The sequence below is a fragment of the Calypte anna genome, chromosome 5A (genome assembly GCF_003957555.1).
Source record: "Calypte anna isolate BGI_N300 chromosome 5A, bCalAnn1_v1.p, whole genome shotgun sequence".
Lineage (NCBI taxonomy): Eukaryota > Metazoa > Chordata > Aves > Apodiformes > Trochilidae > Calypte > Calypte anna.
In genome coordinates, this window is record NC_044251.1 from 37563535 (window position 1) to 37851892 (window position 288358).

The 288358-nt window shown below is 43.3% G+C and overlaps 5 protein-coding genes and 1 long non-coding RNA gene across 8 annotated transcripts; 4 read left to right on the top strand and 2 right to left on the bottom strand.

Annotated features, from left to right (window-relative positions):
- Positions 1-41286: 41286 nt before the first annotated feature.
- On the bottom strand, positions 41287-83573 carry SLC38A6 (solute carrier family 38 member 6). Of its 3 annotated transcripts, none has more exons than XM_030452183.1 (16): positions 83476-83573; positions 82509-82630; positions 81689-81762; positions 77489-77541; positions 74637-74676; positions 63709-63787; positions 59004-59086; positions 58475-58533; positions 52462-52527; positions 52205-52258; positions 50573-50652; positions 49811-49911; positions 47242-47366; positions 46237-46381; positions 46025-46119; positions 41287-44790 (listed from the first exon to the last, which is right to left on the bottom strand). In XM_030452183.1, exons 2-16 carry the CDS (start codon positions 82580-82582, stop codon positions 44710-44712), a joined length of 1209 nt encoding a protein of 402 aa, XP_030308043.1. In that variant the 5' UTR covers positions 82583-82630; positions 83476-83573; the 3' UTR covers positions 41287-44709. The 3 variants fall into 3 exon arrangements, with proteins under 3 accessions (XP_030308043.1, XP_030308041.1, XP_030308042.1); XM_030452181.1 differs by having other exon boundaries at positions 83405-83573; XM_030452182.1 differs by lacking the exon at positions 83476-83573 and adding an exon at positions 83227-83236.
- Positions 63684-65920, top strand: LOC115598451. The gene is made up of 3 exons (XR_003987666.1): positions 63684-63773; positions 65275-65336; positions 65887-65920. It is a non-coding gene; the product is annotated as an uncharacterized LOC115598451 (long non-coding RNA).
- Positions 83574-83692: 119 nt separating the features above from the next.
- On the top strand, positions 83693-91621 carry TRMT5 (tRNA methyltransferase 5). Its single transcript, XM_030451565.1, has 5 exons — positions 83693-83729; positions 85801-86441; positions 86850-86974; positions 88495-89143; positions 90022-91621. Exons 1-5 carry the CDS (start codon positions 83725-83727, stop codon positions 90084-90086), a joined length of 1485 nt encoding a protein of 494 aa, XP_030307425.1. The 5' UTR covers positions 83693-83724; the 3' UTR covers positions 90087-91621.
- An 895-nt stretch (positions 91622-92516) lies between these two features.
- MNAT1 (MNAT1 component of CDK activating kinase) lies at positions 92517-214929 on the bottom strand. The gene is made up of 8 exons (XM_030451566.1): positions 214799-214929; positions 178901-179053; positions 177206-177279; positions 168584-168687; positions 164463-164603; positions 159223-159348; positions 130831-130952; positions 92517-93698 (listed from the first exon to the last, which is right to left on the bottom strand). The coding sequence occupies exons 1-8, from the start codon at positions 214885-214887 to the stop codon at positions 93575-93577; spliced, it is 933 nt and encodes a 310-aa protein (XP_030307426.1). The 5' UTR covers positions 214888-214929; the 3' UTR covers positions 92517-93574.
- A 706-nt stretch (positions 214930-215635) lies between these two features.
- SIX4 (SIX homeobox 4) lies at positions 215636-227482 on the top strand. Its single transcript, XM_008501099.2, has 3 exons — positions 215636-216769; positions 218422-219110; positions 221579-227482. Exons 1-3 carry the CDS (start codon positions 215904-215906, stop codon positions 222373-222375), a joined length of 2352 nt encoding a protein of 783 aa, XP_008499321.2. The 5' UTR covers positions 215636-215903; the 3' UTR covers positions 222376-227482.
- A 21490-nt stretch (positions 227483-248972) lies between these two features.
- SIX1 (SIX homeobox 1) lies at positions 248973-252164 on the top strand. The gene is made up of 2 exons (XM_008501039.2): positions 248973-249718; positions 250730-252164. The coding sequence occupies exons 1-2, from the start codon at positions 249159-249161 to the stop codon at positions 251016-251018; spliced, it is 849 nt and encodes a 282-aa protein (XP_008499261.1). The 5' UTR covers positions 248973-249158; the 3' UTR covers positions 251019-252164.
- Positions 252165-288358: the final 36194 nt, after the last annotated feature.

Genomic DNA, 288358 nt, shown 5'->3' on the forward strand with positions numbered 1-288358 from the left:
TAAAGAGCTCTGAGTGGGGCCCTGAGTGCCCACAGGAGAATCTGATCCTTCAGGGGATATAGAACTTACAAACAGAAAATGTAGTATTATAAGATTGTAAGCAAAACCAGGCAGAACACACAGGCCCAAATGCATCCTGACTGGAAAACCTGCTATTTGAGAAGGCTACAACACAGATGATTTTTACCCAATGTGCTTTGAATTTAGAACAGATGCCAAGTAGTAACCATTCCCATGTGACAAGAGCTAACCTATCTCTTGGAGACCAGCACATTCCAATGAAGTGCATGAATTTTCAGGAATTTTTCTTTCCAGGTGAGTAATGCAAGAATAAATGAAAAGGAAGAAATCCTGATAAGTGCTACAAGGATGCCCATGGTACAAAACCATCAATCCCTATCTTCTCTGGCTCCCTTTTTCCATACCTTCTTCCTCATTAATCTCTCTTTCTAAGTTCTGAAAAAAGTTGCTGCCAAGGCCAATATGAGGCCAGGTAAAAATTTTATACTATAGCCATTAGGAATATGTATTACAACTTTTTTTTATGATACAGGGAGACAAAAAAATCAATTACTACCCAGTTTACACAAGATGACAGTGGGCTTCAGGTTCTTTACCTTTGTTTCATCTGAAAAAAAACTCTAAAAAGATTGCTTACAAATTCCATGCTGTAATTTTCATCCAGCCAAATACAAACTGTGAAGTCTCCCAGCTGGCATATACTGAAATCTGGAGCCAGCTTTTCCAAAAGGCCTCCAGGAGCACATTAGAGTCCTTCTAACTTTAATAGGGCCTTTTTGGTTTAGCCTTTATGGACATCAGTATGGCCCTTGTAACTTGAGATCTCTTAACCATTTAAGCATTAAGGATCTCTTCAGCAATTTAAGTACTTGCAGTTCTCCAGATATCTCTTTTCCTAGGTAAAATATGAATATTTATCAAGTCTTTGGCAGGTGCATCTAAATCAAAACTTGAGATCTCCAAACTCCTGTTTTGGAGGAGTTCCTCTGCAGGATTCTTGGAGATATGGTTGATGCCTTAAGATTTTCATTGTTAAAGAGACATATGGAGTATGCCTTTAAGAACATACTTCAACTTTTGGTCAGCCCTGAATTGGTCAGGAAGTTGGACTGGGTGGTTGTTCTTGGTCCCTTCCAAATGAATGATTCTCTTCTCTTCTCTTCTCTTCTCTTCTCTTCTCTTCTCTTCTCTTCTCTTCTCTTCTCTTCTCTTCTCTTCTCTTCTCTCAATAATTAGTACCATATTGAAAAAGACCAAAGCCAATAATTCCTCTGTTAGATACCTTTGATAGAAATTATCCTACAGAGGGTACAGATCACAGTGAGTTAATACTATATATTCCCAAAAGCAAGGAAAACTAAAGATGGGTATAAGACAAATACTCTTCTTGATGCTACAGTGAAGCCTGCAAGTTGCAGTCAAATCTGCTCAGATGGAAGATTTCTCCATCAGAGATGAAAGATGATGTCTTGAGACAGCTTTCAGCCATGACATTAACTGCTCATAAGGGATAACTGGTATTTATCCTAATTTTCAGCTGCTCAAATGTCCACAGGAGGGCTGAAAACATCTGAACTGTTCATGTCTAAGCCAAAACTTGAAGATCAGATCACAACAGTGGAGCTGACCCTGGAGGTCTGAGATGATAATTTCAGTCAGCTACCTCTTTTTCCTTTCCTTATATACCTGTTACTCATCTCTAACATTGGTGAGGAACTGCTTGTCTAGAAATACCAGCATGAGCAGAACTTCACTTACAGTGAGATAAATCATTCAACTTATATAGTGAAACATTCTAAATAACCAGAAATGCTACCACCCTACAGATGTGTTTTCATCATTTTTTTTCCTCCCTCCATTTCTAAATACAGACATCAGTTTTCATAAAAACAGGAGACAAAATGTAAGACTGTATCCTTGGATGCATCTCTTTGGATCCTGGAGTCCAGCTACTGGTGCCAAATGGAGTCTGTGCACAGGACCCCATTCAGCTCTGCCAACACATTTCTTGCTCCCCACTAACTTATGATGTCAGTTGGAGCAAAACTCATCTCAATATCTTACTTTTATTACAGTAACTGTGTTGCAAAGCAGAACATAAAAGTAGCAGCACCCTGGCTTCTCAGCTGGTATAAAAAGAAGAGCTGCACCAGTTTATGCCAGCTGAGAACATGATTTGAGTTGTTTGGGAAGTTTGGGTTTTTTCCCCCCATAAGCTGTTTGCTGTAATCTCAAGGATATTAGAAAAAATGTTAACATCAGCCAGTTGGGGGCAGGAGTGAAAAAACCCTGAAAATTTAATATAGTTGCAGAGCACTTTTTGTTTTTTCCATTAGCTGATATTCTCAGGTTACCAGAAAGGAATTCATTGCACTTCTCTACATTCACTGCTAGTGAAACAAGAGATTGAAAGATTTTAGAATAAGTGGCCAGGCCGAACACCAGCAGTGCATGTGCTGGAGTTTGGGTTAGGGCCTTTTCAAACTGGAGGCTGATTAGGTACCTGCTTCCTGGGAAAGCAAGTCTGGGAAGTGCAGGATATTCGTTGTCTTCAGCTGACCACTGTAGGCTTGCTCCCACAGCTATACATCCATCACACAATGGACCAACAAGCCCAAAATGTCCATGTCAATCTGCAGCTGCCTTTAATCTAATCCAGATTTATGAGACACCCCCCGTGCCCCCTGTGGAGATCTAGAAACTGCACTTTGTTTTGATTTGACATACATTTTTCCATTTAAGATGAAGAAGTATGAGCCCTATTAGACTGCATTGTAGCTAGGAAGCAGGAGGGGTAAAGCTCTGTCTGAAATGAAGGAAATGATGATGTAATTTTGAACCGTTAAGGACTGAAGGGATTAAAAGATTTGGAGTAGGATTTGGAAAGTCTCTGGTGTTGCATACAGGAGGGCTATGTGGCCTGCCTCACCATCTGGACAGAGAAGGCCTTTCTCCTATTTACTGGTTTGGGGGTTGTTGTTATAGCTGTGCAGCTCACGAGCCCCACTGCATTTAATACTCCCATCATCATTTCCATCATAAACCCTTTTTTTCCCTTGAGGAACTACAACATCACAGTAAATATTTGCTGCAGGGTAAAGCTTGCCACTAAGATCTGGTCTCAGGCCTAAAAGCAGCAGGGGCATGAGGCAGGATCAGGCTTGGGAGGTTTTTTTACATTACCCTGACCTCATTTTATAAAATGAACATCTCCAGCCATTTTCAACAACCACGAACCAAAGGCTGATGCTACTTTTCCATGGGTTTGGACAGCTTGCTGTCCAGTCAGTACAAGGATTTATAACTTGACCAGTTTGGTGACAGGACACGTGCCCTGGGTGATCCTGGGCAGCCACATCTTGCAGTAGGGGTCAGGCAAGACCTGAGGAGGCTCAGCAGCACGCTGGCTCAGCTGCTCACTGCTGCTCACTCCATGCCTCTGGATTCAGTGTTGTGCTTTCTGATGCACCAAGCAGGAGCTGTATGAAGAGGGAGTGACTGGGTTTCCTCAGACTCTCCTCGGCCATTCTGCTTTTACAAAAGAGGTCCAGGAGAGCAGGGGTGAAGCCATCACATGCTATAGAAATTACACTCTTCCTCTGAGCTGCTCAAGTCCTATAGTTGGTCCTTGCAGTGTTATCTTCCAGCAGTTGGGTAGTATTTGGGATGTCACTAGTTGTTTCAGTTAAAAAAAGAAAGTAACTTTGGCTTTGTGGGTTTTTTTAAATCCAAATCTAAACCTCTTCATGAGCTCAAATCCTCTCGATTACCCAAATCTAGTTTCTCTGAACAGAGCAAGAGTCAAATAACATGTTGGATAACACCTGGTGCTACCACTAACAACTGCTCACCCATGTTATCTCCCCCCTTCTGCATTAGTTTCTCAAGGTCAGGCTCTAAGCACACCTATGGCTGCAGCTCAGGCCCCTTGCTACCTATTCTATTTGCTTCCTCTCCTACTCTGCTCCTCCTCTTATGTACAGACACATGATCACAATCAGAGCTATGCACTACCCTGCTTGTGTTTTCCAAATGGTTTGTGAATTTTTTCATGGAAATTTGAATTTTCCAGTTACAGGTGTGTCCATATCAAGTACACGACATGCATGGCAAGCTAAGAATAAGTTAACAAATGACAAGACAATAGATTATTCCTCAGACTCAAAGAGAAGTGATATTTTGATAGGTGTCCTTGCCAGGCTTTAAAGGCTGAACAAATCCCATTAATGCTCTAAACATATGGAAAATAAGTAGACATGCAAAAAAACTGGCAAACCCTCTCATAAAAATCTGATTGAGAAACTGCATTGCAAATATAATTTCAAAGCCTGTTCTGTAATTATTGGGCTGTATGGAAATGCAGCATGAATTTGTGGTCTGCTCCCATTAGTTGCAATCACAAAGGAAGCAAATGAAACCATCTCCTCAGACATGCTGAAATAACTTCAAGAGCCTGATAAATTTGCAAGAGCAATCACAGTTGCAAATCAGAAGTTATTAAAAAATCAAAGTGCATCTACTTCAAGAGGCTTCCAAAGATTTGCCTTCTCATCTTGTCTCCAAAGTCAGAAAAAATTGCATGTAATATGCTCTGACAACAACTTTCACAAGTTCCTTATCTGAACAGAAATAGCACAAGGACTGCCTCTCTGAGGTGACTGTAAATCAAAAGCGAAACAACAGCTCTAGTGGAACCTCTGGGATTTATATCAGCTGAAGACTGGGCCATACCATAGTAGCATACAAGCTGGCCATAAATACAGTGTTAAATGAAGCTTTAAAACTTCAGAAGAGATCAATTTTCCTTTCAGAAATGACCAGTGATTTACAGGATTCATATTCCTGTGTTATTTTTATTATTATTTTATTACATGGTTCATCCAGGGTCAGTTGAGATGTCAGAGCCCTCAGAAGCTGAGCTGTGTCTGTTGCAGTGGCTAATCTGAGACCCAGTACTGACAAAGGGAATAATTTCTACCCATCCCACACCGGGGTATACATTGATGCTGGGGAGTGAGGTCCCACTTTGTAAGGAAAAGCAGCACCCTGCTGCTGTCAGGCAGGCCTGAAGATAATTTCTCTAGAACATTGCATCCAGTTGGCAGCCAGTCACTAGTGGTGTCCCTCAGGGATCAGTGCTGGGCCTGGTTCTGTTCAATATCTTCATTGATGATCTAGATGAGGGGATTGAGTCCATCATCAGCAAATTTGCAGACGACACTAAGCTGGGGGGGAGTGTGGATCAGCTGGAAGGCAGGAGGGCTCTGCAGAGGGACCTGGACAGACTGGAGAGTTGGGCTGATTCCAATGGGATGAGGTTTAACACGGCCAAGTGCCGGGTCCTGCACTTTGGCCACAACAACCCCATGCAGCGCTACAGGCTGGGGACAGAATGGCTGGAGAGCAGCCAGGCAGAAAGGGACCTGGGAGTCTGGATTGACAGGAAGCTGAACATGAGCCAGCAGTGTGCCCAGGTGGCCAAGAAGGCCAATGGCATCCTGGCCTGTATCCGGAACAGCGTCGCCAGCAGGTCCAAGGAAGTGATTCTGCCCCTGTACTCAGCACTGGTGAGGCCACACCTCGAGTACTGTGTCCAGTTCTGGGCCCCCCAGTTCAGGAAGGATATCGAGGTCCTGGAGCAGGTGCAAAGGAGGGCAAGCAGGCTGGTGAAGGGACTCGAGCACAGACCCTATGAGGAGAGGCTGAGAGAGCTGGGGCTGTTCAGCCTGGAGAAGAGGAGGCTCAGGGGAGACCTCATCGCTGTCTACAACTACCTGAAAGGAGGCTGTAACCGAGTGGACGTTGGTCTCTTTTGCCAGACGACTTTCAACAAGACAAGAGGGCATGGTCTTAAGTTGTGCCAGGGGAAATTTAGGTTAGATATTAGAAAGAATTTCTTTACGGAGAGAGTGATCCGGCATTGGAATGGGCTGCCCAGGGAAGTAGTGGATTCTCCGTCCCTGGAGATATTTAAAAAGAGACTGCATGTGGCACTCAGTGCCATAGTCTAGCAACCGCAACGGTGGTAAAAGGGTTGGACTTGATGATCTCTGAGGTCCCTTCCAACCCAGCCAATTCTATGATTCTATGATTCTATGAACCTCAGTGGATGCCAACAGGAGCATTGTGAGGCTGCCCAAAAAGAACTGTCTTCAGCAGCATAAACCACTCAGCAGGTAGATCCGTCTTGGTTCCCAGGATGCTGCTCTGTGACAACAGAAAATAACCCTATTCAAGCCAGAGGATAGCCTGTGGACACTGTCCCACATTTCTGCTTAGATCCACATGAATCTGGTGATCAGCTTAATTAAAAGAAGATGGACTGGGTGACGCAAGTACACACATGGATATGGTATTCTAATTTGGAAAGGCCAGAAAACCATAATCCCCCAGAAGAAAAATACTGGGCCACATCCAAAAGTCCTCTTTGCTCAAAAGTATTCCACAAAGAGAGAGTCTATCGAGGGATCACAAGCAGTATCCCTTAGCAAAGCTGAAATAACATGGCAAAGTGGTTTTCTAGGCTTCCCCACGCCATGCAGTTAGGGAATAAATGTACACAACCAAACCAAATATTGGTTGCCAGTGTCTGATAGCCAGAGAAGATACAGTTTTAACTCATTTTTTCTCCTTTTCCCCTCTCTGTGCCATCTTCAGAGCCATTACAGAGAGCCATCCAACGGCCTGAGTTCTGCAGCCTTTTTGTGGATTTGCTGTGCTATTAGGGGTACCAGAAAGAATGGTGGGAATGTATCTCAAGATACTTTTACTATACCGTGTAGTAAATTAAGTTTTCATGGTTATAAGCAGAAAGTTGTCTCACAGGCTGAAAAAACCCAACCTAAATTATATTTTCAACCCACAATTGTCACCTGGATATGTATACTGTACCATCAGTTGGTTGTGTCTGGAAGGAGTTTTATCCCTGCTTCCTTGAGCCCTGATGGACTGGTGGACTTTTGCCATCAACCTGGAGGGAAGTTCCCCTTCAATTCCCAGATGCATGAAATTACATCTGTAAGTTCTGGTCAGTATTGCCATTGCTGGCATTGACAGGGTTGTTTAAAAGGGCTTCTTCTCATTGTTTTTCCAAGGACCTGCCCAAAAATGTTTCCATCCAAACCACCATCACGCAAGACTCCAGCAGAGGAGTGAAGAACAATAGCACATAAGGTTCCAAGTTCAATAGCAATTTCAAGGATTTCAGCTGTCACAGTTAATTAGTGGCAGTTTCTCTCAGGCCTCCTTTGCTTAACCCCTGAAGGACAAGGCTTGGAAAACTGCTTCTTAGAAGGGCAAGGAAAGTCAAAAGACCTGTCTTGTAGCAGCCAGGAATTATTAAGAAAGCAAAACTAAAAAATGGAATGTGTTGTGAAGTTAAAAATTCAGACAAAATATTTACAAAAATATACTATTTCCACTTTTGCAAAAGGAGGAGGCATGATCCTGGAGGGTGGGGTCCAGAGTCTGGATTTTGTGCAGGGTTATTTTAAAAAGCTGAACAAAGTCCAACTGTTTTTCTAGGATAAGTACTTCCCAACTTTAGCGTATTTAAAAAAAAAAAAAAAATCTGGATCATGATCTGAAATCTGTGGCTTGAGCTTGTTTCTAAACAGTTCTTTTTCTTGCAAAAAAAGAAAAAGCATCATATGGTAAGCCACTCCAGAAAAACACTGGAGCACTGCTTCCTGACAGGAAAGTACCTTGGCATGCCTCCCTTTCCAAAAGGTCTGGTGTGGTTGCTAGATACAAGACTGAAAGCCAGAAAAATTGATAGATTTTTTGTTCCCAAACACTGCTGCACCAAGCACTTCTAAATGATGCACCAGAACAATTCATGACTTGCTCAGGGGGAAGACCCCTGGCACCCTGAGCAAGCACCTCCACACAGACCATGTCAGAAGATGCTCTCTGGGTGCAGCCTCCTCCCTCCCAGCTCATGGAAGCTGTGCCAGGATGCAGCATAAGGACAGTGACCCTCTTGTGGTCACCACCTATGACTATTAAGTCCCAGGACACAACACCCATGTCCCAATCCATAGCAGGTCTCGTGATAAGGGACATCTCCATCATGTGAATAAATGCAGGGCAAGCATCACACCTGAGCCAGGTTAGGCTTCAAGAGAGGGCACTGTCCCCTTGGGTGGTCATGGAGATGCCCCTTTATTTGAGGTTTTATCATCAGGATTAAAACTCATCCCCTGACACAGCCAGAGGACCGTGAGAGCTCCCCAGGCCAGACTTGAGAGAGGGTCCAATGGAGGGAAATACAGCACAGGTCTGCAATGTGAGGAGACCCCATATTTCATGGGAAGTCAGCAGTCCTCACCACTGCTATGTGCAACCCTCTGAGACTGTCTGTCTTGTTACTCCTGTAGCAGAGAGGTGGATTAAACCTGTGGAAGGGAGGGAGCACCTGAGCAAGTGGGACACTGCAAGGCTAAGTGCTTTTAGCTCTCCCAAAACAGCTCATCCTCTTGTGTCGTGAAGTCTCCAGACAAACTGCTGCCCCTGCCCACGGGTTGTTGCAGCCTCTGCAGCTCCTGGCAGGACCTGTGTCCTGCAGGAGGCTCCTCCATGGCTGCCCCTTTTCCCCCATGCTCACACACAGAATTACAGAACTTTTTAGGTTGGAAGAGACCTCCAAGATCATCCAGTCCAACCTTTGACTAACACCATAAGCTAACTACTAAACCATGTCCCTAGGGACCAGGTCCAAACACCTTTTAAATACCTCCAGGGATGGTGACTCCACCAATGTCCTGGGCCATCCCAATGCCTGACAACCCTCTCAGTGTACAAAATGTTTCCTAACATCCAGCCTAAACCTTCTGAGCAGAAGCAGCAGGTCAGCTCTGCACAGCAGGTCAGCACAACCCTTTGGGCACAGCAAGATTGGAGGCCTGGGATCCCAATTTGTCACCAGTCCCTTACCTGAGTCCTTTTGCCTGACTGCTGAACCGAGGCACCCTGCTGCTCCCTGGTTCTGCTGCTTGTGGAGCACAGGGCAGCAGCCCTTCAGCCCGCAGGCAGCACTGCCCCTCCAAGAGGTATCCTCAGCTGGCTCTTAGCCCAGTTTGCTTTCACCCTGAGCACACAGGAGGGCAGGGACTCATAACATGTTCCTACCACATCTTCCAACACCTCATTGGGGTCTCAGGGCCAGCAGTACCCGGTCCTTGCTGACCCAATATAAACACAGGACTTTGCTCCCTCTGCCTCCATTTTCATGTTCTTGCATTCAGTGAGGGAAATGGTGTCACAGATGGGAACAGACCAAAATTAAAGGTTGTCCTGCAGTACACAGCCAAGGTAGATATTCAAAATAACTGTGCTTTGGTGTTACCTGAGACACATCGACTGTAGCTGCTAATGGTATTTCCAAGCCTTCTGTCCCATCTTGCAACCAGCAGCAGCTGAAGCAGGGGTAAATCTCCAGAGAAAACAAGAGGCCCTTACATTCAAGAAAAATGCTTATCACAGCCTCTCTGACAAAGCTCAGATTTGATGTGAATGAGGAGGGAAGCTGACAGCAGGTGGAGATCTTCAGGCTAATTACCTTGAATAATTTGCCTGCAGGTGCTGTGCAGGTGGTCTGAACCTTTAGGCACTGACCTAGGAAAAGCAATGGGAATCCTGCATGCACCACTTTTCCATCTGAGCTGCAGGCCTGGAATACTGGCTAAAAAAATAAAAAACAAAACGGATTCCATATTTAAATCCACAGTTAACAGTTTAGGGTTGTTCCCTTAAAAGTTTTGGAAAAGGAAAAAAAATTCGATCCCATGGTAAAGTTTCATTCTCTTCGCCCTAGGAGCTTGCTACATGTCAGCTTTAAAATAACCCCAGAGTGGAGAATTTGCTTGCAGATTAGAAGAGCATTCACCAGCTAAACCCAGTAGGCATTTAAAAAACAAACCAAAACACACATTCTTTCCTGAGGCTGGCAAGGCAGCTATTGGAGTCACACCCTCTTGAACAACTGCCCTCTGATGTTTTCAGATATTCTGAGGTTTTAGAGACAAACACTCCACTTCCTCCTGCAATGTGCTCAAATTCTTCTCCAGACAGCTGACTTGAGGGCTACCATGACTACATAAAGTTTTACAGCTATTTAACAGCTCTTCATTTTAAACCAGTTTCTCAGGACATCTGAATCTTGAGAATCACAGTGATTTCTAAGATGAAGTAGTAATTTATACTGGTGAGAGTTATGCTCTTGGATTACCAGAAAATCTCATTTCTGGGAACAAATTAAAAAAGCCACACAAGTATTCTGAGCTTTGACATGCAGGGATATGTTATGAAATGGCTACCAGTTTATACTACATGCTCTCCTGGTTTCTAAAATTAGATACAAATCTGTGATCATGTTAGACTTCTATCATGCATATTTTCATGTTGCATGTGTAATACTTGTGTTTTATCCCAAGAAGAAGTTACAAGCTTTTCCACATCCAGGTAACACATTGGTCAAGACTCCATATAGGATGATCTCAAATTTACCAAGACACCAAAGGCTTTGTTCACATTCTTAGGGCCAAACTTCTGCATAGGGGTAGGCAAAGACTTCCCGGGGAGTTCTCGTTCAGGTTGCAGAAGATTTCCTTAAACCCAGCATGGACTGTGGATGTGAATGTCCCTCCATGAATTGTAGGGTGAAGAAATGCAAAGTGTTCAGAGTCTACTTCAAAATTCACTTTTTTTCACAAAAGTTACCCTCTTACATCAAAAGCTGGAATGCAACAAGAAGGCACAAGAAAAGGATCAAGAAGAAAGACTCTTCCAAGAAGGAGAGAGCAGGAATATTGAAACCAAAGGAATTCCAGGCTGTCTGGAGTATCTGAAATTTGGGTTCCTTCTTTACAACTGGGAACTTGTCTTACCATCTGATAAACCATAATTTTAATACCCTTTTTGTGGGAGCACCCTGTGCACACAGCATGGGCTGGATCAGACTCAAAAGTTGATGGATTTATAAGTTATTTGGAGGGGACCCAAAGGCAAATGGGTTTTGCTTTTGGGGTAGTTCTGTAGCATAAACCTTTTAAATCATAAGTATGTGCAGACCTGTAACTGCTGGTGTACACACACGTGAGTGTCTTGTCTCTTCCCTTGACCCAGATAGTTTCAGAGTGTTTTCATGAGCAGAATACATTTGCTGAATTGTAGTCAGATGCCACTTCACTGCCGTTCTGTTTATTTTTAGGAAATGCAAACTGATCCCCATTTGCCAGGACACGGTGGGATCAAACAGCAGGAGGCTGTTTCTTTGCTCACCCTTTAGGCCTTGTGCTCACCACCACGCTGCCCTAAAGCTTTTGTTCTTTGTTCTTTTTCAGGATATGCCTCATGTTTGTTTTATCCCTTGCTGTTCTTGCCAACTCTGCTCTATCAAATAGCATCAGCCTCCTTATTATAGGAAATAGAAATGTCCTGGGAATGTCCTGATATCCTTGTAGCCTCACAACACAGTCTTTAACCATTCACTCCATATTCTTCTCTGCTTTCTTTCAGCTGCTACTAAGTAAATGAGCTGTTTTACAGGAGAAGGGAAGACAGCATTTATGCTACCACCACTAAAACTGAGACCAAACACTCTTTGGGAGCCTGTTTTCCATGGGAACAGCATGTTCTGCCTATCTTCTCCTGCCTCTTGCTGGGTCCACAGCAAGCAGAGAAAAGGACTGTGGATAGATTACAAATGGCACAAGCATAATCAGGCAGCCACTTTTTTGTCATGATGTTTTCATACCATGAGCCCAATCTGAGCTCTCTCCTATAGAAACCTCCTGGGGGATTTTTAATCTTCCTGCTTGTTTTTGTTCCATCTGTCTTTTCAGTGTCCCCAAAGAATATTTATTCTTTCTTTGGAATCTGCTGTCTCTTTCATAAACTGGCTCTCACTTCTCCTATAAAAACATGCCCAGGACAGAACTCCTTCCAGTTTCCAATTTAATTTTATTCCTGGGCAGTTATACCCGATTGTTCCCACGCTGTGGTTGTGCCTTAACTTAAGTAGCTCTTTTCCATCCCTGGTGTTCTCTCCCACCATGTGTGAAAAGTAAGTTATTTCTTTTCAGGGCACCTCACATTTCTCTTTGTTTCAAATGGGCTGCCTTGAGCTTATCACAGACCACTTATAAACAGTTTATGAGCTCCCCTACAAAGACTTCAGCATGCGTCAGGGTATCAGCTAGATAGAGCATAGGGGATAAAAGACATGTACCACACAGCAGCCTCTTTACTAGTGGATGGTGCATTTTGAGGCTGAAAGCCATCTCTTTAAATGAGTACAAGCCTTGTCCTGCACTAGAAACAGGGCTTTTCTTTTCCTGACTTTTGTATCCACCACTATTTTTCCAGATCTAATAAGGAAAGCCTGGCTGAATCCATTGCAACATTCAGAGCACCATCTCTTCATTCAAGCAATAGCTGTCCTTTAAAATTATTAAATTTATGGGATGTAACACTTCATTTGGTGAATTCTGAGTCACAGTTCCCATCTGCTCCTCCCTGCAGGAGGACTGCAGGTGTGATTCCTTTTCCTTGTTTTAGTTCACAGGGCATAAGAAGTTTAGCAGAACCAAGCAGTGACCTTGGTTCAGCATACCATTCTCCAGCAGTAACTATAAACATGGAGTACTGTAAGTCCTAGAAGAAGAGACTGACTGAAAAACATGCTGTCAATTTCAGCAAGTGCAGTTACTTAGGACATACTTCATGGAAAAATAAAACTACAAAAAACAAAACCAGCATTCACTTAGAATTGGTGCTGTCATCTTATTTCGTAGCAAGACGTGAATGAAGGTCAGGCCTTGACTGCAGGTTTAATTAAGTTTAGTTAATCCATTTTCTCAGTAGGGAATAAAGCCTCTTCTCCTTTTCTTACTAGTAAGTGGCAGAGTGATTGCTGAATGAGCCTGCTTCTGCCAGCACCTGGACCAATTTTAACACCTACACCACTATGAAACCTGGAAAACAGATCCTGATTCCTTTCAGATCTCAGCCATGCTGCACCTCTCTCCTGGAAACCTATCAGAGGAGGAAGTTGCTATGATTTTTTCTGTCCCTGGAGGTGAATGGAATCATGCACTGCAAATGAGATGTAGGTACCTGCCCTCCCACCCCTGAACCACATGTTAAAAAGGGAATTTCCATCAACTTGTTGTGAACACCTTTCCTCACCCTGGCCTAGTGAAACTGAGAGGGGTCAATAATTTTTTTGCTACCTTGGCCAGTCAGTCTTTGGGCTCAAACTCAAGAGGTTCAGGTTTTAATCCCTGCTTAAGCCCTTTTTGACAGATTTCCCCATCACTGAAACAAATTAAAGACTCAGTTTTGGATCTCTTGTTCTCTACCTGTTTTCACATGCCCATGTCCACTGCCTGTGTGTGCTCCCAGGGGGTAAGTTCAGCTGCCAATGTGCCTCCCCTCCTGCCATGACTTAAACCCCCATGAGCTCTGTAGCTTTGTGTCCCCTCCTTCTCCAGAGCATGTTGGGGGAGAAACTTGTACTGGGTGCTTCTGAAATTCCTTTCTTTAATAATTCATATGGTTAAAGGCTTTTTTCTGCACCCTGGATTTTGAGTGATGTTTTTTTTCTTTAATTGCAAAACAAATGACTGCAGCAGAATTATTTTTCCTCCTCTTCATGCAATTTTTCTTGCTTTACAAAGGTTGAACAACATTTCAAGTCATGAGCCATCAAGTACCCCCTCTCAGCAGCACTGCATTTAGCACCACCTACTTCCATATTCCTCTTTAAGTTAAAGCTGCTTCTAATGAATAGCTGCAAAGACCAAGTCTTGATCTGTAAACCATTTCCACAGCCTCTTGGAGTAGCTTTTTTTGATTTTTTTCACTTATACTGAATGTCAAAGTGCACCTTGAATTTATAAATAGACTCTTTGCCAGTTCATCCTGGGAGACCTCACTGTGCCAGGGACACACATTTCCTCTGCTTCTCTACCCTTTCAATTAGGGCATCTCCTTTCCCTTCACTTCAAGCTTTTGGCCAGCTTAGGTCAGTGGCTGGTGCCAAACCCTATACCAAGGACTTGTACAAATTCTAGATAATTCAGCTGGTTTATTTATTTATTCCCAATCTGGCAATAAATATTGCAGCAGCATCAAAGCTGGGCTTCTCAGGGTCTTGCTTACAAACCCACCTGTGTTCATCCTTCTCACTCAATCTCTTAGACCATAATGTTGTGCTAAGCTGAAAAACCTTTGAGGAGTCTTCTCCTCCCAGTGAAATTTTGCATTATTTGAGAAAGTAAAGCCTCTTTTATTCACTCTTCTTAGGATTATTGATAGGTACAGAAAAATGCTACAAATGTTTTGCTTTACCCAAATTCTCTAGTTGGACCAGCTCCCACATCAAGAAGGCTGACTTGTCCTCTCCAACTCTTCTGTCACTCAGTCAGGTGATTTTTTTTTTTCACCCCCTGAAAAGCAATTGCAGAATCAGGAAATAATGTGCTGCATCATCATCTTCTACATCATGAAGTGCTACACAGCTGGAGGAATGTAAGAAAATATACCAGGTTTTTTTAGACTACATTTTTTTTTAGCTTTTTCAGGTTATATCAATCTATTTGTTGACTGAAAAATCAGCCAAAGGTGACTTTACTCACCTTCTGCTGGTTTGTCCTGACAGCAGGAGGACTGTTGAAGATGTTGAGTGCTGTGGCAGCTCCAGCTGCCAGTATTCTTTGTGACAAAGTCGTGCATGGGGAAAGGGCATAATGGAAAAAGTGTTTCTGGGTGTAGCAAAGGGAGGAGTGGACCAGCAACCACCACATTTCCTTCCACATGGAGTAAAAACTGATGGATAGGAAAGTGCTGCCATTCACTGGTTGAGCAGGTCCCTCGTGCTTCATAAGAAATGGGACTTACTGTAATGCAGCATGATCTAAGACACAGTTTTAGTTCAAAGTTGGAGTTTGTTTCCTGGAAAGTAAAAAACCAAACCAAGCAACAAACAAAAAACCAGGAAACCACTCTAAATAAGTCAGTGATGCAGCTTTCTTATATGGTGTAAGTTGTCTGAGCAGATGAAGTGATGGCATTCGAAATGGTACTTTAACATAGAAAAATCCATCAGGAGAAGAAGGGAGTAGAGAGGAAAGCCCTGCAAAGCCACATGAGGAGCTCTGCACATACATTTAAGTGGTGGCCCTGGATCACTGGGACAATCCCCAGAGAGCAGAGGCTGAGGGCTTTGTATCTTGTCATCTCTCCAGAAGAAGGGATGGAGCTTGGGGTGGGTTTAGGGGACAGTTATTTGTTAGGCAAATACAACATAAGGTTTAGTCAAATTTAGGCTTTTTAACTCAGCAAGGAGGTAAAAGTGGATGAAATTTAATATCCAAGACATTAGAATAGATATTAAAGTCCTTTTGGGCTCCAGCCTCCCTGTTCTATATAGTCAAGGATTTCCTGGGTTAGAAACAGTTTTTCCAGTGGAGGAGCTTGCTTGAAAATATTTTTTGGTCTGTTACTCCTTTGGAGCACAGCCCAAACACTGCTTATCTGAACTTGTCCACTTTGCTCTTTTCATTTTGAGAACCTGGCAAGGTTCATACCCAGATCCATGACCCTGCAAAAGCATTTAGAGTGTTGGGGCTCTACCTGTTCCTGTCACTGATAGCCTATTGCATACCACCACCACAAAAAAAAACCCAAAACAAAAAAACCCACCAAAATCAGTGCAAATGGAGATGAATGTTTGATAACTAAGACCCTTTAAATAGCTTTCCTGGCTCTGTTTAAAAAATCTGAGTCACCCTGGCTCAAACTGGGAGGAATCAGTGTTCAAACCTGCAGAGATACTATCTGCCTTTGAAATGCTTGTGAAAACTCTCAGCCTTTTTTGGAAAAGTAAAATCTGCCCTGATAACATTGGTTCTCAGAGGACATGAGGGTCCTATACACCTTCACCCTCCAAATTAACTCCTGCTCTGTCTGTGTGGGACCACATGGGGATGCTGGCACCTTGGACATCTCATACTTATTTCCTGAACACCCCACAATGTCCCACAGACCTTCCCCAAGGGCTAAAGCCTCCCCGCTAACACAAAACTATAGAATCACAGAATGGTTTGGGTTGGAAGGGAATTGAAAGCTCATCCAGTTCCAACCCCCTGCATGGGCAGGGACACCTCCCACTAGCCCAGGTTGCTCCAAGACCCATCTAACCTGGGCTGAGACACTGCCAGGGATGGGGCAGCCACAGCTTCTCTGGCAACATGTTCTAATGCCTCACCACCCTTAAAGTGAATAATTTCTTCTAATATCCAATCTAAATCTCCCCTCTTTCAGTCTGAAACTGTCTCCCCTTATCCTGTCTCTTCATGCCCTTGTATAACGTCCCTCAAAAGCTTTCCTGTAGCCCCTTCTAATATTGGAAGGTGTTCTAAGGTCTCCCCAGGGACTTCTCTTCTCCAAGCTGAACAGCTCCAAGTCTCTGAGCCTATCTTCATAAGAGAGGTGCTCCAGCCCATGGTAGCACATGGTCCCACATCAGTGATGTGTGGATGGATGCACAACCTCCTCATGTGCCTCAGCCCTGGGACTTGGGCCACAGCACTGGGCTCAAGTGGTTGGAAAGAGAGAGAAAGCCCTGTGGGATCTCTTTGCTGGGGATCCTGAACAGCAGTGGTCACCCAGCAGCATGAGATTATGGGGCACAGATGAGGGGGCAGAAAGCAGGATGTGATGCTGGGCTGGGACAGCAGGAATGCCCCCCCTGGGCAGCTGTTAGCTGTGCTCACAAGAGCTGGTGGGGTGTGCACAATGGTTCTGCAGCCAGAAAACCAGCAATGTATCACTTGCATTTAGATAGTCACCAGAACACAAGACCTGGCAGCTTCTCAGAGATGAACAGAGGTTTGGAAATCAAAGATATTTTTCATTCCTGACCATTTCCATCATACCCACTCTGTGCCTTTGTATTCTGCAAGGAGAATAAGGCAATCAGAAGTGTATACAAATGGTGGGGATAATCACCCTCCTCAATTTGACACATTTTTTTTTACTATTTTGCAGAGGATGGCTACATCCCCCCTTAAAATGTGCATTTCCTTCATTATATAAATACTTTTTTCCCCCTTTAAAAGCCAGTGGAATGCAGACAATGAACAATTTCATTTCGAAGCCAACTTTTCATCAGAGTTTATCCTTTTGATTTGGAAACTGGCTCATTTAAGCTGGAAAATTCTGTGAAATGTTGCAATAAAAGAGGCTGTATTTTTACATTAGTTAAAATATGCACACACAGAAACCCAAGCACTACAAAAAGCAAGCAAAGTGCCCAGCCTGTAAGCTCCAAATTGCTGGAAATTTCTCATTTCAAGTACAAATTCCACCCAGATCCTTGCAATCTCTAGTAGTAATGCAAGCTGCCACCCATAACCAGCACAACATTTCCACTAGGCAGTGTATTTTTCCCTAACATAGTGAATGTGGCTTCAGCTGCCTAAATGTTATCTGGGTCTGTTGCAATCTGCTGTAAATTTTTAAGATACTGGTCATATGTCATACACTCACAACACTTTCTGGATTTGCTTTAGGACTAAAATGTTCCTGGGCAAAAACAATTCACAATTCAGGAAGAAATCCTATCCTCTGGGTTTTTTCCAGATTCCCTAGAAGTAGATTCTCACTTTTCTCCCCCACCCCCCTTTCTTGCCTACTTCTGTTCGTGCCATGTTACTTTATAAATCAGATCCATCCCAGCTCCAGTCATCAGAAATGGGAGTAGCTTGCTTTTTCTGTACCGAAAAGTGGAGCAGTAACTTCACACACTCTTAGAAGAAAAAGAAGGATCCAAAGCCAGGATAGGCTTCTGGCCAAAGCAGCTCAGATTTTCCACCTCATCTGCAACTGAGACATGAAAAGGACAGGTTAGGACTGGGCAGCAGAAGCCCTGTTTCTGGCAGTCTTTTGTCCCAAAGTTTGTGCGTGTGACTAAAGTTATGGCCTTCACACCAAACACAAAAAAAAAAGGTATGAGGATGCGTTTAGACCCAAAATTAAAGTCTGAGAGACGTGTGGGTTTTTTTAGACCCATATGAAGCCCAGAGTAGTTGCTGGCAGATATTTATAGAGCATGACTGTATGGACTGTGATCTACAGTCAAGAAGTGGGATAGGTTACATGAATTCAGTGCTGCCAGTTCAACATAATTTCCTTTCAACACCATGACCAAGTAGCCTTTGATTTTCACACCAGTAAAATGGGGCTAATACTTATTTCTTTTACATTATCTGAGGATAATGTTATAAACATCAGTTAAATTATTTGGAGAAGCACTGATTTTGTACTGTAAAATAACTTGGTCTGTACTGGCTGGTATTAAGCAGGAGATGAAATCTAAACCAGGAAAGTGCAGGAGAAAGGAAGCATAATTTCCTGTCTGTATGACATACTCTACAAGTGTGGCTAAGAATTTAAAAAAAAAAAAAAAACAACACAAAAAACAATGGCCATTACAAGAAAAGTTTTTTTCATCCTGCTTCCCCACTTTCACCAGGCTCTGCTCATGCAATGCCATGGTCCTCAGTAAAGAGGAAACTGTTCACTTGATTTCTCTTGGATTCCAGAGCAGCTATGGTGCTACATCCCAGTGACTCCTTCCTGTCCCCAAGCCTGTGCTGTGCACAGTTGTCCCCTCGGGTTGCAGAATAAATTAGAGCAGCCACCACAATACAGCTGAGAAAGCAATGGAAAATCCAGCCAGCCAGGAAGCTTTTTCTTCTTGATTTCTGTGAAGTTCTCCACATTTGGCAAGCTTTGTAAGCTCAGTAGTGGGAACTGAAAAGGAAAAACCATCACATACACAATTTTTCTGTGGCTTGCAGAAGTGAAATAAATCAAGAGATAAACCAGCAAAGCATCTGTGATAGAAGATTTGGTTTGTGAATGTTTAAAACATTTAGACATTGTCCCTCCAGCTTCCCGTGCTCTTGCTGGCACTTTATTATTTTACCTATTTAGAAAGGTACAATCACTAGCATCTCAAGGATTTTCTGGCTGGGTTCCATATTCCCCTTTCCCTGTTGGTGTTAGTGTATTTCTCCTCTGTGTGACTTGGATAAATCTCCATAATGCTGTCCATCTGACCCCCTTTTCTTCTTTATGATTTATCATTGGAAGACTGTCCAAACAACACCACTGTCATCCCTGTTGTCACCACTGTCACCAGCTGTTCTACCTCATCACCTCCACTCCTTTGCTGCCTAATCAGAGACAGGCCAGGTCCTTCTACCTGAGCCCACACTCTCTCTGCTCAGGCAGATGAGCACCCCCATATCCTCCCATCCAGGGAGCAGGCATGAGGTGAGCTTACCATTGCCACCCCAGCCCTCTCCATCCATCATCCACTGTGCCATGGTACACCCCCTTCTCCATCCCTTCACCTGAAGTGATGACAAATAACATGGGAGACCTGGGGAGCCACCACAACCCCAGCATGAAGCTGAGACTTCATCAACCACCCCCTGGCCCTGGCAGTCTGCACAGACAAGCTAAAGGGAAAGAGAGGTGGGCAAACAGCCCACTGTGTATTTGAAAATCGGTGGAAGACCTGAAAATAGCCCCTGCTGCCTTGTCTTATCCAGTCCTACAGGAACTCCTCCCTGACTCCAAATTCTAGTTATCCCAGAGGTCATGCAGGGACCCTGCCCCTGGTAGATCTCTGTCATGCCTTTCTTAGATCTTAGCTACAGCTGCTTCATTCTGATTAAACAGCCAAATTTCCTTTAATCTTCTTCCAAAAGAGGGAACTTAAGCCTTACAACAACATCTCCTAGGATCTTTCAGCTCTCCTTTGGAGAGATATTTCTTTCTATTGAAGGAAAAATTTCCTAATAACTCTCTTCTGCTGCCAGGCACTGAGCCCAGAGGCAGTGCCCTGTTCCTCATCATTTCCTAAGGGACTGGCACATCCCAGGCTGTACCCTCTACCTTTATTTTCCTGTTCTCATTCCAGCCTGTCTGCTTGAATTTATTCAAAGGTGTAAGAAAAAACCCCAACCTCTTGGGACAGCCTGTCCCACTCTGCACCCACTGCTGTAAAACCTCAGCTGCCATACTACTGGTTCTTATCAGCCATCACACCTTAAAGTACAGAAGGTGTGCCTAATATTAGCCAGAAAACGTCACGGTGAAGACCTGGACTTTTTCAGCTAATCAGTATTAATAACTTCCTATGTTTGAAGACAGCCCATAGGAAATGCAGCCTGACTCATCTACCCTGTAATTACACGAACTCCTAGAAAAAGTGCAGGTGGCTGCACCACAAAGACATATTAGCCAAGGTGCAGAACAAGCTTCTGACCAAAGGGCAGATAAGAACAGCAATAACTTCCTTCCAGTGATATAGTATAAAAAAGCAGGATTTCTGACAGATTTGGCATCTGGCTGAGACTGGAAACTCAAGAAGTAATTTTCTTTCTCTCTCTTATCTCACTCAAGGGACAGCTGTAATATGCACAAAGCCTTGATTTATTTTTTACACTCTCGCAAACTACTGGAAAATAATTATTCAGCAAACTTTCATTAAAACCAGAAGATTTTCAGGTCTATTTGCTATATAGGTTATACCTAGACTATGATTCTTACCAAAGATATTTGCTTCCTGTGTCCTTTTTTCCTGCCAAGTTCAGCCATATATCACTTTTATGTATCTGAAGGCCGCAGCGTGATGCAGTATGAAGCCACAAAGGGGATAATGTTACATATTCTCCATTGATTTTCCATTGTATCCATTATCTTTAAAGCTGGAATGCAGGTTAGTGCGAGGGCCGGAAGCCTCGGCACCTCCGTGCCGACTGCTGCCGTATGAAAACCATCCCCTGGGGGCAGATAAAATCATCTGCAAGTTGCAGAAAGGAGACAGGAGTTCCCCAAAGTGTCTGGCTTAATGGGGGAAGTGGGTGTCTGGCCAGTCTGTAGGAAAGAGAGAGGGAGAAGGTAGGCTGGAAGTGAAGGAGAAGGAGAAGAGAGAGGGAAAGGTGCATGGTGGAGCTGCCTCAAAGCTTCTTGGCAGTGCAGAAATGCTTTTTGTGTGGAGAGGGGGAAAAAAATGAGATTTGTGGTCCATGATGGTGCTGTGTTGCTGTTGTTCCCTCCTGGAAAGTCCTGGAGGCACCACTGGAGTGAGGCACTGCCCAGGAGAGCAGCCGAGCGGCTGCCAGATGGTCTAAGGTGCTCAAAAGCCACAGCCCTCCAGTCCTGGATCTTGTGGAGAGCAAGCTGAGTGCTCACAGCCATTGCTGCTCAAGCCCATGGGTCAGGATGCACAGGGAAGGTGTCTGCAAGCAGCACAGGAGCTTGGCACCATGGCAGCTCAAACCCAAGTCTGAGCATCACCACTCGGGAGTGAGGAGGATGGGTGGGATGGGAGGATGTATGGGGAAAGCAGGGGCTGGAGGGGATTGCTGCCCAGATGGGCCCAATTGCCCTGGGACTGGATGTTAACACTGGCTCTCTAACAAGCTTCTCAAATCGCATTTTTTAAGGCTGTGTGTTAACAGAAAACAACTGTTCAAATTTAGCAAGTCCCAGCACCACTTTCACCCTTGTTACGCCTGGAACGCCGCTGCCACTTCATTTTTCATTCCTCTCGCACAGGGTTGGAGTGGTTACTCATGCAAGTGGTTGCCTCAGATGATCCCACACAAGCAATCCCAGCAGGATTTCTCTGCCTGTGACTAACTGCTCCTCCTGGGAGGGGGGAGCTCCCCATTGGGAAGGCAAAGGACTCCCCATCTCAGCAGCAGAGCTGTCTGTAATATTAACTCTGCGGTCACTGCTGCTGCCCCTGTGATGTATTTTTAACATCAACATTCTTCTGTGGGACAAGTGACCTGTTCATCTTCACCTGACCTTTACTGCTCTGGATACTCTTGTTGACATCTGTGACTAATTTGTGATTTATGAAACTGAGCTGTGACCAATACAAAAAATCTTTATTAAAACCCTGCCAGGTTGGTAAGCAGGCGTTTCTTGGGAAAGCTGTTCCAGAAGAGCCAGCTCTGAGTAACTCCACGGGACAACACTTCTGGAATGGGTATCTCATCCCAGCTTTTTAAGGCACATCAGCTGCCTTTCTTCCCTGATAACCCCGGGGACTGAGCTTAGGGACCTTGGTGCAAATTTTCCTTCACTCACTGGGCCTGGTAGAGAAGAGGGTCAAGCCAACACAGAGCCAAACCTTTCCCTAGAAAGATCTGGTACCTTATTTCACTGGGGAAGAGCATCATCCAGGCTCCTTCCCAGCTGCCCCCCCTTGCTGTGTGTGTTCCTAGGTTCATGTGCTGCTCAGCAGGACTCCTTTTCTCATTTAAACAGCCAATTAAAGCCCACTTTGGCACTTAGCACATGACATCAACTTCCAGTACTTAAGCTGCCTAGCACAGTGTGAATTTAATTTGATAAAGGGGCAACTAATAAAGATCTTGGAAGGCTGGTTAAAGTTCATTAAGCCTTTCCTTTCAAAGCACACTTCCCTCCAGTTTAAAAGCTTGCTTCTATATTTTTAAAAAAATTTTTTTTTCTTTTTAAAGCTCTGTTATATCCTGCCACCAGAAAAAGGTGCCTGTGTCACACCCCAACAGGGTGTATTTAAAGTCTCACTGTCAAAGCCTTGGCGGGCCTTGATTCTTTGCCCAGAAATGTGCAGAAGGCAAAAAATAAAAGGCCCTTTTCCCTGAGTGTGGGGCGAGGAGTGCAATGTGGGTTGGTGCAAGAGGGTCCTGAGAGGGGAACTGGGCTTCTGTCACAGTGAGCTGCATTCATCCTCCTTCTCCTGAGCCATCCCTAACTCCAGATGGCTTTCATAAAGAGATGAGGAGGCTCCTCAGAGCTCACTGCTTTAATGAAGCCCGTATGGCTGACTCATGTAATAAGTATTTAATCATGCTGATGAAAATAATTTTTAAAACTTCCACCACACACAGTGCTGTGCCCTGCTCAGCTGTGGAGCTGATAACAACATCACAGCCAAGAAACCTCCCTTTTCCAGAGCAGCTCCAGGTGCCTACCTCGACTTCCATCAAAAAGCTCTAAACATGCACACCTTCTGGTGTATTGCCACCCTCTAACAAGGACCCGTTCATCTTTAAAAATAGTCATGGAATCACCTACAGAAGTCACACAAAAGGAATTTTTTTCTTTTTTAAGCTCTACATTCCCCATGCAGCTGTTTCCAAGGCCACTCAAGGGTTAACACTTCAGTATTTATATTCTTCTCATTAGTTTCTCTTTGTGCTCTCAAGTGCCCATGCTTAAAACTTTGCAGAGCTTCAGTGGTCTCCATCTGTAAACAGAGAAAAGCCACAATACCTTCCAAATTATGAGATATCTTCACAGGAAATCCTTCCTCTCATCAGCAGAAGTCATCCTCAATACCATGGGGGATGTGGGCCTTCATCATTTTCAGAGCATGGACCTGAATAAACACATGTAAATCCATACAACTAGGAGTCTACACAATTTCAGTACATTTTAAGCTAGCTCCAAAAAGTAAGTCCTCCTCCTCCATGGAAACCCCAGGGCTGATGGTCCCTTCAGAGCAGGCTGCATGCAGTGGGTGGAGGGCACTCTTCCCAAGGCAAGACTGGAGGACTGAAGCCTGTCCCTGTGAGCTGTTGTCACCCAAATAGTCCCCTGTGTGGGCTAGAAGAGTTAATGACAAGATTTTGAATTTATTCCTTGGGGAACAAGGTCCCTAAATCACTACCTTGGAGGGTCAGGAAGGGCTGGAAAAGTCAACAAGTTCTTTTTCTCTCCACCTTGCTTGGTCTGTAGCATGGTGGAAGTTCAAAGTGCTCTGCCCAGGTACTGAGTTTGTTTGTGTGAAAGGCTGACACAAGGAACATTACCTCTGGGGCTGGATTCAGGTTGTCATGTTTGTCCTTACCTTCACAACTGGCTCATCACCATGCAGCAGGTCCATTCACTCCTGAGAGCCCTAGAAAAAGATTAATCCTTGTACTGTTCTGCACAAATTCCTGGCCACAGAAGGAGGTACCCCAGGATGTGTCAACATGGAATTTTGTGGATCAGTCCAATTTTTGTCAGGCAGATACTTTTTATCATCAGTTGAATTAGATTTAATTTTAAGTACTGGGGACAAGGCCATTTGGACAGCTTTAGCTTTGATTGGTAAGATTCTGGTTTCCAGATTCTAAAAATGCTGAAATCTGAAAGTGTCTTTGCAGTTATTAGCTACAAGATTGCTTACCTCCTGCTGGGGAAAAGGCTTATTTTCTTATATAGGACCAAACCAAATCTCTACATTGTGTCATTAACAGCTGGTTTCTTTTGTAAGCAATTTATTATTCAAATCAGTGACATGCAGCACAGTGTTCACAGCTTTAGAAACTGGGTTTTTCATTTCTCTCACTTGGTTTTACAATAGACCTCTTTTTTTTTTTCAGCTTCAAACATGTACATATGTTGAAAAGATACCAGTGTAGGCCAAACAGAAAGATGACTGTGATCCTGCCTCATCCACTTAAAAATAATGTGCCCAGGAATTACCCCCTGCTTTCTGAGTGACTGAAATGTCCCCTCATGCATGGTAAGTGCTGCTTTAAATATTTGTTCCTTTGTGGTTAAGTGTTTAAGTCTTCAAGACTGGGAAGTCTTCTGGTTAATCTTGAGTCATCTTGCTGTAGCACCTAGACAGATGCAGCTCCAAATAACTGCAGCATTACGTTCTCTAGATGATGATGATGAAATCCAGAGTTCACTTTATACAAATGCTTTGTCATCCCATTCATGAGCTTATGAATTCTGGAGCTGCAGGATGAAACTGCAAGTGCAGGAATTCTGCACCCCTTCTTGTATCTCACTTCAGAGCACCTAATTAAGATGTTGCCATGACTTTCCAGAAGGAGCACCTTAAAGAGAAAAACATTGGAACAGTGGGGAGGCCTCAATTTCTTTCGTGATGACTTCAAACTCTAGAGCTAAAGGACACCAAGAAGAGACCTTGCTGCCTATAAATGTTGCAGCCTGAACTGATTCATGGCTCAAAGCGCTCCAGCCCTTAGGAGCCATGAGAACAACTCTTTAAATACAGTTTCCTACTATCACAGGAAACTGGAACCCACTGACTTCACACTCAGAAGGTTTAAGCTGGAAATGGCAGGGGACGATTTATCTGTTCCTCTGAGCAAAATATATCAGTGTAGGAAAACTTGACCCGAGGGTTTTGAGACACTCCTGCCATAAATAACCAATTGATTGGCTGGCTCACAATGCCATTAGCAGGCGTGAGGTGCCTGCTGAGACTCAGACACTGCATAAAATGGTGGAGGTGCCAGCAAAATGGACACAGCAGTTGGCTTTGGAGTCCTCTTCCAGCAGACTGCTCAGGAGGGCTTGTGAAAAAGGGAGAAGCTTTCATCTTGCTCAGTGGATGCTGGGAGGGGATTGTGTGGGGGCATCCAGTCTGTTGTGGGCAAAGGGGAAAGAAAAGAGAGATAAAATGACCACCTTGTGCTTGAGCAGTAAATCATCTGGAAGAATAGAAGTATTTCAAATTAAGCTGGAGATTGTGCTTTGACAGTTGCAGAGGCTGAGTCCTTTCTGCTGTAAATCACCCAGGCTGCCAAGTGGCACTGGTAGGTCTGAGCTAATGGAGCTTTCTACTGCCTGAAAAGAGGCAGCAGCAGTTGTAGGAGGGGATTTTACAGCTCAGATCACAGCCTCTCAGGTGAGAGGACCAGAGGTTATGTTTTGCTATCTGAGAATGGGTCATTTTTTTCCTTTTCCCTCCATCCCTTTTCCCTCCCAAAGAATGCACGTGATGATGTGCCTGTATTTGCTCGCACTGCTGCAGCCACACTTTCTGGACTTGGGTTGATCCTTTTCCACTGTCCCACACTGATGGCAAGGGAGAAGGTAAGAGCAGTGGAAGTCTCCTGGAGCTCTGCCTACCAAATGTTTCATTCTGGAGAAGCACAGGGAGCAGGAAGCAGGGCAGACATTATGATGCTCTACTCCTGACAGTCATTTATACCAATCTGAGACATATACACTGTGCAACTGAATAGGAAGCTGGTTGTAAAGGGGTACATAAACAGCACTGTAATGATGAACCAGAGCCAGCTCTCTCAGGGAGGCTGTGGCTTCAGGCATCACCCTTGAAAAAGCAAAGACAGAGCCTTGTTCCAGTGTCAAACATGGGGTGAGAAGTGATGGCTGGGAGATAAAAGGCAGGTAGGAAGACCATGGCTCTGTGAAATTACATTCAGTTTGATCCTGCTCAGAGTCTCAAGTTCTTTCCAAGCTCTTCCTGCTCTGGGAGGTAGTGGGGGAACTCACAAGGACAAGCTCTGCCTCACTGCCTCTTGTCCTGGCTTACAGAGGAGGAAGAAATTCAATCCTGGCACTCAGTCCACCACTCAGATGCCTTGGCTCTTTCAGAAACAAAGTTCACTATGTAGGACTTGATTCCTCCAGTTTTTATTTTTAAGGATGGGATTCAACAGCTTTTTTTCTTGCTTTCTCCAGGAAGCAAGGGCTTGCAAGGGAAGAACTGGTTCCAAATAATGGTATTTACACAGTATGCAAATATGCTCTGGCTGAGGATTGACATGCTGCTGCCCAGGTGGTTGCTTGGCAGTTCCTAAAACATCAGAAATGGGGAGCACCAGTGGAAGATTCATCTGCTTACAGGGATTTGCCCTTATTCTTATGAACTCCAGAACTGTACAAGATTGACTGGATCTAAAATTCCACTACCTAATCTCAGGTTTTATTACAGTACCCACCTATCCCAGCCACGCCTTCACACAGGCAAAAATATCTCTATCCCTCCACCCAGCTCTTGTCCCCCCAAATTAATGCCAAAAAAACCATACCTGCAATGCTGTCAGAAGAAGCATTTGCTTGAACAAACCTTCCAGCAGAGCAATCTGCAGGACCAGGAGGACCACTGGAGTGAAGACCTCTTCCATGCTCAAAGCACTGTCCCCAGAATTCATGGCATTGCTTTAGTCACACAAAACACTGAGGGGTGGCATTGCCAGAGGTTGGTATTCATGGCTCCTCTTCACACTGCTCTGGCCTGTGGTCTCTAAAATTGGAAGCTGCAGGCACAGGCAAGAAAGAAATCAGGTAAATATTTCCCACCTCTGGAATATGGAAAGATGGAGGGTCCCCAGCTGAGATGGGATGTCTCTGCTAAGGGAAGAGAAGGTCCAGGGAGAGAGACTCTGGGTTTGGAAAACAGAGTAAACTGCTGCCAAATACTTTATTTACAGAATCACAGAATGTTAGGGTTTAGATGGGACCTCAAAAGATCATCAAGTCCAACCCCCCTGCCGGAGCAGAATCACCTAGGGCAGGTTTTGGTTGTTGTTTTTAAACTGGAATCAGCCTTAGGCAAGAAATTGGAGGCAAGAAACTGTTGGGATCCTGTTTCTGTTTTGCAGGCAGTAGTTCCTTTGAGCTTTCATGTACAGTAGGGAAATAAGAATGATCATATTTAATAAAAACAGGTGCTCAGCATCTCATCTCTGACAGGATTCAGTAGTATGGACTTTGGAAACAAGCACCAGGAAGGGAGGAGCAGTTGTCCCACACCCAGCCATCTGCCAGCCAACAGTAGTTGAGCATCTTCTGAAGCCAGGTGGTGTATTCATACAGCTTCTGCAGAGAACAGGCACTGTTTGTGCTGTTTTCTGTGAGCTTGTTAAATCCCATCCTTTGAAAGCTTTAGCCACCTCAGCCCCACTAGTGAGGTGTTCTGCAGTGCTGTGAGGCCTGTTAGAAAAGCAGTTCCTTTTTCTTCCTTGCTGTTTGGCTATGTTTTTTTAGGCAGCAGCTAGTCCTGGTTTTATGGGATCAAGTGAACAACAGCTCCGTGTTCACATCCTCACCACCAAGGGCTTGATCCATGCCCCCTCCTCGCTACCTTCTTTCCAAGAAGAGTCTTATCCTCTTTGAAATGCCCATTTTTTGTTTTTTTTTTTTGAAACCCAGCACTACATCTTCTACAAATACTTTGCTGCAGGAGAGAAAGTACTTGATTTTGGAAGTGTCATTTTAGTACCCACAGTGCAAATGTTTATAAATACATACCTGCACACACAGTGCTTATCAAAACACATTCAAAGGATACCTAGGTTCTTTCGTGTATTACATACTCAGAGTGAAAATAACCAGCTATATTTAACTCAGATCCAAGCCCAGACTAAATTATTTTAAAAGTCAATTAAAGAACAGAAAATCTTAGTAGCTAAGAGATAAACAGCTCCCATTCATCTCCACTTCCAAGAGCTTTAACAGGACTGGAGTGCCGAATGAGAAATTGTGATTAAGTGCCATTTCACACTAAAATCGTTGACAACTCCAAGTTTCTATACCTGCCAAGACCTGAATTCAGATGACTGCATTTGGCCTACAGCAGTTGATGGAAACTCCATCACTCACCACACTGATGTAGTTGTTTGGAAACCAATGGCTCTTGGCAGAGAAAATACATTTCAGCTTCTGTTGAATGCAGATATGATGAACAGAAGATGAGACAGACCAATAGGCAGTGTTCAGATTTGAGTTATGGTTTGATTGGTGCTTAAAGTTCAGGTTTGAGGCCAAGTGAAGGCTTGAATTTAGCTTGCCATGTAATCCTGAAATCACATGGGCTCTTCTCCTCAGGTATTGGACTTGGTGGTGGAGACCTGGGGGTATTTTGTCTTGAGAGTGCAAGTCCATCAGTTTGGCAGCCGCCGTTGTGCTTGATGCATTCCTGTTCTTTGGCTCTGTGTGAGTCAGTTTCTGGAAAACTCTTATTTGACCACAACTGGAAAAGAAAGAGAGAAAAAAGTATCTGAGCCAAAACCCACAGATCAAATATGTAAGACAGGTTTGAACCACAAAGTCTAATTTTCTACCCTGAAAGCCTGCATGATCTCAGCTCAGAGATCCCGGGAGGTGCAGTCCCCACAAAAGCTACAAACAGCCAGAGGAAGCACTGAGAGCTGAGACCCCACTGCAGTCACCCACCCTGAGCCATAGCAGTCCAGCCAGGAAAGCATGGAACACAGAGAGCCAAATCCCAGGAGAAGCACTGGGATTTGTCCTCTCCGGCTGCTTGGAAAAGCTATTTCCACAACTTAACTCAACACCTTCCTTCATCCTCAGAACAACTCCTTGGGTAAATACAATCACCTTCTAAGTTTGGGCCTTACACAGAAAGAAATCAGTCAAAAAACAGGAATGTTATTTAGCATAGGTCACAGTTTAAAATTCCATCCAAAAAATCTGGCAGGGCATCCATGTTCCAGCTTTGCCATTAGCCCTAAGGTGAGGACACCTCCGTGCATCTGCTCAAGGTGTGGATTTGTGATGTGCACCAGAACATTTGTGAACTAAGCAGAAATGATGGTCTGGCTCCATTTCTTGTGTAGTCTGCAGTTTCTTAATGTGTCCGACACACTGGGAACCCATTTGAAAAGCGGTGATGGAAAACTTGGAAGGCAAATGAAAGCGAAGAAAAGCCCTTGGTGTTATTTTACAGTGTGTGAAAGACTTAAAGCAAGAAACACAACCAGATGCCACAAGGAAACTACCTTCAATTAGTTCTGCTTTGTTTTATACCTACTGATGAAGAATAAAACCAAATTCATTCTGTCAACAGCTCTATCTATAGCATAATCCTTAAATGAACTCATCCATCAAACTGACCTCCTCTGGCAAAACACATTACAATCCCTGTTTCTCAGCTGTGGGAATCAATCATGTTTCCCAAACCATCTTAGGAACCAAATATATTTTTATTGCACTGAACAAGCCACTTGCAGGGCACCAATTTCACCACACCACCTATGTACAAAGGGTTCATCTGTCAGCAAACTCTATGCTTTCAGTGCAGCTACTACCCCATCAAGGTGACATGGGAAATCTGCCTGACCTGGAGGAAAAGCAAACCTCAACCTTCTTGCCCCAGCAGTGCATGTGGGATGTGCTGTTGCTCAAGGCTGGACAAAGCAAGAGCACCAAAGAACAAACCAGATTTTTGATAGGTGGATAGTTTAGAAAGTGATGTTGAAAGGACAGACATTTTAAAAGATAAAGAAGTATCTACATGTGTTTTTAAGACAAAACTAATGGGTCACATTGAAGTTGCAGCTGCAGAACCCCACCAAGTTGTAGCTCAGACACCAGTGGCAGTATTCAGTCACACCAACATGTGTCTCCATGGTGTTTGTTCCCCATCCTCCATGCAGGAGGATCTTGAAGAGGAGGGTCCCTTCCCAGGGCTCTGAAGGCTGCTGCAGCCCGAGAGCACACCCTCCTTCTGGAAAAGGGATCCCATGAGGGGAAGACCTGTTCTCCTTCCCATATTATTGATGGGAATATGCAGGTACAGCCACTCTCCATCCTGTAAGCAAAGAGGGATGTTGGTGTGGGGGTTTCTGAGGGTTTTGGTGTCTGACCTTCCATGCCAGGCTGTGAGACAGAACTGGACAGGCTGAGATGATACCTGCTGTGCTCTGCCTGAGCTGGATCAGAATGGAGTGGTCAGAGGACAGCTTTAGTCATATTCACCAAAACCTGAAATGTGCCTTAAAGCCATCCTGGAAGCCCTGGTTCCCACCAAGACGTGTGCGTGCTGTGAGCAGAGACTTGCAGTTGGCTTCACCATATTGGTTGTTACAAAAATCTGCTCAAAGTGCAATATAGAATCACAGAATCATCCAGGTTGGAAAGAGCCTCTGAGATCACCAAGTCCAACCCTTGATCCACTACCACTGTGGTTCCCAGCCCATGGCACTGAGTGCCACATCCAGTCTCTTCTTAAAAACCTCCAGGGATGCAGAATCCACCCCCTCCCTGGGCAGCCCACTCCAATGTCTGATCACCCTCTCTGTAAAGAATTTCTTCCTAATCTCCAACCTAAACCTCCCCTGGCAGAATTTAAGTCCATGCCCTCTTGTCTTACTGAGAGCTGCCTGGGAAAAGAGACCAACACCCCCCTGGCTCCAACCTCCTTTCAGGGAGTTGTAGAGAGTGATGAGGTCTCCCCTGAGCCTCCTCTTCTCCAGCCTCAACACCCCCAGCTCCCTCAGCCTCTCCTCACAGGACTTGTGCTGGATCCCTTCACAGCCTCCTTGCTCTTCTCTGGACCTGCTCCAGCACCTCAATCTCCTTCCTGAGCTGAGGGGCCCAGAACTGGACACAGGACTCAAGCTGTGGCCTCACCAGGGCTGAGTACAGGGGCAGAATCCCTTCCCTGGACCTGCTGGCCACGCTGTTCCTGATCCAGGCCAGGATGCCATTGGCCTTCTTGGCTACCTGGGCACACTGCTGGCTCATGTTCAGCTTCCTGTCAATCCAAACCTGGGTGTTTCTTGCAGGTCTATTAGCTTAGCCAGGAGAACTACAGCTGTGTTAGTTGGGGATTTTTGGGGTTTTTTTAGCAGTTAAAATTACAACCTTTATGATTTTTACTGAGAATCCCTCAAAACAATTTGAAATGCAAATATCAGAGCAGACACCCAAGGGATTTTGAGCAAAGCAGACATAACAAGGAGCAGGCAGGTGCCTGGTCTGCATCCATGCATGGGGATGGACCAGGAATCTTGTCACTTAAATGTCTCCAGCACCAATACCCTGGGGAAGAATGAAATTTGCCCACGAGGCAACAAAGCAAAACAAGGCATGGATCACACAAGAGACAACTCTTGTGTGTCAAAGTCAAATCCAAGGATTGAAACCTCACTGTTTGCAGGCAGTGAGGACAAGTATGCTGTGGAACCAGGCTTTGGAAAGTTATCTGGTGTTCATCTCTAAACCCCAAAATAACCACCCCACATCCCCTGGCATCAGCCTCAGTATCTTTCCTCTGACAGAGGAGCCACACACACACGAGATGCAAGTAGCAGAAGGGATCTGTGACCAGGAGCTCACTCTGTGGTAATTCCCTGCTTTGCACCATGGGATGAAGCTATTTGCCTGTCCTACCCTCACTGGCTCAATATTCAAAAGCTTATCTGTAAACAAAGCTGAAAAACTGAGGGATCACCAAATCCAAGCATTCAAGCTCCTGCTCATGAACGGGCCTTGAACACCACGAGGGTTTTGTGCACACTGAGCACAACCCTTGCTGTGCTTTCTGTGTCCCAGACCTGCTGTAGAGTCACTAGAAGTGAAAGGATTTGTCTTCTCAAAGATGGATTTGTGGCTGCTGGCACAACCTCTGAGCCAAAGGCCTCTCTATGGGTATCAGGCATTGCTATTTCAGTCCAAAGTGGTGAAGATCAGCAGCATGGCACAGTTCTGCTGCACACCCTGGGTCTCCAGAGACACGTTTTGGTGCAGACGTGGGATCAGGTTGAAAAAAAAAAACCTCCATACCAGTGCCATTAATAGTCTATCAAGCAGATAGCTGAACTCTGATGGAGCAAAGCATAATCTGCTCAAAGAGATGGGGAAAATGCCCTTAAGCGTTCAAAGGGTTTTCAGAAAGGAAAAATGATTCTTTAAATGACATAGACACAAGACTTAACATTGAGTCCAGTCCCTGTTGGTCACTTCCCAAAAATCTCCAGGGGAAGACAGCAGATACCCAGGGGCAGATGTTGGCCTGGCTGTGAGGTTGCTTTTTTACCATAAGGATGCTGGGGGAAAGGGAAAGATTCTCCTCCCTCTGAACAACCTTTGGTTCACTGAGAATTTTTGGCATAACCAAAGGAGCAGGAGCCAAGGCAAACTGTTTTGAGGACTGCTCCTCAAAACCAGCTCAGATAAATGAGAGAGCAGCTGCTCACTGTGCTCCAGGCTGGCAGCAGAGCTCCACGGGTGCCCAGGGCACCAGTTCAAGACAAGAACTGGTTTTGGAGTGGGCTGGGGTCACCCTTCAGGGCATGGCTGGGCATGAGCTGTCCCCCCAGCCTGATCCCAAGCCTTTCCTCTTTCTCTGCTCAAGACACATCAATGGATGGGCTGGGGGCTCCCCCTGGCCAGGTGCAGGGGACCCCTTGTCCTTCCCATCAGGGAGTTTGTGCTCCTGAGGACTCCAGGGAGCTGCCCTGAACATTTGTGCCCTTCACATCCCCAGGATGGCAGTCGCCCCCCAGGCCTGGCTCTGGGACAAGCTATAAATATTCCTCCCACCCTTCCCTCATCACTCAAGCCCCTGGCAGCCCAGTGGTAGCCGCAGTGGCCCGTGGAGCAACCCACAGCCCCAGGGGCACCACCTGCTTCCCCCTCCCAGCGGGATGCCCACGGATGCTCAAAGCCCTGGGAGGGACAGGACATCCCAGCAGGCTCTCCCAGAGACACGGGCAGATTAGCAGCTCTATTTTTCAAGCTGATCCTCTCTCCTGACCCCACTCCCAACTTTCATTCAACTTAGAAGAATTTAAGACAACTTGGCAGGGCTGGCAGGGTCTATATATAAACCCAGTGGCCATTTCTCCAAACAAACCCTGATGTGCAAGTGGCCTCTGTAGGTTTATGCAAGTGACAGGTCAGCAAGGCAGCTGCCTTCTTTCCTCACAGCACAATGAGGATAGCAGAGATGCCATCAGCACTATTTTTTTTCCTACCCTGCTGTGCACTAAAAAAATTATTCTAGGAACATTATGGAGCAGGGTAGTAAAAATAGATCTGCAGGTTCAGCAAATGGCTCCTACCACTCCTTGTGTTTCAACCTTTTTTTTTTTTTTTTTTGAGAAGAGAAGAGAAGAGAAGGAGAAGGACTTGAGCTGCCCTATTAAACTCTTATGTGTTTGCTCAGCAGCTCCTGATAACAAAACTTGCAGCTTTCTGGGCTTATTTTAAAAATGCTTCCAGCAACCTGAGCATTTTTGTGCTTTGAATTAAACCAGAAAAGATGGGTCTTCCAAAAGATCAGCCTGGGTGGGAAGTGTCAAAATGTTTGTTGCAATGGCCCCAGTTGAAGCTAAATTTTGCTTATCATTACTGGTGGAGTTTTTTTGGTGAAGCAGCCTGGGAGGTGCCATACTGGCACTTCCTGACCCACCACCCCCTGAGGCTTGTTTAGACCCAGGGTCTCAGGTGACTGTTCATGGGCAGCTCAGAAGGGGCTGAGTGACACATTTTGACCTCAGGCTCTTCTCTGGTTTCCTTGAAGCTGGAGGATGAGGCTCCAGGATGGGTTCCCCACAATGGGGCTGTGGCAGGGGGTGAGGGCAGGCCAGGCAAGTAGGCAGATGGGACATGGAGGGTGATGAAGCAGCAGAGCTGATGTTCCCATTGCATCCCCACAGACCCCTGGCACAGTGGCTCCAGTCCCATGTGCTTTTTATCACACTCTGGGTTGGCAAAACACCACGGTTGCAAGAGGCAAATCTTTCCTACCTCCTTGCTCCTTCCTTCCCTTCCTTTCTCAGCCACCTTCCTCCTGCCCCAGGGATGGCAGGGATGTGAAATCCCTTTGCTTTGGTGGTCTCTGGTCTCTGGCTTTGACCTCTCTGCAGCTGCAGCAACCTCCAGCAGTCCTGGAGCTGCTCCAGGACCATCCTGGTGGTGCCAGAGCCCAACCTGGGCAAAGGGAGCCCCTCTCTAGGGGCTGGATCCTGAAGATTCCGATTACTGAAAGCCTCTGGCATTGAGGCTCCTTGACACTTCCCTGGCAACAGGGTGACAGCAGAAGAGGGGACTGACCCTCAGGTGCCCATGTCACCAATTTATGTCCTTTATCATCACTCAAAGCCCATAGGCTGGGACAGGACAACAGAGAACTTTTAAATTCACCAAATTACCAACAAAACCTCACCTGCTTTTACAGGTAGTTAATCAGACTCAGCTTCTTACATCTTCCCCATCAAGCACATTCCCTGTCCAACACAGAATCCCCAGCTTCCCAAGAGCTCATTTAACAGCAAGCTGGAGAGACAACATGGAATTTTAATAGAAGGCAAATTAAGCACTTTAGAAGTCACTTCCAAACTGATTTATATGGTCAAGGCTGCTTCACCACCCCTTCATGGTGGCAACATCCCTAAGGGATCCCTAAAGGAAGCACCTTCAAAAGACTAATCCAACTCTCCTTGAAGCCAGGAGAGGCAAACCATGCAAGTCAGAAATGTGCACAGAACATCCCTAAACCCCTCCAGATCTCCCTGTGATGCATCACCTGGATCCCTGAGGCTGGCAAAACATGGATGTATGTGGAGTTTCCTTATGCCTTGAGAGAGGCTGAGCTCAGCATTACATTTCTAAATGACTCAATTTCTCAGCATAAAGGTCCATTTCAAAGCAAGGAATTTCACTTGGTCTCTTCTGGGACCCTTAAAGCCCTGACATTTGTATTCCACACTGGCAGAGGGAGTAAGACATGGTTGGTAGGTGCTCAAGCCAAGTATTTCCTCTTCACAGTGGCTGGAAAATGCATGGTGACACCTCTGCTCCTAGGGAAAGGCTTTGTTTGGACAAGATGTGGCAAGCACAAGGCCCCTGCCCTGATGGAACAGCCTCAGTGGTTGGCAAGAGATCCAATACCAACTTTCAGAATTTGTGGGGGGAAAAACTCTGTCCATGGTTTCCATGTATCTCCAGCCTAAGGCTCTGCATCCCCTGGGGAAATGTCATTCCTTGGCTTCCAACCCAGCAAACTGAACTAACAGATCAGCGAATGACAAGACAGACGCCTTCAACTAACATCTTGCAGCCAAGCCAAGACAATGTCTCTCCACCAACATTCGAGTAATCTCCCCTTGGAAAAGGACCAGGCAAATGTTTCCATTGCTCGGATGGTTCCAGAAGAAATGACTTGTAAACAGCAGCAGAAACTGAGCCATCAAATACCAAAAGGAAAATCGTACCATTTCAACAACAATTTGGAGCTGGCTCCAGCAGAGATGCTCTGATGAACATTAAAAATTACCATATCCACACAGCTTCCTGCCCCACCACAGCTTCCAGGGAGCACCACAGGCCATGCAGTGTCATCCCCTGGGACACAGACCCATCTCCCAGATTCCAACTGGTGATCACCTGGTGCAAGAGGCCAGGTTGCCCTTAGTGGTATCACTGCTTGTGTAACAGATGAATCTGTTACTGCTTATGCCCACCTTGAGCCCTTTCTGCCCCTTGGGCAGGGCTGTGCTGCAGGAACAGCCTGCAACCCCAAAGTGCCTCAGCAACAACTCTGTTGGTCTCAGCACCCACCAAATCTGAAGCACCTCACTGTCCCATGGCAGAGTTCATGGGTAAAAAGCCATTGATACAATAAAAGGACTTTTTGGTCTTTCCTTGCTACTCATGTCCAGCAAGTTGCAGTCTGCAAGCAGGACCTTGCTGTGCTGCATTGCTCCTCAGAAGAGAACTGTCCAGGGAGGGGTGAAAGGACCAGAGTCCTGAGGATGCAGCAATGTTTGGGGCATAAATTCCATACATCTGCATTGACAGACGTGCACAGTGTCCCTGTACTTGAACATGCAGACATCAAAAAGGCAGAGAAGGTTCTAACCTCCTCCTGGAGCCTGAAGGAATGGACTGTAGAAATGGTGAGTCTCAGATGATTTCTAGCGACCTCAACTGTCCCCATTTGAGGAAAGTCACCTCCAAACAGACCTCCCATCTGCATCCCTTACCTCCCACATGTGATTTCACCTATAGTTCTTTGCAACGATGAACTCCAAGCCCTGAAAAACTCGGTCAGCCCCTGGTCAGTAAACAACAGTGAAAGTTTCCCTGCAACCTTACCCAAAGCCTGGCGGTAAGGGAGCCTCCAGACAGGCTCCTGTGAGCACACAGTGACTGGCAATTCAAAATACACCAAGAGGAGGAGGTTGGTGTTATTTCAGAAGCTTGCCCTAGTGCCACACAAGCACAGGTTAACAGTGACTCCCTCAGCACAGCTGCTGCCCAGCCTGTCTCCATATCCATGTTTGGTACCCACCAACATGAACCTGATTCTGTCTCACTGCCCAGGCTCTTCAGAGCTCAGGCCTAAAGGATCAAATATTAATTTATACACTTGGAGACAGAGAAGTTAATTACAGACAATAAAAAAACATTAATTCAGCCATTTCTCCCCTTAACGGGGATAGAAGTTGTTGCTTAAAATCCAGAAGCAAAAATCTAACCCCTCATCCCATGAGCTATCCCCAGTGCCAGACCTGCAAGAAGCTGTAAAACACACAGGTGACTTACAACCATTCTTCCAGGAGATTCACAGCCATGAGCTGCCCAAACCCTGCTGGGGAAACCCCCCCTGAGGCCCCGTGTCTGGACCGATGTGCAAGATTAAACAATAGAGCGTGACTGGAGGAGGCCTGGGATTTCCCTGGCCCACTCCAGCCCTATGGGTTCTGTGGCATCATAACCCTTTCCTGAATCTTTTCTCCATCCCTGTGTGTAAATCCCATTATAGAGCAGAGCTACCTGGGGGGGGTGGAGAATCCAGGCTCCTGGGAACACCATCCCACCTCCAGCTGATGGAGCAGAGGACCTGGCTCCTGAAAGCCTGCAACAACCACCCTGAGCTTCCAGGACTTGTTAAGTCTCCTCTGGACAGATCTGTGACTTGCTACATGATGCACAGAGCAGAAATTTCCACTCTTGGTCTCCAAGAAAGCAGTTCTGCAACCCTGGTTGATGAACCACACCAGCCTCCCCATCCATCCTGTACATCCAGTGCCTTCAACTACGTCACGCCAGAAAACTGAACCCTAAGTCAGATGGCAAAGGCATTAATGAGAGCAACATAAAGGCTCAAAAAACCTTCCCAAAATGAACTGTCTTGACCTTCACTGGGCTGACAATAAAAGTGGGACATCATGTGCAAACGAGCTTTAAATTTAAAGCAGGTGCAGAGAGCTGCCTGGCATCGCGTGGCTGCTGTGTGAACCACAAAGGTGCAAGCAGCAATGCTGGAGGCAGGAGAAATGCCAGGCAGGGACAGGACCCTCTCAGCAACAAAAACAGGTAGGAGCAGCTGGTGCAGTGCAAGACCAAAATCCTGCATCACACTGAGAAAGTCAAAGCTTGGGCTGTTTGGTACCAGTTCTAGTCGGGGCAAACATCGTTAAGTAAACACAAATTTTCTGATACTCATTTCCACGTGTGTGAGCACTCACACAACTCTCATCACTCCACACAAGTGGAATCAAGCCAGCAGCACAATAATAGGGGTTTTTATTCCCTTTTTTTGCTTCTATTCAGGACTCCCTTAGACCCTGCAAAGAGCTTGGAGCTGTGCTCATGGGTTCTCAGGCTGGACAGCTATTGGAGCCCAAAACATCCCTGCTCCAGAGCCCTTCCAGGGCAGGCCTCACAGAACCACAGAACTGTTTAGGTTGGAAGGGACCTTAAAAGATAATCTAGTTCCAACCCCACCAGACCAGGTTGCTCCAAGCCTCATCCAACCTGGCCTTGAACACTTCCAGTGACGGGGCAGCCACAGCTTCTCTGAGTAACAGGGGTCAGTATCCCACCACCCTCACAGGAAATAATTTCTCCCCAATATCCAATCTAAATCTTCCCTCTTCCAGTCTGAAACTGTTTCCCCTTCTCCCGTCACTCCATGGCCTTGTAAAAAGTCCCAGGAGGTCTCCCAGGAGCCTTTGTTTCTCCAGGAGGAACAACCCCAACTCTCTGTCTTCACAGCAGAGGTGCTCCAGCCCTTTGGGGTCATTTTCATGGCCCTTCTCTCTGGACTTGCTCCAACAGGTCCGTGTCCTTCCTGTGTTGTGTTCCCCAACACGGAACACAGTACTCCTGGATTGGACACAGCAAATCTCTTGCAACAGCCCAGTAATGAAAGGTTCTGCAAAGGGGCTTCCAGGAGCAGTTTCTCACCCTGCTTTGTACAGCCAGGCAGGGCACTCACAAACACCTCAAACTGGGGTGCTTCAAGCCATCCCCAGAACAAGAGTGGGGAGCACACCAAGACAGCTGAAGAACACATGCAAGTGTGTTCCAAACCACCACCAACCCAGGCATTATTTTTAAGGACTCCACCTTTCTCTGAGCAAGTGTAACCCTATTGCCTGAGCTGGGGCAGCAACCCCACTGCACTCCAGGAGATGATGCTTGGTTGTTTCTCTGAGCAGGCATCTCACAAAGATGACAATCCCATGAGTTAAGGCCAGGCCAGTATTGCTCTTTATTTTCTGCTGGGGTTTTTTTGGGAACATGCCCTGGCTGTTCTACAGGGAATCTGATGGGGGGAGAACTCTAGAGTGGGAAATCTACTGTACAACACAGAGGGGTGACATGAGCCAGGCAATTTTTACATGCAGGCTAATTTTTTTTTTTTTTTTTTTTAAATGCCAATTCCACATGAAAGATGGTTGAATGATCAAAACAGACAAATAAAAGAAACACCACCATGAATTGTAGAAATTAGGCAGTACCTTTGTAATACTGAAAGTTCTCTGCTGCTGGCAGTCATTAGGAAATAGCAGTAAACGTGTCCAAAGGTTTTTCAGGATGCAGAGTAACTACATCTAGTGCTCTCAACATGAAAATCAGCTGTAGAAGAATTTCAGGTGAAATGTTGAATTAAATCTAACTGGGAAATAAATTCTACAACAATCAATGTTACTTCAGCTTCTGGATAATTTCAGTCTTTAATTAGAGGACACATTAGGATGACATAATATCCATTTTCATCTCCTTAAGCAGGGATGTTTGGAAAAAACTTGACAGATTTTCAAGTGATGTATTGGTAAGTATGTCCATCTCTACTTTTTAACACAAATATCAGTGTAAGCCACGTGAAGACCTCAGGCTGCTGAACTAGCAGGATTACCCCGAATTTCATGAAATGAAAGTGTTTCAGGTTCTTCACAAATAAAAGCCTCAAAATCAATTTTATGGATTTATTTGAAATGAGACTGGTTACATTGGGTTGAGAAAAATACCCACACAGCTCTGGAACCCTGCTCTACTTCTGTCCAAAGGAAATGCTTTTGGAGCCTTAAAACAGGCAAGGGTGGACTGACAGCTCCCCTGCATCCTCACAGCCTTCAGGGACCACGGCTGCTGGAGCACTGACCTACAGGTCTGTACCAGAGGGGCACTGTGAGCAGCATGATAAATCCCATCATCAAGTACAGGCCATATTCTCTCTCACACAAACAATTCCCTTAGGAGCTGCCCAAGGATTTAATGTTTGCCCCAACTGCTGGATCAGATGGATCCCATTGCACCATCGAGTTTCCATCCTCATTAAGAGGACTGCAAAAAGAGCACCTTTAGTACAGTACATGGGACACATACATATGATTTAGGAAATCCAAATTAGCACAGTCTGCTCATGTTACAACCTTAAGATGTCTCCATGTGTCAAAAAGACAAATTCTTACTAGAACAGGCAAGATGGGCATACAAAAAAGGTCTGCCCATGACTAGCTCTGACCTTCAGTGATGAGCAGCAGGGGACAACACTACTGAAAACCAAGTCTGCAGGGCATGGATAAAGTGGGGCATTCCCTGATCCCACACCTTCTCACCCAGGCTGCACTCCCCCAGATAATTAGTTGGACTATTCAACTAATGGCATTTTCCTGCTCAGTGCCATGTAACTGATGGTGATGCAAAACTGAAGGGGAAAGTGAAAGGAGGGACATAAAGAGGCTTCAGCAGTTTCACAGTGTTTCAATTTTCACTTTTTCAGGGACACAGGAGAGAATCTGAAACAAACTTATTGCCATGAAAATCAATATATTAAGATACAAACTCTTCAGAATAAAAGACAAGAATTAGCCACAGATCAAAGGCAGATTCAGAGGGCTTTTGTTTTGCAGCACTCATTCCTGCAATGCTCTTTTACACCCTCTCCACACCCAGTTAACCACAGTCCATCTGAAATTTGAGCAGCCTTCAAACAGACAAGGAATGGAAATAGAAGAATAAGAGAAAACAGATCAAAGGCTACCAATTAATTTTCATCTTTTACATTGTTCTTCTTGTTAGGCTGGGAGGCAACTTTTCCAAATGAGTTCAGAAATGCTGCAGGCCTCTGTCTATTCCTGCCAGGTCTTCAGAAAAGGATGGAAAATGCTAACTACAGGTAATAAGCAGAATAATTGAAATTGATAAATCTGAGCATTCCTGAGAAAAATATTTGTACACAAGAATAAAGAAAAAGAAAACACTTAGCAACATGTGAATGAGCAGAGTTCCAGACTGGAGGCCTGAATTGCTAAAAAAAAAATCATGCTAATGCAGAATCAGAGAAACCTTTACATAGAAACAGTGCACAATGAACATAAGAGTCTGTGGGAGATGCAAAGGATAAAAATGGTAACCTCATTCAGTTTTTGGTTTGGTTTTGTTTGTTTGTTTGTGGGGTGTTTTTTTTTTTTTTTTTTTTTTGTGGAAAACACTCATACCTTTTTCTAGATGTGGAAACAGAAGCACTTTCTGCCCTGCACTGTCTCCAGATTTTAAGGTATGTGCCACAGAAAATTCAAAGCAGCAGCATTTCTAACTCTTTCAGATGAAAGGTAACACATTCTGCAGCCCACAGGCAATAACAGAGCTCCAGCAGAGGTGTGAATCACTTCCATTCATCCTCATTAACTTCACACAGGGGTGTTCATCACTGCAAACTTTTACTGAGGACAGGCAGCTATTCCCAGGATGGTGAGGATGATACTCAGGGATTAAAAAACAATAAAGTGTCAATTTCCACAGCATTACAGGGATCAGCTGGAAAATTAACACTGTATTCCAGGTATCTTCTCAGTCATGCTTTTTAAGATGATTCACACAAACCCAACTGCCTGTGCACAGAGCATTGCAGTGCAGGGCAAGAGGCAAGAAGAAGGAGCAAAAACTTGGCAAAGCTTTGCCAACCTCTACACCTTCACAGATAATATCAGTCTCCAGTGTTAAGACTTGCTGGTTACAGTTTAAAACAAAGTGACTGCAGTGATAATGAGTATTACTCATCAGCATGGTGCCAGAGCATGTGATAAAAAAGAAACAACTCCCATCAAATTTCTAATAAATATTCCTCCTAAATTCTAGTGTCAGAAGTTCAGATGTGAGGTCTCCTGTTTTTCCTAAGAAGTTTTGGTTGAGTCAGACAAAAAAAAATAATAAAAAATCACTTCCTGATGTACAGCTGTCATTGCTTTCTCAAGGTACACTTCTAAAAGGTAAATATTTGGTTTGTTACTCTACTGCCAGAGATACCCTGAGTATCTCAGAGATACCCTGAGTGGCTGAAGCCCTGTAGTAAAACAAAAGCAGCAAAACACAGCTATTAGAAGGTAGCCAGATGCAGGAAGGCAGCTATCAAGAGCTAAACTGGCTGGTAGAACTGCAACAACAAATGCAGCATGGGGAGCATCAACCATTAATACTCAGGCAATGCTGAGAAAGTCTGATAAACCCTTGACCAGAGGAGGTCAGGGACCCCTCAAAGTCAGAGGCATCGAGGTAAACTTGAACCTGCTGAACCAAAACTGCTGGGCAAAGTGAGATGTTTCATGAGAAAAATCTGCTCTCTAATGGCTGCTCAAAAAGGCAGTCCCACTCCTACCACCCTCCTCACTTTTCTTGTCCCCTAGGTGAGCTCACTCAGTTCACTCTTTTGGCAGACAACTTCTCACATCTCTTGGTCACGTTGGTTTTCTGCTGGTTCAACACTCTGACCAGAAGCCAGTGCCACAGAGCCAGCTGTGACCTTCTGGCCACGAGTGGACACGCTGTCTGTGGTTTTGACAATCAGATGGCTCACCTTGCCCAGTGAAACCTCTGCTAGAAACTTTGTCATAAGAACAGCTGTGGTCTTTGCCAGGGATCCTTTGGCATCCTACCAAACCCTGGAGTTAGTTCCTAGGCCTCACCACATGTGTCTCAGACTCACCTGTAGGAGAAGATTCCCCAGGTAAAAAAGATTCCTGAAGCAGAACCAAGCTGCACTACCTGGGTGCCTCCAGGCCAGCTGTCAAAAATTAAAATTATCTTATGGGTCCTGAGAGAGATGAGTGATTTGTTGGCATGAGAAATCCTACTTTGTCAGCTCAGGAACAGTGAAGGTGATTCCAACCCTGCTGTTCCTCCCTTTTGAGACAGGTGAGGATCAAGCATATTACAGGGCTATGTTAAAGCTGGCACATCAGTGTTTTCCAAATTCATAATTAAATGACATCATTAAAAAGGTTGATAACACAACTGCTAACAGTTAGTTAGAGATGCCAGGCTTTGGGGCATATTGCTCATCCCAACTGATAAAACAGAGTCAAAGTATTAACAGAACTCTGCAGAACTTTCTAGCAGACAACTCACTTGCTAATTGTGCACCTTATGGACAAAAAAAATATTTAAACGTTATTTACCAGCTGCTTTTCGTATTACATAAATCTGTAACTTCACTATGATTCACTTATGTCTTATTCCACTTCTCAGATGTACAAAAACAAAAAAAAAAAACCAAATTAAAAGAAAAATTGCAAATGGAAAAAATAACTTCCCCCTCCCTAAGAGTTGCCATTTGAAGCTGAGGTACAGCCTCCTCACTCTACACTAGCAGCTCTGTGGAATCTTAGTTTCCTTAGGGCATAAAGTCTCTGCAGAGATTAGGCTATATTACAGAAATCAGATCCTATCTGATAGAAACAAATTTTTAAAACCTCACCATGGTATCAGCTGCTGCTTTCCTGCTACTAACATAAGAAACTTTGTGGTCAGCACTTGATACCACGTTCAAAACAAAGCCCAGTTGGTGTGTAAAACAGCACTCACATTTCATTTAGTGGAAAAACTTCAAAAAAGAGAGGAATTTCAAAGGATTTTTTAAAATCTTAAGTTTTTTTTTAAATTTTAAGTGGAAATTGAGAGATCTAAGGAAAAATTAGGGTTCCATAAGTGTAAGATTTGTCTTCAACAGAGGCAGAATTTCACATAAAATTTACAAACACTGGTAAAAATGGGAGTAAGAGAGAAAAAGTAAAAAGCTTTTCACTGGGAGGAATACTGAGGTACACTGAATAATACTGAAAAGCAGATACTAATTGAAAAATGGCTATTAACTGCTAAGTGGAAATACTTCCTAATGCCACTAAAAGCTAGTACACTAGATGGGAAAAGCATTCCAATTAAAAGATGTACTTCATTATGATTCAAGTACACTGAGGTATAAAAACTGTATGAAACAAAGCAATTAACAAATACTGTCATGATGCACCCATTAAACTGGGCTAAGGCAGTTGTTTTCTGGATCTGAATAAGGATAAATCAGGATAAACATCTGAAATCAGCAAGTTCTTACTATACACTAGATGAAATTTGGGTAATTATTCAAGCAATTGAAGCCTCTCATGGTTTAGGATAATGTGTCCATTACCCTAAATGTACACATCATGATATATGCACATCATGGTTGATGAAATCAATCCATCTCATTGTCTTTAAAAGAGAAGTTATTTCAATGTTCTGCTTTTGTTCAGCACTAAACCATTTGTGCATGGCAGAAATTCTCCAGAGACCTTTTTACCTGTCATGGCTACACCATTAAAAAAGTTTTTTCAGACTGGCAAAGACTAATTGTCCAATAATTGAAGAGAATGACTCAAGGTTGAAGAAGAAATATCACAAACACAGTAAAAAGAGCATTAGTTCTTCCATGGGCAGTTTTGGTCAGTGTTTTCTTCAGGACATCCAGCATTCACTTCTGACAGGTCTCTGGTTCTTGCTGTCCTTCTGAAGCTCATTCCAGACAGCCACAAAAGGCTGTTACTGATCAATCCAACTGAAGATTATTAGAACTAAACTGAGAAGGCCAACACAAATGCCAAAGATAACCAATGCACAAGCCTGTGAAGAAAGAAAAGCAAAAATTAATGTTTTACTGAAGGAAGCATTTTACATCTCTAAGGCTTATGACTAACAATGAAAAAATTCTATGAAGTTTAAGTAGTATCTTTTAAAACAACCTTTAATGTTTCAAATTACTCAGTCTTCAAGAACTAGACACCTACTTAAGGGGGAAACTAAACTTAACTAAGCCTGCCCTGGGATAGTTTCATTGGAAATCCTCAGAGCAGTCTGGTTTGCTTGTTTATCCTGTCTCTCTCTGTCTCTCAAAAAAACCAACCAACCTAACAAACAAAGAAAAAACCCCAAACCAAACCAAAACCCCCCAAAAAAATCATCAAAGAAACCAATCAACACCCTGCAAAATTTTGCCTTTTCCAACTGTGAATGAATTAAGAACCTGAATTTGTATTTTTCTCAAAATATAATTAAAATTACAATGGGTTCTTTACATTTTGAATAGCCCTTAAATATAATAAAACTACAGTTCAGGAGACAGAAGCTTGCTGATTTAGAGCAAGGCCCCAGATCTGCTGGAACTGGTTAAGACTTTAAACTGTCAGAGAGCATCATTTGTAGATTTTCTATCAGATTTCATATTTTGCCAACACAAGAGAAGCCCTATGAATCCCAGGGATAGCAGAAGGACTATGTATGAACAGTTTGTCAGCATTTTAGCCACTGTTATGAAGCTGCTTTGCCAAGCAGTGGTTAAAATGAAGTTGCAGTGCAAAAAGCAAGGTACTGCACAAATTCCAAATAAAACTGAAGCTACTACACCAAAAGAGAAACCACAAAGAGGAGAGGAAAGAAAAAAAAAAAACAAAAAAACCCCTGAAGATGTTTTTGGGAAGGCTTACATAGAAAACAAGCATAAACAGTGTTTCACTTAAATGCATCTTGGCTTTGTCCCAGCTGCCCAGCTAACTACAGAGTAATGCATAAAAACTGAGGAGAAATTGGATTAAAAGTCAACATCTGAAAACTATAGGGGAAAGCAGATCACCAGTCTGGCACACAGACACACTGCTAGTCAAACATCTCTTGTGAAGAAGGAGTTTCAGATAGACAAGAGCTACCATGAAGGATAAAAGAAAATGCTCTCACATTTTGTGAGCTGCAATGGAAAAAAGAAGGTTACCCCTTGGATTCTGAGCTCTGCAGTATAGAAAGATGCATCTAGAATGAGGTTCTTTAAATATACTTAGCATGCATTAAAAAAACCAACACATACCCCAAGCTTCTGTGGTGATAAAAAGTCCTCTCTACAAAGTTTAAGATAAAATAGACCAGGATATATAAAAAGTAAACATGTTGATGTTGTTGAACCTTTGAAAAACAGAAAATAAGATATTAGTAAGAGCACAGTAGAGGTGCATTAGCTTATCAAAACACTTTTTTTTGAAGTCTAAAATAAGATCAAAAAACCCACCCACAACAACTTACCAACTACTCCAAAAACATTTTTAATGTCTGGCACGTACATTGCAAACAAAACAATAATTGTATTCAGTGTTAAAGTGACAAGGATATGGCAAATCCACGACACAGGAAGATGAGAGAAAAATACCATCAATACAGCTTTCCTTGCCTACATAATATGAAGAGAAACATTGCATGGGTAAATAAACACATATATTTTAATCTTAACTCAGTTTCACAAAATTAAGAATTGCATAATTCCAGATGTGAAAGAATATTTTGAATATCAAAACGCAAAACATTTAATAATTGTCACATGCTTTGTCTTTCTTTATAATATAGAGTACTTTAGTATTAAAGCAGTATTTATCACTTCAGTCTTAGAGCCCTTAGACTTAAGGAATTTCTCCTTTTTTGCAGGGACCAGAGGTTTGGGGAATCATGATCTAATACTCTGAACATGCTGGTAGCAAATGCCAGCATGCTGTCAACTGATACATAATCTACAAGCTACTTCTATTATACAGTAATTTTGCATGCACAATGTTTTTTGGTATGAACTGAATGTATTTTCAGATCTACCACGGTATTGATAAAGTAAAATAGGGGTTTTGTGTGTGAAATAGGCAATATGTGGTTTTAATTTACAATTAAATTCAGTGCTCAAGTGTAAGTGTGCTTGTGTGGGGGTGCGTGCATGGAGAAAGGAAAAATCAAGTCAGCAAAACTCAATTTAAGAGGGGGAAAAAAATCAAACTAAATAAACTTTAGAAGTTCTGAATTCCCTAAATTAAAAACAATGCTGTGGGCTAGTTCTCATCTGAAATCTGTCTCAAGAGCACAAATTAGCTTAATGGTTAGTTGTTATTTTGGAGCTCTCATGGAACACATGCAAATATGTGGTCTTTGATCAATCACTTGACAAGTGAATAAGATACACAAGACTGAATGTGACTCAGATATTGGAGTCTGCAAAGCATTAGTGCTACCACTGCTTATGCCAGCTTCAAAATGTTGAGCAGTACTCACTGGGAAATGGATCAGAGGCACTGTCAGAAGCACAGCTAACAGCACTGCCACTTTAACAGTCAGGATGACAGTATCATGTGGCAGGTACCTGCTGTAACCTTGCAGCAGTTCAGAGTCCACTTTGTCTGCAAGCAAGAAAAATTAACCACTTTGTTAATCATTTGAGAGCTAAAATAATTAGGAATGCACATTAAGCTTACATTCAAACTGATGAATTTGCTTGTGACTGATGTGGAGGGGAGGGGGTCTGCAGACATGCATGACTTTGCCATGACTGATGCACCAGGATACATAACCTCAAGAAAACAGAAAAAAACTTGAGGAGGAAAGTTTTCTCCTGAAGCCTCTACTCAAGCCAAAGGTACCAAAAGAGAGGATACAAATATGAGGAAAAAAGTATTAAAAAGCAAGATGATTTGAGATGAAGCCAAGCATACAGTGAAACTTGCTGTATATGTCTGAAACAGTCAACACTACCAGAATTCTTCTAGTTGAACTAGAAGCCAGAAATAAATCAATTTTGCTAAATTGGCAGAACTGCATTTCCTTTTTTTTTTTCTTCCTCAGAAACATTAAGTGGTATGCAAGCTAAAATTCCATTATTTAAAAGAAAGATGCAATTATAATTTAAAGGAAAAACTAAATGTTCAAAACTATGCAATTATAGCCTGTTATAGTCTGGCTGTGGTTAGCAATATATTGCTGGATGACATGGGGAAGGGTAACCAGCATCAGTTTACTTCTTAAAGGTATTTTTTTACTTAAAACAAAACAATTGACAATGGAGACTGATTTTTCTTTATGTTAGGAGGAGAAAAGTGGGACACAAGGACACCTGAAGGCTGTCAGTCTGGATTCTTAGAGCAGCCAGAGAATAAGAGAGGGTTGAGCTGGCAATGCTCCCCTGTGCTGACTCTGTTCTCTGTTTATCCTGTGTCCTACGCACCACAGACAGATTTAGCTTTGCAAATGACTCCACTGAGAATCACTGCAGGACCATATACTATGGATACACCACCACAGACATTAATTTTGTACTATTCAGTGCAGAAGCAGGGCAAAAAAAGTGGTGAATCCTTCACCTTTGGCCCTTTTAAGGTAAACATTTTCACAAAGTTAACAGCAGAAGTCAGAGCCCTGAAAGTGTTCTGCTACTCTGACTTTCATTTCTTCATCAATACCTTGACTCTATGCTGGTTTTGGACTTCATAATGGACTTCATAAAGTCCAGTTGCCATATGAAGTTTCAAATTCACAGAAAACAGACTAAACCATCTGAACCACAGAAAGCTGAAGCATGCCTCATTTCAAAGAGGAAACTCCTTTTTTTTGTATTCAATTTAAAGTGAAATGTTTTACATTTTCTCTGACTGGTGTTTTAGGAACAGGGAACAGATTCTCTCTTTTTAAAGAAATAACTTAATTAAACAAGACAAGGGGAAAAAAAAATTCTAAATGTCTTACAGACATCTGCTGTTGGTTCCAGTGTTTTAAGCTCTTGAGTCTAAGAGCTACACAAAAAAAAATCATGGTTGCAGAAACCCAGAAATGCTCCTGGTGACACAGAATAACACATTATGGTCAAGACAGGGTCTTGTCCCCAGGGTCTCTTGTCCCAGAGAAACCATGGCAGTGAAGCTAAGAGGAACTGGGATGGTTTCTAGCACTACTACCATTTTTCTTTTGACATCTCATGTGGAGACAGATAGTTATCCCACACTCCCTGCTGAATCTGCAAGACTCTGAAAGAGTAGCACTCAAAATCATATTTTCCTACAAACCACACAGAGACAGTCAGAAAACAGTAATAGTGGCCCACACATTATTAGAGATTTCAAGACTCCCCATATAATTTTTCAAAGGATTGTGAGCATCAAGGGACCATTTTCAGTCAGTTATGGTCAGACATACACTTGGGGGAAAAACGTGCAGAATACTCTAGAAATCTGGAATTATTAGCTGCCGGAGGCCAATATTCTTGGTGCTTTGTCAGACACTATGTCAACCCCACAATCAAGAAATATAAAACTCTGAGAGGAGAGGAAATCCCAATCAGAACACTGCTGCTTTCCTGCCTTTATTTTCCAAGAATCTTTATGCATTCCCATCAACAGAGGTTAGCATGTGATCACCTCATAAAAAGGGTGTGTTTTCAGAAGACAGCTGAAGAACCCTCACAGCTCTGATGCATTTTCAACTACTCCAGAGGACAGCTCACCAAGTAAAGGTGATTCCATCTGACACTGTGTGCTACGTGAGCAGAACACCCTCTGTTCCCATAGCATGAGAACATGACCAGACCATCAGCTGCAGCTCAGGGAGCAATATCCTGTCTGTATGGGATTGCAAGGAATAAAGTCTGGAAAATTTAACTGCATCACACATGGAGAAGTCAATGAGCCCACAACCACTTTGCAGTGTTAGGCGTGTTCTTAAGTCTTCACAGGAACAAGTTTTCTGAGGACTCAAGTCCACCAGTGCACAAACCAACCCAAAGTACTCCAGAAGAATGTATTTATCATTTTTTTCCCAGCCTTCATTCTAGAGAATATTCAAAGAATGCACTCACCATAAAATGTCAGGTACCCAAACAGAGCAGACATAAAGTAAACAAGGAAACTCAGACCAACTGCTGTGACAGTAACATTCTGCATTCTGCTTTTGGATGGACTAAAATAAAAAACAAACAACCAGGGAATTAGTGTTGCTTAATCTGTATTGTGGACTGTTAAATAAAATACAATATACTCAGCAGCTTACCTTTCATAGCAAAGCATCATCTTACCTTATGGCCACAGAGTATTTGCTGAGGTCTGTGCTGACAGTAATATTTAGAGACTTTAAAAGTAATTAAATGGCACTTTTCATGCAGACAAATACAACTGTCCCCATCTTGTAGGGAATTAGGACATACCAGGATATCTTTTAAATAAAAATTTTGATGCATACAAGATTATATGTTTTCAGAGTGAGGAACAAAATCTGGGTAAAAAACAGACCCCACTGAATCAGATGTGGCCAAATGCAGATTCAGTTACAGCAATAAAAATTAACTAGTCAGTACCTTAGCAAATGACCTTTTTTTCTCCAGATTGTCCAGGCCAGGACAATGTCCTGACATTGATGATGGAACCACATTTGCTACTTTTCTCTCCTGTAAGAGAGGAAAAGCCAGTGCAGACTAAAACTGTACAGTTCCCAAAACCACAAAAACTATTTGCACTGTTTGATGGCACTGACTTAAAACTAAAAAAAATATTCACTATTAATTTAGGGAAAGTATCACAGAAATCCCATCATACTTTAATATTGCACGTTTTTTCATAATTACCTTTGGAGCTCACTATAGATGGGCAAGACTGAGGTATGGCAGAGGAAAGAGAAGGCCATAGTTGGTACTGCATAAGCACTCTAAAATAGAAGAAGAAGATCTTGTAGATTGTTTGTCACTAAACATTAAAGATGGTTGGAAAAATATCTGAATGAATTCAGAGTTTAGTTCAAGACTTGGAAGTGAGCAGGAAATCTTTCCACACTAATGCTTTGAGATGGATCTCTCTAACACAGAATGGTGCCTCTGAATCATGCCACAAAAAAAATGGACCTTTTCAGCTAGTACCTCTTCAAGTGGTGCTCATTGCTCACTGTTTCATGATCAGGAGAGGTCATGCTGTTTATAAGCCCAAAACTGAGAGAGTCTTTTTTAACTGTATTGAGGTAAACTATGTAAAAAGAGTAGGATTTGCCCAGAGCCAGTGTATCATTTTCTATCTGTAGTAATTTAGTGCACCAATTTTCTAAAAAGCTTTCTAAATGGCAGTGTCCATAGCGACTTGTCAAGTTACTGATTTCTTCCCTCCTGACTTCACTATTTTCTTATTACTCCTTCACAAAAATTTGGATACAGCATCTAGAAAATATAACACGATGCTTTGGCATCCAAAGTTTTAAGATAATTATATAATTAAAGTTGCAACCACACAATTAGTGGTATATTATTCCAAACACTTGTAACAGAAGAGATGAATCATCTCGTGGAGCACAGTTCAGTTGCCAAGTGGAATAAGCTGAACTATAACAAACACTTCTGTGCCAACATAATCAGGCTCATACTGGTAAAAATTTGCCACTTTCTATTAAAAATTAAAAAATAAGTAGAGAGTCTTCTTCCCAAGAGTCTTCAAAGCACAAAAGGCAAGAAACACTCAGTAGATGTTTTTTGGTCAAAGCAAAATTTCTTCTTTGATCTAGAAATAACATTTGTCTTCTGTTTGCATTGCCTAAGAATCTTTTATTTTTCTTTTTTTTCTTGGGAAGATGGAGGTGGAATTTGCTTTTTCAGACAACTACCACCATGTGTCCTTCCTAAATTTCACTATCCCAGATTTATTCTTTCCTTTTACTCTTCCTCTTTACCCCACAGATGCTGGAGTTCTACATGATGCTTCCCTTCCTGTAAGCCTTGATGGGTGGTAACATTATTTAAATGCCACATTAATTAACAAATACCAGAGCTGGCATCCAATGAAATGCACAAGATTGCATTAGAACTGAAGAATTAGCTTCAGGTAAGAAAAAACAAAGGTTAGGTCCAGGCAGTTTCGGGAAACCTGTTCCATCTCACAAGAAGCTGGAAGTGTGAATACAGTCAGGTAGCACTGACTTCCACCTGAGAGCACAATAAGTTGGCTTGATCTGACTGCACCATGAGCCTGACCACTGCTGCATCTGCTATACTTTATGTTTTGGTCTTATTTGCAAAATGTTGTCATAAATGCTAACTTGGACAGCCAGTCTTTCATATAAAGAAGAAAGAGTGAGACTGGATAACACTTGGCAGCAGGTATAGGAAATATTTCAGCAGCCCATAACTGGTTTTACAGAAAAATAGCTTACCCTGGACAGAGTTTAAACCCCAATTCTTTAAAACCCACCACCCCCCCTTTCAGTTTGTAGAGATTACCTCTTTTGAAAGATGAAAGAGCTTTGCTTTACAATCCCCAGTAGAATTTGAAACCTGTAGGACATACATGCAAAAAAATGGCACAATGAAAGAAAAAGCCCAAGCCACCATAAAACCTTTTACAGTTTTTGTGATGATTAAGAAAAGAAGGAATTTAAATTACAAGTAATTCTGAACGCGTTAATCTAAAAAAGAAAAAAAAATGCATTGCAATTAGTAATATAATTAGAGGAACTTCAAACCTGCATCCACTTTACCTGTAAAATCTCTATGGCACTATTTAGAGGTAGAGGACAAGGGATCGACCATTTTTTTATCATAACCTGCAAAGACAGCATATTTAATGCATGAATGGTACCCTAAAAGTTTGGATATACATCAGACAAATGGCACAGAAAGCAGGGAGCTACACCCATAGGAAATTAACAGGGCTGGGTAATAGGCCACAAGAAGGAGACTGAAAAGCTTGTCAGTGCCATTCCTTACAGCTGCTCCCCATGCACAGCTGGCAGCCTTATGGTGTGCCTGTCTGGAGGTGGTACACTGAAATGAGCTCTGACATGACCTGAAATACAACCAGCACTCCACATTCACTCTCTCTCTCTGCTCCACACTAACAGCCTCCCATACAGAAGGGCTGCTGAGTATCCCAGGCTCTTTCCCTAAGTAGGCAAGCCCTTAGCAGAGATAGAGCAGAGCCTAGGGCTAATCATAAAAGGCAGAAACATATGGTTTGGACTAGAAAGCAAAGGAAAAACAATAAATGCAATTATTGTCCCAGAATGTCATTGGGGCTTTAGCTACACCCTGCTGGTTTAGGGACTGCCAAGTAACAGGGCTGAAAAATCAAAGGGAAATTAAAATAAAAAATGTTACCTCCTTTTACAGGAGCCTAGTTTAAAATGATAGTTGCATTGCTCTCCTCACTAATTAATTTCCTATTGTAGTTGATTGGCTTCAGAGGTTATAATTCTTTTGAAGTCTAGAGCAAATAATTAAAAACTTAATTAAGATTCAAAGATTCACGAAAAGAATAACATGGAAAAGAGTGCTTCTCCTGGCTCAGAGAGCTACTTTTCCCTTGCAGCCAAGTGGTGTTTCCCAAAGGATAAGGATTAGATGCTCCCTCTTGTCACCAGTGCCAGGAGAAGCAAACAAATGCCAGCTCCAGACAAAATGTGGGGAAAGGAAACTGCAGGTACCCAGCATGCTGAGCCCACTGGTGGCAACAGCACAGGACTTGAACTGCATGTGCAGCAACAACTCCCAAGAACTCAAAGCATGGAGCTGAGCAGCAGTTTGCTCAACAGCTGTCTGCAAACTTTTTGAAGAATGAATTATCCATGGAAACCATCCAGCTATCTTTCTGACCTTAAACTGGCAGTGCTTTATTCCAGGAGAGCTTCTCACTCCCTGGCTAAGCTGCCTCCCAGGGCCAAGGTGAGCTGCAGCCTCATCTGACAAAGAGTGTAAGAAGGGACAGGAACGTGCTGGTAGGACATCAAGAAGTTCAACCAAAGAACAAACAAGGGAGAAGGAGGAAAGAACCAAACACCACAAGGTCCCTTGAGTCTGCCTCATACCTATACACCAAGGGTCACCCCTGCTTCATTACTTTTTTTGCACACTAAGCAGCAGGAAGCTATGAGCTGAGACCCAGATGGAGAGCACTGCTGCTGGGGTACCTCTGCCATGGGTGGCTGGATGGCTGTGCTGCCCCCCAGGAAGCCCAAGCTGACACTGATGACACTGTGCAAGAAGGCAAATATTTTTTTCAAGGAGATTTCTGTGTTTTCAAAGGCACCCGGGTAAGGTAAATAAGAAGAGGTGTTGAAGGCTCTGAAGGAGGTGGCTTTGTGGGAGCTCTGGCTGTGGCTGGAAAAAGTTTCCTGAGCAATGGAGAGGGGCATGAAGCTGAAGGGCAAGGTTTAGGGAAGGTTAAGTGTTCCTAGCAGTGGTGGGGGCAAGGCTTCCTGCAAGCTAAAGAGCAAAGATCCATCTAAACATTGACAAGACAAAACCTAAAAAGCTAAAGAGCATTTTTCTAAAATTAAATTAATGCAGATTAAGAACAGATTGAAAAGGAAATGAAAGGAGGCAAAATAAAATGCACTAGGTGCACTTCAGATCATAGAATCATAGAATCCTTGGGGTTGGAAGGGACCTCGAAAGATCATCTAGTCCAACCCCCCCTGCCAGAGCAGGGCCACCTAGAGCACTTCGCATAGGAACGTGTCCAGGCGGGTTTTGAATGTCTCCAGTGAAGGAGACTCCACGACCCCCCTGGGCAGCCTGTTCCAGGGCTCTGTCACCCTTACAGGAAAAAATTTTTTCGAATATTCAACTTGAACCTCCTATGCTGCAATTTACACCCATTACCCCTTGTCCTATCACTGGTCACCACTGAGAAAAGCCTAACTCCATCTCCCTGACACTCACCTCTTACATATTTGAAAACATTGATGAGGTCACCCCTCAGTCTCCTTTTCTCCAAACTAAAGAGACCCAGCTCCCTCAGCCTTTCCTCATAAGGGAGATGTTCCACTCCCTTAATCATCTTAGTAGCTCTGCGCTGGACTCTTTCAAGCACTTCCCTGTCCTTCTTGAACTGAGGGGCCCAGAACTGGACACAATACTCCAGGTGCGGCCTCACCAATGCAGAATAGAGGGGGAGGAGAACCTCTCTTGACCTACTAACCACACCCTTTCTAATGCACCCCAGGATGCCATTGGCCTTCTTGGCCACAAGGGCACATTGCTGGCTCATGGTCATCTTCTTGTCTACCAGGACCCCCAGGTCTCTTTCACCTACACTGCTCTCCAGCAGGTCAGCCCCCAACCTATACTGGGACATTGTGTTGTTCTTCCCCAAATGCAAAACTCTACACTTCCCCTTGTTGAATTTCATCATGTTTCTCCCTGCCCAACTCTCCAGCCTGTCTAAGTCTCTCTGAATGGCAGCACGGCCTTCCGGTGTGTCAGCCACTCCTCCCAGCTTAGTGTCATCAGCAAACTTGCTGAGGGTACATTCTATACCCTCATCCAAGTCGTTGATGAAGATATTGAACAACACCGGTCCCAGTACCGACCCCTGAGGGACTCCACTAGTCACACACCTCCAACCAGATTCTGCCCCATTGACTACAACTCTCTGACTCCTTCCTTTCAACCAGTTCCTGATCCACCTCACTACCTGATCACCAAACCCATACTTGATCAACTTATCTACAAGGATGCTGTGAGAGACGGTGTCAAATGCTTTACTGAAATCAAGATAAACCACATCTACCGCTCTTCCATCATCTATCCACCTAGTAATTTCCTCATAGAAGGCTATGAGGTTATCTGTAATTATAGCTGCCCATCTGCCTAATTATTCAAATCTGCTTGGGTTTCCAGTTGTAGTCTATTCCATATTTCTAATGAGGTTCCCCCCAAAAGGAAAAGATTTTTAAGTTGGCAGCACGGCCCAGTTAGCTGGGCAGTCATGCAGACAGCACAACCTTCCTCTGGAACTTTAAGCCTATTTCATATAAATGTTGTATTTTGAGGATAACAAACCTTTGGTTTTAAGTGAAAAAACCCCAAAAAACTAAAAAGAGGTCCTAGTGGAAGTGGGCTATTTTAAACCCACACCAAAAACATTGCTAAAAATAAAGTTAGAGGCTCAAAATTTTCTGTTATTCTCAGTGGTGCTGCTTTTTCTTATGCTGTGGAGAGAAAAGAAGAACCCCTTTATTTCAGCAGTACTGACAGCACTCAGACAAGAGGGGCTCCCTGTGCATAACATGTTTCATTTTATATGGCAGGTTCCCGATCTGCCTCACATTTTGTTCTGGGAACAAGAGATTTAGAAAAATTCCATCAGGAACCATTAGCACCTTTATTGAACAAGCTACCAGAAGAGCTGTCTCCACAAAAAGAAAAAAAAAAATATCTGTCTTTACTCTTCACCAATATTCAACATAGCAAGAGGGGAGAAAATACATTTTAAAAAATGTTTAACAACTACATTTGGTTTCTTTTCACTTAGGATTCAAGTGAGGAAAGTATTTAACAATCAGAATCAAAAATGGTCATATCCTCACAGAATCTGACTTTGAATTAATAGTTACATAGATTTGCTCTTCTCCCAGCTCAGCTCAAGTGTTTCCACTTCTTTTGTTTCCAAGTGATGACTACAACCAGTACATTAACTTTAATGGAAAAGATAGTGAAGCACAGAGAGGAACTGTGTGACCTGCCAAAACCCCACAGGAGAGCACAGAGAACAAAGAATGGTCTCTAAATCTCTTGCTCAATGCACTCATTAGCCCATCATGACCAAGACACACATTATCTTTTGCACCTATCTTTCCTGCAGGCTGTGTGAAAGCAGTGGCTTGCTGGACAAAAGGTGAACAGATGGTATGCACTTGAGAACACACAGAATTATTGTATATGCAAAAAATAATTGTATTACTTCCATATGACTAACATAGTTTTCTTCTGGAACAAATTAAAACATATCTGCCATAGAGAAATTAACATTGTGCAAACTAAAGCACCATTTCAACACCACATATCACCCATTTCAAAGCAATTCGATAGGAAAACTAAACCACAGTTAATGCCTTTGGGCTTCAGTGCCTGAAGAAGTCAGAGAAAATATTCTGTGAAGAGTATTAGTTTTCCTTAAATATCCATAATGGGTTTTAAAAAAATTTTGACCACAATTAGATTAACTGTGGCCGTTTCTTTGTCACTTAACAACAAATGCATGCAGATTTAATCATTTCATTAAAAATCCAGTAGTCTGTGTACCTCTTCATTTGTACTTTCAACCTACTTTTTTGATAGGGAAACAAAACTAAACTCCAGCTTAAATCTTCCCAGCTTGACTTGTCTCCATTCCAGTCCTGCAAACACACTTGCCTTTTCAGAGCCCAAAATTGCTTTCAAAAGCATCCACCCATTACAGCAGCTTTCTTCAGACATGCATACACATTCCTACTGAAATCCAGGAGATGAAATTGCTTTAAAACTCTTGCAACTACCTCCAGCCAAAGGCCTATTTCAGCATTACAGTTAGTGTTGGTTGGTTGCTTTTTGGTTTGTTTTTTTTTTTTTCCCCTTCTTTTTTTTAAGATAAATTTTAGGAGAGAGGTCAAAAGTTAAGGTAATTTATAAATATTACAAATGAATCTCCATTAGCTCTGGAGAGGCTGTGGCTGCTCCTCAGTACTCAGCTTAGGAAGAATACTTCCCAAGGTCCTACAAACACTGCAATTCTCCAGGGGTACCCTAGGGAGATGTTTTGACAGCTTTGAAGTTTGGTTTTATCACATGGTTTAGCTCCTAATGGATTGCCTTGGTCTCCTGGCTGGCATGTTTGTTCAACTTGCCTTCAACTCTGTTTATCCTTTTGTAAAACAGGTATTAAATGCAAGTCAGTGCAAGCCAGAATGACAGGGGAGAGGGGGAACATTTTTCCAGGCTCCCAAGTTAGAGTCTTGTTTCTCTACCTAGATGACAGAGTGCAAGTTGCTTGGTTGTTCTGAACATTACACATGTGCATTAACACACATTTTCCCTGTAAAATGAAAAGAATGTGCAACTTAAAGGAACATTTTCCTTCTTAGATCTGCCCAGCAGGTCTCAGTTTGGGTATCTGGAAACATCTACCTCACGGGCGCTTAAAAAGGGTGAATATCAGGGTCAAAAAAAAACCCCTCATACAGCTCAGAGAAAGAACTCTTCCTTTCAGCAGGAAAGAAGAATAAGGTCATTGATGTATTAATGAATCTTGTAAACTGCCTTAATGAAGTTCTAGTTTTCTTTGCCTTTTTTTGAACTCTGTCACTCCATTATGCATATAAATTTAATTTATTTGGAGTATATTAAATTTTCTTCTGCACTAGCTGCAGTAAGTAATAGTTAGAAGCTAACAAAACAGAATTCCATTCTATTACCAGTAGGGAAACAAAAGTCTGTGTGCCAGTTCCCTTCACTGCACTGTCAGCAAAACAAAAATATTGTTACATTTACCAGTCCAAAATATAATTATTTTAAATCTTTTCACATGCTTGAAAGTTCATAAACATTTCCATGCCTCAGCAAAGCAAACATAATCTGTCCAAGCAAGCACTGACTGAACTTCAGGAAAACTCTAAATTTCACAGAAGTTAAGGGGGGAGGAGAAGACAATTAATTTCAAAACAAGCTTATGAAAACATTCAAAGAATAAGACAAAAAAAAAATAGATAAGCTGTGCACAGATTTTTAACTTACCACAACAGCAAAGTACACCATAAAGAAAAATGATAAACTACTTGTGTAGCCAAGAAAGCCTGTAAAATAACAGTAAAAATAAAAGAGAATTTATAAGGAAAGTGATCCTAATGTACAGCTAAACCTTTACATTTTAGGTATGTTTTCTATTACAGTGCTTGGTATCTGGGGCTTAGGACTCAGAATAACAACATTCCAACTGCCTGTCACAGATCATTTATGTAGTTTTGTAGGGCAGAATTAAAACTGGCTTACCACTAATGGCATGCTGTAAGTAAATGCAGCTCTTTAATGTTCTGCTGTAAAGATTTTATTTTAGTATTGCAGACAAAATACTACTGCAACCCAAGTAATAGGTTAACTAGGCAGGGCTGGAAGGCAGAACACACTGCAACAACTTAAGTAATCCCCACCATCACCAGTCCCCTGCCAGTTAAAATAAATAAATAAGCCATTAAGGTTTTAAAGTCTTCAATTGTAATTGCCACTAAAGTAGAATAATATTCGCTTCTCTCCTTTAATTACTCACCGATTTTAGGAAGAAGTGCAAGAGGAAAAACAATGCAGACTGAAGTAATCAGTAGCAGCAGTCTCCCATCAAGGTACCAAGACCTGTTGGAAAAGCTACTTATGACTAATACAAAAACCCAAGAGTCCTAAAATACATGTTCTACCTTAAAACCACAAAAAAAGACAAAATAACCACTAGGACAAGAGAAATAAATTCCCTGTCTCACATGCTATTTACAGGAATTTTGATTGTGATATAAAAGAGAGTTCCCAGATAATGAGGAAGCAGAGCACCATCCCTCAACAAAACAGCTTTGCAGGCAAAGTTCCAGAGGCATGATCAGGGGTCTGACATCTGCCAAGTTATTTCTCAGCAGCACAATGTTCCCAACAATATTCCCAAGCCTGCTTTTATTCCGATCAATGATCAGAGGGCAAGGAATTTCACACTCTAAAGATTTACTTGTATAGTACACTACATGTATCTTGAATTGGATTACACCAAGCTGTGTATTTACACAACTGGAAGAAACAGCAACATTAATTCCCACTTAGTGCTGAACTTCCTTTCCAGTTTATTACTCCTACATGACCTTAGTTCCCTGCCATTTCCAAGAGGTGTGAAATAGAAAGCTAAGCTACCCAACCCACTCGTTTGGGAACTCAGTTACATTTTCTAAACATATCAGCTCATTCTCTGCCCAGCCTTCCTTACACCTTTCATCATGGGGTCCAAATAATAGAAGAATCTATTTTCAGATAATTGACATTATGCTTGCTGTCCAGAGGTGATATAAGAAAGAACAGCAATGAAGTGGACTTTCTGATCCTTAACTTTGCACAAAGTGATTACTTGCTCTTTGTGTGCACCCACAAAAAAAAATTGAAGGACAGAGGGGATGAAAATTATGCTCATGAAATCAGCTGTATTGTTTACACATAGAACTGTACATGCAAAAAAGCAACATATCAAGTCTCAATTAATTTAAAATCAATTCAAAGTATCAAAATGTCATCTCCAAACTGACCAAAGTACAGATATACAAGTTGTTAAGAAACAGAAACATCCTGAGGGTGGCTCCCCCTAACTTGGTAATAACCATATCCTGTACTGATAAACATCTTGCACATCAGCCCCCGACTTTACTACCTATAAACACCTCGGCCTTTGACCTTCAAGTTTATTTAGTCCAGGATATGGTTAGCACCTAATAAACAGGCAGCACCTCAAGTTATCATAAGGAAAGTAGCATAACACCTGTGTTAAAGAAAAATTACCATGCACATATATTAGATACTGTGGACAACCACTTGTAATACTAGGTTGAAAAAATATGTAATAGAAACAAACATAGAAACATCAAGGCTGAGAGCATCTTCACCAGATCAAAAATAAAAGCAACCCTTAAGTGACACTGTCTGCATTAAAAATTACTCAGAATACATCACTCCTCAAAAAAGATGTGTTGCTTGACTAGGTCTGAAAATGCAACCTTGCCAAGCTCAGCTCTCAGCTGTAGTATTCTTCATGTTGTTAACATTCAGTGCTCACATTGTTTTAAACTTTTTCTTTCTCTCCAGTGTGATGGATGTTCATAGGAGGAGGAACAGTATAATAACTAAGCTGAAATATTATGACTGCTGCACTCTGATACATACATGTGGGACCTCTGGTTTAAGTCTCTAGTTCTAAGCATTGCAGCAAATCCACAGTTGCCATCACAGCTCACAAGCTCAGCAAGACCAAGAAAAAATAATTCTGGTTACTTGATGGAAAATGAAAAAAACATTTGTGGGGGAGGGGGAAAAAAAGAGAGAGGAAAATTGCAATGAGGTGATGGGCATGAGAAAAAAAATTGTGAACAGTTTAATTTTGGAGTACCCATTATTTTATTTTATAATACCTCAAAAAAAAAAAATGAACAGCAAATTACTGGTTATCTTAAAATGTGGATTTTCTTCAAAATATTGTTGTAGAAATGCACTTATTTTCCAAAGGCAGAATAAATATTTTGATATTGCCTTTAAAATCAGTTTGATCTGCAAATTCAATCCCATATAATAAAAGCGTTCCAAATGTGAAATATGGAATATAAATCCATGACTCTACTGCAAATGCTGTGGCACGCAGATGTTCCTCCTCCCTCCCCCCCTATTTTAACTAGAAGCAGACATTTATAAATCTCTGTAATTTCATTCCTGAATACAACAGGACAACAGATTCATATGTTCTAAATTAGGATCTTACTCTCAGTCCATATCAATTATATAACACACAAGCAAGACAACTTAATTGCATCAATCATATCCTCCTGACAGGGTCATTAAATGTTAACAGAGGGCTCACAAATTACAACTTTTTAAACACAATCCTCATTTAAAACTACGTTCATCTCATGAAAACTATGTGGAATTCTTGTTACACAGACAGACCGAAAAAACTCAGCTTGAAATTAACAAGTGTTCACATTGTATGTTTGTGTTTTTTAATAAAGACATGAAGCCTGGCTCTGAGCCTTCCAAACACAGGTACACCTGCTAACTTTTATCTGTAAAAATAATTCAAGGCATAAAACATTCTTTAAATGGCTTTCCCAAAAGTATGCTTTGGGTGGTATATGCATATAAAATATTTTTCACAGATAGTTTAACTGACACTTTTCATACATTGTACGTACAGTTAAAGATAAATTCTGCACCCAAATGGAAGTGGGTCAGGTGCTACAATGACATAAAAACAAAACAGTGGTGCAACCACATCTGGAAACCAGTGGTCTAGTTAAAATAACTGAACCAAACTATTCAATAATCATAAGCTTTGCATAAATAAGTTGCTACTTAGGCTTGGTACTTGATTAACTCATTCTGTTGAACAACTTCTCACAATTTAAAAACTATCAGTAAAAAAACCACTCTAAACATGTGCAATGAAGTATGTAGGAACAAACTATTACAATCTGCCATGGCAATTAATATTGCAAAATACATGTAATATAGATGTGGACATACAGAAAGTCAGCTGTCTGCATGCACCTGGAATGCTGCATGGCCACTGCATCTGAAACATTTGCTTGGGCAAAGAACAGAGGAGCCAAATAGTGCCAAATAAACCTTGATCAACAGCAGGACCCCAAATAACAGCAACAGAAACAGGATGAGTGCCGGACTGTGGTCAGTATTCCTGTGGACAACTTCAGCTCTTCCTAAATCCAAAATAGAACTTCTTACCCTCCTCAAAGTGTAATTTCAACTAAGGAAGAAGGATGGAGGGGTGGTGGCACTGAGAATTACTATGGCTCAGATAACAACCTGGCTGCGTGCTCGCATCCTGAAGATCTGCAGTAGGACTTTGATAAACAAGCTGGGGGGAGCATTATCAACTGGGCAGCTTAATAAAGTTGTTGTTTATACTGCCTTTTATTTTCAGACAGAAAAAGCCTTTGAGCAGTATGCAAGTATATGGGATCTCCACATTCAACCTACTATGAGTCTGAGTAGGCTGTCTTAAAAAAGTGTCTCTTGGTTGGGCAAAGTCACTTTGCATAAGCAGAGCTGACGTAAAATTAAAAAAAGCAGTGATGTTATATGCTAAATTTGGGGACAGACAAACTGGAACACACATGCAGCAGATACAGTGGCAGGCTCAACACCACTGTGTATGAAGAGCAAAGTTTAAAGTATCATCTCGAAGGAGACGTGACAGCACCCATATGAACAGCTAATGACCACCACAGCTGGAGGAGTTACATTAGCAGACTGAAAAATGACATAAAAGACAATAGTTTTAAAACAAAACACTTAAAAAAAGCCTCTTACTGAAAACATATTATTCCAAGGGCCAGGAGGACAGAAAGACAAAAAGCAGAATTACTGCCACACTTAATTTCTCAAAATGTTCAGTATAAAATGGGAGAGTTACGAATGAAGAAATATAAAACGAACTACAGTACCTCTTAAACAATTCACCCACAACATTCAGGACTAATACAAGCATCACAGAGACAACTTCACCACATTTAAACCTAGAGTAAACAGCCACAACACTCTAAGATACATGGTTATGAATGAAAGCAGCACTGGAACAACTAGAACAAGATACTACAGTGCTGAAGCTGCAATGTTTGACTTAGCACATGCACGGGTTTCTTGCAACAGTTCTAATAGAAATCTGAGGGGGACATGCCTGACATACAACTTTATAGCTCAATTGCAAATAACAGTTTCTTTACAGGGAGCCAAGTTAAGGAATTATAAGCCAAGAAGTCTGGAAACCTGGCATTCTTGCCAATACAAGTCCAATTACTGGAGCAAGACAACAAAATATTTAAATTTAAATGCCTGCCATTTTTTGTACTGTGGTTTTGAAATATGTAAAGTCATAACATGACAACAATTTAAATGTTTCTCCTTCTCTCCCTCCCATCCCCTCTTGCTTCCCCTGTTAAATTTTTACAGAAGGGAGATTTCTGTAGATGGAACTTTGCCACTGACTTTAAGGTCCTCTGATGGGAAATTGCTATAAGGAAAGAAAGAAACATGTTCTGTGTCTGCGCTGCAGAAGTCTTGCACATGCCAAATGTATTTCATATTCCAAGAACTCCTGAAAATAACTGATTTTTTTAGCATGTGAGATCAGAGAGGTGTCAGTACTCATCTCCTTCAACAGTCCTGAACCACTTTTTTCATCAAGACAATTACAGAATGTATGGAGCATTTTTCCTTACCCACTTTCATTTCCACTTAGGAACCCTGCAACAGCACCAGGAAGTTCAGACTTCACAATTAAAAGGTAGGATGACATAGCTGCAAACAGAAGCAGAACAGATTTAGTAGAGGAATACCAGTATCTCTGATTGTAACAATGAGCATGGCTTAACCAGAGTGGTTTTGAGATTGGAACACCTCAGCTATAGACGAGACACCACGGCACGAGAATCAGATTTTCTCATGTACTTCCTTTAAAAATAGCTGCAAATCCCTGAGTATTGTACTGATGTTAGCTAATGTCTCTGAAGAGACTGTTATAATGTGAGTCCTGAAACAAGGACAACACAATCCAGAGGACTAAAAGGCAAAACAATATAAAATATAAATCTAACCTTTTACCTGGGAATAGAGACCTACAGGCTAGAGACAGACTACAAGGCTGCAGCACTTCTTCCTCTTTGCAGGACATTGCTAATGGCAAGAGTAAATAATAAGATTTGTTTCTATTTAGAAAAAGGGGTTTTTTTAAAGACTCTGTTTTTATTGTTGTTCAGTTGCTCCTGTACTAAATTTTTGTATGACAAAAATTTAAAGATAAGAACAGAACCTGAAAGGTCCTTTATATACTGCATGGTTTGGTCCTCAGAGGTAAGAGGATCTCTGCTCTGAACCCCACCACCAGGAAAAGCCCAACAACAACAGAAAATGCAGAACTACACAGGAACTGTGACTCAGAAGAGAATCTGGTAGTTACACTTATAGGGGAGTCAACTTGAAATCAAGTTCAATAAATCAATAATTCTATTCAGAAAAAAAGCAATGATGCATGTGCATAAATCCAAAAGCCACTTCACTGTATCACTTTTCTCCTTTACTACATAAAATGATCAAAGGCATAAATAAGAGGGGTTTTTAAAATTACAACTTATACAAATCTTCAGATACTGCTCATGTCACTTTCTCTTTTACAGAAGCAGCAACTATTTATATGAATCAAAAACCAGCAGAAAACTTGAGCTTTACAGCTTCAACGAGTAACAAAACACACAACACTCCCTTCCATGCCTCAGCAGCAAGTAATTTTACTAACATGCTGACAAAAGCTTTGTTACATTTAAAACTTGACAAAAAATAAATTTGTTGCATTTAAATTTTACTGTTCTAGATTTATTCTTTAGAATTTTGGTGTGGTTTACTTATTGATACTCTGAAATTAAACCACGTTTTTTTACAGAGGTAAACCAGTAAGCCTCTGTAAGATGATTTTTTAATGTGTGTTATTTTTTTCAAAGCAATGTTTTGAACCTTAAAAAAACCTATGTGGACTCGCACAGTGTTGTGCTACAGCAGTTAATGCTAAGTTTTGAAGGCAGGGAACATGATCTCTATAAAGAAAGTGAATTCTATTAATACAAAGTGACATCTACCTACCGCAAGGTTAAATTAAAACCACTTGGTAGTTCACTAAATAAGGAACTATTCACTTGTTCATAATTAAAAGCTCTGGTTTTCCCAGTATTCAAGTGTGCATGTGTCTGATGAGGTATTTGCTGTCCTGATTTTGCTCTCCTATTTGCATACAGCAGAAGATAGACTCAACCACAAAGATCCTTACAGCATGCATGTTTCTACATCACCAGAATCTGTGAGTAAATGAACATAATTTCTTACACCAGGCTACAAGCAGATGCATCTTTCACCTTAAGCAAAGACAGATTTTTTTTAAAAATGACATGGGAAGTAGAGCAGGAAGGAAAACTGCTCAAATTATAATTCAACTTTATTTATCCGTAAACCTTCTTCCTCGTTTTACACAATACTTCGTACACAAGTAAGTCAGAATTTTCATGTATTTATGTCCTACAGAAAGATTTAAAAATTAGCTCTTTTGCAGCCTCAGCTGCAGAAAGCTTCAAATTAATTTCCAGATCAGATTTCCCCCTAATATGCAATCTGTCACTCTTCCCTTGCTTTTCTGTTAGCCTCTGGCTAATCATTTGATCACTTATCCTTTGTTGTGCACTTACTCTTTGTTTTTAAAAGAGGAGTCCTATTTCACTGAATTCCACTCCTAAGTAGAGAGCCAATCATGCACCAAGAAATGTGCACATGCTAAACATTTGTATGCATCTTTCTTCCTTTCTCTGGGCATATGGGAAACAATCTCACACAGTAGGATTTTTTTTTGTCCCCAGATTATATTCTCTGTTTGTACTAGAAGATGAAGAAAATAAAGAAGAAACGATTTTCTTAATAACCTTATGCTTAGGTTAGATGACAAATCTCATACATAAACCTGAGCAGGACAACCACGCTAAATACAGTTTAAAAAGGCAAACCCTGATTTTTCTTCTCCTACACAGTTGTAATTCTTCTGACAAACAACAGCTCCTTGCAGCTTTACTCAGCATGGAAGAGACACTAACCACTGTTAATGACATTAACTCTGAAATGTACTACAAAGGGAGGAAAGAACATTGTTTTTTAAAGCTGAAACCAGAACAGCAAAGCTTCTCCAAAAGGGACACAGCAAGATGAAAAAATGACCTCAAGTAGGAATAAAGTGCCTATGGCACACAGACAAGAAGTCACGCATCCTCTGCTCCAAAGAAGTACATTTTACTTAACTTCCCTGACACCCACCACAACAGAGGCCATGTCAAGTTTAATTGCAAAAATGAAACGTCAGCTTTCCTGGGCAGTCTAAATGTGTAGCGGAAGGAAGAGATTACACAGTCACAGGGCTAAACTGTGGCACAAGTGAACACAACAGAGAGAACACCTTGTGATTTATTTCACTCTGGCAGTATTAACTTGCTAAACTTAAGGCAGTTTTTACCACGTACAAAAATGACAATCAGCATACATTCAGCTGCAGAAGTGTTAAAAAAAAAAAAAAAAACAACCAAAAAAACCAGTGTCAGAAGCAACATTTCCTTCAGAGTCTACCCCCTCACACATGAGGCTTTTGCAATGTAATGTCACCCTCTAAATTAAAAAAGAATATTGTACTTTCTCCCTGCCACTTTTGCTTTGCAACATGGGATTATCTATCTTTGGTATCTATGAATGAGGCAGATTTCTTGCATAACCAAAACTGTACAATGGCATAAACTGAGGCTTTAGCAACATGCAGATTCAACAAGTGCTGAACTGCAACTACAGGAGCAACCTTCATACAGCTGCTTCCTAATTTTTAGGTCCTGAAGTTTCATAGATTGGTATTTTTAGTAATTTTTAGTGTACACCACCACGGGCTACTTGACTGAAAACTAAGCAGGTCTGAACTTATCAACAGACCTTGACACAGAAATGCCATAAACCACTATTCAGCTGAAATTAAAATTGTATTTTTTTTTTTTACTCAACAGGCTTACCACTGCCTTGAAAACAGCAAAAAATTATATATATATACATATATATATACACACACAATTTCCATGTTTTAAAACTTAGGTATTTGACTGAAGAAGAAACATATGTAAAACACAAAGCAGGGTGCTTGCTTTTTACTTTCATTATTATAACCTGTAGTGCCACCAAGACATAGAATACTCTTTACATTATTCAGAAAGTCCTTCTTGTGCCATAATGTTGTTTAGCACTCAGCATATGTGCCCCTACCTGATAAAATATTAGTAGCTAGAAGAGGGAAGCCAAGTTTATGTTTTTTAAAAGTCTTCAAAATACCTCTTCTGAGATAGCCCAATATTAAAATCAAATATGTGAGTAGCTTTTTGGTTATCAGAAAAAGAACTGCAACTTTTCCTGATTATGCTACCCAAAAAAGATCAACAGTTGAAGTCTACTACAGTGATGCAAGAGGATATGTACATTAAACCTATGTGTTAATAGGTAATTTATCCCTTCCTCAGAATATGGCTGGTGATAAATCCCTTCAAATCCTTTAAATGAAGAGACTGAATTTAACTCTTCTGGTTAGTTTTTTCCTAATCTACTACTGTAGCTGATCACATCAGAGAGCTATAAAGATGTCTTGCATTATTAAGCACTGTGGAAAAAAGGAACCAAGCTGCCCTCCAAACTTCATAGAGGAGGAAACAGGGGGCTGGGGAAAAATAAGCAGTATCAACATCAACACATCCACACTGGCTGTTCAGCTCTTGCTACAAAAAAGAAGGGTGCTGACCTGGGAGTCAGGGCAACAAGACACAGCAATCTTGACTCCCACCTATGGGAATACTGTATAAAACAGAGATTCCTCATGAATGCCTATAAATAATTAAATAAGTCAAAATACTTCTAGCTTCCCATTCTTTAAAGAGTTCAGTCAGCAAGATCTCTGTTTTCCCCACAATAATGAAAAAATTGGAGGCTTAAAGATAGAAGTAGCAGAAGAAACACTACTGGTCATGGCACACTCCAGCCCAAAGGAGCTGGATCTGTCACAGCAACTGCATGTGACAAACCCCTTTATGATTCTGTCTCCCTTTGCTGGTGTGGAGGTTGTTTAAAATTGAATCTGTCCTAATCCAAAAAATGTGGCAAAGTTGATGAATGAAAGCAGGGAAGGATTGCAAGAAAATTAAACAATAAGAGATTCTGGGCAAACTTGTATTTTTTCTCTCAAAGCATTAGACTGGAATAGCAAGATAGGAAGAGTTTCAGTATTGCACTGAGCTGCTCAGAAGCAATTTGAATTGGGGAAACATCAGGAATGATGCATGGATACCACTGAAAACCCATCAACTATTTCAGCTCTTGATCATAAGGACTGAAGAACATGCTCTCTTGTTTTCATTTTGCAATGACTCCCCACATATTCAACTTTAAGACATCTCCCAATTACTTCATGTATTGTTTTTAATATTTCCTCTTAGTGAAAGCTTAAAAACCAAAAGATTTGGTTGGGACCATTGGTTTGTTTTTAAATACAGATGTAGAATGGAGCATGTGAAAGGAGACAAAATATTTGTTCATATGGAGATGTTCTGAAAACTTTTTTGCAAGTCTTCACATTAGAGATACTCATCCTAATTAATTTCCAATTCCCTTCTTCCCTTTCCTTCTAACTTCAGCTGTTACCTGAGCTACTCTGGAACTTACCTATGGCAAGCCTTTAAAAAAAAAAAAAAAAAGTGTCCGTATTCCACAGGGAACATGTGGGCAGCAGATTTTTAGTTTGGTAAAACTTCATTAGTTTAATTGTATTTATACAGTTATGCTAATAACACTGAAATGTTTTCTACACAGCTCACCATATATTCCTTTCTGAAGCACAGCTGCAGGTTAGAATTTTTATTGGTGTTTATATTTAAAGCAGGCTAATTATTCTTTACAGTACCAAACCTTCCAATAACCATTTGATGCAATACAAAAACACAAGAGCATGGCTCATCCATTGTTAGATTAGTACAGGAGCTGACAAACCTGCCCTTAATTAAGAAAGCCCTGCTGGGGAAATCCTCACTTTGAATCGGTAAGGATAATTATTAGGCTTTCAGGTCGAAAAGCAAACGGCAGTGTGAAAACAAACATTCATGTTTGTTTGAAAACGGAGTTAAGATTTTCCAACCTTAAAGGAAGCTCAGTAATTTCTTAAGGTATTAGCAATGCAGCTCTTGGCACCCAACAAACTGTGTGACTTGAACCACTCATTTTCAAAGTTTGTAGAGCTCTGTGCTCTGATAACAAAGAGGGATATTCCCACCACCACCTTCAGACTCTCAAAATTCAAACTGGAGACAAATTTTGGAAATACTTTTTAAAACTAAATTTCAGAATGGAAAAATGCCGGGGGGGGGGGGGGGGAGGGGGAGAAGGGAATAACGTACAAGCCAAAAACGCTCAATTAATTCGATTAAACAAAGTGTTGTATTTTTAATCCATGCGCAGCATTTTTAAGTACAGAAAGCACACAGTGACCCCCTCCTCAGGCACACTCAGGAGTTAAACACCGCATCGTTCACTTCACACGCACGCAAAAGGCGGTGCGCGGAATGAAGCGTGTAGGACGGGGGAAGTGCTGAACAAAGCAGGGAAAAAAAGGGGTGTGCGGAATGAAGCAGCAAAGGGGGTGTCAGGAATGAAGCCGCAAAGGGGGTGTCGTGCGGAACGGAGCACACACGCAGGGGGTGTGAGGAAGGGAGCTGAGGGCGGGAGGTTGGGAGACGCGGGAAGCGGCCCTGGCGGCGATGCCAGAAGCGGGCGGCAGGGGGAGCGCGGGCCCCGCCATCCCGCACTCTGCCCGCGGAGCGGGGACTGCGCGCCGCGGAGCTTGAGAAATAGCAACTATCCCCGAGTAAATGCCCCACGTATTGCACTCAAAGCTGGGCTCCTGCGCGCTGTCCACCGCGCTGACTGTATTAGCAGGCCGTAAAATGGAGCTAAAGAACCGAATGCTAATCCTGAAAGTTCTCTCTACTGCCTGAGGCACTGAGGCGGACCTAAGGATAAAACAGCACTCCAGGGATACAGCAACAATGCCTTTTCTTCATGGCTTAATTTTACAAAGAAGAAAACCACGTACCTTTGAGGACATTGTAACTGCAGAATGTTGAAATGAAACCCACAAGCACCGGTTAAAAAAATTGCACTTAATTAAACTGTATTTACACTAGAAAACAAATAATTCTTTCTCAAATTAAGCTCTGGAAAGCTCGGTTCTGAAGAGTGATGGCAGTGATCCCTTGGGTACAAGCCAGGACAGGCTCCTCACTCGGATCCTCAGTACCAGAACTCCCATGAAAGCCTCAGCCCACTGTCAGACACCATCAAAAACCCGAAGTCTGCTGCACAGCCCCTCACTCAGTCCATCCGTGCTGCGGGGCTGCACTGCAGGTCCTACTGCTGCACTTAATCCCGCTGCTAATCATTTTTCAATAACCGAACTGACACACTCGGCAGGTTCTGTGTCACAGCCACCCGGCCCTGGGGCCCGGTCCCATTGCCCCCGGCAGTGACCTTCAGCTGGTACCAGCCCCTGGCCCGCAGGAGTTTGCTGTAAAACTCCCCGCATGCTTCCCGCCAGACCTCACTGCTGAAGATTTGTTGGTGTTGGCAACAGCCTCAGAGCTGCTCTTGTGCAATACCTCATTGTGCTTGTCTCCCTTTTTTCCACCAGCCTTGCTGAAATAATTCCCTCTCTAGCTTCATTACATACCCTTCCTGATTCCTGCCGGTTTTCTCTGGGACACAGGGCTGTGCAACTCTCCTCCTTTTCAGCCGCATCCGCAGAGAGGGGCAATTCCAGGAGGAGAAATTCCAGTCTTCCTCCCCCTCTTTGGGAGCAGAACTTCCCTGGCAGGAGAGGGGGGAAGGGATGCACACTGCCGAGCCATGGCCTTGGCCCACTGTGCCTCATCCATCACTTCCTAGAAGCACCAGGCTATTAAAACAATAGCAGGGACTCATTCCAATTCCTCTTGCTCCTGGGAAGGATTACATAAAGAGCCATGTAACCCAGCATTTTCCACGGCTCCTTCTGCACCTCCAGCCACACAACTTCCCTGAGGAGCCTTCCTAAGCTCGGAGGTGAGAAGGTCTGAGATCCTCCAAGATCTTCGTCTGCATAACAGGCACAAAATAGACATTTGGAAGATCACCCCGTTTAGAGATCTGGGGCAAAAGAAAAGGCTCAGGAGTGGATGAGCAAAGCCACAGCCTGGTAGCATGGAATTTGACTGCTGCTTTTCTAGTGTCCATTCTGCAGCCCCACAGACACACTAAGCAGCTCTTTGAAGAACAAGGCAGTTCCCATGTAACTAATCACTCCTTATTTAGATCAAAGAGCTCCTTGACTGGGCCAAAACACTGACAAATAGAAGAGTATAAAAAAAGGAGCTCTGGCCATCCCATTCAACCTCTTGGTTTCACTTTATTAACAAACACCTACACTGCAAGAACAAGTAGATACTGATGGAAGGAAAGCTAGGCAAACACTCTCAATTTTTAACTAGGATTCTGTATACATTCTATAAAGTCTGTAAGTCACAGTGTTTAAGACTGCCTTATTTGCATTTGGATATAGCAAAGTTAACGCATTATCCTGATGCATCCTTACTTAATCCTTTGTACTTAAATGGATTTTAGTGTATGATTTGTGTTACTTAGTGTGACACAAGTGTTGGAAGACAGTTAAAAATCCACAGGAAAGTTGTATACTCACATTAGACATAGATGTTAAAATTTCATGCAATGTATTTGAAATATTTTTTATAACCATTTGAATTCCAAATTTGATGAACCTGTGGTTGTACAAAAATGTTTTTCTCTTCTTTGGGTATCCTGCTAGTAGAAAAATAAACTCCCTTACCTACACAAATCTATAACTGTATACAATTAGGCTGCCAAATTCAAATTTGCACCCTAGGCTTTCTGTTTTAGGAAAGCAAAGATGAAAAATGAGAAAGCATAACTGTACTGAAATGACTACTACAAAGCTCTCTGCAACACAAATGAATGTAAATCACTTCCTCAGCTGAATTATTTTTAGAAGTGATCAGACCAAACTTTAAAAAAAGCCCAGAGTAGATGCTGAGAGTGACAATAACCCTAGTAAAGCTGCTTATTTTAATCACAAACCATCATTCATTATCTCATGCTCTCCAATCACTTCTGAAATAAGATACTGGATGATGCAATGTATGCAGGTCTGATGATGGAGGAGGTAACAGAAAACAATTTTATTTTTAGCTTTACTCTGAAATTAGAGATGTTGACAGAGTCTGGATGTCTGCCCAACAGTGCTGCTGGCTCCTTCAAATGGCCAGAAGAACAAAAAGAGGGGAACACCTACCAAAGGGCACCAAGGGGAAGGGGTAGTTTTACACTTAACTACTGCATGGCTCCCATTCAGGACAAACTATGCTCCAGTCTCATCACTCCCATTTAAAATCTGCAGATGGACCAGAAAGAAAATTTCTTTCTATGCATTTCTTCAAGTGTCAAGGCTTATGAGATGTGAAGAGAACTCTCCATCCCTCTTTGAGTTTTCTGTTTTGCTGGTTTTTTGGGGTTTTTTTCTTTTTTAAAGAGCCTGCTACCCCGCAGTATAGTTGACTTCAAAGATGATTCCTGACACTGTGCTGCTCTGCTGACTTGGACTGCAGCATCACAAGCTTCTGCCAAAGGCAGTTGTTGAGGGGAGAAATAACACAGCTGGGAGCTCTGTTCCCAAACAAAAATCTGAATACTAAACAGAAGCTGCAACAGCTCCTTGCAGTGACAGCACAATACATCTTCTGCATGAGAGAAGGTGCCAGGGAGGCCCAATTTATAACTCATGTTTCCACAGATCACCCTTCCTCACAGACTGGGGCATGTGTTGGTGCTACTAACACTGCCTCAGAGAAGGAAAATCAGCTTTCTCTTTGCAGTGCATTTGAAACTACATGATCTTTGCAAGAAAACATACCAGATGCATGAACTACTACTATTTGCTTACATGAAAGCTATAGCCCTTGGAAGCAGAAGAACCAAAACAGATTTTTGAAAGCTTCCATCAAAATGAGGTCAGTGAAAATATCTGAAAGAAGAGTTTCAACTTGCAAAAACCTACTTTTTAACTGGCTAGACAGAAAGCCAACGGCTGGCAAACAAGGCTCAACTTGTTGGCAAAGAAGTCCACTGCAGAAGACAAAATAAGTAGTTTGATAATATGCATGAGTTTGGGGCTCTAGAGTTACTGAGCTGAATTTTATTAAAAATTACACAGAGAAGGTTATGAACTGGTATGAGGAAGAAATGAGAGTCATATTTCCTTTGACCAGTCTTGTACATGATCCCAGAGTCTCCAGAACCTGTACTATGTATCCTTCCTTCTCTAGTACTGTTTATTTAGAGGTCCACTCGTATGGGAAAGGAAATTAAAAAAAAAAATGTTCATTGCTACAGAATATATTGTAAAATCTGTGTGAATAAATAATCCTTAATCTTGGAATTAATACATTCATTCCAGCCTGAAATTAATGCTTGGGTTTTTATAGCCTTTTAAATTGGGCAGGTTTTATTACTAGAGCTTTTAATTTAAGATTCCAATTTTATAATGAAAGCAATTACTTGGTCTAGTTCTAGGTCTCTACGTAATAACAAAACCCAGGAATCAAAGTGTTATCTGGGCTCTACAATATAACCCTAAAGGAAAGAACAGCAGCACTGGGATGCTGTTTCCTTCTGTCAGTGTATGTGAACATTTGTCTTCTTGGGAGTAAGGGACAGAGAGGAGGGAACTTTCATGTAATTCCCTCATCCCTCAAAGCAGCCAACCCAATTAAGGTAAAAAAAACCCAAAATTGTTGTTAGACACTGTCTAATTTCAGAAAATTCACTTTTACGGACACTAGTACTTCATAAGTTTCTAGTATGTGAAAAATACCTGAGTAAGATCTTAAGTGCTTAGATTATTATTTTAATAAAATAATAGTAGTGGTCTTTGTATTGTTTTATGCACCAAGGAAGTAAGAATAAGAGCCCAGCACATGACAACATCGATTACCAGCCCACAGTGAAAGTCAGCAAACTAAACAACCCTCCCAAAACACAAGGTATTGAACTAACAACAAAAAAGCTCCCATTAATAAAGACCATATGAAACTTCAGGGCTAAGTAAACATTCATCTGTTACACAAATCCCTAAAACGCACAAGCAAGTTCCAACAGCACAAACCCAAAACACATGATGTGATAAAATGTAGCTACCAGATGCAATTTATGGAACAGTGCAGAGATGATGATGCTTCCTCAGCCCCTTGCAATTACCAAGGTCAACTATAATGGATGTGCTCCATGTCCTGTCATGCAATACCAGGAAAACAATCCAACCCCCTCCCTCCCCCCCCGTGTCCCTCCATCTACCCTGCTTAACACGATGACATAAAGCTTTTCTTTAAGTTTTCTGTCATTTTAATTAGTCTCTTTAGAATACTCTCATTTAATTAATGTCTTTGGTGTCTGCGGTTAATATTGACCACATGAAGTTTCTTACCTCCAATATTCTGGATAATTATTGTAATTGCAACAAGGATCTGTAAAAAAAAAATATAAATTTCCGTAGAAAGGGTTAAGGATAAATGAAATCATATGTCTATAGCAGTCGTAAAACACATATGTATTATCTTAGACCAGATGTAGAAGTGATAACTAGTATGGAAAGGAAGGGCATTTTCTCTTTACTGAAGAGTTTAACACAAGGAAACCAATGCAATCTAAAAGGAATATAAAAGAAAAAAAATCTCCCTGACAATACTGCAGGGAGAAAGCAAGAGAAGTTACAGAGTGAAGCGTGTTCTCCAGAAGATGAGGTTTTAAATCACTGAAAACATGGAAGTGCATTCTGACATCAGGTAAGTACAAATGAAACTGATCATTCACCTCTGAAAATACAGACAGCAGAGATTTTTAAAAGCTACTTCCTCACTCAAAAAAATGGAGTATTTTTAACTGTCATGAACATCATTATTCCTTTAAACTTGTAAACAAGATAAAACTACATAGACTTCTTTGGCATTTGTCATTATTCATACTGGACTGATACAGACATAGAAATCACAGGCTCATAAAATATTTGTCTAAACGAGGAATTAACTTACAACTGAAAAAAAAAAGTGTCTAAAGTCTTCCCAGGGATTTCCTTTCAGTTCTGTTCTAACATACCATCTAATACAGCTTTTCTTTTAACCCACTGCTCTTCCTGATTTAACAGGATGGTCCTACATGAGTGCTACCGTTATGTCAACTTGAAATATAAATCAGTTACATGAAGAAAAGCTAATTAGTACTTTTGAGTAAAATCTGAAAGCAGAGTTGCCATTTTTCTAATTTCTCAGCTAGAGAATAAAATTCAAATAAAAAAAATTCAAAGTCAGTTTAAAAGTTGCAAGGGAAAGGAAAACAAGAAGAAAAAAATGGTATCTTGCAATTTGCCATAGGTGGAAAAAAGTACTTCACTCCTTTGGAAAGGGAGAATCAGCAATCTTCCAATAGCAGAAAATCTCCATTCTCACAAAAATCAAGAGAAATATTTTTGACAGGAAATCCCCATAATATTCTGGAAGTACTCTACTTCTTGAGCAGTTAACCAGGAGTTCCCTGTTAACCTAAGATACCAAATTCAAACAAGGTCCTACAGCAGTCAGTCTGTATCATCAGCAAATTACTCTAGGGAAGAAAGAGTAAGTACTATTTTAAAGAAAAAATAAAAGCAAAAACCAAAAAAACCCAACAAAGAAAGCACCATGATTTAGTTACTGACTAAGGTGAGGAGAGTTCTGGGACAGGACTAGATTCAGAATGCTTGTGCTAAACCAGGAAAATCCAAAAATCAACAAGATCAAATAAAAGCAATGCATTCAGGAAGCAGACCTCAAATATATGAGTTACAATTATTAGATTGCAAAGAGAGAAAATACTCAGGGATAACACAATCAGTAGCCTGATGCACCCACAGAAACAGCCAGTCTTGTTTTGGGACATATTACCAGCCAGACTCTATCTAACAGGGGACAGTTAATCTTCTTGTCACTGTGAGTTCCCAGCACAGCTTACTGTGCTCCATTTTGCAGGCAAGTTTTAAGAAAGGTGTCCAAATACCAAGAATACTTCAAGATGAAAGATGAGCTTTCCAAAAAATGTCAGATCATCAGGAAAGCTTTGGTTAATTATTTAATGGAAACAACAACTTCCCAGTCTAGAAATAACCCAGTGCTCTCCATGTACACTGAAAATAAAGGACCAGATAATTTTTAACACAAGTTATTTAAACTGAAAATTATGAAAATGTGCATTAGGAGGATATAAAAAAAATACTGATGGTGACTACGTAGTGATGCTGTGAAATCTCCTTCGTTTGAGCTTCTAAATAACAGATTAGACGAGTGTCTGCCAAGAGTGGTTTATGCATGTTCAGCTCAGGTTCAGAGCAAAAGCAGGCTAAGGCATATTTTAGGATCTCCTGAAGTTCTCCATTTCTAGAACTTGTGCATCTAATGGCTTGTGGTTAATGTGCAGAGAACAGCTTCTGTAAAAAAAATTATTTCTTTTCATACCTTGCTAATACCGAGTTTTATCATCTCGAGGTAGATCCCATCTTAACTTTGATCAATAAATATTGATCCTCACAGACTGCACTCCTATCTGCTTAGTAATGCTAATGGAAGTCTTACAAACACCTCATGGCTCAGATGCAATTCTCAGTGACACTTAAAACCTAAGTAATTAGACTCCACTCTGTTAAGCAGTCCTGATTTCTTAAAAAACTACATTGCTTCAGCAAACCATTAAAATCTCACTTCTGTGTGGTAAAATCTGCTTTTAGTGTTGTGTAACTGAAACACAGAGCATGGAAGTGCTTAATATTGTGCAAATGTGTGGTATTCACCAGCAGCATTTCCTGTGCACTCAGTGTTACTGGACAACACTGATTATCAGGAAAAAGATTCAGTACACACCACTGAAAGTCACATCTTACATGCTGATTACTCTTATGCCAAAAAAGGTTACTTTGCAGGTGGGCTTTTTTTGTTTTGGTTGGGTTTTTTGTTGTTTGTTTTTTAATCAAAAGTTCAAACAAGAAAAACACATTAATCTGGAAAGCTTATAAAACAAAATAAAATTAAAGAAAAAACGTGCATTACACATGCTCTTATTTATTCCTAATGTAGAAACTACATAAACAATTACCTTAGATCTCTATTTTATGCTAATGAATGTAATGAATTTTTCTGTAGACTAAGATGTAATTATATTACTTATTTTGTTTACAACTCTTTACTATGTAAAAAGCAGTTACATATCAGAAGCATCAAGAAGAAAAATACACAGATCAAAATAAATGCTCACCTTTCCAGCTGATCCAAATGCAAATAGCCCAAGGTCTTCATACGTAGTGACAGCTGTTAGTATGGGGGAATTAAGAAAAAAAAAAAAAAAAGCTAAAATATATTTAATATATTTAACTTCAAAATAATTTGAAAGCTCTAGCTTTGCCTCTTTTTCTCTTTGTAAATTAATGCAATTCAGGACAGAAGAAGACTATTTTATAGTATAAATATATATAGTATAAAAGAGCTTTTATTGACACCTGTACTCCTGCTACAAAATACAGCTATATGCTCAACCATTCAGACTCTCCAGAAACTCAGTTTAGTATTAGAAATACTAAAATACTAACTATACAACATTAATGGCAAACTGCCTTCTTCCAAAGATTTTTCCAAGTGAGGAATTCTGAAATTAGCTGCAGCAATTAGATACAAGATAGTCTCATATTTTATTTGTTCAAAGGCTGCACATCTTTTAACTATGACAACAACAGAGGCTTCGTTTTCATCTTTCTATGAATATAAACATCAGTCACCAGCTGGTCACCTTTTAAAAACTCAGCACTATTTATTTTCAAGCAAGCTGAAGGTAAACACCATCCCTTGTTGAAATCTACTAAAAACACACCAAAGCAAAAGCAAAACCAAAAGAAAATCCTGCCCTTACCTGCAGCTGACTGACATAATGACATTAAAATAGCCTGTGCTTTCCTGTGTGCTGTTGTTGAATTGTAGCTGAAGCTCACTTCTAATATTGGTGGTAACTCAAACCAATTCCTCCTCAGAGAGAAGGAAGTCATATTAAAGTCTTTCATTGTTGCTCTGTATTTTGTTAGTAGAAACGTGAGTGATACCAAAAAGATGAAAGTTTTCTGAGAAATACCACTCACTTTCTCAGTGTATAATAAAACAGCCCGCAGCTGTAAATACCTCAAAGGGTAAAATTAAACCCAAACCCACATAATTTTATTGTCCCAATGCCTGCTTTCTCTTCCTTGTCTCTGCTTGGTACTGCTTCTTCTCCTGTCACATCTTAATTTAGGGCCCAGCTCTGCAATTTGAGCTGCAGGGGCCAGACCTTCACACCTGAGTGAGGTCCCACTGAAATAAATGAAACAAGACCTGGGAGCCACAGGGATCAGATGACAGGACTGGAGCCCTCAGACTGCCAACTGCCCAAGCTGAGGTGGTTTTATTTCACCCAAGTTCTGCACACAGTCAGAAAAAGGCTCCAAAGGAGAAACAAAAAACCAAACCCCACCACACACACACAAAAAACTTCATTACTTTTCTCATATGACTTTCTCAAAGGCAGTATTTCCACTTCTGCTTTACACTGCTGACACCAATTTTGCTATGACAAAATAAAGGACAAAATCAACTGAGGGAGTCAACTCACAGCATAAACCTAAACTGATCTCTTACATCTGCTGTTACACTGATACAATTTACATATAGATATAATTAAATAAGATGTAAGCCATAATAGACATTACTGTCTATAATAGACATTATAATTCTTAAATTTGTATTTATAAAGTGGTTGATCACAATGAAAAAAAAATTTTTAGAAGGCCATCTCCAACAGCAATTAAAAAAAAAAGAGCAGCAAAATGCTAAATATATTTAGGGAAGAGCTTTTTTTATCATATGGGAACAAATATCTAAAGAGTTACCAACAAAGAGAACTACATTTCCCACACAATCCCAGAACAGCAATATGAGACCTTAGAATATTTCCTCTAGAAACTTTGTTTTTGTAATCAATTTAGTCCTGTGAACACTCATACTTAATCACATTACTCCTGCAATTTCAAAACTACATGGAATAAAATATTAAGCACAATTGGTATAAACAAGTTCTGCCTGATTGGCTGGATCTCTATTATGTTATTAAGACTAAATGGAAATTACCCACTTGTATGCAAAGTGAAATTGGCATATAGTACACATGACTAAATCAGAAAATGAAAAGAAAAATAAAAGCCATAAAACATGAAAGTACAACCCACTTAAAGCCCCAGTTCCTCTGCTGCACAGAGTAACCTTATCCTTTTTCAGCTGAAGTTGACATAGGTTCTACAGAATTAACACCAGGAGAAAAACTAATCCAAATCTAACATTTGACACCTGGGAGTACTGTTTTTGCCAAGCATTTTGGTCCACACAAAACAATCTGATTACATCAAAGTCCAGACCATAATAATTTAAAAATTAAGACACTTCTTAGCTTGTAAGCTACAACTAAAATACCTGTGCTTAACAAATCTTGGTTCTCTTTAAAATGGAATTAATATTAGAGCTTCCACTTCAGGAGGTATTTTGTAGGTCAGCTCTTTCTTAGAATTATTTTTATTTATTTGAATACCTGAATGAATATCTTACAAACACTTTCAAAGGTTTTTGTTCTTCACCCTTTAAATTATTTTAGCTCATTTTTAATATAAAACTTCTAAAATTTATTTTCAGTTCCTTGCCATGTATTAATTTTGCTGATGTAATGTTGTTCACAAATGCATGCAGGTTTCATAAAGGAAAATATTCAATTGTCTACTCTGGGAGCAAAGACATACACAGATTTTACTTTGTCAAGGTCCAGTAGTGCATACTTCTCACTTCTGAAAGACAACAGTCCAAATAAAAGTTGAAATGCTACCTACCATAAACCTTTTTTAACAGTTTACAGTAATTGTAGTAAAGATAATTTGAAGGGTAATCTTATTTTATTTTTTTTTTTTTTAATAGAAGATCCCAAATGCAGCTGTCTTATCTAGACATAATTCTGGTGCCAGCATTATCTGTCAAAATTAAGTCATAACTCATTATTAGCTTTAAAATGCTGGTTTCAGACAAAAGAAATACTTCATCCTGTCATCTCAGTGCTATTCCTTGCTTTCAGTTGTGTGTTTTAAAAGAATGTTGCCTTTGGACAGCTACTGAGGAGTTCAAACCATTTAAGTTTTTAAGTTTAAAACATCAAAACTTTATGTATTTCAAAAAGCTTAAATCCCTAGTTTTCCCTCCCCATCAGCAGTTCTTTTGGGGGAATCTCTTAAATTATTACTTTACCAGACAACAATATAATAACATTCAGTGCTCAGGCAACAGAGAAAATTCAGCTCAAATAAAGTAAATAAAGATCATAATACATTATTTCAAGCTTCCCTTTTTATGCTTGTGCATCTTACTAGCTACTTATTTCAGGTTTTGATTCCTTTCTTACAAGCAGAATTCCAAGAGGACAAAAAGAAATACCAAAGACTCAGCCCCAAATCATCAAGCAGCCAACAGTTATCAATCATTAAAGTAACCCTACCTCTGAAGAATATTTTTAAAGAATGAATGAAGATCACTCAACAGGTGAAGACAGGAGCAGCAGATCTAAGAAGACCCAGGAAGCAATCATCTGAGAGTCCAAAGCTAGCTACAGAAAACAAAGCCAACAGGGAAGGAAACGGAAGCTTTCTCCCAAAACCTCTGAAAAGAGAGGGAAACAGATGAGAGGGAAACAATAACCAGGTGGGTGAAAGAGATGGAGACTTCCTGCTCTGAGGTGATCTTTGTATATGAAAACTTAAGGAACCAGTCAGTTGTTTCAGGAGCATTCAAAAGAAGCAAGAATTAAAGCATCAGCAGATCAGATTGCAGATATTGGAATCTACTGCTTCAACATCCTCAGAGCACTGACATTTCTAAGGACTGCAAGATGACCTCTCATTCAGTATCAAAACCACTTTAAAATCCTGCCTCTATAAAGCACTGTCAGAATTACTATAACCCAGTATGATCACAAAACCTGAAAGGTATCCATTTCAAATAATAATTAATTACAAGCACAAGAATGCCAGTTTGCTATTTCAGATGCTCTTAAGCCTTCATCAAAAGCAACAGTTCACATTCAAGCAGCCTGGCCCAGCCAGCACCAAAACAATGTTGCTACAGAAATACAGGGTCTATCTTTTTGGAGATGCATTTTGAAAAAAAAAAAAATTAAAACTGAAGCCAGTCACTTTGGCACTGACTTCCACCAGAAGTTTCAAAATTGTATTTTGAAATGGCAAATAGCAATATTTACATAGTAAATGTTTCAGCATCACTGAATTGGATGAGGCTATGTGCCAGCATGCTGTTAATTATAACTATACTGGGTCTTATCTTTGTGATATAAGTGAGGAAGTATTTCAGAGATCACTGATATAGACAAATCCTTCTCACTTACCAGTCTGAGTGCACATACTCAGCAGAAGAAATACAGAATAAGAAGCAAGGCTGGCAACAATCAGCAGCAAGATACTGAAAAACCACAAAATATTCAATTTAATTAATAATTTAATTATTCTTTAATTAAACAGTTTTACAGTACTTTGCACTTTCTATCTTTAAGAATGCTACTTCTGCAAGAAGTAAGCTACAAGACAGGATTTCCTCATTTTATGGCTTCTGTCTGCTGACTATGGCTCATAAGTCTCTGGCCTTCCCATTACTTGTGAAGTTCCACTTCTTATTTGCAAGTTAAGTGTTAAGAGTATAACAAAGAGCACATAAACACAGGAGTTTGTGTGTTTACACACACAAACAAGTATGCATTTTCTAATTAAGTGAATCTAATGCTTGGAAAATTGTACAAAGTGACAATTCTGGTGACTTTGGCCCTATTATCCCTAGGTCAGCATGGACAGCAAGCAGAAGGGCAAAAAAAAAAAGCACAAGATTATTCAGTTTTCAGATACTTAGCCAGGCTACTTCAGAAAGGCCATTTCCTAAATTAAGGGAGAGAGCAGCTTTGACATGTATCGATCTATTAGGAATAATGGCCAAGAAATTGCCACCATGTGGCAATTTAATGCAATGTCTGGGCAGTGCTAATGTTAGGCCAGACCTGAATGACCGAACCAAAGGGGAAGATCACATTCAACAATGTCTAAAAGCACCAAGCTCTTTACTTCTTCCCCAGCCTTTGCACAGAAGTCTTAGTAATCTGTTCCATTTAAAACTACCAGCTGAGTTCAAAAATAAATGCACATAAAAACCAAACTTACCTAAACCCAATGATCCCTGTGTGGGCCATAGCATAGGACAAGCCAAGTATCCCAGCTCCCATGATTGCATTCATTAAATTAAACACTGAGAAGCCAAAGGAAGAGCCACGATTTGAAGGATTCTGTGAAAAGGGCAAAACAAAGTGCAGTTACTACAAGAGGTGCTTCAGCTTTTCAAGGGAGAAAACTTAAGGGAAGGTTAAAGAGTCAACTTTCCCTTCCCTCATCTAAATCAGAAAATCTCTTTTCTCATTGCCAAGACCAGGCAAACCCTCATGCCTATAGAACAACACGATGCTCTCCCCCACAGAGCTCTCACGAGGTCTCCAACCTTCGAGCAGGGCGACAGAAGAGCACAAAAAGAGCGCAGCCCAGGCTTATGTTTCACAGCAGCCTCAACCCCTGCGTGCTCCCTGCAGGGGCGAGGGGCAAAGTCTGCACTCCCGAGAGCTGTGAAACCCAAGCACCGAAACCATCAGAAGAAACACCAGGAACCGATGTCCAGCTCCAAGCCCCGGTGTTCCGCACCCCTGCCCGCTGCCATCCCCAGTAGCCGTCCCCCCCGGCCCCGCTCCTCCCCACTCGGCCAAGTTCCATCGAGCCAACCACCCTCTGAGACCGAGGTTCCCTCCTGATACCTCCCCGGGCCGGACCGGGCCACCCTCCCCGAACTTTCTCCTCAAAACCGAGCGCGCCCGGGGGCAGCTCCCGCACAAACCTCCCGGCCGGGGAGCGCCAAACCGCGGGGACGGGGACTGCCGTGACAGACACAGCCCCTGAGAAACCCAACCCGAACCAAACCGAGCCAAGCCACCCCCCTCCGCCGCCGGAGCGGGCCTGGGCAGCCCCGCGGTTCCCTCAGAGCCGCCCCTCCCCACTCGCTCCCTCACACGCACGCTGCCCGGCGGCGGCGGCAATAGCGGGACGGACTCCCCGTCCTCCTCCGCCTCCTCCTCTTGCTGCTCACGGGCGGACAGGTACCAGCCCGGTTCGACCCGGAGCCGCCCGGACCCCCGCGGTGCCGCCGCCATCTCCCCGCGCCCCAATGCTGAGGGGAGCGCAGGAGGGGGCGGGGCTACCGCTGGGGGGCGGAGCTTGCGTGGGAGTGGGCGTGGCCTGTGCTCTGAGCCCCGCCCACCCCTCTCCGCGCGGCGCCGCTGTGTGGCGTCACGAGGAGTGACGTAGGAGGGCGCCGGGGCGCGCGGCGGGGCTCGGCATGAGGTGAGGGCGGGGGCTCGGGGAGGGGGAGCGGTCGCCATGGCAACGGTGCGGCCCCGGCTGCGGCCTGAGGGATCGGGGGGGCCCCAACGCGGCCTTGGCCACCCCGGGTGGGCCTTGCACACACACACACGCCACAGACACACACAGACACACACCCCGGCACAGGCCGCTGTGGATCTGAGGTGGCGGCTGCCAGCCCGGCTCCTCTCAGGGCACCGGAGAGGCCCCCGCACTACGTCCCTCGCTCCATGCCTTCCGGGGGTGTCTTCCCCGGGAGAAGCCTGGCCGGCACCTCTGTGACACCTCCCCCACCCCTGTCGGGGATCTCCATGCGGGGTGCCCGGTGTTGCTGGTGGAGCTCCCCGCTCTCTCTCTGAGGGAAGGATGGGGGCAAGGGGGATCCTGGTGAGGAGGGAAAGGCAGAGCAAAAGGAAAATGTCCTCCAGCCAGACCCACCGTGGGGGCTTTTGGCGTCTGGCGGGCTCATCCATGCGAGCCAGGCCAGCAGCTTCCAGCTAGGGAGAAGGGGAACGCCTAAGAAAAGCACTGGGATGCTCTGGGTGAGTCTTTCTCCTCTGTAGCATCCAGTGAAGAATGTTATGTTTGGTTTTGAGGCAGCTGGGAGAGGAGGTGTGCTTTGCCAAAAACTTTTGGTGTAGGGTAATGAGCTGGGAGATGTAGGGAGTCCCAGTGAGGAGCTGGGATGGGTGGGGATGGGAGGACAGGAGCAGGGACAGCTTGGGTAGGGCTGGGGCACAGAGCATAGAATCACAGAATTGTCTGGGTTGGAAGGGACCTCAGAGATCATCAAGTCCAACCCTTGATCCACTCCCACTGCAGTTCCCAGCCCATGGCACTCAGTGCCACATCCAGGCTCTTTTGAAATATCTCCAGACACGGAGAATCCACTACTTCCCTGGGCAGCCCATTCCAATGCCTGATCACCCTCTCCAGAAAGAAATTCTTTCTCATCTCCAACCTAAACCTCCCCTGGCACAACTTGAGACCCTGCCCTCTTGTCTTGCTGAGAGTTGCCTGGGAAAAGAGCCCAACCCCCCCCTGGCTCCAACCTCCTTTCAGGGAGTTGCAGAGAGTGATGAGGTCTCCCCTGAGCCTCCTCTTCTCCAGGTTGAACACCCCCAGCTCCCTCAGCCTCTCCTCATAGGATCCTTTGGGAAGAAGAAACAGCGTGGCTTGGCACCCTGAAGGATGGCAGCAGCCCCATACCTCAGGATGCAGGGGTCTGAGGCAAGCAAATAAATTGGTTTCCTTTCAGAGATAGTTTGTATCTCTCCTGTCAAACCTCAGCACTGAAAAAAAAAACTTCCCAAGAAGACAGAAGTGTCAGCCTCACACACTACCGAAACCATCAATTCCTGCCCAGATCCAGGGTCAGAAAAGTTGGGCCTTTTTGGACTGTCTCTAGTGGAGGAAACCATTTAGAGAAGCCTAAAGCTACTTTTCAAGTCCTCATCCTATGAATGAGCTGTGGAGAGGGGTTCAGTTGCCTGGACAGACATTACTAATGCTTCTTTGTACCTTTAGGGGAATCCTGCATTTAATTCTTGGCCTTCTTGGCACGCAGCATGTGGAGCAAAGACATGGAGTGTGTAACCCCTTACCACTGGGGTACAGGAGGCAGAAATTGCTGAAGAGTGATTATGACCACTGTCTCTAATAACTGTTCCCTGGAAAGCACTGCTTGGTAATGACTTTTATTAGAGACAGAAGAGATCCAGCAGTAGGATCAGGACAGTAGAAGTTTTTCCATTTGGCTTACAGGGATTAGTATCACATTTATTAGAACAAAGGCAGGTCATTGTGTTTTTTGGCAAGGGGGGAATTATCTCTCTGCTGAAAGTTAGTTAATGTTTAAGGCTAAAAATAAATCTGCAAAAGGCCAGAAATTCATAGTGTGTAATTCATAACAAAGAGCTTTACTGACCTATTGTGAATTGTTTGGTACAGATGGAAATTCTGGTTCTAAGGGAATGGCAAATCCATGTGATTTGCAGCCTTTTTTAAGGGCATGATTACATAATGTCTATAAAATGAATAATTTCTCTTCTAGGAGTTTATGGAGATTTGGATACTCTGCCAGACTACTGAAAACTAATAATTTTAGGACAGCTGCATCAAATCCATCATTTCCAGCAGTTTGGATGCAATATTCTGGCAGAATACCTGGTCTCTTTATGGGAGTAAAAAAAACCAGTTTTTTTACCATGCCTGAAACCGTGGAGGATAAAACTCATCTAGAACTCTACTCACCACATCCCGAAGTGCGTGGGATGACACAGCTCAACAGAGAAGCTTTCAAGAGGACAGTTGTTGTTCCAGCCCTCAAAGTCAAGAAAGAACTTGTGAATACTTTGCTAAAGTCCCTAAAACACACAGTGCTGCAGCGTCCTGGCCTCAAGAGAGTGGTTGAGGATCCAGAGAATGAGGACAGTAGGTTTCTTCTTTTGGACCCTCATAAACTACCAGAATTCTCACTGGGAGAACCAGAGCAAGAGGTATTAAAACAGCTTGGGGTTTGCCCCCAGGTGTCCAAGTATAACCTCGAGCTGACTTATGAGAACTTCAAGTCGGAGGAGATCCTAGGAGCAGTCCTTCCTGAAGGTCAGGATGTCACCTCTGGATTCAGCCGTGTTGGTCACATAGCTCACTTGAATCTTAGAGATCATCAGCTGCCATACAGGCATTTGATTGGTAGGTGAAACAACCCTGCTCAAAAAAAAACCTGTTTTGTTTATTTCCTATATATTTCCATGTATTTTAGCAATTACTCCAATGATACCTTAGCACTTATACAAGGAAAAATTGTGGGTGCTTTTCATCCTTTTGTCTTTTGACTTCCAACAGCCTTGTGCTGATGTGCAGAAGGCAAGGTTCTCTCACTGTACCTGTGGCCTCACCTCACTGAGCTTTGGGTCAGGGAGAGGTGTGTGCCTCAGAAAGACCTCATCCCTGCAGCCCTGAATCATTTGAGGAAGGCTGTTTAATACGTGCCTAGTTCAGTAAACTTAACTGTTATCATCAGTGTCTGTATCTTTGTAGAACAGTCAGAGGTTGCTTGCTAGTCCTTCAACCAAAATAACTTTTGCCCTCTTTTTTCAGGCCAGGTTATAATTGACAAGAATCCAGGAGTCACCTGTGTAGTGAATAAAACCAACATCATTGACAGCACGTACAGAAACTTCCAAATGGAAGTGCTTGCTGGGGAGAGCAACCTGGTAACCAAGGTACAGCCTTTTTTACCCCTGATATTTTAAATTCAATATGCCAAAGCCCAAAGGCATTTCCTGGGAAGATGAGATGAAGAGATGCTATCAGGACCATTCCTTTGCACAGTGCCCTCCCCCTTTCAGACAGACTGTGGCTTGATGGTTACTTCTGCCTTCATTTGTCCTGGTCTGCCAAGAGCAACCTCACAACTGCAGGGATCATCAAAGGGAGTTTTCATTCTAATTCTAGACATGTAAAAGCAGCTGAAGGAAAGGTTTCTTACAGAAACACTAATTACAAACTTGTAGTGGGGGGTGTTTCTCACTCTAGAGCCAAAATATTTAGTAGATTAGCTATAAGAAACTGCTGTTTTTTGACTTCATGAAGCCTTGTGTGTAGCTGGTGCAGAACATAAGACTCTGTTTGTAAGGATTCTGGCTTTGCTACTAAGGCAGGATTTTGCCTTTGCCTTTTTCCTTTTGTCAGCAGCAAGGGAAACCTCATCTCTCCTCTGTCTTGACATTTTTCAGGTGTGAAGAGCACTGTGTAATGGCCACTTAGCATTCTTCATGTAGGGTTTCTTGTCTTTACCTGGAAGCTTGGCCACTGGTTTGACCAAAAAATATTTTTCCTAACTTATCAGTTTTACCCTTTTAGAAAATAAAGCATTAAATTACCAAATAAAAAGGTTTGAATAGGTTGGTAGAACACCTTGTACAGAGATGGTGTTTGAATCCTCAAGGAATAACAATCAAATGTTCCACAGAGGGTGTTGGCTCATTAAGCATTACATCCAGCACACCCAGGAGTGCAGCTACACCTCAGGGTGTTTCTTGCTGGCAAAGCAAATGATGCAGTGATTTGGACCCAAAGTTTCATTCCTTTGGAGTCACACAATTCAAGCATGATGGTGCAAAGTGAGTGTTACCTGGAATCCCACTATCATCTGAATAAATACTTTTAAACTTCTTAAGTCTGTTTTTGAGATAGTGGTCACCCTGAAGTTTGGGTTTGGATCAGCTTCCAGACTCTGTCACCTGAAGAGATAAAACACAGTATTTTTTCATGCTGCAGAACTGTCTCCCAGTGGCTTTGACCTTGGCTGGCTGCTGCCTTTCTTGTGCTCTTGTGTCATTTTCAGACACTTATTTACTCCATGGACTCTGCTAAAGGGCTTGAGGCATCTTCCCAAGGTCTGCTTTCAATAAAGGAGTTGTCAGCCAGCCACAAAGCTTTAGAAAAGCCTCAGATAGTTTTGTTTTCATGGTCATTTTAAGTTACTGCTTATTTCCACCTGGTGATTGAGACATTCATAAGCCATCCATCTGGATTGACAGCTGGAACATTCCTTGTGGTATTTCTGATGACTGGAGCTGTTCACACAGGATCCATATGTACTGCTAATGGGAGAAATGTCAATATACACATTACCTTTTGATAAAGCACCTTGGTTTCGAGCTGTTTTAATTACTGGTAACACTTAAAACATGTCTGGAATTTGAGCACAGAGGTTTAACCAAATGTTCTGAACTTTCAGGTCAAAGAAAATAATACTGTATATGAACTGGACTTCTCTAAAGTCTACTGGAACCCACGTCTTTCCACAGAACACAGCCGTATCGTTGAGCTTTTGAAGCCTGGTGATGTTCTTTTTGATGTCTTTGCTGGGATTGGGCCTTTTGCTATCCCAGCAGCAAAGAAGAAATGCCAAGTGTTTGCAAATGACCTCAATCCTGAGTCCTACAGCTGGCTCCTGCACAACTGCAAACTGAACAAAGTAGCCAACAAAATAAAAGCCTTCAATATGGATGGCAGGGACTTCCTCCTGGGGCCTGTAAGAGAAGAACTGAGTAAAGAGCTTTGGAAAGAAGAACAGAAAACCTCTTTTCACATAGTCATGAATTTGCCAGCTTTGGCTGTTGAATTTCTGGATGTTTTCAGGCATCTTTTAGTTGGGGAGCCCTGCAGCACTGCTGGCCTTCCCACGGTGCACTGCTATGGTTTCTCCAAACACAAGGACCCAGCCAAAGATATTCAGGAGCGAGCTGAGGCTTCTCTGGGAACCTCCTTGGATGGACACTGTTCCACCTACCTGGTCAGAAACGTTGCCCCAAACAAGGAGATGCTGTGCATCAGTTTCCAGATCCCAGCAGACGTGCTGTACAAGAGGCCCTGCCCTGATGAAGGTAAGGAAGAACCCTCCAAGGTGGCACTTGGATTCCAGGCTGTGCCTTTTTGTTTCTGAGGCTGGTCCCACCTTGTCATCCCTGTGGGCCACCTCAGCCATGTGACAGGGATTCTGTGCTGTGGGGAACAGGAGTCTGCTCCTCTGATCCCAGCATGAACCTTCACAGAGAAGATGGTGGACTGGGGAGGATGATCCCACAGGCCACAAAGCAGACCTTCAAGCCTTAGGTTGTGTGCCCAGGGAGGATGGGGTATTGAACATCAAGCAGACATTCTGTGAGGTAAATACTTGAGAACTGGAGCTTCATTTTCACCCAGGGTAGAACGGCAAGGGACTGGTCCTAGTTCTGACCTCCTTTTTCATGCTTGCACAGACTCTCTTAAGGTCTGGACTCGCACCACCAGCAGAATCTGGTTCTGTACAATGTAATTGAGATGTAGATATTCTAATGTTCAATTTCATCCTCTTTTTTTTTTCATAGCTGGTCATTTGAAGTATTTGTAGGTGCTAGCTGGTTTCAGTGATCTTAGGCTTTGTGCTACATGATGAGAGAAGAAGAGTGGAGGCTTTCAGTCTGCAGATAGATGAACTGGAGCAGAGGATGTTTTGATAAAGCTTTAATTACTTGAAACCTACTTTTTATGCTGCTGTTGGGTAGCACCAAGATGTAGGTTAAAAATGGTAGCCACATACAGGGTTTTTAAAAGTCCAAAGTAAAGACCCTCCCCTTGTTGCTGTAACAGTTTTAATTTCTCACTCTTAATCCTGATTTTAACTCCTTTCCTGTTAAATCCCATAAGCATTAACACAGCTTATGGTTTAGTTCCATCCGCTTACTTTACATTAAATAACTTACCTTTTCTAACCTTCTTCCAGCAAAACCAGCCTCTAAACGTCTGTGCACCAGCAAAGATTTTTCAGAAGAAAGGTTACCAAGGTGAAGACTGGAGTTACCTTATTAATTATAATCCATACCCAGGGACACCTCTGATTTACCCTTTGAATTATTTGAAGCACATACACACATGACCCTGCAGAGATGTGCAGTGCTCCTGTGCATCTTGCTTCCTGCCTTTACCTTTTCTTTTAATTGTGGCACCAATAAGCAGACTACAAAAAAAAAAAATTAACCAGTTTGGGTTTTTTTTAATCATAGTATTTTGGTATTTTTCTGCTCTCTGTTGCCCCATGGTAATCAGTGACACAGACTGTGTTAGTTTTATGCTGTGCTGTTTTGATAATGGGCGGTTTGTGGCTAAAGCTGATTGTTATGTTTTGTGGGGTCAGTCAAAACTTGTATAACCCTTGTGCTGGATTCACTCTGACAGATGGTTCCTGTGTTTAAGAATATTGGGTTACTCTTAGCAGATGCACAAAGCTCTTGTGTAGGCAAGATAACCTTTCAAAAATTTAATCCAAGGTACAGAAAGGTCCATGTAGCCATTTTGTATACTTCTTCCTGGGCTTTTGAGTAAAAAAGGGTTTTTTTTAACACTGAGGTTTCATTAAGGATTAGTCAACTCCTAACTTAGTGATTGCCCATTGATACAGCAGGGAAAACTCCAGTGCCATTTGCAAAGTTGCAGATGAAGGACACACTCCTGTTGAAGCACTGGGCTGAAACCCAGCACCTGACTGAAGAATCCTCTGACCTTAACCCCCCTCCTTCTGCAGTGATGCTGCCTCTGCCCTTGTCCAGCTCTCCCCCTGCCTCCTGGCTGCACCCCTGCTGCCAGCCCTGGGCCATCCCTCTGACTGGCTGCCTGTATTCTGCAGGGATTTGAGAAGCCTCTGCCTTTGATTTCCTTTTCTCACCCATCCAAACTATTGTTGGGCAACGTCGACCACAAATAGTTTATTTGGACAGAGAACTTGGATCACCCTCTCAGTTTCAGATATTTTCCCTCAGCCCAAGCTCACGCCCAGCAACTCGGTCACCAGATGTTGGTCACCCTTCCCTGGCTCTGCTGCTCTGGCTCTGTCACTGTATCCCCATGTCCTGGTTCTCCCCAAAACACCACCAGGGCTGTGAATTTGTTTTGCTTGTGGCTCCATGTCCCAGCCTTTCCTGTGGCTACAGCCTCCAGAGCTTCTGTGCTGCTTCACAGCTTGGTTACTGCTGGATTGCATTTATCAACCTGGGGGGGGGGGATATCATCATGTCTCACTCCTACTATCCTGAAAGCAGTGGTACAGATATTGCTCTCCCGGCCTGCTGCTCCAGCCCTCCTGTTCCTCCACTGGCACATCAAATGGTTTTGCAGCAGCTTTAACCTGTTTGTCCTCCTGTCAGTGACAGGCACAGCCCTGCTCGTCACTGCTCCTCTGAGAGCAAGGGCTGGGCTGCTGTCCCCACCTGTGATGCCATCACTGCTCCTGTCACATCCCCTGACACCAGTGTCCCTGGGCCTCCCATCAGCCTTGGAAAGCTGCCCTTGTTCTTCTGAACCCTCCATGCACTCTCCTGTGGCTGTAAGGCCCTTTAAGTAAGGCCCTGGGGCACTACTGCAGCAGGCGTTGGGACCTACACTGACTTTACAGCTGGAGACCAGAGGGCTCTTTGGCCATGAGTGTTGCCCCACAGGCTGAATTTAGGGCTTCTCAGCACCACTGCACTCACAGAAACCTGGCTTTGCTCACCATTTTTGTGTTCAGCAGGTCAGTGATGGAAACTCTTGATTTTCAGCACGTGACTGAAGTATCCCAGGGCAGGGGAGGATTTTTGTTCCTCAAAGTTCTGTTAGCACAAGGATTGAATGCCATGGTGACATCCACAGCACATCAGCTGCCAGTCAGGGGGCTCCATGGAGCTCTGCTCCTAACCAGGGTTGGATTTTTTTCATATTTCTGCACAGTTGCCACTTTGCATAGAACCCTTCCACATGAAATAACAAAGGGTAACTAACACAGTCTGGGCGTGCAGACAAGGTGCATGAGGGTATTTAAGTGATATATATTCATTAACAGACATGACCTGTGGCTTTACAGAGCTGGAATAAAGCAGCTCATGGGTCAGCAGTGACTTTACCAGTCTGGTGACCCCATGGCAGCACAGACTCCCCCTGGATGCTGCTATTCCCTCCCAGCATCCCCAGCTGAATCCCAGAAGGATCTCTGTTACCTTATAGCTGGAAGTAGGGGACAGGCTGCCAGGCAGCTGTGACACAGGGTCTCTCATGTGCCCTTGCATGACCCATCCACAGGCTCTCCCAGGACAGCCCCCCCTTTTCTACACTCCCCACCTCCTGTGTAAAGTTACAAGTCAGCAACTATTCCATATGGGCACAAACAACAGGGTTTCAGAGAAAAGGCAAGGGAAACTTTGGCACCTCTCTCAACTTTCCTTAATAAAAGAAGCACTGAGTCTGGGATAGAATTTATTCTTTTATTACAACATAGAAAAAATACATTCATTAAATACACCCTTTTCAGAGCCCTTTTCAACAACTATTAACGGATGATCCATAAAACATGGACCAGGCTTTAGAGGGTCTCCTTGTCCTGAGCAGTTTCCATTCTCCTGCAGTTTATACACTGGTGGCAAGAACCAACCCCGCCACAGAAAGCTCATCAGTCTGCAATTAGTCTGTGTTCCAGCAGATCCAATGGCAAGGGGCATCCCAAAAGCCAGGAAAGGGATGGTCCTTCCAAAGGAAGCTCTGGAACACAAGACAGAAAAGTTGCAAACAGAACTAAACAGGAAAAAAAAAACTCCACCACTTTTGACTAATGACCTCACCTTATATCAAGGCTTCTTAGATTGCTTCTGGAGGAACTCAGTTGTAAGATCTTCATCTAAAGATCTGTTTTCCAGACAAAGTTAAGGACTGTGACATCAGAAAGGATCCTGCATAAAAGTTCTGTCAGCAGAGTTCCAGAGTTTTTCATCTCATCCAGCTGGCAGGAGGAAAAACCCACTTGTCTGAACTGGGGAAACTAGTTTTATGGGAAGAAAATGTAGGCTTGAATATTGACACTAAATGTTATAATCAAAATGGCATTTAAATACTTGTGCAAATAAAACCCTGCAATAAGAGTAAAACCACAAACTTTAATAAAAGTCTGGCTTTATTTTAAAAAAATTTACAAGTGTATTTCTTTAAACCTCAAACGTACACAGCTGAGTTATTCACATCTTCCATTAGATGTGGCTTATTGCTTCAGCCTCCCTCAGCACAGTGCCACATGACTAACCAGCCTCCCCCTCCACAAAAATGTATCTACCATTTTACAAAGCTCTGGTGCAGACGGGGTTGGTTTGGGTTTGGTTTTTTTTTTTCCTTTTAACACTTAAATGCAGCTGGGTTTTACACAGGAAAGTGACTGCAGCTTGGCCATTGTGCAGATGGCAGCAATTTTACCCAACCTCTGCTGACTTGATTTGCTTCTCGCTTCATTTGGTGTCCCCTTGATGCTGATCCTCACTCACTCACTCACTGAGGTGCCAGAAAAGACCACTGAAAGCATCCTGTAAGGCTCGGTGACAGGCAAGAGAAGAACTGTAGCCCCCAGCCAGATCCTGGGGAGAGGCAGCTCGCACGTGGTTGAGATACCTAAAACAGAGAAAGATCATTTTAGAGCAGAAATAAACACATCAAACACCTGCAGAGTTCACCGTACGGTGAGGTCAAGGCTGCCTTTTGGGAGACAGCAAGGAGACGGAGCTGCCTCCTGCTGCTACCTGTGAACCTATCAGTATGAGAAACTTTTATTAGTTAAAATAATGACAACACTGATGCACCTTCAGACAAGGGCACAGTCTTAAGTTGTGCCAGGGGAGGTTTAGATTGGACATGAAAAAGAATTTCTTTCTGGAGAGGGTGATCAGGCATTGGAATGGGCTGCCCAGGGAAGTAGTGGATTCTCCGTGTCTGGAGATATTTCCAAAGAGCCTGGATGTGGCACTGAGTGCCATGGGCTGGGAACTGCAGTGGGAGTGGATCAAGGGTTGGACTTGATGATCTCTGAGGTCCCTTCCAACCCAGCTGATTCTATGATTCTATGATTCTAAGCTTTGTGCTGAGAGGAACTTGGCTCTTTGAACTTAATTGCAGCAGGCTGAGTACATTCACTGGTTGGTATTTTCTGTGCTCCCTCTGGGGGAAGGGCTGCACTTCTCCCCCTTGGTAGTTCCTTCTATGAGTTTCAGCTCTGTGCAGTTGATGCTGAGCACCCCTAGGAGCCAACTATGCCAGTTGCTCTAATGACAACAGGGCAGAACTTTCTGCTCTTGGGCCTCTCTGTATCTGGAGTAACTCCACGGACACCAGGGAATCAGATCTGCACGAGGCTCTCATCAACATTTTGGCTACACAAACCTCTCAACTTGAGCATTAGTTAAACCAGAAATCACCCATTTGCAGAGCCACCTGATTTTACACCAAACCAGCCAGATGATGAGTTGATGTTGCAACACACTGCCCGTGCTGGCACTGCTGCAAGCTCCTGCCTCCCCTTAGCTCCAAGGGCTCCAACCCAGCCAGGCACACTTAAGCTCCTATTCAAGGGGTCTGTCACAGGGAATAGTTGCTGTAACCCTACAGTTCTTTCACCCCAATATAGCACAGGGAGAAGATCAGATCCTCAGATAGTTTTGCACCAAAACGTCATAAAGTAGACACAGGCTGCAGCCCTGCATGATCAGCACAACTGCCTCAAATTCTGAACACCAGGTAAAACACCATAAACTGCCTCAAGTTCTGAACACCAGGTAAAACACCATACAGGAGAACTGCTTTTCATAGAGGCAGTGTAAGATGCTGAGCTTCAGCTCCCTGGTTTGATTCATCACTTGGTACATGTTGCTCCTGGGAAGGTTGAGTCATTCCACCTCTGGCTTGGTAATTCAAGCATAAACTTGCAAAATGCATACAGCCTTTTATAATGTTATCCCGAGAAACCTGAAACAGCTGCACTTTTGGCAGGGAAATACAGGACCACCAGTAAAATATCCAAAACAGTTGCATCTTTTAATTTACGACTGTACGCTGTATCCATAAAGAGTATATAAAACAGGTCAGATTTTATAGGTAAGACATAATAAACAGTCATACCCATTGATACCATAAATGCACAGAATAAGAGGTTACTTAGAAATGATTAATTACAGTTTTAAAACTGTATTTCTTGCACCTAATAACCGCAACGCACAGACATGAGCAACGTTCCAGACTGATTGTTGGTGAGATGCCGAAGCTGAGACGCTCAATTTGCCTCCTGTGGCTGAGCCCAAGTGAGCTCTGCCACTTTGTGCCAACTTCTGATGGAGTCTGATCCTCACTGCTGGGCATGAGCTCCCATCAGAATGGCACAGACCCTTCTAATGGTGTTGAGTCCAAAGGGAATCTACAATCAGCAGCAAAGCTGGTCCCATCTCTTATATCTGCTCAAGGGAAGATGCTCTGCAGAGAGCTCCTGTATTGTGGGAGAACGCCTTCAATAGATTTTTTAAAAATTAATTTTTTAGACATTCTTTTTATGTGTCAAGTAACTTGTTAGTATTTTATGAGGCCTCCTTCTCCCAGGCCTTTTACAACTGCTGTGGGAAACGGGAGGCCATTCCCCCAGCTAGGAATGATGCAGGGACACTGACAGTGACAAGTAATTTCCTTCAAACCACCACTGTGAAACTACCTTCACCCTCCAATCTATAGTGTTACAAAAATCAATTCCCATCTTAGATTTTACTTCTACCATGTTTGTCTCACTCTCTTCCACTCATTTGTGGAACAGTCCAGAGAGAACAGGGGATTGTTTTACATTTCTATATTGACAACTGCTGCTTGTCTGTTTCTCATTACTTTTCTTATCATTTATTAGTTTTGTTATATCACTACATGAGAGAGGCAGAGTCTATTATTTCCCCTTTTTTAGGTCATCTGAAATTGGGGCATGAGTTTCATAAGAGAGCCTCATTTTACAGCGTTTCTAGTTAATTAGTATCTGATCTCTGAAGCAATACCAAATCATTGCCAAAAAGGCTCAGATCAGCTTTTACTACGGCAACCAGTGTTAATTCTCCTTACTCCCGTGAAACAAGCACAACATGCTGCTGGCTGTCAACCGAGCTCTTTATTTTCTTGTTAAGTATCTAAACTTACTGCTCTTGACCTATTTAATTACTATGGTACACCAGGCAATTGCAAAGAATCTGCCACGCTGAAGCCACACAATGAGAAGCGAATGTTCTGACTTTTCCCCACAAATCCCCATCTGTGCTGCCCAAACCCGGCTGTGCCTTTCACAGGAGAATCTCTCTGAACTGGGTTCCTGGGGGTTTCTGGCAGGGGTCAGCACATCTTTTCATGTACACCTTTACACCAGCAGCAGGAAGAAGCTCTTGCCAAGTCTTTCTTCCAAAAAGTCAAGCTCCGTTCGGTCCTGGGATCTGGAGGTAATTGCTCTCACTAGTTAGTGAATTCCAGCCACACTAGGTCTGTTTTTCATAGGTTTATTTTAAGTACCTGTAAATCTTATAAGCAGAAACCAGGAAAAGAGAAGTTTGCTTTTTCTTGTGCAAAGTTTTTTAATGTAACTTGTTTCTACTGAGGGCAGACTAAACTCTGAAGTTAAAAAAACGCCTGCTTTATTACTTCTGAGCAGGGCTTAAAGGGCTGTGTGTTCTCTGCCCCACGGTTTCACACTTCCCATTCCCTGTGATGCCTTCATTCTGCTCCAGGCTCTGCTCAAACAAGCCCCCTTCCCTTCACTGCAGCCATTGGATGTTGATCTTCCCCATTAACCTTTCTCATCAGTTACAACACATCGTATTTTGTTCTTCACGAGCCTTCAGGGGGCTCATTCCTGACCTTTCGTTTCTCATCGCCATATGAAGCTAAAAGAAAAAAAAAAAAGCCTCCTGTTTTTGAGGAAAGAGGTGTAACTCACACTTGGGGCAGAGGCTCGGAATCAAGCTGGTCATTCCTAGGGGTGGGTTTCCTTCTGATTTCTCTTTTCTGAGAGGCCATGTCAACATCACTTCGTAAGGAATAGCTGGGACAACTGGAGAGCCACCCAGCAGCAGTGGGTGTGATCCCCCTGCACCTCTGCACCCACAGCCTTAACACCAGCTCCTCATGCAGTAACACCCACACTGCTGGAAAACATCCCCTTCACCACTCAACAGAGCAGTCTCACGTCAGAGAACTCCAAGAAAGACTTGAGAAACAATCAGAAACAAACAAGCAAACCCAACTATGAAAACAAACCACCAACCAAAATGCTGCCCCCCTCCCCCAAAGTCCTTCCCTCCACCCACCCAGCTGAACACATCAGCTCAGTATTCCCCTGCCTATCCAAGAGAAATGCAGTCCCACTGCTGTTTCTGCAGATGCATTATTGGAGGTACATGTGGACTCCTGAGTATTTGGCAGGCAGATTTAACTTTTTTTTTTTTTTTTTTTTTTTTTTTTTTTTTGATCTATTAGGTAGTTTATGGGGGTGAAGAAAAGAAAAATCACTCACAAGTTGTTTGACCAAAAAAAAAAAAGGAAAGAGAGAATGTAATTCTATTCCACAGAATAGATTTACTGCTCATCTGATTATCTTCAGTTTCCAAGACAGAATGTAACAGGGCAGACATTAGATCTGGGAAATTTTCCAGATTCATCATTTAAATAATAAATAGCAGTGGCATGAAGGCAAGCAAAATACTCTAGTCTGGAAAACTGGGTAAAGCATTAGTAAAGCAGTAGCATAAGCTGCATTCCTCAACCTTTCTGGAGACATTATTTTCACTAGACTTACCAAGTTTCAAAGATGAGCTATCAATGATTTATTAAGAGTATTCTTGCAGAGACCAGGTCTTATCAGATGACAGAGGAACATAAGAAAATGGATTTTCTCTGGCCTGTTTCTGGTTGAGGAACGTGTGGCCTGGGTTATTCTGAGCAGGTAAAAACTGAGCTCCTCCAAGCAACTCTGGTTTTCCTTGAACCAGTTCTACTACACAGGCAGTTCCTGCAGCCAAAGCAGAATTTGCTTATAAAATAAAGCAAGCTCATTGCTGTTCTTCATTAAATAGCCCTGAAAATTCATTTGGGAACAGGTATTTTATTCAAATATGCTGTGGCTCTCCCTGTCTTGGAGACTGTAAGGTAGGTCAAAAAAAAACCAAACCAAAATAAAGACAACACACAGAGAGCTGGAACTCAAAGTAGTGGTCCAAAAGAGCAATTCATCCCTTCACAGACTACCTACAAGCCTGATGCCAAGCCTTCGAAACCAAAAAGGGAGTCCTTCATCTGTTTTAACAGACACTCTTTGGGCACTACCATCATATTCAGCTCCTAGAAAAACAAACCAGCTTCTACTGGTAGCAGAAATTCCTGCAGAACACCAGCCAGCACAGCCTGTTCCAACATACCATGCAACTTTAACACAACCACAAACTCAGCTGAGGCTCCTCCCCAGCCCAACTCAATACCTCCTGCTGGCCTTGTACCATGCCCCAGGTCATGCTTCCAGCCTGATGGCCATGAGGCACCCACCATCAGCCACTCTTCTCCCCTCTGGGACAAAAAGGACTGAAGAGGAAAAATGTATTTCAAGGTTCAACTTGTTGAAGTGTTCCCTGGAACATGGCTGCCTCAAAGAACCAAGACATAATTTGGTTGGTAAATACAGCATAACCTGTTTAATTACTTAAATTTTCACGTGACCAGGAAGTCAAAAAGGACAACAAATATCACAGTGTGTGGTTTACTGCCAGCACCAGCAAATGGGCAGGCAACTACTCACTGCAGTAGCTGAGTGTTACTTGCTTTGGTTTTTTTTTTCCCCAAGGCCTCTGGATAGTATGTCTCTGTGTACCCAATTGCAGCAATCTGTGTGTGAATGTCAGGAAACTCTTAGGCATGATGATGTCCAAATATAAAAGATCCCAAGGCAGACAGAAAAAGAATTTATTTTCAACCAGGTTATGTCACCTGATAAATCTTGCAGCAGGGCAGGACCAATTACAGCCCAGAGAGCAGGGGTACAAGGAAAAGTCACTCCAAATACCACAACATGGTTTTGGCTGCTGAAAAATCCTGCCAAAGACAAGAAGACTACCCCCTAAATGCCATCCTTGAAGCTCCAGCAATCCCACTTGCAGACAGCAGAGCCACCAGTTTGGGTTCAGCTTAGTAAGCCACCCTTTTCTTTTATTATGAATAATACTGTTTAGCTATGCCAGTTTTCTGAGGGCTCAGTGAGCAAAAATTGCTCACCAAGGTGTCAGATGTGTGCCAGACCCAGCCTTTTCCATTCCACAAACCTGCTCAGCCCATGTCACATAAACCAATGCCCCAAGAGACTGCTGCAGGACTGTCACAAACTCATCACAATTTGCAGAGCTGTGCCTGGTGTCCCTGGTTCAAACCAGCAAGTGCTCAGGTGCAGAAGCTTACAGTGTCCTTGTGAAATCAACAACTGTGCCTCCAAAGCAGGGGACACGGTAGCAATTCTTTAACTCAGGGGATGAAGCTGCCAGAATTGACTGCTGAATTACCATGAGCAGATGCTTTGAGGTTCCAACTGATTCACCTTTGAGGATGCTTCCAGGGACTTGCTTGGAAATAAATCTATCTATACTTAGGTGATCAGAGGGCTGGAGCACCTCTCCTGTGAGGACAGACTGGGACAGCTGAAGTTGCTCAGTCTGAAGATCTTTGAGAAGCTTTCCAAAGGGGCTAACAGGAAAGCTGGGGAGGGACATCTCAGGCAGTGGTAGGACAAGGGGAGGGGCTTAAAGCTGAAAGAGGGGAGATTTATGTTAAACATTAGGAAGACATTCTTCACTATGAAGGTGGTGGGACACTGGCACAGGTTCACCAGGGAAGCTGTGGCTGCTCCATCCCTTGAAGTGTTCAAGGCCAGGTTGGATGGGGCTTGGAGCAACCTGGTCTGGTGGGAGGTGTCCCTGCCCATGCAGGGGGCTGGAACTAGATTATTCTTGAGGTCCCTTTCAACACAAACTATTTTATGATATTTGAGTATATTGCTTCCTTCCCTTTACTTCAGAGGGAAGCTTCAAACAATTCTCCAGTGAGGAAAATTTAAAGTTTTAGTCTTGCACTACATTCTTCAGATGCCTACTGACTCTAATGGGTCTCTATTACAATGAAGATTTAAGTAAAAAACTTATTAACTGAGAATTTGAAATAGTGACTTCTGTAACTTTAATTTCTCAGGTTTAGGTCTTCTAAGTGAAGACCTCTGTTCTACCAGAAATAACTTTTCTCAGTAGAAAAGCCAAGCAAACCCCAACCCACTGAATCAATAAAAGAAGTCCAGGACCTCTAGTGATTTTTTGCAGCCTCTTCCATCTGCTTTTTCTAAACAGCAGTTTGTTTCAAACACTGTCAGAGTGTCTCTGGGTATGTCTATATATCAAGTGTGTGTGGAGAAAGAAAGTTCTTTAAAACAAAACCAGGTCTGCCACAGAGCACCTCAGCTAAAATGGAAGAACAGAGAGGAGCAGCTTCTCTCCTTACCACGGAGTGGCCACTGCAGTGACCAATAAAAGAATTTCTGAATTGCTTTATGTAAAAACTAAGGCACTTTTACTGGATGTTTCATGTAAACTGTTTCCACTTTCAGTGGTGAAAGGCATATATAAAGTGTCAGGTATATCTAATTACCTGGAGATTTTATTACAATCTACCTATGACATAGGTGACCACAGCTGTAAACCCTGCAGCAGAAAAAACTTGAAATTCAAAACCACAAAGAAGCCATCCTTGGTGAGGAGAACAGAATCAAATTTTCCCATACTACTTTCCCCCAAAACTTCCTCTTTTTGTGATGAAATCCAGACTCCAGAGACCAAACATTTCCACTGAAAGGCTAAGACACTGGGAGATGGAATGGAGGGAAATTTTCTTGTGACAGCTCTCCCAAAATACATCTTCAGTGCTTCAAAGTGAATGCACGATTAAGAAACCCAACCCTTTGACTGGTAAACAGAATTTTAAACAAAGAAAAAGTTTTAGAGAGCACCTGGCTTTCCAGCATTTTCCTAGCACTGCAGTTCTACTGCTGCTCTGGTTTTTAAATAGACATGAGACCAGAATCAGGTACTCACATTTATTTAACACATAAACATTTGCCTTTGGAGTAACCTGAAGGTAAGATGAAAAAGCAGGGAGAAATGCAGATCAAAGATCAAAGTGAAATGCCTTCTGCCCCACAGAAACTGATATAATTTTAAAAGTGAATGTTTTAAAGCATAAAGACAGGAAACTAATGATGAAAAAGGTTTTATGGAATAAAGGAAGCTTTGTATTACTCTGACCTAATATGCATTTTCTACATTTTCTGTGCCCCAGGCTGAATGACAGCCCTGGGACACCACTTGCAGGCTGTGCATGCACACAGGTTTCTGCAGGTACTGTTGTAACAACAAGTTTTAGACAACTCCAAAGGAAAACTAAAGACAATTTCTTTTTGTTGATGTATTTTAACTCTAAAAAGGGGATGCAAGTTCACTGCTGATGTTTCTTCCAATTTTGGGGGGGCTTCCTCACACCCCACTTTCCTCCCAGTAATATATTTAGTCACCTAATGGCTCCACACATCAGCCCAGATCCATCCCTCACTGTACTGTGCAAACAATCTGTGTCTTCTTCTTGCCCCACCACACATCTCAGCACCCCCTGAGCGTCCCAGGCGCCGTCTCCAAAACCCCCACAACTGATTTGACGAATTAATTTTTTTTTTTTTTTTTTTTTTTTTGTAATTGGAACTGAAATCATTTCTGCTTAAAACCTTCCCCCAAACAGCTGCTTGAACTCATTACCCCCCTGTTACTTAGCTGGTAACAAAAGGTTAATGTTTATTTCTAGAACCCTTGCTCACAGGAAGCCTTCCTTCGGAGCAAGGCACTTCCGTAGCTCGCGCCTCTGCGAGCCGAGGGGTTGGGAGCACTCTTGGATGAGCAGGGGCACCTGGTCCCCCATTTGTCATCTTCCTGAGGTCACCCTCCAGCTGTCTGTCCTCTCAACACCCAGCCCCGCCACCGCGGCGAAGGCATTCTCCCTCGCTCAGGTTTCCAGGTCTGAACTTCCAGATACAGTAAATCAATCAGCCACCCAGCAGAAAGTGCTCAAACAACTGCAAGTAAGCATTTTAACACCCTTGGGCAGCCTCACCACGTAACAAGGACACTGCAGTCTGAGCTGGAATCCAGCAAAGGACTCGCTCTGCAGGACTAGTGGATAGATTACACTTCGGAGGACTGCAGAGCTGCAGCTACATTTAGGCTATGACTAAATCAGGCTCCACTTGTACTTGACCCTGAGAAGAATGACATTGATCAAAGGGACTTTTTCTTAGCTACACTGTCTTACTTCTTTTTTTTCATTAAGCCATCATTTCTGTAACCACAAAGCAGCTCTCTCTTTGACATGTTGTGGAAATTTTTTGGCATGGTTTGATCTTCAAATTCATCGTCTTTCTCTCTACCTTCCACCTCCACTCTTCCTCCCTAATGTTTAGGTCAAGGCCACCAGAGGAATATGGACATGTTTAAATAATTATTAGTACTCTGAGGAAGTTTACCATTGCTTTGTAACCTACTACCTGAGTCAGGTTGGTTTTCATAAGGTTTTTTTAAAGATAGGGCAAGTTCAGTCTGCAAGACATGACTGCGACCTGTGGGCAGCTATAGGAACATAGCCCTGGTTTTGAATCCAGGTATACAGCATCTCTTCTGCAGGCAAAAAGAGAGAACAGCTTTTATTCTGAAAGAAAGCTCTTTTGGACATACAAATTCTTCTTCTTTTAGGATAAGAATCCCCTACAGTTCCTGACTCTCTGCCTTTTTCTCCAACATCCGCACACCCCACTGCGTAGGTAAATCCCCCGGTGCATGGCAAGCGATTCATATGGATGAACTGGGGCTCTGGGAGAGCTACATGAAAGAGCTTCCTCCTGAACCAGCTTCCATGTAAATCATACAGCTGTGAAGAAAACAGAGCCCTTTCTGAACAGAGCATTCAGTCAGGAACACCTACAGAAAGGCGATGGAGATGCACAGAGATTTTGGTTTTCCCCCCCCTTTTCAGTACATCTTGTTTGATGCTCTCCTGTGGCAACAGATCACGAGGACATTCATGGCTGGAGCAAAAGTGCAGAGAACAGGATGGCCTGCCACAAACACAGAGGAATTATTTTTGCCCCAGAAGCTCTGGTGAGGATCTTGACTCTGGGCCTGAGGCTGGAATATGGACTGGCTGGCACACTTTTAAAGTTTTGTTCACATTGAAGGATTATGTTTTAGTCCCAGCAGAGGAGGACAGAGCCCCTGGGTAACTCCGGCATGGTCACAGCCAGGCTGCAGACTAAGAGGGGCCAACAATCTCCTTTGCCCCTATGTTCTCCCCCAGTTTGCTTTCTCCATCTACCTGCCTTGTTGCACAGCTCTGAAGTGCCACTGCAGGGCACTGCTCTCAGGAGGAACCAGGAGGCTGGGCCTAAGGGGAAAAAAAACATTTTCTCCCCCCAAGACAGGATCAAGTACTGAGAGAAAAGAAAGTAACACCAGAAACTCATTTACCACAGCCACAGGCTTTACCTACCCCCAGATCACTTCTTCTGGGGAAGACATCATCTGAACAACAAAAAAGCTGTATATAACATCAGTTTTGAAAATTATGTCTCCCCCCTTCATTAGCTGATCTGTTTTCACTGTGATGCAGCATCCTCCACTCTGACAGAGTAGAAATGAATTCATGTTGTATGGTAATTCCAGTATAGTGTGACTCAGAAACAAAACAGGACAAGATGCACAAGAATTTCTAGAGGGTTTTTAACCTCTGATACTGATCAGATAAGCAAGCTGCCAAACCTAATAATTATCTCAAATGAATAACTACGAGCAAGTTAAAAACTTGCTCTGTGCTTGTGGTTATTCATTTGAGATAATAAGAACCCCAAGTTATTTTCTTTAGGCAGTATTTGAAAAGCATAATTGTCGAAAGCAAAAAGATTACAGTTTGAATGATGCTATTTAAAGGAGACTGTTCAGGTCAAAACAAGGTGAAAAAAACAGCCTGCCTGCTATCACAGCTGACTAATGCTCTAATGCATTAGACCCACTGCTTCTTCATGTTCTGGTTGCTGCTGATCAAGTCAACATTTCAGTCTGATGTTGAGGATCAAGTTTACACCTCTCAGCCATGCTGGCATTTGCTCCTCAGGAAGGCCTGGAAGAGGTGGAAGGGAGAAAAGGGATGAGGGAAGGCACTGGGAATGAGGGCTGCTCCTCCAAACCACAACTGGGCTAAAAACTAGAAGCATCTACCCAAGTCATGTGGAGCCTTTTGCCTGAGCTCCCACAAAACAAGCTGCAAAGGAAGCATTTATCCCCACTCCACAGCACAGAGTGGCTCCCTTGAAAACACTTTTCTAGAGGAATCAAGAGGAAAAACCCCACTTCCTCAGTCCTAAGAAGTTTCCTCCTATTTGTCAACATATGGTAGGAGCTATTATTATTTGGCTTAAATATAAACTATCACTTTAAGGCTATTTTTCTGTTTAACAGTTTGACATTCCTGCTGTGAAATCTGGGTGTATTTCTTCACAATCTATTGTCCTTCTCTATTGTGCCCTAGTGGAATTTCTAGAGGGGAAAAAGCAGTGATGATGGGAGATTTTCATTTTGCTCTTCTAAAAAGACAATGAGTTAAGTGTCTAAGTGGAATCATTCTTTACATAATTTCTACTGAATTACTTTTAATTCCCTGCTAATTCCAGTGTAATACAACGTCCTGAGCCAGCAGGAACACAAATATCAAAGCAGAAGTGTGCTGAGTTAGACAGAATCCCTCAGTTTCACCTGGGGCAGAGAAGTGCTAAAGAGTTGTCACAGAGGAGCAACATTTACAATTACTGAAATTCTCCATGGATTATTTGTGTAACAGCTTCATCCACATTGCAAACTGCATCCTCAATAAATGTATTCCAAGAAATTCTGCCTGCTGATTGAATTGATTCTAAAAACCTCTGGTGCAACAACTGCGTATTTAAACGTTCACAGAGAGCACCTAGCAATGGGTGGGTGAGGGGGGGAAGAATGATCATTAATAAGTAATGATATTTAATAAATTATCTAGTGATACCCCACTGAGGATAGAACTCACATTAACACTAGGTGGCAGAAGGCTCTGTCACATTGAAGACACCTGCAAACAGATCCACTCATAGACCTGGACTTCAGCTTGACAGATGATTTTAGAAAAGCTAAGGGGAATACAGATGAAAGCAAAATAGATATAAAATACCATTTTCCATCTACTCTTCCAGTTCTAATTCTGTCTCTGACATCTTTAGTGCACATCATATCAGTGTTTAAAGGATCACTGCCTCTCCCTGCATCTAAATACACCCTTATGACCCCTTATTCAATTCAGGTGAGATTCTGTGTGTGACAGGTGATTCCATTTTACTTTTATTTAAGTTAAAGAGGAATTCACACTTTAAAGAAATAAATGGCCATTAGGGCAAGTACACAGTAAAAACATACACTACTACTTAGTTTAAAAGATACTTGAAACCAGGCTTGGAGTGCCACAGCAGGCATACTGCTGCAGCTGAAAGAAACACAACAATCTCCAAGAAAAAAACCCATTCAAAACTCCTCAAGGCTCACTGTGGAAGGGATCTCCTAAAAATGGTAGCTGCTCCTTCATGGAGATGGATTTTCAGGAGATATTTCTGTAACTACATATAAAATTCCATGGTGTCAACTCCTTTCTTTTTGTTTTACATACTTAATCCTTTAAAATGTTTATGCTTGTTTTTCTTCTAGTCTGGCTACCTCATTTTCAACCAACCTAAATTTCTGTCTCATCTAGTTTACATCACATTAAAACAAGGAAACAAACCTTTCTTTAACTGGAAGTGAATTGTTAAGTGATGAAATATCAGCAATCACAAAGAAATAAAAATAAGAATTTGCTGTGCAGGCTCTAACAACCCAGAGAGAAAAGAAGACAAATAGCCATGTCAGATGTAAGGAGGAAGCCATAAACACAGAGGAGGGAAGCAGAAGACAAGCACAGTCTAGATGTTGGAAAACCAAAGGGGGTTGGGGGAGAACAACATGCTATTTCCTTATTCAAATAAGTTAAGAGTTGACAGCAAAGTTTTCTTCCAGATCACTGTGGTTCAACTGCTTTGACACTTGCCAACCAGTAAAATGTCCCAGATCTGCAAGGCTTGAGAGTTGGGTTCTACAAGTGCAGCTGGTGCCAAAGAGGAGCTCAGGAGCATTGGTGGTGGGTTACTTTGCACCTCTAGACACGTAGGCTCCTTGGGTTTAAATATAGTATATTTTATCTTTTACAGCTGTCAGCAGTGGAAATTGTCATCTAAGCAGGAAAAGATGCTGTTCAAGAAACAAGCAGGGTTGGTTAGAAATTAGAAATTATTTTGGCCATGACAACTCATCTTCCTGCCTATTTTGAAGGTAAAGGATCAAGCTGCCCGTTGCAAATTGCTGCCTGGGAGTCAGGAAAATCAATAGTAGGTAGAAAAGCTATTTGCCAAGGCTACAGCCACTGCCAGCAGATTATTAATGCATCTGTCTGCATTCTTTAATGTTTCCTAAGAAGCAACTATGTTAACTGAAAAGGTGCGATGTGTCACCAGCCCTTCTCTTCTCTCCTCTTCATTTTCTCTCTATATTAAAATCTTGGCTACCAAAGAAAACAATCATGTTTCACCTCATCTTTTCCCAGCTTTTTTGAAGTTCAGTTCCTGCTTTATAGCAATATATACAGTCTAAGTACTATCCCTGACAAGCTGTTTGACAATCCTAAGTTGCACATCTATTTTATTCCCCGAGCTTTCGAGTTGGTAGGGCTTAGATGGGAAATGGAGGCCAATTAAAATAAACACAGACAATACCAATGAATTCTTCAGAAACACACAAGACAAGCAAAATGAAACACTACTGCCTTTTGCCCACAATTAGAATTCAGCCCATCTCACATGCTGAACACTCTGGCTGAGGTCCAGAAAGACACTTAAGCACATGTCTTATTTTAAGCATGTGAGTAGTCTCATTGATTTTTCACTCATGCCAGTAAGAATATTCGGTGTGCTTAAAGTTAAGCACATTGTTAAGTGCCTTCCTGGATCAAGGCCAGGCTATTTAGCCCTTGAAAGAATTAGTCTACAGAATATTTGCCATTATTTTAACTTCTCAAGACTTTCTTTGAGATAAAGTTTTACGGTGTATGGAAATATTTCATTCATCGAGTATTATATGAGCCATGACTGGTTTACAGCAACCTTCAGGGAAGGAGTATTCTTTCCCTTCCCACATCTTCTGAAGCAGTAACTGGAAGGATTATCAAGACATATAAGCAAATGCACCAATAAAGAAAATTAGTTTTGAAATGGAAGCCAGCAGTCTTACTAAGCTGAAAAGCCCCATAGTGAAAAGCTGACAGATATATTAATTTTCAGTGAAAACTAATAAAATCATTTGCCAATACCTCAATTCCAATACCAAGTCCTGTGCAGCAACATTGAAAAACAAGCTAATTCTTGAGTGAAACGAATTATCACAATAAGCACATGTTCAATTCCAATTTTCCATCTTCCTTCTACATCAAGTTAAATATAAAATTCAAGGGAAGACCTATTAGTGCTTCCTCAAGATGATCTCACCCCATCAGAGCACTTTACAGAGATCAAAGGCACAACAAAAACTAATTCTTTTTGCTAAAAAAATGAGCATTTTTCCCATTCACGTGGCTACAGAGAATTGGGCTGCTTATCTGGCTGGCATTATCCAAGTTCAGTACCACACCCTGAATAAGAACTAGAGAAAGGTGTTCTAACACCCTGAAGGCTGTATGGGTCTCAGCAGTGCTCCCTCCACCCCAGCTTTACCTCTCCAGGAGTACAGAAGGGCACACACACAGAACCCTGACCACTCCAGTGGGACCAGCAGGACACTGTGTCAGTTTGCACCTATTTTACGAGCAGATGTGGCTTTTTGTTTCAGGACTTGTTTCTTCTGGAAAGTTTAAGCTCAGTAGTGAAAAGTATATACTTGACAGGGCAATATATGAACAGAAAGGCAATTTAAAACTATGCCACTCTTTCAGCTTGACTCCTATCTGGGTAACTCACTGTGCCTTACATCTTACACTGTGCCTCAGACACATCAGCTCCACTGATTTCATGTTACCAAGTCCACGTGTGTTGGCAACTCAAGCCCCAGCATTCAACACACCACTACAGAAACCAATGGACTGCCCTCAGAGACAACCTCTGAGGCATCTGCAGAAAGTAACTAAGATGGTAAGAATGGCCTGCTGACAAAATGACACTTTCCAGTGGATTCTGGTTTACAAGTCGTCAATTTGAAAGAAACAGCCTCTCTTTTTTGCATATATAGTTATTTTATGTATCAACACAGAGATTGCTTGATGAAATTTTATCCTCATGCCCTGCAGAGTCAGAGCAGACAGACATTAAGGCTGTAAAGCAGAGAAGTGCTGAGGCTGGAAGTCACATCTGTGAACTATTTGGTCCAAGCCCTGTGCCCGATTCAGGGTTATCTGAAGCAAGTTGTTCAGGGCTGTGTCCAGTCCAGTTCTGAACATCTCCAAGGAGGATGGCCTCACAGACTCCCTTTCCAGTGTTTGATCTCTCTCCCAGTAAACATTTTCTGATAGGATTCCCTGTATTTTAACTCATCCCCACCAGCTCCTGTTCTCTCACTGGGCACCACTGAGAAGAGTCAGGCTCTGTCCTCTTTACCTCTTGCTCTCCACCAGCTTTATACACATATTGACAAGAGAGCCTCCTGACCTTCTCCTTCTCCATATTAAACAGTTCCAGCTCCCTCAATCTCCCCTCACACAAAAGACACCTCAGGTCTTTACTCACTCCAGTGTGCCCCCATCTCTGTTGCACTGGGGACCCAGCACTCCCAGATGTGTTTCTCACCAGGGCAGAGCAGAGGGGAGAAATCACCTTCCTCGACCTGCTGGCTTTATCTGCCTAACCTGGCACAGGAGATTGCTTCTTTCCCACAAGGACACATCACTGCCTGATGGTCAGCTTGCTGTGCTCCAAGGTCTTCTCTGCAAAGCTGCTTTCCAGCTGATCAGTCCCCAGCCTGCACTGGTGCACGGGGTGATTTCTCCCCAGGTGCAGAACTTTGTGTTTCTCTTTGAGTTTCAGGAGGTGGCAGTCAGATCATTTCTCCAGCCTCCAGAGGTCCCTTTGAAGGGCACCACAACCATCAGTGAGTGCCTGAGCTGCTCCTCTCCCACCTGCAAACTTGCTGAGGGTGCACTCTTACCCATCAGCCAGGCAGTAACGAAGAGGCTGAGCAGTACTGGGCCCAGTACTGACCTCTGGGATATATCACTGGTTTGCTTTGAAATCCACACAACACAACAGGTATGTTAATGTCACTAGGTTGTATTTCTTTAACTAGTTCCTATTTTTAAATTCATATGGTTAAATAGGAGCAATATTTTCAAAAAAATGCAAGAATCAAGTCTGTTTCTGAATCATACTGGCTGGCTTAATGCATGCTTAAAAAAGAATTTAGAGGGGAAAGATTTTTTCTTTTTGAACTGCTTTAGAATGTAACTAAACCAAATGGACTTCATTAAGAAATCATTTCTGTGGACAAAACTGCACCTTCATTTAACAGAACAAGAGCAACAAGTTGTATTCCAGAACTAGGATTACAGCCAGTTTATGATGGAAAAACATTGAATGGTTATAGCATAATTATAATGCCACAGCATTTGCTGCCAGAGTTACAAAAAATATTCTTAAAATTATGCCCTAAATAGAATGTTGTTTAGCTACCCTAAAAGCACATTCCAAGAAATGTGAAATAGCAAACTTAACATGACTCCAAATCCAAATTATGTATACTAAGGTCTTGTTTTAATAAAAGTACAGTTAGTGGCTGTTTCTCAAAAAAAATATTTTCAAGATAATGAATGCCTGATGCCCAGGAAAGTGTCACATGAAGCTTCATCACTGAGTCATGTAAACTAACCTCAAACTTAACCAAATGCAACTGTGATCAATATTGTGTCAATCTGAAAATATCTGAGTTTAAAGGCAACAAAACCAGATGCAAAGATGAGTAAAAAGTTGAAATCCACAAACTGAATGGAGTTATTTGCTACTGAAAGGTCTGGAACAGTCATACTGACAGGGAGAAGCCAAAAGAATGAAAAGTTTTGACAGTATTGCCACATTTAGCAAGAAGAAAGTCAAGTGCAGAAGATATAAAAGGGAGCCAATTTGTTACTGTTGTGTGTTATTTCATTGCTTTCTTTTAAAGACAGCAACCTCCACTTTCAGGCAGTCTGGGGCATGGACTGCACTTCCACTCACCTCTAAATCACTGTATGGTGTCTAGAATGATGGGCTTGCATTATATGTTCCTTGGCACTTTTGGAAAGCAAGCAACAGGAGTAAGTAACAAAAATACCAACCACACACAATATAAACACTGCCAGATCTACTAACATGCTCTTGAAAAAGCCCTAAGAGCAACTGACAGTAAGCCCCAAAAAGGCTGCTATATATAGCAGAGTTGTGCTACAAAAGAAAAGGACACTGGGAACAGATTTTACCTTCACTGTAGAAAAAAAAAATACAGTTGTGGTTTTTGTTACTTTCCCCCTCCCCCCAAAAAAGATGATCACCTCACATCTTTAATTAACAGGAACCATGCTCAGCCTTGATAACTTAAAGGGCTCATCCAATGATAAAGAAACCATCCAGTGGGCAGAAACCTAATATTTACCAGCCAGGCAGGTCCTCCTAGCCTGAAAAAAACAACTCCTGTAACAGTTTTGTATTTGTTCTGCTGCAACTACCATTTGTTGTACTTATCAGAGAGGGGGAATGCAGCCTGGTTATCCAGTCTCACTGCAGATGTCCTAGAGAGACACAGACTCTTTTACCCATAGTACAGATACCCTGCTGGAAAGATTGTATGAACATGTGCATAAACAAAGATGTATGTGCATGCTCTGCCCACCATCACTACTGTGCTCTGTTACGCATCCCCATCTCAAAAGCAGGTGATACAGAATAGAAAGTTGCCTAAAACAATCTCTTTTAATTGTTTTTATAACTTCTTGGCAATAATACTTATCATGAATTGCACTGGAAAAACTCACAATCCGAAAACAAAAATTGAGCTGAGGGAGGAAAAGGTGCAATAAAATGGAGTTTTATTTCTCAGAATCATAAGTCCTACCATGACAGCCTTGATGGCTCCTTCTCCATGGACAGGAAATTTCTGTAAGAGAATCGTGTGGTGCTGGAACACAAAACTGCAGAGCTTCATGAATGAGACAGGCTATAGTCCTGACACAGGATTAGGGAACAAAGTGAAAACTCAAGTCCTCTTCTCCTCTGCCTTCAAAATACCAAAAACCTAGAATGTGGCAGAAACCTTTTAACTTTGACAGGGTTAAAGTTATACCAATAGTAAGTCCAGTAATCAGAACAGCTAAAACTGGAATAAAACAAAAAAATCTGCGACTTCATTGCCTCACAGAGCCTCTTGCAAGATTCTGTCTTCACAAAAATAGGCAGAAAAAGGCTTGAGGACCATAGAAAGGTCTGAGAATCCCAAAATAAAGATGCAATTGAGCCAGGTGATTTTATTATTTTATCCCTCATATTAAAAAGTAAAAATAAAAACAAAGCACAGAAAGCACTTACTAGAAAAGAACTGTCAGTGTTGTTGTTCAGGCATGTTTCCCTCCCTGCCTCTGAAAAGTTGTCTGGCATTTTACATAATTGGGAGGAAGAATTTTCTCCCCTGGCAAAGTCAATTAACTTCACTGTATTTGTATCATCTGTCAGAGCTGAATCTGCTATCTTCTTCATGTCTGACACAAGCTTCTACACCTACTTGACAGATCAAATGGATTTTAAAGAAATTACTGTGCTTTAAAGGGAAGTTCTAGGGCTCCGTCAAGTCAAAAAGCTGCAAGACAAGAAGTGATTGATTATTATATTAGTACATGATATGCTGAAGTTTAACTTCTTTCATGCAATTTGCAGTTTCATTATAGAACTGCTTTAGTCTTCAATCATCATAAGCATCTGTAGAAAATTAAAAAGGGTAATTTTCCTGCTTTGTGCTCTTGAACTGCTTTACTTCTCATGCTATTAAGCTATAAAACCTCCTTGCTACAACAAGAAATTTAAGAAACAGTGTGAGCCTCTGTTTTAACATACAGCCACAGAAAGATGCATGCTTGTGCACCAACAGGCACTGAAAGTTATGTCCAAGCTTCTGTCTTATTTTATGACTACATAAACTATTACTGCTTTATGCATCACCATACATTCTGATGGCATTAGATTACATGTCATACCAGTCTTTAGTGACAGATCTCATCAGATTTTATGGTCACTATAACTCAAGTCCAAACTCATTTCCCATTAACCACAACTTAATGTTTGTGTTTGTTATACATCAGTGTATAAACCTCCTGATTAAAGGCAGCAGAGCAGAGAAAGATAATGCATATAATAGTTCTTAATGCAGTGCTTCAGTTAAAACATAAATGAATACATAGTAGCATGGTGGGTAATGCAGGTGTTGAAAAAACTTTGCTATTAAAATGCATTTCCTCATAATTGACCATTAAAAGCAACTGGACCAGTACTGCAGCTGTCCCAGACAGCAGCCAGGAACTGGGAGCACTCAGTGGATGCATAACTAGCAAACAACATCAGGGTCTCTGTGGACCTACACTCCTCTGGCTTTATGTCCCCAAGCAGCACAGAAGAGTATACCAAACAAAAATGTTATGTGGTGATGGACCTATTTTGAAGTAAAAAGCTACATTCTGCTCACCAGAGGCACTCTGACCTTCTGGTGAGAAAGAGGGTTTGATCAAATAAAACTTCTTTGCTCACCAGGTAATAATTTCTAGTGAGCTGGTGAAGCACAGTGCATCACATCTGACTGGTTGCTGATGTGATTTAAGAGAAGAGAGCAAAGGACTGTACTGATTCCTCTCATCAGCAGGACAAGCACTCTAAGCTGACTTTCAAGCAGCCAGACAGAAGTATTGCATTATCTGCCACACCAGTGCTAAGGAGGTTTTTTAAAGGCTTAAATAATTCTGTGGCACATAAATCTGCTATGGGTTAGGATGCCCTTCGTGACTGAGAACTTCTTGTACTACAAAGGCTCTATCAGATGGAGCCATGGAAGAGCAAATAGCACAGGAGAAGCAGAGCTGGCTCTTCCCAGCCCAACTCTGAGCTAATGCAGCTCACAGAAGCCCAAGATACCCTGGAAGGAGACTCAAATGTAGCCCTCACACACACTTTACCTCGAGTGTAGCTGTACACAATTCTCCCTATAACTCTTCACAGAGGTTAAACCTGCACCAGTGCAAATTCCTCCCTTTCTGTAGAAATTGTACATCCCATTTTTTCAATTAAAAAAAAAAAAAAAAAGATCTGGTAAGATTTCCACAGGATTGATGCGTGTCTTCCTCCTGAATTAGTTATCTTTTTGCATCAGTTATTATCTTTTAATCCACCTAGAGTACAAAAGCTCCCACTATATGCTCTATCCATTAATTCACTGCTGCTGAATATATTCCACACTGACCTATGGATTTGTTTAGCCAACACTGGTCTCAAATTTCTTCACCCCAAGAACTAACACATCCCTCAATGACTCACCTCAATGATAAAGAAAGATCAAGCTCCCCTTTAGGTTTATAACAAAAACAGGCAGCAATTTTTTTCTTGAAGTACCACATTCAAACTAGTTTCATATGAGCTAAACCAAAAATATTTAAGCACGATTTACACTGATGGATCTCAAGAAATAAGTGCAAATGGGGATTTATCATCCGATGAGGTATTTTGCCCACAGGGATCTCATTTTATCCCAGTGATACTCAGCAACTTTCATCTACAATTTGAAAGAAAATATAAAAGTCACCCCTTGTAAAATGCACAGCTGTCAAAAATCTGAGGGGGCTGGGAAAAGAGATAAATTATTCAGGCTAATCTGTAGCATTTACTCATACGGATTCCTTTAAACCAGAGGCAGCTTCATAGCAAAGGTCATGCAGCTAGGAGCCAAGAACACAGGTCACACAAGACTCAGCACTGCAGGAATGAATTAATACTGGTAACAGAGCTAATGGTGGCCAACTTACAAAGAGGAGCTCTGGTTACCTCTGTAGCTTAAGGAGGTGGATGCATATGCAAAATAATATCAAGCACGGGAATAGGGAGGGAAAAAGTCAGATTTACATATGGACTGAAGCCGAACTCCAAGGGTAATTGGGTCCTTAACCACCTCTGAGGATTTTGGTCTACCTGATTTAAGAAGGCTACAGAGCAATCAGCAATGGGATCAGAACTGATCCATCTCTCTGCATGGTCAGGCTCTTCCTCTGCAGCTCTGCAAGCACCTTTCCAAACAGCACTCACTGCCCCGTGTACCAATGCATCCCTTTACACTAATGCTGTGTTTCCAACACCTTTCCTTCTCTAGTCCCACTATCCTAAGCTTGTATGTGTTTTTAATCAATTCAGAGCCCAGGGTTCATTAAAAAGAGCAAGATAGACTCTTCATTCAATTAGTTGCTCTAGAAAATGTCACCTTTGTCTATTCAGCATTCAACCTCTTTTTTCTGGAGGGAGTTCTCCCAGTATTAGTTTCTCCCTTCTGGGGTAAAACACCTCTCATCTTCAGCTGTAGCTGCTAAAATAATCAATGCATTGACAAGCCTACAGAAACACCCAGTAATATGACAGCAATAACAAGGAGTTACTACACCATAAATGTAAAATTGTATATAATGATATATGCATATACACAGATGCACAGACACAAACATATATATCAAAAAAATAATACCAGAAATTACAGCTTTTCTGGGTGCACAGAGCATTCTCTCTAAGTAGTTATTCTTGATGCCCAAAGTCCTACACTCTTCCTGGAGAGACTGCTACCATTCTCTAATGCTATCACTGCAGTTTCTTCACCACTTGACAAAGAACTTTAAGAGGTTTTGGGAGCTCTCATTCCTCCCTCCCCTCATCATGTGGCAGCTTTTCTTCTGGGAGCCTCCAAGCCTTTTACCAGAGGAAAAGCAAAATTTCTGGAAACAGCTCATTAAGAGAAAATGTAATCAATGAGTTTATGTGTAGGTTGAAGAAAAGGAGGAGGAAAGAAGGTGAAGGGACTCAAGAAGCACACATGCTTATTTCAATGTGGTTTTCCTATAAATTTTGCTAAATTTAGCAAATCTAAATCTTTTCTGTTTAATGTTTTCTTGCTTTGGGGGGTGTTTTTGGTTGGGTTTTTGTTTGTCTGTTTTTTGTTTCTTTAACATCAGGAATATTTTAAAGCCTCCCCTTTATTTGTAGTTCTTGCTTTTCATATTGTTTTTGCTTTCTTAAGGAAACTGGCAGCTGAAATGCTGTTCTAAAAACAAGTCACAAACATTTAGCAGTGTTGCCATTTCAAACACCAGACTCAGCTAAAACCACCATGTGGCAAGACGTTGCTGTTTCAGCTGTTGGAACCCTCAGAAAGGGCAAAAATGCTGAATAAAACCAAACTATAAGTCATGAGTCAACAAAAACTCTCAGGTTGGTTACAAACAACAATCCTTCAAAGCAGCCCAAAACAGAGGATGCTTTGAAAACACCCCAATAGTCTGGTATTATCACTTCCACCCAGTCATGCAGCTTATGTGGTTCTCTCCAGTTAAGCAGCAAGTGCTTCCCAGTGCCTAACACTGGTATTTCAAAGCAGATAACCCCATTATGCAGATAATAAACCAAAGCACCAATGGGGAAATAATATTTTAATATATATATATATGTATGCATGTATATATAAAGAAGACACAAATGGAAGGATAGGTCCACAAGAAGCTTGGCTGTGTAACTACCATACATTTCAGTAATCTGACCCAGTCTCACCCAAAATAAGCAACATGGTGGGGAAAGCAGCTCCCTCTGTGGAGCTGCAGTCTGAGCCTGGCTGTGCTCCCCTGTCAGCCCTTTAGCAGAGCTGCTGGGCAGATGCTGACACACTGAGCTCCAGTACTCCCATGAAAGTAAGAGGTGAACATGTGTACGAGGAAGGCATGAAACAGAAACAGACCCATATACAAGTACTGAAATCTCATGTATTTGCTTTCCCCATTCACCAAGTATTTTTTAAGAGGATAAAAATAGCATCAAAAGATAAGACGTTGATTTTCTTTTCTGATCTCAGGTTCTCAGGGCAGACAGCCTGTAAAACCTGCTACCATAGAATGTATGGGCGGCTGGTCTTAGCAGATACAGCCAGATGGTTTTTCAACATTTCTGTTTCAAAACACAGGAAAGTCAGCTAGCAGCCAGTAAAGCCAAATACCTGCAAACTGAGCCAAGCTGTTACCCTGATGAGTAGCTGGCTGTCCAAGCACAGGATCTGTATCCTACAGGTAGCCACATTCCTCTGCTCCATTTGCAAACATCCCCAAGCCACGTCGAGCACATTCCTCAATGATGTGGAAGTGCCTGTGAGCACACACAGTTCATCCGCTGTGTTGCAAAAGAAAACAGTATCCACACATATTGCCCACAGGCAAGAACATTAAAAGCACTTCTGTAGGCCTAACTCTCTTCCCACGAAAGCCACTACAAATCCCTCTGCCAGGGCCAGGAGCAGCACTGGACCTATGTTGAGTTTTTATTTCTAAATGTGCCGCCTTCAGCACCAAGGAAGTTCAGCGGGAATTTTTCCAAACAATGTTTTGACCCTAGAGAAGCAAAAACAAGTCAGGGAACATGTGAACTTCCTACAGCTCTTGGGACAAGGCAGGGATGGAGTCAGGCAGCATTAGCTGCAAGCACTGGCTGTGAGACCTTGTGAGAATGGTAAGGAGGGGGAGCTGCACTGAATTCTCATCACTATCATCTCCAGGTCAGCACCAGCTGTTCCAACACTATCGATTGCTCAGGTGCTGTAGAATTGGACACCAGTTGTGTGTGTTCTGCTGGTCTATGCTTTGCCAAGCAGATTTAAGGGCTGGACAAACTGAAATAACTCAGCAGATCATAGAACTCTATTGATCACTTCTGGGTGAGCAAGAATGAGAGAAGGGTCTCACAGAGGTGATCATTTCATTGACTGCTCTTAGACAGAAGTCAAAAGATCAAGGAGGTCCTATGGCCCAGACTGCTTGAGGTACAATACCACTTGCTCACAGCAGACTCCTGAAAGCAAACTCTATTGTACTCACACCTTCCCAACAATACTTGCAGAATGCACCTACATCAGGGGCAAGTTTTTCTTTCCATAGTTTAGATGGTTTGCAGACTCTGTGGGACTTTTCATTCCAAAATTAACTGTGTGCTGAAGAGGACCTGGAACAGCAGAGCATTTATGCTTCCAAGTTTTGGGATGGCCTCCAAGTGCAGACCTCCTCTTCTCCTTTTCTCTCATTTCTGGAATACTTTTTGACAATTAACAGAAACAATGACCACAGAGAAAGAAGTCTGCTCAATCCATCAGGGCCTAAATGTGAAAAGAGGAGGAGGAGACAGGGAACCTTCTAACAACAGGAAGGGGAAAAGAGGTGTAGATTTTTTTTTGGCTTTATTCAAGAGCATTTCCTCATGAATTCTGGAAGAGAGTCAGGAAATAAAGATAGCAGCCAGAATTCACCTTCTGCATCTTTTTAAGGCAGAACTAGACAAATGCAGCTGTAGCAAATAAAAGAAACACACAAATAACCCTCTCTACACAGGGCAAAGTACACAGAGTTGGCATAAAACTGAAGTATTCAGGTTGTTTGGGAAATTCTCAATAAATATAAGAAAGACAAGTATGCTGATATCTATATTTTTTCCCAAAGTTGATGGAAAAACTAGAGCATGGGTTGATGCTCCTGGAAGCAAAGGAGTCAGTAAGAGTCCCAGGTATAGGAAAAATGACAGGGATGGAGAAATAACCTGGTATCTTGAATCTCTATTAATATCAACAGATTCCAGAGAAGAAAGGAGTACTTATTGGAGCCAGGACCACAGCACCTTTTCTATCCTCCCAGAAAGGCTCACCTGACTTTTTGTAATGCCAGAACAAAGATGTCTGCACACTTGCCTAGTGGACTAATGCCAGCAATAGCCAAGGTGTGGCACCTCTTCTTTCTATAGGGTTTGCCCTCTTGTCCCTTCTCCTCCTCATAGGCATATGCATTGCTAGTATCCAGCCTACAAGGACAGAGAAGAAGGAAAGAAAAGAGACAGGTGGGGTCACCATCCCTGGGGGGGGCCCAAAAAAAGTCATCTCCAACCACAACAATTCTATGATTCTCTTCTATTTTGTTTTGGATGGAATGCTGTCCTTGTACTCTGCATGTACACAGAGGAACAGCCAACAGCAAGTAAGCAACCAGCACCTGATACCAACAGGACATTTGGACCATAGTGTGTGTGCTCACCTTAAGCAGCATCTTAAAAGAAACACCACCTCTCCACCAGGACAGCAGTTGACTGGATCCCTGAGAAAAAAAACCCTATCCCTGCCACAAATCTAGATCGATGAGTCATATTTATATGTAAGTGTGAATCTTGAGGTGCCCTACACAGGGACAGGAGTTGGACTTGATGATCCTGATGAGTCCCTTCTAACTCAGCATTTTCTATGATTCTAATAAAAAAATTACTAGACTTTTTTTTTCAGTAGAAATACTTAAAACATAGAAAACACAACCACTTCCAGTACAAAAGTAACCAAGCATGTAGCAAGTGTATTATACATCAACTTAAATCATAAATCTAATCTGTTAATAATTTCAACACCATACTCTGTTCTTGCACATTTTTAATTTCTCTAATACTATTTTTAAACAAACCCTATCCTCTCACTGAAGAAAACACCAATACATCAGATGTTATTTTAAACTAATGAGTTTCCTCTTTTGCAAACAATTATTATAAGCACTGAAAATGTTTACATGACACCATCCAGTTCCAAATGACAAATATCAGCAATTGCTGGATTTAAAACAAACTGAAAATCCCAAGTCAGCAGTGCTTGACTCAGTGAAAAACATTAAGTACTTTCAAGCAGAAGAACTGAAAAACTTTCTTACTTAAAGAAAAAAGTATGTATGCACACCTGCTGTTCTATCAATCTAACCAGGAAACCATTTCACTGCTGCATCATAAGTAGAAAAAAAGTGCTTATTAAAACATTAATCACAGACCATTATTTTCTGACTCCATGCCAGAAGTTCCCATTACATCACTGAAAATATCTATTAACTAAAACCTGATTCTGACAAGTTACAGAAGTGTAGTGTTTAGGATTTAGTAATGTGAAAGTCAATTTTAGAAGAACAGTTATACAATTGATTTTGCAGTGGCAAGCAAGTATAATTAATTGTTTTTGTGACATTTATTACTGCAATGGGGTTGATTTAACTGGTGTTTCTACTGTAAAATTATTCAAAAATTATTTCAAACTTCATCTACTTTTATTAAACACATTTATTGTAAAGGTATTTAATACCCGGGGCTGGCTAAACAATTTTAAAATGTGCTGGATACACCAGTACATGTAAAACTGTGTTGTCTTGTGTAAATATGGGCCTTGTTTAGAACCAGGTCTCACAGGAAATTATACCAAATGAAAACCATCTCCCCTTCTCCTCTCACACTGAAAAGGATTTATGTCTTTACATTTAATACCAGTTAGGTAAAGAAACAAAAATATAGGGGCGTGACTTTCAAGACTGAGCAATAGCTCATCTGTGCAAACCCTTGTTTTATTATTAGAAATGTGACCTTGCCCAAATGCCCCAATTTAGAAGAGAAAGAAGTGAACAATACAATTCTTTCTGGAAGCCTGGCACCACACAGTTATTTACAGAGAATAATTTTCAACTATTAGAAAGGCTTTAAAACCAAAGCAACGAAAACCAGTTCCTAAACGTGTACATACAATCCCCAGACAACCAACTCCATTGCAGGTACTTCCCTCAAGCCCCTGTAAGCAGCCCCACTCAAGAAAAAAGAAATTAATGTGCAGAAGACCACAGTCAGTTCTGGAACCAGCCCTCCCTTCCTCAGCTCCACTGGGCACAGCCTCACACCGTGCACATGTACCTGGGCAGGTGTCCCAGCTCTACCCTGGGGTGCACTGGTTGGGCAAAGCACCACAGAGATGGCACCAGAAACCACCTTTGGTACTGCCAGTGACCTTATTGTGGTGTCAAGCAATTGGGCATCATCTCACTCAGTTGATACAGAGGCTGATATGAAATCAAAGTGTTAGATACGTACAAACAACGAGAATGTAGAGAACTTGTTGATTATACTACCCTTATCCTGGTACTGGTGTCCAGTTCTGGAGCCCCCAACAAAAGAAGGACATGGAGCTCTTGGAATGAGTCCAGAGGAGGGCCCTAAAGGTGATCAGAGGTCTGGAGGACAGACAGAAGTTGGGGTTGTTCAGCCTTAAGAAAGCTGTGGGGAGATTCTGTTGCAGTCTTTCAGTATATAAAAGGGGCTCATAAGAAAGATGGGGATCAATTTTAGTAGGGCCTCTAGCAATAGGACAAGGGATAATGGTCTTAAACTGAAAGAGGGCAAATTTAGACTAGATATAATTCTTTAGTATGAGGGTGGTAAGACACTGGTACAGACTGACCACAGAAGTTGTGGTTGGATGGGTTGAACACATCCCTGGATGTGTTGAAGGCCAGACTGGATGGGGCTTGGAGCAACCTGGTCTAGTGGGAGGTGGAACTATATGATCTTTATGGTCCCTTCAAACCAAAACCATTCTTTGATTCTATGATTTAACATACTGAACTAAAAGTCCATCATGTCCTTAGTCGTCATTATGTATAAAAGGTGTCCTGAATGCAGAAACTAATGAACAATTACAGTTCTTGAAGTTTTGTTTGTTTTTAAAAGGTTTAGGTTACTATTTTGCCCCCCTCCCCCTTAACCTAACATACACACTCTTTAACTACAGAATACACCTGAGCTAATGACCTTTTACCTGTCCGTGGACAGCTTCACATTTCCAACATCCAAGAGTTTCATTTTTCCTCTCCTTACTTTTTAAGTAGTGCCATAAGCACCAGAGCCATCATGCAGCCTGGCTTCCCATGGCTTGGTCTTGGGGGGGCTTACAAGCTCCAAGTGAAGCTTTTATCACACAGTTAGGAGATGCACAAAGTATCTCACTCCCACACAGCCTCTCAGGTGGTTAACAAGTTATAAGCTTACCAGGCAGCCTTTTTTTGTCACTCAAGGCACTTCCAGTATCCATATCCAGCCACTCTTCATCATGAAGCAGCTAGGATCTTAGCTACCCCTAAAATATCTGCCACTCCACAAAGTATGACTGCAGTCAGTGAACAGATGCACAAACTGCTGGAATGAAGGAGGTACAAATTCCAGTTCTTGTGGGTACGGAAGTTTGGATTATATTTTTAAAGGAAACTAGAAAAAAAAAAAAAAAGTGAATACATGTGCTCTAGGGAAAGTTTCCCTCTAGGGAAAGTTCTCCAATTCCATTTTTCAAAAAAGAACCTTCAGTGTAATATGATCTGGGGATATCAGGGTCATTATGAAAACAAGAAAGCAAAAAAAATACCAGCCCAACCCTTGAAAACATTGCCATCCATCAGATCAGGTGTGAGATCAGTTACATAGATAGGATCAAATTTATGAATGGAATTACTGACTTGAGCAAACAGCACGTTTCTCTGGGAAGAGATCCTGCACTCCTGCTACTTAGCACTCTCCAGAGAAGCTTTAAACACTGTTGAGTGCTGATCACCAAGAGAAGTATCATCAAGAATAAAGCTACAACAAAGCTATCTGAAGGGGGTTAAAAGAATAATGAATGAGTAAGAGCTTGAAAACCTGCATAAAGCTTCAAGCAAGACACCCCCATGCTTCCCTCTGCCATTTCAGGAAATGTGTAATACACCTTCTCAGACATTTGGTACCTCAACAGTTTTTATCTGGAAGGCTGCTTTACCTCTATGTTTATCAGTGTCAGAGACAAGAGGATGCAAAATTCCTGGCTTTCTTTTCCATTTTAGTGGTCTGTTTGACAGGCTATATGACTATTTTCACTATGCATAGCTCTCCCTTCTTGAAAAAATGGTGTTGAAGGGTCTAGGAAGCTTCTCTCTAGTTTTTTCAGACTTACTTCATGCATTTTTATTAAAATGGATTTTCACAAATGCCTTGGAGGGCAAATTCAAAACAGGATGCTCCTCACCCTTCTATTTCAGTTATGTCTGAGACTAAATAACTAATTTAAAATATTAGTCCATCCAAAGAGACCTTGCAGAAAACCATTACAGTGTTTGCCCAGACGGCTTCAAATGCAACTTCTTGTCATGACACCTCTCTGTCATTCCTTACAGCCAAGAAAAAAATCATAAGTGATGCCCAGATGCTGATCAAGAGGAGCAGCTCTTCATACCAGTAGGTCCTCAATGAGCTCTCATGTCTTCCATCTGACCATCACTGGTCAGACTTTGCTTATCACTGCTAAGGTATTCCTGTCTCTGTACTCTAACACTGAAATAAAAGAAAGCTTTTGGAGGCTTTGTCCTGGGAAGGACTACAAATCTGAGGAGACTGAGGCCCTTCTGTTGCTGAAGTGAGTGATAAGCAGGAAAGGTAGCTCCTGCATGTGCAAAATGGGCTATTTTTCTTGCTACAAATACATAATTCCCAATGCAAATACACATCTGGCTGAAGAGTCAGAGAATGACTCAAAAAGGGAAACACAATGGAGTGCAGGAGAAGCAAGGAAGAAAAAAATAAATACTGAGCACAAAAAATTACTGACCTCAAACTTACCACAGAATTTCAGAGGAACAACAGAAGGACTAAAACTTGACTTCTACATAAATATATTCTGCTAAGCTGATGGAAAAAACCTAAGAATTAAGGTCTGTGGCCACATAAAGTTACAGGAGACCCTTTCATCCACAGTGGCATCCATGCAAGAGATGAAGGTGAGGAGGAAGGCAATAACAGATATCAGATAACAGATCATCTGCCAATAACAGATCATCAGATAGTTTTAAGGGGCTGGTAGTAACAAACCTTTGCTAAGGTGAAACACAAAGGAGTTCAGAAAATCTGGCCAAAGAAATGCAGGATGCCTCCTGCTACATTATAATCCATCATCAGCTGCCCACTGAGCAGCACTGCCTCTACACCTGCAGACACATTTCAGGGTTTGCCTCCTACCAACTTTCAATACTCAAGTCAGTATTACCATCCTGATTTTTTTTAAGCCATTTTATATACGCACAGGCTAATCCAGTAGGAGATTCCACCAGACAATTCTCCATTCCTTGTGTGAAGACACTCTTCTTTCCTTCACATTATATGTATTTTAATAAATGCATGATTTAGTATTCTGCAAGCCCACGCTACAAAAAGACTATTCTGGAAGAAATGGTATAATTGCATTTCCTACAGCGACCTTGTAATCTCTTGAGTATTTATTCTAGACTAAACAGCCCTCCTCAGCTGCCCTGTGTCTGATTGTCGATGAAAGAAGCTTGTTTGACAACTGCTTCAAGCAGAAACATATTTTTTCCATGATTGCATGAAAAAGTAAAAAACATTACCAGACCAGTATTCTGAGTACAGAGACTCATGTTAGATCGATGAGTTAATTTTGAAGCCAAACGCCAACAAAAACAATTGCTATGGACATTCTGCTGTCATGGCCAGCTTTTGAGGTTAATTTAGTGGTACATATACAACTGCAGCCAACTTTACATATATGAGAAACTACATGGTGTGTGCAGGCTTCCTTCTTTGTTTCTTTATATATTTTCCATATTCTCTGCTTTTATAACCCTCCCGAGACCTTTTACAGTTACAGAACCCACACTATACCCACAGGTGGGCGGGCAGGAAGCAAAACTCCCCATTTCATAAGCAGTCCACTTTTAATATATTCAACTGCTAATGACCTTGACAGAAGAGCTCCATGCAAAACACCATATACTACAGGGTGTCGTTTGAAATGTTCATAGACAGTTTTGCCAGAAAGTTGATTTCTTAAACAGTAAGATTACTGACTCAAAGGCTGTGTTTCTTTCCTCCATTCCCATTCAGTTCACAAAACTGGTGCTAATCTACCTCCTCTATATTAAATTTGTATTCCTTCAAATTCCTACTATGAAACCTGCAGGATTTCTCTAGTACACAAGAGTAATACCAGGCAGTTTCTACATCAAACCTCATCAAGACAGGTTACACATGGTTCTATTTTCTTATCCCATCCTCTCTTGAAAAAGTCAGCACACCCTATTCACTATTCCAAAAAAAGCATACTCACATAGTACTTCTATTGTCACTCACAGGTTTTTATTCAACTATTCATGGTAAAATGAACAAAAATTACTTCACTTTAAAAAGGCTGTATGCAAATGGAGCTGTGTCTTTAAAGCAATAATCACTCCTTACCTGTTAATTCTCATTCATTAGGTGCCTGATTCAAAATGCATTGCAGCCAACTGAAATCTTTCTGCTGAGGATCAGACCCTGCAACAGGAGACACTGGGAAATTCAGACCATATGCCTTAGTAGCCAAGAAAATTCCTGCAAAAAGGAGCTCAGCCCTCTATGTGCCCTCCAAAGCAATACAAACTTTCCTTGCTCTTACTCAATCTTTTGACTGTGACTTCTAAGCTTATTGAGAAACTATATTCTATTCAAAGGAGCAGAATGAATTCAGTGTTCAAAATCAATGGGCCAAAGCAGATCAAACAAGCCCTTCATTTGTGGTTTTTCTCCTTTTCCACGATTCAAGAAATATCTGCATTACCTGATGACAAAGAGAGCAGATGTGAAAAATCACCTGCTCAAACTTTTAAAGCCCAGTGGTCCTGTCACCCATTCAAAATCAGCTCTCAGTTACTTCACTGGCTCAGACCCACTGCAAAAACTAATCTGGCCTAAGACCAGATCAACTATGGTTAATAAATTACTAAAATTTTTAAAAATCACTACAATTGACAAAGAAGCTACAGGAGTCATCTCCAGATAAGTGCCAGAACTCCACGTGTTTCAAATTACACGACACTGTACAACAAAGAAAGCAGACATTTTCCACTTGAAATGAAGGTTCAAAAATTAAACACTAATAAAGTTCTAGCAGATATGAAGTCCAACCTCCTAATCTTAATTCAGAATTTAAGATGACTGAGCTGTCCTACACTAGGAAAAAAAGGAATGAATCTCTCCAGTTCTTCATTACAGAAAGCACAGTGGGCTAAAATACATTTGTTCCATGTAGCACAGCACTGTGATTTTAGCTCAGTACTTTCCCTCCAGTCTTAACATGACATTTTGCTTAGATTTAACTTATAAATTACCAAAGTAAATTACCTATGCTTATTGGATAATGGTTCACCACTGAACTTTATTTTTTGCATCATATTTAAACAAAACACTAATAAACCCGAGTGCTGCTAACAATGTGGTTACACATGAAAACAAGTTGATAGATCAAAGGAAAGTCTCATTTTTCCCTAAAGAAAAGCAAAGATTTTTGAAGCAAACCCCCCCCCCCCCCTTTTTTTTTTTTTTTTTTAGTATATATGCACATGTATACATTCAGGATGTACCTCTCCAGACGAAGTTAAGTAGACAAACACAGTTTTATTTTAAGCAGCCCAGGACTGACCTGATTACAAGGATCTGCACAAAAGTTCTCTGTTAAGGCAGGGAATTTTTAAGTGGAGTGCAAACAGCAAGTTTTGACCTTGTAAATTATCTCTATTTCTTAAGAATGGCGAGAATAGGAGTGGTACTGTGTTCAGACTATGATCCACTTCAGAATACAAGAGAGTGTTTCTAAATTTTGAGACATGAAGTTCACACATCTTTACCCAAAATGTTAATTGCATCAACAGATTTTTCAATTTATAGTCAGTTTTTAAGTAGCTTGTGTATGGCTCTTCCACAGCTGTAAATACTTGGTGTGAGAACACTGTGTGGCCACTCCTGAACATACTCCTTGAATATACACTCACAATTAATGCCAAGAATGTCTACATTTTTCAGGACCTCAAACAAACATCTTTTTGATCACTGTTGGGTTTTTTTGTTGTTGTTTTTCTGAGTTTTGTTTTGTTTTTAATCAAAGCTACATTGAAAAAACATACATCTTTAAAACAACAAACTCATTCCCATCCCCATCCTGTTTTGGTCTTTCACTACTTGACATGTCAGGGTTTGTTTTATTTTTCGTTTCTTTTGTTTTGCAGTAAAAAAAGTCCAGACCTCCAACCACACAATTTCACTGTACTCAGCTAAAACATTAGAAGGGGAAAAAAAAATAAAAAAAGGAAAAAAGAAAACAAAAATTTTGTCCCTTCTAGGAAAAACCTCTAAGTAAAATTATGGCAATGAGTACCCAAGCATCCAGGTACTCATTTTCTTTTCCACCACAGACCTTGGCTCCCCAAAGGCCATGGTAGGTTATACAGCCTTGCAATGACTTTGGCAGATCAACAGATTTGGACTAAAAACTGATCTAAACATTGTCTAGATGACAATCCCTATTTCAGCCAAAGTACCCTAGGCTGTTTCTGGTGATGTCAGAAGTGCCTGTTTGGTAAGACAGGGCTTTCCAAACATCAGCAGGTTGCCTTCATCTCCACAAAGAAACCAATACTTTTTCAGTGAACACCTCAGGAGTGACCCAGTCACACAGACCCAAGGACAGAGGCACAAACCAGCCACAGAGCCTGCCTCCAGGACGTTACTATGATCCAGGAAACCACTTTTCTCCAAGAACAGCACCAGTCTCCAAAGACAGTCTCTCATACGTGACTTTATCCCTCCTTCCAAATTACATTTCATCCTCAACATGAGAAGGAACTTCTTGACTGTGAGGGTGACAGAGCCTTGGCACAGGCTGCCCAGAGAAGTTGTAGAGTCTCCCAAAGCCCACCTGGATGTGTTCCTGTGTGGTGATCCTGCTTTGGCAGAGGGGTTGGACTAGATGATCTCTAGAGGTACCTTCCAACCCCTAACATTCTGTGATTCTATGATTTCCAATTGACTGAGCTGAGACAGAACTGGCCCCAGAGGCCAAGCACCCAAAATGACCTTTGCCACCCATGTCAAACCATCACCAACCTGTCACGTGCAGTGCATAAATCCTGGGACCACCACCACCTGAGACTGTCTTGCAGGAACACCAGAGACATTTGGTCACAGGACCCTTTATCAGAGGCTGGCTCTAAGAAAGCTTCACTCCCCCTCCCAGAAGGTTAAATACTGCCTACAAGTTCATATAATACATATTGCTCCCAGAAAGCCACGTAATTGAGGATTATTGCCTATGTTTCATTACTTCTGAAAAACTGTACTCCACTAAAAATACCTGGGGTGCCCCTGATGGACAGAAACCCTACACATTGTATCAGTCATTTCTGTTGGAAAAAAAAAAATCTGTTTCTTTATTACTTTATTATTCTCAGACTTCTAACACAATAGCAAAAACTACACCATGTGGATGTTAATACTTTTCTGCAGTTCCCAGAAAAAAAAAGAAAATTTACGGCCCCAAGAGAAACTGAAATTAAATTTCCAAAACTAGTTTAACATAAATTTCTTTTTGCAAAAGATGCAAAACCCATACAGGAAAGCAGAAGGAGGATGCAGAAGTAAGTTTATTGGAATGCACACAAGTCATCTTAAGATCAATTTTTTAATTATAAAAGATCTCTAACAAATGATCCCTTAAGGATTCACCCTTTTTCTTGCCCTTTCTTGCCTTTGCTGGAAACCTTCTTCCCAGCTGTCTCCTTCACTGCAGCAGTTTACTCAGAAAGAAAAGCAACAATGATGTTGAAATCTGAAGCAAGTAAGTGAGTGTTGCAGAAGGTAAGTGGTTGAGATGGGAATATTCAAAATGCCCATTCCATGCAGTCTTTTGAAGACAATAAACCATATCTCAAAAAAAACCCAAACCAAAACAAAAAAAGGCAGTCAACAAATTACACTACCAGAATGAATTCAATGTCTCCAGATTGTCAGCATCTTTGCAATAATTCTGGCTCCAGAAACTCAGATAATAACAGCCTGCACATTTGAGGGAAGTACTTAACAGCAATAAATAGACTGCAAAATTATTAATGAGACCATGAGAAGATGGAGAAACAAAACAACAAATATTTAGATTTAACCTGCCCTTATTTGAGTCCAAATAAAGAGAAAACAAAATATCTTCATCAGGAACAGATAACATTGTGCCCAGCTCTTCTGCCTCACCCAGGCAGCTGTATGCAGCTGCCTGAAAAAACCCAAAGCAGGGACAGAGGCACATTCATCACCAACAGGAAATGCCCATGAGTTCATATAAACACAGAAACACAAATACATAAACGAACAGCCTTGCATGGTTTAAGGTATTTCAGACACTCCGTGGAATTAGGGTTAGAGCTGTACCAGCTGGGAACCCACAGCATGGATGTATTTGCTTTGGAATTGCAAAACAGCCTCCGGACTCAGAAGAACTCCTCTGGTGGGCACCACCACCCAGCCCTTGCTACCACAGCCACCCAGCACCCCTGCTGCTCTTAACTCTTTCATCACCTCCAGAACCAAGCTATAGAACACCTTGACTGTTCATGGCCAGAGGAATAAAATGACACGTGACAAAGTGTCTCCACAAAAAGGCTGTGAGCACTGCTTGCACATCCCAACACACCTGTGCACAGATGGTGCAACACAACTGCAAGATCCTATGAGGAGAGGCTGAGGGAGCTGGGGGTGTTCAACCTGGAGAAGAGGAGGATCAGAGGAGACCTCATCACTCTCTACAACTCCCTGAAAGGAGGTTGGGGCCAGGGGGGGTTGGTCTCTTTTCCCAGGCAACTCTCAGCAAGACAAGAGGGCAGGGTCTCAAGTTGTGCCAGGGGAGGTTTAGGTTGGAGATTAGAAAGAATTTCTTTCTGGAGAGGGTGATCAGGCATTGGAATGGGCTGCCCAGGGAAGTAGTGGATTCTCCGTGTCTGGAGATATTTCCAAAGAGCCTGGATGTGGCACTGAGTGCCATGGGCTGGGAACTGCAGTGGGAGTGGATCAAGGGTTGGACTTGATGATCTCTGAGGTCCCTTCCAACCCAGCCAATTCCATGATTCTAAGTATTTAAAGATTCTGGTTTGCAAGGTGTTGGGTTGCCTTCAGACTGGTACCCCAGGCAATTGGATGGGATGGGCACAGCACAGGGTTCCTGTTGGATCTTGACAGCATCGCTCACCTTAGGTGGGGCACAGGCAAAGGGACAGGGACTGGAGCCTTCCCTACACAAATCATTTTTCCCCCCACCAGAGCATTTTCATTTGTGATGAGGCTTAGGGCTGAGAGGGCTTCAAAGCTCCCCTTGCACAGGAGGTCCCTCACAGCTGTGCCTCATCCAAGCAGGTGGGGAAGGCTGAGCCTGCTTTGCCCAAGTTTAAACTGCTAATTAGTATTTGGCCTTGGAAGCTTGATATCAGATAATAAGTTACAGGCAACAGAAGGACACAGAAACAAGAAAAATGGAGATAATATTAATTCCAGACAGCCTTTTATTTTCTGAAGCACCATTAGTTTACTTATTTACTTGAAAAAGTCTATTTACCACTATTATTTTTTATCCACCACTACCACTCCTGTCCTAGTGAACCAGATGGGATTCTTGTTTGGATTTCAGTGGTCTCTGAAATTGCATACTAAAGTGTCTCGACTTTGTTCAGTACTTTGTGGCTTCAGTTTTCCCATAATTCATGGTCAAAGATAAACTGTTATTTTTGAAAACTCTTTCTTGTGTTGGCAGTCTGCACAGTTACTCTGCCACATGGTTTTCCAGGCATTCAGGTGCTGTTGACCTTGAAAGTTAGACCATGATGAGCTGGGTGACACTATCACAGCAGCTACACATCTTCAGGTGGGGTTTCAGCTATGAGTATGTCCTTAGAGAGCAGACAGGTCACTTTTGGGCTTCTCAACCTCCATTACCAAGGCACAGCAAGCTCCCAAACTCCCTTCCCAAACATGGCTGCACACCACAATGCTGCCAAGCTGCTGGACCAGCCCTGTATTATATTTTTTTGACAAAGTTAAGCTCTGTGCTTCATTTCTCACAAACGCAGTTTTGACTGTAGACAGCACTGGACAAGCAAATCTACCCTTTTCCATGGCAAACAGCCCAACTTTAATATTTTTACTGGCTTACAGCTGGGTAAATTAAGCCCCAGATTTTTATTTATTTATTTTTTAATACTGTGCAACAGAAAATGTACAGCTACTTCACTACAACTGCCAAGGACAACCTTAACAACACTAATGCAATCCAGTCCAGCTCTCAATAGATCTATAAAGGCTAGAGGACCAAAAATTTCAGCTTATCCACCCAAACAAAATGTTGGTTGGGCAGGAAGTCTAATATTTCATTAAGAACCTTTAAAAGAGAAAAAAAAAGAAAAAAAGAAAAGAAAAACGGAAAAAAAGAAAAAAAGAAAACAAAAGCACAAAAAAAAAAAAAACAGCAAAAAAAACCCCAAACCGGCATGCTGGAGATAGTAACAGTCCCAGCTGTAATGCCATGAAATAGCAATTAAAACTTGCTGTTTTAATTAGCTTTTTACTTACCCAAGCCTTCCCAGCATTTCAAGCTCTGGAACTTGTGGTCCATATGTCTCCACTTGCAGAGGTTGATACTCATACAAAGCTTCCTCTAGCTTTTGAATAGGAGCTAGTGAAATAGGCTGACCCTGTTAAAAAAAAGAAAAAAAAAGTAAAACATTTCTGTATACCAGGTCAAGGTTTTGCTTTATAAAAATGCAGCACACGAATGAGCTTATACCATTGACCTGGATCCAGGCATCCCATTAGGAATGGGATGTATTCTTCTGTATCACTCATTTCTTCATGATTTAAGTTTTTTACTGGGATCTACAGATTGGAAGTAATGTTTCATTAGCTTTAGCTGCTTGGACAAGGTAGGAAGGAAAGGAGAAAGTCTTACTGAAGGCAGGCTTACCACGAGAGAGTATGTCTGCTCAGTAATAAAATTATTATTAGGTAAAAATTTCATTTATCAGAAGTAATATCAAACAAATGTCAGTGAGCAACTGTATTTGATTCTGTAATCAATGATTTCCTGCAAGCCCTAATTAGGAAGGGAAGCTGCTTTCATTTCTCTCTGCAGGCTTTGTAAGCTCCCATACATAATGGCTCTCAGGATAGATCTTTACAGTGCAATACAATTAATTCATTCAGCAAATTCCCATTTGTTTCATAACTAAAAATATAGAAACACACAACCATAAAACTTTCATTCCAGATGTACTTTTGCAAGCCCTACAGCCCACTGAGAAACAGCTCGACTTCTCTCCCACCCCCAAGTCCCTATCACTCTGAGCTCTCACAAAACAGGAGACTTGTGGCTGGAAAGGAGGGGTCAGGAGGATATGAGATAGAGCCAAAGTTAACAGATGTTGCTGCGTGACATTCTACACTGATTTGTTGATCTTTCACACAGTTTCAATTTTCTACTGTATTCTATGGTGCTCACAAAAATTAGCAGCAGCAGCAAAAAGACAGAGAAACTGTGAGCCCCTCCAAAGCAGCCTGGCTTCCCCTGTAGAAACTGAGCTACACATCTGCAAAACGCAGGAATTTAGAAAAGTAGTAATATTGTTTTTGTAGACTTTTTGTCTGCAACAGGAGAGCGGAAGCTTTCCATGGTGTAATGCTGTGTATAACCCTGGCTCCCACTGCTGATCACATACTGAGCTCCATTTCCCTGGGGCAACTCGTGGAAGCATCTACTCCCTCAAACTAAAGGCTCCTAATGTGGGACACTGGGTTAAAATTAACTAAAGAGAGAATAAAAAGTCAGTAGAAGGGGAAAGCTGTTAATTAAATTTGTGGTTGAGGCCAGTGACCCTTCCGAATTTGGAGCATGGATATTTTTGTTTAGAGAGTTGCAGAACTGAAGATGTAAGTTCTTGAGAAGCACTACCATGGATCTAGGCTGATCTCCATGGACAGAGCAGCAGCTCAAGTTTTCCACTGAAACCCCTCTGTGTTTCTGGTGAGAACAGATCTGCCCCTTTTTCTGCACTGCTGGGGAGCCTGGTGGGGCTCCTGCCAACACTGCTACGGTGACAGTGTCCTGAAGGCAAAACGTGGTGAAGGAAGTTCTCAAGTTAGCTATGAGCCACTCCAACTTTCAGAGTTAGCATATGTATCACTGCTATTTCTGTGCCAAAAGCTGGCACTGCAATATTAAAAGCAGGCAACACACACAATCCAAAAAAAAAAAAAAAAAAAAAAAAAAAGGCAAGAAAGAAAGATTAAAAATTCACCTTTAATTTCCCTTCATGGGAAGCACAGGTTCTTTTTATATTGTTAGAAGTTGTCTATTTATACTGCCCAAGTTCAAGAAAATACTGCTCTTTGTAACCAGTTTCATGTGGGCATGTGACACTCTTTGTAAGAGATTAATGTTGACATAATACTTTTAGACCTATATTTTTAACAATATCATTACCTCTAACCAAACCAAAGAGAAAGACACATCAACATTTCCCATGCCTACACCCTCATGTGGTGAATGAAAAGTCTGAGTCTTCCCAAATACGGGGCAATTTTATTCCAGCCATAGAAAAGAAAAATCACTTTCCGGCAAAGAGCAAAAACCATGATAAATATTTTGGGAAATCACTTGTGTGTGGAAAAAAAAAAAAGAAGAGCAGCTCAGATTGCAGGAGCCATATCTCTGGAGGGCATCACCAGAACAGCTGCTCACTGTTAGTGGAGTTGCCACTGGTGCATTCCTGACACGTTTTTAACAAGAGTGACTTTTGCTGATGCTGGCCAAGAGACACAGGAAAGCTCACAACAAACGCACAAGGCTCACCACAAGCCTCCATCCCCACCACCATTTATGCTGCTAGAGATGTCCATCTCCATCTGGGAACTTCTGGGCAGAGAGGATGAAAGTGTTTCATTTTTCTTCCTCTCTCTGTGGGGTTTTCAAGGTGCCAAGGGAGAGGAGGGACCACCAACAAATGCATGGGAGCTGCCTGTGAATGATGGGGAGGGTGACTGCTCAGCACACCAGCAGTAAGGTGGCCAGTGTCTGTGCCATGGAGAAGCCACCAAGCCATATCAGGACCTTTCTGTGCAGTACTGCAAAAGCAATGCACTGTGGTGGCCCTGAGAGGAGAACATCAGCAGAGGAGCAGCATACAGAAACTGCCCATCCTTGACCTGGTCAGACCTCATGTCCATCACAGGCCAGGATATTTTGTGCTCCTGTAGGAAGCCCAGGGACTGCCAGTTCAGGCAAAGCACCTTCTTTTGAAAGGCATCCAAACTAGACTTGGAAGATTTTAGATCATTAAGGTCCAGGCACATCACCCCTAGATGAGTTGCTCCAGCAGTTAATTATCTTCACCATTTAATATTGGTAACTCATTTCTTGTTCATTAAGATCAGTTTCAAAGCACTGACTCCCTCCTGCATCATTCTCACCTATATCCTAGGCCAGTGTTAGGAACCAGGAGGTACTTTTGCACAGCAAAGCAACTGCATGAGTTTGCATTCAGCCAGGAGATCTGCACCTCAAGATTGTGAAGCTGTATGACACAGCTCATTTGTTTTCATTTCCCAAAATCACAACTTTAGCTGGTGGGCTTTGACAACATGGATTACATTTCACTTCTCAATGGGAAGGAAAAAGCAGGAGCAAAACAAAACAAAATAAAACCCACCACAGCCTTGTTCCTGCTCTATAGCTGTCTGGCCTAGCTAGCTTCAGGTAAAGGCATTTTTCTATCAACTGGATTTTATTCTGCCTTGATTAGGGAAAGGGTTAGAGAGAAGCATAAGAGTTAAAATATAAACTCCCACCTGAAAGGGGCTGATCCTGATCAAGCCCTGCAACTCCATCAACTCTGTAGACATTTTGGATGTGAACAAGCTGCATCTACACTGCCAACTTCTTGCAAGGCAAGCACAGCCATGCAAGCTCCTGAGCCCCCAGGCTTCCAATTTGTTTATCCCTGAGCAGATTAAAGCGTGGTCACAACAACACTGGGTATGGCACAGATCAGTGCAAAAGAGCTGAGATGGAAACCTATGAAAGCTTACCAGTGAAAAGTGTCACCTTTCCTGCTCACACTGATGTTGGGATAAAGTGCATTTACAAAAAACCAAACCAAAACAAAAACTTATTGAAGTTCAAAGGCTCAATTTGACTCATCTCAGCTAAAAGCTATTTGACCAGTAGCATTTTTGTTTTGTGTCTCTGTCCTGAGTGGTCCCTAGCCACTGGTATAAAGGGACTGGTATTAAAGTAAAAAAGACTGGTAACTTGTGTAACTTCAGACACATCACAAGAGACAATATCTTACTTAGGATTTACACAGCACTTTTAGCAGGGCAAAAACCATTTCATGTCTATGAGGTAAGATTTTTAAATTTCCTGTATTCCATCTAAATAGCCAGCCTTACCTCTTTCCAGCATTAGGAGGCATTTATCAGCAAGCTAAAACCAAAATGAAAGCAGCAGGTCCAGGATCCTGCTTTTGCATTGCTTTCTCCTGACAAACCAAAGATCTGACGTTGTGGTCATGAGTAAGTATTTCTAATTCCTCTTGGATGCTGTAATGTTTGTGCAAAAGAAGCTGACAATATCCAAATGGAGATGGAAAAGGCTTCCAAGAACACAGACAACAGATTTTTCCTGCCTCCTCTCCTTCCCACCCCTATCTTTGTGGCATATGAGTTTTTTCTCTGGGATTATTTTAGGCACCGTAGCTGTCTATTACATTTTGGAATGTATGTAACCACAAAACACACTGCTAATTAGTAGGAAGGCATTTGCTTATCCTTATGACTTTGTTTATGTAACAACTGCACAGCAGTGGATTTGTGAGCAACTGACTTTCCATTCATGTGCTGCGTGTTTTTAGATGAGAGAAACACAGAATTAAATTGGGATGGAGGTTAAGTAACATCTTTGCATCACAAATAAAACTGACTGCCAGACTTACTTTTCAGTATTCTAGATAAACTCTTTGAGACATCCCTCAGTTTAAAGAGTAAAAACAAAAGCAGTAGTCACTTTTTGTTTCAGACTGTGATACAAAATGGCATTAAGGAAAAAACCCATGTATTACATACAGAGAAGAGCTGCCCTTGCAGTGACATGGAGTTTATTAAAAAAAAAAAAAAAAAAAAAAAAGTCCTTTTAGGAAAAGTTGCAGCTATTAGAGCATCAAAATTATAGTGTAGCAGTGCACTTTTCACACAGGGGTTTGGGAAGGGACTCTTGGCAAAAGCCAGGTATATCAGTATTTGCCTGCTGGCAGAAAGAGGTTATTTTAGCATACAGATTCCAGAAATACCACCTCAAGGTGCAGTGTTCACACTTCTTCCCATCCTGCTGCCTCTCTCTTTCCCTGTCTCCAGAAGGGCATTGCCTTCCTTCACCTCCTTCCCTTGGCAGCAAAAAAAACAACTGACAGTCTTCTCAGAAATCTATCAAGTGCCAAGGAGGAGGAGAAAGGAGATTGACACCAAAAATGCACTAGTAGGGGAAAGAGGAGGAGCAGCTATGCCACAAAAACATCCCCAGGCAAGAGACAAAAACCAGAGATCGGGGTCAGTAAAACTTGCCCAGACAAAGCATGTTTCTGTACTGGAAGTGGCTGGACTGCATGTTGCAGCCAATCTTTCTGCTTTTTTTAATTTCTCCCTGCTTAGGAACTTACTCAGGTAAATCTGCCATCACTGTACCACCAGAACACAGCACACAGCTCAGATAGCAGGAAGAGGAATATTTCTGTGCTAAGTCTCATCAAGTCTGTTTGCAGCAATGTTAATTTTATTTAACTCTTTTCACCATCAGGCTGTCCTCCCCAGCCTGGCCTAAGGAACATGGGGCTAGATGAAAAGAAACTGAACACTGTAGCATGAGGTTGCTAAAAAACAACACTGAGCATCACTTCAACTGTATGCAGCGTGCCAGAAAGGTTAACAAAGACCCTTTTTGATACCCTGTCATTTGAGTGTGTAATTATCCAAATACTTTTGAGTGAATGTTAAAATAATTCTACAAATTCCTTGAATTTTCCAGTATAAGCAATCTTAGGAAACTATTGCATTACTAAGCTCCAGGTTTTGGAAAGATAGAGTTTGGGGGTTTTCTTTTCAGTTCCCACCCTCTCAGTTCACTATTGACAAATCCCTGTCAGCAATGCTGGTATGGCTCCTGATTCTGATTAACTATTTTCTTTGAGTACAGTAACACTCAGGAAAAGGAGAATGAAACTGATAGATTTGGAGGGCTCAGTTAATATTATTTTAACCTTTACCCTCCCAGTCTTCCACAGCTCTGTTAAATAAACACAAAGAAGTCAAAATAAAATGTATAATTCCATTCCTTAGCCTAAATTTCCTACCCTAGCCTTTTCCAAAGACTTGAATATCTGAAATTAACTACTCTCTTCTGCTTCTGAAAACCAACAACAAATCTAATTTCTTTACTCCATTGTGAAAAGTGCTATGGAGATACCCAGCAGCAAGACAGAAATAGTAGAAATGACAGTAGTAGAAGTGACACAGGAACCACCAAAATCAACTAAAGTTTTCCTGTTGCTCTCAAAACCAGATTCTGACCACATGTGGTCGGACAAGTGATGTAAGATTCACATATTCTGCTCCCTGAGGTAGATGATTTCAGATGCTTAGTAGCAATCTGACTAAATTTAAACTTCACCCCCCACACAGAGTAACATAATTTGATTTTTGAATGCCAGAATAGGTTTAAAAGATTTGCCTTCTTTAAGAATTGCAGAAATAGAGCAAGAGCTCCACAGCACAAAAGAAGCTATTAACAAAGACAGTCACATACAAGTGATTTGTTACATGAAAACAGGAATCTGCAAAATTAACCGTGGAGCAATACACCAGCAGTTCTACTCACCTCCAGATTTTTCTTTCACAACTTTCTGACACATGCAATTACCTGACCAGACTAATTTTTAAGCTCCTGACAAAACGCCCCATTTCTCTAATCTCTCAGAAGAAAGCCTGTGTCCATCTAACATGCCAAAATGCAGTTTTTCTGGGTCACAGCCAGTTCTAGGATTTAGTGATTACTCTCCTCACAGAAAAGCCGGGTGCCCTTTCTTCACACCAAAGGATTTTAGTGCCTCTTTGGCACTGCCCTCTCCAGAGCTGGCTGCTGGAGCCCAGTAAGGACTGAGAGGATAGTCTGGATGTTTGCTGCAAGGAATCACTTGCTCATTTTCAGCAGAGACTCCAGAGTTCTGGCAGGAACTCCCAAGCTTTCCTCAAAATCACGAGCACTGGTCAAAGAATTGCTCGGTACACAAGATACCAGCATTTTTGGTAACAAAGAATTAAAACACAGCAGCATTTTAATGGAACTAACAGGACTGCAGATCACCCTCCTGGTTTTCAGCACTCGTTTTGCAATCCTGCTCCCACCTCAGTCTCAGCTCCCAAGCACTTACTCGCTCTTGTGGGATCCACCCTGCTGTATGCACAAGTTCAGCTGCTTCTGCACTTCTTGCTCTGGTTCCCAGGAGCTCTACCCTGCATGCAATATTTATTTGCCTACTTTCAGGTAGATTGAAGAGCCATGCCATGAACTGGCTGCTGTTTGGTATTTGGACACCCTGGGAGGGCCAAATGTACTGGCAAACACCAACTCATGCATTCTTTTGCTCTTCAGAGGGTTTGACATGACCTCAGGGCACAAGCACGGGCTCTCCTCATTTTTTGGTTTCTCTATAGGTGACAAAGTTGATGTTCTGTTCACTTTGTTATGCCATTTCCCAGTGTGCTATGTTAGTCATACAGCATTAAACAGAATTAAGCAAACTTTTGTTGCATCTCTACCACCAGACTTCTGGAGCCTTGATCACTTTAACTTAGCTATCAATAAAGCACAAGCTCTGCAGCAGCCAGGCTAATTACAGGATTAAAGGCTTTAATATAATATTGGTTTAGATACCCACATTAAGAGCCCTAATTTTTCAAGAGATGTGAAATAGAAATCAATTTGACAAATGCCACTTTGTGTATTATGACCCATAACAGGAAGGGAGGGACAGATGCACCAGTGGAGGTCACAGCACAACAAGAGCTGCACACCTCTCACCAACCAGCAGCAACTGTTTGAGTCTTGGAACAGAAGAACCTACTGGTGTTCCTATCCTTATGCAAGAAAATTATTTAGGATTTATTAGAGAAAAGCAGAACCTGCAAAAATTAGCTGCTTTATTGGTAGGAGCAAAGCTCATAAAGAACCATACATCACTGCACTCCACTGTCTGCTCTTTCCTGGGATCCTTTAAAGCAGCTCCCCCCATTCAAACAGCCACAGCTATACAGTATCCTTCTTAAGGAATGCAGAGTCTGACAGATGATTTAAAAAGAAACATTGCTTAAAATAACAAAACTGAACAGAAAGCTGACCTCAGACTGTAGAAGATGAGAAACACCGTGTGTGTGTGTGAAAATAGGAGACATATTCCCTGCTTACTGAGTGTACAACTTAGAACCAGATAAAAGTTGATGGATGCAAAACACCACATTCAGCATGGCTTATGTCTGCCTGATGGAACAAAAAGTGGGATTCCTTGAATAGCTAGATTCTAAGGAGGGACTGCTAAAGGTTGATAACTGTCTGGCAGAAGGAAGCAGGGAAGTTTTTATGGCAATAGGGGCAAAAAAAATAAAAGGAATAAACTATGAAGAAAAGGACAATAAAGACAGATGAAAGGAAGAATATGAAGAATAGTAGGGAAAAAAACAGAGTGACTATTGGAAACAGGCAAAAAGATAAAAAAGAGTAATTTAGAAAAACTGAAGTTTAAAGCAGAAAAATGAAGAAAGCATCATCAGGCACCAGCAGCACATGAGATCTGCCACGGTGTTAGCAGATCACATTTACATTTGTAGACAAATTTTAAATGAAAACTGAAACCTGTTAGCTGTATATTTAGAAATTACAGCTTTTAACAAAGTGGTATATAGCTTAATTCTAGGCTTTTTTCCTCATTTGCATGCAGATCATGCAAGTAGACATTAGCTGATTATTCTGGGGACACGAAGAGATGCACTGCAAAAATAATACACAGCTCTGCTTTGAAAATACACATTAATTTTACTAAACTAAACAAAAGAACTCCCTGAAGGCAGAAGCAACTGTGTTTTTAATCTCTATAAAACATACCCTTTTGTCCTTCCAAAGGGGTTTTGTTTCTTTCTGTGCAATTTTTCATCTAGCTTTCCAATGGCTATCCCAAAATCATGCTTCAACCCACGGACACACGACAGCATCCAGAGTAGCACACAGTGGCATCTGAATTTTAGCAGTACTTTGGAAAGGATTCACAGAGCTCCACAAGATCAGAAAGTCTATTTGTAACCCTCACTGATCCCGAGAGCACTGCAGAGCTCTTTGTGTACCCAAGAACTACCATGGTCTATCACAACGCTCTCCTTTCGGTGGCTACAGCTTTGCAGCTCCCTGAAGCACAATAACCAGGAAAGTTTAAAGGACAAAGATAAAGGAATTATTCCTGCCACAAAAAAAAAAAAAAAAAAAATCCACAATCTCACTTAGAGAAAATAGAAGCTGGTAGCAAAACAGTGGTACAATCACACAGTAATTTCACTTAGTCCAAGAAAAATCTTATTTATCTGTTTATAAAATAAAGAGATACTTCATCTGTTTTTTCTCCTTCACTGGCTCCTTTGTGAACCCTATTGCTAAGACTTGTATTTAAACAAAAAAAAGCAAGTGTCACCACAGATTCCAAAAGAGGAGACTGATGTGGAAGCAACTGTAGCACAAACATCAGATTTTAAGCAAGTTAGAGAGGGTGCCTGAGTATGTCCTGCTACAGACTCGAAATGAGAGAGTTTTGCCTGAAAAACAACACTTCCATTGAAGAAAGGAGTTATACTGTATGTTCTGATATAAGTACTGGATGAACCCACATCAGCAGAACGTCTCAAAATTTAATAATAGACAACCCAGGGAAAAAAAAATAAATCACTTGAATGCAGTGTGCTGTAAAACCAGGGCTTGCACTGACATTGCATGCCACAGCTACTTACTCCTTCTTGGGAAACACCACAAACAAGCTGTAATCCAAGAAAAAGGAAGCCCCGGGAAGAAGTATTAATTACATTTGTTAATCAAAGGAATAAACATATAGGAAGGTTTTCATTTCTTTGACTTTCATAAATTATTTCCATACAGTAAAATATGTACTAACCTCTCCACAGATGATGCAAATGTCTTGCCCTGGCTCAGGGCAGCTGCTGCTCTGAGAAACAAACCAAAATGAGCTGATCATTTGTTTTCCCTAAAAACTCATAATATTGGACCAAATAAAGAAAAGTATGGCTTACTATACAGTTGACAAGGTATGCCTAACATCTTTGTGCACTTAAAAACTATAATTTAATTAACTTTACCTGTAAGCCTTGGGGGGGGGGGGTGAGAGAGAGGAAAAAAAAATACAAATTAATTTTTGTCTCTCCAAAAATAGTTCAGGGTCCAAATCCCTATACAAGAAGCAATAAAAATAGTTTGGTTTCTGGTAGCAATAACAAAAACGAGGGCAAGATTAATTCTTACACTTTTATAGCAAACAATCTAAAGCAGATGTTCGAGAATAAAAGCGAGATGTCAAAGTAGTTAATAAGTGCTTTTCAAAACCAAACACAAGACAACTTGCAGCTTTATGTGCTTCTATAAAACTCTAAATCACCTCAGTCAGCTTCCACCCTTAGCCCTTCTCTACTCTGTGAAGCTTCACAACTACCAAAATCTTATATTGAAGTCCAAACCACCAGAGTGGTGTCTCCTGAATGAAAGCACATGCAAGTGAGCTTTGCTTATCAGAAATCAGTTGCTCAACCAGGGCCCTTAGAACAGAAATATTTTCATGGTTTGAATATCCAGGATCCCTGGAATAAAGTCCCTACCTTTAAGAAACAGAGCATATTTTGAAGATATCTAAAAAAAGTTCAGCCTCTATTTACATTTCCGCTAGAATACTGTTTTGAGACAGAGATCAAACTTCACATTATAAGGTCAAAACCAACATAAGCATTCCTCAGAATCAGACTTCAAATGGGTATTTGAAGTTATCCACACTTTCTTGTTTGCGAGTTCAAAGAATTGCTGATCATAAAGCAAACTTAAAGATATTAAATCTTCTAAGGACAAATTTCACAAAAGACAATGTGTGCATGCAGGAGAATTGAGCCCTTCCACTTTCAATATGGTAAAAGTTTTTATAAGTTAACCATAAGCACACCCTTCCCAAATGAAAACAGCTTTTATTGTGAACACGAAAGACACTGTACTAACTTAAAACACCGTTCACTTAGATCTGCTTTCCAAAGGGCCTTAAGCAGGATTATATTGATTTAAATAAAGTAAATTAGGCAAGATTTGCACTCATGCTTCCCACACAAATAGGATTTGCCAAGCCTTTTGAGTCTAATCACTGGTACAATCACCCAGGTACACAAGAGACTGACTCAGAGCGTGCACACGCTGCTAGACTCACCAGCAAGGGCTGATTTTTGTCTGACCATGAGAAATTGCCTCCTGAGCTGGTCAGCCCAAGTCTCCATCTACCTGGAAGCCATCCATCCAGCAGCTCTGGGCTACTGTGCATCTGCATTGCAGTTCCACTTCATTACATGAAACTCAAACCCATCACTCCAGGCACCGGAGTAACTGATACCACAACGCTCAGCTCCATGGGAGCAAATCAGAAACTTTGGAGTACATATGAACAATAATAGGTTTTTGTGTTTCCTTTCCCAAGTGCTGACAGTTTAGAGGATATTTCCACCCCCATGCTGAACATGAATTTCGTTGTGCCAAGGCAAGCTGTTCAATCTTTCATGCAACGTTTGGTTTAATAATCCAAGGTGGGTTTTATGGGTTTGGTTTTGGATTGCTCAAGATTTTACAAGGAAAATCTAATGAAGGTAAGATATATAACTCTCAGGAAAAAATTATTTTCAGCAAAAGATGGCAAGGTCATGTTGTAAAGCTTTAACAAATAACCAAACACTTTAAATCACCAGCAGCCTAAATAACTTTGCCCCAGCTCTGAATGTAAATGTTTATCAACTGGTAATACAGTGAGAAAACCATGTTTTCCCTTTTGGTTTCACATTAATCTTGGGTCACAGCTAAAACATGACACTACACCAACTCTTTTCTCCTCCTTCTCCTTCTCAGCCATTCTGTTAGCCAAAATATTCACTGCTAGGTGTGAGCAACGATAAGAAGCCAGTGGGTCAGAGAGACCTACAAGCTAAAGAGCCTGCCAGAGCCTAAAAGCAGCTCACCTCCTGAAATCATCTAACCCCCAGCCATTGCCACCTGTAGGCCTGGGGGGATTGTGAGAGAGAGGGAAAAAAAATACAAATTCATGTTCGTCTCTCTGAAAAGAGTTCAGGGTCCAAATCCCTATACTGGTCACAGGCTTTAGCAAAAGTAGAGGCCTGCAGTGACTTTGCTGCTATCAAGTCAAGGAAATTCAGATTTCACTTAACCTTTTGTATCTTAGGTTTAGGCAATACTAAAAGGCAACCCACAAGTACTCTGTAATTCATACAAGTAGTTGAGTCACAGCAAAGGGGCAGCCCAGCCAGGATAATGCATTGCTGAATGTACCTACATTTGTTTCTGTAGAGGGCTCCAGTTTGCTCTTAATTATTCATAATGCTTTGTAATGCATTTGCATGCAGACTGCAGATTTAATTTTAAGAAAATAACCAAGTCTCAGTAATTAGAGCCAAATGCAGTCCTCAAATACTGTTTCTAAATGAGATGCTTTTTGTGTGCATGGGTGATACCTTCGTTTACACACAGATACACACAAATAAAAGGGTATGAGTTAAATACTTTTAAAAAACACTATCACTGAACATCTTGACAGACCTTGTAATGCCCCAGCCCTGTGCACATTTACACAGAGGATCCATTTAAAGGCTCATCAAGCTAACAAGTCTATTTGCTATAAGGAAATTCGATCAAAATTTTATCATAAACTTACCTGGGGCTTAGACCCTGATTTAGCAACACAGATTCAGGTTAGAAAACTACTTTAAGTGCAGCAAGAGCCTCGCACAGGCCAAGGAGCAGTCATGTGCAATTACTTTGTCTGGATTCTTCCCTACAAGTCCAGTCCAACAAAGCCAAGCAAGCCTAGACCTGACTGTGTAAACTGAGCCCATCCACTTTGCTGCAATAACCCGTGGCAATAAACACAACGGCCTAGGAAGCAGAGGCTTGCAGAAACAGGTCCCCAGAGAAACACCCAGCATCCTGGCAACCCCGCTCTCCGCTCCTCATCCTTCCTTCCGAAGATGATTCCAACAGCTCTGAAGTCATGCAGCTCACAACCACGTATCAGAAACCAAAGTGTGCTATTGCTTGGTCCACAGACCTGCCACAAGGCACCATATGGGCACCAGGGACTGAAATGCAACAAGGACAAAGGAGCAGAGCTGAGGGTCAAGCCAAGATTAATTTTAAAGCACAAAGAGGTTTTCTGGGTCAAAGCCAAGACGATCCATATCTTCTGAGATCAAGCATCTCCATCAGTTTTAGTTCAACATTTTTAATATGACTATTTCAGTGATACCATAACTAGTCCATGAAGACTAGCTTTTTTTTTTCCCCCTCAATCCCCAGGATACATAGAGTAAGATGAATTTTACCAAGCTAGCCAAATTGCATGGGTCCTTGCTGAAGCACCCACTGGTATTGGTGTGCTTTCTTCCTTGTTTAAGTAGATGCTTGGCCATGTCTTTCCAGCTGAAGGTGGTCATGAAGAGACTCATACAACAGTATTAAGAGAGATTTTACAAGTGTACATGATTTCCAAGTGCTCTCTCAAGAACAGTTATTTATTACATAAATCATCCTAATTTTATTATCTGGGCTGTCATTCCACGGCCTACACAAACTGAGAAAACATTCCCACTAATGACTACATGTAATGGGTCAATTACTCATACCAAACAGATCAAGCATCTTCAGAGAGCTAATTTGCAGATGAAGTTTCATATTTCTCTAATCATAGATTTAAAATCCTAAAAGACAGTAAGCAATTATAAATCATTAAAACTGACAATTTTTAAAAGCAGTCTAGAATTCTAAGAAAAGGTTTGCTGAGATAGCCATTTATTATATTTCCTTCAGTGCCTTTTTCAAATAAAAGAAGTTAAATTCAGCATTTGACAGTACACGACATATGTCTTACTACCAAAAAAAAAAAAAAAGTAATTGCAAAATGCAATGCAGACAAACCACAATCCTTTAAGCTGATGCTCAGGGGTGTCACCGAGTACTGATGGGATGCACCTAGTCACTTCAAAACACCAGAAGAAAACTTGCTTTCTTTCAAAATGCACGTCACATTTATTTAATGTACTCAATTGCATAAATAGAAAACTGGTGGTTTGATGCAATCAGCACAGTGCCATTTAAAGTCAAGCACATCACAGCACTCTTAAGTCTTTTTGGAAATACCTCTGCTGCTCAGCAGCACCAGCTTTCCACCAGTTGCTGCTCCACATGCTATTGCCAATCAGCTGCATTTGCTGTGGTGCATTCCAAAGTTTACTAATTAATCTCTGCACTAAGCCCCACTGATGGCCCCTTGCCATTTGAAATGATCATCATCTTTTATTTAAAGACATAGTGCTCCTACAGTCACACTCAGACCTTATTTGTAAGAAAAGAAAAGAAGAAAAAAAGGTGTGCCAAATTTCAGGTAATTAAACCCACTTCAGTATTAGTGAGGAGTGTTTTAAATTTGACAAAAGGCAATCGTTTATGGCTTGAGTGTTTACATTAGACATGCTACATTTTGATGTTAATTATCAGGAATCAAGTAAACTTGTATTTTGACCTAGGAGCTACATTCAGCAGAGTATGAGATGCACACTGCTGAAAAAGAGACCATTAATTTCTTGCAAAACAGCATACGTGCTTTTAAGTCATGTGTTTTAAGGATTCCAGCTTATTGCTACACTTCATATGAGGTTTTAAACATTAATTTCACCCAGTCCAACCTCTCGCACCATTGTTCCAGGCTGCTCTTATTCAGCAGTGCACACTGGCTTCGTGACCTTCACAATGACCTCTACAAAAGCAGTTGTGCATTTTACTGTGGTGTAAATCCTCACAGACAAGTCGAACCTGTTCTTTTTGGCATCCAGCCCTTCAGATGAATACTCTGTGGAGATTTATTATGAAAGGGGAATGAAGGGGCATTATTGCACAACATTCATCCCTCACATACAGCTAAGTTCCATCTTTTACAACTTCTGAAGGTTTTTTAAATAAACAGATCTTCTTAATTACACAAATTATTCTTGCTTCTCACCAATTTTCTGTAATTATAGCTCACTCTTGTTTATGAAAAGGCATTCCTTGAAAAAAAGCATGTGTGCTACAGTGTTTTATATTATCATTAATATGTAATATTCATACTTCCTGTTACCATACAGGAGGGATTAGTGTTTCCTAGCACACCATTCACTTACAACACTGAAGTATTATTCCACATTGTAGCAACACACTCTACCCTAAAAGGATCTATTAATTATTTTTGTAATACCATGAAGTTGCTGCAGGATATTAGGCTGTCTCCATAAGAAATACATTCCTAAGGTAAAATGATGAATGACAAAGTTTGCAGGCATTTAATTAGATTTCAGAACAGTAGGGAAGTATTTACAGAGTTATTTTCTGTGGCCTCATCCCGATACTTTGTGTACCGTTAGGCAAATAATTAAAAAAATATAAGAATAATTTAATTTTAAAATATAAGAGCATAAAAGAAATGTAAAAGGCAGATTTTATAAATTCAGTTAATCTGCCTGAGTGGTCAGAGTAGTAACCCTATCATTCACATTATCCACATTCCTTCATGTTTTCTAATTGATCCTTCAGCAAAATGGGCCCTCCTAGGGAAGGTGGGGAAACCAAAACAGAAACATCCAAGGCTGCACTGCTACTCCAGTCCAAAATTCATGTTCAAACTGGTTTTATCTGATAGTCACTTGGTGTTAGCCGGAAACAAAGCATTTTGATTGAAGTAAATATTCCCTGATCTAAATCTCTAAATTCCCCTAAAAAGCTCCCTCCCCCCAGCATCAGCTGTCACGGACAATTGACAATGCACACACACATACCTCTGACTGAAAAAAAAACCCAAAAAACTGCTGTGTGAGTCTCTCCCCATGTCACCCACATGGCAGGTATGGCTTCTCCCTCCCGTTCTTAAAAGCCTCAGCTTCCTCAAGCTTTCCTGCTCCTCTTTTTCTGCCAGCAAAAAAACCAAGACAACAGAATGCACACTAGCAAACATTTACTCCAACAAAACTGTAAGAAAATACACTTTCCAGACAGAGGTTCCTCCAAACAGAATACACAGCAGTGGTTTTCATGGTCTAAATTGACTTCCCACCTGTAGGTCCAACTCTCCTACCTGCAAGCACAGCCCACTCACTCGTTTCTAAGCCTGATGCTACTGGTGAGATGGAGCAGAGATGGGATGAAGGTAAAACCAGCATGGTCATGTAGTCCTGTATTTAACAACTAAGGTAAAGCATCCTGAGCTCTAAACAAGATTTCCTTTTTCAGAAGATATTTCACATTTTTAAAATGTGAAATTGCTGTGCCTTTTGTCTCTTCATGAATAAAGATTAAAGTGCTGCTACATTTATGCTTTGTTCTTCGTGACAAACAAAATAACCCAGATATCATCACTATTATATTCAGAGTCCTTAAAACCAAAAATGTCAGAGAAATAAACAGACTTAATGCATAAGTTATACCTGGCACATCAGCTACAGCTGAATTTAGTTACACAGAGTTTAAAAGCAGCCAGCAACATTCTTCAAGAATATTTCTGTTACTTTAGAAGTGACGTTTCTGTTTAATTTTGTATTTCTAATTGACTTAACTAACCAGACACAAAACAGAATAAAAATTAGCATGAAGCAGACACTATACACCAAGCTATGAGTTAAACTGACATATTAAGCTTTGGTATAGATTGCATCTTAAGAATCTGAGTTTTTTACCCCTTATTCTGAACAGATTCAGATTCCTAGGCTTCAGATATGTTAAAATGTGAATTCAAGCCGAAGGCGTCACCCCACAAGGGGCAGATGAAAGTGAGTACATGAAAACTGAATGGGTGAAGATGAAAGCAGCATGAAGCTCCCACTGCAATCCCCCATCAGCTCTCAAGCCAAGCCTCTTCCTCTTGATTCACAACAAAAGCAAACCCTCCTCATGTTTAATGGAACAACCACACAGGGGACTCCTTGGTATGAAGGTATGAGCAACGTGGTGCCAAAAGACTTTGAACACCAGGATCTAGATGATGAAGCTCTGTACCAAGATCTCCTCTGTCAAGCAGCCCACGCTGAAGCCCTACTACTCTACATCCATATTAGAGAGTTTGGGTATGGCTGGTGGAAAATGCAACAATAAAACTCCCCAGAGTATCCCTTTTCTGAACTTCTAGTCATGATCTGGCTCAAACCCCACTCCAAATGGCAGTAGGAAAAACTCCGCCACTCCCAGTGTCACTACCATCATGCTCTTATAGAAACTGCCATCTTTTTGGAAAAGCAGAAAAATTCTCCCAGTATTTACCAATCAATTATTCAAACATTGCTTGTCTGAATTCAAAGGGCCTAGTGTAGGGAAGCATTACAACTCAGACATCTTTAGATACACTCTTGGATGCACATGGCTTCTTTTTTTTTTTTTACTCCAGTCATGCATATATGCCCAGAGGTACCCAAACACAAGCAGCCAAGCCCCAGTGCCAAAGAGTGCCCAGCCATGGGGAGGATGAGATGCCTGCATCAAACCTGTTTAGATCTGTCAGCATGTCTACACAGCACAGACCAGCACCTCTTGTTTACTTGAGAGCTGCTTCTGACAGTCTTGCAGAGGATCACATTTCTGTGATTCTCTTTCAATGCCTTGGAGAAAAGAGAGCGATGCTCTATTTATTTATGCCTCTCTTTCAAGAGATGAAACAGGAGAAGGGACCTCAGACCTAAAAATATATATGATGCTTTCCTCGTGTGGACAGCCCTCAGTTTTAAACTGTTCCTCCCTCCAACCTACTTACCTTTCCACTGCCTCCCAATTCCACACACCCTCCCTTTAAACACATCATCTGTCTCCTGCAGGAACTGCCTCACCCTCCCAGAATAATACAGGAATCCTTTTTCTTAAACAAGCCCATCACTTCATTTTCTACTAATCACTGCAAATGTTGCAAGTTCCAGCTTCCTGGCCCCCACCCAGCTAATTTAGATAGATGGTTCCACATGTGCTCTCTGTCCCTCCATTTCCTGCCCATGCAGCTACACACATTTGTCTAAGTGAGTCAAAGCAGGTCTCTCTGTAGTCATAATATTCTTAAATATATATTTTTAAAGAGAGCCTGCATAAAATGCAGCATATTACCATGCTATGATCCACTTGGCAAAAAGCAGAGAGTTTTACTGCTCTGCCACACATTCTGCTGAACTGTAACATGCCACAAACTACAACTGAGACTCCTATTTCCCCAAAATGTTACCAATGCTACCAAAATGTAGCAACCAAGTTCAAGCAAAGCAGAAGAATAAATTAAAATAGTCAAATTCTCCACTTTGACACTGTTACCCAGTGTCTTCCTCTAAAAAAAATTAACTTTTTAAGCCAAATAAAGATAAACCAAACTCACCAACTTTCTTCATAGGGTAATTCCCCTTTCATTAGTAGCTGATGCCTTCAATGTCCTCCCAGCAACACTTTGACACACTGAGTCCAGACTACCTAGATACAGGGAAAATCACCTTTTGATGTCCAGTGTTGATTGCCTGAAACAATATTCCATTCTCCCATCCTCTGCACCTGAACAAACATCCTTCAGGAAAATTACCTCTAAAGTCTGCTTGGTACAAAACATTGTCTCTTTAATCCAAAATACAATCTGCTTTAAGTACCCTATCACAATCCAAGTGCATCTCAAATGAGTACTGACTTGAAAACTAAGGTCCGCAACAGCTCCTCTGAAATATATCTTTATTTTTAAATGCATTTTTAAATTACAAATTTAGGGGCTTTTTTAAGCTTTAAGGTTGAGTCCTCTGAGACCCTGTATCAAACATTCATTTATCTGCTGTGTTCACTTACACTTAAGTTAAGGTGCAGAAAGGTGGTACATGCACACACACAGCATGACCTCAGTCAACACACTGAAGATTTATTTCCTTGTAGGGAATGAAAACACCAGCGAGGCTGGTGGACCTTCTGAGATTAAAGCAAAACAGAGGATGCTGTGGGAAACTCAAGTCCTGCATGTACACCTCTGCCTGCAGCCAGACCCTTGTTAACAACTGTTTTGGGATCACATCTGAACCCACCAAAATGTGCACACACCATCCCCTCCTGCCCTTGGGGATCAGACTTTTAGCACAGGATCTCATCCAGACAGATGACTACCAGAACCCCCAGATGCCCTTTTTCTGTCCCAGAGCTCTTCAGTAATCCCCACTCAGGAGCCACTAAATCCTTCTTCCTTGGAACTCCCATCCCGCTCATTCCCACCATTCTGCAAGCCTTGCCCCAGATCTCCTCTCAAAAGTCTCTCAAAACCAGACAGACAGACACAACCAACTGACTGGGGACTCAGTCATCTGTGAAGCCATTAGCCCAGCTCTGCCATTCCAGGTCACCAGCCCTCCTCCAGGTAAACAAAAGAGAAGATCAAAGGATGACACAAAACTACTTTGATCAGCAGCAACAGAAGAAGGGATTTGAAGAAAACATGCCATGTTCTCACCAATGAAAAGGAATGCTAAGAAAGAGGGATCACGGTACTAAGAAGACACGTTCTTCTCTGCACATACACAAATTTACTACTTTATCTTGCCTAAATGGCATCAAATCCTTCATTGCTCTTACTACAATTCTTTAAATGATCTTCCTGCCCTCTTTAAGACAATTTTCCTCTTTAGAGTCCTTTACTCAGCTGATGAATGTAATTTCACATCTGGTCTGTAGAGCAGAGGCAGCCTATCAACCATTTCCAGAAGAAATAATTGCTTATATTGTTGAGTAACAATTAAGACATCTGATCTAAATTCTAAAATACTCAGTCCTGTGAAGTCCTCTTTACATAGTCATCTTTGAGTACATAGAAAGTTCCTAAAATGAGGCAGAGAACAACCTGCCTTTGGCATCTACTTAGGCAGCAAAGGAACTTGCATGGTGTCAGAGAAACACATTTACTATGTCTCCCCTAAAATGTAAAAGTAAGGGCAGTAAGTGCTACCAGAGGCTGCCCCAGGCAGAATACATCTCCAGAGGCCTTTAAGAAGAGGTTGGACTGGAACCAGTCATAAAGCATCCCCAGCTCTGCCTCACAGCAAAGGGAAGGCCATGGCCTCTCAAGACCCTTGCCCAGGACTGTGATTGTACAATTGCACAAATACCACAATGTTGGCACCAAAAGGTTCTCATTTTCATCATTTTTCTTCCCTGAGTTAAAATTCCACCCTCACAGACAAACTTTGTCCACTCATATAATCTCTATCAAAACATACTGAAACTGCTTATACTCGCAGCACACTTTCAGACAAGCTCTTTATTTCTGTTTCACATACTTTCTGGTATGTTTACTTTTAAACAGTGCATCAAGCAGCACTATTTAACAACTTTCTGCATTTAAAATGTGGTTCAATAACTTTGCACTGCTCATTTAGCACAAACTCTAACATTTAACATTTATGATGTTTGCAACTCTTGGCCCAAGCATAGCATCAAAAGAGCATAAACGGACTAAATTGTATCTTGTTAAAAAGAACAGCAGCACTGAAAAAAGTTATATTGGAACAATCTATAAATGTGTTTACATTATATGAATGATTTGCTGTTCCTTCACAAGGCATGTAGGAAGTCAGCACTTCTCAAATGTGTGAAGTATTTCCATGTGCTTCAAGCATGATCTTTCCAAAACAAACAATGATTGAGAAATTTTTATTATTCTTTATTTCCCTGCCAGCTGGTTTTTTGGACTCTCAGCCACCTTCTTTCTTTCAGTCAGATCTCTCCTTATTGCTCACAGTAACACCTACTCAAGCAAAAGCATATTCAGAGCTGTAAGACTCAGAAATAGGAAGATCTCCATCTGATTTACACAGCATTTTCCCCAGGTCACTTTTACAATGTGTCTTTGTGCTATCGTAGCCAGTGGCTGCTCCTGAGGATGGAATTTGGGCATCCTACATTAGGACCCAAAGCCCAGTTCCTGCTGCTGTGTCCCAGTGCCTGCTCCTTTACAGGCAGGGGAGCAAACAATAACCTGGCTGAACCCTTCCAGCAACTTTCCCTTGTCCTGTGCAGAATCTTTTTCTGGGACCAAACCAACACAGTGCAGGACACACAGATAAGCTTCTAAAACTTGAAAAGAATCAGGCAAGCAAGCTCTTGAGCAATTCAATATATGAAACAGAAAACTAAAAAGACCAAACAAACTAAACCCAAAACAAACGAACAAAAGTAAAAGAAAACACCAAAATGTTCCAAACCCTAAGAACAGTTCCATCCCAAAAAGTGACAGCTGAAGTGCAGATCTGCTCCACTGGTGCTACAGCCACTTTACTAACAAGTACATTTGTCTTGCTGTTCACTCCTGTATAATTAACAGTGTTGGCACTATTTCATTTACTAAATTCCAGTCATTACAGCTGTGCAAACTTATGAGCCTAATTTGTATTTATACTAATATGTGTGTATAAACATGTGTTGCCTTAGCCAGGGAAAGAAGCCTTAAAGCAAATGAACAAATATTTATTCTAACAGAACAGTATAAGAGAGCCCAACCATAAAACAGACTCGGGTCAAGCAGCTCTGGTTAAATTTGTCCACCCAACAGTTTCATTTCAATGATGGAATCTTTCTTAAGGCAATTCAAAGAGATCATGCAGAGATGCAGGGATAAACAGAACTGCATTTCCAAAATTCAGTCTCCTTTCCCAAGGCCAGTATCATATAAATGAGAAGAAGAGAAATGGCAAATACTGTAATTTTTTTTCCTACATTAGGAAAAAAATTCATTAAATCTACATAATGTGCTTAAAGTTTACACACTTTGATATAATAGTAATTAAATAGTAAGGCCAGAACCCAATTAAATGTGTTAAGACTTCAGTCTGTGGGTTGGAGAGTACAGGAAGCATTTTCATGATAGATCATTTAAATAAAAGTTTATCTGGCATACACTTCAAAACCAGAGTTCAAAAAATTTAAGCACAGTTCTGCATGTATGTGCTTGATGCTTAACAAAATGTCTTTATTTAAACAAAGGAATAGAGATCTAGTATGACAAATACATTCACTACTGCTAATCATTTTCCATCATGCTACTCAGAGTTGCAGGCACATTGTATATATAATCCTACAAGATTTAAGTGAGCAGCATGTGGATCACAGGACTCTGGGTCACTGTTAAAATCCAGCACATTAGCTGTAACCTGAACTCTATTATTCAGTATTTTTGATGTCTCTCAACTCCTATATTTGAATTCTGTATTCATGTATTGCCAGAAGTGGTGGAGAACAAGCAGTCACAAGTGAATTTCCCTTTTTGCTCTTCAGAAACATGTACCCTTCTCAGCAGATCAACACCATAATAGAAAATTAGCATTAAAGGAAAATGCAATGCATATTCTTACTAGGTATCATGAGAGGGTGCTTAGCAACTGCAGAATCCCATTAGCAGAGTTGGTGTTACAGGGCTACAAGCACCTGCTCTCCAAAAAGATCAACCTGCATCCTCTGTGTAATCTCCACTCCAGGGAAGCTACTGGACCATCAGTGCTGTTGCCCTGTGCATCTTCATGCTGAGACCTGCTGGAAAGCACTGCAACCCCTCTCTCACCAGCACCTTTGGGCTTCCTCTGCAATGGAACTGAAGCCACCATGCACACAGGCACCAAGGCTGCAAGGGGCAGCACAGCAGCTTCCTAGTACAGATCCAGCCAAACTCCTGCTGGAAGCCAGATAATGTTCAGTGCCAGTAAAAACTTTACCTTGACATGCATGCTCTCTAAAACAAGTATGTCTATTCTGAGAGAATCTATATGCCTAAAGAACCACTTCCTTTTGAAAATAAGTGCTGGGATTTTGCTGATTCTAAACCATAGAAAGCTGTGAAAAGGGAAGTATTCTACCCAGCTGCAAAAAAAGACATCATGTATAGCATGAGACAAATGAAGATTAAAACCACTAAATACTCGTACAGAGCGGCATATATCCCCAAGAAATCAATTTCATCTGAAGTGTTTCTGCCTGAAGATAGACCAGCTGAGCGAAGAGTGAAGGTAGAAAATAAAAATAGGTTTAATTTATTTTTTTTTAACTTCAGGCGAATACTAAAAGCACTTAAAGAAACAAACAAACAAAAAAAAAGCCACCAAAACATACCACACCAGAAGCAGCAAACAAACCAACCAAACCAGAGCAGTAAGAATTAGCAAAACAAGGCCTGGAAGGCTGAAAGAGTTCCCAGTCATGCAGACAGGGTGGCAAAGCACCCTTGGGAGCTGCAGTACAGTTATAGTCTTAATAGTAGTGCAACATGCACTTCACTTACCTCACAGTACCTGGCATATGTCTAAGCAACTTTGAAGGAGCACAACTGATTAAAAAGGTATTTTGACAAGGCTTTTTTTGCATTTGGAACAGGATTTTGGATAATTGCTCCACAAGCTATAAAAGAAACAGACTGAAAAACAGGAGCAGCCGCTGAGCAGTTGTTTGCACAGGAAGCAATATTGTAGGGAAAGGCAATAATGAAGAACAGTTAATGTGACCTGAGCTGATGAGGTCAATGTTTTAAAAGAAATAGCTCCACATAATAGAAAATAAGAAACATTATTTCCCATTAGAATAATACTGCAAGTGTAACACTGCAAGAAATCTATTCCCTAAGCTTGTTATGCTCAGCTTAGCAGTAATGTGCATTCCTGAGGTGTCTTTGACATCTCCTGTCTGACACAGATCTATTCTTCAAAAATGTCAATTTGACTGCTCCCTCCTGCAAGCTCCAGCTGTTTCAGACTGCCCACTGCTCTCCCCAGCATCCACTAAGAGCCTGAAGCTACAAGAACTGGACTAAAAGCCTGGTAATATTCAGAAACACAGGAAAGCTGAATCTAACCATTTGCTGCTGTGATTTGGACAGGGAAGCTGAAGCAGATATTTCACTCTTAATTTGCTGCCATTCAGGGGTGCTGTTGACAGGAGATAGAGCCTGGCCCAGCGGAAGAGACAGGGGGTTAGGAATTTAGGAGGGATGGATCCTATTCCTCCTTCCGCTGCTGCTCTGCTGTCTAATCCTGGGTGAGTACATCCCCTCTGGGCATTTGGTTCCCCTCCCTCCCTGACACATTTATTTAAACTACAAGTGCAGAGAGGTGATTACCATCTCAGTAATGATGAAGCATGTACAACACTCTGCGCTGATAAGTCTATTAATAAATATCCCCGCTACTATTAGGTAATAAAACAAAAACTGTGACAGAACGATGTGCTATGCTAGTTTTGAGGTATTTGGATAGAAAATGTGAAAGAACACTCGTGTTCTTTTCCTGTGTATCTGGGGAATCCAATTAGAGACAACTGAGTTTTTAACTACATTAAATTACTTCAAGAATACCATCACTAGAGGCTGAGTCTCCCAGGGAAGTGAGCAAAGAAACATTATAAAACTGGCAGGAACAGCAAAGGCACAAAGCATGCAGCCTCAAGTATGCTGAAGAGAGCATGCATCTGAGCCTGACTAAGGCATTTATGCTTTTTACAAACATGTAAATAGCTGTGCCTCAGGACTCAAAGGTTTACATGTTCCCACTTCCAAATGAATTAAAGAAGTTAAACACATCCACACTTCTCTGAGTTTTTAACCGCAATGGTAATGTAAAGCACAGATGTACATGCACCAAAAAGCTCCTACAGTCCTGTAAACATATAAAAAGAAAACTAAATTACTGTAGTGAAATTAATTCCTGCTGCATTTTCAAACTGCCATTCATGTACAATTCATGAGCACCTCCTTTATACATTAAAATTAGCTTCACGTTAAAGCCACCTCCCAACTTAATGGTCACTATATTCACCAAGAAACACTGCCAGACCTTCCATTTGTTTTGCATATCCTGATAAACCCTAGAAATATTAGAAATGTCATTCAATTCCAACAACCTTTGCTCTTTTTGACAGCTATTTAAAATCTAAAGTACAAGCACTGACAGGAAACAGCACTTTCAGCACTACTGCAACGATTAAGATTGATAGTTTCTTTGGCAGCTTCACACTGACTTGAGATTAGATTTAATAAGACTTAAATATTCAGATATGCTAAAAGCCTAGTCTTAATATGATGAGTATGATAAGCAGAAACCTCTGAAGCACTTTCTCCCCCCATTTGCAGAGCCAAATCAAACTGATTGATTAGGAAGGTATACTTCATGCACAGAAGATATAATTTACTGAAATAAAATTTAAAAGTTAATAAGATTGCAAAGTAAAAACATCTTCCTCTTAAAAGGAAAAAAAAAAAAAAAAAAAAAAAAGAAAAAAAAAACCAAAAAAACCCAAAACCCATTTTAACAAAAGGAAAAGTGAAGGAGATCCTATCCCCATCAGCTAATTGTCTGTCTTGCGCTATAGGGGATGCTCTTGCTTAGCTTACAAGACACTCCCTCCTCCCCCTGCACACATAGGAACTCCACAGCATTAATATGACACCTTAAATAAGCCAACTTCCTTCAGCATTGCCCAGCAGACTAGAACAGGCATGCCTCCTCATTCAGAAACCAAGAAACACGTCTGATTATCAGTCAGGCTGAAGAACATCTCTGACCAAGACCATCCCAGGAAAAACACTCATGGTTCAAGCAGAAAAAAAAAAAACAACAGTGGATTGCAAACAATTGGTATATTTTTTACAACCTTTGTCTAAACACAAGCTCTGGATTACCCAGCAGCTCAGCTAGCTTCTTTTGAAAGAGCATTAAGGAAAACATCTACCAGTGGCCAAGCTATTAAGAAAAAATAAAAGCACAAGGAAAGAAAGTACGTAGTGGTTCAAATGTGCACTGCTGAAACTCTGACAGCGAGCATAAAACAGACATTTACAGAAACTATACTTAATTTGCACAACTGTTGAACCAAACAGAGCACAAACTAGAACTGTTCTTCTGCAGAAATTCTCAGTACTTCCCTAGAGCTGCTGCCACCAATATAAGTGGTGTGAACCCCATAGCTTAGAGATGAACAAAGCTAAAGAACTATAAAGAGCTCTGCCCTTGAAGGGCAGCACAACAAAAGTTCTACGTTTTTCAAGCATACAACTATGCAAAATAAATGGAATGGGTGTCTCAGGTTTTTAGAAAAAACACTCAATCTGGAACATTTTAAGTATCTTGTAAGGCAAGGTGGGAACTCACCTTACACAGTCACTAGAATACACTGTGGCAGCTCATCAACCACACCAAACCACATACAACCAGCAGTGTTGTTTTTTTACAAAACTTTCTTCTGAGCCAAACAACTTTCATTTGACTACTGTAACTTTCCAAGAGGCATCCCAGTCCTGATCTGAAAACATCAATAATTAAAGATTCCATCGCATTCCGGAGCCAATTTTAATAGTGACGTCAATTAACCAGTGGAACATTGTGAACTTTAGGCCTTATTTGTTCCTTCAGTTCCTATTTAGATCCTATTTGTTTAACTAAGGTTACTGGTGCTTGCTACATTTACTGTTGCACTGTTTAGATTTGGCAGGGTTCTATGTTAAGGAGGTACTTAATGTAAATTGAGTCATATCTTAACCTCCTCTTAAACTAGAGGCAGAGCACAGTACAAAACACATCCTTCTGCCTGTGAATGGACTGTTGTGACTCAGCTCCTCTGTGGATTATTTCTGATGTTTGAATTCAAGATGCAGTTGGCAGAACTCTTCAGTCCAGGGATCTTCTCAGTATGGCATTCAGGAGGAAAAGTCCTTTCCTATTTATTGCTGTACCAGTTGTATCCGAGGCCCTTCCACACACACATCCTCTGATTTACTTTCCTCACTAAGCTTCCAAATCTTCTTCACAGAGCTTGTTACTTACTCTTTTGTTTATAATTTTGTATTAAGTCATATTAAAATATGTTTCATTCAGACGAGGCCAGCCTGTCAAAGCAGCCCTGTAAAGTGCCAGATTTATCATCCATAGAAATTCAACATCTGCTTCCAAACACTCAGCTGTGTCCTAGAAGAACACCCACAGAAACATTCTCATGTTGTAGTAACCAGCAACTACTTTAGAAATTACAAGTTAGCCAGTTAATTTTGCACAATGTTATTATCATTGTATAATGTAATATAATTTTTATTACAGTTCTAAAAATAAATGTCATGTAATATCTAGATCAAGCTCCCTGTAAACAAAATATGACAACATTCATTTTTCTCAACAAAACCTATGATTTTATAGGCATAAAATCTGTTTTGCTTGATGCAATACATTTTCCATAAGTAGTAGCTCTCGACTTCAAATATTCCTACCCTTAACTTTACTGTTAGCTGTACCTCTTCCTACCTTTTTTTAATTGTTCTTTTTTAATTTAGGACTAAGGTCACCATGAGGGTTTTTTTGTTTGTCTGGGACTGAATAAATTAAATTAGTAATCTACTCACACTTTCTTAAAAAAGTAACAATCAGTTGTCTGGAGTATCCCTGTTATTATTAATGTTATGATGCTAAAAATCTCTTTATCCAAGTCTTCAACCATTCCTGGATGAAATTTACTTAGGGCTGCAGATCTGAGGAATCCACTACTGCACACTGCATTTAATACCCATTTTGAACTGTGTTAGAAAGTATTTCAGCTGTGCTCATCTTGTAGCATAAGGTTATCTTCTTCCTTTTCCCAGAAAGGCCAACAGCTTTAAGAAACTCTGACAATAAATCATAACAAGCACATAGAAAGTGTAATAGTTTTTAAAAATTCAGTTACAATAATTTTTAAACAGAACAAACATTTTCTGCCTACTGTCTTTTCTATAGAAACAGAAAAGATCTCAGGAAGCATTATCAATCTCACCCAGACTCTTAGATTTTAAAAGAAAAAGAAGATAAGGGTTATACTACAGGAAAGTACAAAAACAAGTGGCAAAATTTTGCAAAAGCTAAAATTACCTTTAGAAAAAATATTCTGCAAATGTTTTTGCATTGTGAACTCTTTGGGGGATAATAAGCACAGCACAGATATCCCTGAGAGAAAAACTGATTAATTTATGAGAGATTAGTTTGAGGCAAAAGTTTTTTGTTTGTTGAGTAGGGTGTAGAGTATGTACCACGTTGAGATAAAGAACAGGACTGCTGACACATCCTCAGCTGTCCCTGCAGCAGCAGCACATTTGAAAAAATACTTGTTGCTTCCTAGATTCCAATAGCAATTACAAGAACAACCTTGACCACTCAGCTACATTTTCTAAGTTGCCTGTCAGTGCCTGAAGTAAATATAAATAAAGTGCAACCTTTTCTTGAACTTACAAAATTTCAATTTCCAGAATTTTTACAAAAATGAGAGACACAACTAATTCAGAATAGAGCACAACTTTGCACAGAAAAAGCTGTAACTTTTTTTTTTTTTTTTACAATTACATAATGAAAACAACTCACATTTTCCAACTGGCAGAAGAACCAAATTCTTAAATTAGTTCTTAATTACTTATTTAATTGGAAGAGAACAGCCTATTTCATATAATATGCAACCCAGGTTTAAATAATTTCTAAATTTCATGGGGGAAATCTTCATTCTTCTGAAAAGTGTTAAAAAAAAAAAAAAAAGGAGCAAGCAAGTCTTACCATTTTGATGCCAGTAGAAAATGTGACTGGTTTGACAGGTTTGGGTTTTTCCACTTGCATTTCTAGCTGAGTAGATCTGTCCTTGTGCTGAGCTAAAAGCAGTGAAGCAGGAAGACTGGAGCTCTCCTGTAAATATGAGGAAAAAAATTAAATGCTAAAACATAACAAATATTAATGCTACATATTCTTCAAAATTGCAGGCTGTGCCTGAAAGGCCATCAATAGTAGAGCAGTGTAATGGTAAGTATCCTCTCTACAAGGAACAGTTTACCAAAACCAATCATTTTCTGTAATAAGAAAAAGCTGCAGCAAGCCCATAAATCAGAGTAACCTGCAAACAACCATTTTTATAGAATCCACATTAAAGACAATATAACAGGCTCCTTATTCCAACTGGTCAATGCAACTATATTTATTAAAATTAAAAAAAAATAATTAGAACTTAATCAGAGAAGGAATAATACCAAGTACTATAACTTGGATCAGATGTTTATCTAAGACACATTCTTTCTACCAATGAACTCAGACCAGTTTGAAATTGTTTCCCATTAGATTTCACCTGAGGCCGTTTGGAAATGATCCTTGCTCAGCTTTGCACAATGGCACTATTGTAAGTGCAACCAACAGCATATTTATTTTCTCCTTCACCAGCTTATTTTTAGGGAAGCCAGCCAATTTTTAAAAAATATATAAGAAGCAGTAAAATGAATAGTTGAGTAAATGAACTACTTAAACTCTCTGAACAGAACAATTTTACAACAAAACCATTATTAATGTTAGTATATGTGCTGCATTCTTGAGAGAGTCAAAATTATGAGACAAGTCATTTCCTAAAGTGACTACCCCCATGCACATCAAAATCACTGAGACTTCCTTGCTAGAATGACCTTGAAGTTGAGAGCAAGAAAGAACTTCAGACAGACTCTTCACAGGCAGCTCCAGTGCATTACTTTATTCCTAAAGTCCTCAAATGTCACATATACTTCTGTTTCACATGACCAAGCAGATACTGAATTATGAACCATATCTGTTACTCACAAAACCAAATTTTAATAAACTGGACTGAGATTTTTTTTTTTACACCTTCACAGTTCAGGGTAAGAGGTGGAAGATTTTATTGTTTTGGTGTTTATGGTATCCTAGAGAAATCTTCTGAAGTGCATGAACAGTCATGTCATACAATGACTTTTACCATCACTCTCCAGTCCTCTTTCCCCTCTATTATTTGTCACACTCACTTCATCTTATTAATGGACTGCAAGTGCTAAAAGCAGAAAAATCTTGTATGATGAGATGTGGTCCAGAGTCACAAATACAACTAAGGCACAGGATCCTTCTCACATTTCTGTGATTAACCAGAAGAAGGAAGGGGAAGAGGTTAAAAACTTAAATTACAAAAGTAAGAAATACAGCTAGGAGAAAAGACCATGAATGGATTAGTTTGCAATCTGCATCTTCAAAGCACTGTACATGTCTGTAACCACCACGCAGCAGCATGTGCTGCTGTCAGAAGAGTTTAACGATGTGATCTTTTAATCTTCAGATTTAATATACTGGGGGAGAAGGGAAGAGTGTGAAGCTTTTTGTGGTTCGTTTTCCTTCTCACATTCCTTAGGCACTCACTGTATTTCTAATACAATAACTAAATGAAGCCAATTTTTGTACCAGCTTCTCAAGAGTTCATACAATGGCCAGTAACCAAATTACACAACTGTGGGAAACCCACAGTGTGCCAGCAAGCCACCATGTCCATGATTGTTTGTGCTATCTAATAGGCACACAGCCCTTCAGTTAACTATTAACACACAGGGAAGGTCCAATCCTGTAAGCATGGATCCATACTAGCAATTTTCTTTAAAGGAAAATGAACTAACCACATACACAAAGCTGGCTATATGCAAAAATTTCTGAAGAATTCACCTTCAAAACCCACTAAAAGTGGGCATGCTTGATGTCTTTAAAGCACCTTGCCCTTTGACTCCAAGCTATGCCATGGCCCATAGCTTGGGCCCATTTGCCATGTCTGCAATGTCATTTTGCTCATGTCTGGGAAGTACTGGCTCTGGAAGAGGCAAGGGCAAGTCTCACAACACAGAAGACATCTAAGAGCAGGTCTGTAATCCTCTGTATACAGGTTAGAGAGTTTATACAGTAAATAAAGGAAGTGCTTTCATATTTTACTCAGTTCTGATTATTCAAGTCTAGAAGGAACAAAAACAGAAAAACCAAAACACACACACGACTCTCCCAACAATAAAAAAAAATTCATTTGAGACTGTGAGTCTAAATTACAAAAAGATGTTGTGCTTTCAAGTGGTTTTATTGCAACAGAGGTCACTTACAATTAAGGTAATAAAATCTGCCTAGTTTAGAACTGGGAGGCAAAACAAGCAACAGGTAACAGCTTAGGCAAAGCACCTGACTGCTCTTCCAGCAGCTGCAGAGCCTCAGCCGCTTCCAATGCTGTGCTCACCTTCCCAGCAAGTGCCACTGTCCCTCTCCCCCCTGCTTCCATCCCCAGCCAGGATGCTGGAGCATTGGCCCCAGGGCCAGTCCTTTCTTCATGAGCCACTGTGCTCCCCAGGCTGAGCAGGGACCAAGCCCACTGCACCATGTTTTAAATACCAAACATTTCTTCACATTTCCCTGCCTCTGGACTATCTAAAGTATAAGCTCTTGGAAGATGGGGGCACTTTTCTTCTTTATTGACCTTTACTATTATTCAACTTTACTACTGTTATACCATAAATAATCCATACAAGAAACTGAATCTCCTCAGTAATTAGGATTTAAGCATTAAAGGTAAAATTATTGCCTTGGAAGAGGAAAGATCCAGCATCACAGAATTGTCACAGTTGGAAAGGAACTCTAAAGTCACCATGTCCAACTGTCAACATCCTCCCTGCTGGAATAAAGTATTTGTATTTATATCAGTGTCTGTGCCACACAGCAGAGCATGTCCTGAAGTGCCTCATCTAAATTTTCTTCCAGGGATGGTGACTCCACCACCCCCCTGGCCAGTCCATTCCAACACCTAACTACTGTGTCAGTAAAAAAATTCTTCCTCAAATCTAATCTAAACCTCCCCTAGTGCAACTTCAGGCCATTTCCTCTGGTCCTATCATTGTTTACATGAGAGAACAGACCAGCACCCACCTCCCTACAACCTCCTTCCAGGTACTTGTAGAGACTGAGAAAGTCTCCTCTCAGCCTCCTCTCTCCTCATGACTACCTGCATCACATAACACAATTATATTACATTTTCTCTTGCTGCCCCTGTATGGGGGGAGCCAGGGGGTGAGGAGGTAAAAACCTTGAAAAAAATTAGAGACCCAGGTCAAAGGAGGCTACAGGTTCTCAACCCCAGGTAATGCATCCCAAAATAGCCAATGCAAAGACAAGGGGTGAAATCTCAGCTTCTCTACTTCCTCTACATGAGCAATCCACCAGACTCACTAGTTTTGCCACTGGTATCACTATAGCCAGAATTTAACCCTGTTCTTTTATCACAGTTCCAGCAACCATAGATAGAAAATTTATTTCTTTTTTAATGTGATTATTTACACTACTGCTGCTTATGCTTGACTCTTGCTGTATTTCTCAACTAAGTTTTACATTTCATTTTCAGATTTGCAGCACAGCGTTATAGAGATTTCAGAGACCATAGGAAATGTTTATTTGTTTAACAACTGCTGATTTTCCAAAGACTTTTTAAGTCTTCATACAAACACTTCAGTACTGGTTTTATAAACCTTTAGTATTACAAAACAGTTTTGGCTCAAATTTAAGTTGACAGTGCCCCTTTATAAACAGAGACAACTTAAAATTGCCAGTTTCCTTCCTCAGCCTTTGAAAAAAAATTAATCACCTCTCATTTTTAGAATATTAAGATATGTTTTAATAGCAATACACATAAAATCACAGTTAAAATTATTTACAACTATCTTTTTCTCAAGCCATATGGTGAAATAGGCTTCCAGTAAAACCAACTGCTTTGTAAAAAAAGAAAAAAATGAGGAAGAAGAAAAAACCCAAACAAACAAAAGCCTTGGTCTCTAATAAATTAAGACTGTGTTTTAGAACAGGATGGAAATAAGCCGGAACCCAGATAAAAATCCTTATTCTAAGTCATGAAATTTAAGTTTGTAGTGGAGCTTTTATTAATTGATCCACTCTTCAATTAATTGTTTGGATAATTCTAAACAGTCTGTGGATTTTAAGCACTTCTAAAGTGAAAAGAGACTGCTGGATGCAAAGTTACAGACCTGAAGGATTTTCAAATAAATTTTCTGCTTACTGTCCCCCATTCTCTCCCTTTTGCAGAGGTAGCTGAGCTCCCAAAGCAGCTCCTGATAACCACTCTGCTCCAGCCCACCAGACCATCAACCACTATTCACAGCTGCTTAACAAGCCAAGAGTTGTAAGAATTCACATTATGGCTGAACCAAGTCAGCAGCTTCTCCCTTGCTCCCCTTCCCAGGATGCAGGATCAGCCATGCACCAAAGCAGATGCAACTGCATCAGCTGAAGACAAAAACACCTACATGGGCTCAGACATGACACAACTCACCCATCAAACACCAGGTTGGAGGTGGAGTAGTCATCATATCAGCTACATTCATGCAAGCCATCCTTGATCACAAAGCCCGTGGCTTTCATACTGTCAGTGAATTAAATCCAGACTTTTATACTAGCTCTTCTTCAGATATGCAGTCAAATGTCAACCAATAACTAAATTGGCAGAGTGGCTGGACTGACTAGAGCAATTTCTGAAACACACCTCCACATGTCAATCATAAGCTTCCAATGGAAGCTCACTAGGAAAAGAAACAAAAATAATCAAAACAGGCAGAAGCAGGAAAATAGCCTTCTTCTAAATACCTAAAGAAACCTTCTGCATTTTTCTGTGCTAGCATCTTATCCAGGATTAACTTTGACTTGAAACAGCCAAGAATGCTTTTCTAAAATTAATTTCTAACCAGCAATGGACATTCCAGACAATGAGTCCAATTAAGTCTACGAATCCCAGAAGCACTCTTCCTCCAGTCCTTGGTTTAGCAAAAAGAATTGTTTTGTAAAACTGAAATGAATGATAGAGAGAGCACTAACATAAAACATGCAAGGTAGAGAAACAGAAAGAGGCACAGTTCCACACAGTTAATGTTGGTAAAGATAAATGTCAACACACTTGCTGTTTGCTGTACTACTGAGCATTCAAAGCCTCTGTTTTTTTAACTCACCAGATCATCCAAGAGTGCCTGCTTATTCTTCTTCTTCATCATCTGTTGCATTTGTTCTTCTTTTTGCATGAGCAGCCGCCTTTGTTCACTTTCCTGCCGCTCGACCTCTATCGCTTCCTCCAGTTCTTCTTGCTCCCGTGTCTGAAAAGAAAATCAGAAATCAACTCATAGCAATCTTTCTTCTTAGGTGGACAGAGCTCACCACAGCCTTGCTGCCTACCAAGGGATCCCTGACAGACCAAGCAATGGGAAAGCAGCCAAATTCATCCTCTAAAGGTAGAACTTTAAGGCCATTACAAACCATGATTCTTTTTCCTCTTATTGTTCAGGGCAACTTTAATGTTTTCTTTTCCTTACTGCTCTCTGCAGTATGAAGAAACCACCTGGATCTTGGTTCTTTAAGTGTTAAGGAGATTGACAATGGCTTTTCTTTACACATTCACTCTAAAATGAACCCTTCTTTGCTGCCACACATCCTACTTCTCAAGTCATATAAGTGGGTGACTGAAAATACAGTCCCACAATACTGTTCCCCAATGGCCCCAGACCACCTGCATCTTGTACACAAACCACAGAATTATCATGGTTGGAAAAGATCTCTAAGATTACCACATCCAATCATCAATCCTCCTCCCCCAAGAAAATTAAGCATAAAAAATAAATCACCATGCCCACTAGAGCATGTCCTGAAGTGCCTCATTTACATCCTTTTGAATACCTCCAGGGATGGTGACTCCACCAACCCCCTGGGGGTTGACTCCACTCCACCAACACCCAACTACTCTTTCAGTAAGGAAATTCTTCCTCATATCCAGTCTAAACCTCCCCTGGTGCCACTTCAGGCCACTTCCTCTGGTCTTGTCGTTATTTACTTGAGAGAAGAAGTCAACACCCGGCTCCCTACAGCCTCCTTTCAGATATGATGTGTGATAACAGTGGTGTAGAAGAAAATTATGAAATTACAAATTTGTGAAAATTATTAGAGAAGCTTACAAACTTAAACATTTTAGTCATGAACTTATGTAAAAAAGGCACAATGCCAGAAAACAAGGAGTTTTTCCTGTAACTTGCATTGAAGTCATGTGCCACAAGAGAAGAAAAAAATAACTAACTACATAGCAACTAGTTTTTGGTTTAGGATTTACTTCTTGAGAAGACTTTTTAACCTGTAAACTATTAAATCATCTGTATTTGAAAATCATAGAGGGAAAAAAAAAAAAGAAATTAAAAAATAAAATTAAAAAGGAGGGCTCAAAGATGGGGGGAGTGGCAAAGACTGCAGCTAAACAACTTCATACAGATGGTGGTAAGACTGCACAGGACAATAACAAAGAAAATACTGTCCAAATCTTCCCCACAAAAATACTGAAGTAAAGGGAGACTCAGTAAAAACACAGATAATTAAAATTTTATAAAACTTAAATGGATTATTATTCCCTGGAAGAAGTTTAAGTAAAACATTACTGCAGCCAAGAGCTTACTAAAATCTGTTCTTATAACAAAAAACCTCAAGTCATATCATAAAGCACAGTGAGCCAATATATGCCAAAACATGCTGAAAAACATCCTGATGCCAGACAAATCAAGGCAGTGGGTCCTAGTGAGGCCCAGTTAGTCCTGGATGCAAAAGCTGACAGATCTCATCATCTGCCACCAAGACAAGAGAAACTTTCCCTTTGTACCTAGCAGTGACATTGGTGAAGAGCTGCTCACCAACCAGTGACTCTGAAACTGGATTATCATTGCATATAATGTCAAGACACAAACAAACAAGTCCTCAAGTTGCTATCTGAGGTTATTTCTGAGAGTTAAGGGATCTAGCTAGTTCAGTCAGAGGTGAAGAGCTCAGGGTCTTTAAGACATCCCAAGCCTCTTCCATATTTATGTCTAAAGATTGCCTGAAACTTGCACTGAGAAAGAACACAATTTGTAGGGAAGTGTTGACAGACTTATTCTAAAGAATCAGCCCAGAAAAATTATAGCCAAAAATAAGAAAACTGCTACACAAATCTAAACAAGATTAGACTACAGGAAAAAGGAAGAATTATCATGAGTCAGATGTAACTCTTTTTGAAAGAAAAACCAAAGAAAACAGTAAAAGAGAGATGCACTGAATAGGCAGCATTATGGAGTCCGGACAAAACTTTTTCAAGACTGAACAAATGAAATTAAACTTCTAGTGACAAAGTAGAAGGTAACAATCTACACTCTGACTGCAGAACAGCAGCTATTTAAGGAGGAAGGCATATTTGGAAAAACTGTAGCCCACGCTACAGCCTGTGCAAGGCTTTATATAAATCAAAAGTATATAATGATGCACAACTTGACCACTACTGTATCTGAACCTCCCCTACAACAGTGCTCCAAGAGTCTTAGGATCAGGTATGTCAATATATTCCCTGTAGAGATGGGAGAACTGTTCTTTTATAAGAAGCTGTTAGGATCTTGGCTACACAACTGCATTCAATTCTGGTTCCTTCTGCTTGCCAAACACAAATTTATACTGGAACAGGCAGTGGGTAAGAAAACTACCAACAAGGACAGACAACATCTATATTCATCAAAAGCAAAGTATTACAGTGGACAGCAAAATTTCAGTCAGTCCAAGAACGAAGGAACAATGAGCAGCCATAAGAAATTCAGGCAAAAAACTAGGACATCTTTTACCATTTAGGGAGTAAAGACCTTCCAAAAAGAGCTAGAGAAAGCACCCTTTCAGCTCTTGGGAGTGGGGTGTATTTATGGCCAAGATCATGCAGTTTTTAGAACAGCAACTGCATCAAGTCTATTAGTATGTTTCAATTGTTGAAAAAGAAACACTGGATGTTTCAAATGTTGAAAAAGAAATTTTAAAAAAAACAAAACCTCTCCAGATGCCCAGTAAATCTGGATTCACAGAGGCTTGCCCAGCTTTCACCAGACAGCCTCTAGCAGAGCAAGACCATACAGTACAGAAAAGGCAAGGCCCATGGGCTTGGGTGGGCAGAGAGCATTCCTGTGCTGCTTGGTGTGATCACACAGCTCATACACAGACTGCCTCTGAGCCATGTAGATGAAGGGAAGATGGGCTGCAGGCACAGCACATCATTTCATGGTGACCACAGAGGTAGCACCTACGGTGTAAAGTAAGACATGAAGCCAAAAACCTGGCAGATCTCTCCAAGCTCTGAAGCATAGGATATTGCATGGTGTCAGAGACAGGATAACAGATCAGAGATGGACCCCTAGGGAAATTTCCTTGCCTTTAAAAGGAAAAGGTTCAAACAAACATTTTTCAGATTCCAGTCTCCCCCTGTGAAATCCTAGAGCTAAAGGAATCACTGGGAGTTTTGCCACAGACTTCAGGGGAGTGACGATTTCACCCCTACTGATTTGAAAGAAAGTCCTTAGTGCAACTGGAAGACCAACACAAAACCTTGTTATGTCACACTCTGGGCAGACATTTTCCTTCAAAACCGGATAGTAATGTGTACTTTTTGTACTGAAAAAATATTGAGCAGATTAAACCTTTCTTAGAGAAAGAAATGCTTGCGAGTTTGTTTTTAAAGAACAAAATTCTATCTGAGCCATATTTAATGAATGAATCTTCAAAGACCCATGTGTTTTGCATACAAATACTGTATACAGTACTGATGTTATTGTTATGGGCTTTCCAACACAAGTTTTAATGTTTGTTTCAATGTCTTTCATTTTACATTTTGCATAAACCAGACCTGTGCTTTCCCTCATTTTTACAGCTCTCTCTTGGGAGCTTCCTAATGTCTGCATCTGGATTCCTTTTTTCCTTCAGATGAGAAAGTCCTGGTATAGGAATAAGCTTGGTCCCTCCTGGATACTCTCCAATGATATTGCCAGCACGCATGTCCTGGTGATGCATTAGATGCAGACTTTACTGTCTGTCCTGCTTTTTAAACCCTTCCCAAAATAAAGTGCAACACCATTTCAAGTATCAATTTAATCCCTTTGCACAGCACTAAATATCACTACTAGAGAACATTATCATACTACAGTTTTTTAATACAACCTTTAGCTTTGACTTGTTTTTAAGACAATACAGAAAACACTCCACTTGGAAAATTCTTTAATTTAATAAAAGTTGGAGGAGAGAGAAGTTAACTAACCAGTTTTATCTTATTTTTCTGAATGACTTCTTTGTTATCCTTCTGGTACAGCTCCATTTTCTTTTTGGTGTTCTCCAAATCCACATTATTGGTCAAGTTAAATACTGCATAAATGTCAGAAAGAAACAAAAGTATTAGGTTGGTATGCAGGACTGTGACAAAGCAATACCTCTCAGATGTTCTGTACCCCTTCTAGCACCAGACACAAACATCACAGTAATAGAATCTATTTAAATATGCTGTGTAAAGCAAGATACAATCTGCTAAATCACTACAAGCTTCAACAGAAGCCAGCTGAGTTCCTTTAGCTTTACACATCTGTAAGAGACAAAATTTTTGAGTCTTGCATCCTGTTCTTTGATACTGATAATGATACACAAGTAATCATAGCATTATTTGTAAGCCATTGATCTTTTAATATAGCAGATACAGCTAAGAACACAGTGGTTATTATAAAATGAGACTAAGCACATACACATTAAGGTTAGAAATGAAGTAATTCCATTTCATAACACTAAGCATTTTATGTAGCCTTTGAGCATTAGATAAATATTCAGATACACAAAAAAAATTCACATTACTTGCTAACTTAAAAGGCACCCATGTACATTTACCTTTTTTATGAGGAATCTGCACATGCATCCAGATTAATAGGTTAAATGACATTCCTTTAATTTGTCTGGATAGAGACAGACTGTATCTCACTTCATTATGAACAAGTAGGGTTGGCCAGCAAGCTCCATAGTTTAGCACAACATTCCCAGCTATCTACACATGGCACAGAAGATACCTCAAGAAATTGAAGTGTTTCTATAATCAACAGCTTGAAAGATGTAGATGCTTTGGATGCACCTCTAGGTCACTAGTTCAGTTGTGGGTCAAGTGAAGTCCAACTGAAAGCCATTATCATGGGGAAGCTGCTTGGTGATCACCATCCAGAGTGGATGCTGAGTTCAAGCCCATGGCCTTAAAGCTACCAAAAAATGCCAAGGTAGAGCACTCAAGAGCCTCCAAGAGCTTTGTCACATAGCTACAGTACATTTCCAAGTGCAGCAGAGAAATTCACCCCCTCAGTGCTAAATCCTACATAAGAAAACAACGACCCAGCAACTGTGTTAAGTCCAACTCCAAAAAAGGGAGGAGAAGAAGGGTCATGGGGAAATGCCAGCACAAAACTTGACATGTTTTGGTTCAGTTCTCTCTTCCTAGGTTCTCAAGTGACTGGGCCAAATGAACCCTGGGTACAAACACCACTGCCAAGTTATTTCTATAAGGCTGCTAGAGAGAAATGGAAGGAGGGATGAAGTCTCTGCTGCTCCTCAGAGGTGCACACATCTCAGTTTGGTAAAGATTATACCCCTCCTTCATCCTCTCCACAGGTAAAATGGCAGAAAGTAGATTTTAGGAGGGCTCTAGATAAACCATACCATGAATAGCCCCAACAAGAGAACTGGTTTTGAGCAAGAAATCAAAGCAGGGAGAGCAAATGGGCTCAGGGGATAGAAAACAGAGAAGGTCCACAATGCTGTGGGATCCAGCCCAGTTGTACAAATCCAGCTGTACAGCAGCTCACTACTGCCAAAAAAAGGAGCAGTCCTGTCCTTACATCTCTCTTCCCAGGCACAGGTTTCACCCTTTCCCCTGCTCTGGTGCCAGGGGATGCTCTGCAGCATCAAGAGAAACCCTCCAGTGACCTGAAGTGGCTCCACAAAAGGGACAGACAGTGTCAGAGAAGTTGCAAGGGAGGTAACAGAAATGTACAGATGGCAATAGGAATACTCTCTTCCAAGGAGTACATCATCTTATTCTTATCAAAAGTATTCAGCCCTTCCTTGACCTGCAGCAAAAAGGGCTAAGGATGATCCAACTGAAGATAGGACTGAAGAGTTCCTACCCTTAAACAAACAAACATTGTATTTTATTTTATTTTCTCCTCTTTTCCAAATAATGAGAAATATCAAGAGAAATAACATTTTAGTTCAGCCTGGCCCCTAAATCAGCTGAACTCTTCCACCCTGGCCCCATAATCCTCACTTCATAAGTGATCTGAGATGCAGGCATTTTTTTTGGGAATCAAAACCTGGATCCAGCTGCCAACTTTGCTGCTGTTCCAGGGCCAACAGCTGGGCCTCTACATTGGAGGTCTCCCCCCTGAGAGCACCAGGAGCAGGGGAATAAAGCTTCCTTTCTCCTATGCACAGTTTCCTGTGTCTTCTCACTACAGCCAGCACCTATCTCTGTAGTCTTGATCTCACCTCAGGCAGAATTTGTGGGCACAGCTATAAAAACCAAACAAGCCCATCAAAGTTCAGCTCTTGGTTTTTGAAAGCAAGTTACCCATTCCAAATACTTTATTTTTCTTCCTTTTTCCCAAAGGCATAATGACATTTTTCAATTTCATACTGCAACGTACACACCCTTTCTGGTTACAGCAGCATTTCCTTAAAATAAACTATTATTTCAGTCTACACTTTTAATATTTCAATGCAGATTTGCCCTCCAACTTCCCAGCCTACAGTTCCCTGCTGACAAAGGCAGCTTAATATTTGAGTATCACAGCAGAGAAGAATTGTCATGTGAAAATGCTGGCATAGAACCAGCCCAGGGCTTTGCAATGACAGCAGCTGCATGGGAACGTCAGCGCTTCCTACAACTTAAACCCCACCAGCAGCTCTCTGAACTCTTCGATGACGACACAAGGAAGAAATAGCATATGAGACATGCTGTGCCTGCAGGATGCCCAGATGCCAACTTCAGGTGCAAGAAGAGAAGCAAGATGAGATGCCAAATGCCTTTGGACTCCTGAACATCTTGGCTATTTCTCTAAAAATAACCCAACATAAACTGATGAGCTAGATATTGCACCTATTATTTCTTGAAATGCTCAGGGTTGGTTTTTTCTCCTTTCTCATCACCTTCAACAGGTTCAACAGCTCACAACCTAGGTTTGTAAGACAAAACCAGTAATATATAAAACTCATACTGGGAACAGTAGACAAATTTTAGACACATGCAGATGACTGCCTTTATTTAGAACTACTTGCAAAAGCAAGTCTATTTTGTTACATGCTGTGAAGTAACATCACGGTAAGTGATATGTTTCTTCACTGATGTTTAGGAAATCTTCAATATCTACCTACACAACAACCTCAAATGCTCACAGCAAGGTGAGACAGTTCATTTTGCCTTCTGTTCTTGCTGTGCTGGAACCAAACCACAGATAAAACCCTCTCTAATGGTCAGATCTCTCACACCATGCTGATTTTGCTCTGTCAGCCTTGCTGTATTCTGCAGGAGTATGGTAGGCCATTAGCAATCAGAAACATTCATAATATTATATTATATATCTAATATTATTCACAGTCATTGAAGAGGAACATGATCTTAAGAGTCCTCAGCATTTCCTCCTCAACAGAGTTGCCTACACTTCAAGACATTAAATACTGATGAGCTATATTCTGTTGCATTAGCATGAAAACCTGGATGTGAAGGGACTCAAGCACAGACCCTATGAGGAGAGGCTGAGGGAGCTGGGGTTGTTCAGCCTGGAGAAGAGGCAGCTCAGGGGAGACCTCATCACTCTCTACAACTCCCTGAAAGGAGGTTGTAACCGAGTGGACGTTGGTCTCTTTTGCCAGACGACTTTCAACAAGACAAGAGGGCAGGGTCTTAAGTTGTGCCAGGGGAAATTTAGGTTAGATATTAGAAAGAATTTCTTTACGGAGAGGGTGATCAGCCATTGGAATGGGCTGCCCAGGGAAGTAGTGGATTCTCCGTGTCTGGAGATATTTCAAAAGAGCCTGGATGTGGCACTCAGTGCCATGGTCTAGCAACCGCAACGGTGGTAAAAGGGTTGAACTTGATGATCTCTGAGGTCCCCTTCCAACCCAGCCAATTCTATGATTCTATGATTCTCTATACCAGAGTCAAGAGTTGTCCTTTAATAAATGAAAAGAATATGTTCCCTCCTGCAATGAACACCCGAGTAGCAAAGTAATTCATATTCTTTGATGTTGCATGGTTACCACTGGCCAGGCAGCCAGCCAAAACATCAGCCACAATATTTTATAATGTGTTTTCCAGGAGCTTCAAATTTTTTTCTCATCAATATTCAAAGAATATAAATTCTTGCTACTGTATCCTTGCAATTACAGCTGACAAGTCCATTTTGTAAGGGGCACTAGGCCACAAAAAGAAAAAAAAAATTAATACTTTTTATCTTCTCCCATGTTCCCTCCACAAGTCACCTGGCATTTAAAAAACAGCAAGAATCAAATCAAAGAATATAGTCACTAATACTCAACATCTTAACTTTTACACAGCGTGGACTATGAAGTTGGGGGTTTTTTTGGACTCTTTTGAGTGTTGTCAGAAATTTAAATATAATTCTTATAATGTTCCATTTCTAAAAAATACAACGAAACAAACTATAAAACTAGAAGAACCAGAAGGAATTAAAAAAAAAACTCATAAGCAACACCTATCGTGAAAAAAATATTAATATAAATATAAATCTGAACATGACTGGCAAAGCAGATGGCTCATTTGAATGGTTTCAAGGAGAAGTCAGACTTATTTTTGTCCATGTTGAAATATAGCATAAGCTGATATAAGAGGCCTGAAACCCTCAGGGAAAAGAAACAGAAGCTGTTTTGTATTCAACAATTATTTATCTACTTATCCATCTCACATTGGTTGGTTTATAAAATGTCTCGCCTTGAGACATCTGTTAAGTATAACAGGAAGACTATTGTGTTGTTCTGAAGCATTTCATTCTACTTAGGTAAAACTCCCCTACTTCTGAAATTCAGCCTCTACAGGGAGACTTTCACTGCTTTTCAAAACAACATTCATTATATAATTCTACAACAAACAGAAAAACATTTTCCTAGGTAAGAAAAAAAAGCAGAAAATAAGACCAAAATTTGAATTACATGGCAAAAGTATTTGTCTAGAGATGCAGCAGTATGAGGGAATGCCACTGAAAGTCCTCAAGTCCACCAAAACCTCCCCATTTTAGTCTGACATATTGAAAACCTTGAGACTTCTTCTCCTAGTTCCTTAAGAGACAATAATGTTAACATGTAAAAATATTTGCTGTTCAAACAGTAGGAACATCCCCTCTCTGGCAAGACAGTAGATGATGACAGTGTTTGCATTGCTGGTATAAGCCAGTTAAAAGTTTTTAAATTAGTAAACACGAGTTTGTTACAAAAAATATCCCTCCTACCCTAAGACAACAACCCCTTGATCATCATCATAAATCAGCAGAGACCAGAAAAGGCAGCAAAGCAATTGCTTTGGGTAAAGCACTACAGAAGAAGACACAACCACAGCCTCAGCCTGCCCAGGGAGTCAGAAGCTACTGTGACACCTTCTGTTGGTGCTTTCAATGCCTGGGACAACCTCTGTCCCTGTACTTTTAAGAGGGGTGGAAAGAGAACGAGGTGGAGAAAAGATGGAATAGATCCTAACGAGTCCCTTCAGACTAGAATTGATGTGATTAAAGCAAAATAACTATCAGGAAAAAAAGAAAACCCAGAGGTAAGCCTGAAAAATCTAGATAGGTATTAATAATTATTTCCATTTATCCTCAGCTGTTTTTTATTGGGTTATTAGAAAAACACCTTTGCATAGTATTATTGAAATCAGCTCCCATCACTCTAAGAAAGATCATTTTGCCTACTACAGTGTGGTACAGAAATCTTCATTCAGATGAGATGACAGACATGGATCTTTGGTAATTCCCAATTTCCATTTCCAGTTAGTTACTCCTGTTGTCAGCAGCAGCAACACAAACACAGAGAGGAAAAAAAAAAAAAAAACCAACCAAACAAAAAACCCCAAAACACCCCAAAACAATAAGCAGCACAACCCAGAAGCCATCACAGATACCAAAATCCTTTCTGTTCAAGGATGGATTGGGAGATAAACCTTCTGGGCAAGAGAAGTCACCAGGCAGCTGGTATTGCATCAAGTCTCTGAGGATTAATGAAATACAGGAACCCAAACAACACAAATTCAGTAGTCTCCCTCCCAGTTGAATGTACTTAATGTTTCTAAACCCCAGTAATTGCTGTTAACAATTGTGTTGTGGTAATGCCTTGAGGCCTCATGCAGGTACCAGGAGCAGGGTGCCAGGCAGTGTGTATGTACATGCTAGGAGATGGGTCTTGTCTGGAAAGCTTACACACTGGGTTTTGAAAAACTGGTTATGGGGATACTGTAGTGAAGAGGAAAACCTTGGGGGAAGAAGAAAACCCTGTAGAAAGAGCATGTAAAATTTGCATTATGTCCAGAGATGGTTTAACCTTGCCCCTCTCATCATACAGGCACAGACCTGACTTACTCCCATAGATGCTCTGCAAGCCTTTACCAAAGGCAGGTTTTAACCCTTTCACACTTTATTTTTCCTCCTAGCGTTAATGACAACAAACTGTGTTTACAATGTTCTCAAATTGTCCAACTGATTTTTCTTCTAGGGAAAGCTTGCTTTAAAATGTGGTTTCTATTTAAAGCCTTGTATAACACATTTTAGCCCAGAGCATTATTTAGTGGCTACATTCTAAACCACTTCAAAAATCTGTTTTTTATAACAGAAATCTTAAGAGGTGACTACACCAATGTTTGTTTGACCTTCCCCTCTCACACTTTTGCTATGCCACCCAACTCTTTTATTTAAATAGAAAAAGTCTGTAGGTATAACATTCCTGATATGAAGGGGGAAATGTGCTTCAAATGAGGTCATACATCACACCAAAGAAATAAGACAGTACAATTGCTGCAAATATCAGATCTGACCTACCTGAAAGGTTGGGAACAACTACCAGAAATGTGCCATAGTCACATTATGTATAATTACACAGGAGGTTTGTGTTTTGTCTCTGCCAGGCAACTATCTTCCAAAAACAAAAACCCAAAAAAACAATTAAAAAATTAAAATGGGAAAAAAAAAATCCAAGCAACCAAACAAGGTTGGTATTCCTAAATCTAACCTGTCCTCCAGCTTTTGATCTGCCTGATGTTAGTAGATCATAAACGACCCCTTTGATGGTGAAAATTAAGAGCCTTCTGCCCACACCTCTCCATTCATCTCCTCACCTTGGATGCTACATGAAGAAACAATGAGGTAGTCAGGCCTCCTGTTCCTTTTAGTATTTTAGATGTCCCCTTCAGACAAGTAACTCCAGCTCCTACACAACTTGATCTTACCAAGTTTCTTCATTGTGCATTTGCAGGGCCAGCACAATTACTGATAAAGTCACTCTTGTTCACAGGTTACAGAGACCAAAAGTGATTTCTGCTGCTTCTGAACCCAGTTACCAGTGCAGGTTACCATTTGCAATTTAACAACTTAATCCCAAGAGCTGGAGAATCATAATATTCTGCACAAACTGATGACATTAAGGCAATTTCAAGCAAAACTGCAGCTCTCTTGATGTGGATGCTGAAAAACCTTGCAACAGCAGTAAGTGGGAAACCTGTCTTTAAAGCTACATTAATAAAATGCTGTTTTCCTTCCCACAAGCACACAGATTCTTCCAGATCCTCTGGCTAAGGGATGCAACCTTCTTTCTACTCATGCTCCTCCTTCCCTCACACCTTCCAAAAAAATATGCAAACAGAGCTACACCCACATCATCTCCTCTAGATATCTGGACCGGTATGAGTGTGCCTGGTGTTTCCCAGCCACATGATTCAGCTCTCCAGCCTCAGCCTTCTGATGCCAAGAAATACATGATACATTACTCACAGCATTAAGTGTATTGCATACATTTCTGTAAAACACCACAGTGCAAAGAGAAGAAAGGGGTCCTTTGAGAAACCAGGAGTGTCATCTCCATGTTTTCCCTCAAATCACATTCACTGCCTGTCCTCCATGCTCCAAGCCATCTCTTCTTCCTCCAGTACAAGAAAGGAAAGCCTAAGAAGCTCATAAAACCCAAGAAACAAACCATTTAGGAGTCACTCCTTTGAAAACACTATTGACAAAATCCATCACTCTGCCAGAAATCAGAAGTCACCCAAACTAAGAAGAAAATAAATTCTGTTGATAACATATGCACTTCCCAAAGGGCAAAGTTCTGCTTCACCAGATCCAAAGAGAAAGAAATCAATGTCTGTTCCTAAACTTTCTCCTTCTGCACAGCAACATAAAGTGCTACCACAGCGGTATGTAAGGTCATCAGCTTCAAAGCAGCTTCAACTACTGTACTTGCAGAAGCAAAAATGATTAAAGACACCATATGGCTTCTGTCATGGTAGATAAAGCTAATGGAGGCATAGAATGAAAATTTCAATTTCTCCTCTCTTTGTTTAATCTTTCCCAGTGCAGCACTGACAATCCCCTGCAAGCCTTTCTTTTTCAGCTGCAAAGCACTCCTTCCTCTTTGAATCATGCTTTTTCTCTAGCAGATAAAATGTTTTACTTAACGACATCCTAGAGTTCAGCAAATATGATTTAAAATGTAAAGAAAAAGGTAATTAGATAAGCATCTAATACTGTGATAAATCCAATTACAGAAACGCAACTTAGACTTTCTCATAGGCAGCTGAGTCAGAAGATAAAAGCCTATGGTCTCATGAGCACAGCACATCAAAAATGCAAGCATTAAGACTTACCAATTTCTTCTATTTCTTCCAGGAAATCATTATATTCACTTAGACTGGGAAAATCATCCTCTCTTTTGTTGTATCTTTGAGAGAACAGAAATAAATATTTATGTAAATAAATTGCACAAAGATGCAATTTCAATTCAGCAAGGTTCTTGCTTCAGGCTTATTAAGTATGGACCTAGTTTTATCAATTACATGCTTTGTGCCTCCCACAACTGACCAATATACAGAATCTTTAGGAGACAGAGGAAAGGAGCCAACCTGGCATAAATAGGTGTTACCTCTGCCTACTGTTTGCTGATTCCTTTTCCAAAGTTACTGGTTAAAAGGAACACAGAGGCTAGGATATACTAATTCCAAGCCAGCCCTTCAGCATGAGAAACCTGTTAATAAAAGCAAGTGACTACATTAACACACACAAGAAAATGTTTTCTAGAAGCACCAGGAGAGTTTGGCTCTGTGCCAACAACAGAAAGCCTAAGTCAGCACCAAACTGAAAACATTACACAATTATCTTATTTTGTATCAATACAGCATTCCAGAACTCATCCAATTCCTGATAGCTGAGAAAAGTAAAGAGGTATAGTGACAATTGGCTAGAACATGAATAGCCTCTGAAAGTCAAGACATGGAGGCTTTCTTACCAAGAAAATACAAAGCTGAGATTCTGCCTGCTCTCTGGACCAAGATACACAACACCCAGGAGTATAAAATATCTAATTCCAAGAACTTGTGCCAAATTCCAGTTTGGGGACATTTTCTATCTACTAAAAACTAGTCTGGCAAATCCAAGCGGACAAAGTATTATACAACATTTTCTGTTCTAACTACAGTTCATCCTGTGCTCACCCAATAAAGTTGACTTCATTCCAGTTTGACTTTTGTTAACTTCAGTAGGGTGTATAATCAAATAAAAATTATTGCTACTTTCCACATCAGCATCTTGGTATTCACATCTCAGCAACATCATTCAGTTATTATTGGGCTAAGCTTTAGATAAAGGCTGCCAAGCTTGCTGTTTGTGTGTACGTTCATTTTGGCAAACCCAACTCTTCCAGGTTACATTCCATTGGACCCCTCTTCTACTAAAACATTAAATTACTCACTTTCCTTCCTTATAAAATGTTGTTTCTTGGTCAAAGGGAGCAAGATGCAATTTTAGACCTTATTTATCTCAATTTCAAGAGCTCTCAAATCTGCATGACAGATTAGTAACACAAGGCTCATAAGAAAGCATTTCCACTAACAATTACTGTGTCGAGTAGAAAACAATGTGAACACAGCTCCTCTTTTGTCCCATTTTCATTTTGAAGGGAACTGGACTTCAACTCTCACTACAGGTCCCCAGGGAACAGAACAATCAAGGTCCTGTTTCTTGCCCCACTTCCATGTTCACCCTCACAAAGGGAAAGCAGCTGTACCCTCAGTATCTAATCATCTCCATTTAGGATGCAAGTCCTTGCCAAAGGAGGCTACATAGAAAAACCCAACATTTTCTAACATTAAGCAGGAATCCCTCAAGGCTAAATTAGGAATTCAGCCTTTAGTTGTTGCATAAAGTCAGATTGTCTGAAATCTCTCCACATAAAATGAAGTAAAATAAAAAGAAGCCATCTCCCCTGTACCTCTGGAGGAGTAAGTCCATTTTTTTTTAAATGGTGATCCCTGAAACACATCCACCTTTTAGCTGATGACACTCACATTTTCAGCACTTTCTTCCGAATTTCCACTTCTTTGTCAACAGCAGGATCCTCAAAGAGCTGTACCCTGAAGTTACTCTTCCGCAGGGGGGTATCACACTCGTGGCAGTTCCCTGCCCCTCTCACAAACAGCAGTTCCACACAGCTCTCACATCTGCAAGAGAAAAAAGGGTATAAAGGCAGATCCACGTTAAACAGTAACTGAAATGCAAGATTTTTCCCCTTTTTTGTTGTTTACACACAGTAAGTACACATCTCCCCCCGATTTCCCTGTTTCTTCAGCACCCAACAGCAGCAAGGAGGAGGCAAGGGCTTTCCATTTCCATGGCTGAAACTATTTCAGCAGCACAAATGCATTTCTTCTCCCTGCCCAAACAACTCAGCCTCTTTGCCCAGACTGAAAGTTAATCCAAACACAATGTCTTTTGTGTCAAGGGGAAGCTTTGTTTATTGACACCAAACTCATTTCGTGTGACCCAGACTGCAATATCCTTATTTACCCTGAGCACCACCTTGCTGCACAACAAGCCCCACTTATTTTCTCCATGTCATTCATGGTGCAAGGTACATTTCAGCACAAGCAGGGATACAAATTTTGCTTGCAGCCTTCCAAGCATCTAATAGTATTGCCATGGAGGAACATGGAACAAAGCTCCAGCCCAATCCAGTTGAAAGACTCAAAATACCATTTTAACCATTGACCAGCACTATGAAGCACTCCTATGACTTCTGTTAATACTTTGAAAATTGCACATAAAATGTACTTTACATAGAGGCTGCACAGAAGTAAATAAAAAATATTGTTCTGGTTTTACTTCTTTTGCCTTCACAAAGATTTGATATTTTAACAAGAGGCTTGCTGACCAGTCAGTTGGTATTTAATATAGGAAGAACATACAGCAAGAAAGAGAATTTTAATAAAATACTTGGGTACTAATAAGGTGCAAATTTCTAGCAAAGGACAACACTTGCTGGAGTCATTTCCTACTCCTGGGGAGGCAAGGGGTTGTATATTTATAGCTTTGCTATATTGAAGCCAAAACAGTTATACATTAAGGGCTAACCTGTGTTCTACCTTCACAACCCCAGCACAAAAAGCTAAACAAGTTAAGAGAAACAATACTGAGATGGTTTCCAAGGAAGTTGAAACAGAACTTTCACTCTGCTGACCTAACCCCAACTGAACAGCTTCCAGTACTTAGACAAGGCAGAGCTGGCCAGAGCCAACCAGTTTTACCCAGCTTCTGTTTTCAAGATTAGGAAGTGCAAACTAACACAATTGTCTCTTACAATTTTAAAGCAAAAAACCAAACAAAACCAAAAAAACCCCACAAAAGATAATTTTTTTCTTGTTACCACAAGTGGAACATGGTTTCAAAATGCATCTTGCACAGCAGCTGAAGAGCAAATTTTGAATTTAGTTGGACATTTCATTGCTCTGAAATAACTTCAGTTAAAAACCCAAGCACATTTAAATACAATTTATCTGGGAAGGAAAAGATCAGACCTTTTAGCACGCTTGGCCTGAAATTTAGCAGTTACTGGGATATCAAATCAAGAAGTATGCTTTTTTATTAAAATAATTCAGCTTGCCAATATAAGGAGAAGCAACACTAAATCCAAGAGAGAAGGCAAGGCAGGGAAAGGGTTTTCTCTTCCTCCCCCCAACCTGTCTGTGCGTGCTTCAGCTGGGTACATAAGGACAGTTTTACTGTCTCCTTCATTCTGGCAGCTCATGGTGTTTATCTGTCTCTCCCAACACAGCAACCAAAGCACAGAAAACAAAACAAAAAAAAAAAAAAAAAAAAAAAAAAAACAAAAACCAACAACAAAACAACAAAACCAAACCCTGCCTCCTCTTTCCTATTTTTAAATTATAGAAAAGGGAGTGTGAAGCTACAGAACTTGGCAGGTGGATCCAAGTGCAGGTGTTAGTATTGGTTTTTTTTATCATGGTATTGCCTGAGGACTAAGAGAACAGGGTCTCCATGTGCAAGATATTATGCACAGACAGTAGCACCTGAAACTACTTCACTCACCCCTCCTCTCCCCTTCCCTAAATCAAAGACATTTCAAGTTTACACAGAACTTGACTATAGAGAAAAATCCCTCCTTGGAAAAGCACTTCATACAAGTGCTTCAGTGCCTTCCCAAACTGGAACCAGTGTTTCTAAGGCTGGAAAATAGCTTTCCATACAAAAAAAGATGAGTCAACACCTCGCTATGGGAATCCCACATCAGGTGATCAAGTTCTTTCTTGCTCACTCATGCACATCCACCCTTATATTTATTCATAGATAATTCCTTCTGAATTCAAAAGGGGTTATGTGGGACAAGTCAAGGGCAAACTGGACTCAGTTCCAATCTTGTCTCCTCTCCACCTCCAGACAGATTTTTAGTAGTTAGGTCCCAAGTTTAACTCCTAGCAGATCTGTCATTATTGCCTCCACAGACTCCAGCTGCTTTCCCAGTGATGCCAAGCACACATGGTCACATATTTCCATCTCATTCATGAGGAAGGTATAAAGAAAACTGCTGACCTCCTCTCTGACAAATTCTTTTTAGTTTCCCTACAGAGCACTGAAGTCAGAGCTCACAAATACACCAGGCAGGCAGATTTCCATGAAGTTGGCCTTTACATTATGAAAACTCCCCCCAAGCCACCGATCTTACACCACACCCAGTGCAAACAAACAAACAAACAACAAACAAGATGTGACTTAGAAAAAAATCTCTCTCACATGATAACCATGAAAAATACAGCAGGACTTTGGTTTGTGTTCAGAAATGCAGCAACTTCTGGGACTTGACCAAAAGCACCCAACCCATACAACATCCAGACATCCCAGGCAGCACGTGGGGACCCCAACCCCACAGGTGGCATCACAGAGCTCCTCCCCTTGCACAAAGACCACATCAGTTCAGGTGAACCTTCCATTTCTTTGCAAGTCCAACTATTTTCCCTTCAGCTTAGTGTAAAGACATCATTCCATGCATCTCTTATTGGCCAACACATCATACCTGCCCTTACCCAAATGACAAAAACACCTTCTTAACTCCTCTTCAAAACTTGGCCATGAGTTTCTGTAAATCATCATCCTTAAATCAGCAATTTTACTATGTATGTGTGTAATTATGTATACATACATAATAAATATATAAAGTAAGGATGAGAAATGTTCTTGCTTAAGAATCAAGCCTTAACATTTATTCAAAACTAAATATACCTGATTGAAGACAACATCTTCACATGAAGTCTAACCAAATACTCAGGATATGGTATTTCCAGTTCTCATCTTCACTGCGGCTGTACAGCTTCTGTCATCTGTATTCAATTTTACTCATTCCCTAAAATCCTTCATTACCTTTTGGGTTTAAGTTTGTATTGTGAGAACAGGTAATCTGGATTAACAGCTCAGCAAAAAATGCACAGGAGGTTACAGATGTGATGACAACAGGGTACACTACCAATGGCAACAACAAAAGCAACCACAACACCTCCAGGACCAATTGAGTGTCCTGGTCTTCCACACCTGAATAATAAACACCAGTATACTTATTTCCATGGACACTGGTCTGATCCATCTTGTTCTTCTCTTTCATCCCCATGAGATATTAAACAAATGGCTCAGTCTCTAAGCAGTCCAGAACACCACCACGTTTTTTAGGAAGGCAAAAAATAAAGCATTCAGATGGTGGTTTGGAACCACCAATGCACAAACAGCACTACATGCCCTCATGTCAGTGTTCAAGGACATCAGGACAATACTAAAAATGCTTTTGGTACATTGCAGAAAACAAGTGGAGGTTCATCTCCAAAAAGCTGTTAGATACTTATCAACTCAAATACACTTACTGGAACTCAGTGTTTGTTTTGGACAAAGTGCCTTCAAAGGGTACAAGATTTGTGCCCAGTCCTGCATTCCCCACACATATTTCATGGAGGGATGAGGGCAGATAAGGAATCAAGCCTCTTAGAAACTCAACAGATGAAAATGGCTCACAACACTAGCACAGCCTGATGGTGCTGCTTAATTTCCAGCTTGGCTTGCAAGAATACAAACAAAATATAATAAAAGGAGAGCTTTCCACAAGCAGGAGCATAAGATATTCTTTGTTTTAATTTTTTTTTTTATTCTGCTGAGCACAGCAAAGATTTGGTCAATTTTAGATATGTTGCCATTAATCATTTCTGAAAAAATAATCTTTATAGGTTTTGCTGTTGACTAGGAATATTACAAGAACTACTTCCCTTCTTAACAAATCCTATTTTTAGTAAATATACTTATTAAACAGTATCAAATATTTAGAGTCTCTAAGGCCCTCTTCTGCAGCTTTTATAACCAAGATGTTTCTGTTATTTAAAGGACAGCACAAAGCAAATTATCTACTATGGAAAAAAACCTGTTAGATTAAATGTCAGATTAAAAAAACAGATTAAAAAAATAGGTTAAAAAAAATAGGTTCAAAATAGTACTCAGCCTTCAACATACAGCCAAGAACTGAGCCACAAGCAAATGAAGTGGAAAGAATCAAAGATGTGTTTTCACTTGTTCCTCAATTCTGATGTCAGAGGGAAATTTACTTGAAGAAACAGAATGACTCTTGAGTCACAGCAAGGTACTCTCTGCATGAGAAAGCTTGCAGAAAGACATCTAGATTTTTAACTCAAAGATGCTTCTAGAAGCATTCAAATGCTTTCTGCTTACCCTGGGTCAGGCACTTTTGTGTTCTTATAGAGATTGTTGAAATGAGACAAGAATGGCCCAGTTTGGTGCACACAGCTGACAAACCTGTTTATTTCGTAACCTCCAGTACATTTTTCAAGTCCTCATAGCCCACAGTGGTTTCTTCTACATAGCCAAGAGTTCATCTACTACTTGCAGCTGCCCACTGTAGGTTTATTTTCTAGACTGGTGGACTAACAGGCACAGCATAGAAGGCAGGTTCCTCCTACAGCCTGCAGAAATTATTATCTCTGTGATCAAATTGCTAAAGGATTGCAAAAGCAATTATTTTTCTCCATTTTATAGGTTAAGGATCAAAAGTTCAGGAAAGAGAAGGCAGCACGACTGCAACAACACCCCATGCTTCTGAGTGCCTTGAAATAAAGGAGCTTACAAGATCAGTAGCTCTAAGATGAGTAGGGAATTGGGGACAAGATTACTTATTTTCCTTTTCACACCTCAGCATCAGGAATCCTTACTCAAGTACTTGCAGAAGCAGCTGCCTATGGATTTTGTGCCATTTCTGCCAAATACATGAGGGAGCAGGGAAAAGAAGATACCTACTGCTCTTTGCCCCTTACTCTGTTCAGATTCTGTTAAATCCTACTGGTGGGGATTTTGCTGTTCTCACCTGGTAGGGAGACAACTTCAGAGTGGTCTCAAAACCTTATCCATCAAAAAATTTGAGATAGGACTTTCTTCAACTAGCAAATAACCAGGTCTTAGAAGCAGCCCACAAGCCATGTAGACATTACAGCTTGTTATGGCAATAAGGCACATCTCTGGTTTCAGGCAGAAATCACAACTCTGCCAATAAACAGATGAGAATTTCAGGTTTTTGAACAGTATTGATAAGTTATGTCCAGTTGTCTGCAGCTCCCTCTTGTTCAACCCAGAGTACCATGCACTGCAAGACAAAATCTCAGAGATTGCTTTGCTGATATTTAATATCTTTTCAAAAGCACTGAGACTGCAGAGAGCTGATGTTAAACCCTCCTTTAAACAACGAAGCAAACCCAAAATATCTCTGGTACTCTGCCTATATCTGTAGTATGTCAGTTCTCAGCATCTTCTTCCAAACTGCTGATCACACAATCCCTCTCTTTAACTATTTATATCTTTTGGGAAAAGGATACAGACACACACACTTGTTTCAGTTTTGTTCTGTCAGATGAGTTCTGCTCTATATTGCAGAGAGGAGAAGGTTAAATGAGCCCAGACATCTCTAGTATTTAGGAGACACTCAGCCACAGAACCGTATTTTCCAAACACCCATGTGCTTAATCTGATATACAGATAGGTTCATCTCAACTGCACTCATCAGAAAGCAAGCACACCAGGTACTGGTTGAACTACAGCCTTGAATGACTGGCATTTTAAGCAAAAAGAGACATACTGAGTCAATTAATAATAAACAGAAACATTTCCACCGCCCATTGTGTTTCAACATCTCCTTTACAAAACCATTTCAAGTGGCTTGGAGCTGACAAGAGAGTTTGCAGCAAGCTGAAACTTAACTCACATTTATCCAGTACAGATGAGCCTTTTCTTTTCTACCAGAAAAAGAATTAGAGAACAACCTTTTATGGTTTTAACTCTAGATAACATAGAGAAAACATTTCTGTAGGTATTTAAATGAAAGTGGTTCTTTATAAGATACTGCTGCCTTGACAAATAAGCACACAATCATAAAAAACATATCTTACAGCCCAATTATGTCAATTTGGTCTAACAGTAGACCAATACTTGACAGACCAATTCTTGACACTTCAAGAGCAGCTGTGTGGCATTGAGAAATAAGTGTTTTCACAGCTACAAGGCATACCAAAAATCAACCAAGAATTTACCCAGTGTACCAGAACGACTACTTCAGATCCATTACAGTCTACTTGGCAAACACATGCACTAAAATAATTCAGCTATGTCAATAATCCTTTTATTATGCTTTATTTTCTTTCAAATAAGAATCTTTGCAAGTTTTCAAGGTTCTCAAACATCAAATTGGGGAGCTATCAGGATTAGCTCAGATTAGCCCACAGCACACCTGAATTTAAGATAAAATTACAAAATTTTCCCTGTTGGTCTAAAATGCAGAAACTTCACTTTGTCAGACATGATCCAGCTCAGCATTGCCCACTGTCTCACAAGACAAACATACTTATCACTGACAAGTTTAAGATCTAGCCACACACAAGACTGGTTGCTCCCTTCTCCTTCCGTGTCCATTTGTTCCCTCGTGAGAAAGTCCTACACCAGGGTGAGGGCTGAGCTGCCCCAGAGCTGAGAGGCCTCCTTTGCTCAGGTGTTCAGAGCATTCACTGGCTCAGTCTTACAGAAGACCTGAATGCATCAGAAATCACACTGGAGAATAACTAAAATACAAGATAACAGAAAATAAATGCTTTGGGGACCCAAAATAGTCATGACAAATCTTTTTACTTGACCCAAACCAAGGTTCTTACCTTCTGTTCTGTACTTGCAATGCATTTTACACTGCAACAATGGCAAGTGGTAGCAAGACAAGGAAATGCAGCTATATGGCAAACAAGGAAAAGAAATCAAAAGGTTCAGGTATTTGTGGCATGATGGGATATCCTGACCACACGACTGAGGGCTTGTCACAGGGCACTCCCATATTTCATGTCTAATCTTAGAAATAAGATGATGAAGTTGATAAGATACATCTGTAAAAGAACCAGGCATACAATAAAGGTTTTCCATAAAAATAACAGTGGTTTGGGGTCTCCATGGGAAGCATGGAAGTGCTTATAACCCTCTCAAAAATCAAAACCTTTACCTATCTCTTGCAAACACACCTGTTAAATGATCTGCATATGTTGGCTCATCTCTCCCAGCTTTTGGGAGGAACCAAGCCAAATTTCTGCCAAGAGCATAGACTTGTATTTCACTCGAAGCATAAAAAGTACACAGTCCAGTTTCCTTAAGCTGTTCAAATACTGAGAGACAGCGTGGGTGTGTGTACACACACTTAAACAACTTTAAAAACCAGTCTGTTGGAGCAATAACTGCATTGTCCATGTTCTGGACAGTTCCAAAAAGACTGTCAGTGCCCAAAAAGCAATGTGCAAGGAAGAATTGTTTTCTCTACCAGTAAGCTTCCTTGGTTTGAAAAGACTGAAAGAATAAATTGTCATGACAAAATGGTACAAGGGAGCTCCTGCATCAATCTTGTTTTATGACACAATAAAATTAACCATTTCCTTTTATGTAATTTGTTAGAAATGAGTGACCCAACTAAGAAGTTAGGATGCCAACTCCCATCCTCCTAAGCAGCAAAAGTCATAACAACGTTAAGTTTACATATAACCTTAAGTTTACATATAAACTTAAGTTTACATATGCAGAATAGCAACACCAAAATTCTATTTCCACATGTGGAGTCTGCTTCAATGTCACACCAAGTGCTGTAATCTGCCTTCACACTGCTGGACTTCCCGGCAGGTAAGAAACAAACCTCTGTGCAGCCCCATGGTTATTTCCTGGGTTAATTTTCATCCAGAAGAACTCCCCCACTCTCCAGAGTTCACAGTGTTTGGGACCAGCACATAACGATGGGCAAACTGAAGGTAGGAATGGGCAAAGAGGGTGAGAAACTTGTTGCCAAATATAAAATCCCAGGAGGCAAAGCAAGCATATCACAGAGCTATCATCAAAGTCTTGAAAGCTAGAAATGTTTAAGAATCATTCAGTAGGGAAGCTAAAGCATGAAGAGAACAGGGATGGTGCTTAGTACCAGACAATGCAGGTAAGTGCCCAGCGGCATGGGTAGGAACTTCTGTAAACACCACTACATACCTACACAGCTTTGCAGACCTGCTCTCCAAGCAGAACTTAGGAGAACCTCCAAATGAACTCCAGGTCCTAACAAGTTCAGCAGCCAAACTTCCTGCAGACTTCAGACAGGTGAGGGCATCCCACAAACAATGCTCCCATTCAGGCAGCTTCCACCCCTGTGCTGACACAAAAAGGGCTTTGATAAAGGGAGATGCCCCAGCTTCTGACTGACCCACGGCATGAGCACCAGCACCAGGGCAGCTGGGCTGTAAAGCAAGGAAAGAGGATGGCATTAGGGCAGGCAACCTCTGAATAGCTTAGGCTGACACAGAATCATATCCTTAAAAACTCTGGCAATAAAAGACCTTCCCCACCATTCAGCACATTGTTTAAAAATGGCACAGTATCATCTGAAACAACATCACTGTTTTTCCTGAAAGAAAGCTCCTCACCAGTGTCAATGGAAGTAGCCATATGAAAGCTGTGGAGATGCCCAGCATGCCCAGGGATCCCAGAATGCTGTTTATTAAAACTTGTCCCTCCATCCTACGAAGCTTTTATGGAATGCCAAGCTATTTTAGCTTGATCCAAAAGTATGAGAGAGATGTACCCAAAAAATGTCCATCATTATTTCAGAGTACCCTAAAAGCTGTATGTAAGACACCTCTGGAAAGGTGAGTGGAAGCAGAGTTACAACACAATATTTACAGTAAGAAGAAGAGATGACGTGACAGAGAGAGGGCAAGAAGTATTTTTCAGAACTGCTTAAAATGAAAGAACCAAAAACCATGTTACATTATTAATATTTTAAACAAAGTATACAAGATTATTTACCACCAAACCCTTCCACAATAAAAAGAAAGCAACAAAACCAAGTAAAACAAATCAATGCACTTGAAACAAGTCACAAAGTCCCTGGGAACTCATAGTTTAAAGAGCACCAAGGCAAGGAAGAGACAGTCCTGTGGCTCAGGGTCACTCTGCAGTGAGACACAGCCATGAAAAGCCAGATGAAGCCCAAGGATGTACCAGAAGAGCTGCTGCTGTTAGAAAGACAGAATCATCAGTAGGATGTGAGGAGACTTCACCTGAAATAATATGTGCAGTTCTGGTAATTCATTCTTCCAATGACCCTATGGTGCAGAGAAGGGCAACCAGGATGGTCAGAACATTGGAAAGTCTGGCTTATCAGAGGAAAACAGCAGAAAAAGCTACACTAAAACAAACAGATCCAACCAGGAAAAATTTATACCTGAAACTGTAGCTCTCACCAGCCACAACAGGGAGAGAATGGAACCACATTCAATCGAAATAACAGGGCAAAACCAGTTTCAAAACGAAGTTTTATAAGTTCATCAGGAGGATCTGATGACCTGATTGTCTCCCACATGTGGTAACCAAGAAAGTGCCTTTGTAGGTCCTAGCTATGTGCTCCAGAGAGCACATAGGTCTCTCATCTGAGAACCTGAGATGACAACTGAGTAAGAAAAACAAAAAAAGGAGAAAAACTGATTTTGATGAAGCTAATGAATATTACATGCATCTCTGAATGAAAAAAAATTAAGGACAACACGCATGGCACATGTTCTAGCATCCACTCCTTCTGCTCATTAACAAAAATAACTCCTGGCATCAGTCCACAGCAGTCTTTCACAGATTACAAAGGTTTGTATTATTTTAGCAATAACAATTCATCATTGGATATGTATACATCTCAGATCAGAAGTTAATTTCCACTCTGGGGGGAAAAAAAGATAAGATTATCCAAGCCTGCTTGTCTTTCTTTAATAGCTGATACAATAGCACAGAAGAAAACAAGAGAGTAAGCACTCTCAGCTTGTTTCATATAGTATACAAAATTTCATATCCAATTTAATATGGGTGTATATTCTACTTGCATGTAAAAAAAAAAGCCCTATGGTAGCAAGTGTATATTAGTTTATGTGTAATTCTGTACACCTTGCACTACACCTTGCCTTAGTTCCCAAGCAAAACAAGTTTAGATGAATGACTTCTGTGCAGCACAAGGTGTTGGTCATGACTCAACAAATCACCATTCCCACCTCTTCCGATACTGCCCTAGGGAGCAAAATGCTTCCCAGGATTGCTGCCTTTTCAGTAAGACAGACCAAAAGCACCAGTAGCTTTTGAATACTAAAGATTCAGGAGTATTTTTTTGTTGTTGAGAGCACTCACTCCTGTTTCCCATACAAATTTAGGTAATCTTACATCATATCCCAGTTCCCTACTGGAATTAAATCTGATTAGGGCAGTCTTCATTTCCTGCTCTAAAGTACCATTTAGAAATACTTGCTAAATCTCTGTTGCCTTTACTGCTAAAATTTGAATACCTGCATGTCAGAGATGAAAGAATGATCTCAATACACTTCTTAAATACCTTACAGAGCAGAGTCTAAATTATTACTAAGTTGCAGAAAATCACATCAGAAGACAGACAGACAAGCAAAATCCTCAACTTAGTAACATTTTATTGCCATCTTTCATCCAAATACAGACTTAATCCTTGAAGAAATAAGCCTGGACGAATAGCTCTTAAAAAGAAAGACTGGCATTCCAAAAAAAAAAAAAAAAACCAAAACAAAATCTCACTTTGAAAGAGTGGAAGGTTTGTGTATCTTTGACATGCAAGATCCATAAAACTGAAAAAAAATTCATCTAACCATCCAGGGCTTGCTGAACAAGCTCACTTTAACATAATTGCAGACAGTGGCAGGGGTACAAGGGACCCCAGAGTCATCTCCTGCCTTTCTGCAGAGCCATGCATTAGACTGTCCAGAGAAATCTGCAGAACCCAGCAAAAAGGTTTTGACAAATCAACTTAGTTTGTAATCTCAAAAAGTTAAATGGAAACATGTCAAGAGTGAACCCAAAACCAAGTGAGGCATCTCTCACTGCAATGGAGTGCTTATTTAGAAGAGCTTGTGCCTTCTTTCTCACTTCCCAGAGCCAGAACCTTTGATCCACAATCTTTAGCATCACAGGCACCTTATCAGCCCCTGAAACTGCAGCACTAATGAGGGCCAGCTACTAAAGGTATTACAGACAAATCAGTTATTACAGATTTGGCTTTAGTTTCTGTAACCCAACAGATTTTATTGCATTTTCTCGAAAAAGCTTCTCTCCACAATCTTCATTTTCTCCAGTGTAAGTGCAAAGATCTTCATTAGAAGTAGCTCAACAGTAGCAATTCAGCTTCCCCACCTCCCTGGGCTCATTTGGGAATCCCTCACTTCCTACCAATTTAAGGGTCATTCCTCACTCCATTTTCACATAATCCCTAAACAACCATTATCACATCTTTTCTCAGCATGAGATAAAATATAGACTGTGCTTCATAAACAGTGGAGACCTTAAGATTACATTCTTGGGGGGACACAGCATGATAAATATTGCAGGGATGTCTTGAAATAGCCTAAGATACACAACATGTGGCTAGTGAAACAATTTGGAAAACAAATACATTTTGGCATACTGAAGAGGGGAAAAAATAAATACATACACAAACAAAAAAAAATTAAAGGAAAAATACACCAAAACCTCCTCCCCCCATCCCACACTGGCTATCGAGGAGGTCTGACTGCAATTTCCTTTTTAAGGGTGGTAAAGAACTCAACCTCCTTAAAGCTTGGTCAGGAACATTTTTTTTTGTATTGTAAATTTAGTAATTAAAAAAAATCTTCCTCAAGGTTAAAAATCAATGGCAATTGCAGCTTTAGTATGTTAAACTAACTGGTGAACATCAGATAAATTTCTCCAAGTTAAATTGTCACATTCAATTCAATTCAACTACTTAAAACAAGATAATTTTGCACTAAACAAAAACAAAGAGAACTCTTAGCTATGCTGACATCTGAACTATTTTCTACAGAGTGTAGGGAATGAAAACAGAGCCCTATTTCAGTGAAGTTGGAAGTAACCTCACAGGTCATCAAAAAGGACTTCAAGTAATCAAATAAATTACTCACCATACTAAAGAGGTAACCCAAATTTTTCTGCCAAAATTGCAGCACATTTTGAACAAATTTATCATTATGAAAATCTGTAATGCATATTAACTCTTTTAATATTTGTTAGCAGGACAGACAACAAGGAGAATCTGCCACACTATGAGGGAGCAAGAAGCACAATGTATTAAAGGAGAATCAAAAAGACAAAAAGCAGAATAATCTATTATAGAAAAATAAATTATATTCTGATTTGTATTTTTATCAGCAGTTGTTATGCCACAAACCACAAAAAAACAGAGCACCTTGGTGTAGTTACTCAACAGTGAATGCAGACACCAGGAGAAGAGATCAGGGGAAGATGCCACATCACTGTCTCCCCACAATGGTAACCTGATCATGATCAACCTGTTATCAAATGATTTGAAGTCAGATAAATACCCACAAATCTGTTCTTCATTATGTGGAATTCCCCCCATGTATAAACACCAAACTCAGAGCACAGATTTGTTGGGCATTTGTGTGTGGCTCATTATTTTTGCATGAAAATAGCTTGGAAGATGTATTTTTGTCTGTCTTTTTTAGCATAAACCCCACTTGCCCCCCCTCTGTGGAACTGCTATGTTATTCATTCTGCAGAATGTTTTGTCATTTCTATCTCTGTGTATCATTAACATAAGGAAAATAAGTTCTCAAAACTTCCATTCACTCCTATCACAGGGACAACCAAACCCCACCGACACCCATGGCCTACAGCCTTATACTGATTTAGCCATTGAAAACAAGTAAGGAAATGGAAATCTGGCCCAAGATTCAGATGACCAGTTCCAAACAATATTTGAGGTGATCTGTTTTATGCAAAAATCAGCTGAGAAGCATTCAACAATGCTGCAAGTTCTCTCATAAACACCACGCTGCTCCATAATTATCCAGGACCTTTCCATACTCAAAAGCAGCATTTATTTAGGCTCACAACAGCTGTACTAAAGCCATGCGTAAAGAACATTGTTTCTGGTCTGAGAAACAGTGAATAGTATTTTCCTTATCCATATAAATCACACATAATAAACACCTGATATTATCTAGTGCCCGCAGAGCAGTCAAATTAAAAACAAATCAGGAGAGTGTACCCTTGAGCACAAATCTCTAAGAAGACTGAAAGTCTTTGAACGCAGAATTTTAGCTTTTTTGTATGCTCCTGGTCTCATGCAAATAATAAGCTTATACATGATAATGACAATTTCTTCTTCAACAGACCCCTCTCCCCCCCCCTTCCCTGACTCAAATCAAAATACCTACTTTACAAGTGATTTTCTTTCTTCTTCAGATCCACTGGGAAAGCAACACCCACCAGTAAACTCCTGAATGACCAACAGATTGCAGAATGCAGTAAAAAAAACCCAAAAGTGAGAGACAAGTTTTTCAGAAAAGGGAGACCCCTCTAATTGCTGACATTGTGGAAGTCACCACTTAACACTGACCATCTTCAACCTTCTTAGCCAAAAACAAACTGCATGTAGGAAAAAGCTAAAATCCTCTTCATTATAGAACTTCAAAGGAGATCCCAGACTCCTAATTATCTACTCTCACCATTTTACAAAATTACTTGTTCTATGAATCATGTGGCTCAATCCTGCAAGCATAGTGCACAAACTGTCCTTGGTATCCAACAGGGATAACCTGGGCAAACAACACTCCTTCCACCAGAGCTTCAAGATTAGTTTTAGGTTGTGTGAAATCTGAATTTTCCAGATTTCAAAGCATGAGCTCAGGGTATCAGTATGAGCTCAAAGTATATTTCAAAGTATGAGCTCACATTTGGGTAGGTGGTCACTGAGATGAATTGTTTGAAGGTAATGGAAGTCACACTGTGGCTACTGCAGCTACCAAACACTCAACAATTAAACTCTGGAAATAATCCAGTTACTGGCACAGGCTGTTCATGACTGATGAACATTGCACAACAGAAGCATTTGAAAAGCAACTACAGCCTTTTGCATTTACAGCCTACCACCCTAACCAGATAACACACTGGGTGTATTTGTTGGAAAACCCTGTAAAACACGTTTGGTGACACCCTCTGCAGCACAACCTGAACCCCTGGTACAAAATTAACCAGTCTAACAAAATTCCCCAGTAAAAAGTGCTCCAGTTGGTCATGAAATTCAAAGATCAGGCCACATTCCCAAGATGACCTAACTCACAGACAAAACACACCTCAGTTTGTACTGGTTAAGCATAACCATTATCTGCAGCCCTACCATTACCACCTTTCCTCAGCAATCTAGTTGCTAGGGCAGGGGCATGATAGCCCCCAAATCACCCTACCTTATATATCTTGTCAACAGGGGTTAACAGGGTATTATAAATAAATAAATATGAACATTAATTCAGGGATCCTAGGGATGCATACAAGACTGTCCTTTCTTTTCCCTCCTTTACATGTCACCTTATGCTTTGTGCTTTACCACCATCACGATGGCATGCTGAGTCTTCAGAACCATTTTGTTTTAAAAAATAGAATACATGACTCAGATGGTTTAAAGATGTATATGCTTATCCCCCCAAAAAAAACCTAACCCAAAACACTCCACCCCAAAATTTCACCTCTAATAGCAATTTATATTATAGTTTCCAGACCTGCCAAGTCCTTGACTGCAAAACTTTCAGGCCTTGGAACTGAAGCACCTGTGAAATACTGGCATTTAAGAACTGCAGAAATCAACATTACCAAACACCCCAAGGGAACTTCCTTGCTGATCAGCCCTGATGTAAATTTAATGCAACCTAATACCAAGATGATAAATTTTCACGTTTTATCTAAAAGTGCTCCATTGGACACAAAGGGGTATTTTGAGCTGGTCATTCCCTCTTACCTGGCTGCTGAAGACCTTGACAAATCCTGAATTCACACTCTCACTCCTCGGTGCTCAAGCACCCAGATACAGCCACATGCAACTGCTACCCAGACAGTGCACACGGAATTAAATCTCAGTCAAATTCTCATAGGCTTTAAAAGACAAAGTGTTAAAACTGTGGGAATGTGTATCGTGGAGGCAGCTTAAATATAATGAGGTTTAATTGTATAAAGATGTGGGTGCACTAATAAGATAATAGCATGTTCTGGTTCTGCCAGCTAAGCAGCAATTCTCACCCTGGGCACACGGTCCAACAGCTCACACTGACACCAGCACCTGCATTGTACCCCCACATACACAGCAAAGAGTTGACAAAGCCAAACACACGGGATTTCTGCTCAGCAGCTTTTAGCAAAACCAGATTCAAGTGAAGCTAAATTGCCCATTAAGTGGTCGTGACAAAAGAAGTTCTTGGTTTTTAACAATATACAAAATTAAGTCACTTTTTCCAGCCTGAAGATTCCCGTTTAAGAGGCGTGTTAAAAGTCCCTGCTTCATCATAGGTAAGTTAAAAAAGTGTGTATAAGCTTCAAACTATTGCTTAGCCTATATCAGACATAACATGTCAAGATGTGAATAGGTTCTGGTCTTTTTTACAACAACAACAAAAAAACCCTGTCTAATCCCTCAGGCAGCTACTACCTTAAAGGCAAGCTGACTTCATGGCTCTCTGGAAAATGAGGTCTCAAGGAAGAAGGGGAAACAAAACCTCAATATTTGGTGGGATTCAAGGAGGTCTTGGATTCCGCTCCATGAACTTAGTTGAACAGTCCCACAGGTACCACCAGTAAACAAAAACTTCATTACTGTTTGCAAGATTAGGACACTCAAGACAAAAAAAACAAGCAAACAAACAAAACCCACATAGAAAGAAGAAAAAAATATAATTAAAAAATTATCCAAACACCTAGGAAAATGCTTATAACATGCATTAAATAAGTCCCATGTAATCAGAGGTTTTGCTTTCCCTAGCAACCCAGTGTGAATCTAGGACTGCCCCATGTTCCCCTCTGCAAGCAGCTCTAGCACTGAGGACATACATACAGCCAAATATTGTGGAAAACTTATTAGGAACTACTTTTCACTTTGCTACAGAGAAATACTTGAGCCTTTGTTAAAAGCAAGGGCTATAAGGCAGTAACAGATTGCTAAGAGGGAACCTTAAATACACATTAAAAAAAGTGAGAGCCTAAACTTGACATAAAACCCAGCACAACACAGTACACCCCTGCTCTGTCACACTCAGCAATACCAGCAAGGATGTTCCCACCCCTAGAAAAGAAAAAAAGATTTTTTTTTTTTCCCTGTTCTGCAGGAATGACTCGTCAACCATCAAATTCATATTTGCAGGAAAAAAAAACAGGACAAGAGCTGTGTTGCCCAAAGGCCTGGTCCAAGACATGGAGTCTTTCATTCCCTGTTTTGGAGTTCAAAGTGTGCATATTTGGGCAAAGTACCAAAAAATTTAACGACACTCACTCTTGGTTGTCCTTCCTGAAGATCACCCTGCTGTAAAGGTCACCCAGCAGAAATGCTTCCTCTGTATTTCATAGGCTGCTGATGCCACCTGGGGAAAATGCGTCAAGCCAGTCCCTCCCAGGGCATTCAGGAAAACCGGTTACAAGACAAAAGCCTTCCTCAGCTTTAAGGACTGTTTACAAACGTGATGAATGCCAGAGTGTGTCCTAGCATGCTAGCTCGAAAATAAGTGAGCACCTGGCCCTACGCACAAAAGGCTGACTCACCTGTATGGCATCTATTATCCTCTGTAAAGACCCCAAGTTTGGCACTCCGGGGACACCAAGTCCCTTGGGAAGCCTAAGGAGAGCCTGACTTTCCTGGTCCTTCTCTCCACCTGCACATACAGCAGATCAAAGCTGTGGGATGGAAGATGGTTTGCATCCATGGCATCACTTTCTGACACTGCAGACACCCCTGACACCAGCCCACTCACTCTACACTTGAGGAAGAAAAAGGTAAAGAGCACAGAGCCACAAATATTGCTTAAACCTACACTCCATGAAGCTGTTACATCAGTGTTACTCCCCATCCCATCCTGCATCTCCACTGAAAAATAACACATAAAACTGAGCAAACACTTTAGCACAGAACAATCTTTCAACCAAGTCAGGTGGAAACTGCACTTTTCTTGTTCCCACTATATCCTCACCATCCCTGCTCAAATTTGTTTGCTTATTAGACTACAGGTAATTCAAGCATTTTTCCCTCCCCCGCACTGAACTCAAAGGTCTTCTGGCTACTTACTACTACAGGGTAAAAACATTGCTTAGAAAAGGAAAAAAGTAGCTTAGTGATGACAGTTGTAACACATCAAATATCAAACTTGATTCATTGACATTCCCACTCCCCTTTGCAGGTTTTGCTTGGCATTATATTGAGAAGAAAAATATGCAAAATAAAACCCATGGCTCTTACAAAGTACCATATTGTGCAGTGATGCTCCTGGTAAGTAGCAGCATCTCCTGCCAGCTTTTCCTTCCCTTTAGTGACAATGCTGCAGGGCCACTGTAAACAAAATCCCCCAGCCCAGGTCTTGAAAGGACTGTGAAAAGATCCGAATGAGATCTGAAAAGTCTCCTGACTTCAAGGAAAAAGTTGAATCCTCCTCAGCGTAGCTCTTTTCAAATTGCAACATTTCTTGTAATCCACAAATGATCCTTTTATTCTCAGGAACATAAACTTTACATAACATGAAGAGACAGTTCCTTGCGATTTGTTTAAGCTAAATCCAAATCCAAGCTATAGTGTGTTTGAGTAAAAGAAAAATGGAGCCTCTGCATGCTCAGGCTGTCAACTAAAACAAACATATTAACTCCCACAGTGTGTACTGGGGAAATTCTGTGGGATCATCTGAGATCAGAGGTTTTTTCTGCATGACTGCCACACACCTACGTGGCCACTTTATGCTGCAGGAACCCTACCAAGACAGCAGCTTTCCTGGCACAGCACTGAAGCTACCAACAAAGTATACAGAAAAAAAAAAGAATACAAGCACTTAACACAGATATTTATTTATTTATTTTTACTGGCATCACACGTGGCTACTGTAATTCCAAGGTAGAGGCTAGTCCTATGGTAGCTTAACCTATATTTTTTTTTAATCTGAGTTGCCACAGTTTCCATCCCTACATTCAAGCCTCAGTGCTTGTACAACAGCACCTGTACCCAGGAACAGTACAAGGTTTCAGCTGAGAACTTGTCTAAAACCCTAAAACCAATCATCTCCCTGACCTGGCTCACCATTCCCTGCCAGAAAAAGAGCAAAGGAACACAATGATGAGACAGGCATGTGACACAGGGAACATCTGGATTTCAATTAGCAGGAGTGACCATGGAGACCCAAGTAAACACATGAATGTAGCCAGTAATTTGGGGGGTTTTTAACCACATCCCTGCTCATCTTTTCTTTGTGTCACCTTTACACCTAATAGGCATGACCAGTGATGTCTGATGCACAAAGCATACAAATACTTCACACCAAGGTCAGTCGCAAAGCTCAGATTTGCCAGAATATGCAGAGTCACAATGTTCTGTGTGCAATCAACAAGAGTAACATTGAAAGGGCAGGATCACAGGTGCTTGGCAAAGTGCAACCCTTCTGTTCATCATTCAGCTTAAAAATGCACAGATAAGGCCTGCCCGTGGAGGGGCACGGCTGCCAAAGTGTCTCAGAAAACAGATTGAGGACTCACAGAAAAGACAGAGAGGGGGCTGTTACACAACAGGTTTTCTCTGGTGGCAAAACAGAGCTCGATGCTGTGTATCCTCATCTCTTCCAGTACCTGCACTGCTACTGCCACTTGCTCGGATGTGCTGATACAACTCTGTGTGACTGGGCAATAAAATGTAATAAATACAAATCAAGGAGGGGGGGGACACAAACAAAAAACAACCCCATGCTTCTAACAACCTCACTCCTTTTGAAACTCCACTGTTTCCCTTTTTTACCCAAGTAAAACAAAACAAAACAAAACCAACCAACCAACCAAACCACCTTTTTTTTCCCCCCCTATTTTCCCCAGGACCAAACTTCAGCTTTAATGTTGCTCAGCAGTGCTGGGATGACCCAGAGCATTACCCACCCAAAACACAAGGCTGCAGAAATCACCAATGTGCTCTGTGTTGTAACACAAAAGAAAATCTCTCAGAACCTCCAAAAACTATACTGCAGAGCAAAGCTGAAATATAATGACCCTAACGAACACAAATTCCTTTTTCTGGAATACCCAACAGCTATTCATAGGATTGGCACAGTCTTAAGTTTAATGCTTTGCATTATGAGGCTCTAAAAAGGCTTCTACCTTTGTTTGCTGTGGAAGGAGGTTGTGTTTGAAGATTAAGGTAGATGGGAAAGAAGTTCTAACACTCCCTTTAAGAATGTTAGAGAATGGCTTTGAGATTTAAAGATGCCTGCAGAATCATGATGACTTTTTTCATCAGTAAGACAGAGGCAGCGTTGCTTTTATATCATGAGCAAGACAGAGGCAGCGTTGCTTTTATATCATGAGCTAACTACACAGGAATAAAAGGTTTTATATCCAGAGACACTGAGCACTACAGGCAAGAAATCAATGATCCTCTAAGTCACTACATAAGATTGATAATGTCTAGAAATTAACCAGATAAAAAGATCTCTGAATATGGTACAAAACAGGTCCTACAAGTTAAGAAACAGAACTGTGCATCAGCAACAGTAAGCTACCATATATACAATGGACTCAAGCTAGGACTGAACAAGGAGTCCTTTTTCTGGCATTTTTTCTAACCTCTCAGAGCTAAACTCCAAAAGACTTAGAATTCAGTTCTTATGTGCAATTTATATATGCCTCAAGACTCTCAGATAAAAATAGTTAAATTATCTTTGAAGAATCTGAAAAAAGCCCCAAACAAAACTTGCAGAAATTAGGAAAGGCAAGTAAACAGAACTTTATTAAGGTAGTCCCTCCAAAATTGCACACAAAAAAAACATTCTCTCATCACAAAATGAAGTGGGACTGGTATGCTTATTACAATTCCTAGCTAAAAGGCAACCTAGTCAAAAGAGGTCAGTGTTGAAGACTGGCAAGTAAAAGATCTGATGTCACTCAGGAGAAAATGAGGGACAGCCATTTAAGAACTTTGAACTGGTAATTATTATTATTGCTAATAAAAAAAAAAAAACCAAAACTAAACAAAACACCTCTACTTCTCATCTTTAGCTTCTACTGTAAATAGTCAAAGACAAATATGAAAAGTGCCTGCAACAGGACAAACTCTAAATCTACTACTGCTATCAACTCATCTTAAATAAACTATTTGCCTGTGTTAAGTAAACTATTTGACAGGGAAACGACTGTCAGAAAACTTGATGTACATTTTTTAGAACTGAAAATAAATATCATGGGTTTGACTCTGAAAATCATTATCAGAGGAGGAGTCTCACTGTTCCTATGGGCTGCTTGCATGAGTGAAGCTATGCTGTCATTCAAGCACCTGATGAACTCAGCCTGCCTTTTGAAACAAGCCTTTACACTGTTCTTTCATCAGTTCTGCATCCCAAGTGGCTGGGAAACAAGAATTCTAATTAGAAATTTCTATTTTTTAATTGGGCAGCATAAATTCAGTAAATGCAGGTATCAGTACACAGTGGAAGTGTCTGTCACTGCTGCGCATCTGACATTGCTCAGCATGAACTGCCTAGAACAAAACAGCACAGCAAATGTTCAGTTTCCTACTTCAGATCTCAGATTTACTTGCCCACACCAGCTCTTTTCTAGTAAAACAATCTCTGAAAACCTGAAAAAAATCAGGCAGCTGCAAGGATGCCAGCTCCAGAACTGCACCTCCCAAGAGATGCCAGTCTGACAACTTCTCTTGCTCTGCTCTGAGAGGAGCCCATGAAGGTCAAGTGTTTGACCTCTTGCTAAAGACTTCATAAAATTCTGGGGCTGCTATACAAAGCTGAAACAGAATATCCATCTAATATGCTCAGCAAATCATGTTCTATTTCTGAGGCTGCTTAAATGTGCACTAAAAGTTAGATTTAAAAAATATGTGGAAAAACATCCTGATTAGGGCTGCTAATGAAACTAAGAGCAGTCAAAAGCAATCAAAATACATGCCACACAAGTGAATCCTGAGTATTATATTAAGATTTCTCTTTTAAAACTCCCTAAGAGATGAAATGAAAACTTGCATACTGCTAAGAAAGGGGGTGGAGTGAATACCATTCTCTGTATTGCCATTTGTGTTATTATAAAGGCAATACTATGTGTAGTGGTTATTAAATTCAATGTTTCTACATTCAACAGCATCACATTATATATGGCCTTTTTCTGCAATTAACCTTCAAAACAAGAATTAAATATTAATGGATAAATGTCAATTGTGATACGAGAAACAATAAAAAGACCATAAATTAAGTAAGATAGAACAATAAAGTATTTCCACATGATCAAAACAATGCTATAAATGTTTTCTTATTCCAATTGAAAATGTAATTATGTACCCATAGGTGTTGTTATTGCATAAAATTTGGTAAACAATACCATGTTCTCAGCATCTCAATTCTCTCCCAGTAAGAAAGAGGAAAACAAGCCTTGTTGCTTCTTCCAGCCAGGCACAGCAGTGCAACATTATTGGTGCTTCACAAAAATCTTCAGCTTGGACTGTCCAGAGAGCAGTAGGATATTTTCACAGTCTAATTCCTAGACTATTTCCATCTTCTGTAATTAGTTATACACAATTCTATATTTTCTTCAGTGTTTCCAGCTTTCCCACACATTCAAAATAGCTCCTTAGGTAAAAAATGTAACAGTGGGAAAATAACAGGCTTGCTAAGAATTAAAAACACCAAACAAACAAACCACCATAAAACAGAAATACTCAAATATGATCCTCCAACAACAATGTCCTTGCTTCAAGGTAATTCCTTCTGTTTCCCAAGGCTGAGTTGTATGAAAAAAAAAATCAAAATAAAGGTCTAAGGCAAAACATCTTTAACAAACTACCAAAAGCAGTCAAATGCCAACTTAAATAGCAGCTGCTTGATGCCCAGATGCACAACTCTTCCAGTGCTTTACCACACTGGTCATCAACAACTACTTTACGAATTGTGAATGACATGGGACATGCTGTTCACAAACAAATCACATTTATGGTTATATTCAGTTGTTCCTGTTACCTGAAATTAGAATTAGCTCATTAAATATGAATAGGTTTCAGAGAATGTGGAGGCACAGCATTATATTGATGAAAGCTTCATTAAATTTTCAATGCTATAGCTGCTTCTATATTTGTGAAGGAAGGACAGAGAGTAGAAAGAAACCAGGGTGATTCTCCTTCAGGCAACTTTGCATCTTTTACTATCCCTAAAAGGAACCATGGATTTTAAAATAAAATCTTGGACTAAAGAGGTGTAAGAGAAAGCAGTTGTTGTCTATTATATTTAATGAATTATCATTTTCAGATCAGCATTTCTCTTGTATACTTTTGCCAATTATACAACTGATGCTCAAGACAAGGGGAAGTGGTAGAAAGTCAGAAATCAGGTCTGAATGATCAAACTCATCTAAAATACAGACTGTACTAGTTCTGAACTCAATGTCAGTCATCTCTAAAATACTCACTTAAAAAGACACAGGAAAAGTCTTACCTAGCAAGCAAGACATAACTTCTTGTGCAAGTAGCAACATAAAAATATCTACCAAAGTCATGTGGTAATACAGCCTCATTTCTACTGCAGAGACTAAAACTAAGAAAAAGATATGTGACAGAAAACAATCAGACACAAGCCTACTATTCAACCAGATTTCTAGTATGATTATCTCCAAGTCAATTAAAATCTCCATCCATAAAACACCCCTAACCAAGCTACATGAAAGAACACAGAACCAAAAACACGAGAGTGAAAATTCAAGTGGTCTGATCCCTCTTGTGGTCACCCACTATGATTTAAATGTATGGGATCTCCACATTACATTAGCCCAGTTTCCTTTGAAAAAAAAAAAAGCTTATGTGATCAGGCCATCCTCCAGCTCCTCCCCATCCACTCCCCTCCCTAACCATTACCTTGTGTCAACCAAGTCAGGCAGCAGGGTAGAGGCCTCAGTGCCACATTATTCCTTCTAAGAAGCCTGCACAATATATAGCCAGGGCTTTACATATTTTCCCTACAGATAAAGTGCACAGCCTGCCCGGAACCTGCCAGGATGTAGGGTTGCTCCTTTCAACTTGTTAGGATATTCCTCTGGATAGGAAACACTCAACTCACAGACAGACAATGCAGGTTTATCCTCAGACCTTGTTTACTCTGCCCTCTTCAAATCCTGCTTCAAAACGTTTCCTTTCCCCCACCCCCTTCCAGTTTTCTTTGGTATGTACACTCAGCATTAAATAAGTGACCTTCTCCAAAGAAACCATGAGGCTGTATTATCCCCATGTTACCAGATAAGGAAATTAAGCCACTATTATTAAAGCCTGAAGCATGCCCAAATTTCAGGTTCCTGGTTTGAGAGTGATTAGCATGATCAGCACTACAGAGGATTTCCTCTGCTCAGGAGCAGTGGCACAGAACCTGCACTTCTGTAGAGAGCCCCAGGGCTCCTGGGAAATCCTGGGCTCCAGTAATTTGGCCAACTCCACTCCAAGGCTCTGTAAAGTAACTCAAACACTGGGTGCTTCTCCGTGCCAAAGAGGGGAGACAAGGTATCAGAGTGCCAACCCCTTCTGCATCCTTCCTTCTTTCCTTGACCAAGAATTCTGGATCCAGGCAGACTCCTTGCTCCACTAGTTTCCATTTAGGCATCTACACCTATTCACACTCAGGGATATTCACTGTCCTTGCCTCTGAGCTTCCCATAGCCACCTGCTCCCCATGCATTCATCCTCCTAGAACTTCACATCTTCCTCTACGGTTCCTTGGCTCCAGTTTTTTCTTCAGTCTTCCCAGACAGTCCTAAATCCTTCTCTCAAGTCTTCATGTAGTCATATCTATTTCTTGAACCAAGCCCCACTCACAGCCTTTGCTGTTTTATGTTCTGCCACACAACAAGACTGTAACCCTTTCAACTCCACAACACTATTTCAGGTTTTCCCCAGAACCACAGGATGTTTCCCAGTCACATATTTATTGCAAAAGAGGAGGCTCCTTTGCAAAACCTGTCAGTAAAGGTTCCCATAGAGACCCCATGCAATTTGAATTTCCCTACCTAACCTCATCCCAAAGAGCACATCTCCAAGGGGGCTGTACAACTCGCACATCATTGGGATACTTTCCACATGGAGGATACAGCTAATTTTGGCCATATCTGCTATTCTGTCCTGTATTACCTTTCCCTCAAACCAGGCAGACAGAAGTCAAAGACCTGTTTAGCAAAAGTTTAGGCCAGTTTTTAATGAGTGGCAACAAAAAGGTTCAAGCAAATAGCAATTCTATATCAAGCTCAACCAAATAACCACTCTAGACCAAGCTCAGCAGACAAGTATCTCTCCAGCTCCTTAATAGTCTCTAACCCTGCACAGCTAACAACATTCAGAACATCACATCACCCCAGCATTGCCCTCAGTCCTGTTCAACTCCCTCTGTCCCTTAAGAGGATACAACCATATTCCAAAACTAATGATAACTTTTCATTTTTCCCCCCTGGAACAAGGGGATCTTGGTGCTTAAAGGCAGCCTCCCATCTCTAGTCCACAGCACATCAGTCACAGGCTTATTTATCAAGCTACACAACTGCCACCAAGAGTCCTTCCTGACACCATCCATGATGTGTAGGGACTATTTTTTTCAGTCATTCTAAGCCTGCAGACAGCTACACCCAGAAGCATTTGAACTCTTCTATTTACACAAGACCATCTGTATACATACACTGAAGTTTATCCAGTCCCTAATCACACCTACAGATTGTTCAGATTCTAATCCCCACAAAAATACCGATTTGTTTACAGAAAACACACAACAGGTTGCAAGTAGAGGTGACAAAGATGTTAGAAGTTTGTCTGCCTGTACCTCTCTGGGATCAGTCCTTCTTTGCCACCCTGGAACAGAGACTGACAGCCTGGCCACAGTGCTTGGCATTGATAAAAACTGGGGAGCAGAGCATTCTTAAGGCTTAAAAAACTTACTTCAACATTGTTTCAAAACCAACCAAACAAAAAAACCCTGTTCCTCACTCTGCCCCATCCCACTGTTCCCTAACTCTTTGCAGAAATGTTCATCTTCTTCTATAAAGGTAAAGAAGTCATCAGGATCACATTGAGCCCTGGATTCTGCAGATGCTTAGACATAAAATTTTAGTGCCAGCCATTGAGGCAGGCCTGAGAGAACAGGAAAAGTCATTACCTACATCTTTCCCAGTTCGGAGTCAAAACATTTATCAGACCAGATGATTTGCTCATCATCCCTTTGTGGCAGAGGCATCCTGTTCTCACTTCTCTAAACTTACTGGGATTCCACACAAAAAAGTTCTGAGAATTTCCTAGTACGTTCTATCTCCCCATATGTTACATTCAAAGGTAGAATATAATAAAAAACTACTCTTAGCTATGACAAAGTCTAATTTTGTCTTATGTAGCAGTAGTGTCTGCTAAATTCTGTTCTCAGATCCAGTCTTGTCAAGTTTAATTCTTGCAAACCATTTTTTTCAAAAAGAAAAAAAAAACCCAACTAGATGTCATTATAAAATTCCTATCACTCTTAGGACTCCTTTTTATGATTTTTACTACAGCCAGCGTGGCCCTTCTGTGACAAAACATTCACTGTTCCATGAATATCATTAAACCAATGATGGAACCAGCAACATGAAACTTAAGTGTCCACAACACAAGCTCAGCCCTGCCTGTCCCATCCCCTATTACAATCAAGGAAGATTTTTTTATTTCTTAATAACCTAACCAGATCTGAACACTAGAGTACTCAATTCTATTTCCAAAATGCTGACCTAGCTTTTCTTCAAACTTCACTTTCAGTTGTCCCAGGGAAAAAATAGCCTAAAAAAAGAATACCCAAATCCCTAAACAAAGAGCACACACAAAAATGCAACTTCTAAGTACTCCAAGAGGGCACTTTCAGATTTGCTCTGTGGAGAATTTACAGGAAGACACACTTTAAAATTATTCAGGAACATTTTTGCTTAATTTCATAAATATTAAACCCATAAGTATCACTTACTAGCATTTGGGAGATACTGCAGCCATGTAGAAGCAAGTCACAAGTCCATCTTCCTCAGAAACTCATGGAACTATCAGCTTTAATTAGAAGGCAGGAGATGCAATTAAAAAAAACCTCAAGATCAAATTGTTTAAAAGGTTCCTGTGTTTGCTGTCTTTTTGAGAAGCACTTACTTTAACCATAGAGATTTACCATACCTGTGTTGGACCATTACATACTGGACATTCACCACGTTACCCAACAAAAAGGGTCAACCACTTTTGAAGATTCCTGGAGCTGGGCACCCAAGCCCATTAGCTATGTTCAAGCTTTCAGACTGAAAATTTAGGCAGACAATTTTCAGAACCAAGGAAAAAGAATTGACTTTTCAACTGAGTGACTGGAGAGCCAAGTTATCAACAGTAGCTTTCCTCTTACCTAGGTTACATCTTGGAGCAGAACTGCAACTTCAATAGCTGAGAAGTACTTAGGAGGAGTGAAGTAGAGAGCTCTGCAAGCTTTGCTAAGCAGACAAGATGTATTACTAAGCAGACATGCCAATTGTTAGCTCAACAAAGAGAATTTTCCAAATATGTCAGATTTATAACAAAAGAGTAATTATGACTGAAGCATTAAACACCACTGCATCAGAAGTACTAAAAACATGATTCAGAGCCAAATTTTAAAGCAAATACTCATTGTCAAAACTGGATGGCAGAAGGAAATAACCTCTTGGGTATTTCAGCAATGATTTAATCACCTCCTGACTAACTCAGAGAAACCTTGGAAGACTAATGGGATGGAATGGAGTCCGGAGAGCATCTAATCCCAATTAATAAAACCAGGAATAACTCTAAAAAGATGAAGAAGAAAGATGACCTAGATTTTTATTCCCTAAGAAGTCAGGAAAAAAGTTTTCTTTCTGAGGGAATACATTCCATTTAAAAAAAAAAAAAAAAAAAGAGAGAGAGAGAGAGAAAGAAAGAAAAGTAATTTTCCTTTGAGAATGCAGATGGACTACAATTGTGCAACTATTTCAAGCAAGCACCTTACTTACTTAACCTTACTTCCCATTGTATATCTGAAAAACATAAGCAAAAGCCTCCCCTCCCTGGTGTTTCTCCCAAATCACCCCGGAAAAAATATTGCAGTTGTCTCAGAGATCTGAATTAATGGCAATAAAATACATTGGCTAGTTTTCACTACTTATCTCTGCAAAGCAGGCATTTTTAGAGCCACACAAAGATCCTGTTCAGGTTGATATTAGCTCCCTGTAGTCCCAACCTCCTCTGGTCTACCAAGACTACTAAAGCTTTTCACGCAAGTAAGGATCTACCCTCCAGGAATCTAATTTGAGATGTGATTTGGCAAGAGTAGCAAGAAAACAAGCAAGAAACAAAACAAAGCACTTGCTCTCCCAGATAAACCAGCTCTTTAAGCATACAGCTTCACAAAATGGCACACACTAAATAATGCTGACACAAAAAGGATCTTCCTCAACCATATTCTGACCTTACTTCTAGACCCATGTTCCTACAGATTACTTTGCACCACGTCTGATGTCTCAAGCCACGTCAACACACTGATCCTGTACAAATACCACAGCACTAAGCTACCCAAAGAGCTCCTCATTTTCTGCCATGGTAGCAAACTGGATCAGCTCCTACAAGGACCTAGTGAGCACCAGTCTGGCAGCTCTTTCCCCTTGTGTCTGCTGCCTGTTCAGGGGTCCTGCATTCATATGCACATTTTGATGGTTCAACCACCACTATTCATTCTGTTTACACTCATGAGCCTGCAGCTTCTGTGTTAATAGAAATCTGGTGGCCTAAAAACCACATACATCACAGTCCACCTTCACATTACAAATGATAGTCCTGAACACAGTGTATTTGTTCTTTTATACCTGGCATTTAAAAAGCGTTCTTTCAGGACAAAAAAAAAAAGCCAACTTGTTGAATAAAATTAAAATATTAATTTAAGCACCTAATTCCCACATGCTCGAGTTAAAAATTACAGCTCTGGCAGATTTTTACTGCCTACCTCTTGTTAGACTTCTTCACTCACTTGGCTGAAGTACAATTTTATGTTATTTTCCACAATCTCCAGGGCTTCCCCCCATCTTAGAAGAAAGGCATTTTCTTGAACCACACTGCAGAGAAGAATGCAGCAGGAAGCCAAGCAATCCTTTGACTTGGAAAGAGTTTAAACAAGATGCCAAACTTTTTTCCAACAACTCCAGCCCCACGCACTGGCATGAGATCCCACTCCCCCAAATTCACTGGGGATGCTCCTGCTTCCAACTCCTGGGGAATTTGACAGCCACAAAACTCCAAATGCTCCTAACATTAAAATAAATAAGCATATAATGAAACCTTTGTTTCTTCGCTTTAGCAGCCGTTAGCACAGCAATTAGAGATCTTGGAGGATGCACTTACCCCCTAATGAATCCCTGGAACAGTCATAACAGGGTGCAGGGCAGATTATAGAATCCCCACAACACAACTCAGTGAATTGATGTCTCCCCTGAGCAATACAAAGCTGGGCCTAGAGATAGGAAGTGTTGTTATGCTGTCTTCATTTTGAAGCCTTATTAAGAAATTAAATGAGAAATAAACACATCTCTCCCTGGGAAAAGGAAAAAAAAAACCAGCAAATAAGGAGCCTAGACACCATTCCCTAAGTTTCTTACAGACAGGAAGACACCAGAAAAGCTTATAATAGAGCAAATACATTTAACTACCACCCAAAACTGAAGCCCCACACAAACAAACCCCAAAACACTACACTGACATCAGATGAAATCAAGTCTTATTACTTTTCTGTGGATGCTGCTCTGGTACCTGTGCCCCTGTCTCCCAGAGAAGTCAAGCATGGGAGACACATTGCAGAGACAGCACAAGGTGGTGTGACACAAGAGGACAAGGAGTACCTTTGCTTCTGCTGGTCTGCAGACACCCACGTTTCCTCTCTACAAGTCAAGATGGGTCACAGATAGCTGGAGCAGCAGGACAGACCCTGAAGACTCTTGTAGAGTAGTTTCCCTCCTTCTCCCTACAGCATGACAACAAAGTTGAACCAGGAGCCCCAGATAACTACCTTTTTTTACCTAAGACTGTTGCATGTGATTGTTGGAGACATATGGTCCAAGTTTACAGCCTACAGTAAATGTCTTTACCCAGCCCTGTTTGCAGTAACAACCTTAACATTCTTTTAATGCAGTTTTCAATGGATGTATTTCCTTTTCTCTTTATGTAAGTAAATCAGGGTGATATGCTTAACCTGCCTCCTAAAACTCAACACAGGCCATGAAATTCAAGCAGGCAGAATAAAAGATAATTCATGGTCTCAGATGAAGCCAGGTGGATTACAACTCCATTGGCAAGCACGCACCCAGCATCTGTACGCTCAGAAAAGACATTAGGAATTGTCTGAATAATCAAAAATTGTCATGCATGCACAGAGGCTTTTTAATATAACTCTTGAGAGAGAATTTTTAAAAGAAAGCAAAGCCATCAGTGTGCCTTAGAAACTAATGCATTGCAGAACTTTAATCAAGCATTGCTCCATAATTAGACACACTTTCCCCTGGAAAAAAAAAGGCATCTTTAAAGCCAAGTATCTGATGCCTTGAACCTCCATTATACTCAACAAAATAAACTTTAAAAGACATTCATTATTCTTGAACTGAGCATTTCCATACTAAATCCCATCCTAGAACAACTTTTAACTGCTAATTTATCATCCTCCCTCCTGGTGACAGGGAAGATTTATAGTGGAAAAGGCTTATTTAACATTACTGTAATGCCAAAAACACATGGTATTACACTTTTGAAGATATTGGTCGAGAAGCAATAACTAAGGAAAACAAAGTACTAAGAAATAACCCCCCTCCCCTCAAACCATTCCCACAATTGTAAGGCTTGGCACTGCTCCACTGGAATGAAACGCAGTGGAATCCCAACTTGAAGGATGTTTACAGTCGAGACCCAATGTCCAATTTCATCCCCTCACACTCATCTGCCTATCCCTTATCTCCACTGCAGCACTGCTGTGCTTATCAGCACGCTGACCCCTGCTCTGCCACGAGCGGACAGAAACACATTCCTGAGCCCCACCGAGCCCAGAGGAACTGAACATGGCAAGTGTGCAGCATGAGGAGAAAGCTGCTATGGTTTGTTCAGAGCACAGTGATACAGGAAGATAGGCAAAGGACAAAGGAAGAGAAATGCATCTGTTGATGGTAGGATCCGGAATTCATTCATTGGCAGGCTCAAGGTCCCAGTAAGAGAGAGACCCAAGGGCAACACGGGTACCCTAACAAAGAGTATCTGCCCCAGATGAATGAGTTTTAAATTAATGAAGTGAGGAAGAAAAGAAGAATGAAGAGCCAAACCTCTAAAGCACAGGACTGCATAGCAAGAGGAACCTTCACTGAAGGCATCTGTCAAAAAAGGACAAACAAGACACACATTGCCTAACAAGTACTCAAATATTTGAGATTAACTTTGTTTATATAGGAGGTGAAAAGGGAAAAAAAAAAAAGCAAAAAGCAAAAAAACCCCACCATGATAAAAGCAAGGATCTTCCAGTTTAATTCTAATCATAGGAGAGGAACTTGCTAAGAACAGGAAAGTGAAAACAAGTTGGCTGACAAAAGACATAAGAAGGCAACTCTCAATATTCTTCAGAAATGCAAACCAGAGAGCCACAAAAATAAAGACAATGAACTATTGGCTAAACCACAAGCTATCTGAAACCCAGGAGGAAGATCTGAAGCTTACTGAGACATCATCTCAGCTAAGTATAGGCTCTTTAATTATTTGAAATTCAAGAGATTTAGCACAAATACAAATCAGATCACTGAAGGTCACTTAATAAAGTGAATAGTACAGTTACCAAAATAGGAAAGGTCAAAGAATTAGGAAAGAAAATACTGGGAGGCAACACTGAGGATAACTTGAAAATATTCCTTCAAACTGCCTGCAGTGAAAGAAAGAGCAGTTAAAGTAGGAGCACATGAAACCACTATTCAGTAGGAAGGAAAAATCTCTTAACAGATGATGCTGAACTTCTTGGGATATTTTTTGCTTCAATCTTCATTTGCCAAGACTTAACCAGCTAACATAACTCATATCACAGCAAAGGAGCAAGAACACAAGCTGGAACTGGGAAACGGATTAGAGCAACTGCTCCAAACCTCCCAAGCAAAAAAAAAAAAAAAAAAAAGAAATCAAAACTTCTGAGGTATCTTTATAAGTGACCATCAAGCCAGAAGCATGATAAAGGCCATATGCTTCTGCAGACAATCTAATAAGCTTTTATAAATGTATGGTCTTATAGTACATAGAATGCATTGGGTTGGAAGGGACCTTTAAAGGTCACCTACTCCAAACCCCTGCAGCCAGCAGGGACATCTTCAGCTAGATCAGGTTGTTCAGAGCCCCATCAAACCTGATCTTGAATGTCTCCAGGGATGAGGCATCTGCCACCCCCCCTAGGCAATCTGTTTGTTTTTCACCACCCTGGTAATAAGGAGCTTCTTCCTAATGCCTCATCTACCCTACTCTAGTTTAAGACCATTGCCCCTCATCCTGTCATTACATGTGACTGTAAAAAATCCTCTCCAGCTTTCTTACAGGCCCATTTCAGATACTGGAAGGTCACTATAAGGTCTGCCAGGAGCTTTCGCTTCTCCAGGCTGAGCTTTGTAGGAGAGGTGCTCCAGCCCTCTAATCATTTCTGTAGCCCTCCTCTAGACCTGCTCCAAACAGGTCCATAAACCTATGGACTACGTTATCAAAGATCAGCTCTGCTCTCTGTGTGAAGCTCCAGCAGCCTGAAGAAGGGCAGACTCACCTGCCTCTAAAGAGCAGGAAACCACCTACACAGGGAGACACACCAGTCAGAGTTACCCTCAGTCCCTGGGAAGATGATGAGATAAATAAACAGACAAATGACTTTTCTCCTGCACATTCCAGATAATGAAGCAGATAAGATCCCAACACACAATTTGTTCAGAGCAAATGATATCAAATGAATGCAAGTTCCTCCAATGACACAAAAACCCAGACAGTGAAGCAGCAACCAGGAGGCAATACAGTTTTCATCTAAGTGAACTTTTGACACTCTTAAATTAACAGTCATATAATCTAAACAAATACAGTACCTACTGAAGTACTGAGAGATTACTAGAAACCCCATGCCCAGAGATAAGTTATCATTATTTCACATAGAGAGGAAAACAAGCAGCAAACCCAAACACACAGCTCTAATCTTTTAGCAGTCTCCACTGGTAAAAAAAAAAAGTAGGGAAAGGAGAGAGAAAACCTATTTAGTAGGAACTTGCTGCAAGCAACTCTTTATTTTGCTCTGCCTCCATTTGATTTCCTAGTGTACAAGCAACAACTTTGCAGATTTCCCAAACAACACCTTGTCCACAAACTACACATTGGAATATGCCAGGACAGAAACTTTTTTGTTTTTTTTTCAAGAGAGGATAATCTGAGATAGTTGCAAGCACTTGGATGGATTAACTCACAATCCAAAGTCACTTGAAACAAGTGCAAAAGTCAGCTGAAGTAATATCCAGTTTGACAGAGCAAGATGGTAAGAATAACACTGTCCTGGGTTACCCAGAGAAGGTGTGGATGTCCCCTGCTTAGAAGTGTCCAAGGACTGGCTGGGTGGAGCTTGGAGCAATCGGGTCTAGTGGGAGGTGTCCCTGCTCCTGGCATGGGGGTTGGAACTGGATCATGTTTAAGGTCCCTTCCAGCCCAAACCATTCCATGATTCTATGACAATAACCAGCTGCATAACAAAACACAGAAAGCAAAAGTTAAATACTGTTCTGCCCAGAGATTTGCTGAATGGTAAAGTGCTAAAGCATCTGGGGTTCATGCTGAGTGTAAATCAGACATATTACCACAAAAAATAAATAAATACACTGCTCCCAAATCACACAACACATTCCAGCAGAAGAGGTAGAAAAAAGAGAGCTCACCAAGTGTATAAAATGCACATTAGAATTCTTAAATGCTGAAACTACAGCAAATAAATCTAGATCAGGCATTAGAAGTATTTGCAATGGTAGGAACAGCAAATTATCAGACCAGATTGCCTAAAGAGGGTAAATCTCCATCAGAAACTTACGTTAGCTCACTTGCTTTGAGAAGTAGTTAGACATTCCTTCATTGTGCCTGACACACTGGGAATTTATGAAAGAATAAATGTCAGTTACCTCCTTTTTTTTTTCCTCAAGCTTCAATCACAGGTGCTTCATCTGAGTTTACAGCTTCTAGGTCAGTTATGATGAGGATTTATTAACCATTACTAACAAACAACTTCCAGCATGAACGTTTTGTAACATCATATGGAAGTAACAATAAAAACACAAACTTAAAGGGGTTCTTGGAAGGATATGACAGACAAAAAGTGACTAACTTGAACCACGTCAGGGTGAAGAGTTCTCAATTTACAGACATTACATTTACATTACAACAAAACCAAAGAAATCCAAAGATCCTTCAACTTTACCCTCCTAGATATATGCTTTAAAGCAGTGTTGTCCAGCTGCAGAGACACCCTTTGCTGGGAAGGCAAAGGAAAAACTATCAAATATTGTTGGGTCCAGGTAAGGTTGGTCTGGGGGGGGGCTGCATCGCCCTCTCCAAGCAAGCACCACGTAGAGACAGCTGCTTGGCTCAACCCAGGACCACCCAAACCCAGACCATTGATCCAGGCTTGGACAAAACTCTTGTCAAATAGAGCAGTGCCAAGAAGAGCTGGGGGAAGCAGAGGCAATCCTGGTGCAGCTGGGAATCAAAAAGGAAAGCAATACAGGGACATCAACCCCAAAAATACAGTGTCAGCAGCTGGACCCAGTAAAGCAGAAAATATGACTGATTTTCTGAAGTGAATCTCAGTTACAGAAGAAATACTGAGAAGCAGAGGAAGAGAGCAGACTGAAACATGCTGTCCTCTACTGGAAGTGGATCTGGAGGAGCCTGAAAGCAGAAGATGATCAGTACCACAAGTACTTTGATCATCAATGGAACTGAGATAGAAATATCACTTTAAAGATGCAGAGCCTTGCCAAAATGGGGCTTTTGAACTCCAGCTAAAACTGCACTTTTACACAGCCAGCATCACTGTCACTAAAGGGGCACTGCTGCTGCCTGTCTGTCCTACACCACCACTACCAGGACATCATCTGCTGCTCTCCCACACCTTCCCTCTTGGCAACAAAAGAGCTTGCATGGATCTAGAGAACAGGATCAGGGAACTGGAAAGAAGATAGCTCTTATTTTATTTAAAAAAAAACCACAAAAACACCAAAAAAATCCAGTTCCTTCACCTTGCTCACTTACAACATTTTATCAAGTTAAATACAAGTTTCAGGCTGCATCTTCAGAATGTATTTCATGTGTAGTTTAAAAATATACACAGCTCAACATACGTATTACAGAAAAGATTAAGAAAAAAAACATCCCAGAGAGGGCTGCTACTCCAGTATGAAGTTTCTATCATGTGTATCCAGAATTAATTTAAGACTACAGCCTATGAAACTTCCACACTAACTAAGGAAGCTTCCCAGTTCTGAAAACAAAAGAGTTCAGATTATGTATGGTTTGAAGCAGTTAGCAGCAGTGGTGAAAATTAAGGGTTCATCTCCGGGGAAAACACACACACACACAAAAAAAAAAAAGTTACGACTCCTGTTGCAAAAGAGCACTCCATGAACACCATCAGCACAGGTTCACAAGAGGATTTTTCAGCATTTAAAGCCGCATCAAACCTTCAGACAAAGCATTACTCATTCAAGAGAATTCACACGACTAAAAACAAAGCAAATCACCCCTTTCCCCCCCCCCGTTAATTATCCAAGCACAATATTAAACACAAACTGGAAGCGCTTAAGTTGATGAGAAACGCATTTTCCTTGACATTTCCCTCCTCACGGCCCTCCGGGAGAAAAGCCGATGCTAAACCCCAACCACACCGAACCCGCCGAGTCCCGGGTTGCCCCCGAGCATTCAGCTGCAGAGAAGCAGCCGAAAGTAGCGCTCCAGCCCACACCGCCCGGACCGGAACCGCTGGCCGCAGCGCTGCCATCAGGAGAGGTGGCCGGGAACACGAGGGGCCCACAGCCTCCTGGCAAATACCCGCACGATGCCGGCGGAGCCCCAGAGGGCCAGGCAGGGAGGCAAGGGTGGCTCCGACCGTTCCCCTCAGGCCGCCCGGTTCCCCCGCTGAGGAGCAAACCCGGGCCGCGGAGCCTCTCCTCCCACCGCGGGAGTCTCCCCCCACCCTCCGCCCGCAAGACAAGGATTCGGCCTCACTCACAGCGTGTGCCCGCAGACGTTGACCATCAGCTTCAAGGAGGGGTTGCGGTACTTGGTGGTCTTGCACCGCGGGCAGCCCTGGTCATCCATGGCCGCCTCGGCCTCCCCCTCCCTCTCTCCCTCCTTCTCTCTCTCTGCGCCTTCCGCCTTCCGCCGCGCGGTGCCCCCGTCCAAAGGGCCCGCCAGCACCGCCCGCCGTTCCGCGCGTTCCGGCCCGGTTCGCTCCTCTCCGCACCCAGCCCAGCCCCGACAACCGGCAGGCAGGGCCAGCCGGCGGCGGGAAGTGCCGGAGCGGCCGGGCGGAGCAGGTATGAGCCGCTTCGAACGGCACCTGCCTAGAGCTGTCCCTACACGAAAGCTCCGGTGGTAACGGGGACAGGGGGGGGCAGTCCCCTAACCACCCGGAGGCCGCTGTGGGGCAGTAGCTCCCTCACGGGGCTCCCCGCGCCCGGCCGGGGGTGCCGTACCTCAACGTCGGGGAACTGCTGCGACCCCCGCTTCCCACCCTCAGAGTTTTAATTCCTCCCAACCCAACACCCTCCAGGATGGGGATAAAAAGCGCTTTAAAAGCGGCTCAGGTGAGGGGGGGAGCCGCCGTCGCCACCACCCCCCCCGGGGGCGTCTTTGGGGCGGGGGCGCCGCGCTCCAGGTGGAGGTGGGGGAGAGGTGGGGGGTGAGAGGAGAGAGCGGGGCCGTTTGATTGACGGTTGCCCTGGAAACGCCGGAGTCCCCGCCCCTCCGTCGCGGCGCAGCCAATGGGAGGGCGCGGCCGGGCCAGCAGGCTGCGGTGCCATATAGTATTGCAGCGGGGCTGGGAGTCACGTTGGGGGGAGCCGCGGAGAGGAGCCCGTTTACACTACTTTGCTATAGCAGCTATCTTTAATGGTTATTGCGTGGCCGGGAGGAAACCTGATCGGCTAGAGCCGGCCGAGAGCAGGAGGAGGAGGAGGAGTGGACTGTACAGAGAGATTACGAAGGGGGGAGAGGAGGAGGAGGAGAAGAAGAAGAAGAAGAAGAAGGGGACGGGGGGAAGGAAAAAACAAAAAAAATATAAGAAGAAGAAGAAAAAAAAAAAGGAAAAAAAAAAAAGGAAAACAAACCGAAACATGTCTTCTGCCTCCCCCACGGACGAGATCACGGGCGCAGTGGAGATCAAGCAGGAAAATGTGATGGAAATCCTCTCTGAAGCCAGCAAGGTGCCCCCCGACGGGACTGCGGCGGGAGCCCTGAACCCCGCGCCGCCGCCCCCTCCCGCCGCGGCCCCGTTCCCCATGGAGCATGCAGGCACCGCCGCCGCCGGGGAGGAGGGAACGGCGGACCAGGTACTGCTCCACACGGAACTCCTGGCTAGGAATCACCATGCTGCCTCCTCTCCCTCCTCCTCCTCTTCTTCTTCTTCTTCCTCCTCCTCCTCACAGACCCCTCTGGCTTTTTCCCCGGACCACGTCGCCTGTGTATGCGAGGCGCTGCAGCAAGGTGGGAACCTGGACCGCCTGGCCAGGTTCCTATGGTCTTTGCCCCCGAGCGATCTGCTACGTGGCAACGAGAGCCTGATGAAAGCCCGGGCGCTGGTGGCTTTCCACCAGGGCATCTACGCCGAGCTCTATAGCATCCTGGAGAGCCACAACTTCGACTCCTCCAACCACCCGCTCCTGCAGGAGCTCTGGTACAAAGCTCGCTACACCGAGGCGGAGCGAGCCCGGGGCAGACCCCTGGGGGCGGTGGACAAGTACAGGCTGCGGAGGAAATACCCTCTGCCCAGGACGATCTGGGACGGCGAGGAGACGGTTTACTGCTTCAAGGAGAAGTCCCGCAACGCGCTGAAGGAGCTCTACAAGCAGAACCGATACCCCTCGCCGGTGGCGAAGCGCAACTTGGCCAAGATCACCGGACTCTCCCTCACCCAGGTCAGCAACTGGTTCAAGAACCGCAGGCAGCGGGACCGCAACCCTTCCGAGACCCAGTCCAAAAGGTGAGGGCAAACTTTCCTCCCCGCCCCCTCTCCCGCCTGCCTGCCTGCTTTCCCTCTCCCGGCTCTTTCTTCCCTTGCAAACATGGCGCTTACCTTCGGTGCGCCTCGTCCTCCCCTCCTTCCCCCTCCCCGCTCCCTAGCTCCTAACACACACCCACCCGGCCCGGGCACGCAGGCATGCGAGCCGCGGCGGGGAAACTTCCCGGCCACCGCCGCCCCCTTCTCCCACCAACCCTCGCTCCCCTCTCCCGCCGCTCCCGGCCCTCGCTGCCTCCCCTTCCCCCCGGGCCGGGGGAGCCGCCGAGCGCCCCGCGGTCACCGGCGGCGCGGCGGGCTCCGGAGAGAGGACAGGAGGGGGGAGGCTGGTTGTGTCCCACCCCCTCTCCCCCGTGTTTTTATTTAATTGTCGCGCCCTGACAGAGTTAATCATTGACGGCGGCCGGAGGACGCGCGGGGGTGTGGGGTCCCGCCGCTGCTCTGTTTTGAAACCTGACTCGGGAGCGGGCCGGGCTCGGGTTTCAGCGGGGGAGCGGGGCCGGCCGTGTCGGGCCTCGGTGGCGGTACGGCCGTGCTCGGCCAGCCGCAGGCCTCCGCCTCCAGCCCCGCGGCCGTTTGCTCCCTGCGGGGCGGGAGAGCCTCCCCCGCCAGCCCGGCCCAGCTCCGCCTGCGCTCGGCCCGGGGCTCTGCCTCGCCTCCCACCCCCCTTTCCCGAGGGGCGGAGGGGCCGCGGCAGGGGCTCGGCGCCGCGAGGCGGGCAGGTGGAGGTGACCTCCCCGCTCCCGCCCCCCTTCTTCCTCCCGGGGCAGGGACGGGAAGGGAGGGAAGAGGCGAGCAGAGGGGGGGCGGGGGGGGAGAAAAAGAGAGGGAGGAAGGGAGAAGGGAGGAAAGGAGGGAAAAAAAGCAGCGGCGGCGGCCGGCGGAGGGCCCCAAGGCATTTCTCAACCAAGGGCGCGATTGTGCCGCCGCGGCCCCCTCTCCGCGGAACACATCAAAGGGCGAGCGGCTGAGGGGGGGGAAGGGAGCGACCGAAAAATGCAATGGAGGGGCGGATCAGTCAGCAAAAAAACTCGGCGCAGCTCCGGGCGGAGGGGTTCTGCCGGGGCAGCGGCAGCCTGGGGCGGCCCCACGGGGGGCGGCCTTTGTCCCGAAGTGCCTGTTGGGGCACCGCGGACCGGGCCCCCGGCGGGGCCTCCTCCCTTTCCCCGGGTTGGGGGCGACAGGCAGGGGCCGGAGGGTCGGGCCGTGGTTCCCGGCTCGCTCTCACCTCCCACAGCAGCCGCCCACCGACTGACCAAATGGCTACGGCCGGTCTCGCACGTGTGGGCACCCAGGCCCCCCCCGAGGCAGCCCCTTCGATCGTCCAGTCGGATGGCCACAGAGTCAAAAACAAGTTATTTACAAGTCCACAATCCAGTCTGTGAAGTTTTGACCTCGGCGAGCTTTTGGTTTGATGTGTTCTTCCCCAAAGCATGACTTCCCCACCCACCCCCCCATGGCTTGAAATTCGTTTCAGGTGCCTTGTAAAGGCAAAACGCAGCACTAACTACCAGGTAAAACTCTCAGAAACTATCACAGCAAGGAGTTCCCCTTGGTGCAGAGCTTGCTGGCACACTGTGGTAATGCAGTATCATCTCTCTTATCTTTTCCCATAGCGAGTCAGACGGCAACCCTAGCACAGAAGATGAATCCAGTAAGGGGCAGGAGGATTTATCTCCCCATCCACTCCCCACCTCATCTGATGGCGTTACCAGCCTCAACCTTCCCGGCCAGATGGAGCCCGTCTACATGCAGCAGCTTGGAAACACTAAAATAGCCTTGAGCTCATCTGGTGTCTTGTTGAATGGAAACCTCGTGCCTGCCAGTACCTCTCCTGTCTTTCTCAATGGTAGCTCTTTTCTTCAGGGACCCAACGGTGTCATTCTCAATGGACTCAGCGTGGGGGCTTCGCAGACAGTTACCTTAAACTCGCCCAAAACCACGTCGAGTGTTGTAAGCAACGGGGTGTCCATTACTGACATACTGTCATCTTCATCAGAAGATGTTAAGGACTTCAAACTCCTTCAGGCTTCAGTCCCCAATGCCACAGCAGCCACCTTCAGCCCCAGCAACATCCCGGTCTCCTTCCCGGGATTAATACCGAGCTCAGAAGTGAAAAGGGAAAGCGTACAAACTGCTGCTTCCCAAGATGGAGGCTCTGTAGTTACTTTTACTGCTCCTGTCCAAATAAACCAGTATGGCATTGTCCAGATACCAAATTCAGGAACAAATGGCCAGCTGCTGAATGGAAGCATCGGTTTTTCTTCTCTGCAGCTGCCTCCTGTTTCTGTGGCAGCCTCACAAGGTAAAAGTTTTGTCTCTCACAGTCAGAAATATCAGATAAAGTTGGGATTGGGCATACACTAGTGTTTTAGAAGGTGTGATACTTATCCTCCAAGGTACCTGTATTATATCACAGGTGGAGCCACATGCAGTACATAAAATACTAGCTTTTGCCTTATTTTTATAGGGGAGTATGCTTGTGGGCAGAGTGTTGCGTGAGGCTGAGCTCATCTACTGAGAGCGGAGAAGGAGATCTGGTATTTTTACACTCCTTTAATCTGATGGCTGTCCTCAGAAATCTGTGATACTAGTCTTCTCAAATATCTGTAAATTTTACATGTTTCGGTAATTTGCCACTGAATTCTTTTAATGAGAAGGTTCATAAATATGAAAATTGCAGCAGCTGGAAATTGTTGCAGTTGTTGTTTTAGTGGTGGTTGTTTTGCTTTTTTAACCAAAGCCTTTCATAAAAAATAAATTTTAAATTACTATAGACACAACAAGACCAAGCAGTTACACTCCTACGTTTTTGGTCCTATAATTATGAAAGATTAAAGTGCAGGGAAACAATAGAAATATGCAATAGCTTGTAGATATAAAACACAAGGATATTTGGATAAAACTGCCCTCAGTCCAAGAGAAATATGTCATCACAGGTTCATGTGCCAAGTGTGCAGGCTCCTCCCCAAGTTTGTTTTAGAGTTTGTCTTAACATACCATGGACTGAAAGTTGTGGCTTGCCAGGAAGAGTCCCAGGGAGCACAAGCCTAGTTCTGGATCCTTGTTTTGGAGCAGGTCTGTTATAAAGCACAACTGAACAACCTTGGTACTTACTAGCCACTGTATCTTTGGTTATGAAAATGGTTAAACTTGAATGAATCCCTTCAGTTTCAGGAGCTGTGGGTACTATAATGAAAATCAAGCTATGCTCATGTTAGTTTATTTGCATTAGGCATGTATAGGGAGTGAATTTTTCTTGCTGTTAATAGAGGGAGGAACACTGAAGCCATAAGCCACACAAACACATTTCAAATGGGTGCACAGTTATAAGAACCTAAAATGTGGGACTTGGAGTCACTGGAATTTATTGGTGCATATTTTAATCAAGATGAAAAAGAGAAGACATTTAGCCTGACTACCAGCTGTAATTGTAAAAACCACTTAATCCACATGCTCCGAGGCGTAAGCTGACAGGCAGCAAAGGTGAGAAAGTTCTATCCCATAAATAGTATTGCACTATTGTATTTTAATGTTCTAAGACTCATAGTAAGTTCCTCTCTGAACAATTTCTCCATTGTTAAAAACACCAATTTCCACAGGGCAGTCATCCACCATATGTCTAGTCTGGTGCAGAGAAAAGTCAAGATCTGTGTTTGCTGCTTTAATTCTTTTATGTCTGTCTTAACATAAGAAGGATGGATAGCTGGCTGCCCATTCCAAGTGAATTGTGCTGCAGGCTATTTTCAGTAAGCTACAGTAAATGATACCTTATTGCAAACTTTAAGTTGCCTGAGTTTATTTTTCTGGTTTGCACAGATGAGTAACTTCCAAAAAATTATCATTGATTAATGGAAGTGAGTAGGAAGCTAAAATATTCCTTAGGTGAAAAATGCATCTTCAGTGCTTTTCTAAAAAAATCAGGTGTCTCCAATGGTAGCCTCTTAAAATTATAGTTAAGCTGCTTCTGAGAAAGAGAGCTATTAGAAATGGGACCCAGTCCCAAGAGCCAGTATATCTTATTTTAGGTATGATTATAATGACAACTTAAATGGCATGTCCAGTAAAATCAGCTTCAGGTCATCTCTGGCCACAGCTTATGTGTTGGCCAGCTACAACATCACGGGAGCAGTGCCATGGCTTTTAGCAAAGGCAGGCAGTTGCTGCCTGACTTTACACAGCGTGTTGGATGTGGTTGGGTCAGGCTTTTAAAATACATGATAAAGCAAGGTGAAAGGCAGTACATCTAAGTGCTTGACAACTACCTAGTCGACCCAGTAGAATTTACAAAGTTTTGATGTTTTTTCTCCAGGTTGACTGAGGCAGGCTCTGCCCAGCCAGAGTGGATTTCATGTGACGTGTCTCCAGTTCCCACACACAAGCTGTAGTCTGTCACTGAACTATCTTTAATAGCTTTTCTTGCTTCTATTCTTAGAAATTGAGTGGTGGCAACTAGTGAAGGCCAAAACACATTCATTTTAATCACATGGCTGGGGACTGCTTGCCCCTTAATGAGTCTGGAAGATACCTAATATACCAGAAACTTCTTTTTTTTCCTAGAAGTGGTTTATACTAATAGCTTTTATTTCTTCATAACAAATTTACTTCCACCTGTTAGAAACAACACTGTTCTGTGTTGCATGAAATACTGAAGCATATGTGCATACTGCAGACATAAAAAGGACCCAAACATCTTAACAAAATGCCTGCACAACTCTCTGCCAGCTATAATCAGTGGATTTTGTTTTGTTTTTTTTTCTTCTCTTTCTCTAGGTAATGTTTCAGTCAATCCCAGTACATCTGACGGAGGAACATTTACAACTGAATCTTCAACAGTGCAGCAAGGAAAGGTTTTCTTCAGCCCTCTTGCTCCAAGTGCAGTTGTTTATACAGTTCCCAATTCAGGCCAGGCAGTAGGCTCTGTCAAGCAGGAAGGACTGGAAAGAAGCCTTGTGTTTTCTCAGTTGATGCCAGTCAGTCAGAACACGCAACTAAACGTAAACATGTCTTCTGAAAATCTATCCAGTGGAGGACTCCAGTCCCTGGCCTCCTCATTAGTGAATGTAACACCCTCGCATAATTTTTCCCTCACACCACCAACTCTTCTAAATGCTGCAGAACTGAACTCTGGTATCTCAGAGAGCCAGTCCATGTCATCACCCGTGACCGGTACCTCTACCGTGATATCAATCAGCAACGCTAACTATGCAACCCTTCAGAACTGTTCCCTCATTACCAGTCAAGACCTGTTGTCCATTTCTACTGCACAACCCGTGCTTGGAGAAATAGTTTCTACAAGTGGAGACCGTGTCAGCCACCCCTCTGCACAAGTACATCAAGATTTTGTCAGAGAACACAGGTTAGTTCTGCAAGCCGTACCTGATGTCAAAGAGAATTTCTTACCTGATTCTGAGAATAAGGCAACTGGTAATTTAATGATGCTGGATTCAAAATCTAAGTATGTTATGAGTAACATGGTTGACACAGTTTGTGAAGAACTGGAAACGGACAAAAAAGAACTTGCCAAACTGCAGACAGTTCAGATGGATGAAGATATGCAAGACTTGTAACTTTTTTCTTTCTCGCTTTCTGTTTTAATAGATAAGTCTCCTGTTGAGGCCCTAACAAGCACCAAGTGTTTTGGTTTTTTTTTTTTTCCTCTTTGTTGTTTGGTGTTTTGTTTTGGGTTTGCTTTTTTTTCCATTTAAAGAAAACAAGAACATTTAAATGGTCTGAATCAGTGTACAGAGGAATCTCCTGCAGTGGAATTATGTTGCCACGCTTGGTTTGCATGCAGTGTTCTCTTTTAAGCAGATTAAAGGAGAAACGAAACACCAGGGCAAGTACCAAGGGAAGGGTACAGGTTTGGCTAAGAGATACTACCCTTACAACTTAACAAGACTCTCCATAGTGCAACATACTCTCAACAGTAAGTATACACTCCTAACCTTAGATAGAAAACAAAAATCTCGCTCTGAAAAGGTAGAAACAATGCAGTTATTTTTGCTGTTTACTTCTAGTCCGTGGGCATTGAGAAATTTTTAAGGAACTTTAGACGATACCTCACCGGCTACATTTGTGTTGTTTGAGGTTAAGAAACGAAGCAAAATCATAAATACTATTGTTACTGGTGTGTTTGCTTTTTTTCCCAGCAGACTTGCATTCAAACCAAAAATCTTGCACCTACAGGTTTCTAAATGCTACAGCTAGCGTTTTGTTAATGCACCAGAAAAAGCATCATTTGAAACTAATTATGCAACTCAGAAGCTTTCTCTCCAGTATGAATGTAAATATTGTTTCAGTTCTTATAAGGAGACTTTTTTTTTTTAATTAGTACAACGGATTTTATTTATGGTGTATGTTCCCTTTCACTTTAGACGCAATGCATTGAAAAGGAAAACGTTTTCTGGCTGTTTAATTTATTTTTATTGTTTGAGCAGGAAGTAAACGTAGTTGTTTCTGACAAGGTTTTACTTTTTTTTTTTTTTTTTTTTTTTTTTTTTTTTTTTTTTTTTAAGTTTTCCAAGCGATAGACTGTAAAAGTAAAATGTTAATCACACTGAAACTAGAAAATGAACTCCCAGTCTCACAAACCCAGGAGGTCCCTGTCTCTACCCTGTTTGTCGTTGTGTTCAGGGGCTTTTCGTTTGTTTTGTTAGTAATTTGCGAATTAGTTGAACATTTTTTGTGTATTTTTTACAGAATTCCACGTGCCTTTCTTCCTAGCGGCCTTATCTTTGTTACTAAAGCACAGTGGCAGAAGGAATGAAAACACTGATTTGCAAATATCCGTCCTCAGGGCCAAATCCTGATGCTTTACTTCTGCAAGTAGACCCGCTGGCTTCAGCGTCCCTATTTGCATGAGGAAGAAGAGTTTTAAGTCTTTCAGTCATTATGGGTGACATTTACTAGCAGTGCAGAGAGCCAAAGACAGGTCCTTCTGCACCAAATCAGCAGGGCAGGAGGAGTCCAGAGAGAGACCATGGGCAGAGCCATAGTGCTGAGGGAAAGGTCTTGGCTCCAGCTGCGGGCAGATGAGCAGGAAAGGTGGGATAGGCAGACCAGGGATGGGAGCCCAATGTTTACACAGACCCATTGGCCAAATAGCCTGTGTTGGAGGGCTTCAGCTGCTCTTCAAGCAAGCAGGCCCCCATCCAGGAGTGCACTTACATGTGTATTTATGTATCCCTCCAAAATAAGCAGCGTGGGGACTGATGGGGGAACCTGCAACTGCCTGAGGAGCTCGTGGGAACAGCCGTGGTCTCTGCCTGGCCAGGGATGGGTCTCCTTTCCCTTTGCCCCTTTGTGCTGTGCTAGGGACAGCAGAATCAGGCAAGCTCTGGGCAGGTGGTACAGATCTTACCTTTCCTCCAGAGAAGTTTTTGTAGCATGGAAAAGCACATCCTTAAGCTTTAAAATAATAAGCAAATGTTTTTAAAAAAATGACATGCTGTTAATCTTTGTGGTTTTGTTATTTTTTTTGTTCTAATGTGAATATATACAGTAACTAAAGCATGTATTCATCCTCATCAGGGGTCTGGTCTGAAGCCTTTGGAAGGCAATGAGAAATGTTTTCATAAGCTTTTGTGGGCTCTGAATTAGGCTCAGGACAAAACAAGATCACTTGTAAAGGCCAAAAAAAAAAAAAAGAGAGAGAGAAAGGAAAGAGAATAGAGATAGCACATCCCAATCTGTTTCTGTCTTGGTTGTTAACTGGTTCTGTGGAAAGCCTTTGAGGAATGAAGGTTTCTCCTGCGTGCTGCGAGCATGGCGCAGGCATCCTCACTGTTGTTTTGCACTATATTGAGTACAGCATGTTTTGCAAGGTATTCTGTGGAACCTTGAAGCTGAGCACTGTCAATAAGCACTGGAGCCTCTGCTGTGAGCCAGAGTCTTTGGGGCTGCAGGGAAAAGTGCAGGGAAAGGGAGGAGTGTGCAAGATGTGCCCATTGCAGCTGCACTGAGTCACTGATGCTCTGTGAAGAGAAGCAGCCCATTAGCAGTTGGCTGTCCTCAAGTGCTCCTGAGCAAAAAGGGTGTTTAAGGCAAGCTCTTTAAATTGGAGATTATCACAAGCAGGACATGGAGCTATACATCCCCCTGGCACAACTTCCCTTGACATTCAGGGGATCTCCATGTGAGCAGGGAATTGGATAGTCTAGAGCTCCTCTCTGCTCTGCTTGTTGATCTGTGTGCTGGGCTCCAGAATGAGCAATCTGCTTCCCACCTCTTCTTTTCCCCCATCCAAGGTAATGATGAGAGTAACAGTAGGTGTATCTGCTTTCCATTAATTTGTTCATTTGGAAAATTAGAAGGACCCTGTATCATTGTCATATTAATGGAGAACGTGTCCACAGCTCTGAAGGAGTTGCTTGGAGCTGAACATTATGTCTGTGAAACTCAAACTAAATTTGGAGGCAAGCTGGAGAGTATTTCAGAGCACTCTGTGCATTGTTGACAGGATCATGTCTTGTAACTGAAAAGGCTGTGGTTGAATTTTTCCTCTTTTGCATTCGTTGTGTTACTGAGGCTCTGAATTCCATGAATTTGCAGCACAGTTGATGTGAAAACTGTGTGTGGTGTTACCGTGGCACGGATCTTGGAGTGTCTGGTACTTCTGTTCAGAGATTTCCCACTCTTCAGTGGGAGCAGAGGTTGTACATAAAAGCAGTGGTTTGGAACAAAATAAGATTAATCTATTCTAGTCTTCCAGATATCAAGTAACTTATTTTATTATTATGTTTTACTCTTTCTTTCTCCCGTTGAAAATGTGTCATTCCCTCCAGATAATGTAGTTAATAACCTCATGTCTTCTGCAGGTACATATGCACAATATAAAGACTCATTGCACGGTACAGTGTTTTTAAAATAGATATTTAAATAGTAGTTTTACTCCTACTGTAAAATAAGGGTCAGGTTTTATTATGTGGCCCTCAAGCAAGCAGGCTAACTGCTCTAAATAAACAGTACACAAGGTCCCAAAAGGTGTCTGGGGACAGATCTTTGGCTGCTGTAAATAAGGCATTGCTCCACTGATTCCCAAACAGAGGATTTTACATGGTGTTTAGGGGATATGGATGCTCATGCCCTACACACTTGAATGGCAGTGAGTGTCCAAGCCCCCCAGACAGTCCTGATTATCACATTCTGTTGTTTAAATGGAAGGTATGTCTATCTGGCATATATGTTCTTTCTCTTCCCTCTCTCTGTTAGAGATGAAAATAAAGGATCATTTCAACTTCACATATGCTTGTAACTTGTAAGTCCACTGGAAATCTTACAGGAAACATTGCCAAATTCTACTCTGTTTCTGGTCCCAGACTTAGCTTTGAAAAATATGCTTGAAGTTGAAGAAAATTCCTCCAAAGCATGATCTTAAAAAACGCTTTGTTCTTTACTACTTTTAATTAAAGCTGCCTCTGGTTTACTCAGAGTTTTTCAGAAAACCAGAACTATGTTAAATTGAATGTTCTGTCTGGGCTATTCACAGCATTATTCCTGTGGTCTTACCTAAAAGGACATTTCAGCCACATGGACATCTATTGGCCAGGTCCTCGGCTGGGTTGAATTACCACAGTTCTATTGACTTTTATGTCCTTTCCCAACCAGCCGAGAATATGGTCCATTCATTTCACTGGGGTTGGATCAGGGACAGATTTGGCCCAGTAGACAGTGGCAGTATGAACCACTCCACATAGCTGACACAGTTAAAACTGAATGGTCACAGCTGATTGAAGCATATACCTCTTTCCATTTACTGCTTTACCCTGCCTGCGAATTCAGGAAGATGCATTCAGAAAGCTGCTTCAGCCAGAAGTAAGGCTGGAACCACCTTTATTGCTATTACTATCAATCCAAGATCAGTAAAAATATGGGACAGATTCTGACTTCAAATCCTGCAAAATCACCTCGATAAGTGTTTTCAGTTAAATTAAGCAGGACAGAATTTGGGCCCATGTGCACAGCCCCACATGTAGATTCCCAGTGTCTGTGCACTCTCCTTAGGAAGGGCAGATGAACAAGAGTGTGCATCCCTTCAGCTGCACATGAAATAAATGTGCAGGACTCCCCAGGGACGTGAACTGCCTAATGCTTGTGGTCAAAAAGCATCTCAAATCATGAAAAGAATAGTAATCTTGTAGCTCTGGAAACAAAAGTAATGACCTTTTACAATCAAAGGAGGCCTGAAGTCTTCCTGTATCTCCTAGCAGTTATTATCTTGAAGGATATTTTATACCTTGTATGTTTCATATAATTTAAAACTAGCTTCTTACATTTCTGAACTCAAGGAGGGGGTGAATCTTGTGACTTTCAGGATTCACATTCAGAAGATGTTTGTTCTTTTGCTGCATGTACTGTTTGTCCAGAACTAACCAGTTATTTCTGCGAGATGGGTTTATTGTGCCTTACAACAGATATGAAACTTCAGCAGAATGTTCATATTAGAGGAGGGAATAATCAGAAGTCTTTACTGCACTGTTAGATGATGCCGCCTCAGAGTGTGTCATCAAACATATCTGTGCTTAATTACCCAACCAAAGAGATCTAAAGTATATATGTTTGTTGTACTGTAATAGGGGTTTGTGCCTGGACAATTAAGTGTTTTATTTGTATTCTGAGATGATGTGAACTTATTTTTCTAAACACTATACTGAATAAACTTTATATTTATACACATCTTGTGTAAATATTTCTATCTGGATCTAATGTGAGGGATTTCAGTTTTGTGTTAGAAAAGCAATCTAAAGTAGAAACTTGATTTTTAATAAGTCATCATTAAGGTGATGGCCACAGGAGTGCCTGTGCTCACCAGAACATTGATCTAAGGCCTGCATAAACTGTAATGAGACTTTATTGAATTGAATGGATTTTGTCAGACCCTAATTTCTAAAATACTAGATTAGAAACTGTCTTTTATTTCATACCAGATTTAGCTATTAAATCTCCACCTCAAACCAATTTTATGCCATAATCAGATAGATACAATTGGACTACATTTCCACCTACTAGTAAGGGCTAATCAATATTTACTTGCAGCTTCCATAGCACTGGGATGCTTTTTATGTTAGGGGTTTTTTTTGGGTAAGTAAATTCCTATTTGGAAAATTCATGTTTGTTGAAAATTTTCTATAAATGTTGCACTTGGTAGCAGACCTGGTTTTGTCAGACTTTTGATAACAGCCTGAAAATTACTTTCCATTGGTATTAAAGGATTTAAACACGTTTCTGTGTTACTTCAGGTCTGTGCCCCAGGTACCAGGATTGCCTAACTACTGTTTTGATGCCAAAATGAATGATGGTAAAGTCAAGCAGACTAACCTGTATGGGTGAAATAGTTCTCCCTTACTGAAGTTGTATTAGAGATACTTAATAGCCTGCACATGCCACCAGGAAAACACCTCTATCACCTCTTCAGTTGTTCTTTGGCCATGGGAAGTGGGATTACTATTTCAGAACGGTCAGAGCCAGTTGTGAATATCATATTTTTAATCATTAAGATGTTTCCTAACTGTTACTCACCATTCCTCCATCTTTCCCATGCATTGCAGCCACCTCCTGCTCACTCCTGGCAGTGCTGTTCCCAGTGGTCCTGGGGGAAAAGTGCCAGGATCTGACTCCTAACCCTGGGAGCATCTCTTCCCCTCGGTGCCTGGGGCTGAGCCACCTTGCACTCTGCGGCTGCTGAAGCAAATCCAGTTAACCCAGGAGCAGCCCTAAGGTAGAGAGAGACAATTGCCTTGTTGCCCAACTCCTTTTCCTTCCCAGAAGCAGTCTGTGTGACTCAGTCTTCCTCTTGGCAGTGCTTCCCTTTGCCAAGCTTTGAGTAGTAACAGTGATGATCTTTCCCTGCCCTGCAGATACCAAATTTCTGATTGATCCCCAGAAGGCAAATCCATTCATTCCAGCTTTGTCTGGAGCAGGGGCTGAGGGTCCAAAGCCATTCTTCGACCTAGTTGTGAGCAGCTTCTCCTTCCATTTCTGCCCCTTGAGAGAACCACCCCTGGTGGGATGGCTCCAGGTGGGGAAGATCCCCTCTGGGAGGGGGTTTCTGACTCCACAGCCCCCACATGCTCGACCAGGCAAAGTGCAGCGGTTTCAGGGCAACCCAGAAGCGGAAAGTCTCAGCGTATGCAAATGTCAAAATTCTCCCTGAGCAGCCACCCATGCGGTATGCAGGATGAATCATGTCCTAACGGAGCACATTCCTGCTACTTTGGAGGGCTTTGCAGATGTGTTCCAGGTCACCCTGGGCGAGAAAACCACACACAGCCACAGTTACTTCTTCCCTGGCAGCTTGTGTGCAGATGGAGAAAAGGAGGACAGCACCTTGGGAAAGGTGGGCAGCTGCCTTCCCAAATCCCTGCTTTTCATGTGGGGACTGGGGATGCTCTGGGGAGGACTGGGGTCTGCCAAGGCAGTAGCTGGGATGAAGCTGATCATAGGGAGGCTCGGCCAGATGGGCTGTTCCTCTTTTTCTAGCAGGGAGCTGAGCTGGAAAGGGAGGCAACATAGGAAGACAGCACTTTGTATCCTCTGTTTCTGGTTGGATTTTCCCCAGTGCCAGATCAGAAGGGAATTTTCCTGCTCCAAGAGGCGGTTTGGGTCAGTAAAACAGGATCCTAATATAAATGCTCACAGCTTGGAAAGCAAAAGCCTCCTTACAGGGCTGCATCACCTGTTATGGTAATCTCTGGCAGCAGAAATCTTTGGGCTGAAGTGTTAGGACAGTATATCTCAGTTATGGATACAGATCACATTTTTAATATAAAAGTACGTTTTAGAGGGAAAATTATTCCCAGAAATAGGCATTCATCTGCCAAACAATGTGCACATAACTGACTTTACGCTTAGAGGTGCCAGAAAGTTCAGGAATGAGACCAGCAATAAAAAAACAACACACGTGTGAAAAATCCACTACATTAAAGCCAGATTCAATAAAAATAGCACCTAGTTTATACACTGCAGAAGTTGGCACGGGCCTGCAAGAGCTGAAGGAGAAGATAAAATGCTCAGAAGTTGCCTGTAGTCCAGAGGAACTGAGCAGAGCTGGAGTGGAGCTGATGGTTACTCAATAACTCATGTACAGTATTCTCTTGTGTAAGTACTTAAGTTGTTCATCTTGCTACTTCTCAGGCAGAAAGACCCATTTTGGAATACTTCAGGCTAATCAATAAGCTTTGTTGTTGCAGCCAAAGTGCTTTGCAATAGATCTTTTACCCAGAAGGACTCCAGCATGTTACACCGCCCCATTTTCTCTTCTACTCTGCAAACTGACAGCCAATTATTTGGGTGTTAGTGGTGTCCCTCATGTCACCTGCAGCCGGAAAATGCAGCCTCTCCCCTGAGGAGCTTAGAGTAGACAGAAATAAAAACAATCCGAGCTGGGAGGGGAGAGAAGGGCAGGAAGAAGAGGTGATGTGCCCGGGGCGATGCTGGCAGTGGGTGGCAGAGGCAGGTGTCAAAGCCAGGTCTCTGACTCCCCCTGTTGCTTTGCCCACTGGCTCACATCCATCCTCAGGAGCCCAATCCCTCTCGGGTGCAATGCTCCCTGACAGCAGTAGGAGGACTTGCTGCTTATGCCAAAGCTGAATTTGCTTCGTTCATTTATTTACTACATTTGCAGCCCCCCTTCTGAGCGTGGCCTACAGCAACACAAGCCTCTGGCAAAGCACTGTCGGGAACTAGGCTGACCCTGGACTGGGATTACTGAGCCTGCAAACATTCAGGTTACAGAGAAATCACCCTTGCATGAATCACCCCACTAGCATGATGTGCAAACAGGCCCTGAAGGACTCCAAAGCTGCCCACTTCCAGGTCAAGGCAGTCTGAGAAAGGTTTGACTCATCTCCCACCAAGCTGGAGGAGCTGGAGGAGAGAGATGCTCACGAGAGGTGTGGATGGGTTAGTCCAGAGCCTGAGCTGTGCATGCCCTTGCACGTCCTAAGATAGTGGTTTCTTCAAATAATAAATCAAGAATAAATGACAACTAAGAGCTTACTCATGTCATAGAAAGATGGTGGGGATTTTGCTGTTTACTGCTGCCTAAGCAAACAAGGATGGGCAGGGGAATCGGAAGACAGTTCTGGAAGGCAATCCAAGCACCTTTGCAACAGGCATACCTAATCTATAGGTTGTGTTATAAAACATTATCTGTTGTGTTGTTGTGTGTGTGCAGCTGAGCACTGACCAGATTAAGAACTCACCAAAAAAAAAGCTCTTTATTTTGAGGTTCACTGTGACGCTGCAGAAGAGGCACCCTCTGCTCCCTCTTGCAAGCAACATATAATAAAGCTGGGTCCCAAAATTCAACAAGTGAACCAGGCTGGGAGTTAAGATCCCCAGATGGGTGCAGATTTCTGGCCTGCTGCTGAATAGCACAGGAGTGTGTTGTCCCTGTGCTCAGAGGCAGCAGGGCTTAACTTCCCTGGTAGTGCTGTGCTTGGAGGAGAAACATGTGCTGGAGCAGTATCAGTAAAAGAGTTGCAAACTCTAGGGGCATGATATCATCAACACGTGGAGAGATTTATGCACATAACACTGCTGTGCAAGGAGTGACATTAGTTTCCTGGAGGCAACTACAGCCCTCCTCCTCATCTTGCCTATAAATGTAATAATGTTTTACGTTTGAAAATTGTTCATGGAGTTTCTGCTTTTTACATTGCAGGGTTTGGTCTCCTCCAGATTTGGCAAGAAGGCAGCCAACACCATGCCAGAGAAATTAGGCACGGGGGGAGGAGGGCTGGATGAACGACCCCAGCATGTCCAGCCTCCAGGTCAGGGAGAATAAAGGTGCTTCAGCTGAGCCCCCACATCATCTTCCCCATGATTCCTTTTGCTTGGGATCCATCAGGGCACCCCCCAAAATAAATTCCCAGGAAAGTATTTTAAGTGCTGCTCTATTTTCCGTAACCCCATAAGCCCTCAGCCCTGAAAACCTCAGTGGCACGAGGGAGGTGTCACCCAGGACTCCTGAAAACAACAGTACCTGGAAGCAGGCTGCCAATAGCAGCTTATTTCCAGGTATTGCTTTATCAAGAAGAGCCCAGCTGGCCTGGAAGCTCTCCCAGGAGCACGGGACATGCTGCACATACCGGGCACCCTCGCCTTGCACCAGCCAGCAGCATTGCAGGATGCCTGGTCCCAGGATGGAGATGGGTCCATGCCAGCCAGTCCTCCCTGGGCCCGGCCAGGGCAGTGCCAGCAATTTACTGGCCTGGTAGATGGGTGGCAGGTGGACATTTGGCACCTCCTGATCCACACAGCATCGGGGCTGGAGGTCTCGGTAAACCCCATTTGGCCTTCAGTTCTAGGAAGAGCTTCTTATAGATACTGAGTTGTTTTTTTGTGTGCAAACCAAAGGCAGGACTAACCTGAATATCAAGCCAGCAGAGCTTCATCCCATTCCTTTGGAAATGTCAGTCCCAGCAAATGAGACGATTTGACCAGTTGTTCTTTTGGTTTATGTTTGTCACCCAGTAACGACAGCAAGTGTTGCTAACATGGCCATGGATCAGGAGTGCTCCTGTTCCTTCCAAATCAGTCCCCAAAAGATCCAAATCTCTACAGGTTAGGTTACAACAGCAAAATTTGTTCAGGTGAATGATGCTCATGTGAGCAAATAGTCATTTGCCATTGGACTAGAGGATTAACCCCTCAGATTAAAGTACAGTCTAGAGCATATTTCTGTTCTTTTCTTACCCATTGTCAATTCTTAGGATCTTTTCATAAACCACAATAAATTAAATACCCCTGTGAAATAAGTGTCTTATACTTACTAGACTGAAAGGCAATAGGAGAGTCACATCAATAGTCCTGCTTAGGTTTTACCAACATCAAGTCCAGTGGAAGAAATGGCTTTACTTCCATTACAGACACCACAGTCCAGGTTTCAGGACCCAGGTCTCCACTCTGTGTAACTCACACAGACTCACCAGCTCATCTTCCAGACTTTTTTCACCTTGGTGTATTTTCTGTATTTAATAAGCATTCCTTCTTCCAGCATCCAAGATGTTCCTGAGAATACTGACTAGCACGGTGCTGAGTATAAACCCTCACTCCAGAGATCGTGGTATTTTGACCTGGAACCACAAGATCATCACTGTTTCAGAACAATTTCCCACTCGTCCTACGGGGGCTTTGCCAAGATTGCATTTCCTCAGCTCATCAGGGCATGAAACAGCATCAAAAGGCTGACGGATGCCAAGTTGTGTCACATCTAATGGCTCTTCCCTTTCCAAACAGAGTATCATGTCATCAAAGGCAACTAGGCTGGCATGACATAATTTGAGAATCCCATTTTATAGCTGGTAGAAACTGAATCCCTGCGAGTCTGTCACTAATGATATATTCCAGGTAGTACAGGATTGAAATCTGCTGGCCTGAGGTCTCAGTCTTTAACTTAAGCAATGTTCTGATTTGCCAACTTTCACAATTTATGAGCTTTGCAATATTTAGTAGCTGGCAAGAGGAGGGAAGGAGGCAGCGGGGTTAAGGCCGCAGCTTCCTGCTCAAGTTCCTGATTTTAAAAAAAAAAAAAAAAAGTAATAATCTGGAGGTTCTGCAGGTCTACAAACCACAATACATATAAATATGGGTATATCACATTTATTTATCTATCTAACAATATACAAGCATTTTTTTCTCAAAGCTGATGTTGTGAGTTTAGGGCCAGCCTCACACTTACCAAACCTTTGGTCTAATAACACTGTATGAAACAAGACACTTCAAAAAAGTAAGCCAGGGTATCTAAAAGGTACTGTTTTAGCAACAAAATAAGTAAATGGTCTACAAATTGAGAAGAGTATTTGTTGAATCTGGTTTTGGATCCATATTTTCATAAACTTACACTTCTATGTTAATTTACTGTTGCAGTCTACTCAGTAAAGGCAATACCTGACATTTTAAAAAACTCTTTATAACACAAATTAAGGAAACATTTCACTGACCTAAAAACTACACCTCCCCAAAACTGCACACAAATCCATTTCCCAAAATCAACACTCCTAAAACCAGTTTTGATTTTAGGGAATCCAAGCAAATTCTTTTTAGATCACTATATAACTCCGGCAGGATTTCCAGAGCATCTTTTTCCTGGAAGTTCTCATCGAGACTGGCAGCACAAGCAGTCCAAATCCAGACTACTTGAGGCCCAAACTCAACACCACACAAAAAATACACATCTTCATACAAACCTACATTTGAATGTAGCCATAATTATCATAAGCAAATGGACTCTCAGCTGTACCAAATGCTTGTTAGCTCAGTTATCACCTTCAGTAAGACAAACCTCAAGGGCTGTGAGACGGAGAGCAGGATAACAAGGACAGAAACATTTAGAACATGTTTTGTATTAGCTACCACCTTCAACCCTGAACCAAGAGAACTCTGAAGCATTTGTTCTTCCAGACAAATCAAATCGACTTCTGGATTTTTGTTTGTTGCAATACAGCAAGGTGTTGCAAGAATAAAAATCATTGAGCTGCTCAGCTCACTCTGAGTTTTAAAGCTGTGGCCTGAAAGAGTGATTTGGAAGGGTAATAACCTTTTTCCTTTGGCCCTGTCTATAATGTGGATTGAAATGTTCCAAATGCTTGTATTTTTGCAAAATTAGAGGGAACCCAAAGACAAAGATGGCTTCTCCTTTACTTTTCTGATCCTGACTCAGAGGCAACTATCTCCCAGGATTAGCTGATGCTGACCACCAGGGACCAAAACTATAGTTCCCAAACATCTGGATTTCCACTTCCCCATCTGCACAATGGCAGCAACAGCACTTTCCTGCCTCCCAGGGAGAGGTGCAGCCAGGCTGTGATTCACCCAGGTGGGACAGCACAGCTGGAATACCAAGGGTGGACCACACTGATGGAATAGATAATATAAATATATTATCTATTTGTGTATATATATATTATATTTTTATATATGTAACGTGTTGTTAGGACACTATTAGACTTCCCCCTTACACAGATGAGTTCTCAAAATTGGCCTGGGACTGCAGTCCCTCCGTAAATTGTGCAAATGCCTCCCACCTCCCTGCTCCTGCCCATCTCTGTGCTGGCACGAGGATGAGTGTGAGCAGGGCACAGAAAGAGCACCCTGATGCCTTTCCCTTTGAAGAGGCCTTTTCCTTCCCACTTCAGTAATGTTTGCCCAATTCTGCTCCTCTCCAGACTGTGTACAGAAAAGGGGAAGTTATTTGAGCCTTTCTTCTTCTCATCTGTCCTCCCCATTAATTTTAGCTGAGTCAGGAGGACCACGCTGCACCAGTGATGATGGAGCCAAGTCTGGGAATGTATTTTAAGAGCCATTGTTTGCTCGGACTGTGGGGCTGCCTCACAAATCCTCCAGCACACCTCTGGACCCTACAGCATGCTGTTCGCTCCAGGGATGACAGTGGGTGTCACCAACCCACCCGATGGAGCTGCCACAAATTTTCTAAGCAACCACTTCTACCAGCAAATAGATCACACTCACAAATCGCTGCCTGGAAAGTCTGCATGGTATGTGGCTTAATTTTCTTTTCCATAATGTGAAATCCAATCTGAAATGCACAGATTAGTTTACTAATCTCTGTAAATCCTATGAACAGCACTTACGCTGCTGCTCTCCCCTTTGCGTTCTAACAAATCTGTTTGGTCTGGGTTGGTTTTCCCTCATCTCCTGCAAGATCTTCACACCTGGTCACAGTCACGTCTTCAGGACAGGAATGGCAACTTGTGCTTTACAGTCACCTCTCATATTTTAATTCACATCCCGTGGCCCAACGTGTTCTGGATCAAGGCATTAGTGCTGTGAATCACCACGGTGCCATCGAAGCTAAAGGGATTACACAAAGGGTCACACAGTTTCATTGGGAAGGGCAGAGCTCACACCCCTTCTCTCCCCCCGGCACCCCTGATTTCTGCTCCTGCAACCGTGTCCTTTGCAGCTCCCATCCCACAGCAGCCATTCCCTGATGCCCTGGGCACTATGCTCAAAGCCAAGCCCAAACCTGAACAGAGGGCCTGCCTGCAGGAAGGAGGGGATGGGCAGGCTCTGGAGCCCCTGGTGATATCCACAGCAGCCCCACACGTGTCCTGTCACCTGTGGGGTTAAGGTGGCAGCAGAGCTTACAACTATCAGAAAGAGCAGCCTTCCTGGCAGCTGCCACAATCCCCCTCCACCCCTACAAACTCAGTGGCCTCTCAAAGAGAAGGCACCCTCTGTTCTGCTACAGAGTAAACCATTCTCTATTTGAAATGACAATATTTACTTTTCCTATAGTGGACTCCAGCAGTTTCTGACATCGCAGTCGCGGCGGGAAGGGTCAGCACCAGGAAAGGGAGAGGAGAGGAGAAGAGCAGAGCTCCCATGCTCTGACTTCCTAATCAAGCTGTGCATTAACCATCTAACCCACCTCTGTATTACTGTCCCCCTGGGCTTCATTTCACCGCTGCCCCAGAGTCCTTGTAACCAAGCACCCTTGGGCACAGCCCCAGCCTCTGCCCCTCCAGAGCCCTCTTCATGCAGCTAGGACCATGCTGTCCTCCATCCCCTGGGGCCAGGAGGGCACTTGCCAAAACCAAAATTCTTGGGAAGGACTCTGTGCTCCTGTCCCTCCTGATGTGCCCTTGCATGCTACGAGCTCCTCTTAACACATCTCACCCCTGTGCCAGGCAGGAGAGGATGGATACAGGAGGAAAAGACTCCTCACCAGGTGAGCATCTCCCCAGACTTGCCAGATGGAAAGCTTTAATGGAGAATGGGAGAACATGCAAATCCTTTCAGGTGAAGGAAGGGGGAAAAATGCTCTAAATCACCAAAAGGAATAGATTTGTGTTAAAACTTCATTTTCTAAAGTCCGCAGTAGCTTAAATCCTTTCCTGGCCTCCCTGCCAAGGGATTCCTTCTCCTTGTACCTTGGGATGCTTCACGATCCCAAATGTCCAGCTCTGCCCTTGTCCCCTGGCCCAGCAAGGCTCTGAAGTGCTTTCACTAAGCTCAGTAAAAAGGCCAATCCTCTGGTGCTGAGCCAGGTCCAACACAGCCCCACCTACAGTTCTAATGTTTTTTGTAATAAAGAGTTAAGAGAATAGCTTAAAAGATTTGTGGCTCCTCTCTTTCCATCCCCACTGCTGAACTGCATCCTTTCCCCATCCAAAAGAATATGGATTTTCTCTCATCACCATAGAAACTTTCTGAGATCGATACAGCTTCACTCTCTCCTAGTGTCTCCTAAAATTGTTTTAAGCCTTTAATTACCTGAATAATTCCTGCTGGTTTGCATTAATGTTTGCTCAGGAATTGTTTGTAGTTCCTTGGGTTTGTGGAAGAAATATTTTAAAAGTATTACCCACACTCAAGATGTTTTCCCCAAATTCTCTTTACAAAGGGTTCTTGTTATCTATGTTAAAAACTGCCTATGAGGCAGCCTTTTGTTTTTAGACCTTTAATCTCTTTTTAAAGGTGCCTGTTGTGAGATATTAAAATGCTGTAGAGGGTGTGGAAAAAAAAAAGAAAAGAAAAAAAGAAAAAAAAGAGGAATTTTTAGAGAGCCAACCAGCCAAATACAATATGTGGCCAGACAAAATCAGAGGCACTGGCTGCACTACAAACCCAGGAGGCATCAGACAAACCACCCCAGCCTCAACATCACCAGCAAAAGGAATGCAGAAAATAAAATGGGGGGTAGGCTCTCTCCTATCCTCTTCCTCCTTCCCCTCAAAAGACATGGCTGATGCCTCTGGTGCATTCAAACGTGGCCCTTTCTAGAGGGGCAAATAAGGACTCAGTGGCCAGGAAGTTCTCCCTTGGGTGTTGTGCCTGCCTGTTCCTCTGCAGACAGACCTCACGAGAAGTGATGCTTAGATACTAAGGGTCTGAGCAGGGGAGCACCCCATCTCAGCCCTTGGGTGCATGCAGAGTTCCTTTGTAAAATTCTTGTGATTTCTATCACCCTTGCTGCAGAGCGTCACATTACTGATGGCTGGAGATCTTGTTCCAACACTCAGCTCCTCCATGCTCACAGCCAGTATGTTCCTTGCCCGTTTTGTCCTTCCCTTTAAATAGCTCTTTCCTCTCAGACATGTTTACAAGAGACAGTTGCATTCCCCTCTCTCACCTCTGCCTGACCCACCTCTGCCAGAGATTGCCTGGCAAAGAGTTTCTTGTTCTGTCATCAAAAGCTCTACCACATCCTGCTGTGAGCTGAGATGTGGCCAACCCTGGAAGAGCCCCACTGGTTTGGACATCCTTCTCCCCATGGAGCTCATAAGCCACCTTCTCCCTGGGCCACACAGTCCTTGAACAAACACCCAAGAGAACTCAACTCGCTGTCTGCCACCAGGGTACATCTCAAAGGTGAACTTAACTCACAGGTGTTCTTCAAACCCTGCCCAAGGGTGGATCCACACATTCTGGCTCCTCATGGTTGGACAGTGTCAGGGCTTACTGTCCCTGCCTGTCCCCAGTCTGGAGGCTGCTGTTTTGCTGTGGTCTTGAGTACATCCTCATGTACTGATTCACTCTGCAGTAGCTGCTGATTCCAGCTGGTACATCTGGTTACAAATGCAGCTGGCAGACTTCTTTCTCATGCCTTTGCTATAGAGAAGATCTTTTGGAAGGATTAGATGGACAGGCAAGAGAAGTCAACTTTTAAACCTTATGAAGGCTAGCAGGGGGATTTAAAAGCCTAGATCACAAAGAGTTTTCCAACTTGACTCATTTCAGCATTTGTCTTCAGAAGTTCAGGATTCAGTTTCCTCTACAGAATTTGAGGTTGCAAAGTTTGGTTCTGCAGCTCACTGCAGCGTCTTGTGTTTTGACTCAGCACTCACCAGGGAGGTGCAGTGGTGCTTCAAGATCCAGAGCAGAGCTTCTGGGAGGTGGTGGTGTCACAGGGAACATCAGCATCACCTGGTGTAGGTGCTCTCAGTGAATCAGCCCTGCAAATACCTGATTCACTGACATGGAGTACAAGCTTTCTATCATGGAACAGCCTCTCCTGTATCTCTAATGCTGAGTTGCACAGGACCTCACCTTTAGAGGCACCTCCATATGTCACACTGATAAAAATAGCTTTCAAATTAATTTCAATCAAAATAATTCACAAGACGGGCCACAAGTCCTGGCCCTTGGAAACTGTGTGCATCAATGCCAGTGAGCTGCCAATGCACTCCTGCAGCTCCAGAGGTCCTGATGAGGTCTGCAGATGGGAAAAGAAGTTACAGAGATGCCAGCAACTGCTGTGACCATGTTGTCTTTAAGGCACAGGGATGCTTTGGAAAGTGGCTGTATTAAAAACTAATAATAACTAACCCAAATCTTTAATGCCATCCTCAGCCAAAGAGCTTCTCCAGGCCCCCATCTATTGCATTTAGTAACAAAGATACCATGACCTTACTCCCTGAAGAAAAGAAACCCCTCAGAGATGCACTTTAGGAGTAAGAGGAATTGCCAAAAAGCTCCCAGATTTGAAGCAACTTTACTTGGTATGAAAAGATCCGAAGGGGAGGTGTCAAAAGTATAGCTGGTAGCTCAGACTTTGTGATCTGATCCACCCGAGGCACAGATGACATTAACCGGAACTGAAACTCAAATTTAATCAAACTCAAATATATCAAATCTATGTCTAATTGTACCACAAGATTCATTGCCACAAAATATCACAGAGGCCAAGAGCTTGTCACTGAGAGAGTGGAAATATAGGCATGTACACACACAGGCACACACTTGCATACAGCTATCACACGTGTGTGTGCATACACCAAGGTCTCTCAGAGCTGGGAAGAACTTGACAACACCATTCAGTCTTTCCCCCAGCTCTAAGGCAAGATCAAATAGATGCTGGTATTTTCTGACAGATGTTTGTCTAGACCTGTTTTTAACAGAGAATCTCCCACCTCCCCAGGCAATTTATTCCAATGCTTCCTTTTCTTCTTCAGCTCCATAGGCACATGTCTATTCATCTCAGGAGGCAAGCAGAGCAGTCTCTGATGACTTGCACATCAAAAGGCTTGTTAACTCCTTTCTCATGGCAAGATCTCTATTGAGAATGGTGTATGAGCCCAAAAGATCCCAACCTGACCTAAGATGATAGGCTGAGCTTGGGGAACCTGCAGGTTAGGTAAAAGGGGCGAATGAGAAAGGAGAGGGAAATTAATTCCTTCCCTTATTGACTCACCGGAGCTGATCTGATGCATGTAAGAAAAGACAACTTTTTTATACTCCATTTTTAGACTCAGACATCAAGTTCTTATGGTTTTGGTAAAATAAATACACTTTTGTCATCCTCAGAAGAGATGCTGTCCTGTCAAACTTAAGTAAGGCAAAGGAGGGGATGAGGAACGAGGCTGTGCAGCTGGAATATGCAAATAGCAGGATGGAGAGTAGCACTTTTCCAGCCTGCCCTGGATATCTATTACCTCCACTTTTGGACTGACAATGCACCAAATGTTTCATTGCCTGAGGCCTTACAAAGCCAACCAGCTTTTTTATCTGAAAGCACTAATGTAGAAAGGCAATTGGGAATTAATTATTTAATGTGGTTCTCATTGGTAGAAAGCTTCTACCCCTCCCGCATCTCAGCGACCATTATACATATGTTGCTTTCTTCAGGCTACAGTGATTAGACAGCAGTGGAGAATTATGGCTAAATCCTATCCCTGCTTGCAATGAACTCCACTTAAATTGACAGATTTGCACTCAATAACTGAGTCCGGTTTAGCCCCGTGCTAGGAAAACATCGTTTGTAACAAACACCATAGACAGGTATCTCCATTTCTGAAAATAAGCTGTCTCATAATTCCTATCCCAATTCCTTTCTTCGACAGGCAGCAGAAGACTATTCTATTTAAAAATTAAAATCTAGGCAAGTAGCCCTATTAGTAGGAAATCACAAGGAGCTCCCTTTTATGTGGCTGTTCGAATGGGTCACTGAAGCAGGCAGAAAGGTGTATCCTGACCCTACACTGCACGCTGGTTCTGTTCCAGCTTCTCAGGGATTCTCAAGATAAGCATCTATTTCATTTAGAGCCTTTTTAGTGATAACCTGTGTAGAAGCAAACTGGCCTTTTGAAGATCTCTCTGCAACAGCTGCATACCAGAAACTCTCATCTCAGTTACTTTAAGAGCTTGAAAATCAGGCCCATGTATTTAAAAAACAAAGTTTGCAAAATAAGATTCTGCTGAGAAGGGATGAGAAGTGGCATGAAGTTACACTGTCAGCCACCACACATGGGAAAATGGTAAGTTCTTCCCCACAGTCACCCCCTCCAAATTGTCCCAGTTGAAACCCTGTCAGAATCCTGCTGAAATCCAATATAGTGAATTACACCAGGAAGAAATTAAATATAATGTGTCATTTATTTCTAAACACAAAATATATTGGTTTGGTTTGGCTTGGGTTTTGGTTTGGGGTTTTTTTGTTTGTTTTATTTTGTTTTGGTGGCTCTTCAGATGAAAGAAATATGACCATACAGATGTGCTTTTCTAAGATCCAGTGGCATGAAACCTGAAATACCTCAGCAAGAGAAGTTTTAATCACCACGGAAGCACAACACTTTTGAAGGTCTATGAAATTATATACCCAGGTCTGAGAAGTGTAAACTTATCCGTCTGTGCAGATCTGCTGATAAAGAGAGACAACTCATTTTCTCCTGGAAAGCTGAGTTATATGTTTTTTCAAAAAATAATCAGTTGTTAGAGACAGGTTTATGTTGGGAAGAGAAAGAAGAAAATAAAAAGGGCAAAATAACAGTTCTGGGAGAGATGTTCTGTAAGGGAAAAGGAAAGGCAGAGTGAGACCATTCCCTTCAAGTGGTTCCCTGTGAATTCAGGAGGCACAGAAGACAGGCTGAGCATCTCTTGGGGCCAGACAGAGGAAGGCTGGAGAGGATGGAGGCATATGGAGACCCACCCAGGATGCAGCCAGAGCCGAGGACCCCCAGACCTTGGCTCACGCAAGGTGACCTTTCCCCTCTCTAAAATTTCAAAGCTGGCGTTGCCGGCGCTGAACAGACTGTGTGCCATATGTAACATGACCTCAGTTCCACTCTGCCAAGCCACTGATGGCATCACTAATGAGAGGTGAAAGGTCCCTTTCTAGCAGCTTGCTTAGAAACCCACCAAGGCAGCGGGTGTGGGATGGGCCCCCCAACCCGTTATCCCCGCAGGAGGGCACCCACTGACTGCCCCACTGGAGGACCTGGCTGCCCTCCTGAAATCACACGTGCCCCTGTTCAAAGGGATGCTGGTGCCTCTTCCCTCAGCCCAGCCACAGTCTCCCGGCAGTGAAAATATTTGTTCAGTGCCCGAATGCAAAGCGTGTAGGCAAAGAGAGCCCGGTATGTAAATCCTGTCCCCAGTCCCTGCTGCCACCCTGCCAACCCACGGGCAGTGCCTTCTTCAGGGACCGGATGATGCCCTTTGCATCAGCCAGGTGCAGGAGGTGGATTTGGGACTGAACATGGTGTGAGAGGGAGAAGTGGTGAGATACACCGAGAAGAACCAGGTTTGCACCCTAAACTGTGAGGACAGGGTGGCCTGACCTTGGCAGGGACCAAGAGGGAGGGTGGGAGGCCAATTGGGCCATCTCAGTGTCCCCCTTTCTGAGCCTGTCGGTGCCAGCAGGAGTGGTAGGGGGGAACCTAGCATCCCACTTCCAAATTAACTTCTTTCCCCCAAAATTTTAATTTTTAAGGTTTGTTTTGCACAAAATCCATTGCAATGTTTTGCAGTAAAAAAAAAAAAAAATCAACCATAGCAGTGCCTTTTTTTTTTTTTTTTTTTTTTTTTTCCCCTAAAAATAGTGGGTTTGGGGAAGAATTTTTGATGGTTTCCTGGCGTCCAGCGCCCCCCACCCCAGCCATCACCTGAGGAAAGGATGGAGGGAACCCCCTGACATTCCACTCCTGGCTTCCAGCCCTGGACACACACGGTGGAGGCATGTGTGCATGGGTGGATGTCACTGACGTGTGTGGGTTGTGCATGCGTGGGTAAGGATGTGCACACAGGGCTAGGGGATGTGCACACATGTGTATGTCCATGCACTGACAGGGATGTCAATGCATACACAAGGGACTGTGCACACGCGTGTCTGCATCCCACGGGGGGTGGGCAACATTCGTGACTGTGCACACACACCTGTGGGGGTGCCCACGGGTGGATGCTGGGGTGTCCATGCAGGTCTGTGCACCCACGCTGGTGATGGGTGCCCACGGGTGAGGCAGTGGATGCACCCCAGAAGAGTGCACACGAGTGGGTGCTGCAGTGCCACTTGCGCCTATCCATCCCGAACCGCAGGGACCCGTTCTCCCACGTCGCTACCATCACCGCGCAGACTTCCGCGGTCGGCCCCTCCGCGCCTGCGCTTTGTCCCCATGCCGGCAGCGTATGCACCCCCCGGAGGGCTTCCCGGGGAGCAGGGCGAGGGATAGAGGTTTGGGCCTCGCTGCCCGGGCTGGAGCGGCCACCGCGGGCGCGGAAGGGGCGCGCAGCGTGGAGAGGGCGTCCTTGGTTTGTTTCGTTTTGGCGAATGACTCATTTCTGGCGCGGGCTGCGGAGGTGCAGCCAGAACCCATCCGCAGCACTTTCCATCCCACCCGTGGCCGCGTTCCTACCTCCCCTCCACAGGGCCGGACCCCGCGGGAGATGGGGCTGCTTTGAAGCCTCGCTGTGTTTCTGCTGGGGATTAGTTTTTACATCACATCGCGGCGCCGAGAAATTAAATTATTCGTTTCAAATATTTATTCCTCCTCCCCCCACTCCGGAACAACGTCATTTCATAGGAGCGCGGATGCCCACTCGTCTTAGGCTGTACTGGGGAAATATTCTGCTGCAGAAGGGCAGGAGGGGGGGCAGCCGGGGAGAGTTTTTCTCCCACGGAGGAGCCACACCTCGGGGAAACCTCCCTCCGGTGTGCGGAAGGGATCGATTCCGCGGCAGCCCAGAGCCCAGTGTGGCCGTAGCCTAATTCCCGCTGCATTATCTTATTTAATAATAAAAAAAATAATATATATATAATTTAAAGAAAAAAAGACACAGAAATTGCAACTATCATTGTCTCGGGTTACGGCAAATGTCATTATGCTGAGAAATTGAAGGAAAACAATGCCGCGACAATGCGAATCGCCTTGCTAATAAAGCGCTGCTGCTACGCGTTCCCTGCGCACCCGCGTGGGGATCCCACCCACATCACCCCCCGGCGTGGGGGGAACGGACCCGCCTGGAGGCACTGGGAGGTTTAGCGGGAATTGGGTGAGAATGTCCCCTCTGCGTGGGGAGGTCGACTGGGGGGAACCTCACACTCCGGAGGTGGGGGAGTATCCGGGGGCCGTGTCCCGCACACGGACACGGACACGCAGGGGGGATGCCGCGCAGCCGATGCCGGCTGGAAGGAAAGCCGACAGAAAAGCAGTTAAACCCCGCCATCCTCCTTTGATTTAGGAAACGGCTCATCCAATTCAGTTCCAGATTACTCAGGGGCAGACTGCCTCGCTCGCTCCCTCTCTCCCCACACCAGCCCAAACATCTTGAAGTAATCAGCAGCTGAGAACGGAGACGTCCCCCTGGCATCTCAGGTTAAAGAAGGAGGTCCAGGAAAATGTGGTAGAGCCATTACAAGAAACCTGAGATGCATTCATCAGAGACTCCAATTGCCATCGCATTAGGATTGATTAGAGACCAGCAGTACCGTAATGACCCGGAAAGAGGGGCATACGGGGATTATTAATATCAGACTTCTAAAAAAAAAAAAAAAAAAAAAAAAAAAAAAGCAAAAAGAAGGAAGCAGGAGAGAAATTTAACAAAACCAAAAGCACATCGCGTGGCTGCTGTTCGTATGCAGACTTACCTGAGTAGCACAGGCACCGGCCAGCAGCACAGACGGTAATTCATGTAGCTTCTGGGGAAGAAAAAAGCAAACAAACATGGAAAAACCCCTACCTCCGGACCCCCTGAAATCACCCGCTCCCACGCATAGTTCGCACCGAACCCCCCCGGCGCCGCGGCCCCAGGGCTGCACGGGCGGTGGTTCGGGGGGGATGGGGGTGGGCGCAGCCGATGGCCCCGGCCCACTGCCAGGCCGGACCAAAAGAAGCTGGTCCATGGGCCAAAGACAGTAAGGACAAGTTAAGGAGCCTCCAAGGAAGAGCAAGGAGACTCCGGTGGCTTGTCTCCTTCTTAGTTCCCTGCGCCAAAACAAATCGGCCCCTCCTGGTCTCGGTTTAAATGTAGCTCACTGGATAATTAACTCCATCTTTCCAGCCCTGCTTTAACTGTTTATTTAGTGTCACCCCGTATTACCATCACTAGCACTTTTCTCTGAACAGGAGGAGCTGGAGGGTTTCACCTCCCAAAAGGAAATTCTTCCTAGCTTAAAAGAATCAGCATCCAGGAGGTACATTAGCGAGCAGGAAGGGGAGGGGGGAGAAGTGGGGAGGGGGAAGGGGAGACAGTCCCATGGCAAAAGCAGGAGAAAATAAGGATGGGGGGGAGACGGAGAGAAAGATACACGGGCCCTCGGAGAGAAAAAAAACAAACCAAAGTAAAACAAAACAAAACAAACAAACAAAAAAACCCCAACCAAAACCCACACCGCGTGATCACCCCTAATCCTTTGAAAAATCTGCCGGTAAGTGCGCGAAGAAAGAGCCCTTTGTGCCCTGGGGATCGCCCCCGCCGGGGCCACGCCGGGAAGGCCTTACCCTGCCCCTCGCACCGTCCCCCCCGCCTGGCCCGGCTCGGCTCGGCTCGGCTCAGCCCGGCCCTCCGTCCGCAGCCCCGGCCCGGCCTGACCCCGCTGGGTGCTTTGGGGAACCCTCACCACCGAGCACCCCCCGGGGCGCGGGGTGGGGAGGGGGGGCAAGGACACGGCCCTCGCTCTGCGGACACCGGTTTTGTTTTTACAGGTGTCTGGAGGGCAATTTACTAACAAGTAATTAAAGGTTGCAGCGCTTTGCAGGCGCGTCGGGCCAAAGGCTCCTGCGAGAGAAGAGAGATGCATATGGAGAGGGGTTTGTCCTTCCTCATTAAAAAATAGAATAATAAAGGTGGGGGGAGAAGGGGGGGAGAGAGGGAAAGAAAATACAAATCCTTTATTGTTTAGGAATAAGCCGTGGAAGCTGGCTGTCTCCCCTGCGCCTCGCATTCGGCAGGGAAGGCAGCGCGGATCCGGTATCACGTTGCAGATCCTCACTCGAGATAACGAAATGCGATCTATTTTTCAGAACAGCAAGTGGATGGGAAAGAAGCCCTCCACAACACAAACCTCATTGACTTAATGGGTCGGTTTTGGATTTCGCCATCGAAAGGTTCGGAAAGCGGCAGCGTTGTATTCCTGCCTCGTCGGCTACCAGCCTTCAGCCCCGGTCATCATCACGCTGAGACGGGGCTCCGAAAAAAAAAAAAAAAAAAAAAAAAGTCGCTGATTTAATTTTGTCGCACTGTTTGTGTCCTCCAGATTCTTACACTTACAGGAAAAAAAATCGGTTGGAAGAACCTTATTTCTAAGGTCGAGGGAAAGATAGGAGTCGTGTTGGGATTATATGTATTTTTTTTCGCTTTGTTTTGGTTTTCTGTCGAAATCGGAGAAAAACCCGCAGAGCTTTGCATGGGACCCATCCTCATCCCTGCTCTGCGCTGGTATAAGGCTGCATCGAATAAATATGCGAATACATTAATTTCCCGCATAAAAGGAGCCATTCGGTGCACCAGAGAGGCGCGGAGGCCCCGCGGCCACGCACCGGCCCCCTCGGACGTCCGCCTCCTCTCCGCGGGCGCGGAGGTGCCAGGCCCCGGTGAAAAATCCCGAAGGGAACCCTGCGGGGGATGGGACGAGGGGGTGTCGACACCAAACGCTTTGCCCGGGGTGAGAGCAAAGTGAGCCCGATGGGCTGCTCCTTCTCTGTCGAAAAATAAACGACAGAGAAGTGGCCGGCGACCGCTCAGCGCTGCTGAGTAATTATGTTATTTAGTTATTTGCATCTGCCTTTTTGGAAATTTTGTTTTGGAGCTAGATAGAAATATTTTTTTTCTATTTTTTTTCCCGAGTTAGTTTTAGAGGTCTAAATGGATAGGGTGGTTTGGGAATTCATTTACCTTTTTTCGTGGTTGAAAGTGAAAGGTTTCCGATTTTTAGGAAAACCAACCCCGGGCAATAATTAACACTGATGCTGGCCGGTTCCCGGCTGAGGAGTGTGACTCCTATGTAGATGCTGGCGAGTGGTGTCCCCTCCTTGTGTGAATTTTGGTGACAGGGAAGAATAAAGTCCCTCTTGGATGTTGCGGGGCAGCCTCGATTCAGCCCTTGCCGGTCCCTGTCAGCTCTGTCGGCGGCCGCATCGGAATAATTTGCTTATTCCCAGCAAGAGCGGTGTTTGCTTTTGGTCGGCCTTTTAAAGGAAAAAAACCAAAGCAAAACAAAAAACGAAACCAAAACCATAAAAGATTAAAAACCCAAAACAATCAAAACACAAGAAAAATGTGAGGGCAAGAGAGGACCGCTCTGGTCAAAATGGCAAGGAGCTTCACCCCTGCTTTGCATTTCTCTCCTCCTCCTGAAGGTAGAAGCCCTGAGGTCCGTGCTTTTCCCGAACTAAGCACCTTATTAGAAAAAAAAAAAAAATTAATAATAATTAAAAGCAGGGAAGAAGCGGGGGAAGGGCATTTCCCAGGCTGGACAGGGGGCTTCTACCCAAGGACGCGGCCGCGGGCGGCTGCGAGCCCATGCCTTATAATTCTGCGCACTTGCTCCAGACTTTAGGGTATTAGTTGATTTTAGAGCCGGGTTTAAGGCTCCGTTCCGGTCCCCACACAGCTGCCTTGTCAATAAGGATCTGTTCCAAGCAGACATTCCTTCTGGGAGGACATTGCAGCTCTTAAAGACTTCATCTGCAACATCATAAGTTCTAAAATAAAATGGCAAGGGAAAATTACCAGACACATGGTCATGGGATAAAGCAGCGCCCTGACTCCAGCGTACATAGTCCAAGTCACTGTACAGACTGGGTGGCAAGGGCTTATTTTAAACAGCCCGAACTACACTGGAAGAAGCAACAATCCGGATTTTGGAGCATATCGGGACCGGCCATTGGCATATCGTATCGCGAGGAGGCGGCGGGAAGCGGGGATTCCGGCGGCTCCAGCTCGGAGCCCTCCTCTGCCTCGGCCACAAACGGGCTGCTCTTCGCTTGGGGCATTTAAAGTCAAATAAATCCTAATGTCTTTAGTGAAGACAAACAGGTTTTAAAGAGCCCCGCGATAGTTATTAGCACCCGCAGAGCGAACTCGTTCTTGAATCAAAACCGTTCTGGAGTGTGTTTAAAATACTGGTTTCGGCTTATCTAATCAAAGATAAATACCGTCATGAAGACACCCTCTTCCCACCGCTCCTCTGCCCTTATCTCACCTCATTGTCCTCATCTCCCAGCCCGTCCCGGCTACTGACAATAGATTATCTTTGCTTAGGGAGCCTAATTGTTTTCTAATTTTTTAAATAATTGCTTCAGAGAGAGGTGTGCAAATGAGGATTAGGCTAATTAAAGTGCCGCCGGTGGCTGCAGTTTTGCTGCCCGCCGCCCGCGTGGTTTCCTCGGGGGCTGCGCGGGGCCCCCCCCCGTGGCCAAAATTGGGGAGCAGGGGTAAGGATGGAGGGGAACACCGGGAGGAGGGAACGGACGGTCCCGGAGAATTAATTAGCTATTCACTAAAACATAATTTATTCATCCCCACCATTAAGGTAATTAAATACGGGCTTTTTTGGCAGGGCAAGACGAGCGGGCGGTGGTGAGGGGGGAGCAGAAGTTGGGGAGGGAGTAGGGGCATAGTAGAAGAAAGAAAGAAAAAGTCCGCCGGGAGCGGCTTCCCCAGGGATGCGCCCGGGTAGGGGTGGGAGTGCGGGGCGGCTGGGACCCCCCCCCTCGCAGCCGCCGGGGCCGCACCCGCGCAGAGGCGGCGGCGGGAAGCGCAGCCGAGGCCGGGGCCGGGTCCCCGCCACCAGGCCCCGCCCGCCCGTGCCGAGGCTCTGCCCGCCGGGCCGGGCTGGGCTGGGCCGGGCTGGGCTGGGCCGGGCCGGGCCGGGCCCGCCGCGGCGGGGGCCGAGCCGGGGGCGCCCAATCAGCGCGGCGCGGGGGCTCGGGCGCTTTAAGCGCGGCGGCGGCGGAGCGGGGACAAAGTTCCCCCCCGGCGCCGCGACGAGCATCCCCGTTCGCCCGCCCCCGTCTGCCGCCGCGCCTCCCCGCTCTGGGGCCGGGATTGGGACTGGGATCAGGACCGGGACCGGCGGGCGGCTCGCCCCCGCCCCTCCGCCGCCGCGCTCCCGCGGGGTGCCCGCCGCCGCCTCCTCCTCCTCCTGCCGCCGTCGCCGCCGCGCCCGGCCATGTCGATGCTGCCGTCGTTTGGCTTCACGCAGGAGCAGGTCGCCTGCGTCTGCGAGGTGCTACAGCAAGGAGGGAACCTGGAAAGGTTGGGCCGGTTCCTCTGGTCGCTGCCGGCCTGCGACCACCTGCACAAGAACGAGAGCGTCCTGAAGGCCAAGGCCGTGGTGGCTTTCCACCGCGGCAACTTCCGCGAGCTCTACAAGATCCTGGAGAGCCACCAGTTCTCCCCCCACAACCACCCCAAGCTGCAGCAGCTCTGGCTGAAGGCTCATTACGTGGAAGCCGAGAAACTGCGGGGCAGACCCTTGGGCGCCGTCGGCAAATACCGCGTCCGCCGAAAATTCCCTTTGCCCCGCACCATCTGGGACGGCGAGGAAACGAGTTACTGCTTCAAGGAGAAATCCCGGGGCGTGCTGCGGGAATGGTACGCCCACAACCCCTACCCGTCCCCCCGAGAGAAGCGGGAGTTGGCGGAAGCCACCGGTCTTACCACCACCCAGGTCAGCAACTGGTTCAAGAACCGGAGACAGCGGGACCGAGCGGCGGAGGCGAAGGAAAGGTACTTGCCATCCCCCCTCCATCCTCTCCGTGTCCTCCCCCCAGCCTCCTTCTCTTCTTTTCTCCCCGCTCCCGGCAGCGGATGGGGAAGGAGAAGCGAAAATCCTTCTCTCCCTCCGTATCCCACTTTTCCCCAGCCGCGTTGCGTTTTGTTTTTTTTTTTTTTTCTTTTTTATCGCCCTCTCCATGAAAACTCAAGTGGGATTTCCACCCAAGATCCACCAGATCTTGCTCCCCACCTGCCGGGGGCGGGAGGGCACACACAAACAAGCCCCTTACCAGCCTTTCCAGGCCGCTCCTCCGCCTTTGTTTGCTGCCTGTAGCCCCGGAACCTCCGGGGAAGTGGTGGGGATGCCGGGCTGGGAATTGCCGGGAATAGGGCAGGGTAGTTCAGAAGTCTGGAGGAAGGAGAGAGATGCAGCCCCAGGGTGGAGAGGGCCGGAACAGGAGGGAGACAGGGATGGGGACGCATTGGCCGGGCCGAGCAACCCGCCACGAACCGAGGCCACCCCGGGCGTTGCCGGCGGCGCCTGGGGTGGCTTTGGTATGGGGCGGGTGGCTCGGCCCGGCGAAAGAGACAGACACGGAGGGTATATCCCTACTTTTTATCTCCTCCAGCAACCTTCTTATCGAGCCTCCTAGAGAAAATCCTTCACCCTTCTCGTCCCCGCGGCCGCGCTTTCATTTTCAATTAAAAAGAGAAAAACTCTTCCCCCCAAAAAATCCATCCCCCTCCTCCAACTTTTCCTACTCACCTTAATTATTGGTAGGAGGGTAAAATGAAATGAAACGTCATGTTATGAAAATATTAGGTGGTTTTTGTGGTTTATTTATTTTATTTTAATTTTCTTTGCGGAGAGAAGCATCTGCTCCCGCGATGAAGTAAAACGCGATGGATTTACTGGGGGGCATTTAGCAGAATGCCCGTGCCTAGCGTATCCCTCCTGTCGTAACATTCCCATTGTGGGTTGTTTGGTTTTTTTGTTTTGTTTTTCTTTTTGTCTTTCCGCAGGGAGAACACGGAAAACAACAACGCGGCCACCAACAAACCGAACCAACTCTCGCCTCTGGATGGGAGCAAACCCCTCATGTCCAGCTCCGAGGAAGAGTTTTCTCCTCCACAAAGCCCGGATCAGAACTCGGTCCTGCTCTTGCAGGGGAATCTCAGCCACGCCAGGAGCTCCGGCTACTCCCTGAGCGGCTTAGCCGCATCTCAGACCCCTCACAGCCTCCAAAGCCACCAGCTCCAGGACTCGCTGCTGGGACCCCTCACGTCCAGCCTGGTGGATCTGGGATCCTAAAGGCCTGCGGCGCGCAAACGGAGGATCGGGAGAGGAGGTTCAGCTTGGAGACAGAGGCTCTGGGTTGTACATAGAGGACAGCACCCGGTTTTACAGCTCACTCGCTGATTCTTGATGGGACTCTTCGGCTCTTTCACACAACCCCACATCGGCTCCTGGTCCAATCTCCTCCCAGCATCTCCTGCTATCACCATGATTTTTATTTTATTGTTTGTTTTTTGTTTTTCCACGTAGCCAAACGCAGAGAGAGGCAGAAACCCTCTGCCCTTCGAGTTCAAATGAGCTGGTCCCAGAGGGAATTACAAAAAAAAAAAAAAAAAAAAAAAAAAAAAAAAAAAAAAAAAAAAAAAAAAAAAAGAGAGAGAGGGAAAAAAAAAAAAGAAAAACATTTTTAAAAAATAGATTTCCAAACCCCAGCCCTCAGCTGGATTCGATTCCACCCAAATAAATCCCAGCCTCTTAGGAGCAGTGGGGCAGGGGTGGCCGGTTTATCCCCGCTGCCTCCTGGCCGGGTCCCCACGGGGTCGGAGCCGGCGAGGAGCTGGGACAGAGACAGAGGCAGCGAACCGCTGTACCGAGCCCTGGGTTGTAGTGGGAGGAGGGAGGGCAAGTTACGTTTACATTTTTCATATTTAGCCTTACCACAAAGATTTCGATGTAGTTTAAATTAAAAAAAAAAAAAAAAAAAAAAAAAAAAAAAAAAAAAAAAAAAAAAAACCACAAAAAAACCCAACAAAAAACCCCACAACCCAAGGCAAAAGCTGCAGTATTAGAGTTTTAACAAGTGCCTATGTCTTACCGTGTCTGTGGGACTGAGCTCCCGTGGACTCGAGCCTCCCCGCCCCCCGGCTTCCTTCTCGGTGGTGAAATGCATCGATGTGGCTAAAAATTAGGATAATAATAATTAATAATAAAAGTCGACAGCCGTTTCCTCCTGAACGAGTGTTTCTCGGGCTGCCCCTCCAGCTCCGCGTTGCCTTCTCCTGCCTCTCCCCGCTCACCGCCTTCCCCCTCCGGCTTGCAGAGAGCCCGCGGACGACGCTATCTGCCTCGAGCATTTGTACCAAAAATCGCATGTGCTTTCAGGTTTATTTTCTATTGTACCTAAACAGTCTAAATTAAAACACGCTGATGGCAGAACACCCAGGCTGCACTTATCTTTGCAGGGGCGAGTGCGTGCCCCTCTGCCCACCCTTACCCCCTCCCCACCCGACGGGCTGCAGCCGGGGCGCTTTGGGGGGACAGCCGGTGACTTCGTAGCCGAGGAAGGAAGGGGACAGAGGACCCTCCCGGAGCGGCTTGCGGGGGGGTAGTCCCATGAGACCTGAGCGCCCGGGCGGGGGCAGCGGTTCGCCCCCGCTGCCCACCCCGTCGGGTCCTCTCTGGTGCCGGTCCCCCTCTGTTAGCGTTTTGCATCATTAAGTGCGTGTTTATTTAAGCCGCGGCCGTGTTTGTTCTCGGGGTCTTGGGCCATGGAGAAATGTCACCCTCTGCAGGAGGGTCTCTCCAGGCCGGATCGCTCCGTGTCCCTCACGTTTGCTTCCTAAACGGGCCTGCCGCCCCCGGCACCAGGACACGTTCCAGACCCCTCCGCGGACCCCCACCCTTGCCAGGACTACTCAGCGGATCTGTGCTGCCCCCCCTCGCTTTCCTCGGCTCCGGCTGTCCCCAGCCCTCCGCCCTGACACCAGCCGCCTCCTCGGGGCGCCCAGCCCAGATCCTGCCGGGCTTCCTGCGCCCACCATCCTTTGGGGAGGCATGGACGGGGCCGTGGAAGACCCCCTGCCCATGGGCAGGACCCAAGGCGGCTCCGTGGGAGCAGGGAGCAAATCCCGCACTTGCTCTCGCAAGCCGTGCGGATAATCGCGCATCTGCGCGCATCCACGACCACGGGTGGAACCGGAACACAACTTGGCTCCGGGTGGGAGCAGGGAGGCCCCCTCTGTCCGCAGCGACCCCGACCCCGGCAGTCCGGCCCAGAGGGCCTAAAGTCGGAACCCACCGGGCACCCCTGGGAGACCTTGGAGGACGGGACGGGACCGTCCGTGCCCTCTGGTCCAGCCTCGCCCTCTGCCCCACCCGGGGACCCTCATCGCCCTTCCCGGGGACTCCTCCAGCCCCACCGCTATCTGCCACGAAGCAGCGCGGCTCCCCCACCCTGCCAAGCCCCCGGGGCAGAAAGAGGGGAACCTCCAGGGAAATTTGGGAGATTTTGAGGGTGAACAGCCTCGGGATCTTCGGCCCGAGGATGGATAAACTCCAACTCCTTTTTTGTTTTTCTTTTTTTTCCTAAGCCACGGGCTCGGTGAAAAGGAAGAATAAATATTGCCCAGGGCTCCAGCCCTGCGCGGTGGGAACGCCAAGCAGGGACTCGGAAACCAGGGGTTATTTTCAAAGCAAACAGCATAAAGGCGCTTCATGCGCTCAAGCAGCAGCAGCGCTGACTTTAGGGGGCAGTGGGGCAGCTCTCAGGGGGTGTCCCCTTCGCCCAAATCCCCCCCTTCCCCAGCGCAGACCTGTGGGCCAAGGCTGTTGTCAGGCCCGATTGTGCGTAGGGGGACCGCGCAGCATCGTGCAAGGCGCATGTTGCGCTCTATCCTTCTCCGCCCCCTACCTCTTCCCCTCTACAGAGCTCTGTCTACTCTTCTACCTTCCATTTCCCTCACAGGGAGAGGGACAAGGTTGCCAACAGGCAGACAGTGGCAAGGAGGGATGGAGGATGCTGAGGCACCCCCCCCTCTGTAAATACCCCCCGGCTAGGGAAGAGGCCAGCGGCAGATAGGGCCAGGGGGGCCTTGGAATTGTGCCAGGAGCAGGTTGCTGAGCTCTCCTAGATTAGGTTTGACCTCGCAGCAAGCTTTTCACAGCAAAGTCAGCCTGGGGAGGCAGCCCGGGGCTGTTTCTCACCTCAGTCTGCTTTGTATTTCCACCGGCAGGAAGGAGTTAATTCGTTCACCCCCCCCCACCGGACCTCCCCCACCCCTCCAGCTTCTGCTCACCCCCCAGGACAGATTTCACACTGTGTCCAGGTCAGCCAAAAAAAGGGGAGGAAATGGAGAACAGCGGAATGATTAATTCTACCTGCTTTTCCCATGAGTGATCACCTGCTTTCGGGGTCATGAATAGCAGGTAGCTCTCCTCGTATCCAGCTCTGAGAGGCTCATTTGTTTGGTGACAGCTGAGTGACAAGACCTGAAATCCGAGCCCTCAACTTTGCCTGATGTGTGGATAAAACCCTGGATGTTCCCTCAAACATTTCAGGAAATGAAAGTTGTAACGCGATCCCTTGTGCGCCCACATCTCCCCCAGCAACACACAAAAGCTCAAAGGAACCTTCTCGGATTAAATTCAGCCTGGAGAGGATGGAAGGAAAATGGAGAGCAGGCTGAGAAAGCTGGAACTGGCAGGCTTTTCTTCAGCACTTATTGGAAATGTCTGTCCAAAGCAGGGATTTAGAAAGGTCACCTCTACCGTAATTGCCTCTTCCTCCAGCAGAGTCAGAGGGGAGCCCACTTCTCCCCAGCCTACCTCCACTTTGGGAGCAGCCTGGAGAGGAGGGGGATGTGTGTGTGTGTCCTACACTTAGACATCCTGAGCAGGAAATTCAGTGTATAAAAACAAACGTCCTAAGAGAAAGCCAGCCCCCTTCCCCTCTCCTCATTTGATTCTCTAGCCATGTTGAGCCAGTGTTGTCCCCAGATGCTTGTTCTGCCCCTGCCCCACTGCCAACCCCATCCCAGCTCTATTTCCCTTCTGCCCCCGATCCCACAGAGGGGCAGGTAGGGCCCCACTCTCAGCCCCTACAACCCTGGGCCACGTGCTGGCAAACCTCCACAGAAGCCCTTGGAAAACAGATGATGCTCACTCAGCTGATGGATTTAAATGCAACATTTCCAGGCCTGGCTACCTATAGCTTGTGCATTCTCAGCTACAAATCCAGGATCCCAGAGCAGCATTGTGGTCAGGAGACTTTTGTGCTCTGGATCTTTGCAAACCAGGCCTGTTAAGACAGTCATGGGAGCTTCATTTTGAGCAGTGAGGTTTGAAGAAAGGCTGAGATATCTGAGGCTTTTTAGTCTGGAGAGGAGAAGACTGAGGGGGAATAAAATCAGTGTGTATAAATATATGAAGGATGGGTGTCAAGAAGGGAGGGACAACCTCTTCTCACTTGTGCCCTGTGATAGGACAAGGGACAATGGATTCAAGATAGAGCACAGAAAATTCCACCTCGATATAAGGAAGAATTTCTTTACTGTAAGGGTTACAGAGCCCTAGAACAGGCTCCCCCAGAGAGTTTGTGGAATATCCTTCTCTGGAGAAGAATTCCAAGATCCATGTGGATGCATTTCTGAGTGACCTGCCCTTGTTTTGGTCCTGCTCTGGCAGGGGAGTTGGTCTTCAGGATCTTCAGAGGTCCCTTCCAACCCCTGACATTCTATGATCCTGTAATTCTGTGACATGTTGGTGGCTGGAACGAGACAGTGTGTGCAGTCATATAGGACTTGGCTAAAGCACCCAAACTGCCTCCCAGTCCCCCGGGTGGATGGTTTTATCAGGCTGCCTGTCACTGGGCATCCAGCAGCTGCTTGAGCTGCTATGCAGCCTGAAGATAAAGCACTATTTAACAATTGTTTACCTATTACTGAAGTGCCTGGGACTATGCAGACCTGTAAAGAAAACAGCACATGCCCCGAGATAACTCTTCACCTCTGAGCTTCTCCCCTACTCCTATTTTTCTCTGGAGGGAAGTTCACAGACACTTCACAGGCACAGGTGAAAATCCTCCTCATCTGCCTACCCAGCACACTTCACTGCCTCTCATTTTGCATCCAAGGAAGAGGTCCCTGCAGGGTGATGCTGCTGGAGGATGGGTCTCTCCATATGCTGCCTTCAGGTGCTTTAACCTGCCCAAGGTATTGTTAGCAGCAGCAGAAGGGGTAAAGGTGCAGCCAACACAGTGTTTGCCTAGCCTGGCTGTGACAATCCATCTCTAAGGGTGGATTTTGCTATTCCTGCTGGGAACAAAGCTGTCAGGTTTTTTGAGGACACCAGGTGTTGTGTGGGGAGAGCAGAGGTGGCAGAGGCCGGATCTACAGGAGCTTTGGTTCAGCTCAAGTGTACAAAGTAACCTGAGACATAATCATCATTCCCACCAGGACACGGGCACAATTTTAAATATGGAAACTGAGGAAAATTCACTTTAATATTAATGCAGAGAGAACAAGCTAACAGCCTGCCTGGAGATGATCAGCACTTGCCCCAGCAGCAGCCTGATGAAGGCTGAAAGGAGGGCTGAGCCCCCATCCATGCCTGTGCCACCCTGGCTTTTCTTCCATCTGGAGCTGTCACCAAGTGCAGGAACATTTCTTCTCTCTGTCATTTCTAATGTTTGCCCCCACATTCCCCAATTTTAAAATGAGGCTGAATTTTCTCCAAATCATATAATCCCAATCCTAATAATAAGGTTAAAGAGGCAGATTTAGTTTAATTACTATTTCCTGTTTTCACCTGTCCATCCAGAAAATGCCTCCATGGGCAGAGTGGCTCCTTTTCATCTTGGCCTCAGTTTCTCCTGCACAACTCTGATTCTGATGGCCTCCATCCAGGTTAGAAAAGGTGTGGAAAATCCTAACACCTGCTTCTCAGGATGGAAGGAAGGGGACAAACCCATCTTCTCCTGAATTTAGGATGGAAAATCTTTTAAGATAATAGCTGGAGGGTGTACTGGCCCTGTTTTACATGAGGGGAAACTGAGATGCAGGGAGATGACAGACCTGCTCAAGGTCAGAGCAAGGGCAAATGACAAAGAGGGGAAGGGAGGCTGTGCCATGCCAATGGTTGGTGCTCCATGTACCCACGGTGCCTCTCATTATAGTCCTCATCATAAGTCATCAGGGCTTATCATTATGTAATACAATATTCCTAATAACACAAGACAGAACCTATTGACAAAAAAACAATGCCAAATGAGGGTTGTGGCTGACACTCCCTGAAGAAATTGTCTCTTTTCTAGAACTGAAAAAAATTAAAAACAGAACAAACCCAACCCCAAAGCCCAAGCAAATTAGAAACAATTGAGAAATGAAATCACATCTGCAAACCATCAGGGTGTTTCTCCTGAGCCCCTAAGGATGCCTGTCCCCCTCCACTGGTCCTGTTGCCCTGTACAGCGTGGTGGGTGTCATGGGGACCTTCAGCTCTGCCTGTGCTGGCAAGGGAGGGATCTTGTGGCAGTGCTGGGGCTGTGGATGGGCATGACTCCCATGTGTCCTTCACTCAGAAGAACTGTGTCACCATACAACAAATCAGAGATCATGACTTTGCTTGCCCAATTCCCTGAAAATCAATGGGGAAACAGGGAGAGAAAGAGTACAAAAGGGTGGGAGCATCATCTTAAGAACTGCTGTTCCTTTCCTGGGAGTCCTCTGGGGCTGGGCAGAGGCACTGGCATGAAGAAACCACAGAACTCACCCAAGCTCTTGGCCATGAGCTGCTTGGTTCTCCATCACCAGAGGCTGTCTTCTGTTTGCCTTGGAAAAGCTCTGCTGGAGCAGAAACTGAAGAGAGAAAGTGGTGGAAGTGAAGTGTGGGCTCAGTTCTGCAGTGCTTGGCTGCAGGGGACACTTCTGTCCCTCAGCATGGTGGTTTCCAACCTGCTAGCCCACAGGACTCTTGGTGGCTTGTGCCACATGCCCTTTGCAGCAGAAGTGATGTGGGGATGCCCTGGCCTAACCCTTGCTGCTCTGGGTGTTTGGTGGCTGCTGGGTGGACTCCAGGGGGGAGCAAGTGGTGGGTTCATACTGCTGGGATGGCCCAGCCTTGGACACCCATCAATGCCACCCCTGTGGGAGGGAGAATGCTGAAACTTGAGCTGGGAGGAATCTCTGTTTGTGTCCCTTGAGCCAAAGTCCCCAGAAGGCCAGGAGGTGCTTGATAGGGAGTTGGAGATGCTTCTTGGAATGAAGAACACAGGAAAAAAGGGTGTGGAGATGCTGGAGACACAGTGTCTAATGAAATGGACAGACAAACTCAGTGCAACATGTTGGCCAAGAAGCTTCTTCCACTCTGGATTTTACCAGCCCCATCTATTACTTTTGTGTGCAGGATCTGCCTCTGAGGCCTCCAGGTTGAAAGGGTAACTTGGATGAGGTTCAAAGAGCAGCCAGGAGAGCATGGGGAGATGGAGGGCCAGGTTGCTTTGGAAACCTCAGCTCTGCTCTTCCTCTGAGCTCCTTGGCTAGAGGACACCTTCAGCAGAGGAGACTTGGGGATCTGCTACTGGCCAGCTTGACTGCCAACAACCTGTGGGAGCTTGGTACAGGGCTAGTAAGGGACAGTAGTGTGGCCAAAGCCTGTGATAGCAGATGTGATGGTCATGGGGAGGATGGTCAGCAGCCTGTAGTCCCTGCAGCCCTGCTTCAGCCTGCACCCACTCATGGCCTAATTCAAGCCTAAAAGGGAGGTGTACATATTAGCAGGGAGGAGAACCAACCCCCTATTAACAGGCTTGTTCTGGGCTCATGGCATGCCAGATGTCCAACCAGCTTGCCACAGTGGTCCCTTCTGGTTTATGGATGTGTAAAATTTGGTAATTGATCCTAGAGAAGGAAAAGAGATGATGTTATGTGGTCTGCTCCAGGGAGAGATAATAGCAACCTTCCAGTATCTGAAGGGGAGCTATGGGAAGGCTGGAGAGGGATTGTCTGCAAGGGCCTCTGGTGATAGGATGAGAGTCAATGGTTTCTAACTAGAGAAGAGTAGATTTAGATTGGATGTCAGGAAGTTCTTTACCATGAGGGTAACAGAAAAAAGGAACAGGTTGCCCAGGGAGGTAGCTGAGGCCTCATCCCTGGAGATAGTCAAGGTGAGGCTTGATGAGGCTCTGAGCAACCTGATCTAGTTGAGTATTTCCCTGGTTACTGCAGGGAAGTGGAACTAGATGACCTTTAGAGGTCCATTCCAACCCAAATTATTCTGTAGTTCTATGATTCTAATTCTCTAAACCAGGAGGAAAAGAGGAAAAAGCAGCAGTAGCTGTGAATATGGTCAAGACATAATGTTTTTTTCCACAGCTAAGGGTAGTTCAACATGCACACTATGGCTCCTTCAAGGGTTAACTTCAAACCTGAAACATTTTCCAAAAGACACACTCTGACTTGTACGGTGACTTTTTGTGCCAGGTCCCAGTGACATCCCCAAGTCCCAGCATGGAGGTAACTTGGGTGCATTCAGTCCCTGCTGTCCTCTCCCCCTGGGTGGCACAGCAGGGGACTGTCCTTGGATGCCCGAATTGCTGAGTCTGCACCCCCTGGCGCTCCTCTGGGTGATGTTTTGGGTGCTTTGCTTTGCTCAGGATGCTTCCCTGTCCTCATCCCCCTCTTCTGCCAGGGTTACGTAGCCACAGCTATTTGCTGATGGCCTCCACGGAAACTGTATATCCTGCCTTTGCAACCCGAGACAAGGTGCCCACACAGCTGCCAGATTTGAAAGAGGAGCTGGCAGGAGGGGAAGAGGCCAAAAAGGGTGTAATGAAGGAGGAGGGGGAATCACATCCATCCCAAATTGGGGCCCATCCCATCCTCACCTGGTGAAGAGCCATAGCGGGATGAGGAAAAAAAGAATAATAAAAAAAAAAATAAAAATCCCTATTTGCAAGAAACCTCTGAAGGCAACACTCAAGTGGCTGAGGGCTGAGGCCAGATTCAAACTGAACTCCTGCCCAGTGATCCATGAGGGAGGCTGGGCTGCTCAAACAATAATCAGGGAAAGAAAGCTGAAATGATGGTCAGCAGGAGAACCTGAGACTGGTGGTGAGGAAAACAAATAAATACAGCGAGCGGGAGCCTTCCCCATCCCAGCTGAGGCAATCTGTGCTTATGCAACCCTACCCCAAGGCTCCCTATCTCTGTGTACAATCTGGGCTGATAAGATTGTTCTCCACTGAAAATCAAAACCGCAGGGATTCCAGGCGGCTCAGCCGGAGTCAGATTGTCCACCTGAACACCGGGGCACTTTCATGTGGAAAAATAATCGCAGGGTTATTTTGCTGAAATAAGGAGAAGGGGAAAGAGAGAGAGAGAGAGAACCTTGGCTGGTTGGGAGCAGAGAGCTGCCCCAGCTCTGAACGTCTGCAGCATGACAGGGATGCCAGCCAAGGGCACCATCCCAAGGGCAAGATGTCCCCACGGGGTGATGATTGTTGCCTGAAGCCCTGCTGTAGAAAAGCAATGGGCTCTCACCCAAAGCTGGCTCTTTTTTTCTAGTGAGAACTTCTTTCTTTTTGGGCCCAGGGACTTGCAATCAGCAATTCTGGTTCAATAAGCCTGCAAACAAGTCAGGCAAGTCGTAGTGGAAGCTGAGACATAGACCACTTTCAATACTGTTTGGGTGGAACAGCATATGATTAATATCCCACTGACTGGGAGACAGAATACATAAACATATCATAAACATGTACATGTATATATAGAGATAAATACAGTTGATAGAGCCACTTTGCAGAACAATTCACCTCATAAACTGTTTCCATGAGCAAGCTGTGATGCATTAGATCCATGTTTGCAGTTATAAAGTGGACATTGTTGGGGTTTTTGTTTCTGTTGTAGTTCAAAAAGCCATGTGTTCAGGCATCCACCTTACTGCCTGGATGATCAGATCCTCTCTGCTCTAAGTATCAGACCAGTCCTTCCCTCAAGACAAAACTTACTACCAAATCCTGTCCAGAAAAAAAAAAAAATAGTTATTTGGGGAAAAGTATTAGCAAAGGACCTTTTCCACAAAAATTACCTTTTTCACCTTCACAAAAAAGGTCCCTTGCTGATATTTTTTTCCCAAATAACAATTTGGGATAACTACTGGAGCTGGAACCTCCTTCCCACTGACACAGTAGGATATTGTGCCCTGCAGCAGAAGCAGGAGTATAAATGCCCACCTGAAACAGTGTTTGCATTTATTTGGTGTGTTTAGCACTGAGTACCAACTGTTCATGAGTTTTAAATACTGCTGAGCAATGTACAGCAGAAATTCCCACTGGGGTATTAGATGAGACCGTGGCACTGGGCTCCCAGCACCCTCCCAGCTCCCAAAACTGGGGCCGGAGGCTTCAGTGAAAAGCAGTTTTCAGCTCGTCTATTCACATGGCTCTTGCTCAGTTGTTGTGGCTTCAAAATTGGCATTTTCCTGGGGAATTTGTGGCTGGTTTTCTGTTTCTCTCCGCTGCAGGAAAAAAACATGTGAGTGAGAAGGGGATTAGCTCAAGTGGGGTCCAACTGCCTGGGCGGGCTGGGCTGGGTGGGCTGGACACGTGTTGGTGTCACCTCAACAGACTGGACTGATTAAAAATGAAGAGTCCCCGCTCCCCCTGCCCTAACATCCCATCCCTCAGGTCCCTCCGGTTACAATCCTCTTATCTCTTGTGATAACAGCTGATTGAAAAAGAAATCTGCGCAAAACTCTGCTTGGAGATGGGACAGAGCCCCTGAAGTCTTGCAGGGGAACCGTGTTCCTGAAGCCACCACTGTGCCCTGGAGCGGGGAGAATGTTTGTGCACCCACAGAGACACACACGGAGACACACGCGGTTTTTTTGGGAGACTACGATGAGAAACAAAGCCCTTCAGTCCTGCCCGTGGCCAATGCATCCCGCAGTGCCCGTTCTTTTCCAGGGCTTGGTGTTCCTGGCAAAGCTGATGTGAAATGAACACTGCCTGTAATTTTCTGAAATTCCTTAATCCTGCTTATTTTCTCCCTTTCCCCGAGAGATCGGAAGCCGCAGTGGTCTCCTGAAGCCCACCTACTAATTACAAGACATGAGCTCAACCAACTGCTGGCCAGAAACAACATCACGGGACCAAACACCACGAACCAATGCCACTCGGATTTTTGACTGAATGCTCACAGCAGACTTGAAAGCAAGGCGCGACGAGCTCAGCAAAACAGCCAAATCAAGGAAAGTCTGAAAGAGAGACAGAAAACATCATTTTTTCCTTGCTCCTGCAGGATCCCCCACTTCTCATGGCCACTGATCAGCTACTCTGATATCTAAGTCCTGTTTGTCTGTCTCTCCCCGCTCTAGGATGCTCTTCGAGGCCTCTCACATCTCTGATTGGCTGTCAGATTTTTTAATATTTTTTTTTTCTGATTTGACCTGATTATCTCACAATTTTGCTTGAAAAGGTCAAACCCTCAAGCAAGGCTGGGGAGAATGGGAGTTTCTAGCAGGAGGGTGGCATTTAGCAGGAAAAAAAAAATAAAAATCCTCTCTCCAGATAAATCAGCCCAGACAGAGCCCTGAGGAAGCTAAAAATAAAGCCTGAACTTGCAGAGCAGTCTTAGGATGGGAACGGAGGCTATGGTCTATCTCTTGTTATATTCTTAGCAGGCACAGCTGGAAGGATTGGAAGGATGCTTTTTTGTTTTGTTTCTTTTTTTTCTTTTCTTTTTTTTTTTTTTTTCTTTTTTTCCTTAGCAAATTCGGTGTCCACAATCACTTTCTTACAGCAACTCGGCTTACCTGCCCTGAATCTCTGGTTTACGGCAGCTGGTGGTTCCATTTTATCCAGGCTACCTTAACGTCTTGGACTGCTCGCCTCCTCCTGCTCTCCCTCTTTGCAAACAACAGGCGTGGACGGTCCCCTGAAAGCCAAAAAAAATCCCTCTGCCCCCGGAGAGAGGAAGGAGCTCCTCTGCTCCACGTCTTATCCTTGCATCTAACCCTGTCTGAGCACAGGATTCCTTCCGGACTCCCTGCTCTGGTTACGAATAATAATAATATCCCAAGCTCTTCATGAAACCGTGAGGGTTGGTGGGGTCCAAGCGATGCTGCGCGTTTCTGGGGCTGCAGTGCCACCTGCTGTCACCTCTGCCTTGTGCTGGGGACCCCGCGGGCTCCTTGGGCACCGCAACCCTGGGCGCAGGTGAAGGGACACGCCAGGAACAACCCCGTGTCTCCGTCTCTTCCTTCTGTCCTAAGGATGGATTTTTGCTTGGAAAAAAAAAATCAAGCAAGAAAATGCCAACGGGATGCAGGCAGCGTTGGGTCAGAGGGATGATGGAGTGAGCAGCATCCGCAGAGCTGAGCTGAAGACAGAGATGTCCCCACACTGTCACAGCACTCCAGGTGGACCCAAGCACCCTGGAGGCATCGTTTCTTATCTCCTTGATGTGGTCTCTTGTTTTCATCTGTGCTTAAGCAGGTCCTTCCGGAGCTCTAGCCAGTGTTACTCCAAATCACCACTTTGTGAAAAACCTGTATTTTGCCCATGTTCATGTTCTGATGTGGCCCAGGCGTGGCTGCTCAGCCCCACCTCAAGCTCTTTGCAGCTTAAAAATACAAGTGTCCCCTCCTAGGTCACTCATCATTAACCTCTCAGCGAGGAGGAGAGTTTGTGCCCTGCAGAAGAAGCCAAAGGAGATGTCATCACCTCCAATTATGCTGAAATAAGGATACAAATCTAAAGAAGAAGTGAAAGGAAAAAACAAAAAAACCAAATAACAAAAAAGAGCAAGGAGATCATAGCTGCTGATTATTAAGCGTTAGGAGGAAAAAAAGGCTTGTGAATGACAGACCCAGACTGGCTGGGCAGCTTTGAGGAACAACAACAGAGTTTGGAGGAAACCAGATACTCTCCATGAAAATGTGCAATTCTTTGTTGAACAAATGTTTCCATGGCAAAGCTCTGTTTACCTGTCACTCGTCCCAGGCTTGTGGGGATGCTGTGCAGCTGGGCAGGCAATGCCCAGAGGAGAGGAGGGGAGCAGACACAGCCTCAGCAAATCTGGACAGAGCCAGGAGGCCTTGGGAAGAGCTTCTAGCCCCAGTTTGCCTTTACATCTTCTACCCGTGTGGGTTAGTGTATGAAATTTATTAATTTCTCACAGGCAACCTGCTTTTGGGAAGGAGAGCTGCAAAAGGTCTGATCCTGGGGAGGTTGGAGCATGAAGGGTGCAGCTACAGTGGTGTATGACCAGGGAACTGGGGTGCACAGGGACTGCTGGAGGAGCCTGCAAGGGTTTTTAGGAGAAACCAGTTGGAAAAGCTCAGCAGGACCAACCTCGGTGTGGCTGCACATCCAGAACTACGTGGACAGAAATGGAGGACTTCTGAGACAACAGAAAGGAAAAAAAAAAAAAAACACCACAAAAAACAACCAAAACCTAAACAAAACCAACTTTGAAAGCTGACTTGCAAGTTGATCAACCCAATTCCCTTTTTCCCCAGTGGAGACACAAAGCAGTGGTGTGTTTCCATCAGTCCTCCACAAGCCCACCCCAGGATCCAGCTGGGATCCCGCTGGGCAGAGCTTCTGGAGCCAGGGAGGTGCTGACTTCACATTTTCTTACAGTGCCATTGGGACTAGTGGGGGAGAAACACAAAAAGGGAATGTCTGGATTCAAAACCCACCGCTTGGACCCAGACAAAATGAGACAGGGAAAGTAAAAACAAGGGGAAACTTGGCCCTGGCTGCTCCTTTCACAGGCTCCTTGCTTTGGGTCTTAAGGAACCAGCCCAGGGAGAGGCAGGCATGTTACCATGTCCTGGGGAGCCAGGGAAAGGGGCCAAGGAGAGACTGGATCCTGGAAAGCAGCCCGTGCTGCCTGCCAGAGAACGCTGCCAGAGGTGGGAAGAGGAGAAAGTCATGCACAGCCTCCTACCTCCTTGTCCACCACTGCCACTGCAGGAGCCTGCGGGGAGCACCTGGGTGCCTGAACACCTCTTTCAGCACCCAGCAGTGTTTGGGTGTTGTTTCAGCACAGGAAAAAGGGTTATGGGGCCTTCACCATCCTTTAAACTTCTGGTGCTCAGGACTGGAGCACTGAATACCTCTCTTGGCTGCATCCCTGCCTTCCTTGCCCTCTCTGGGAGCCCTTTCTCACTGCTCCCCAGCCCAGCACCCTCAACACACTTGATGGGGACTGTCCCTTTCTCAGGGTATCTCCAGATCTGCTTTTGGTGGGAGTCTGTCTGCAGCAGCTGCAGTAATGTCATTTATGAGGCTGTTCTGACAAACACCAGCCAAATCCCTGGCAGGGAAGTATCTTGATGCTCCCCCATGACCCATCTTTGTCCTTGAGTGAGTGTTTGGGATGCTGCCATTGTCATGGCACTGTCTGGTCCTTGTCCCTGGCCCCTTCCTTACCTCTCCTTTCCCCCTGAAGATGGTAAGTGCCTCTTCAGCACACCCAACTCTAGCATCTCATCTCAACAGGCCAAGCATTCACTGTGTGCCAAACTGGCAGGCAGATCACTTTCCTGGCATGTGGCCTCCTGGCTTCTTGTCCAGACTGATTTCTTTTATTTTTATTGTTTTATTTTCCCCTGCCTTTAAAATTCACCATTTGTTTTAATTAGGTGGCTGCTGACTTGCAGCCCTAGAGAGACCAGAGAGCTTCCAAGAGCAGGAAAGGGGAGGTCTGGTTGGTGGGTCTGGTGGCACCAGTCCTTGGGACCCAGCTTGGGGTGACCCACCTTGTCTGGCTTTGGATCTTCTCAGGCTCAAAGGTCCAAGAGGTAGTCGAAGTGTTTTCTCTTATTCCAGCATGCTCCTGGACTCCTGCAGTTCCTGGAGATCCGTCATGGGAATGCCATCTCAAGGACCTAGTGCCAGTGCCAGGGTAAGGGGACCATTGGAGGCAGAGAGAGGTGATGGAGGCAGGTTCTCAATCTTGAGTGATGGGTAAAAAATGGGGAAAAACTGAAAGAAAAAACAATTATCTGAATGTTCCATGAAGTGGTTCTATCCTGGAATGGTTTGGATCCTCCTTAGATAGGAGGTCTTTGTGCAGAGGAGACCCATGATCAGTTTGCAGAAACTGGAGGTAGGTCCCAGCCCTGCTGCAGCTTTCTGGGAGGAGGTTTAAACCCATTTTTGAAAAGGGCCAGGCCTGTCTCTGAAATGGCCTCCCCATAGAGGGTTTGTGCACACCACAGTCCTTGTCCCTAAGAGCCAGCCAGGCAGAGAGTCCATCCTGTACAGCTTTTCCATCCTGAGCAGAGTTATCTGAAGCACTAGTTAATTCCTTGGAGAAAAAAATAAGAAAAAAACATTTTCTCCTATTGATTCCACATGACCTAGTCCTAAGAGGCTGAAGTGCTTCAGGGAATCAGGACCAACAAAGGATGTTTCAGGGGTTTGATTTTCAGTGGCTTCATCTCTGGATATAAATTTTGGAGCAAGTGAATGTCTCCAGATTGGCAGGGTCTGCAGAACCTTTTTAAAGCTAACCTGGATTTGCCTTCAGCCAGGACATCACATCACTGATCTGGGATGTACAGGAGACAGATCTTCTCTCCTCAGACCTGGGTTGAGCAGATGCAGTCCCAGCCTCACCATGGACCAGCACACAGATGGCTTGGAGGGATGAGCAAGTTCAGAACGAGTCTGGATGGGGCATCTGCTCCTGGGGCAGCAACTGCATCCTGCTCCTGGATAGACAACACTTTTGTCCCCCAGGAAGATGTGGCAGGGGTGGGCAGCAAGGCTGCTGTAATTGCTGACACCCAATCACCTCCTGGGAGTGCCAGCCTCTCTCTCTATCCTCCCCAGCATCTGGGGGAGAAGGCAGTGAAGGGAGAGGCCACCTTTGCCCCAGGGCTGAGCCCCAGGACTGCAGTACTCAGCCCTGAAAGCCCTGCATGCCTTGCCAGTCCCCTGAAATATCTCAGTCCCTCCACCCTGCTGTTGCTCTTTCATTTTATTTTTAGGCCTGTTGCTCCCGTTAGCTCTTTTCTATTTGTTTTTGGTTCTTATTATTCCTGGCTTCTCCTAGTGTTTTGGTTTCCCTCCTCAGCCCTCATCCGGATGTTTATTCTCACTGCTTGTTTTTATACTTTCCCAAGGTGCCTCCTGGTTGGAGCTGGGCAGAGGTTTGTGTTTGGACTGGGCAGGAACTCTTGCATAGCTGGGCTGGCACCAGCAGCTACACAAGTACCCCCAGATGCTGGGCCAGGAGAGGAGACCTAGGTGCTGTTAGCCTGCTTTTCTCTCTGCTCTCTTTTTCATTTGGGTATCTCAGCAGCTTGCCAAGGCTGAGCAGAGTGCTCACCCCATTTAGGAGCATGGCTGCTATATGGTGTGGCAGCTCCTTTAGGAGAAGAGCTAGATGTAGGGTAAAGAAGGTGGGAAAAAAAGGAGTTAGCCTATCCCTGGGGAGCTCAAAAGGGATAAACAGTGATGTACCCAAGGTCACTCAAAGGATCCCTAGCAGCCCTGGCAGCTGCTTTTCCTGTGTCTCCATTTGACCTGGTTGCCAGTGTGCCCTGGAGGCATCTTGGAAATCAGGCATGGCCATTCAGTGCCTCCATCTACTAAAGCTAAAAAAGCTTTTTGACTCATTTTAGGATAAATGCACCCAAGTCTGGCTCTGTTTCTTCAGTGCTCATCACTTCCCCACACATGTTCTACCTGGATATCTCTGGGGATCTTCTTCTTCTTGCTCATCCAGAAATGTTTCTCAAGCTTTTCTGGGGCTCCATCTGAGACACATCCCCATGGAGCAGATGAAAAGAGATGGTAAGTTGCTTCATGGACTAAGAGCACGTCCTTAACTGAGCAGTATCATTGCCCCCATCTTGGAGGCAGGGACTGGAGGCTGCATTTGGTCAGAGTGGTGGGGGCAAACTATGCAGCTGCCTTGTGGGAATCAGGCTTTGCTCTCACCTACTGCCACAGGGCTGCAATAATTTCCCTCCTACTCTGACTTAATTTTTCCTCCATTTTCTGTCTAATTGGGAGGAAAAATAAGGCAGGGTGAAAAAGACACTGCAATATCTCACGTGGGAGAGCTGTGGTGGCTCTGGGTGTTTTATTGTACCCATACACACCTTGCATCCCCCAGCACAGCTGCTGAATTTCTGATAAACACAAGGACACACCTGTATTTGCTGCAAGAACTTGCTAAGAACTTCCTTTATTAAGTTATTTATTCCAGTGCAAGGGCACAGGTTTTGGTTTTTTGGTTTTTTTTATTCTTTTGCCATTCACCTGCATTCCTCTTCCCATCCAACTGAGGTGCCCAGACCATGTGTCCCTGTGGGTACCACAGCCCTGTGGCTGCATCAGGGGTGAGGAGATGCTCATACCCCAGGTCCATAAAACATTTATTTGAAGACAGACTCACTCATGAGAGCGATGCAATATTCTGGAGTGGCCTTCTATATTTTCAGTAGGGTTAGAGTGAAATTTGCCCTTGAGACTTTAAAGGGCTGGCGGGGAGCTCTGCTTCTGGATATAGGGGCTTTTTATTGCTCAACTTCAAAGAGGTTCAATAACAGGAGCAAGTGTTCAGGTAGGGAAAAGCTCTTTCTTGTTTCCATCTGCTAAAGCATGCCAGAGGACACAAAGGCATCCCCACACACATGGAGTTATGGGGCTCCAGGGAGAGTTAAACCAGAGCAGGCTGAGGATCTTGTATCAAAAATGTTATTATTTTTGGATGGAAAAGTCATCTGACACAACAGCCCAAGCTGTCAGGATCCTTTCGAGCTGAGCACGGGGGGAGAAAGCAAAATGAAAAGCACTTTGGTTTGCTGAAAGGAACCAAAACATTGCAATATTTGGTCAGTTTGAGGCCAAAGTCCAGCTGCCTTTACAAGAGCTGGGGTCTGGGTGCTGTGGACATCAGCTCCTTGGGTGAGCTGGACCCAACACCGGGTCACATCCCTGGGCACAGAGCATCTGCTCTGGGACCTTGCACAGGGGCTGAGAGCCCCATCCAAGGGCTGTCAAGGAGAGGATGCTCCCTGGTGTGTCTGTCCCTGAGAGCTGGGGCTCCCGAGTGTCACACGCTGCTCTGGATTTGGTTCAGCAGGAGAAATGTAAATGTTTCACTTTTCAGGCACCGAGTCATGTCCCTCCTGCTCAAAAACTTGGCAATAAAATTTTCTGCCTGAGTGTTTCTTTTCAGATTTCTTTTATTCCTCAGGCATGGCTGATATTTTGTATTTTGCTCCTGCTTGGGATGAAAGTGAGTGTCGGAAAAAACATGGGAAAATTTTCATTGATGTTTAAGTGTGGAGAAATTTGGGTCATCTTCATTCAGAAATAGAGCTCAGCCTCCTCCAAAAAATCACATACAGTGCAGGACATCACCTGCAATGTCCTCACAAGCATCCTTCCCTTCCTAAAGACAAAAAGGGCCAAGCTCTCTGACTCCCCAGTTCCTCCCATCTCCTTTGACTCCCTGCACATACACACACAAAGGAGGTGAATTTGACCTCATGTCTGGGTAGGGGAGCCTTGATTGCTATCATCTGCAGCAGCTGAAGGATGCAAATGCATGGCCAGGTGTGCACAGGGGCATCTTTCAGGCTTGTTTCCTATGGTTTTGAGTCTAATCTCTTCCTCTTCTGATTTCCAGCCCCTCAAAAGGGCATCCCTGCATGCCAGACCCATGGAAACAGCTCACCCGGCTCCAAATGGGATGAACCACTCCAAGCTCAAATTCAGCTTTTCTGTAGAAAGTTGATGATGTGCTGAGTTGTTCATGAGCTGATGTGTGAGCTGAGATGGGGTCCATCCCCTAGAACTGCCATGATCCCAAAGCTGATGCCCACCTTTGCCCTGGTGCCTCTCTGTACCCACAGACCCAGCAACATCTCTGGTTCTGGCAAAAGTGAGGATGCCAAGTCCCCACCAGTGCCTTTTACTGCTCATGTTTTCACTGTTATAGGGTAAGGGTTTTAGGCTGAAAGAGGGTAGATTTAGGTTAGACTTTAGGAAGAAATTCTTTCCTATGAGGGTGGTGAGACACTGGCACAGGTTGCCCAGAGAAGCTGTGGCTGCCCCATCCCTGGAGGTGTTCAGGGTCAGGTTGGATGGGGCTTTGATCTGGTGGGAGGTGTCCCTGCCCATGGCAGGGGGTTGAAACTGGACAATCTTTAAGGTCCTTTCCAACCCAAACCAAAATGTTTCTGTGATTCTATGGCTTTTAAGAAAAAATTCCAGGAAAGGCTGGCACTGGGTAGGGAAGGCATCACAGCTTTGTCTTCCCTCACAGACCCCTCTGTAGCTCCTTCCCAACCCTGAGCAAGGTCCACAAATGCCTGCAAATACTTCATAGCTGTTTCACATCTTCCTGCTCCTTCCTGCACCAGGAGAGCAAGCCAGGGCAGAGAGTGAGATTTCCACTACTCAGCAGACCCAACTGTTCTCCTCCCAAGCTGTTTTGCTAATGGAAATAAAACAGCACAGCAATTCCTGGAGGCCCATCCCAGTGGTGACTGGAGAGGCTGGGAGAGCAGCAGGGTAGGGGCCATCTCTTCCAGCAGGCACAGCAGGGCTCTGCTCTGGCAGGGAGAATCAAGGCAATGCCAGCCCCCTCTGAAAATAAAGCAAATGATATCTGTAAGGAGTGCTGGTGCTGTAAGAGGGCCTGTTATACCATTTGTGGTATGAGGGGGATGGATGGAGTTACATCCAGCCTTGACTCCACACTTTCCTTATGATCCCTCGTAATCATTAAAATGAGGGATTTATGACTCCTTATCAGATCTCATAGCTAATGCTTTCCCTGTTCCTTTTGACATTCCCTCATTCCTTCTTCCACCAGTAGCTGTTTGCTGAGATCCTGGGCTCATTCACACTCCATAGCTCCTGTTTTAACCAGATTACCTGCCTTGGAAAGCCAGGACTGGAAGTGATTGATACACTGCTACCAATTTGCTGCAACTCCACAATAAATTGGAACCAAAATGTGGTCTTAGGCTCTGGTTTTGATCCAAATCAGCACTAACCTCCCTGACACCTTGCTTCAGCCCAGGGGTGAAAAGCTGGACAACTCTTATCTAGGGAGCACCCTTGTGGGGGACAACTCCAGCTTTTCCAAAAGTGGATGGAGATTACCCCTTCCCTGCCCGTCTGTTTTCACAGGGAAAGCAGCTGCCAGCTGGCTGGGTCACTTCTGTGGGTATCTGAGCTGTTTCACTGCCATGGTTTGTAAGCGTCCCCCCCACCCCAGGGGGCTCAGCCCTTGCACTCCCCTATCCCTGAGTCAGCGCCCGGCCGCTGGCGCTGGGAACCGCAGTGTCCTTTGCTGACTGCAGGGAAATGATTTTAATTACTGAGGGTTTTGGCAAGCCTGGGAGGCAACAGTGGCCCTGCTGTGCTACCTCCGGGCTGGAGCGGATGCTTTGGGTATTTCCTTAGGCTGGGAGGTGTCTGAAGGGTTTCTGTTCCCAGCACGGGGCACGGGTACAAATATGCAGGGCAGGACCGGTGCCTGGAAGATGCCTGAGGTGGGCAGTGCAGTTGGGTTGAGACATCCCATGGCAGCCTGAAAAGCTCCTGCTGCAGCTTTCTGGGCAGGGGATCCCACGCTGAAGCTGAGGGCTGTGCTTCCCAGAGAAGGGAGGCTCTGCTGGCAGCAGGAGCATGGGGAGATGCTGGTGGTGATAGATGCGGCCAGGCTGATGCTGTGATGCTGACCAGGTGCCAGGGACCACATTGTAGAGGTTGTACCCAGACCTAGGGGTTTTGAGAGACTTTCCAGATGTCGTTTTAGCAAACTGTTGTCTTGCCATTTTCTGTAGTTAACAACTTTTTTTCTTTTACCTTTTTTGCCAGGCTGGGATGATGCCAAGGTTAAAGAGAGAGAAGTCACCAAGCCAGCCAACAGAGCTGGCCATCAGACCTGATGGCACCTAAAACATGGGGCAATAGCTCTGCCAGCAGCTCATTTGCAAAGATCCAGCAGCAGCCCCAGCACGGGCCAATACACAGAGTTTCTGCCATGCTCTCTCCTTCCCCTCTGCCTGCCAGGGCTCAGGGCAGTAAATCTGTGTGATGGGTCAGACTGGTGCAAACACAGGCCAATCTGAGGAGCATCACCTAAAAAGCAACTGTACAGGACACAGTGTTGAGGGACAGGGGGAATATTTAGACCCTTGAGGGACAGCCACCAGCTCCCAGCACCTCCAGAGGGAATGGATGCTCTTATTTTGCTGCAGCACAAATGAGACAGGAGGGAGAAAACACAATTCCCCATATCTCTGACAAGTCCTTCTTTGACAGATGAGCTCTGACCTACTTTGCAATGCAGCCAGATGTTTAAATTTATGAATGCAGATCCATTTCTGTCAGATCTGGGAAGGAACAGTATATAATTTCCTGTCTATGTGGTCTCTTGTGCAGAGCTTAATTTCATGTGAAAATACAGTGTGTCATTCAACCCTAAAGGTTTTTAAAGGAAAGGAAAACATAAGGGCATGCCTTACCTTTTCAAATGCAATCCCAGTGGGACAAAAGAAGGGATATTCAAGTGATAACATTTATACCAAGCTGCAAACTGGCTGCTGCTGAAAAAGAAAACCTAACCTGACTTTTCAGAGGGTCATATTTTTATAGTTTTTGGCTTGGCATTGGTTATCTTTTCTTCCATGGGATTTTACACTTGTTGGTATCCAACATGTTGCACGTTAATGGTACAGGACAGACTTGAGTAGGTATTTCCTAATTCTCTCAATAAATCCCTTTTTTCAACAATACAAATGGCAGAGTGGCATCCCTGGAATTTCCCTCCTGGAGCAGCAATCATGTTGCTGGGTTTCCAGTTCTGCATCTGGAAAACAAGCACAATTTTAGTCCTGACCTCCTATGTGAATTATACTCCTTCAAAGTATCCCATATGGTAATATGAGTTTGCAAAAGTATCTTGAAAGAGCCAATATCCTGAAAAATTACTTGGATTTGAATCATCTGGGTCCTACTGACTGTATTTGCTGTGGACACCTGATTTATGGTAGTGTGACTTGCAACTTTTGCTGTTCTCTAAGTGATTGGAGTTCCTTAGCTGTAAGCCACACCATGTCAGCATAAGGGGAACATGAAGTTAAGCACAGGAAAACACACAAAAATATATTATCTTCCTAATTATTTTCAGATTTTAAAGATAGTTGTTCATTGCTCACACTTTTCAGACAAAAATGGCATAAAGATGCTTGCATTCTGTATCAGAGATACTGATATGAGCTGATGTACTGAGCTGCATGTAATCAGAGTATATAGGCTTAAATCAAGATATGCAGAAAGATTTAAGGCACGGATTGAGTGAATGTTGCAACTGGGGGATGTCTGATGCTGTATGATGACTGAGAAAAGCTCTGCCTGAGTTCCAGAGAAGTGTCACTCAGACATTAACTTCACAAAGAAAAAATCTTTGTGTGCTGGAGAGAGCAAAGTGTAAGCCTGATGAACCAAAATCAGAGGAAAACTCTTGACTTTGCTGTTGCCCAGGTTCAGCAGGAGGGAGAGTGTTCCCCTTCTATCCTCCAACAAATTCAGTGTCCCCCAGCTTGTAGCCTGGTGGCAAGGATGCTCTGCTGGGAGGAAAGCATTTGAAGTTCTTAGGGCTGCAGTGGATGTGTCTGTGAGCAGCTCCTCCTCCTCAGGCTGGCTTTTTCAAAGAGAAAGCACCTGTGACAGCATGTAATGAGGACCCTGATCCTGTCCAAGTGCTAGCAGACTGTCCAGGGCTCCCCTCTCATGGCTGCTAAGCTAGCATGATCCGTGTTCCTCCAGAGCAGTCTTTCTGTCAGTGGCTCAGCCTAAATGACATCAGATGCACCCAGCCCCCTCCCAAAATATTATCCAGCAGCAGCATTCCAGCCTACTACCCACAACCCTGTCCCCAAGGTGACACTGGCACTGGTGACAGTAGATTAGCAACGTTTCCACAAGGTGGCATCAAAAGACCTGGATTTCCTCTTCCAGAGCTCAGATTCCATAGGATTTAGGGCTTTCCCGGCATGGTTTGCCACCAGGTGCAGCCAGAGATATCTTTGGGAAGAGGGGAAAGGTAGAGCCTCTGTGGTGTGATTTTTGCCAGGGATTTGGTCTGGAAGGGTCAACCCTAAACCCTCCCACCCACCATGCTCTTCTTGGGGGCTGCAGGGGAGTCTGACCACCAGAGCTCATCAAGAAAGAGAAGTCACCACCAGCAAACACCTGCAGAGCTCACTAGGGAAAGAAATGTGCTCCTCTCTCTGCCAACAAGGGGAGGGGGGGCATGGAGTGGGTGTGGAATGGCAGCAGTTACCAAAAACACTAGAAAGAAATAACCCCAGTGCTTGACTGATGTAACCAGGTGAGGCAGATTTGCTTTTCATAGGACACCAAAGCCAGAGAGAAACCCCAGGGAATGAGGAACAGCAAACACAACTTACCTGGCCTCAGAGGTCCTTCTTATTTATCTCTCTAGCACTGGTCCATGCTTCCATCGTCCAGGCTGGGAGGTGAGTTTTGCTATCCCTTTCCTCCACTAACATCATCCCTAGGGTGTGTCCGGAGCTGGTCCCACCCCATCAGGAGCAGTGGCCTCAAAATCTGCCCCATCACTTCCATAAGCAGAAGTGATTCCCTGGCATGGCACAGGCACAGATGCCTCGGCTCAGGCTGAAGCCTTTCCCTGCCCACAGCCGTGTTTGCCCGAGCTCCTGCAAAGCTGTGTGGATGTGAAACCTGACCCTATACAGCCCTCAGGTTGCCCTGGGTGAGCACTGACCTGGCCATGCTTGGTACTACCTGAGGTATCTATCAAAAGGGTGGGATCAGACACTAAGTGGAACTGAGCAAGAACAGAAGATGGCTCTGTGGTTTGTTGTGTTTGGACTGGTTTGGCAAGAGGCAGGCTCCAGCAGGGCTGTTGAACGATTGTAGACCTTGGAGAAGTTGTAAGTCAACCAGAAATTACAAATCTGTGACCTTATCCTTGTGGACGAAGCAGAAAAGGGCAATCAGTGTGAGCCCTCTGCAAATAACCAAGTCCACGCAGAATTGCTGCGGGCTCTAAAGAGATGCAATGCAGCACGCTGCAATTTGGGCAGTATTAAGCACTGGGTTGTCCCATTCTGCAAGAATGAATGTATCTTTCCTGAAGAAACGGGCAAGAAGTTGCCCTATGGAAAAATAGTATTTTCTTGCTTAATTTAATTAACTTAAAATTAACAACCAAACCAAACTCAAACCAAACAAACAAACTTTAAACGGTAAATAAATGTAACATTAAATTAAATAAATATGACACAGGGGAGCTGAACCTGGACGGTGTCCCCGGGCTCTCCGTGCGCTCCCGTCTCCGCACACGGTGGAGCTGTTGCTCCGCGCCAAGGCCGGGGCTGCCGCGGGGGCTCCTCCGGCACCGCCGCCCCTTCCCTTCCGGACCCTCACCTCGGACCCCCACACCACCTCCCACCCGGACCTGGGCCGGACCCGAAGAGATAGGAGTTTACTTTTCTTTGAAAGTCTTGGCTTTTGGGTGAAGGGCGGCTGGAGGGCTCCCGGCAGCTGTATGCGGGGCATGGGCACAAAACACGAGTTTGCCCCTAAATCCTCCCCAAATTTAAACTTTTTGTGTCCTTCGTGGAGCCGAGAGTCAGAGGCTGAGTCAAAGGGGTGCAGCTGTCTGCAGGTGAAAGGCTGAAGTGGGAACCGGAGCCCAAAGCCTCACCCAGGTCTTTGCTTCAGGTACCTGTCCAGGAGAAACTAAAAATGCCCGAAAATTCCAGCTCTTCTTTTTCCCCTTGCCGTGGCCATGGGCTCCCCTGCAGACATCCCTGCCTGCACACAGGGACCCACTGATGCCACCTTGTCTGTCCCAGCCCTGGAGCAGCTCAGGACAGGTAGGGAGGGTATTTGTGTGTCTGATCCATGCAGCCACTCCTCTGTTGTAAGAGGTGACTCATGGTGCCAGCCCTGTGAGCCCTGCCCTGACACCGAGGCAGCTCCGGGGGGTGACACTGTGGGTGGGGACAGCCAAGCACAGCTCTGCTCATCCGTGTCTCCTTCTTGTGGCCCAACATCTTCAGTCCTCACTTGCACATTCCTGCTTTCCTGGACTTGGGGTGGCCTGGACCCCATCTCTCCTTGCCATGCTAAGCAGGTCTAAAGTCTCACCCCTGGGGAGGAGGAGGCTGTGGGCACAGACAAGAGCCTGGGGATCAACAGCGCCTTTAAATAGCCTCACCCAAAGCCTCTTTCAGCATCTGGCTCTGTCAAGAAGTGACAAAACAGCAGGATCTAAGCTTTTCTACCTGAAACCTTAATGTGTGCCACATAAAATCTTCCTTTACCCAGTGAAGGAGGAAAGCAATACCCATCCCATGAGGAAGTCATCATCACCATCCACTTGCACTTTCAAGCTTAGAAGATCATTGCAGCCCTGGCACCATGGTCCCAACTCCTACACACCCTGAACTGGCACTGAATGTTGGTATGGACTGAATTCTCCCAGACATTGATGGACAGGCTGCTCTGGGAAGCCAATGAGGCATAAGATTGGTGCTTAAGTGCTTTCCTGGTTTGGGGCTTGTAATAATTAATAATCACAGTTAATCTCTGCCTCATATGAGTTGGCCTGTACACCACATCCTGTTTAAGCTATTTAAGATATGTTTTTGTTTACTGCAACCATGTCTGGTCCATTACATTATCCCAAATGGTCTATGAATTATCAGTTACATGTTATTAATGTTGTATGGCAACTTTCAGTGACAAAGAAGCAACAGAAATCTACTGGTCTTCAAAGAAAAACCTCAAATAACCCCATGCCAAATCCAAGTGTTTTCAGCCTGCTATCCAGGCTATGAATATTGCAGATATTATGTATCTTTGTATGGTATTTGTTAAATATTTCATACCAGAGAAGAGATTTTAGCCTAAATGACTGCTTCAAGTTGCAGCATTAGAGACTTGCAAAAATTATTGCTGGAATCCACAGACAAACACAGGTTTACTTTTGGATCCAGGCTCCTAATATTTTGTATCAGGTTAGACAACCATTTCCCAAGGATCAAAGACAGGTTACAGCTCATCCTGCCTGGAGCTGTAAAGAGCTGGAGGAAGGAAGAGCTGGAGTGGACATCAAGGAGTTCTGTTGGGCCAGCCCAAAGACCTCATCAAGTGCTCATAGGCATCATCTAAAATGAACTTGCATACTGTGCACAAGGTGATAGTAGGCTGCCTTTTAAAATATCCTCAGAATTTCCTAGTAGTGGAAGCTTTATTTTCATTTGTACCATGGGACAAACTCATTGCCCTCCTCTCCCATGCCCCTTGGTCTTTCCCACAAAAGCTGAGCAAGAGGTGCAACTCCGGCAGCACACTGGAGAAAAGCTGCAGGATGGTGCTAAGCAGAGACTAAACCAGTGTATATCAGGTTATCATGGAATCACAGAACGGGATGGGTTGGAAGGCACCTTTGAAGAACATTTGTCCCACCCCCCTTTCAGTGGTCCCATCCAACCTGACCTGGAATGTTTCCAGTAATGGGGCACCTACCACCTTTCTGGGCAACCTCTGCCAGTGTTTCACCCTTCTCAGTGTAGAACATTTCTTCCTTCTATCTAGTCTGAATCTCTCTTCTTCCAGTTTAAACCCACCACCCCTTGTGTTACCACTGCAGGCCCTGCTGAGAGTCCAGTTCCCATCAACATTTGATGTGTTATATTTGACAGTGGTTGAAGCCTCATCCTTTGGTGGGTTACACAGAGACATCTCACCCACAGGACCTGCCAAGGTACATTTTCAGCCTGGTGTTGGGGTTTCAGGTGTGAGGGTTCCTGCCAACACCCCGGGGATTTTCACACGTGCTCAGGAGCAGGCAGGAAAAATAAATTCTCTTTGGCAACTCCGTATGGTTTTGTCCTTCTCATCAGTTGCCTCCTGGGGAATGAGCTCCATCCCCCAACAGCTGCAGGCCTCTGGGAGAGCAAAGTGACTTCAAGGTCCCCCAGATCTTGGTGCAGGGACAAACCCTTGCTCAGGGCAGTTCCCATTGGTGCTGCAGTTCCTCTGAGCAGCAGGAAGGGGAAAAGCCCCCAGGGAACAGCAGCATCCCCCAGCCCATCAGGCTGCTGCCCACCCAGCACTGGCTGTTTTCTTCCTGCAGTCACCTTTGGACCCTGACAGTAATCTTGAAGCATCTGCTCCAAATCATCCAGGATTACAGGAATTAAAAGAAACCCCAATTAGAGGCCCAGGGTCCTGCAAGCACAAATCCGTTTAACCCTAATCCAGGCTGCTGCCCCTTCCCAAAAGGCAAAGAAATGGTGCCTGCTGGCTGGTTTCCATGTGCTCCAGCACCATCTTCTCTCCTCAGCCTGAATTTACCCATTTTTACCCCAGAGGTAATGCCAGGAGACCCCCTCATGCTACTGGAGAAAGAGCACATCTGGCCTTGAGATCTGAAATGAGCTTCACAGACATGGGGGGTGGTGCCAACCTCTGTGCCTGTGCACACTCAGAGGAGTTCCCACAGGACTAGGGATGAAAAAGGAAATGCAAATAAATCTGAATGTGATGCAGCACTCACCAGGGTCTGTACATCAGGCACTGGCTCCTCTACTTCTTGCTCACCATCATGTCTAAGCCCTCTATCTCAGCGCTGGTGAGGCCACACCTTGAGCACTGTGTCCAGTTCTGGGCCTGGAGCAGGTCCAAAGGAGGCAACTAGGCTGGTGAAGGGACTCGAGCACAGATCCTATGAGGAGAGGCTGAGGGAGCTGGGGGTGTTCAGCCTGGAGAAGAGGAGGCTCAGGGGAGACCTCATCACTCTCTACAACTCCCTGAAAGGAGGTTGGAGCCAGGGGGGGGTTGGGCTCTTTTCCCAGGCAACTCTCAGCAAGACAAGAGGGCAGGGTCTCAAGTTGTGCCAGGGGAGGTTTAGGTTGGAGATTAGAAAGAATTTCTTTCTGGAGAGGGTGATCAGGCATTGGAATGGGCTGCCCAGGGAAGTAGTGGATTCTCCATCCCTGGAGATATTTAAAAAGAGACTGGATGTGGCACTGAGTGCCATGGTCTAGCAACTGCAACGGTGGTTCAAGGGTTGGACTTGATGATCTCTGAGGTCCCTTCCAACCCAGCCAATTCTATGATTCTATGATAAGATCACCTTCAGGGATTTCCTAAAGGCTCCACACTCAACATGGACCAAGGCAGTCCCATACTCACTTGCCCACCACTTTGCTGCTAATTCAGTGTGGAAATGCTCCTCTGAGATACAGCACAGAAATAAGAGGACTTCTTAAGAGTGAGGGTAAAGACTGCATATTCATTAAAGAATCTCTCCCATTCAAATCACTCCTGTTTCTTTCAGTGCTCTTAGGGTCTTTTCCAGGTAGCTAAATCTTTCACCTGCAGCTCTAAACCCCATAAAATTAAACTGCATTATCCATGGAGTGGGGCTGGTGTGAGTTACAAACTCTGTGGATCGAGCATTTTAATAAGAACCATTGTATTTGCAGCTATATTTTGCATCAAGGAGATATCCATATTGAAAGTAACCAATGCTTTAATTGTTAATGGCTGAGGAGGGAAAATCTTGAATTCAAGCATTTGTGGACTCTTGATTCTGAGAGATGTGTGACTGTTGCAGCAGGAGATAACCAACACTTTCTTTGGTTTTTTTCTTACGTGTTATAAAAAAAGAAAAAAAGAGTGATCAAAGCAGTGCTTCCAGGCAGGTGATGCTGCAACAATTTACACATCTCACTCATTAGGATGTCATCCTTTGGAGTGCCTACGAGCCAGGCAAGAAGTCTTTGTGCTGAAGGTGATGAGGACCATGTTGAGGTACACTGAGATGTCATTTGTTTAAGAGCCAGCCCAGCCTTAACCACTCTCAGTGCTTTGGCTGGTAAAAGTTTCCATCATTCAAAGGGAGTTTTGTGGGAGAAAAATCCTCTCCTGGCTCAGAAAGTCCTGAGCTGAGGAGGAGCCTTGGGGTATTGCAATGATTTTCTGTGCTTTTCAGGCACCTCCTTTTGCTGATGTCAGGTCTGGTGGCCAAGCCCAGAGGCAGGCAAGGTGTGAAGAAGGGGTGTAGCATTAACAGAGGGGGCTGTGTGGCAGCAGCATGCTGGTGCCCATTGATCTTTTTGTGAGCCTAAAGGGAAGTAACACAAATTCCAGGGAGATAAAGCGAGAGGGGCTCATAGTGGGTGGTGGGAGAAGGTTCGAGAAGAGGAGGAGCAGAAAGGAGGGGACCTCAGGGGCTGAAACAATTCTAAAGCAAAAGGGACATGGACAAGGGAGGGTTTTTCATGAACAAATGGGCAGTCACTGCAGGGCAGAGGTTCCACCACGAAAACACCCGGATGCTTCCCTCAGGTGGTCCAGGCTTGCCTCAATCTTTGCTGGCTTTTGGGGTACCTCCAATATCTCCTTGTCACCAAAACTCGTGTGCTTCATCCTTGGTGGACATAAAAAACGTGTTTAACCTGCTATGTCACTGCAGCCTCCATTTTACAGACTTCTTCATTTGCTGCCTTTTGCTAAGAACTTTCTTAATCTGGTGTACTTGAAGGTCCATCAACTTCCTTCAAACCCAGGGGTTTCATCCTAGGGTTTTAGGAGAACACATCTGGATCTGGTCAGTAGTGACTTGTCTGAGCAGCAATGATTGCAGGACTCTTCTTGTGAACTAACATTTGCAGGATAAAAAATTCAGGTAGCTCATATTTTTAGGACTGAAATTTCTCTGATGCAGAAATGGCCACACAAAACCCAGAGTTTCATACTTATAACCATTCAAGAAGATTTTGGCAGCTGAAAATGTTCACAATCTTCTGCTTGACAGTTAATTTTTTTTTTACTTATATTCCACTTGGACTGAGAATTCTGGGTCAACATAACACATCTGAAGACCTGTGCATTTTGATACCCACCACAAGACAGTTTTCTTCTACCTCTAGAAAAAAAGCTCCAAGTCAGTGGGGTACAGTGAGGTATTCTCTGGATTTTCTTGATGCCTGGGCATTATCAGCCTCTTCTGGAGTTCCAGTGAAGAGCTGCAAGGGTAGGAGGAGATTACTCTCAGGCTCTGTTGTCCATCTTGCCACAAAGTTTTTAATGTCCAGTTAATTAAACCCTAAAAACTGCAGTTTCCTGTTGTATCAGGACCTGACCCAATTGCCACAGGAACCTTTCTGATAAAGTGTTTGGATCTGGCATGAATCAGCAGCAAGATGCAACATAGAGCTCAAGGAGCCAATGCTGAAGGAAAGAGTGATGATTTATGCAACAAACAATTAATACCATTCTAATAAAGAAAGAATGAAACCTTTCATTAATTCTACCTACTTTACAATGTTCCCAAGGAGCCAGTCTGCGCCATTGCTCTTTGTATCTCCTCATGCTTTGCTGATGCCTCCAGGCATTTCATGTCTTCTCCCAGTCTTGCTCCCTTTGCTGAAATAAAAATATTCAATAACTGCAGAGAGGATCAGCAATGCCAGTGCAAATGGGCTGGGCCACAGCACTGGGGACTCCTTGTGCTCTCACCTGTGTGTCTGTAGAAGGTTAGAAACCTCCTAATGGTTGAGTCAGTCCAGAAACACAAAGCTGAACAGCCAAAACGTGTATCTGCAGCCCTGTGCATGCACAGTGACACACAGAGGTGACATGTGAACAGCAAGCTCGAATGCCTGGAAGGCTGTGAGAGCCTTGGCAAGGTGACTTATTCCTAACAAAGCACAGGAAATTGTTGAAAGTAATCAGGATAAGAAGTGAAAATCAGGCTGCAGCACTGTTCAGAACAGCCTTTTTTTCTGTCACCCAGTCTTGCACAGTGTGGATGTGACCCTGCAGGCCCTGGATGCTTCTTGGCACAAATATCCCCCTTGGCTTTGGCAGGGCCAGGGGGGAGGCTGAGCACTGCCACTTGTGAAAGGAATGGTTTGCAGGCTCAGGGCAGCACATGGGGACATCTCCATTCTGCTTCCACAGCATGGGAGAGCATTAAAAAAAAGGCATTTTTGATGAAATAGTTGAAGCAGCGGGGATTTACTGAACCAGTGTTACAGTGTCCATGCAGCTTGCTCGCTTTGCTGTCGCTAGCAGTTCAGATATTGTCCAAGCTGTCTTGCTCATCAGAGCATGAACTCTGAAAACACTTAGCCACTACCAGCTCTGTGCATTATTTCAGCTGGAAGAACCTTGGTAGATAAAGTAACGATGATGGATCTAAACGATAATAAAGTCTCCCTGTTGAAAATTTAAAGTGCTATACAACTATTTTTAGTGACCTCTCCAGCTGAGATAATGCAGAAAGCTAACTAGATGTGAATGTCCATCTTAGGTGAATTGGTTCTTGCAGTTTGCAAACCAAGGTGAATTGTAGGAGGTTAATGTTCATGCTCCAATACAAGGCATATCAGCTCTATAAAAAGATGTATACTGTAAATGTAAAGAAATAACCTATTAGGTCTAATGTGGATGCAATGTGTCGGTTGGGTTTTTTTTCCTTCCAGCATGTTTATTTCTGTAATGGACATTTAGCTGAGATAAAACACTAAGAGCTCCCTGTCCCATATCCTCCTCCATCTCCTCTCTCCATGTGTGATGTGAGCATAAGGGAGAGAGAGAAGACTTCTGCATGATTCAGGAAAGCAAAGGTTTCCTGGCTGGGGTGTTTTGATACCACATTGAGACTGTTTATTTAAATTCAGTTTTCCAGAATCTAAGACATTAAGCAAATGTTTTTAAATTGATTATCTTTTTCCTCCCTTCACACATGCCCCAAACCTGAGTTCTTGGTTCAGCATTTTTAAATGCAGGGAACTATTTTTTGTGGCTTCCTAAATAAAAGCACTGAGCACCAGCAGCCCTCTCTCTGCAAGGAGGTGCAGAACACTGGATGTCTTTTCAAAATGCAGCTCATATTCCAGGATAGCTACAGCAAATCCTTTACTTCTCAGAGCTCATTTACCTCAGAAGTTCTCCAGATCCAGCAATTCAGCCTTCTCCTGCTCCCATCCAAACCTTCAGATGGCAATTAGCAACATCAATAAGTAACAGAACAAATACTTGTCTCTAAAAGAACAAGCCACAGACAGAGCAGTTCGTTCACATTACTCTGAGGCTGCATTACAAACCTTAATTTTTTATATTTCATCTGTTTAAAGCCCCAGTCCTCCAAACACTTAGCTCTGAGATAGACAGGCTTGGAAGTCAGTGGGTGATGAGGGATGGGTGGAAGACAAGATCTAGCACTGTGGGGGCCCAAGGTGAGGAACCATATCCATCAGGTCCTGTGCACACCAAGGATGCCACTGTACAGAAGATTTCTAGCTGAGCTCCTGCAGTTCAGCTTTTTAGTAAAGAGCTTTTGGGAGAGAGAAATGAGTCTGTTGACCTCTCAGCCCCTGGAGACAGTGAATTTCCATCAGAAGCAAAGCCAAACAAAAATGGCAGAGATCAGCTAAAATCCTGTAATAGGTTTTTATTAACACTGCATAGTAAGGAAATGAAATATTGCACAAAAAAAATAGCTTTAAAATGCTGGAACTGGGCGAGCAGATCTGCCAAAGAGCTATGAACTATGTGCTCACAAGTACCAATGTGACTTTGGTATTGCTTGAAGAGCCATTCTCTGCAGGAGACATCCTGCTGCTGAAGCCCCAAATTACTTCTGACCCACAAGTGACCCGCCAAACAAGTCTGCTGGGAAATACTCCAGCGCTTTAAGCTTAACAACCAAATTGGTTAGCATCTCTCCTTCAGTGCTTAGGGATGTCAAGGGATAAAAAGGATCACAGATTGGGTGGGAACAGTACTCACAGAAACTCAGCTGTGGCCTCAGTTGTCTCATCTGCCTCTTCAGTCACAGGGCAGAGAGAAGCTTTTGCAGACGCTGAACTTGATCAGGGAGCTGATCTTGGTTAAAACTGCCTGGATCTTCTTGCTGCTGAGGATGGAGGGGGAGGAGGGTGGGACAGTGTCTCTGAGCAACAAAGCCAGATTGGCAGTGCTGGATTACTGCCTCAGCGTTAACAGAGTGGGATTGGGTGCTCAGAGTCACCCACGTGAAAACTTCTCTCTCCCACTGACCATCCTGTGGAGATCAACCTCCTTCATGTCAGCTCTGGGGACACCCGTCCTCACAGTGACCCAAGGGACCCAATGCTGCTGACCTGCATGGGAGCAAGCGTGAAAGAAAGTGATTGGGAACCAAGGTCATTTTGAAGAACAACCCACAAAGGCCTCAAATTGACTTGAAAAACAACCTGGCCTGAAGAGCTGTTTCCAGTACAAATGTCTTGACAGAGGTGTTTATGAGAAGGCTTTTTTTCCAGCTTAGAGACAGTGATTTCCTCCTTGAAGAACACTTTCGTGTCCTTGTGTTTCTCTGAAGTGCCTGAAACACACTAGACCTGTGTGTCCCTCTGTGTGTCTGGCTTCACTGTACCTTTAGTGGGGAATTACCCTGCAACATGATGTTCCACAAGAGGAGCTGTCTTTCTGTCCCAGGTCACCTGGGTAATATATCTGTGTATTATTACAACATTGCAAGAATTGCATCTGAAGAAGCAGATTTATTTCTGTAGGTGAACTTGGGAGGAAAGTGGTGTCTTTGTTCTGCACAGGGGTACTAATGGTCATTGAAAGGACATTCAACACATCCAGCTGAAGAAAATCATGTCCTGCTCTGTTGTAGAGCTCTCTATTAGACATCAACAGGTCTTGAAAAGGAGAAGGTAGTGCTAGAATGAACTCTCTGCTTGTCCTAGTGAAGGCCTAAATAGTGGGTCATTGCAGGTTACTATGGAGTTATTGAATAAAGGCCCAGCAGCTTGTTCTGCTGATCAATATCTGTGTGCATGGATGCAGATGTAAATTTCTGTATTTCTTCTGGAGATTCCTCTCCAAAACCTACATTCAGCTTGTGTGAAGTTTTCTGGTGTTTGGTTTCTGGGACTACTGCAAATAAGGAGTGGATGCTCAGGACAAACAGACACTCCCTGCCTCTTCCTACTGCTAGGTTGTTCTGATCTCTCTTTTCACATCTTTGCTTTATATCAGACCACTAACAAATAACAACACCGTATCATGAGGAACAGCTTTAAATGGAAATAAAGAGATGTGTCTAAATCCTTTAGGCTGTTTGGGATGTCTCAAGTGATTTAGTCTGGCTGTATCTGTACATTAAAACTTATGAGGGCACTGAGGTTCATCACTTATCCAATTAAAACGTTAGAAGAGTCCCTGGCATAGGGTTGTCTGAGATGAGGCAGAGCTGTCCCACATGCTCGCCAGGGAACAGGTCAACAGCCATCACAGGGTGCAGAGCCTTTCCCATCAGCAGCAGGGACACAGCCACCCTACTGGAGGGTGAAAGGGCTGGAAAGCATGGAGCAGGGACCCTCACCAGTGAGCAGCAGTGCTGGGACACGTCATTGAATAGCACAGACATGGCAAAGTGGCTGCCTGGTCTGTGGCAGGTCTCTACTGAGAAAATAGCTCAAACCCCTCCAGATGTTTTCCAGGCAGGAGTCTGTACTGAGTTGAAAGAATGCTTGGAGAGAGAGACCACCCATAAGCCTGGTCTCTATGTGGATACCTTCCTGTTCTGGTTGTCTGAGAGCAAGCTGGAGGTGGGGACCCTAAAAAATGTAGGTTATAGAGAGAACAAGTTCCCATCCATTGTCCCCATCTTTATTCAGCTTGGGATAGGATTGGGGCTGAATCCAGTGGGATGGAGTGGCAGCAGGTACTGCTTGTCAAGTGTAAGGAGACAGCTAGTGAAGTGTAAAGGGTTGTCAAGACACGGTGCCCCTTCTCCACCTTTGAGAAGAGGCAAAGGGACAAATATGTGAACGTGCTTTGCTTTTGTAACATTTAAAGCTCGAAACTTCCCTCCAAACCATGTTTCTTGCAGTGGAAGTTGTGTGCCAGAGAGGCCCATGTCACACAGGTAGCAGAACTCAAATGGCCAGGAAATTTCTGCATTTTGGAGGGTTTAGACTGAATGTAGCAAGTGATAAAAGGAGGGAAAATTTCCTGGCCTTTTGCTCGAGGCCTTGCAGCTTGTCCTGAAACAGAAGGGAATAGAAACCCAAGGACTTTATCCATCTCCCTGTGATGAGAATAAATTCTGGTGGAGTGCAAAATGCTGTAGCCCTCAGGGGATCCTAAAATAACCTGCTCCTTCCCTTGACTCCCAGCTAGGTATTGTCCTCCAAGCCCCTCTTGGGGAGGGAAGGTACATCAAGGTCAGCCCAGGGTTCAGGCTCTGTTGTGGGTGCTGGGGCTGCAGGCTGGCCTTGGGAAGGGGTCAGGGGAGAGGAAAAGGAAAATCTGGCAGCTTCTGCACCCCATGCTGCTCATTCCCTTTGGCCTCCCATCCCTCCATCCTCCCCTCCAGCAAATACATTTGGATCTTCTCTTGGAAAAGAAAGAAAGAAGTAACACAAACATAAAAAAGCCAGTGCCCTGCACTGCCTAGAGGCAGGTTCAGACACTGCTGGAGGGTATTACGCTCTCTCTCATGGTATTACCCTTGCCTCAGCCAGGGGTAACTGGATCTGTGATAGAGTCTGATCCTCCCAAGCCTTTAATTGGATGCGTGAAAGGTCCAAAACGCAGCTCATGCTTCCCCCAGCCATGAGATGCACCATCTTCTTGTTACACAAGCTGCCCAGTGAACCCAACCTCCTTTTTAACCTCTCCTACCAGCCAGTTCCCGGGCCCACAAACCACAGCAGACCCTTTGTAAGGGACCACTCCCATCCGAGGGGGTTCTGGTGGCAGCAAAATATTCAGTAGCTTCCTAGACAAACACCACCCTGCCCACACAGCCTTTTTTTTTTCTTTTCTTTTTTTTCTTTTTTTCTTTTTTCTTTCTGTCCTGCAAAGAAGACGCCAGAGTTAGACGAGGGGCAAAAGGAGATGGCAGACCAATTAGGAAACAGTGGGATGGGGCTGGGATGAGCACCCCGCAAGGCTCATGCAAACTGGAGCGCGAAGATGGGCGTGCGGGGAGCAGCTGGGACAGCGCTGCCGGCCGGGAAAAGCCCGTGTGGCATTTCCAAAGCTGCTGCGTCTCACAGCCCTCCCTCCACACCGGTCTGCACCTCAAACAGCAGCAGCCCTCCTCTGCAGCACCAGGGCTGGGACAATGCGGCCCGGATAAGTGGGCCTTCTGTCCCCAGCTGCACTGGGGCCAGGCTCTCCCCAACCTGCAAGCCTTTTTTTTTTTTTTTTTTTTTTTTTTTTTTTTTTTTTTTTCCCCTCTCTCTTGCAAAATCAATTTGCGAACAGCTCACTCATTTTTCCCCTTTGCAAACTTATTAGCTATTCAGCCCCGGCGAGCGCTCGTAAGCATCCTTTGTCCCAGGGAGGGCTGGAGACCCCTTCATTAGCAGTGATTACTCTGAGCAGTTTGACAGCCTCCCAGCCCGCTTACAAGACTTTCCCATTCAACCCTGCCCGGGGCTGCCCCGCTTCTCAAAAGAAACGGAAATATTCAAACATTTCTCCCTCCTCCCCCTTGCCCCCCTCCACGGCTGAATAGACGAAAAGCTGTTTCTCTTCTCCGCCCTCCCCATTCACTTCACTTTTGATACAATATTTTCCTTCTTTGTTAAACCTGAGAGAGAGGGGTCAAGGCAGACTTTCTAGCCACCCTTTTCTGAGCGTTTTGTTTAATGTAAATACAAGCTTTCCCCTCTCTTCCCCCGTTATTATTATTATTATTTTTATTTTTAATGAGAAGGCTCAGAAGGGCGGCGGCTTAGGCTGATCTCTAAAAAAAGAAAAAATAAAAATTGCTGAAAATGCCAGGGGAAGGGCACACCTTTTCAATTCGGGGAGAGAAAAGGCAGAAGTGGGGAAAAAAAAAAAAAAAAAAAAAAAAAAAAAAAAAAGGGGGAAAAAAAGAAGTTGTTTTCTTTCGTAGGTCTTATCGATTCGGCCAAACGCCGCCGGCGCAGCCTCAGCCGCCGTCGAGCTCCGGCGATGGAGAAGGGAGGCTGGGTAATGCTCAGCTCTCCCGGTCCTCACTCCCCGAGCACACCGGACCTCGGGGCTGCTCCTCCCAGAGTGGTTCCACACTCCGGTCCCCACCCCGGCCGCTGCTTCGGGAGGGTTTGTTTGATTCATGCCCTCGCTTCTGGCCCTAGGGGTATCCTCGGGAGGGTCCCCTCTGTAACCCACTCGGGAGATTCAGCATCCTTCATGCCGCTGAAACCTTTGTCGAAATAGAGAATAGGCCGCTGCCTATTGTCCGAATTTCAGCTTGGTTTTGGGGGTTTTTTTTTCTTCTTTTCTAGTTAGAAAGAAATTGAGTTGTCAGAGGCTGAGCCTATGTGTTCAAATAAATCTCCAGTCTCTATATGTCTTTTCGAAAGCTTTAACTCCCCACAATAATCCCCAGCTACACTGGCCGCAGAAGCCTATGGAGAAATTGCAATCACCTGCAGAAATTTCCAGGGAGGCAAAGAAATAACTCACGATTCCGTTTTTAAGGTTGAAATCCACTTTTGCTCCTCAAAAAACCTCCTGTTTGGGAAGCTCTGCCAGCCAGCAAACTTAGTAACCCCAAAACCAAAACAAACCCCCCATCTCGCTCAGG

Bases quoted from the DNA above. Each gene is read 5' to 3' on its own strand.
- TRMT5 (XM_030451565.1), top strand. The intron at 86,442-86,849 runs GTAGGTGAAACA...CTCTTTTTTCAG, and splicing joins GCCATACAGGCATTTGATTG to GCCAGGTTATAATTGACAAG. The intron at 89,144-90,021 runs GTAAGGAAGAAC...ACCTTCTTCCAG, and splicing joins GAGGCCCTGCCCTGATGAAG to CAAAACCAGCCTCTAAACGT.
- SIX1 (XM_008501039.2), top strand. From the start codon at position 249,159: ATGTCGATGCTGCCGTCGTTTGGCTTCACGCAGGAGCAGGTCGCCTGC. The intron at 249,719-250,729 runs GTACTTGCCATC...GTCTTTCCGCAG, and splicing joins GCGGCGGAGGCGAAGGAAAG to GGAGAACACGGAAAACAACA.
- SLC38A6 (XM_030452181.1), bottom strand. From the start codon at position 83,539: ATGGCGGCGGCACCGCGGGGGTCCGGGCGGCTCCGGGTCGAACCGGGC. The intron at 59,087-63,708 runs GTAAGGAAAAAT...CTTTTCCAACAG, and splicing joins CTAAGTGGAAATGAAAGTGG to GTCTTGGTACCTTGATGGGA. The intron at 46,120-46,236 runs GTAAGTTGTTGT...TGTTTTTCAAAG, and splicing joins AAATGTTTTTGGAGTAGTTG to GTTCAACAACATCAACATGT.
- SIX4 (XM_008501099.2), top strand. From the start codon at position 215,904: ATGTCTTCTGCCTCCCCCACGGACGAGATCACGGGCGCAGTGGAGATC. The intron at 216,770-218,421 runs GTGAGGGCAAAC...CTTTTCCCATAG, and splicing joins TCCGAGACCCAGTCCAAAAG to CGAGTCAGACGGCAACCCTA. The intron at 219,111-221,578 runs GTAAAAGTTTTG...CTCTTTCTCTAG, and splicing joins TTCTGTGGCAGCCTCACAAG to GTAATGTTTCAGTCAATCCC.
- MNAT1 (XM_030451566.1), bottom strand. From the start codon at position 214,887: ATGGATGACCAGGGCTGCCCGCGGTGCAAGACCACCAAGTACCGCAAC. The intron at 179,054-214,798 runs GTGAGTGAGGCC...TTTCTCTTGCAG, and splicing joins AACGTCTGCGGGCACACGCT to ATGTGAGAGCTGTGTGGAAC. The intron at 168,688-177,205 runs GTAAGTCTTAAT...ACATTTATGCAG, and splicing joins GGAAGAAATAGAAGAAATTG to TATTTAACTTGACCAATAAT.